Here is a 288358-nt window from a genome sequence, read left to right as displayed (position 1 = left end):
TAACTGGGGTGAGATGAAATCTTAGTGTAGTTTTGATTTGCATTTCTTTTATGGCCAAGGAAGTTGAACACTTTTTCATGAATTTATTGACCAACTGTACCTCTTCCTTTGAAAATTTCCTCTTCTATTCATCTGCCCATTTCATCATTGGGATGCTAACTCTTTGGGGATTGAGTTTTTTGAACTCCCTGTAGATTCTGAATGTTAGTCTCTTATCAGATGAATAGCTGGCAAAGATTTTCTCCCATTTTGTGGGCAGTCTCTTAAATCTAGTGATTGTTTCTTTTGTTGTGCAGAAGCCTTTTAGTTTGCTGCACTCCCATTTCTGATGGGATCTTGCAACCTTTCTTGCCCATGCTGGCCTGGAACCATGATCCTCCTAATCTCAGCCTTGCATGTAGCTGGGAAGACAGGTGCATGCTACTGTTCAGCTATCATGTTGCAAATTTTGGTAGGTTACATTTCACCATCATTTTGTTGAAAATATTTTTTAACCTTGTGATTTCTCCTTTGACTTATGAATTATTTAGAAGTGTGTTGCTTAATTTACAAATATTTTGGATTTTTCTAGATAATTATATTATTGTGATTTCCTTTAAACTCTAATGTTGGCAAAAAACACTTTTCAAATTATGATCTTTGAAAATCAGTCTGAGAATTATGCTATTTATCAGGAGTGACTTAAGCTGGTGAATGTTCCATGACCCCTTGAAAAGGAGAATTAATTCTTTAGTTGTTTGCTAAAATGTTCTATCATTGTCAATTTGATTCAGGTCATGTTCTGTTTCTTTACAGATTTTATATAGTCATCTTATGAAATACTTTGAGAAAATTGCTCAAATCTCCAATTTTAATTGTGCATTTAGATATTTCTCCATTTATTTCTGTGAATTTTTGCTTCATTTACTTTGAAACTTTGCTATATAATTGTAATACCTAAATGATATATTGACATTCATGAAATGTCTCCCTTGTGTCTACTAACACTTGTCTTGAAGTCTAGAAGTAGCAAACTCATGGATTGACACAGTATAGCTTGCCTTTCAAAGATAGATTTCCTTCATTTCTGCCTGACTTCACCAAGACCCCACTAGCCATTCCCATACATGAACAATTACAAGTTTCTCAATTCTGGGATTTCTCTTCTAAAGTTCTAGCTCTGTCCTATCTCAGTTAGGTGTTAGGATATGACCTAAAATGTCATAATTAAGATTTTGAATGTTGTTCTAAATGTGATGGAATGCACTGGAGATTTTGAAAAGGGGATATAATTTGATGTGCATTTTATTACAATATGATTACCTGTAACACTCTAGGGAGAACATGTAAAGAAGCATGAAAGTTGGGAGATAGATAAGGATGTTTATAGTGACCTTGACATGTCCTCTAGGCCTCATCATTTACAGACTATCTGAAGAAATTTGGGGAAACTGAACATACCATTTTTCATAAGGAATCAAGCTTTATAAATGTTTGCATTTCCAGGTATGTCAGGTTTTATATGTTCATTTATGAATAGAAAGTGATAGTCCCTTTCATGTATAAACAACTAACATTATCATATTTCATTTAATAAATACTCATTTCACTTAACAAATATTCATCAAATACTGCCAAGTAATGGATAGGTTCTGATGTAAGGTTGGGGATAAGCAGACAAAGCCTGACTTTAGAGAAGTTATAAAGTGGGAAATTACAATAATGAAATTTGCTGGAAGGAAATAGTTTTGGTAAGAAGTGATAATAATAACTATGCTGAAAAAACATGGGAGATTAGAGTAACTGATGGCTTTCTCTGAATTATTCAAGTAAGTCCACCACAGGAAGGTCATATTTGAGCAACCATTTGAAGGAAGGGAGAGAAGAAGCCATGTACTTATTCAGCAATAGAGTTTGGGATGGAGAGTTCTTTAGTGTTTAAGAAATACAAGAAGGGGGCTGGTGGAGTGGCTTAAGTGGTAGAACATCATTCTGAGTGAGGTTAGCCTGGCCCAAAAGACCAAAAATCGTATGTTCTCTCTCATATGTGGACATTAGATCAAGGGCAAACACAACAATGGGATTGGACTTTGAGCACATGATAAAAGCGAGAGCACACAAGGGAGGGGTGAGGATAGGTAAGACACCTAAAAAACTAGCTAGCATTTGTTGCCCTTAATGCAGAGAAACTAAAGCAGATACCTTAAAGCAACTGAGGCCAATAGGAAAAGGGGACAAGGAACTAGAGAAAAGGTTAGATCAAAAAGAATTAACCTAGAAGGCAACACCCACGCACAGGAAATCACTGTGAGTCAATGCCCTGTATAGCTATCCTTATCTCAACCAGCAAAAACCCTTGTTCCTTCCTATTATTGCTTATACTCTCTCTACAACAAAATTAGAGATAAGGACAAAATAGTTTCTGCTGGGTATTGAGGGGGGGAGCGGGAGGGGGTGGAGTGGGTGGTAAGGGAGGGGGTGGGGGCAGGGGGGAGAAATGAACCAAGCCTTGTATGCACATATGAATAATAAAAGAAAAATGAAAAAAAAAAAAGAAAGCCTTCCTAACAAGTGTGAGACCCTGAGTTCAAACCCCAGTACCACCAAAAAAAAGGAAGAACTACAAGGAGGTTGGTGCACTGAAATTTATTTATTTTTAGTGGGACTGGGGTTTGAACTCAGGGCTCTGTGCTTGCAAAGTAAGTGCTCAACTGCTTGAGCCATACTTCCAATTCTGTGTGCTGGAATTTAGAAATACGATGTTTGAAAGATTTCCAGGACCAGGGAATGTCAGTCATCAGGGGCTGTAGAAAAGAGTTTAGATTTTACTAAGTATGGTAGATAGTTGCTGAAGCAAGGAAGTGAATTATATACATTCATAAAGCTGGCTTTCTGGTACAGGGAAGATGAAGGTTTCTCACACCAACTGACAAGAATTGAGAGAAGTCCAAGTGAATCAGTAGGGATCCTCTTGAGCAGTTGTATGAACAATTTGGCAATAAATTATGTCCTCTTCATTGATTGTTAATGAGGAAGAATTAGGAAGGAGGCTGTGGGTTGAATACAAGAAAGTAGATTTAAAGACAACACACAAATGGTGCCCTTGTCATTAATTCTTGTTGGTAGGGAATGGTAGGGAAGGCAAGATTTTCTAATCAAGCTCATAGGCATGTTTGTCCTCTTTGAAAAACCAGTACTAAAATTAATCTGTAATGACAGTGACAAAGATTTGTATTTATGCTAGTATGAAAGGAGAAAAATTTGCAAATCTTAGATTTCGGCTGTTTCAAATAGGGGATGAGGGAGACAGAATGTAACACTCAGGGAAGAAGGAATAATCTATCATGCCAACCTTGTATCCTTTCAGAAAGGACAATAAAAGTCTAGAGTCCTTTGTTTTTGGTTTCTACAGTAAGTCCAAACTGCTGTAAGGGAACTTTAATCCCCTGGGAAAGACTTTCTGGAGACAGCCAAATTTTAGTGAGAATCCACAGGTGAGGCATTAACTAACATTTAGGGTCACCATGGCTATAAATTTGTTTCAGTAAAGTATCCATAGATCATCTGTTGAATTATAATTTACAGAAAACACTTCAAATTAAAGTCTTTAGGAACTATACCACTAAATAACAGAATGAATCAATCTCTAAGTAGCAGATTCCTGCTCAATAGTCCAGTAGACCATCATCCCTTATTCCAAAGTCATGTCTCTGTTATCTCAACTGCACTGCCCAAAGCATCAAGACCGTGTGCTAAATATTTCTTGGAGATGCTAGTAATAGGCCAATGTTATAATTTGGACTTTAAATATCTGGGGATAGCTCAGTCCCCAGCTTGGCATTATTGGAAGGTGGTGGAACCTTTAGAGAGAGGGCCAGTGGGAGGTCTTTACATCATTTAGGATACACCCTTAAGCTTTCTTTCTTTCACTGTGATGTGTTGCTTTACCACAGACCCTAAAGCAATGGGACCAAAGAACCATGAACTGGAGCCTCCAAAACTGTAAGCCAAAATAAACCCTTTTTCTTTGTAAGTTGATTATCTCAGGTAGCTCATACAGCAACAGAAAGATGATTAATACAACCAGTTAAATGTTAGGGGAAAAATTATTACTTTAGTTCTAAAAGAATTCAGAGATTTTCTTTCACAAAGAAATCTGTTAGCAGGGCCAATTATCTTTTGAGACTTGTCTTAGCATAACATAATACAAATATCATCATGGTATATATATATATACATATATATATATAATTATGAGTAAGATGGAGCTGGAGGAAGGAAGAATTTATATACTGTGTGCTCTTGAGTTCTCCTCTTAATCTTCCCCTTAGGTAACATGATGTTTCTATTTTTCTAATGGTTACTGTGATGGATAAAATTATATTTAATGCTGGAAACTATAGGTTTGGGTTTCTGTGATGTGGAACAAGTAAGTATTTCAAATTCACACACTGCACACAACAGTTTGAAGTGCGGTCCATATGAGATAGTGGTTTGTCTCTTTAGCAAAGCCTGAGGTGAAGAAAACTAACCCAGTGGATTCCTGAGGAGTTACAGCAGTTTGATCACATTGTCACAAATATTATTTCTGGTATCTTGCTCACTTGTACCAAAGGGAGAAACTTTCTCATATTTCTGATGCTGGGTACTTCTAAATAACCTTTCTCCATTAAACTGAACTTTTGTCCTCTAATAAACAGGAAGAAGATAATCACTCTGTAAGACTAAAATTTCCAGAGAATTGCCACATCCCATTGGCTTCCTATGTACTGCCCTCCTGTTAGGGACAGATTTGAAACTGATATCCCTTCACCTGCTCATTCTCACTCATTGGCTTCCCTCCAAAGACAAATGGATTCAAAGGAAATAAGTAATTGTGAAAGGGTACATGTTTTCTATCCCATGTGGAAGGTAGGCTTGAAAGATAAATATACACATAAATGCATACATGGTCATACATACATATATAGAAAGAGAAAGGGAGAGAACATGTTTGTAATAGTGAGACTGTCTGAGAGGACTAGGGGAAAGTGGGAGAGGAAAAGAGAATAGTAGAGAGTGAATAATATCTAGACAAGTGCTCTACTGCTTAAGCCACTCCTCCTGCCCTACAAGTGAATAATGTCTAAACACATTGCAGCCTGTGGCATAGTGAAACACACTGAAAGTTGTGGAAAAATAAACGGGAGGGGGAAAAGGGAAAGAGAGATTAATAGAGGTAGTTAATCCATTAAACTAAAAAATATATTCATGTGTGAAAAATATAATAGAACCCCTTTGAACAATGCATATACACTAAAAATAAAAGTGAAGGACAAGAATGTAAAACAGGTCTTGTTTGGGGATGGGTATTAGTGGAAGGGGAACAGAGACAAAGAGGATGATGAATGTGGTTAATGTACTTAATATACTTGTATGAAAATAGAGCAATGGAACCTGTTGAAATCATTCTAAGAATGGGAAGGAGGATTAGGGAGAATGATGGATAGGTAAATCTAACTGAGGTACATTGTAGGCATAGATGGAAATGTCACAATGAAACTACCCTGTACAACTAATATATGCCACTAAAAATGCTTTAAGAAACGTAGCTGTGAGGTTCCTCATAGGCCACGTGTAGCAATGATAATCAGAAAATGAAAATTAATAAACATTCAAGACTGATCATAATTTTAAAAATGTAGATAAAATTGAAAAAATTAGAACAGGTCTCATAGAGAGGGACTTATTATGGCAGAAATAGAATTAAAAATAATTAAATGAAATCCGAGGGGAAAATCTTACAAAGAGGAATACAGACCTAATACACATGCAACAATATTATGAAACACTGGTCACACTAAGGAGAGGTCACATATGGGAGGGGGAGGGTAAAAGAAGGAAACTAAGAAAATGAATATGGTTGATATACTGTCTATACAGGAATGAAGATAGAATTCTGAGACCAGATGAAACCACCATAAGAAAGGGACTAAGGTAGATGAGGAACAATAGAGGAGATGAAATCAATTGGGGTTATAATACATACATACATGGAAATATCACAAGGAAACTCTCTGTATAGCTCCTTTATCTCAAATAAGAAAAAATGCCATTTTTTTCTTTTTTCTCTTTTCCTCTACAAAATCAGAGAAAAGGAGGGTGGGGAAGCTCCTGGGGGGGGGTTCAGGGGGAGAGGAAAGTGGCAAGGAAAGGAGATAGGAGGGTGAATAAGGTGCAAATACTGTGTACACATGTATGTAAATGCAAAAATGATAACTATTAAAACTATTCTAGGAACAGGGGGAGGGGGAGATAAAGGAGAGTGATGGAGGAGGTGAATCCAAGTATGATACATTTGATACATTGTAAGAACTTTTGCAAATGCCACAATGTACCCCTACCCGGCAAAACAATAAAGAAGAATGAAAGGGAAAAAAAAGGAATTTTCCCACAAAATGATGATGTGTTTAATTTTAAAAATTCAAAAGAGGCAGTGAAAAACAGAGTGGATACAATGAAAACTTCGTAATGATGTGGAAAAGGAATTGGAAATAATCTTAAAATCAAGAGTAAAAAGAGTGATGAGGGAAAAAAGCATAATCGAAGAAAAATTCAGATCAAACATTCTTATAATAAGAATTCCAGAAACAGGTAAAGAAACAAATAGAAAAAGGTAAATAATCAAAGAAGTAATAGAATCATTCACTGAGCTGAGTTTTCAGGTCAAAGTCTTTTGATTATCAAGCCATATTAACACCAACAAAGAAATATTATAATGGCCAGGAAAAATTCCTGAACTCCAAGGGGAGAAAAAAGCAAATCTTACCATTTGTAAATAGGAAGGAGCGCTCACCAATCACAAGTCAAAACAGGGAGATATTTTCCTCAGCAATTTAGGAACCTGGGACAGAATTAGAACATTTATACTTTTCTAAGGAAGTAAGATTAGAATCCAAGGATCCCACAAACAGCCTGAGGGATGAGGGAGAGAATTTAAAAATTACCTCACAGAAATAGACTAATTTGGTAGAAAAAAAATTGAACATATAAAAAATGTAAGTGGATGTATGAACTATGTACTAAGTAAAAACTGAAAACAGTCATGTTTTCTGATGCTCACAGAATATTTTTTAAAACTGGAATGTCCTTGTTCAAAGAGAAAACTCTTCTGAGCTTCCAACAATGCCTATTTCATATCCAGACCTTTATATTAAAAATAAAACTGAAAATTAAAATTTCTAAATTATTTAAAGATTGATAAAAATAAGAATATTCTCAATCAAAACCTCATATGCTTCTCTCATCTTCCAAATCAAAGCCATTTCTGCTTGTCCAAGATTGTTCCTAGTAAACAGTTTTAACTAACCTTTTAGAATCTGAAGAAAATACTTTTTAAGGTTTATGAACCATTAAAACACACACACACACACACACACACACACACATCTTAAAACAAAACCTATAGGTTATAGTTAAGGGAAAATTCACAATTAAATAAGAAAAATATAAAGTGAATGGAATAGGCATTCAATTTAAGAAATAGGAGAAATGCAGGAGCTGGGAATTAATAAAGATAAAAGCAGAGATTACTGATGGAAGAAAGAGTAATAGTTAACATTTATAGAGCATTTACCATATACCAATTACTGAGTAAGTGCTTTGCAAACATTGTCTCATTTAATCTTCATAATAGCTCTCTGAGATAGTATTCATTATGAAAAATAACAGTTATGGGCCTTTATGAGCCAAGTAACTACATCAGATTCTATGAAAAAAAAATAGAATTGAAGTAGTTGTAGATGACTCTTAAAGAATTCTTTCAGCCTTCAATGCATTTATAAAATAATAGCAACACTCACTCTAAAATTCAAAGAAATAAAAATAAAGTTAGGAGAATTTATGTAATAAGACATCTCATACTAAGATGGAATACTCTCAGCACTAATAAGTATAGTTCATTTATTAAACTCTATTTATCTTAATGAAAATTAACCTCAGTGAAAATTCAATCAAAGAAATAGAATTTTGTGCAGGTGACAGTCTTTGTCTAGGATTTAATTAATACATCAAGATATTAATAAGTATTTTGAAATATAAAAATCTTGGAATTTAAAATACAATCTTACATAAAACAATATACTAGTAGGGATTTTGCTTATCAAAATTTATGGGATGAGGTCAAGAAGGAAGGAATGGAAATAAATGAACTAATTATTCAATTTGAGAATTTCTGATACATAAAAACTAGTGGAAACGTGCAAGGAAAAGCTTACAAAAATGAAAGCATAGCTTAATTAAAGTAAATAAAAGAATCGCTAAGCTTTTTGCATTTACTTTTTATTCTTTTTCTTATTCTAATGCACTCCAAGTTAAGTATTATCACTATTTCTTTTCTCAGCAATGATTTTGTTCTGAACTGTTCCTAAATTTGATTTGGATGATGGAATTTCTTTAATGCTCTTTTCTGATCTCACTCAGCCATGCACGCATGTATGCCTGCCTTCCATTTCAGATCATTTCTTAGGACACTGTGCAGTGGGCCTGTCACTCTTTCTTATGAACTTCCTAGTCCTTGAAGTGACTACATAGGGGCTGGTTAGTTTATGCCAGCTTGCAGGTGAGAGCTAGAAAGGGACAGAGAAAATGAAACCTGTAAACTGTAGCACCTATGTTCTGGTAGCCTTTTCAAAGCCATGTGGACTTGTGCAAAGAGCATGCAGACTCAAGCAGATGCACAAACAGGGCAGATGTGTGGGCAGGGAGAGCCTCCACTGTGCTCAGTTGGGTCACACTGGTATCTCAGTTACATCCAGACGTGTACCACGGGCTATCTCAGAATCCTCCAAATCTATCAACGCTACTTAGAACCAAAGAAGTCCTACCTCAACACACTGTTTTCTCTCAATTTCAGTTTCCTATGTAATTATTTTTCACTGTCAGTTGAGAATACAAAGCTGATTCTTTAAATATTTAGTTCTGCTTCCTTTAGTCAGTCTTTTCTGCAAGCGCTATTTCTCCATGCCTCCAGGAGCATATTCTCCATCTTTCTATTACGGAATTATTTATTAATCTCCATGGAATTCTGGGTGTATAGCTCAGTGGCAGAGTGCTTGCCTCGTTTACAGGAGGGCCTGGGTTCACTTCCCAATACTGCAAAATAAATAAGTAAATAATAATCCTCATGGGAATATTTTTTTGCCTTTTACTGTGACTCATTCCTGAAGAACAAATCCATCCAGTTATGGTGGATTCGCTTTAATCTTTTTTACTTCAGTGCTGTTTGATATCTGTGTCTCTCAATCTCCTATCTGAAGGAAGGTTTACACCCTTCTTCCATGTGACTGCTGCCCTGGTAGGAAGCTCTTGGTCTTACTGTGGGGGGTAGAGTTCATTTCTGGTTATTCTGAAGCAGCCTCATATCTTCTCTTGCCAAAACCAGCACATCAGAAAAACCATAATCCCTACATGAGCACTCTCTGCTCTCTCAGGCTCAGCTGTTCCCTCAACTGATTTCATATCTTGGAATGTCAAGTGCCACCCCCATCCACTCTGCTTTCTGCTTCAATGCATTGCTGGTGTTTGTAGTCCTGGAAGATAAAGGTTCATTTCAGGGTGTGTTTGTTTATAACACATTGATACAGCTTGGGAAAACCACTGGTTCCTTGTGTCCGAGACATTAAAGCAGACATAAAAACAAGCAGTTACAAAGATTGGATGGTATAGGAAATACTCAGCATTAGAAAGTATAGAACTTGCATAAAGAAAATAAGTTGCCTTGTGAAGCATTGACTTATGGGTCCCTGAGTATCCTGAATTTGTTGTTGTTTCTTAGAAAAATGAAGTTTAAAGTGGCTAGAGATTGATCCAGGAACCTGGATAGGAAGTTATAGGAAAAACTATAGAACATCCTGTTTATGGTGTGAGCTCTCTCTATGACTGATATCCTCTGTGACCCTACTTTTTTCCAGGTCATTATGAAATCCAAATGTAATGAAACTCCCTGTATCGCTATCTTAAACAACAAAAATGCCTTTTTATAAAAATGGAGAACAGAAGGCAAAACAGGTCCTTCCTGGGGGGTTGGTATCAATAGGAGAGAAAGGATATAAGAAAAGGGTATAGGAGGGTGAATGTGGTAGAATATTATGTACTCATGTATGAAAATGAAAAACTAAGACATGTTGAAACTATTCCAGGATTAGAGGGAGGGAGGATAAAGGAGAATGATGGAGGGGATGAATTCAACTATAATATATTGTAAGAACTTTTGTAAATATTACAATGTACCCCCAATATAACAATAATATGATCTAATATGATCGTTAAAAAATAAAAAACACGATATTAGAGTAGGAAAAATTAAAATTGCTAATGGACAGTTCATTAAAATATAATAAATTAAGGCAAAATTTCAAGATTTAATGTTTAAAAGAGTAAACATTAGAAATAAAAGAACTGAACTACAAAGCAAAAAATAAAAAACTTCAAACGTTTAAAAAATGATGAATAGGTCCAAAGTTGTCTCCATCACTGTCGCAACATGAAGTAGATGACATTGTCAAAGAATGTAACCCTTTCAAAAAGGGTTCATTTACAGAGGAGTAGGTGGTGTTTAGAGAACAAAAATGGTTGGGTGAAAAGTAGGAAACCATGATCACTTACAGACTTAAACTGGGAAGGGTGTCATTAAAACTGTGCTGCCAGAATCAGTAAGTGCCACAGTCATGGAAGATGGAGTGGGCCAAGAGGAGCTTCCACCCAAGGTAAGGAGCAACATAGTCAGGCAAAGGAAGCCTCTTTCCCTGACCTCTCTCCACCTCCTCCATTTACCACCCCCCACCCTGCTCCGCCCATTAACATTCTCCCAGGGCCTGTCAGGGCACAAAACAGGGCAGGAAAGAGCAGAGAATGAATAGAGAGAGAAACAGGAAAAAGCCAATGCAAAGAAAAGGGAATCTAAGATTAGAAAATGAAAACAAAAACAAAAACACGAAGATGATGGTGGGAGAGAGTATTGATAAGTTTGAAACATTAACTAAATACCAAAATACTAATAGGAATAGAGGATTAAGAACAAGAATTGGGGACTAAAATTCTGAGTAAATACTAATCAAGTAAGATACAGAACAAAACTTATTTAAGAAAATGAAAACATGGAAGTAAGTCCAAATTTTAGAAAGAGATGCTAAAATTAGGATTTAGCAATAAAAATAAAAACAGAATGGGGCAAGGTAGTAATATGCACTAAAAAGTAAACTGTGAATACTAGTGGAAGTACTTTCATTATTTTTATGCTTATTTATATCCAGATTTTAAAATTCAGTATGTCTTATTTTTATAATCCAATGGGAAACAAGTTTTAAAAATAAGAAACACACATAAACACAGCCCAGTAAGCCAACTGATATTCAGCTATACATCAATTAAAATATTTTGTCATTCTCTCACCAAGATTTTTTAGGCTTTCTTTCCATAAGTTGTCATGTTATTAAAAAACAAGATATTCGCTTTAATTTCAGCTCCTTGCTAGGTTATTTTTTAAGATACTTTTATGAAGATAATTTTTACAAGTCTGGAAAAGCTGCTGTTTTCAATACTACCTATAATTATTGTGTTTTTTTTTTTTTTGATGGCTATTCTAACAGGGGTGAGGTGGAATCTTAGCGTGGTTTTAATTTGCATTTCCTTTATTGCTAGAGATGGTGAGCATTTTTTCTTTTTTTTTTTTTTTCATTTTTCTTTTATTATTCATATGTGCATACAAGGCTTGGTTTATTTCTCCCCCCTGCCCCCACCCCCTCCCTTACCACCCACTCCACCCCCTCCCGCTCCCCCCCTCAATACCCAGCAGAAACTATTTTGCCCTTATCTCTAATTTTGTTGTAGAGAGAGTATAAGCAATAATAGGAAGGAACAAGGGGTTTTGCTGGTTAAGATAAGGATAGTTATACAGGGCATTGACTCACATTGATTTCCTGTGCGTGGGTGTTACCTTCTAGGTTAATTCTTTTTAATCTAACCTTTTCTCTAGTTCCTGGTCCCCTTTTCCTTTTTTTTAAAAAGACCTATACAATAAATTTCTCTTAACATTTTGTACTAATTAAAAGTAAGGATTTTTAATCATCTGACATACTTCCTATGATTAGAAAATAAAAATGAGGTAACTTACCCTGTTCTCATTGTTCGCCTTGATTCCAAAGAAATAAGATTTAATAAAAATAATATATAATCTTAAAAATATATATATAAGATCTATCTACCTATCATCTATATATCTAATTTTATTTGTATTGATAAGAATTCTGAAAAATAGTTCTTATTTTCTCCACATTACAGATGAAGAAATATATTCATAGTAATTGAATAATGTGTCTAAAACCATATCGATAGTTAGTGGAAAATTTTTTTCTGCCCTGTCCTCTTTCTTAGCTACATGTTCCTCTTTCTCAAGCTCTCTGTCTTGATTTTGTTCTGTTTTCTCTCCTCCCACCTAGAAAAGAGTCAGATAGCCTTTTATTTCTTGTTATCTTGTATCTTATATCATTTTAAATAACTTGGAAAAGGAGCCACAGTAATTTGGTACCTAAACCTTTACACGGGTACTCCAACTTTCAGAAAGTTGTTAAAGGATTACCATTGTATTAGTTCCCCAATACAACCAATTGCGTGTCAGAGGCATAAAAGAGAAGGGGAGGGGGCAGCATGGTGATGTACGCCTGCAATCCTAGCACTTGGGTGGCAGAGGCAGGAGGATCAACATGCCAACCTGGGCTACATAGACAGACACTGTTTAAAAAAAAAGGTAGTTGAGGGGATATAAAGAAATCATAACCATACTTGCTTCACCACCAGCAAGAGAACTCAAGAGGCAGTAGGCAGTATTCATGACTGTTTCCCTGCCTCACAGGTGCCCCACCACCCACTGTCCAGGGAGTCTTCTGTTTCTCCTTACCCCTACTTCTGTACCCCATCAGGAGAGACACATCTTTGTTGAGCTTTACTATAGTTTTTGTATTTCCAACATGACTGCTTTTCAGATTTTATTTTCTATAGTTTATAATATGAAAACAGTTTTTCTCTAACTTCTAATATAATACATATTAATTCAATAGTTTTAGATGTTCCAAAGGTATGAAAAGTTCTCTTAGATGTTTGTATCCTCTTGTCATAGCTCTTCTGTGGAACACCACAGCCACCACTACCAAGCTGAGAATGATGGTCTTAGAAAATAGCAAAAAGACTTTGTACAGACTTCAAAGTGGTCTGTCCCTTTTAAGAAGAGAAAAAAGGAGCCCAGGTATGGTGGTTCATGACTGCAATCCAAGCACTCAAAAGGCTGAGGCAGGAAGATTGAGAATTCAAGGCTAGCTTGGGTTACATAGCAAGACCCTATCAATCAATCAATCAATCAATCCCCCTCTTAAAATGACTTTAACAGGTTTCAATGTTCCATATTAGTACATGTATAGAAAGTACATCAACCATATTCACCCTTCTTTGCCCCCCACATTCTGTTATTACCCTTCCCTTAACATGACCTGTTATACATTTCTGTCCTTCATTGTTTTAATATCTGTTCATTGTTCAAGGATTTTTTGCCTTGGTATTATACCCTTTTTTCCCTACCTTGTGTTGTTCAACCCTGTATTGTGTTTCTTTGTGTCTTGTTCTTACTCAGATGTGATGTATTTCAATATTATTCACTCTATAGTTGTTCTTTTCTTCCTTTACTCCTGCCTTAGTCTTCTCTAACAGTCCCACTTTTGGAAGCATGTTCTGCATAGATCCAACATGTGAGAGAAAACATATGACTTTGTCTTTCTGAACCTGGCTTACTTCACTTAACATGATGTTCACCAGTCCATCCATTTACCTACAAATGACAAAATTTCATTCTTCTTTATGGGTGAAAAACATTCCATCATATGTATGTGTCACATTTTCTTAATCCATTCATCCACTGTACTATAGCTTGTCTATTGTGAATAAGGCTGTAATAAACATGGATGTACAGGTGCCTTTATTGTATTCTGACTTGCATTTCTTCAGATATATGCCTAGGAGTTTTATTTCTGGATCATCTGGCAGCTCCATTTTTAGTTTTTGGAGGAGCCTCCATATTGTTTACCAAAGTGGTTTTACTAGCTTCTCACCAGCAGTGTATGAGGGTTCTTTTTTCCCCACATCCTCACTAACATTTGTTGTTGTTTATGTTCTTGATAGTAGCCATTCTAACAGGAGTGAGGTGGAATCTTAACATGGTTTTGATTTTTATTTCCTATATAATCAAGGATGTCGAACATTTCTTCATGCGTTTTTTTAACCATTTGTATTTCTTTCTTTAAAAATTTCTGTTTTGTTCATTTGCCCATTGGGTCAATGACCATTGGGTCATTGATTCTTTGGGAGTTTTTTTTTTTTTTTTTAGCTCCCTGAAGATTCTGGTTATTAATCCCTTATTAGATGCATATCTGGCAAAGGTAAAAAGTGCTTCTTGACTTTTACATTTTCTCTTTTGTTGAATAAGGTAATGATGTCTTCAAAGGTGTTTTTGTTACATGTTATGGGTGTTTAATTATTGAATTACCAAGTGGAAACTCTTGGCCTGGTCTTCATATCTTTGGTTAGGTTTGTCCATATTTGTGAAGATGGTTAAGGTGTACCATGCAAGGAGAAAAGAAAAGCAGTGCCTGCACTGACTTCCCTGTCTGTCATCTCCATCAAAGTGCCAGGAGAAGCCAAAGTTGGTAACTTCTGTGTATGGAGGCAAAGGCTATTTCCAGTGTCCTGTACTTCTGCTCATAACATTTTACATTAAGAGAAAGTCCAGACATCAAACAGAAATACAAGGGGGAGCTGGAAACTGACTATGGATAAATAAAGTAAGCCCTGAATAATGGGAGCTGCTGATGGTATTATAATCGGTCCTTGCAACTTTATAGAACAGATGGGATTCCTAAAAGATCTTAAGAAAAGATAACTGGAGGGTGTCATATATTATATTAACTGTCATATTCTGATCTGAAGGAAAGTTCTGGAAAAATAACTAAATTAGGAGCATGTAAAACAAATGTGTTTATTGTTATCTATTATTTATGGCCCTCTGGATAGCTAGTAGTTCATTTGACTATACTTCTGCCTAAACCAACTTAAATTAATTTACTAGCAAATTGAATAATGCTGTATCAACTACTTTGTTGCAATCAAGATATATTGCACATACTCAACTCTCTTAATCTACTAACCATATTTTCCAATGTTGATGGATAATTACCTTTAAGTGCATCTTTGCTCTCTCTGCTTTTAGGTATGGTTAGATAGGACCATTACTGGAAGTGGTATGTTCCCAGAACCATTCTGAGAATGCAATTTGGCTTAACTCTTCCATCAGTAGTATCAGTACAATCTGAGGACTGTGGAGGCTATTAGCTTTCTCTAATGGTCTTTACTTCCCTTAAATAATATCCAAAAAGGGGCTCATCAGACAGGGGGAAAACAAACTTCAACTCCAACTCCTTCGTATTTCTCCACATCTGTGTGATCACTCATTAAAGTTCATTATGCATACAGTCCTGAAGGAAAAGAATACCTCTATAAAGATTCATGTGCTAGATCAATGAATGCAGAGTGCTGTGCAATCGGAACTAAAATTCCCCAAATAAATGTTCAACTGGAATGAATGTGTCAGTTTCCATTAGACTTTCTCCAGATATTTGTACTAAAGCATATCGGGAAGCTATAAGGAAACATTAGTAAAAGTCTTGCTTTGTAGACCTATATTAACAGCAAAGATAAAAATTGTTTAATTAATGTTTGAAATTCCAGGTCTCCTTCACCACTGTGATACTCAGAATTATAAACTGTTTGTACTTCCTGTTTCTTTTAAAAGAGTTTACTATGTATTGTGAGAAGGTTTAAAATTTTAGTTTGTATGTGCCTCTATTTGAGATAGGATATTTAATACTAAAGGCAAAAACCTTTAGTATTCAATGTTGGAGTTCTGTCACTGATTTCTTAGGCCTTTAATGTTTGATGGTAGGGCATGAATGTTTGAAATCACAATGTAATTGAATGAACTTTGTTTTGGCATCTTTTTCATGTTTTAAGTTTGGTTTCTGAAAACTCACCCTGTAGTGATTACTGACAACTGTTGTGGGAGATTTGAAGATGGTCCTGTCTCCCAGACATGCATGGCAGGTTTCCTGGGTGGGATTATGGACAACAGAGGATTCGGCATTGTTCCCTTTTCCCATGGTGATCAGTAGACTCAAGTGTTGTTGAGCATTTAGGTCCAGGCATTCTAGATAAGAGAGAGAGGACTGCTTGTTTTAGATCATAGAGAAAAGCACATATTTCTAAAATTTGTAGTTCTTTTTAGCTGAAAAAAAAATGAAATCCAAAAACTTCAAGGGTTCATTAAACATTATGGTGGTACACTCTAAATGATGATACCTCAAACCTCTGATGCCATGGGGAAAAAACAAAACAAGTAAACAAGTAAAAACATTATGCTCCTGTTTATTATCTTATCACATGAGACCGTTGACATTTGAGTATATTCTGTTTTATCTTGAGTTGCCTGCATGCATCTAGTACATACATATAATAGAAAGATATTTCTATGTATCTGGACCAAAATCAAAGGAGATCTTACATGGGAAATACTTCATGCTTTATAGTACATATAAATTGGAAGATTTATTAAGTATAGATTTAGGCAGGCCTAAGAAACAAGATGGCTCTTCGGTACTATCACACTGAATTATTCAATTGGAAGTATGTTATCTTACTCTCTGCCTTTTCAGTGACATTTTGAAATAATCATTTAGTCATCATATAGTTTCCTAACCCAAATCATTCCATAAATGGAAGACTATAAATAATAAAATATTTACCAGAGGAACCAAAAATGACTGTCTCAAATCTTCCCTGGTTTTCAGATACATGTGTTAGGCACTATTTCAAAAGGCATAAATATGTACAACTGTCCCATGAAAGTCTATGCGAGTTATTCTCATAGGCAAATTTCTCTACATGCAGACAGACAGACATACATATGTATATATAAACATACATGAGTATTTAAAAAATAAAATTAGGTCCAGGCTTTGTATAAATGGCCAAAAAGTTTTTATATATCTTACCAAAAATGTTATTTTAAGAAACAAAGATGTTTTGCACTACCTTCTCCAAAAAAGTATTTTGACTCACATTCCATACTATCAAAAACATATAAAATACATGTACTCCTTGAGGGGAGAGATTTGCCTTTTGTTCCTTGTATTCTTTTACCACAGATTTTAGAACATTGCTAACTCCAAAGTAGATACTTAATAAAAATAAATGTTGCATTCAGTGGTTGGCTGTAAAGTGTTTCAAATGCATTCCAAAATAAAATTCATTGCTTGACTTGCCAAGTGCTCAGTTACCAGTAATGATAATGAGGAATATATATTTATAGCATAAAGAGCTAAATAAAAAGGTATGAAACTATAACTATCTAACTATCCATAGCCTGAACAAATTGGAACAATAGACAATAATTACCTTCTCTTTTCCCAAGATTGACAGGTGATAAAGTGGAACCTGTTCATACAGGTCATCTTTGTTTTATTTCAAACACAGTGTGCAGGGTCACTAACTCTTCTCCACAATTGCCAGACTGTTAACAATGATGATGACAACTGAGTTACAGCAAGGGCTGATATAACAAGACAATTTTGTCAAGTAGTTGTTGTGCATTTAGAATAAATGTTATTAATCTAGCACATACTCCAGTTAGACTCAAGACAGCAGATTTTTATGAAGTGACTCTCATGTACTTAGAATTTTGATAAGGACTCCTGAGAAGTTTCTTTCCCTGGGGATTTTCTCTTGTTGAGGAGGGCAGATTTATATATTTTATAAACAAACCTAGAGAACAAAATTATTGTACGACCCCATAATAAAATCTAGGTGTTTGAGGAATAGGAAAATACTAGAGTGCACACGATGTATCAGTACTGTGTAGTATTAAGAATAAGGATTTTAGGGTCAGATTTCCTGAGTTCAAAGCTTACCTCTATGACACATAAATTGACTTTATCTCAACTTCTCATCTATAAAATGAGAAAAGTAATAGAACCTATTACTGTAGTGAAGTCTCAACAAATTAACATATGTCAAGCATAAATACTAATATGTATATACATATATATAAAGTATTTATAACTGTGTCCAGGACAAGTAAGTGCTTCATAAGTACTTAATTATTAATGGGAAAGGTATTTAGAGGGTCATTACAGAGAGGGGAACTGATGGGAGTAGAAGGCCAATCAGCTTCTTATATTCCATCTTTGCACATTAAATAAATGACAAACTCTGTATAGAACACAGGGTCTCTGCTTCCCTAGTCAATATCCTTTCTATTATATCATATTATTTTTCCTATGTTTCTAGTTTTCTCATTTTAAAATGGGCATAATATAAATTTCATAGGATTTTTGTCAGGATTAAATGAGTTAACTTGATATAATTGCTTATACCAGTTTCTGGCATATTGTAAACACACAGTAAATATTAAGAAAACAAGTGTCAAAATATTAATAACTTATAGTAGTTGTATTGGATAGCATTTGCTGCATAAAAAGCCATCCCTTACATATGATTCTACAAATTCACAGTATGGGCTGGGTTCAATCTGGCAGCTCCTGATGGATCTACAATCAAGTGGTGAGTTGGGGGACTTAGAGGCTCATTCTTTATGAATGGTCTCCACTAAGGACAGCTGCAATGGCTGGAATCTTTCTCCATTAGAAGTGCCCTCCAGCAGCTGATTAATTCAGACATGCTCATAATGTAACATGCAAGTAATTCACAATTTCTCTTTGCCTCTCCTTTGCAAGTGCTACACTGGTCAAACAAGTTGCCTATATGACTACACCCAGAATCAGTGTGAGAATGAACCTTCCAATGTCATGAATACATGAAGAAGGGAACAAATTTGGGGTCCTTACCACTCTACAATTATATACAGCAGTATACAAAATTCAAGAAATAAGCCTTCAAGTAGAAGAAGGTGATTTAATTAAGAGTGTGTATCTCCCTGTGAAACCTCATTAAAATTATAACTAAAATCAAGTAAACTTTAATTAAAATCAATTTAAAAAGAAATAAGCCTACAAGGACAAAAAGATAAGAAAGCGAAAAATATCTGAGGAAAGATTTCAACAATGTTTTTGTTAACTGAGTCAGCCAAACAGAGGAAGCTACACACCAAAGTACCTGTCAATGAGAACTAACACAATTAACCACTCAAAACCCCTGAGAAGCTCCAGACTTGGAAATTTCAAGGACTGAGAAAAAAAAGGGAAGGTGTGAAATCTTGGAGGTTGTTTGACATGCATGTAGAAAGAGGAATCAGACCTCTGCTGATGTCTTCCATCCCATGCAAACAGGAATTATCTGCACCCAGGCAGAAACAGCAGATCTTTTGACTACAGAAAGTAAGTGGGAGATGTTTAGGATTTGGAAACAAATAGGATAGGGTGAAGAGAAATGCTGGGATTAAGTGAAAGTCTGCTTACTGGAAAGTTGCATTCCCTAATTCCATTTCCCTGCTTTATTTCTAGAATAGAAACATTCATCACATAGGAAGAAGATAGGCAGGCTCTAGAGACAAGAAAGACAGATAGACAATTAAAGGGACAGGAGTCTCAATTATTCTTCAGCCAAGCACACAGTATTTCCATCTGTTCTTCACTGAAGAATGTTAGCACTTACAGCTGTGCTGAGACATAGTAGGCACTCAATATTTACAAGGTATTGAATAAATGAGTTTCAAGTATTTCAGGTTTAGACTTAGGCAGCTAAAGATTGCCAGCTATTTAAAGAAAGACTCCAACATGAAGGAAAAAGACCTAAAGAAATAAACATCAAACAGATGAAGGAAACCCAGAGGGAACAGAGCTCTAAGGGAGTGAAGAGAAGAAAGAATTATAAAAAAAAAAAAGTACACCTAATTAAAATGTTCACAGAAGTAAGAAAATATCCAGAGCCCATATGGTTAAATTCAGCTCCTACTTAGAGAGAGAGAGAGAGAGAGAGAGAGAGAGAGAGAGAGAGAGAGAGAGAGAGAGAGAGAGAATGAAAACTAAATTTGGGGGCATTAAAAACAAAACTTGAAATAAAAAATTCAATGAAAGTTTGAAAACTAGTAAAGAAAATCTCCTCAAAAATTAGAACAAAAGACAAAGAGAGAAATGTAGAAGATAAAAGATGAAAGATTTAGGTCAAACTGGAGGATTTGTCATACAGGAGTTCCGGAAAGAGAAAAATGGAGAATCAATGACAATTACAAGAATATTTTCCCAAACTAAAGGAAACCAGTCTCCATGATGAAAGACATCACCTGGGATTTTGTACAATGAAAAAGTAAAAACTCAGACAAGGACACATCATTATGCAATTTAATAATATCAAAGCAAAGAGAGGAAAACCGCCTTGGGGGCCTGTGTTGGGTTCCAAAATAAAGGACAACATTACCTAATTTGTTCAGTAGTACTTGAGTGCCTGCCATGTGCCAGGCTGTAAGGATACAGTGGTGACTAGGACAGTTATGGTACCATACTCATTAAATGACAAAGCAACCTGGCAAGCCATGATACAGATTTTAGATTTTAACTAAAGTGTGAGAAGAATTGATTGGAGGATTTTAAGTATGCTTCATGTAAAGAAGTCTTGCAAGGATTACAAGAGAAATATGCAAAAAGTTTAGTATAGAACCTGCCTTTTTATCACTCACTTGGTGTGACTTATCTTATAAGGAATAGAGTTAAGCCCAGTTTTGTAGACACAAATCAGTTCTTAAAATTTCCATTTAATGTTTGTTTAATGAGGAAGTAAAGAAATTACTTTACAATCCAAAGAGAAAGAAAGAATCATACTATAGTGTGATGGCTGTAAACTCCGAAAATGTACATCTTTGTTTCAACATCCTTCTTCACTTTTCAAAGTAAAAGAATAAATTGTAAAAACTTATAAGAATATGACAAAGTAGCTTCAAAGATACATTAAAATTGCTGCATAGAATGAATATGTCTCCCCTTACTTATACTGATAAAGAGAACAGTCGACATAAATATGCATGATGAATAAGTTTCTATCCAAACAGAGAAATGAATATGAGGTCAAATCCTTCAAGTGAAGAGGCATGATTGTAAGCTTCTGAATAATCCAGGAGGGGAGAAAGAACAGTGCATCTTATAGTGTTACACAGCCTGTTATTCATAGAATGGAAAGATAAATCAGTCAGCTCTTCAGTGATATGCCATTTAGAGAACATTAAGTCAACCTGAAAGAACATAACATAACCATAAAATTAAAAGCATGGTACCAATAAAACTTTAAAACTTTTTAATACATCTATTAAAACAAAATTAAGTTTAATAAGTTTAATAGAATTAACAAAAACTAGCACAAAGGTAGTTCAGTGTTAAGAGCACAGAATGATAAACCACTTCTCCCTTTTATTCTCACCTCAAATCCAAAATCAACCACATTAATTTTAAGGAGACATTAGTTCCATATAATTTTATTATAATTATATAGACTATTAGATAAAATATTTCTTATATTTCCTCCAACATACTAGGAAAACATGGTGTTGCATGGCAGATGATTTGTCCTTGGTTATACATATTCTTATTTAGAGATTTTTCCTTTATTTTTTGATAAATGTGTTGGATTTTTGTATGTGAAGTTTCAGTAGAAAGCATTTATCTTACACCATTCTTAGTTTATATATCTTTGGGAAAGCCAGTCAAAAAAAAGACATGTGGGCTATTTTTAGGAGCTTTTCCTACATTTTTTATTGCCTTTTAATGAAAGAGATCTTTGGGGTTTTTTAAGGAGGAGATGATAAATAGTAGGGAGTGTGAAGTTTAAAAGAACATATATCTTAGCTATAAATTCCATAATAGGACACAATCCCTTTTGTTTAGACCTCTTAATTTTTTCCCAGCAATGTATAGTCCATTTGGGAATCATTCACAAATTTAAGCTACATTTACATATCAGAATCAGGTTTTGGTTAAATAAGTCATAAAGATTTGGGAGTCTTCCAGTATTGAAGAGAAAAATCAAATAATAAGGAGCTAAAAAAAGCCATCCCAATGTTAGAAAATACTTTCATATTCAGATTGAGAGAGCACTCAAAGTGCTAAGCACAATCATCTTCATGAATTTTATATTTTAAAAGAATAAGGAGAAAAAACTGTACCAGTCTCCAGAAAGAGAATGGGAGGGAGAGGAAGGTGGAAAAAGAGAGAGAGAGAGAGAGAGAGAGAGAGAGAGAGAGAGAGAGAGAGAGAGAGAGAGAGAGAGAAGCAAGAATCAGGAATCAAACTGTATTGGATTTTTGTCAGCCATATGCTAAAAGAAAATTGATCAGTTTAGTTTATTCACATAATTTATTCAGAGTTCCAGGAAAGCCCTTTGAATCTAGAATTTAAAAATTACATAACACATGCATATGCGTATAACTTAATTTTTTCAACAGTTTTTGGCAGTACTGGAGTTTGAACTCAGGGCCTCATTCTTGCTAGACAAGCACTCCTACCACATGAGCCAGTCCATCAGTCCTTTATTGTGTTGGGTATTTTGAGATAGGGCCTCACAAACTATTTGCCTGGGTTGGTTTCAAACCTTAATCCTCCTGTTCTCTGCCACTAGAGGAAATAGAATTACAGACATGAGCCACAAGCGCCTGGCAATTTTTGAAGAGGTAAAATCAAATGATTCAAAACTCAAAATAATATAAACATATGCAGACAGGAGTTTCCTACCTCTGTGTCTATCCCTCCTTTATAGATAGGCAGTTTTGTTAGTTTTTGCATATATCTTTTTGATACTTATTTATAAATATATGAGCCAAAATGAATATATATTTTCTCTTTCCTCTTTCTTTCACTAAAGGTAGATTATAATTAATATTGTAATACTACTTTTTTTTCAATTAACAAAAATGTTGAAAGACTCACCTATTCAATACCAAAAGATTTTTGTCATTCCTTTGTACAACTTACAGGGATGGTGTATTGTGGATATACCAGAATTCTTGTGACCAGTTGCATATGGTTGGATACTTGAGCAGTTTCCAGTCTTGTACCATTATAATTCTTTGATTAATAATATTGTATGTATGTTATTTCTTGACTGTTCATATACCCCTGCAGGATTACTTTCTAGTGTGAGATTGGCAAAAAAGGCTAAATGCGTTTAGGTAAAAACATCAAATTACCTTCCTTCAGAGGTGTTCCATTTTGGAATCCCACAAACAATGGATGAAAAATATTGGTTTCCCTAGTTTTACTAGAAGAATTGTATCAATCTTTGGATTTTCACCAATAAAATATGTAAAAAGTGGAATCCTGGTTTAGATTAAATTTGCAAGTCTCACATTACTGTGAAAGTGTTGCTTCTTTTGCTATGTTGTAGATCCTTTGTGTACTTATTTGTAGATCACCTTAAATGTGTTTTGGGGTTGTTGGTTGGTTGGTTGGTTTTAATCTTAACTTCTAAAGCAATTTGTATGTTAGGCAATTAGCCTTTGCTTATAACCTGAGTTATAATACACCCTGTCCACCACCTCCATTAATTTTTCATTTATCTTTTAAGTTTCCTTATGGTATATTTTTCCAAACAGAAGTGTTTGATTTTGTCAAAATTGTTATCCTTATCTTTAATGGTGTCTAAATCTTTGTATTGTATTAAAAAAGTCATCTTCATTCTAAAGTTACAAAATAACTCAATGCTGTTTTCTTATAGCCATTTTATGGTCTCATTAAAAAATTAAAATTTTTGATGCATTTAGAATTTGTCCTGGTGTAAAGCATGGAATATTAACTTATTCCAGACGACTAGCTAATTGCTCTAACACCAGGAACTGGGAATAATTTGAATGAACAGGATAGTTAGAAATCCTGGCTAGTCTTTCTTATAACTGCAGATTGTGGAAAGATTTTCCAACTATAATTGAAAATCCAGTAGCCTTGAAAAGCTTAAACTGATAATTTAGACCTCATAAAAATTTTAAAAATCATTTTTTCTTACTGACTTTGATTACACCTTTATTATATACTACATTCCTGTATATATTCTTATTTGTTTATAGGCTTTCTATTATAATCTTATATTTTCATGCATGAGTATAACATAGTTTTACCTTTTGAGATTTATGAATAATGGGCATATTCCTATTACTAACAGCTTGTTTGCCTATGCCTATGTCAGTGCTCCTGATATTCTCTGTTTATTTTTGAAGGACTATCCTATACAATCTCATGTGTTGTGCTCACAGGTACATCTGAGTTACTGACCCCAGATGCTGAAGTTTTGACTCATTTGAGGGTTCTGAGTATAATTCTGTTGCCCCAATAAGACAGAAAGTAGCACAGACTTTGGAAAAGGTCTCTGTTTGGGACTGGGGTTTGAACTCAGGACCTCATGCTTGCTAGGCAGACACTACCATTTGAGCCACTCTACCAACTGGAAAAGGTCTCTTTTGACTCATACCTAGAACCTTCAGCCCTTAGCGCAACCTGGCTGATCTATAGAGAGAATCATCTGCAAAAAGAATCACTTCCCTTTCTTGCATAAATAAAGCCTTGTCTTTGCCTTTGTCTAGGAGTCCTGAAGCCAGATCACACATACTCAGTGTCACACCATTTGCCAATAGACTATTCATAGGATTGGCATTGACCACAAATTTCCTTGCATTTATCCTTGAAAGTCAGCTGCACAGGTTATGACTGTTTAGTAAGCAGGGTATTAGATGGGGCCCATTAAGTTTTGGTTTGGGTTGAAACCCAAGATCTGACAATGACGAGCCAAGTACCTCTTCATTCTAATGCAAAGTGCTAGGCTACACATGTTACATTTGCAATATAGATAGTTCTACCCTAAGTCTTCCAGCTTTTGTCATTATTCAACTTCAGAGTATAAAATTTCAGGGTTGAAAATTTTGAGAGTGTAAAGTATGTTGCAGAAGGGAGGTCAATATTCTAAGCTTCCCAGGATGGAAGTCAAGTGAGAGAGGGGGCTTTAAGACGATCACTGGTATTGACAGTGCAGGATTCTCACCAAAAGAAATGGAAATGTGAGAGCCTGGCTGAAGTTAGCAGTACCAGAGAAGGGTTGCACTGGGAAGTAACTGCTTTCAGAGTCCAGTGTAACAAAGATATTTATGGACCAGGTATGGCTCTTGTAGCAATAAACCAGCCTGAGAATGCATTAACTGTTACTACCCCTACAAGACCAATATGATCTCATAAATGGAAAGCCAAAAGGTAGAATAGGTACTCTTAAAAACCTATCCAGAGAAGAGACAATAGGTACAAGGAAAGCCACAATAAGACATTACTAATGGGGATAAATTCATACAATTAGTCCTAGGTAGTCCCTACCAGCAGGGGGCATCCATTCCTGATCACATCTGTACAAACAGATGTTGTAGATAAGAAAGAGAAGAAATTAGCCATGTCTTCCTTCTTCACTTCACTCTTCCCAGCTTGAGTCAGACCTAACTTCTAGAAAGGAAAAATTTAATTTGAGCAAGAGTTTGGAATTTTGGTATTGCCTTGGATTGGACCAGTCTTTTATTTACACAGACTCTCCAGAAATTATGAGATCAAGCCTGATAATCATACCAGGTGTGGGGAAAAAATAAATAAAATTGGTTGCTGGATCCCTCCCAGATCAATGTGGTCAATAGTTCAATAACAAGTATACACCCCTTCTTTCATACCTTTCACATATCTGCATCCCAGAAAACTGGAACAAGTTTCCTCAGAATTTAATGAAGACCCTACTGGCATTTTCTTCAGAATAAATCATCATTTTTATGGCTGACCCACAAATTGTAGAAGTTTTAGCATCCTACACTCCTGTTAATCAAACTCCCCAGTTTGGTTTTGTTTTTTTCAGTACCAAGGATTGAACCCAGGTCTCTACACTTGCACTGTATCACTTGAGCCATGCCCTCTGCCTTTTGGTTGTGTTTTGTTTTGGAGATAGGGTCTCACTAGCTAACTGTGCTGGGGCTGACCTCAAACTGGCAATCCTCCTGCTTCTGCCTCTGGGATATATCTGGGATTGCGATTGTGTACCACCATGTCTAGCCTCCCCAGTATTTTTGATGAGTGCTTTCTAATGGTATATCTCACAAATTGAGAAACATACAGTCAGAGTAAATGAGTCAATGCTGACAATCTGGCTATCTTCAAATCACATAGTAGAAGGTGCCTCTGCAGTCAAATGCTCTACTACTGAGCTATACTCCCAAAAGGTGAATCTAGAGTGGAAAACTCTATATTTTTTCCAATTAAGATATTTTACATTTAATGACTTGAGAACAACAGCTAGTAATAACTTATCAGAGATTATATTTTGCTAAAAATATATTTTTAAAAATCCACAAACAGGATATTGTGTCTAAAATATAGCTGTATATGACATGTATATAGATTTATTTATTATTTATTTAGGTTTATTCCTGAGATAGAATCTTGCTATGTCCAGGCTGGCTTTGAACTCTCAATTTTCCTGCCTCAGCCTCCTGAGTGCTGGGATTATAGATATGAGTCCCCATGCCCAACTGACATTAAGAATCTTTGACAAAACTTCTTACAAGTGTGCTCTGAAAAAATATGGCTAAAAAGCCAGGGAAAAATATAAGAATTAAGTAAGAAAATGAAAACAAAACACCCTGATTTCTGTTTAAACAAAACAAAAACAAGACAGAACTACTGAAGAAAAAAGAGGTAGAGGAGGAAGAAGAGATGGCAGAAAAGGAAGAGGAAGAGAAGAAGGATGGGAGAGAGGAGATAATTAAACGAGAGAGGGAGAAGAGGCAGTCAGGTAATTACCTATCAAAGAATTACTTATGATTTGCACAGAGACTTGAGAGAATACCTGCCACTAGTTATCAAGGAATAAGAATCTGTAAATACAGGGATAAAATCCACACTGGTTATACTAAAAATAAAATGGACACAGCCTGAAAGGAGTAAACCCAGCAGTGATAATATCTTATAGAACAGTTTGTACCAAATAGTTCAAAAGTAAATAGACATTAAAGGAAGGCATTGCAAAGTACAAATTAGCTTCCAATATTCCACCAAAATGCCAGTATATGACAGTCACCCAATGAATAAATGGATACAATGGACATTGTAAAATAAGTGGCCCAAGGGGAAGACTTCTGTAAATTTGGGTTTTCTCTATAAAAAAATACTCTCTGTTTGAGATATAGAGACTCATTTTACAGAGTAGAGAGATGAACTAATTATACTGAATGCAATATTTAAACTACTACTACCCCAATAATATAGAAATAAGAAAATTTAAGTAAAAGATGCTTAGAAGTTTCCATAGCTTATTACTTGGTAGAACAAACGGAAATAGTCATCACTATACTTACCTTACTCTAATATTTTTATTAAAAAAAAACCCTGGAAAAATTACCACAAAAGCACTATTTTAAACTAAAATTTTAAATTATAAAATGAGACTTTATTTTCCTTCCAACTTGAGGGCATAAGAGTGAGCAGACCAGTGGAATCAAACATGAGGAAGGAGTATAAATATTGGCCACTAGTTAATACATTTTCTTATTTCCCAGTCACTTGTTATACTTAGATTCTTTTCATTTGACCTGTGAGGATTTTTACAACATGCTGACCTAGCTATCACTGAGTAGGCTAATCACTTTGCAGAATTATTAACACTAATTAAGCATTTAAGAAACACTCAGTAGACTTCTAAGCATCTTACATGTATAAAGTCATTTACATCTCATAACAATCACATGAGATTAGTACTATTTTCAGCCATATTTGACAAAGGAAAATGAGAAAATGGAGCTACACATAGATTAAATAACTTGTTCAGATATATGTAGCTAGAAGAAGGCAAGCCAACTTTTAAAACCATCATGCTGGACTTTGGGATGTAGCTCAATGGTAGAATGCTTGCTTAGCATATGCCAGCCCTTAGTTTGATCACAATAAAAATTTAAAAAATAATTTTAAAATTCCATAATACCTCTCTACTCCAAAGTTAAGTAATTGAGGATGCACATACATAACTAAAAAGATGAGACAACCATTTTTTTAAAAATAAAAAAAACCGCTGAGTTTAAATGCTTGTTTGGGAAGATTAGGGAAGGAAGACAGAGGGTCAATAGGCTTATGTAGACAAGAAATGCAATTTATTGAGTAAGTGGAAGCTCCTACTTGTGAGGAAGGGCACTGTAACCAGTTGTGTAAGTTTCAACATTTCTGGCTTCTGGACAGGTAGGTAACAGAGGGAGAAGTAGTATTGAAAATGGAAAACACCAGCAAAACCCCTTGTTCCTTCCTATTATTGCTTATACTCTCTCTACAACAAAATTAGAGATAAGGGCAAAATAGTTTCTGCTGGGTATTGAGGGGGGGAGCGGGAGGGGGTGGAGTGGGTGGTAAGGGAGGGGGCGGGGGCAGGGGGGAGAAATGAACCAAGCCTTGTATGCACATATGAATAATAAAAGAAAAATGAAAAAAAAAAAAAAGAAAAAGTTCTGGAAACTAGCTGTACAACAATATGAACATAAAAAAAAAGAAAATGGAAAACAATTTGGGGCAGATAGATGATCATTTGGAGGTCACAATATTTACAGATTAAGATAAATTTGGTACAGCTGGAAATATAACTGTTCAAAAAGTCTAACATTTCTTATTAGAAAGAAAATTCTGGACAAAAGAAGCCCATCCTAAAACAAACCTCCGACACTGAACCCCTGTGCAATAGTAGTGCACCCCCCATTCTCTTGATTTCTCCAAATGCTTTATTTCTAATGACTTTGATAATGACTGAAGTGTGTAGTAACCATTTCCTTCTCATTTTACAAATTTGTAAATCGTTTCCTAGCTTATTGCTATGGTCTGAGTGTTTGTGCCGAGCCTGCCCGTTCATGTGGTAAAATCTTAACCTCCCCAAGACGATGACATCAGGAAGTGGGTCCTTTTGGGTGCTGATTAGGTAATGAGAGAAGAGTACTCATGGAATGGGGTTAATGTCTTTATAAAAAGGACCTACAAGGATCCCTCACTCTGCCTACCAAGAGTGGATGCAGATAGATGGCACTGTCTATGAGCCAGACACTGAACCCTCACCAGGCTTTGAATCTGCTGGTGTTTTGATTTGGACTTCCTGGAATCCAAAACTAATATAAATCTTTTTATTTATTTATTTTATTATTCATATGTGCATACAAGGCTTGGGTCATTTCTCCCCCCTGCCCCCATCCCCTCCCTTACCACCCACTCCTATATATGTATATGTATATATGTATACTATATACTATATACTATATATGTATATATGATACTACCTATGCAATTTATTAAAAACTGTAATAAACATAATAATCAAACTAGTGCTCCAAACTTGTTGTTCATGTGGAAGACACAAGACACAGGAGAGACTGCCTTGCAATAACAAGTACAAATTCCTTCTATAGAGATGGAGAAATAAAAGGACAAATCTACTTGTCTAAAAGACAATTCACTGTACACATTTTATTTACAGTTTTGTACACTGTCTTAATATGAATGGGACCGCTTTTCTACTTGAACCATTTTTAACCAAAGCAAAATAACCTAAGTAATACAAAGTGTTAAAATACAGCATAAAGATACAAAAACAGACATACTAATTCTAGTTAGGAATGTAATTATGATGTTACATTTTTTTAATAATCCACAATTATGTTTAGGAAATCACACAAACATAGATCACTGATTTGAATGAAATGCATAAATTTGTAGCAAAGCTTTGTAGTTACAAAAAACAAAAAAATTACCAAAGAATGCACAAAATTAATGTTTATTCCACCTTTGTGTCATATTCCTGGATCCTTCACCAATGTTACATAAGGAAAAAACAAAAGCAAACAAATGAAAAACTGAAATCAGAATCACTAATGTTATCAAGTCGGGAAACAAATAAATTAAAATCTAGCAGCCATCAGCAAGAGTACAGCAAAGATAATGCTGTATAAAGAAACAAAGAAAATTGCTAGAAAACTGTATGCATCATACTTTTTCAAACCAGCAAAATATGCTCCTGCATAAAATGAAACATAAACAGAATTTTTTCCTATTAAGGTATAGAAATGCAAGTTCTTTTTTGAATATTGTGGATGGGTAAAATGTGTTTGTAATGGCAATTCTACTAGGCTGTTACAGAGTGGGCCAGGAACACATTTATGGATTCTGGGGATGATGTGCACTGTCATTCTTTGATTGGGATAGTGGACACTCTAGCAAAAATTTAAAAAATGAACACAGAAGTACAAGACAAAGGCGAATGAGACTTCTCTTATATCTTAGCAACATTTAGATGGAATCAAATTTAAATGCAATTCACTCTGCTTTGATGAGGCTTTGGTTCAGCTGCCAAATCTCGATTGCTTGACGCAGTCTCCTATGAGACTGGTTGAGATAAGGATAGCTATACAGGGCATTGACTCACATTGATTTCCTGTGTGTGTGTGTTACCTTCTAGGTTAATTCTTTTTGATTGAACCTTTTCTCTAGTTCCTGGTACCCTTTTCCTATTGGCCTCAGTTGCTTTTAGGCTATCTGCTTTAGTTTCTCTGCATTAAGGGCAACAAATGCTAGCTAGTTTTTTAGGTGTCTTACCTATCCTCACCCCTCCCTTGTGTGCTCTCGCTTTTATCATGTGCTCAAAGTCCCATCCCCTTGTTGTGTTTGCCCTTGATCTAATGTCATATGAGGGAGAACATACTATTTTTGGTCTTTTGGGCCAGGCTAACCTCACTCAAAATGATGTTAAATCTATTTTTATTTTTTTGTTGTTTTATAAGTCTCTTAGTTTATAGCATTTTGTTATAGAAGCCCAAACAGACTAAGATTCTTAACTTACAATATTGTAGTGATTACAAAAACAATAATGCCATGTGAAAGTTCATTAAACCAAAATCTTTGAGTTCTCTTCCTACTGGCTTGTCAATTTTCAAATTTTCTAAGTGAAGCATAAATATATATATGTATATGTATACATGTTTGCCTCATATTATTTTAAATATATAAAAAGAGTCCATAAGACCCGAAGTTTTTCACAGAAAAAATAAAGAAATAAAATGCTAGGATGATCAACCAATATGTTGTTGACCATTTATTATTTGTTAAATGGAACATTTTTATAAATACTATTGAATTTCTTTATATGCTAGATATAGAATGGAGTGCAAGCTCATAGAAAGCATGGTGCCTTATGCTCTTCAGGAAATATTTATAATAAGCACAGTCTTCCTGGGAAGGAATATGCAGTGAATGTCTCAGGAATGTCATATAGCAGGTCAGAGGAAGCCCTTCATGCTGGTGGTCAAAAATAAGTAAAGGCAGTTTGGGGCAAAGGAAATAGAACTAAGGAATGGAAAGGAAAGAATAAGTTCTCTAGATTTGTTGAACTATAAGATTATTATTTGGAGAAAATGGAAGTAAAAAGGAAAACAAGCTGTATTGAGCAATGGAAGACCTTGAAGGTCAGTCTGGAGCTATTTGTTATTACACAGATAAAACATCTGGATGACTAATTTGTCATCCAAATATTTGGCATTTTCCCAGCATTTCACTTGAAATTTTAAGATGAAAACATAATTCTTGGGCAAAGGTCAAGGAATAACTGAACTGAATTTGGGGATTTCTTTTCCAATGAGAGCAGTCTCATTACTATCCCTTAAGACTTAAGACAAAAAGAGATCAAGGTTAAGAAAGTAAATTCAAACAAAAATGTCAAAAAAAATCAGACGGCTTTAATGTATGTGTTTACTCTTGCTCTAATTTGTATAATGTTATCAACATTAACATTTTAAATGTTCTCTAAAATGGTATAGTAGCCCTCAACAAACACACACATACACACACTGCCAAGACACCAGGTCATTGCATTGGCCATTCCTAGATCAGTATTTTAAATGGTAATGGCACATTGATGTTCACTGAACTTTTCTTTATTTATTATTGCATGCACTTAAATCTGTAGGCTGGAAAGTCGTGAGTTCAATCATAAATTTGGGAGTCATGAATTTGTAGACAGTCTAGAGTTCAATCATAAATTTTGGAGTCATGAATTTGGCATTGGTTTCAGTCTTACCAAAATGTATCTTCCTAACTTTAATCCAGTGACATCACTACAGTCTTCAGACTTTAATCCCCAAGCCGGCGCAACTCCAACTATAAACACAGAGAGTTTTACGTTTAAACTATCAACCCCTTATAGCCAAGAGTTTAGTTGTGACTTTAAAATTTATATAAAACTCAGATCTTAATCCCTATAAGCATAATATTAAAATAAAAATTCTTCAAGCACATGCATTGGAAGGGAAAAAAAAAAAGCGCTTCTCTCTTTCTTGAGTGGGCCATGAGTTAAGGACAGTCTGTCACCATAACTTTGAACTATTTGATCTTGGTATGCTTTCCTGGTCTAGTTTTAATGTCTCTTAAACCCAATTTCTCTTGTCTTCTTTAAAATGGACTAATCTCCAATCATCATGGAAATAAGTCAAGTAAATGAAAAATCATAAATTACATGGGGACTCACTAATTCAGTCAGTTTGTTTAGAAACAAATGTCTAGGGCTTCAAAGAGAAGCAACTGCCTTCACTCCGATTCATTGTATGCATTGGCCAATTTAACTTGCCAGGAAAATGATAGATGATTTGACAAAGTGAGTGGGCAATGTGACTTTCTGCTTCATCCACAGAAGTGTTAGGGGTGGAAGCAAGGTAGAGGTTGGGGGAGGACAGAAAGGTCTGGAACATTAATTCTAAACTGTGTTTTTTATGAAACACTCATGTTAGTTGCATTCCCCTCCCCTACAAGAAAGTATCATAAAGCATCCTCAACATTTTCGAAGTTAAATGCCTTTAATTCAATTCTCTTTTAATTATACGTACTACAAAGCACTTTTAAGAAGTTACAAATCTCAAGAGGCTATGAAATACAAAATTAGATATGTCCCAATCAGAAAAGAACTGAAGCTCCTTCCCCACAGTTAAGGTTACATTACTGGAAACAAGCAAACAAAACATAGGACATCAAGAACAATAAAAAAATTGACTCAAAGTTTAAGTGACCTTTATCTTATAGCTGTATTGTGATTTCCAGTTATAAATTACTTTCATTAAGTCTATGTTATGATGTTATGATGTGATCATGGGAGGTATTGAATGGTAGGTACTGTTGTCATCAAAAAAGAAAACTGAAGAATAGAAACAGTAAGTGATATAGTCAAGGCCACACAGATGATAAATAACAGTGACAGAAGAGAACAGATATTCAAAATCATTCCAATTTTCCACTATAATTCACTAATTATTAAAATGAAGATGAGAAAAAAAGAGGCATAAAAGAGCATACTTCTTTTTTAGTACTGGAGTTTGAACTCAGGGCTTCATGCTTGCTACACAAGTGTTCTACCACTGGAGCCACTCTGCCAGCCAAATAAGAGGTACAGATGACAAGAATTTTGAAGAACATGAGGTAATAGTCATTAATTCATTTAAAAATGATTCCTGTATTTATCTCTTACACACTGTATTGTGAACTAGTGAGTAGTAGAAGATGAAAGTAGGATACACAGTGTTTAAAAAAACAACTAAGTAGTCCATTATAGAATTTTTACAGTGGCAACTAATTAGCTGAAATTATTTTCTCATAATTTTTTCCTATATTTGTTCTCACTTATGAACTTAGTGAATTCTTCCTTGTTTTTCCTTTTCTAAAATTTTCTGAAAGTATTTGAAATGAGAACTGCAAAGCAGAATTGTATCTTGAATGTCAATCTTTTCTTATAAAGGAATTTTCTATAAATTCTTATCTTAAAATCAAGTGGTTTATTTGAAATATAATATTGCATTATTGAGCCAGGGTCTTTTTTTAAATTAACAACTGCATTATGATTACTTGATCATCTTTACTATTGAATTAGGCAGCGTTTTATCTCTCTCTTTTAACTGTCCCAATTTTGGGTAGATATAATATAGATTGGTAAGTATGGACCTAACCTAAGGGATAATTTGGGAAAAGATTCCTGCATTCTTGTATTGATGTACAGGAAGTAGAAAGCAAATGTCAAGTATAAATGTAAAACAGGACAGAGTAAACCATTACAGCAGACCACGCAAGTGGCTCAGTTCAAACAGGCTTGTCTGGGAATTTTGTGCTATCCAGATGGGTCAATTTGATACATGCACTTATATACATCCTATGAGAGTCAACTAAAGTCTCTTATAACTGGAATATATCACAAGCTGACAGCTTATGAAATACCAAAGTATTGAAACACAAGCACAGTGTGATGAAAATTAGAATAACATACAAAAATCAGCTTTAATTACTTGTGCATTAATTGGATCCAAATTAGTTTTATACTCATAAGTAGAAGTATTTGGATGGATGATATGAATATCTGCTAGATGTGGAGCCAAAGGAAAGAAGATAATTTTATTTTTGCCTGCTTAGGAAGGAAACAAAGAAAACACAGCCAATATGACAGGCTAATTAAATTAATTATATATTTTCAATTACTGCACAGGGAATTATGTTAATCAAAGAATTACCATATTAACTTGGCCAAAGTCTTTGAAAACAAAACAGAGGGGAAAAACTGAAATAAAAATAATCATGAAGAAAATACATTTTCTGAGTATATATATATATATATATGTACTCATATATATATATATATATGTATTCTGAGTATATATATATATATATGAGAGCCTTGGGAATGAAGTTTAAAAAACTAAAATGAAATAAAGATAAAATAATGAAGGATTAAGAGCTATAAAATTTTATGTTTAAACAAGTTGGGTAAAACCTTATTTGCTGGTAGCAGTAGTCATGTTCACATAAAACTAGAAAGATTGCTAAGAGGGATGGTCGCTCTTAGCTAAATTGTAAACAAGTAGGTCAATTAGCAGGAAAACTTGCTGCTTCTCTGTCTTCTTGCTCCCTTCCTTCCTACCATCTTCAACAAATACACAGAACTATACTCGCATATGCAATAGATTTTTGTTCTATTGATATTACTTTTGTGTTTTATTTCTGGTCATTGTACATTGAATTTGTACCTGGACTTACAGAGCTGGACAAAATCCATTTTGTTAAGTCCCTTCATGTTTAGGGATCCTAAATAAACTACCTTCAACAGACTATTCCTGTGCCTGTGTTCAGATTTAAAGCCATCTAACACCTGGACTTTGTGAGCTTAACCTGCTGTGACAAATAAAAATAAATAAGAAAGTTTCCCGTAGTTGACAACCCAGGTGGAAGTTTTACTACAATTTCCATCAGTCATGGGGGCAGGCTTCAAGTGAAATAAACTGTGTTTGCACATAAGTTTGCTCAGAAGGTGGCTGTATTACTTTATACACCCTCTGAAACTTGCAAAGAGATCTATAGCTATAAATAAACTGAAAATAAACTCCCTTGTCCACTTAGAATTTTTAAATGTCTGTTTATATGCATCTTTTCTGTATCTAGAAACTCAGACCAAGTGAATTTTGTTCTAATTCAATAGGGAAAGAATGGGCTGAATGCATAAATGCTATGGGGGAGGGAGGAGCAAACTATTACCCATACTTCCCAGGTCTGTATTTCACATTGATTCTTAATTAATGTACTTTTTATTCTGATTTACTGAACTGATGGGTTGGAGATGAAAGTGTGTCAATAAGATTTTAGAAAATAGTGTAAAAAGGCAAAAACACTTAAAAACCTTTAAAATTTAACCTTTTCTCAGTTGAAGATAGAATTAAGATTAAGAAGCCAAAAGTGTAGGATTAAATAGCTAAAGTGTATGGTATGAAAGTTCAAGACAAGTTAAAAAATTGTGGGAGAAGAATTTCAATATAATATGATTATATGTCAGAAAGGTACCATAGTTAACAATGTGTGGTGTTACAAAACCAAACCAAAGTCCCAGATAGGAATATTGTATATAATCAGGATGATACTTAAAAGCAAGGAAAGAATAACTTAGTCATTAAACAATATCTTTAATTTGCAGGGGGAAATGAGTTTATACTCCTACTTCTACCATGCAATAGTGTGGTTTAAACATGTAAATCACTTAGATGGTTTAGCAATATTAATATTTAAAGATAGTTCAAATAAATCATTACATGCCAAGAAGAAAATAGAGATGGGTAGTTATCTGATCTCAAAGTGTAGAGGAATTTGGACACAAGGAGCAAAGACCATAAAGGCAAAAGCAGAATGTTTTAACAACATAAAAAGTAGAACATGTGAATCAGAAAAGAAAACAAAAAAAAAACCCATTAAAGCTACAAATTAGAAAGACGTTACAACACATGACAGGTTAGTGAACAAAATTCTAACTAACAAAAAGGAACTCCAACAAATGAATAAAAAGACAGACATACTACTGAGATTATATTAAAAAAAGGTAGGAAAAGATCAACTGTAAAAAGTAAAAATGGTCATTTAGTATATCAAATAAGGTTCAATTTCATTTCTAATCTAAGAAATATAAACTAAAATGGAATATCATTTGCCACTTTCCTTTTAGAAAAATCTAAAAAGTAAATGATTCAGGAATATAAATTAGAGCATCTTGTAAAGATGAGTTGCCAATATGAATCAAGACCCTTAAAAATGTCCATGCATAATGGTCCAGAAATCCTATGCCTGGGGATTAATCATATGGAATTAATTTAGAGATATGCAGTAAGATTTATGTATAAGACTGGTCATCACAGCTTTATTTATAATAGAAAAAATAGGAAAAATAACTTAAAACTCAATAATAAAAGATGAGCTGAATAAATTATAATACATACATATATGCAATATTCTGAAACTATTATAAATCATATCTTCAAAGAATATTTAGTGACTTACAAAATATTCATAAGAAAATCAGAGTATAAAATGTACATTCTAATTCAAGTTTTGTGAGTATACACAGACACACTCAAACACAAACAGAAAAATACTACACTGAACTTTACCAAAATGTTAACATGGGTTTAGTATCAATCTTGGATTTTAGTTTATTTAAATTTTCTTTTTTACATGTTTCTACAAAATTTCTACCATGAGGGTGCATTGTTTTTATAATTTAAAGTCAATAATTTTTATAAAATCCAATGTTTGAGTTTAATTTTACCAGCAAAGTGAACACAGCTATGTCACATTACTTCCTTTTCAGGTCTTCATTTACAGCTATATTGGGTATGTAAGTAGACATGTAGCATTTTTAACAATTGTGAAAAACAAAAAGTTTAGTCATATTTAAGGTTGTTTTTAACTGTCTCATAAAAATAATAAAGAATTTATTGTTGTCCAATGCCTTCCTAAAAAAATTAGGAGCAAAATTTCAAAAATGGTTTAGACAGGATTTTTGTGGAAGGTATATTTAGTTGCATTTACACAGTGTGGTTGCTGAGAGCAAAATGTTCATGTCTACCATCAATTAATGAACTAAAACCAAGCAGAAAGAAAATTAGGGTGTCAGCATGAAAGTAAAGAAATCTGTGTAATTTTCTTGACATCTTTTATTGAATATGAAATATGAGTATTCTAATAAAGGCAAATTCCAAATAGAGTTCTACCCATTGCTCATGATGATACATTATTTCTGAAACATTGGGTCATGATTGATTCTGTTTCTCAGTTGCGAGTGAGAATATACTTTTGTCTACCAAAGGTGGTTGCAATAGGTTGTGATATTTAATGGCTGGTTCCTCATTGTTATTTGCCAATATCTAGTCAACGTGAAGGTTAAAGTTATTATGCTGGTGTAAAAATGGGCAACATAGAGAACTAGTTGTATTGTATAAATATGATCTAGGGAAACAGAAAGAACAAGATGGGATGACTGTGCTTGAGAAAACCATAGCTTCACTAACCGGAAGCAACACACTACTGAATTTCATTCACCTTTGCAACAAGGAGTCATATACTGAAAATCACAAAATACATCCCTGTTTATATGGTCCAATGTGACTGTTTATATTTATTGAAAATATTAATATCAGTAGTGGTATTTTTAATGTGCCAAGAATACTCTTACATTTGAAGTCAGAGGTTCTACTATTGGGTAGAAAACAAAACAAAAAAAAAGTCACAGAAATTTGTGATAGTTTCACTTTTAGGTATGGAATTATGGAAACTAAATTTCTGAGGTTTTGAAGATTCACCAGACCTGGATCTCATAAGACCTAGGAATGCTTAAAAGCTCCAAACAAACCCTACCTCTATATTGAATTTCTAATCATATTATATCTACAGTAAAAAAAAATGTGTTTTTTTTCTTGTTTGAGAAAATAAGCCCTTTTAACTTTGCCACCCATTCTGATGGTCTGTTATTCAGCCAGAAGCTTACAACAGCAGTAATTTCTAATGGCAGTAACTTTTAGTGGTAGTTACAACCTTAATTCCACATTGGTGCTCTGGTACAAGTTGGTCATCTTTGTTTTTAGAAATCTTAAGCAAGGCATGCTTTATTATTATAACATTAACCTCAAAGTATATTTCTTTGATGAAGAAATTTGAAGGAACAGGAATAAATCTCATGTTCTATGGTTCTATATAGTAAATGTTGTCCACCTTTAAATTACTTTATTTCTTCATTTTTTTTCTTCAGTAAGCTGAGAAGAAAGCTATGCCAGGGAGTGGCCAAAGGGATCAGACAACCAACACATTTTCAACAAAAGCAACAGAAACTTTCATTAACTCCTCCAATTCCAAAGGTCCTCTCTCAACTGCCTTTCCCCACAATTATAGGAAATGACAACAAATTCGCTTCCCAGAGTTTGTTAATGTGCTGCTTTTCTCGTCCATAGTTTGGAGACTTAAGTTCCACACAGTTATTTGCACTTCCCGTACATATGAAGGTGGTTGAGACCTGTAAGTGTGTCCATCATTCAGATTTGGACATATCTGAAGAGACTTGGTATTCAATAGTGGCAAGTTCAGAGTTATCTGTCTGCAAAGCACTGAATCAGCACATTCAATGATAATGAAAAGACTTTTAAAATCATGTATAATTAAGAGTTTGCTGAGAGGTAGTGCTGTTAGAAATAGCATAGACCCTGGATCAAATATCGCCTTAATTAAACTCAGCTCTTATTCACAGGCTCTGGGATCAGATAAGTGTTACTTGCTCACTCTGATCCTTAGTATCATCATTAATAAATACTTTTTGGAAACCAAGAGCAAGGATTAAACGTGACAAAGAATGATTAAGTGTTCAGTAAGTGGGAATGGGTTTTTAGATACTTGATTAAAATGAGATAGAATTTATTTGAGGCTGTATTTCTTGAACATTTAAATTTTTCCTGTCAAGAACATTCAGACATGAGATAATTTTTGTTTGTTTGAGACAGAGTCTCACTACGTAGCCCAGGCTAACCTTGAACTCTGGACCCTCCTGCCTTAGGAGGATCAGTGTCATCTGAATGCTGGGATTACAGATATGCACCACCACACCTGGCTTGATTTTTGATAAAAGTTGTTTGCGCATTCAAGATGGTAATAACAATATAACTTGTAACTGGTACTTCTTTTCCTTATTTTTCTCACTTGTAGGCTTGAATTCAACTATTGACTTTTTACATCTTTAACATTTTCTTTGCCTCTAGACTGGAAGCTTCCTGAGGTTAGGTAGAGTTCTGGTCTTTTTTGTTCTTTATTGCTTTCCAGTGCCTAACAAACAATAGGCATTCAACAAATACTTGTTGATTAAATGAATGAAAACTAATGAACTTCCTTTAAGGGAAACTCAGTGATGAATGGGATGAACTTACTGCCAAACCCACCACCCTCCCCCACCCCCACTTCACTAACAGCTCAGGGAAGGAAATGAGTGTGACAGGTAGCATCCAGTCCTCACTTTCTCTGCTACAAATAATGTCTTAATTTCATTTTACATTGCTAAATGTCATTGTCCCAGAGTTGAGAAAGGACTAAGGAAATGTTCTTGTCTATAAAAGAACTCATGCCGGTATCTACCCTGATGCTGTTTAGCTCCACTTGAGATGCTGTAGAACCCCCTGAAAGTACCCGTGGTACCCTGTGAAAGAACAGGTCGGCTCTCTCCCTCTACCAAAATGTTAGGCAGGCCAGTGAGTGGGAAGCCTGAGGAAGGTGTAGTTTGGCTTTACATTTTACTATCTGCCACTTCTTTTGAACAGCATGGGTGGCGCTTAGGGCCTCTGGCACTGTTCCCAGAAGCACTGCCCCTGCCAAGCTGAATTTGCACCTTCACAACTGCTGATTGACTGTGAGAGAAAGATCCAGTCCCCCATGGAAGCAGCTTTCTGGGAAAGATGTTCCATCTCCAGCCTGGTTATAGGGAAGACCCAAGAAAAGAGAATTATATCTATTACTAGCAGGTAACTGATAACTTGGCTCCTTTCTCATTATATCTGTTCAATCTACCATTATTTTGAATACAGCATCCTTACACATAGATCACAGAAAAATAATAAAATAGGAAAGCCATAAACTTTTTCTTCTTCTTTCTCTCTCTCTCTCTTTTTTAAACACAGTATTATAAAAAGTTTGTTTTCCCAGCTAACAGCAACCAGTGTACAACGCTTTCTTCGTTAAGGTTTGCTATTTAAACCATCAGCTCATTCTGAGAGAACATCAAACATATGTCTACCAGATGCTGGTGAGCAGGGCGATACTAAGGACCTGACTCAAGTGAACAATAATCTGTGGACAGCGGGTGTGAACCTGAGCTGGGCCAACACCTCATCAGACCGAATGGCTAATTGATTTCAAAATTAGACTTGGTATTTCTGAACAATAATCTTAAAAGGCAGCAATAAAATACATCAGGATCCTTTGAGCTGGCCAAGCTTTCATCCAAATGGCTTATTACAAAGAGCTGGCACACCTGAACTTTGGCACAGTCAAATAAATCCAAAACCAGCAAATGGAAACCACATTTGGCACTGGAGGTTTGTCAGAAGTTTGTATTCTTGAGGAAACATGATTTTTTTTTTATTTTGAAAATAATCTTTGTGTTAGTGGTAGGAAGTAATTCATTGAATGTGCTTTACTCTGACACCTGTGATTTATGCAATAAAATACACACAATAGGTATTTAAGGTTTTTGAGTATCACATAATTTTTGCAACACCAGGAGCAGGCAGGGCACAGCAAGGGTCATAGTAGTTCTATTAGTGATAATTTAATCACATGCCTAGGCCTACCCCTTTGAACTTTGGATAGCTATGCTGTGGCATCAGGTCCATAAGGGTTTAAATCTGACTGCACTGCAATGACAATAAATTATACCAACTATTTTAGAAATGCATGGAATCTTATCTTGCCTTCAGAGTGAGCAACTAAGATTACAGTTCCTGGTTAAAAAGATGACATACATTCTGAGGGGGAAAAAAAACCCTAAGCTTTACACAAAGGTAATGCTGTATTTCAATATTTTCTCTTGCTGTATTTATTCATGCTCTACACATACATATTGAAAGGCACTGTTAAAAGAGAAGACAAGAAAGACAAACAGTAGAGTATGTCTGAGTGGATAAAATGAATTAGAGAATTGACAGATTGCCTATATAATTCATGTGAAAAGAAGCCTTCTTGTTTTAATTTTCTGACTTTTTTTTTAGGAAAAAATCTGGCATTTTCTTTACACTTCTGATCCAAATAATAGACTCACTTTTTGAGGCTAATTTTTTGATAAAGACATTCTGCTTAGCTAGCTGGATGTTTTCGTTAGGCCTCTTTGCTGCTTTGCTAGCTTCTGTCTGAACATAACAAAACATTTCACAGAGGAAAGAAGAAATGACATCAAGAAAAGGAGATGGAATCATTAGCATTGGTCTAACTCAGAACTCATACAGTGAAGAATTATTGTGGGAACAAAGATGGAAAGGAGTGACCCTTAAGAATTTATTTCCCTCTTCGTCGTACTCTCCCTTTATTAAAATCTCTCTCCAATTATTAAAAAAAAAAGAGCTGACAACTTAAGAGCAACTGTGATTATGACTTTTAACTAAGAAGCTGAGTTCCAGCCCACAGCAGGAGCTGAGCCTGTGAGGAGGAATTGCCACGTGGGAATTAGTGGTTAGAGATCAGAAGATAGAAAATCAGATGGGAGTTCCAGCCCCACTCTTCCATTAGTTTACTGGATGATCTTGGAACATCTTCCTTTCTGGACTTCAATTTCGTCATTTTTAAATGATGAGGATCGGACTAGAGGATCTGTAGGAACTCTCAGTTCTGAAACATTACAAAGCTGTAAAATAGTTCTTCATGGGAGATAAAAACTCTTGCTGCATGCATTGCTTAACAAGAAAACAGAAAAAGAAATATTTAGGGTGTGATAGTTAATGAACTGAATTAGAATGCATGCAATGTTGGCTTGAAACCACACTTTTTTCAGCATAAGGACATAGAAAATGAACTGACAAAACTTTAACAATGAAATACTATTTGAATTGGATGTATTTTTTCACTAGAGGTAAATACATGAAAAATAAATCTCTTGTTTACTGTCTTCATACAGGGTAATAGCACATTTTTCCAAAATAAATTATTTTCTTGAAGAACACTCCTGAAATCCTGTTCTCCATTTATCTAGTGAGTCAGCAAATTCAGAGTGCTCTTTTTATGAAGACAAATGAATACTGAAGCTATCCAAATTCTCCAGGGAATTGCTAATGTAGAACGTTGGATTCTGTTGAGTTTTAGAACTTACCATGATTAACTATTTGGTGTTCTGTTTATGTATTGTGTCAGGACAAAATAAAAGTTTAAAGTATACATTTAGTTTCAAAATTTTATTGACTTACAAAAACTGGAATCTGAAATAATGCTAAAATCACTAAAATGCTCACATCTGTAATTCAGATACTGACGTCTTAGGGTTTCCCATTTCAGTATAGATTCAGAAATTTAAATTACTATTAATGATAACTGTGTTATCTCTATCTGGAAACAAGTTTATCTGAAATCTTGGATAATGCATTTTAGAGGATACTGCTTTTATGAAGATGACTTCTGCCATTTTTGCAAAAAGTCCATAATAATGACTTTTTATTTAAAAATATTTACAAAGTGGATTTTAGCCTGCCAAGTGTCTTAAATGCAGTAACTTACTGAAATTTCAAAAGAAACCTGCAAAATCTGTATTACTAATGAAGAAAACAAAGAGTTTTAGCTACTTGCATAGTTTACACATAGCTTTTAATTGACCTTCATTTACCACTTTCTAATTTTTACAATAGATACCATTATTACTACATTAAGTATAATCAATTCATTTACTCATTCACTCAACAAATATTCATTGGTTATTTGCCAACCACTATCTGACTTAGAGGTTTGCCATGAACTTACATTGTTGGATGGAGGATAAGAAAATAAATAAGTAAATATGTAAATTAATAAGATTATTTCAGCTAGAAGATAAGCACTATGAAGGCTACCATGTCAGGCCATGCATATTGTGACTGAATATTGCTAAGAAAACACAGCAGAAGGACCTCATGGGGAGTGATTTTAGATTAATAGGAAAAGTTTATATAAGGAAGTAGCATTTGAGCTGATATTTAAGTGATACAAAGTATCCAGTTATAGGAAGATCTTGGACAGGGGCACCAGGCCAAGCAAACAACTAGTATTAAAAACTCTGAGACAAGCATGAGTTCTCTGAGCATAAAGAAGTTAGAGAAGGCAAGTGTTGTAGGAGCCGTGGGTGGTCCGGGGAGATGAGGGTGGGAAGGAGGGGGTGTGGCCTTAGTCTTGGTAAAGGCCATGAAATATGTTCCTAAAATACTAATGCAAACCTACCTTTCAGACTATTGTCATTAATATCTATTTTAGTGATCTAAAGCAGAGGTGAACTTTATTGATTTTCAGGATGCTTGAAGATTTGGAAGAAAAAGAATGAACTGTCTTCCTTGGAAAAACACACATATACAGAGAAATGTATACAGTATTTCAGGCATTAATTGATTTCATGCTCTCGCCATAGCCTATCCATGGGCCCATGGAATTCATAATTTTTTTAAAAAATTACAAAAACTATTTTACAATGAGTCAAATGAGTTGTGGTCACTAAATCATAGTTATAATCCCCATCTAAATAGACAGATTTTCCCCTTAAAATTAAATAGTGCAAACCATGAGGCACTCTTCCCTATAAAAGGTTAATTTTCTAGTTTCAACTTCTGACTTATGGTTCTTCTTGCTTGCTTATTCTTATTTTGGTTTTCATCAGGTCTACAATCTCCTTCCTGTCATTTTGATATGCAACAGCCAAATGGTTAAAAGGGACTAGAAAAAATGTTTTAGTAATTTATTTACCAGAAAAATTTGACCTAAACTAACACAAAATAGCTATATGTGCCACTTGTGTTTTGTAGATCATCATGGGTTAGATTGTTTGGTGATAACTCAATACTAACTTTGATACTACATATTATGTAGTGCATGGATATATATTTTCATCTACAGAATATACATATGCGTCTTATGTCTAAAAAAACCCATAAACTTTGAAACCTTGCGATTTTGGGGTAAAGAACTATAGACATGTGTAACTTTCTTCCTGAAAGTTTCTTTGAGTAAGATGAGTTTTCTCTGTGTATTTGAGATACCAAAAATAAGTCAGCATACAGGCTCCAGCTATTTCCATCCAGCTAGTGTTTCCTTGGTACAGACCACCTTAGGAGTAGGAAGGCTACAGGGACACAGTGAATGTTCTCCCTCAGCATATAACAGAAACACCTGTAGCACATTAATTTGTGCTTATCCAGTGAGAAGTTCATAGGGTCCCTTAGCCTCTCTTACCTCAGAAGGGTGGTCTATTGACTTAGCTGCTGTGCAAAACAAGCCCCTGTAGGAAGTCCTGCCCTTTCAGGGGACTTTTTTACATATTATTCTTAACATATTCCCAAGCTTGTTTCTTTCTTTGTTTTCTGCATTTTAACTTAGCCTTAATTTTTATAGTCTAGCTTTGTATTTTCAAGACATTTTACCATTGTGAAATTGCTAATACTTAACACATTGTCCTAAAGTAGACATTATTCTCTTTGTGCTGTGTGGAGACCAGGATGAGTTAAGTAATTTGTTCAAGGAATCAGAATGTGGGTGATTGTGTTTCAATCAGAACTTCACGTACAGTTTCTTTTCTCAGGTCTCTGGAGTATAATGCTATTACCTGGGAACTGTTCCCAAAGACCAAACTAATTATTTCTAGCAATGGTGCTTCTCTTAACATACAAAACATATCCCTTGCAATGGTATTTCTTCTTAACATGCAAACACTTCTGAGAGCAGAGGATGGAAGAAGAAACTATAAATTACCTTCCTAATTTCCCTAATGTATCAAATATAATGAATGTGTTAAAGTCTTATTCACTCCTTGTAAAATTATTTTCACATTATTTCAAAACATTCTAACACAACTTTAAAGCCTAACATAATTATACTTTAAGAAATAAAATATTAGATTAAAGTTACTGGAATTGAACTTCTGTTGAGGTGCTTCATGTATTGTCACTGAGATATCTACTACTTGATTAGAAAGTTAAGATTCTTTTTTTTTTAGGCAGGGAAAAAAAGGTACATTTTATAAAGCTTCAGTAGGAATTTGCTGAAATTAAGGTATTTATTTTAATGCGATGAAAGAATAATAAAAAGTATTTTATTAGTAAAATAAAATAAAATTATCATTAAATAAAATTATTAAAAATTTTAAAAATTAACCAAATTTGGCATGTGACTTAACAAGGAAAAGTGAGATTCAGAGGAATTACTCTTTTTAAGCTTTCTCTCACCTATAGTGACTTATATGTAAATAGTAGTACCAAATACTTCTTTCTCTGCTCCCCCTGGATGGCTGTAGATGAATATTTTCCATTTACATGTAGGTTGCATCCTGGACTTTTTCAACCTATACCTCAGACACTTAGGTTGGTGCAGAATGTGCTATTGTGCATATAAAATTTTCATTATCTATTGTATGACTCCAGACATCTAATTTGACAATTCAATTCTGTATTTCACTTTACATTGCCTTATCTCCATCACTGCCAGTGATAACATTCTCTGGGTCTTTAGATTACCTCTTTCATTTTTATATATTGGTTTATGTAGAAAAGCAACTGATTTCTAATCATACAATGTTACTTTGTGCATATTTCCCACTCCTTTATAAGCCCATTAAATAACTCTTTCTCAGTGGGATCCCACTGTGCTACCAAAGTAATGACCCAGTGTTCATCATTGCAGACTACATCATCTCCATTCTGAAAAGCATTTCAGCAGCTCTCATGATTAGTGCTCTCAAAAATGGGCTATATAAACCACTCCATTCATTCCATAAACATCACATTTATGTTTTCCCTGAAATAATTTAGGGTGTGCCATTTACTCCAATCATGGCCCAATTTGTTGGTCTCTAATGGCTTGGCAGAATTCCTTCTGAACATTCTCCAGATTTTCACATACATTCTTCCACTCCATTCTACATATTGTAATTTTCTCCCTTTAATCTTGAACTCCATCCATCAATAAATCATTCCTTATGAGCATTGCATGTTCCAACTCTTTCCATTTGCATTGCTTATTTTTACTGCTGTTTTCATACTTTAGCTTTTTGAATTCACATTTGGCAAATTCTTTTTGCTATTCTCACATCTTTCTTACCTTTGTCTCGTGGGACTCAGTCTATATAGATTTGGTGCCTATTCAATCTTAAATATACAATGACAATTTTACACTATGCCTTTGTGTATTTCAAAAATTTTGGCTGACATCATATATGTTAAAAACTAATGTTTCTTTTCCTCTAAGCAAAGGCTTAACTTTCAGTAGTGAAATTCAGTATTTCAAAAGGTGGTATCTAAGCCCGACTGTCTTGAACTGTATTCCAGTCCAATCTTAAGTTTAGTTTTGTGCACTCAAGCAAGTTATGTTCTCTGTGCTTCAGTACCTTCATCAGTTGCACAGGAAAAATCATATAATTCCTACTGTTACAGTGGAAGCATTGTTCAAGCACCTGAGTCCAAACTCCAGTACTGTAAGAAAAAAAGCAAAAGAAAGAATAGAAAGAAAAGAAGTTTATGAAGCTTAGTACCATAGCAATTGTAGTAAAATACAACTAATACTAACTTATTTAAAATAGATTTCATTTATCATGTGAATTTTAATATGCTGACCATCAGAAGAGAGAGTGGAGTAGAAAAGAATATACTACCTGCTTCAAAATAATTTATATATAAAATATTCAATGTAGGTTCATATCAAAGTTCTAACTTATTTACAGTGTATCCTACTGAGAAATTTCATACTTTCAACCATTCAGGTATGCGATGGTATAGAGAAAAATTAGGCTCATAGATATAGGACTTCCTTGTGTGTCCTCATCATTGAGTAAAATGAATGTTTTTACCTCATCTGCTCTCTTTACCAATCCAAATAGAAAGTCCTATAATATAATGTTGTCATCCTATTGGACCCTTATCCTTAAGAACTGATTTAGAGAGGTTTCTTTCTCCCTGCAGCCATATTCATATCTAAAATTTCCCCAAATCTGTATTCAGTGGAGTAATATAATTCCCCTATACAATACTTGCATGTAGCAAATCATCAAGTAATATTCAGGGAATTTAATGTAATAATGTTTTGTTTATAAGTATAAAATGAAAACCAACACAATCTGGATCCAATTTATGGAAACAGTATTTATGCAACCACTATTCATACATTTACATGAGCAAGTAAAATAAGCTTTGCAAACATCTAGTAAATTTAAAAGTAAATTTACCAGCTTTCAAGCTGAAAGTCAAATATAAGCCTTTGGTTAATAAGAAGGTCAAGAAAGGCTATCAGTCAAGGTTGCATGGCTAGTTCACATTCTTCAGCATCTACTGCTTACTGGACACATAGCAACAATAGACAATATAGAAATAAAGATAATCATGATGATAGCAGGACATGAACGTATATAGGGACTGTCTGGGGGCTATCAACGGGAGAGAGGAGAGGGAAATGAAAAGATACTGAAGGGTGAAGACAATCAAACTATCATATACATATATGAAATGCACCAAAATGGGGGAGTGGGAGGATGGAAAATGGGAATATAGTGGAGAAGGTGAACTTGTTCAAAGTATACTGTATGCACGTGTGGAATTATCACAATGAAATTTCCTCCCCTTATTAGTGTATGCTAAAATTTTAAAAGAAAATGTAGAAATCAATATTTAGAAGGTTAAAGAAGGAATCAAAAGCAAGACAATCATCTGTAATTATTTTAGTTCATTCAGGCTATGGGAAATAATACTGAAGACTGGGTAATTTATAAATAGCAAACACTTTTTGCTCAAAGTCTGCAGGCTGAGAAGTCCAAGACCAAGGTGCCAACAGATTCAGTATCTGGGGAGCACCCTTTCCTCATAGATGTGTCCTCACGCACTATAAAGCATAGACAATTTTCCTTCAGGTTTCATTTCAGGCACTAATTCTGTTCTTGAAGGTGAAGCCTCCTGACTTGATTGCTTCCTCCAAAAGCACCACCTCTTTATACTATCCTATAGGATATTAGGGTCCAGCATGTAATTTTAGGGGAACACCAGCATCCAGATCATAATAATAAAGCCAAAACACAAAGCTATGAGTCACGCTGGGCTGGAAGGGGAAAGGTCTAAACGTGTTTGAAAATGGGTTTTGGTGCAGCTTCCCCATCCTTGAATGGAGGCTCCAATAAGCTACTTGAGGGCCAAAAAAGATGGAAAGATTTGGGGTTAAGAGGGGCTTGAGCAGATGCTGCTGGTGAGTAGGACAGGAACCAACACCGCCCATCCTCCATATAGGTGATGTGATCTATTGTATCCTTGATATCACTATGGTCAGAGATATAAAACTAATGTCAGAAGGCAACCACATAACCATAGAAAGGGAATAAAGAATGGGGAGAGAAAGAGAAAGTACAGTAGACATGCCCCTCAAATTCCAAAACACAAGAAAAAATCCTTTGATCGGAAGGATATTTGGCTAACAGTGTGAATTCACTTCAGTGAAATTAATATAATATAATATAATGTAAAACATCTTTTAAACTATATATATAGTTTTAAGCTATATATATACATATATACAAATATATATGAAAGGGAAAATACAAATTTGTGAAAGGAAAATAGAAAGAGGAGAAAAATTAAGGGAAAAGAGTAATGAAAAGATCAAATAGATATAAAATTCAAATCATAGAAAGGAAAATTTACTATTGAAATGACTCAATAGAATAAGTAGATATATGCTAGACTAGCAACAGTAAAATAATTAGATGCTATCTTGGAATTCTCAGAGAATTCAGTATAGAGACATAGAAAATGTAAAAATACAAATACACACATTGAACAGAAATGTTAGATGATCTAGAGAGCAAATCAAGAGCTGCAAATGCGTTCCTATTAGAAGATACAAAGAATAGAATGGAGCAAATGGCAGAAAGGTAACCCTTTATAGTGTCTGGAAATGCTCCAACTTAAAGAAATAAGTGATACAATTAATTATCTGATGACAAATATTTGGACTATGAGCATGATAGATAAAAATAATAACTAAATTAAAATATATTATAGAGGAAATATAGCACCACTTTTTTTCAATCCTGGAAAGTCATCATAGACAGACAAAGAGATATCTTATCACCTGACCCTACTGCTGGCAGCAGCAGAAGCCACTGCATCTCTGTATCTCCAAGCCACAACAGCCTCTTCTCTTCACTCAGCAGTGTGGGTCCAGAAAACTCATGAAGACTGGGACATAACTTGTAGACAAGTCTGTGTGGTGGAAAGTGTGATTTTCATTACAGAGAAAAACCAAAGTCATTTTTATTTTATAGCTGAAGTTTAACATCCAAGAGAGGAGCTGTGTGTGAGGTTCCTTAAGAAACTAAAAATACAACTTCCACATGATTCAACTATATCACTTCTGGGGTATATGCCCCCCAAAATCAAAGACATCTTAGTATAAAGATACTGGCAAACCATATTTACTGCTGCACTATTCATAATTACTGTTTTGGAATCAGCCTAGATGCCATCAACAAAGAAGAGATAAAGAAAATGTGGTATTTATCTATGCAATGGAATATTAACCAGCCATAAAAAGAATGAAATTTTGTCATTTGCAGGAAAATGGAGGGAACTGGAGACCGTTATGTTAAGTGAAATAAGCCAGTCTCACAAAAGCATCTTTTCTCTCATATGTGGAATTAGGGTTAAAAAAAAATTAAAAACCTACATGAAAGTAACAAGGGAACTTTTAGTGATATAGAAAGGGAAAGGGGGAAGAAGAGATAAAAAAGTATAATAGAAAAGGTGAATATGACCAAACTATATTATATGCATGCATGAAAATGTCATAATGAGACACTTTAATTTGTATAAATAAAAAAATTAATATAAAAAACACTGCTGGACATAAAGGGACAGATAGGTCCAGATATAACAATAGTAGGTGACTTTGATACTCCATTCTCATCTTTAGATAGATCATCTAAACATAGAATCAACAAAGAAAGTTCAGTGTTAAAATGAACCAACCATAGATTAAATGGATTTAGCAGACATTTATAGAATATTCCACCCAATGTGACAGGGTACACCTTCTTCCCAGCAGCTCAAGGAATTTTCTCCAAAATAAATCACATTTTACCCTATAAAGAAAGTCTTAACAAATACAAAAAAAATGAAATATTTCTTTTATCTGATCAAAATAGAAAAAAAGTAGAAATCCACAGCAAAAGAAACTTTATAAAATATAAAAATATATGGATGTTGAACAATAATCTTTCAAATGATCAGTGGATTACTAAAGAATTGCACGGATGGGGGCAGAATTGAAAAACTCCTAAAATCAAATGAAAATGAAAACACAGCTTACTAGAATCTGTGGGATACAGTGAAGATAGTATTAAGAGGGAAGTTTATAGTTATGAGTACCTACATTGAATTATTATAAGATCTCAAATAAATAATCTGATGGTATACTTCAAGGTTTTAGAAAAATAAGAAAAGCCAAACTCAAATTTAGTTGAAAGAAAGAAAGAATAAAAATCAGGGCAGAAATGTACAAATGGAGACTAAAAGAGCAATTCAAAGGGTCAATACAAAAAACAGTTGGTTCTTTGAAATGATAAGATTGAGATGTGACAGGTATGGTTTGGTAATGGTGCAATCCAGGCATGTGGGAGGCTGAGGAAGGAGGATCATGACTTTGAGGCCAGCCTGAGCTACCTATTATTGAGACTTTGTCTCAAAGCAAAACAAAAACAAAAAACAACAAAAAATGAAATTGGAAAACGCTTAGCAAAACTAGCCAAAAAAAGCCCCAAATCAAAACTGAAATTCATAAAGTTACAGCTGAAAAAGAGAGACATTCCACAGATAGCACTAAATTCCAGAGGAACATTAGGAAACATCTTGAAAATTTTATGTTCCAGTGTAAAAATGTAAAAAAAAGAATAGAACTACTAATATTGAGCCAGAAAGACAAATTTTGTTCTCTTTTATGTAGAATCTCATGAAAAGTAGAAGGGGGACTATGAGGAATGAGGATAGGGACTAAGGGGAAGAGTAGTATAAGGCAGGGTAATAAGGTTGGATAGGATCAAAGTACATTATAGACATGTATGAAAATGTCACAATGAAATCTATTGTATGCCCAATTAATATACACTAATTTGAAAATATTGTGATATAAAACACCAAAATTTCAAAAGATAGATAAATCTCACCTCATAAAATCTGTTTTCAGTAAAAGAGGAAAAATATAAAGAAAGCTACCCCATCTTTTTATAAACTAATACAACATCAACCCCCACCCACAACCATTAATGATGTTTTTATGTTCCAAGCCAAATCTGCAGGAGCAATTTCCTGACCTAACATACTCACTCTAAAACTGAAAAGAATTTATGACCAAAATGATGTTGTGATTAATTCACATGGTTGAAAGCAAAAAGTTAAAGTCTAGAATTTTGTCTTAGGGTAGATAACAAGTGAGGAAACAGCTGTTTAAGAAAATCATCTATTAAAATTTGTTATGATCAGTAAGAATCTGTAACATTTGACCATGACTGAGTCACAACTTCCTCCAGCTCAGTGTGTTGGAAGATCGACTTTGAACATGTGCAGTTCAGAAGGCAGGGCTCCCTCTCCACCTACTTCTCATCTGGGTATATAGCTTCCACATGGGAGGAGTAGGCCACCGGCACTTGTCTCCCCTACCCCATTCCATATTGCAGAGGTGCTATTCCAGGCTCAGAGAACCAGTCTCCTTTCCTTACTCAACTCCCACTCCTACTCCAGGGGCAGTAAGCTGAGAGCTGGACCTTAGATGCTTTCACCGAGCTTACTTACAAGATGGAGATTCCACTCTGTAAGAGTAAAATGAGGAGAACAGAGTCTACTGTCCTCCCAAGGTTCTGTTCATCCACCAGAAGTCTCACTCTGGGAGAAGTGGGTCAGTGTCTTCTTTAGTTTTCCAACACGGTGGCTCAGAGTTGGTGCCTATGAAGAAAGACGGATTACATGAACAAGGAGGACCACAACTCCCACCTAGAGACACTGACAAGAAAAGATGGATGTATCTTTGTTGAAAGTTAAAACTCTCTTTAGCAAAAGACACTATAAATAAAATGACAAGCAACAATACAACGCATATGCATAACAATGTATAACAAGACATGACTAGCATCTCATGGATTTAGAACTCTAAATCCTTAGAGATCCCAGTGGAAAAATATGGAAATGCTATGAACAAACAATAGAAGTATAAACACTAGTGGATAATATTAACACATGTTAAACTTTTATAGTAATGAGGGAAATATAAATAATCACAATGACATAATATTTCACATTCCATTTGATGTGTAAAGCCTTGAAAAGTCTAACCAAAATAGTTATTTGTAAGAATGTAGAGAATAATTTTATTTGGAGATGTATTTAGCAATATCTAGCAGAGATGAAGATGATATATATTCTATGATATATATATATATATAGATAGATAGATGTAGATATAGATGTGTGATGCACATGTATCACAAAGAAACCTATCTATGTATGTACAATGGCACATATTAAGGTGTTTACCATACAAACATTTATGACTGCAGCTTCTAGAATCTTCTTAAATACTCATCTGTAAAAGCAGATGGGTGTTTATCTTGGTACATTTACATAAGGAAAAGTCATACAGTAGATATAACTAAAGCTTTGTATATCAAAATGTCTAAATCTCAAAAATGTAATGTTGAGGGACAACTGATCAACTTAGTATAACATTTATAAAAATATATAAAATTCTGTATGAAGTCATGTTTAACTATGTGCACAAATATTATAAGATATAGCATGGACTATCAACTATCAACTCAAGGTTTCATTTACTGTTGGGTGGTGAGAGTGGACGAGAGAAAGGCAAAGGACTCTTCCTGCAGAAGTTCGGGGAAGGTTTTTAGTAGACTTATTATGCTGTATTTTCTTGAAACACTTTTGAAACAAATTTGAAAATGTTTGACATATTTTTAAAGCTGGAGAGTAAACTCCTGGTATAAGTTATAGAATCACTTATAATTTTCTTTAATTTTTAGATCTTTCATCATAAAGTTGATTAAAATAAAGTTCATTTAAGAAGAACAGTAACGTTGATGTGTAGTATTACACAGTGGAAAGGCAATGTCTTTGGGATCTGACACGCTAATTGTGTATCCTTAAGAATTTTTTTTAACATCTCTGAACATCAGATCCCTGTTTTTATTATAAATTTTTATTAGGATATAATCGTTATGCAGGGGGGATTCGTAATGACAATTCCAATTAGACTTATATTGTACATTATTTACCTTGCTCCCATCCTCTCTTCCCCTCAGCTCCCTCTCCACTCCACTTGAAGCAATTACAAGAGGATTTTGGTTCTGTTTCATATATGAAGTCCATCAACCATATACCATTACCTTAACAGATTCCTGCTTTTTTTAGATAACAGATAACAATATTTGCTATCTATGAAGATTAAATGAGTTGGCATAAAAACAAGTGTTTGATATCTAATAAATGTGCAATAAATACTAATTATCTTATACCAGGAACAGATATATTTCTTCAATTTGCAAAAAGCAAATGTGCAATTGCTTTTTGTTGTGTCCAATAAAATTACCAAAAGATTCACTTCTGAGACCTTATCAGTCTAGAATAGGTTTGGCTGCACAGAAAATGGTGTGTTGATTCTATAACGCCTTCAGGGGCCCGGACCTTGCCTGTGTCCAGCCTCCTGTAGCATGTGGTTTTGTTTCTCATACTTCTCCAGCTACGAGATGACAACTCTGTCATGACCATCTTTAGTCCTAGTATGAAATAGGGAAAAAGCCAAGTCAGGGGTCCTTTTTAAAATAATTTCCCAAGAAGCCCTACTAGGGGTGTTGTATTTATTTCTCATTAACTAGAATTCTGTCACATGACATCTGTCATATCAAGGGAAGCCCAGGAAGGTGACCTTGCAGTGGAGATGGCCTCTGGAACAAAAGCTGAGGTCTGTGTGTGAGGAAGGTGGCAATAATGAATAGTATTGAGTTGAGAAGCAGCCAGGACAGCCATTTATGCTGTTTATGCTGTTGCGCAAGAAACTATTTTGAGTGCAAATTTGCTGTCTGGTGTGTGATGGTCCAGAATCCCTACCTAGAAATGATTTGAGAAGAATGAGCTGAATTTAGGTGATATTATTGAAGCCTGTGTGCATGCTTTCCCATTAACAGCACGTATGTAAGAGATGCTGCAGTTGTTATTGTCAATGGGTGAAGAGTTCTGAACTCCCCTAGCATCCTCATTTGAACCACAGCTTGTAATAATTATGCATTTTACATCTCCAGGCACAAACATTGAAAAGCAAGTTTTCTTTTTTTTTTTGTAGTAAATCAGTAAAGTACGAATATCACAACTATTGTTCATACTGTTGTTTCATGACAAGAATTAACTGGCTTTAGACAGAATTGTGGTTTTCTTCTTTTAGTATCATTCCACATGATCTTATAGAAAGAAACTATTAGAACTAATATTTTTTAAAGCAAAAATGATACTTCTCCCAAGAGGAATCTTGCCTGAAGCCACCTCTTTTATATGGTTCTTCCTAAGACAGCCTTTTACAGACACCATGCTACACAGGTGTGTGAGAGCTGCATTAATGAGCAGGATATGCTTTTTTGATGACACCATCAATGAGATATAAGGTCCAGGAAAGAAAGACTATTGCATGTTTAAGTAAAAAAAAAATTTGGAAAGAAACTGGGCTCCTTTAAAATGAAGTATTCTGGAAATTAGTATTAAAATAAAACCTTCTTAGAGCTATTACAGTGCACCCCATTTATAGGAAATCATTCACCAGTTAAAAATACATGGAAAATAATATTTTTAATTTATAGGAAAGGGTGGGAGTTTCTATAATATTTATGTAGTCTGGGGCAACCTTAACCAAACTTGATCTACATCCAAAGATTTATCCAATGCAGTGATCATTAAACAAGTTGTAACACTGGCTTTCAATAGCATTTAAACAAGGTCAAAAATAAAACCAGATTAATGACTTTTTCCAAGTTTGAGCTTCAATAGATACTGACAGCCTCGAGCCTCGGGCTCCTTAAAACTCTAACCAACTCATTTCTTTTTTTGGGGGAGAGGTTTGGCCTCACGCATGCTAGGCAAGTGCTGTACCACCGAGCTACATCCCAGCCCTAATCAACTCATTTCTTAAAATTCAACCTCAAACTGTACCTTACTTTCATTTGGAAGGATCATTCCTATTACAACCCAAAGTGGTTATGAATGTCTTTCAATCAGTATGTGGGCTACTCTGAACCATCTTGGATAAGGACATGCTTAAATTCCTTATTGAAATCACACAGAATAATGAAGATACACAATTCACAATCATGGTATTTTCTCCCACACAGAAGTCTAAAATCACCATAGGTCCTAATAATGTGCAAAAAGTACAGATGTGCTTTCACTTTGGTTTTTAACTCCAAGGCATTTGGCAGTGAGTCAAAGATACTAAAAGCATAGTAATAGGAAAAAAGTGTCAGTTTGTAGTGTCTCATGTTTTATAGTGTTTTGCAAGAGAAGTGGGAGAAAAATGGAAGAGTATAATACATTATTCTTGGCTGTTTACTCCCTTCCAATGGAGACTAATACAGAAATTGCAAAGCAAATCACTATTGAGTGGGGAGAAGTCAGCACTGGACCCCAAAGCTCAGTATTTTGAACAAAAACAGAATAGGAAATAAGCCAATTATACAGTAGGCAACAGGCAGAAGATGGCAAACCCAAGCAAGGCAGGTGCAAGAACCAGGGTTCCAGAGCACATTTAAGATTAGACATGAGTCTGAATGATGAAGAAAGGAAACCAAGAAGCCCTCCTCCATTAGGAAGGACAGCATTCCTTTTTGTGGGCGCTTCTTCTGAATGTGTGTGATTTTCCCCCACATCCCAAACATCATGCTGCCTCTAGTATTCAAAGTGTAGTGTTTGGTAATATTCTGTCACCTGTCATCTTCCCTGCCACCTTTTTGAAGCATTTCATGCAGTTGCCATTCCCACTGTCCTCAGATAAGTTCATGTACTTCAAACTATAGGGCATCTGGAAGATTTCTAGTAGCTAAAACCAGAAGGAACTCTGTCATTTCTCCTTCTCTCTGGAGATTGACATCCTTTCATCTTCCCATCTCAGCACTTTTTCTTCCAAGATTTCTATTCCTGTTCAAACCAAGATGCGTAATTCTTTCAAGTACCAAATCTGTCATTGTTTGATTCAAACCTCCCCTTTTATCTTCTCTGTGGAATCTCATCAAATCTTCCAGTCTCTGCTTTGCTTTCCTTTTCTTTTTCACTATTACACTCAAGTCCAGACCCCGATCACATCAAATCTGGAATAGTTGAATAAGTTCCTTATTTGATGTACTAGCTCCAGTCTTTTTTCTCCCTAATCTATCTTCCACACATGAGTTCCTAGCACAGGAATCCCTAAGAGGGTGCATTGCCTATAACACTGTGTCAAACTCCCTCCTGCAGCTCTTACTTTCTGGCTCACCCCTATCTCCTTCTCCTCCTCTTCCTTCTTTTTCCTCCTCCACCTCTTCCTCCTCTTTCTTGGTGGTACTGGAGTTTGAGCTTAAAGCCTGGCACTTACTAGGCAGGTGCTCTACCACTTGAGCTATGCCCCCAGTCCTTTTTTGTTTTAGTTATTTTGCAGAGAGATTCTCACATTTTTGTCTGGGCCATCCTCACACCCACAATCCTTCTACCTCCATCCAATACCTGGGATTCTATGTGTGAGCCACTGCTCCCAGTTCCTGCCTTTTCTTAATGCTTAGCTCCTTACCTCCAATTTTGCCACTTTCTCTTGATTCTAATAATCAATTGCCTTTACTTAAAATGTTTCCACCTTCCTATCCAGTTATCCAAACACTAGTTATCCTTCTAAGTTCATGTCTTCATGTCAAGTTCTTTCATTAAGTCTTCTCTTAAAAAGTCAGTCCTAGCCAGGTGCTGGTGGCAAACTCTTGTAATCCTAGCTACTTGGGAGGCTGAGACTGAGATAGTTTGAGGCCACCCCAGACAAAAAGTTTTCCAGACTCCATCTCCAAATATAACCAGACCAAAATATACTAAAGGTTTAGCTAAAGAGGTAGAGTGCCCATACAAGAGGGGGAGGGTAAAAGAGGAAAGTTAAGAAAGTGAGTATGGTTGATGTGCTCTCCATACTAAAATGAATATAGAATTTTTAAACCTGTTGAGGTCACCATAAGAAGGGGACTAAGGTAGAAAGGAAAAAAACAGAGTTGATGAACCAATTCAGATTACAATACATATATACATGGAAGTAGCACAAGGCAACTCTCTGTGTAGCTATCTAAAACAAACAAAAAATGTCATTTTTTTCATTCACAAAATCAGAGAACAGGAGGGTGGAACAGGTTCCGCCTGGAAGGTTGGTAACAGTGGGGGAGGGATGAGGTGGGGAAAGGGCATGGGAGAGTGAATATAGTGCAAAACACATATGTGTAAATGAAAAAATGATACCTGTTGAAACTGTTCCAGGAATGGGGGGAGGGGAAGATGAAGAAGAATGATGGAGGGGGTGAATTCAAGTATGATATATTTGATACATTGTAAGAACTTCTGTAAATGCCACAATGTACTCCCAACCAGCACAATTATAAAAATAAATAAATAAGTAAAATAACCCCCTCCAAAAAGTAGAGTGCCTGCTTTGCAAGTATGAAGGCCTGAGTTCAAGCTCCAGTACCACTAAAAAAAAAAAAGAAAAAGAAAAATTTTGGTTCCTTTAAATTTCATGCCAATTTCACACATTTCAGAATCTAGAAAATTATGTTCTGCCTTGTGTTATGAAATAGTTACTTTATGGATCTAAGCTTCTTCCTTCACTTTTGAGAACATGTCTTAGTGATACATTTCTCCTCTATCAAGCTTTTTCCCTTTTGGATGATAGGGGATAGGTATACTTAGGATGCATATGTACAATGCATGCTTAATATTTCTCCACAAAATTTGTCTGAAAACATGGATAAAAGAAAAAATAGATTAAGAGGGACTCTTGGAAAGTCAGGTTGGGATTTGGAGAAGTTTAAACACTTTATACACAGGAGTAAGTTTAAAAACACAGAAATGAAATATTCTGCTCCCTCTGACCTGTGGACTAGCAGCAATTCTGGCAATGTCCTGTTCGTTATGCTTTGGCCCTTCTACCATGGTCTTCTGGGCTGCTTAATTGGCCTGCATTCCAACTTCATCAGTGGAATGTAAGGCCTCACCTACACATTTAAATAAATACTTAAATCTTACCACTTGCTTTACCAGTGCAACAGTGGTCTCCAAAAATGGGACTCTACAGCTCTGCCTTGTGACTTGAAAAAGTTCTGTTGTAATCTCCTCATAGCTTCGTAAGGAATTCACTTTTGTGTTTCCTGAAAATGACACTAAAAGAAGGAGGTGGTAAAGAACTTGCATAGATGTTACCATCAGTTAAACAGACTAATAGGATTTTTATTAAACACCAAATAAATAGCTAGTTTGTAGCTAGGTCTTAATCTGCTCAGTCAATGGATGTTCTAATTATGAAACCATACAACATAGTTAGAAAACCACCCAGAATATAAGACAATTTATTAAATGACATGAGAGTGAATATTCTCAACTATACCAACCATATTACATCTTCAGGAGTCACAGTAAAAATTTTAAGACCCAGAAATCATGTATATTACATAAAATACTAAAAGAAAGTTGATTTTAGGCCATGTAAACAATGTCATGACTTGAATCACAGAAAACTGAATTGACATGTATTTACTACACACAGAATTAGAACCTGGGAGTAATTAAGCAATTAATTTTGAATAAGAACATCCCATTCTTATCATTTTTTTCTTAATACACATGGTTTAGAATTTCAGTAATCAACCCATAATGGGCTTAAAATACCAAGTTAGTTCACCAAATCTGTGTAGACAAGATTAGGACTCAATAATGTGCTGACTAATCTCACTCACTCTAAACATATTATTTTCAGATTTGACTTAAATAGCTAAGTTGCTACTTTATCTCTTTTTTTTTTTTTGTTCAAGCCAATGTCTTCCCTCCCTTCCTTGTATAGTACCATCTCTTCTTGCTCAATATTATCCAACCAAAGCCACAAATCTAATTACACTGTCTTGATGCCAAAAATCTCTGCTCCTGGAGAAATGCATCATGCAGCACGTCTAGGTAAGTGAATTAAAAAAGCATCCAGGCAGGTATCTGGTGAATGTCTCAGTTCATCCTTGCATAATAAACTATCTTCTCCTGCTCATTCATTTGTCAGTCACAGTAACTAAGGATTATTATTTGCTGAATGTACGTGACACCAGCAATTTGCAAAGTCTGTTGGCAAGAAAATCAGGTTAGAATGACAGAGTGAGAAATTAAGCAGAAGCCTGATGTAATTAGCTACAACAATCAGTGCTCTAATTTCTGATTTATTGTTTCCTGTTTTCCTGCTGCACTCCACTCTGTGTATACTGTATGTACTTCATATAGGTCAAACAATTGACTTATCAGTCCTGGCAAAGCGAGAGGTCAGAGTTAACAATATTTATTTAAACATGCAGGATGCTTCCCGCTGCAATTAGGAAATAACTATTACTAATAGGTTCTTGGCACTACTTCCTCATTTATACAATTTTGGGGGGAAAAAGAAACAGAAACAAGAAAGAATTGGGATTCATTTCTTACATAGACACAGAAGTTGATTTAGTTTTCCCTCTAGGAGAATTTTTGTTACTCTCAAAAGAGCTATGATTCTAAAATGAGACAAACGAATCATTATTGTTACAGCCAAATATTCAGAAAAATATGGAAAAATATCCTACTGGGATTTTATTTTCAAAACTCTGTTGTAAGAAGTTATTGTAGACTTTCCGCCTTGAAACTCTAGTCCATGGAGAATTTCTTTTCTTTCCTTCATTCAACCACAAACAAAAAGTGGGTTTAGTTGTTCTTTTCACATTTTAAGAAAGTATTCTTTAAAATCACATGTAGGATCTATTTTGAGCAAGAAAAGTGTGAACTTTCTTAAATTCAAGGTCAAATTTTTTAAGCCCTAAAATAAAACCACAGACTTCTACAAGATAAAAATACCACTGAATTTCACTCTCATGATGCTAATATTTTTGAAAAAGTTGAATATAATTCAGTTCAGAGTGAATTCAAATAAAACTTGCATCCCTGACATGAAAAGGACTATTTTATAGGTCCCTTTGAAAGCAGAGGAGTTAGATATTTAAATTATAATTTATTCCTGGTTTTATTCTTTAAAATTTGGATACAACAAACGCTCTCAGAGCTTTATATAACTACAAAAAGATAAAACAAAAGATACTTCCAAGACCCCCAGGAAATCCTCAGACATTGATTAGTGGCCTTGGACAAGTCACTTGATCTCTTGGAGCCTCATTTTCTTTGTAGATAAGTTAGGAAGTTTGAACTTGATTTTTAAATCCATTTTTACAATATAAATTATATATCAAGTGCTTTTGCTCTGTGTCAGCAGATGCTCTGTGCATTTTAATTCTGCTAACAGTCCTATGAAACAAAAACTCTTGTTATTTTTACTTTATGGATGAGGAAAATAAGGCTTTGAAATTTAGTAATTTGCTTAAGTCGATCAGCTAGAATGAGACAAAACAATCATTCCAAACTAGTAAATTTGTACCCACAATACTAGTGTTTACACCTTTTGTTCTATAGACTTACATCTTATGCTGTATGAGTCAAGCATACAGGCAAGTAGGTGCATGAGTACAGATGTACAACTGAAACAAGGGTCTTATTGAAATAAGATGTGATACCTTAATATGTGATCATCCAATTGTATTACATCTAATAACAGTTTCATGAAAATTTTAATAAACAATCTTAAAATCATTACAGAATCAATTGTTAAGCAGTTACTGACTACCTACTATTTTCTCAATTCTGGACTCTATTCTGTGGAAGAGCACAGACGTTTAAAATATGCCCTCTTCTCCAAAGAAGTTCCTAATACAGTTGGATGGAATACATACTGGACATTTGTGCATGAGAAAATTTGAGGTATTATATTCAAAATGCTAAAGGAGTTCATTTGAAGAATTTCAAACTCAAAGCAGTGAGAAAACATATCCTGAGTGAGATAAACAAGTGTAATGTGAATTGGTGGAAGAGGAGAAGACCTTTACCAGCAAAGGAAATGGCAGGAAAGTGTTGATCAAGGAATGACAGAGTTAACAGTGTTTTTAAAAGTCTAGAGCAATCATATTCAGTATAGAAGCAAAAGAGAAATGTGTGTGTGTGTGTGTGTGTGTGTGTGTGTGTGTGTTTATAAGGGAAAAGAAAAACAGAGAAGGGACCCCTTATTCAAAGAAATGTTTTAGGCATTGTTACAGTTTTTCCCTTTGTAATGATGGAAACCTGAAATGACAAATGCCAGTGGAAAAGAGAGGAAGGTGAGACAGGAGAGGAAGAATTTTCAAAGTAAATTTTAAAAGATTTTCATTTATCATTCACTCAACAGTTTATTCATTTGATTAATCTTGATTGTAGACTTACTATCTTAGCCTGCAGAAACTGCTATAAGAAACTACCATAGACTGGATGGTTTATAAACAACAGGTATTTATTTCTCATAGCTCTGGATACTGATAAATACAAGATCAAGGCTTGATCAGATTCAGTGTTTGGTGAAGGCAATCTTCCTGGTCCATAAATAACCATCTTCTCCCTTTAACCTCACGTGACAGAAGAGGCAAGGGAAATTTTTGGAGCCTCTTTTATGAGGGTACAAATCCCATTCACAAGAGTTCCACACCTGTGTTGTAATCAATTCACAAAGGCCCACCTCCAAGTACCATTGAATTGGTGATTAGGTTGGAAAATATGGATTTTGAGGGGGCACAGTTAGTAGCACTTATTTTATTCAAGAACTATGTTGCTACTAAGGAAAGATGATTAAAGAGAAAAACACCCTACTCTCATAAATCTTATAGCTACTAAGCACAGTAGAGAGATAGATGCATAAAAAGCCAACTACAATAGAATGTGTTGTGGGTAGGGCCTAAGTAGAGAGAGTCCAAGGGCCTTAGGGGTGCATCTGAGAGCATCTCCTCACCAAGACTGAGTTTCAAGGAGGGTGCCTCATAAAGGATACCCGAGTCAAATCTTGAGAGATGTATGATATTTTAATGAAGAGCCAAAGTAAGGTCACTCTAAGCCTAAGCCAGACATGCTCAAAGGTAAGGTGCCCTGTGGCATCCTTGGGGCTCCATATTTGCAACAGCTGAAATACCAGAAGCTTACAGTGCGGAGTGGGAAAGACAAGATTAAAGAGGAATGCTGACATAAAGGTTTAAAGCGTTTTAAAGACTATGATGTGTTTTCATCTGCAGATAATAGGAAGTCATGAATGGAATTGCATGACTGAGTCTGAACCTTAGAAAAAATAAGTGGCTACTCAAGAGAGAATGTATTGCAGGAGAACTAAAATAGGAGACAAGGAGACTATTTTAAATGCCTCTGCTTGGAATTCAGGGGGAAAATAGTGATGATGAAGAGATTATCAACAAAGGATTGAGGTAAATTCAAAGAATTTAGTGACCAAGTGGTTATTATGTAAAATAAAAAAAGTCAAGGAGTGAAGGGAAATTCCTGGATTTTTATGTGGGTAATTAGGTGAATATTGGTGTCATTTATAAAAACAACATTTATTTTTAGTGAAGTCCTGTTTAATCTTACATAAGAATTGCTGTGACATAAACCTGTAAGTGGTCCACACCAGGCTGTACTATGAAAGGCAAGTATCCATGAATTCTTTCATTTATTCCACAAACTTATGAGTATCAAATAGGCACCATTCTAGGTTTTGAGAAAAGAGTGGTGGATGAGTAAGACAGACATTATTTTCATGAAGACTACATACAAAGATTAGTAAGACAGAAAAGGAGGTAGTTTTCAGAACTCATAATGATCATGCATCATGAAGTCAATAATAAGAATAAATATCTTTACTACATGCTGACATGTCAAACTGAAAGAGAGAGGAGAGGAATGAGAAAATTAGCAGACAAATGATCAAAATAGATTGAAAAGAAAAAAGTAAAGGAAGCAGCAGTAATGGAGAATCTCAGGAGGAAGACAACTTGCAATGAGGAGTCATGGAAGAATTCTCCAAGAAGCCAATATCTGAGTTGAGACCCCAATGAAAAAAAGAGTCAATTCATCAATGATCTGAGAGTTAATAATTGGAACTGGAGATCATCATCCTGAGTGAGGTCAGCCAGGCTCAGAAGACCAAAAATCGTATGTTCTCCCTCGTATGCGGACTTTAGATCTAGGGCAAATGCAGCAGTGTGGTTGGACTTGGATCACACAACAAGGGGAGAGCACACATGGGAGATATAGGAATAGGTAGAAAACCCAAAACATGAAAGAGATTGATGTTCCCACTCCAGAGGAACTAATACTGAAACCTTAAAATGACAGAGGTTTTCATGAGCAGAGGATCAGGAACCAATGTAAAGATCACTGAGTTAGAGTTGAATCAACATGGGTCGTAACACATGGGTACATGAAAGCAATAGTAGGAATCTCTCTTTATAGCTATCCTTAACTCAACTAGCAAAAACACTTTGTCTTCCTTATTATGCTTATGACATTTCTTCAACAAAATTAGTGATAAGGACAGAACAGGACTTGCCTGGAACTGAAGGTGGGGGGAAGAGTGGGGGAAGGGGGCAGGGTGGAGAAATACTCAATGTATGCACATGTGAATAAAAGAATAAAAAGTCACAATGTACCCCCAGTACAACAATAAAATGATAATAAAAAAATAATAATTGCAAGGAGAGAAACAAGAAACAAAAGAGACCCTAAGGTGAGATTTAGTGTGGTGTGACTAAACAATAGAAAGGAATCCAAATAGCAACTGCAGAAATTAGCCAATGATGAGGTAGAGAGATTTTGAAATGAAGTGAGAGAAAGAGTAAGGAATATTACTGTATTTTAAAAAGCACTGGCAATTTGAATTTTATTCTAGGTAGGATGGGAAGTAATTGAAGGAAATCAGGGTTCTAATGAAATCTCATTTGATATAAAAATTAATTGACATATAAATTCGAGGAGAAAGAATGGCATTTGAGAGGATTGTTTGGGAGTATTTGTCAGTAATCATGCTTTGATGACTGTGGGAACAGCAGGGATGGAGAGACTAACATAAAATATACTTGGAGACAGATGACAGAATGTGCTCTGATATTGGACATGCTAAATTAGAGGAAGAAAATCAAAATGTTTTCTAGTCTCTATTGAGACGGGAATATATTGGAAGGAGGCAGACAATTAAAAATTTTATATCAGCCATGTTACGTTTGATGTCCATTACCATGTTCAAGCAGACAAATCAAATAAGTAGTTGGAAATTCAAGTCTGACTAGAGAGAGCTGGACCACAGTCATTGACATAGAGGTGGCATTTAAAGCCATAGAAGAATTAGATAATAATTCTTAGAATTCATAGAAGAATTAGATAATAATTAGATAATCTCTTTCATCCAGAAAGAGATTGTAGACACAGATGCAGAAATGTCCTAAAACTAAAAGTTAAAGCAATTTAGCATTTAGTGGTTCTGGAGAGAAAGAGGAATCAGCAAAAGAGACTAAGAGGAGGAAACCCAACTCAATTAGTATTACAGAACTCAAGATAAGAAAGATTTTCAAGAAGAAAGGAGTGACCAGTTTTGCTAAATACTTCAAACTGGGAGAGAAAGGTGATGTGGAATGGGAAACAATAATATAAGGGAAAGACCGTGCCATGACTCAATAAACAGTCTTTCCTTCTATCCCTCTTTTCCTAAGAAATTTCAACTTAACCAGTTCTGTTAAAGCCAAGTAAGGTCCATGCACCAAAATTTGTAAAATTGATGGTAGAATTCTTGAAGCTACTTTTCCACTTACCATGTTATTTAAGGCAGTGATGTTCAAACTTTTTAATGGGAATAGTAATAAATTCCCAGAGTCACAGTATAGCTAATAATTCTAATGATGCTCTAAATCTCTATCACAAAGGAAACAACTGAAACATAACTGCTCACATTTAAAACTGAAATGTATTATGAATAAAAGCACAATAAAAGAAGAGGTCATCACAATGGGAGCATTAATACAGTTAAATCATATTAAATTCAATAATATTAATGCCCCAGTAGGAATGGATATATGATTTTTAGACTGAGAGAGTAATTTCATGTGAATCCCTGATAGAAGAAATGCCCTCCTTGCCATGGAATCTGTCATTTTGCAATCAATTAAATATTTTGTGTGGGTTAAGGCTCAATTACTTCCCAAATTCTTAAAGCAGCATGATTTTTCTACAAAGATATTGAAATAGGGAAAACATTTTGTCACTTGGGCATTTCTGCAGTTCTCTCTTAATTATGTCTTTAGTGAGTTCTAATTTTGATATAGTCTGATTTGTCAATCTTCTCCTAAATGGTTAATGCAGTTTAGTGTTTCTTTGGGATTCATTCTTTTAAAATTTCTCAAGATAGATACTTAAGATAATTATCAATCTTTTTTTCCTAATATAAAACTGAAAGCTATGTTTCTCATTTTTTCTATGAGATGCTTATGTACCATATCTTCATTACTATCCAGTTCTACATATTTTCTAATTTCCATTAGGTGTTCTTTGATCCATGTATTTTTCAGGGGGAATTATGTTGAGGATTATATTGGACATGTCCTAATTAGTCTCTTACAATTTGTTTTTGGTTAATTTTACCACATATTTAAAGTCTACTTGGAAAAATAAGTAGTCTAAAGTTATTGTGTACAATGTTGAATATTGATTCATTATATCAAGTAAGTGAATTGTGTTTATGTTCTATCAGTTACTATGTGTTGAAATTTCCAAATATATTGTGTGTATTCTGTTGGTTCTTTAAGTCAGTTTTTGCTTTATATATTTTAAGCTATGTGTTAAGTGCATGAATATGAAGAGTTCTTATACAATCCTACTGATGGAATATTTTATCATTCCAAAATATCCTTCCTTATCTCTAGTCATGTTCTTGCCTAAAATCAACTTAGTTTACATATACGTTAGGTTAGTTTGCATTGTGTGTGACATTTTCATCTTTTAATTTTTAACATGTTTTATCTTTTTATTTATGGTATATGTCTTATAAGTATATAGTCAATACTTGAGTATTTTAAGAAATCTGACAATTGATATATTTTAATTAGAGCCCTTACTATATTGATATTTACTATGACTCCTTATGTATTGAGGTTTAAATCAACTGTTTAACTTTTTCTCACCTAACCTGTCTTACATTCAATTTTCCTCTTAGTTTCTATATGTTTAAATACTTTATATTATTTTTTAATTCTGTTTCTTCTCAGAAGTGCATTATAATTTTAGTGATTAGTCTAAAGACTATAGCATACATCTTTGACTTTTTGAAATGTCATAGAAATTAGTGCCTTCATCACTTTTCAATACTATAAGGAGGGAAATATAACTCCAATCATTCATCTTTATTGTGTAGTTGTCATTATATATATAGCTTACATATGTATATATTTAAAATCTATAAAACAATTTCTACAATTAATTTTGTTTTGGTAAAATCAAATATTGATTTTATTTTGCCTTCCCCCACCCTTAACACATCTACATCTTCTATCTGCATCATTTCACTTCTGTCTGAAGAAATCCTCCCAAATTTTTGCTGCTGTGGTAGCTAGCCAACAGCTTCATACTACTATTTTTTAAATTCCCCCAGATTTTCTAGCTAGCCTTGGTTGGACTTTGGTCTGAAATAAGCTAGTCTGCCATTGCTAGAAGTGAAAGTCTCACTGAATATCTCAACCTCAGACCTTCTTCCCAAATTTTATTCAAATACCTACTTGATACCTAATGGCCCAAACAATGTTGAAATATTAAGAATTGCTATCCATTGCCCTCTCCCGCAATAAGACATCACTCTATCCACAACATTCCCACTTTACCTGGTGAAAATGTTTATCTTTTAGTTGTTTAACTCCAAATTTTTGGAGTTATCATTCATCCTTTTTCCCTTAATGCCTCACAGTCAATCTGCCAGAAATTCTGTGGGCTGTATCTTTAAGATTCCTCTGGAACTGAATCTTTTCCCTCCATCTGCACCATTACAACTCTGTTCTGAACCACTGTTATAAGTTGCCTGGATTATTGTAATGCAATAAATCCCTCACAGGTCTCTCTGAGTCTATTCCTAACCCCTAAAATCTATCCTTAACAGGGCTGCTAAAATGATAGTTTTACTAGCTAATCATAACATGACACTTTTCAGTTCAGACCATCCCAACTTGACTATTTGAGCATTCAAAGAGTTTACTGTATCTTGCAAGATCCTAGTTGATCTTCTGCTACTGGCTTCTCTCACCTCATCTTCTACCATTTCACTGTGCCCCATCACATTTTCCCCTTTTCTGTCTTCACAACAAACAAACAAACCTACAGAATGGGAGGAAATGTTCACAAACTATGCACCTGACAAGTGGTTAGTATCCAGAATATATAAGGAACTCAAATAACTCAATATTCAAAAAACAAATAATCTAAGTTAAAAATGGGTGAAAGATGGGCTAGGTGGTACATGCTTAGTCCCAATTTCTCAGGAAGCTGAAGCAGGAGTATTGCTTGAACCCAGGAGTTTGAGACCAGCCTGGGGAACATAGTAAGACCCTGTCTCAAAAAATGCCTAAAAATAAAAATGGACAAGAGATTGAATAGGCATTTCTCATAAAAAGACACACAAATGGTCAATAGGTACATGAAAAAATGCTCATTGTCACTTACCAGCAAAGAAATGCAAATTAAAATTACAATGAGTTATTACCCCACTGCAGTTGGAATGCTATAATTAAAAAGGCAAAAAGAAATGTGAGCAAAAATGTAGAGGAGAACCTTTATACACTATCAGTGGAAATGTACTCAATATAGCCATTGAATAAAAGAGTATGAGGGTTCTTTAAAAAAAATTAAAAGTAGGCCTGAAGTCATGGCTCAAGGGGTAGAGCACTTGCCTAACAAGCATGAGGCCTAGAGTTTAACCTACAACAAATAAATAAATATACAATAGAACCACCATATTTTCCAGTAATTCCACTACTGAGTAATATCCAAAACAAATGAAATAAGTATGTTGAGGAGATAGCTGTATAACACTGTTTATTGCAATACAATGTGGAATGAACCTAAATGTCCACCTACTGGTGAATAGATTTTAAAAATGTGATATATGAACACAGAGGAATACTATACAGCCATAAAAAGAATGAAATCCTGTCATTTTCAGACATAGATGAACTTGAAGAGCACTATGTTAAGTGAAATAAGAAGGAGTAAAAAGACAAATACCACACAATCCTACTTACATGTGGAATATAAAAAGTTTATGTTATAGAAGTTGAGACTAGAAAAATGGTTACCAAACACTGTGGAAAGTAGAAGGGACAGAATGAAAAGAGTTTGGTTAATGGATACAAAGTTATAATTAGGTAGGAGATATAAATTCTGGTGTTGCATTGCACAGGAGTGTGCTTGTAAAGTTAACAATAATGTATTGTTTATTTCAAAACAGCTATTCGAGAGAATTTCTTAATGTTCTTCCCACAAAGACATGATAACTGTTTGAGGAGCTCAATATGGTGATTACTTTAATATGATTATTACACAATGTATACATGTATCAAAACATCATATTGTATACTCTAAATACCTGTCACTTAAAACAAAATATAACTGAAAGACAACATTTAGGACATCCTTATACCTGGAAGTCCTTGCTTTAGCCATTTCTTTTTCATAAAGTCTCTTCATTCCCCAGTGAAATGGTAATTGTCAAGAAAACAAGCACAGCAGATGCTGATGAGGATATGGGGAGAATGAGCCCTTTCTCACCGCAGGTGAGAATGTAAACTAGGGCAACCACTCTGGAAACCAGCATGGACTCATCAAAAAATTTAAAATAGACCTAGGTTATGACCCTGCTATATACCACTGTTGGGGCTATATCTAAAGGATTGCAAATTAATATTCAGGAGAGATACCTACACACCCATGTTTATTGCAGCACTGTTCACAATATCTAAACTGTGTAATCAGCCTAGGTGCCCAACAGCCAATGAATAAATAAAGAAAACAGGGCATATGTACACTATGGAGTATTATTCATCCATAAAGACTGAAATTATGTCATTTGCAGGAAAATGTATGGAACTGGAGATCATTATGCTAAGCGAGATGAGCCAAGCTCAAAAAGCCAAGTATCACATACTTTCCTTCAGATATGGAATCTAGAACTAAAAAGATGATGATGACAATGATTGGACATGAGTGTATAAAAGGAACTATCTAAGGGGATCGGCAGGAGCAGGAAGGGAGAAAGGAGAGGAAACTGGGAAGTGAAGAGGATTGAAATACATTACATATGTTTAGTTGTGTGTGTGTGTGTGCTATTTTCACATGACCAAACTCACCACACTGATTAAAGAGGGGGGAGGAGAGCAGGGGTTAAGAGGGGCTAAGGGAATATAATACAGGGTGTGAATTTGTTCAAAGAACACTTTATCCACACAGTGACACCTCTTGTACTATTAATGTGTGCTTGATTTCAAAAAGTGCATATGTAATTGCCACATAATGTGAATAAATCTCTGACCAAAGAGAGATAGCTAATTTTAAAAAAAAGAAAAAGGCTTTTGGGTTGGGGTTGTAACTCAAGGGTAAAGCATTTGCATAGCATGTGAAAAACCCTGGGTTCAATCCCATGCACAGCAAAAAAACCTTCTCAAATCATTGTTCAAATCTCACCTTCTCAGTGAGACCAGCATTCACCTATCATAAAATGTGTTTATTTTGTAGCTCATTTTTACCTCCTAGAATATATGTTCCAAGGAGAAAAGGCCTCTATGTTTTTCATTAATGTATTCCAAACAGCTTGAACAATGTCTGACATATTACAGATTTACCATACATATTTGTTGAATGACTAAATGAATGAATGAATACATGCTTTCCTCTTTCTACACTGTCCTGTTCACAAGATACATGAGATGTTTGGTTATTGTGAATCATGAGATCACATACCATTTCCTACTGCATTAGTGCTTTAAATATTGCCAAAAAATTGGTGACTTAAAATAATAATTTATTTCCTCACCGTTCTGATGACAAGAAGTCCAAAATCAGTATCACTGGGCCAAAATCAAGGTGTCCAGAGCCACACTCCTTCCAGAGTCTCTAAGGAGGAACCATTCCTTGAAACCAGTAATTAACAACTATATCAGAACTTAGACTGGAACTGCTATATTTCAAAAATTCAAATACAAATGTCAGCAAAGATATCGAGAAAGAGAAATCATAACTGTGACCACATCATTCTAATCTTCAAGGCTAGCATTTTCAAATCTTTCTCTCTCTCTCTCTCTCTCTCCCTTTCCCTCACTCTCACCAAACTCATAAAGACAGGCATTCAAGGCCCACTTGAATAACCCAACGCCATCTCCCTATCTCAAGACCTTTAATTAAGATTTTCTGAAATAAGTAGCATTTACATATTCTGGGTATTAGGATCTAATATCTTTTGGAACCACTGTTAGCCTTCTACATCTAGGAATGATGTTAATATTTTTAACTGAACTAATATTTATCTAAGATGAACCTACACAGACCAACCCTACTGTTGTCTCTCTTTGGGTAACAGTGACTATTTCATATTGATCAGAAACTGTTATAAAATGGAAAAAAAAGTTGTAACTATAAAATGAAGTTTGGTAGACTTTGTCAAAAACTTAAAGTTCCCAGAAAAAACATAAAACTTATTATAAAGAAATCTCATTACGGAACTGTTTAAAACCACGAAAGCACATTTCATGACTGAATACTTGTCCTCTTCACCAGCCACATTTTCTCACAAAGCCTAGTAAGGAGCTGAATTGCACAATCTAGACTGAGTCACAAAGCCATAAATGTAGCCATGAAAACATGTTCTAAACAACCACCATATTTGGTAAGTGTAAATGGATGGCAACTGAAAAGTCTAGCTTTTTAAATAGAAAACTGCCTCTTTAACCTAATTGTAAAAGCTAATATTTATTTTGACATGTATGTCAAACAATAAATTAACAAAAGTTGTGGAATTCCAATTTTGCAAAAATAATCCCCAACAAAGCTTTTGCAGATATTTTAGAGGGAAAGGTATTATTAGGGATTATAAATTTCAAAAGTTTTAGGAGATTAGGTCCATGAAAGAGTTTGGCAAGCTGTGGAATTCTAAGAGACATCTGTGTTTGGTCACTGCCCTTTCATGCCCTATTATTGAGTAACTGTTGGGTAAAATATTGTGAGCCAAAATAAGTTTTATTATCTGGCAGTATCATGTTATAATTATCAGCTACCTTTGGGTTTCAAATGCTCAAATGATCACGTAGAGACTATACAATAGAGTGGTTATTTTATATATAAAGCAGTATTGTTAATCGTGGATATATTTAAGATTTTCCACTCGATAAAAATTTCAGGTTTTCATTTAATCTTGTACACTGTTTTCAGACTGTAAAATTAAGCCTTGAGAGTTACCTTGACTGACTCATATCCACCACTTCCATTTTAATTCAATTTCGCATTGTCCTCATAGTTAAGATCCTCACCACTTCCTTCCTAAACTTGGGTGCTTAAATACTAGGGGAAGCCTCTTCTTCCCTGTACCAGTGATTTTTAAATCAGCACAGAGCAATCCAACACTCCTTAACTAGCATCCCACAATGAACCACTTAAACAATCATGGTGAAGTGATTGATTCTTCAAGTTCACAGGGAAAAAAGTCATTTGGAAAATGACTACTTGATTTCTCCCAAATACAACCTAACATGATCCTTTTAAAATATCCTTGTGATCTGACTACGCTCTTCTTATACACCTTCAATGATACATTGCTCTCATAGAATAAACTGCAAGCTTCACAGAATTTCACCTTACCTGACACATCTACCTGTATCTTTTGCAAATTTCAGGGTAGTCTACTTTCTGGCGCCACCTTGACAATAAACTTCTTGGACAGTAAAAACCCATATCTTCAAATTATTTTTCTTCCTTTGGGTGCTTAACACAGTGTTACAATATTTAGTCAACAAATTAGATTTTTAAAAAAGCTTGCTCAATTGATTCAATAAGCATTTCATTCAGATGCCAAGGGTAAGGAGGCTAAACAAGATATCCTATTAAGTTTCTTATTCTGGATTTCTATCCTCACTCACATTTGGGCCTAAAGATAGGATTGTAGTTCACAGTTACTCATTTGTATGCAAATGAATTTAACTACATTAAAAAATCTCTATGAGGCCAACTGAGAACATTGCATGACTCGTTTTTGGATAAGTTTAATTTTCATATTTACATAATTTCCCTGATAAATCCATAAAGTTATTTTTATTTATTTTATAAATAAATGAACAAAGCTAATGTTTGTTAGATGAGTCAACTGTTCATGGTGGTACAGAGCCTCTGAGATTGTAAAGAGTACGTGAGAAACAATTTCTAAATGACATGGTCATTGCTTATTTCCCTTGAAACATCAGATGTGACCATTGTTAGAAAGGCATAAAAAAATTTGGAAAGCTAAGATCCAATTCAAATTAGCAAGCACTCTGAATTTTTGAAAAGTTTCTTATAATAATGCTTATACTATAAAAATAAAGATCATTTAAAAAGTTTTGCTTAAGATGTTAGTAATTCAAGTGTATGTCTGAATTTATCTATCTATCCATCCATCTAATTCTCTCTCCACCCCACACCGCTCTCCCTACAGGGAAATAGAAAAATAGAATACTCTTAACCTGCAAAGCAAAATTAAGCATAAACATACTTTAATATTTATCATCTAAACATGATCAGTTAATACCAGGAGGCTTTGATTTTCTTAAACCTTTTTAAAAGCTATATCCTATTCATAACCACATTTATGGAGAGAAATCAAAGTGAAAGACACCATTTTGCTCTTTTCTGTGTTCCAAGATCCACACATATTGCTGCCAAAATAGACATGTGCTAGTTTTTCTGGGTGGTTGCCTAGGAGCATGGAGTTGCTGCACGATAGTGTCACTAATTTGTTGCCAGTGAATGTATGGTACAAACCAGAATTTCAGTTTGACCCTTGGTTTTATAATTTAATACCAATATTACATACATTATTAGTTTTACTGGTAAATCAGGAGCAAGTTGTTAGAGTCCAGCTGTGACCCCAGGGCAAGAACTTTTTGCCTGCTGTCACCTTCTGACAGTTTAGGCTGTTAATTACCTCCATCAACTAGAACACAAGCACCTCTCTGTCTGCCAGCTGGCAGACTCAGCTTCAAACACTGGCAGCTTGGGAAGATTTAAAACCTGTAAAAAGGGCTGCTATGTAAACAGTTTATTGTACAATATTTGACGACCACAGTAGACCTGCATCAGTAATCAAAGGTAAGCTCTACTACCTTTGCTTGCCCTGAGAGGTTAGCAAAGAAAAACAAAAAATAACTTAGGTTTATATATTCTTTCTTTAGGAGAATAAAACTAGGGGTTTTGGGCTCTAAAAGCATTATGTTGGTGTCTTGAAGGGATGTTGATCATTCAGATCTGCTGAAATAAACTTGGACTCACTCAAAAGACAGAGAGGTCAATAAGTTGTGTTCACCTTGAAGAAATCACAAAATAGGAGGAAAAGCTTGAAGCTCACTGCTGGTTAAGGACAATGTCTGAATATTCACTATAAAATGGACCCATAGCCATAGACATGTGAGTAAATTATATATGTACTGTATGTTACACCTGATCATGCTTGCATCTTTATTCTGACCAAAGCAACTTTCCTTACATTCCAATTATATTTAAAATACATTTTTCAAAACTATCTCATAATCTCCTTTCCTAACCTCAGGAAATTTTAAATGTTAATTTTATTAGACTATCAAATAAACCAAAATTCTAAGAGAAAAACTGACTTGATCCTTAATTTTATAGATTCTACTTGAACATTAAAATTCAGTCATCTGGACTGTGTTGCTTTAATGGCTAGCTTCAAAAGTCAAGCTACTTAAGTTTAAATCATAGCCTAAATCTAAATTATTTGTTTTATAGGAATAACACAAAAGCACACTGCTCTGGGATAAATAATACTAAGTAATTTTCAGAAAAGAAATGAAGTTAGCATTCATTGCCTTTGAGTTACTTCTTCAAGGTATTTCTTCAATAAAGTTTTCCAGAGGAAATACTAGTCTTCCTGACAGGTCTTTTGGGACATCTTTTTTATAAAAATTATCATATGTTTAGACACACACACACACACACACACACACCATTCAAACACTCCAAGAATGATAAAAGTGACTCTGTTACAAATAGAGTTCAAAATACTACATCTGAGTAAAAGGAGTTTCTACAGGTTTGTAATCTTGGCCTTGCCTTCTAGAAAGGATCATAGATCTATTTATCTCTCATTCTTCTCAACTGTCCTGCAGCTTCTGTTACTATTGTTAATAATAGTAAATATCATAGATTGCTTACTATTAGTTTCACAAAGTGAGATGCATCTTAAGAATGTTATTTCTTACTGACTCTTTGGAGCAGTCTTATGTGTTAGGTTAAAAAAAATTTCCTCATTCTGTAGAAAAGGTTATGTACCTTGCTCAAAGCCATGCAGCCTACAAATTTTAAAGCAATGGAAAAACTTCTTGTTTCTTGGGTACACTCTACAAAGCCACCTCCCAGTCAACAGCACTGTCTTGAGACTTTTTTGAGAGACAATCACATTTCTGTGCTTTCCTGGCTCTTCTTTCTGCTTCCAGAACTTTACCAGTTTTGTATTTTGTTCTCTAAATACATGAAAGATTTTCCCCATTTCCTGTGATTCTTCCTAATCATTGTTCTGTGACTATGCCTTTCCTCTCTTGCAAACCTGCCCTTCCACTTATAATTGCGGTTAGTTACTGGCATTACCATCCACCCAAACCTCAGGATTATCATTCATTTCTTCAGTCACAACACATTCAGTCGAAAAATCTTTTTTTTTTTTTTTTTTTCGGTGCTGGGGACCGAACTCAGGGCCTTACACTTGCCAGGCAAGCGCTCTTCCACTGAGCTAAATCCCCAACCCCTTGAAAAATCTTATGAATCCTACTTTGAAAATATCCTTTCCTCATCTACTTATTGCATGGCCATGTTGAATTCCCTCTTCTTACTCACTAGAGAATTGCAGCAGCTGCTATTGCTATCATTGCCTCTTGTTTCTGTCCTCTCGAATCAGTTCCACATTGTGTCACCACGCAGTTCTTAGAACTTCCCTCCTCAAAAACTTCAATGGTTTCCAAATATAAACACACCAATATCCAATACCAGTAAATCCCTTGACTTAATTCTGGTTTATCTTGGCTTGGTTTAACTTCTACTTCAATACCCAAGAAGCACACTCTGCCATTCCTAAATCAGGCTCTTCCCTTGATTTATGTATCCTTTCTTTGTAGAGTTACCATTCTTCTCTCATCTTAATCCTTTTTAATCCACCTCTGGTTTTCTCTTATGAAACTACTCATGTTCCTATTAAAAATTCATCCTCCCCTTCATTTATTTAACAAGTTATTATTGAATTCTTGCCATGTATTTGATACTATTCTAAGTTTGAGAGTATTAAAAATAATGGACATGCAACTTTCTCTCAAGGAGTCTATAATAGTGCAATGGGGAAAACAAATAAGTAAATAAGCAATACAAATTACAATGTGGTCTTCATCAAAGATACAAACTACTAAAACTCACTCAAGAAAAAGTGACTTTAATAGTACTATAACTATTTAGGGAGGAAAAAAGAAAAAAAAGTTGTTTCATTAACACTTAAGAAAGAAATGACATCAGTTATACACAAACTCTTCCAGAAAACTGGTGTTAAAACCAAGCTAAGACCTTACAGAAAAAAGAAAGGAAGGAAGGAAGGAAGGAATGAAGGAAGGAAGGAAGGAAGGAAGGAAGGAAGGAAGGAAGGAAGGAAGGAAGGAAGGAGGAAAAAGAAAAACTTCTATTTCATTGGTGTTGATGCACAATTCTGTGTAATATTTTAGGAGATCAATTCAAGCAATATATAACAAAAGATAGTGAATCATAACAAAGTAGAATTCATTCCAGAAATGTGCAGTTTGTTTTAACATTTAAAAATTAATATATGGCAGAATACCAGTGGCTCATGCCTCTAATCCTTCCTACTTGGAAGTTAAGATCAGGAGGATCTTAATTCCAGACCAGTGAAACCTTGTCTCAAAGGAATAAAGCTGGCCATGATGGCTTATGCCTGTCCTCCTAGGCATGCCTGGAAATACAAAATAGAAGTTTCATAGTCCAGGCCAACCTGAGCAAAACATGAGACCCTGTCTCAAAAATAACCATGGCAAAAAGGGCTGGAGGTATGGCTCAAGTGATAGAGCACCTGCATAGTAAGCAGGACTCCTTGGATTCAAACCTTGGTATCTCTAAAATAAATAAAAATAAAAATAAATAAATACAAATAATGTATGCAACGTTATCAATAGACTACAGAAGAATAACATAATCATCCAATATTTGACCAAAATCAGTTACCAGCACGTGATAAAAAAAAATTTCCCGGGAAAATATAAATGAAAGGGAACTTTCTCAGCTTGATAAAGAGCATCTACAAAAACCCTTCAGCTAAAATCCTTAAGGCACTAATGATATAAGAGTGAATACTATTCCTTGGATACTAGGATCAAGGCAAGGTTGTTTGTACTCAGCTTTTTTTTTTTTTTAAGTATTGTACTGGAAATGTTGGCCAGTGTAGGAGAAAGAAATAAGACATGAAAATTAGAAAGGAAGAAATAAAATAATTCCTACTTGTAGAAGACATGATTATATGATTAGAGAACACTAATGAATCTACAAAAACATGACCAGAACAACATAAAAATTAATTGTATTTCTAAATGCTGGCATATAAAAATTGGAAATTTTTGTTTAAAATTTTTAGAGCATCAAAAAATATTTAGGAAAAAAATTAACAAATTAAGTTAAAAGTCTTCCCATTGGCAATTTCAAAGCATTACTGAAAAAAATTAAAGAACTAATGTGTAGAGAAAAATACTATTTTCATTATTCAAAATATTCAACACGGTGAATAAATCAATTCTCCACAATTAATCTATAGATTCAGTATAATTTCAACCAAAATTCCAACAAACCACTGTGTAGATATTAAAAAGTGACTCAAAAATATATGGACATGCAAAATAAACAAAACAGACAAAATACAGCAGTGTTACAAAGCTTTCAATATTGACTTCAAGAATTACCATAAAAGTTTGGACTTAACAAAGGACAGAAGTGTACTAAACTAAGATAATTCAATAGAAAATGGATAGTCTTTTCAACAAATGGTGTTGGACTGGAGAATACTCAAATAAAAAGAAATTTTATACAATACATAAAAATTAGCTTAAAATGGGTCCCTGACCTAAATGTAAAAGATAAATCTATGAGCCTTCCAAAAGGAAACACAGCAAAAAAATGTTTATTACCTTAGATTAGGTGAAAATTTCTTAGAGAGGTTACAAAATGCATAAAAAAATGAAAGAATAAGTTGATTAACTGGACATGATCAAAATAGAAAACATCATAAGGAAATGAAATGACAAGCCAGAGCTTAGGAGAAAATACTTGCACAACACATGTAATAAAGAACCCGCATCTGGAATATGTGAAGAACTCTTAACAATAAAACAGTAAAAAAGATGAGAATTGAATTGACACTTCATCGCAGATGATCCATGAACAACTAATAAGCACACAAAATGATGTCCAGCACCACCATTAATCAAGAAAATGATAACTCTCACATTGAGATACTGCTGAAAATCCACTAGAGTGGCTAAAAATCAAAAATGCTAATGATAACACATGCTGGCAAGAACATGGAGCAGCTGAATTCTGATGTTTGTGGTATAAATGCAAATGGCACAATCACTTTACAACATTGATATTGTTTGTCTCCTAGGTGATCTCCATTCTCCTCCCATTACACACATGCATATCACCTTCATACAAGTTTAATCAAGTAAATTTTTTTCTTTTTTTTTTTATCAGTTTTACCCTTACTTACACGTGGATACACTGTTGTCCACCCCCACACACAACCCCACCCCACTCCTCCCCACTTTCTGGCAGAACCTGTTCCTCCCTCTTCTCTGATTTTGTTGAAGAGAAAGCATAGGAGATAATAAGAAAGACATATCTTTTTTGCTAGTTTGAGATAAAGATATCTATACAGAGAGATTCCTAGCATTGCTTCCATGCACATGTGTAGTACAACCCATGCTGGTTCATCTCTGCCAGATCTCTTCACTACTTCCTGGTCCCTTTCCATAGTGGGCTCTGCCATATATTTGCTTGTATACAATGAGCACATCAACCATATTGAAGTTTTAGGCTTCCTTCCCTTCCCCTATTTCTTCCATGACGTTCTCCCCTTAGTGTGTGACCCATGTCATAGTAATATTACTGCATTTGTTTTAGGTCTATAATCTGCATATGAGGGAGAACATACAATTTTTGGCCTTCTGAGCCTGGCTAACTTTGCTTAAGATGATGTTCTCTAGTTCCATCCATTTACTTGCGAATGACAAAATTTCATTCTTCTTCATGGCTGAGTAAAATTCCATTGTGTATAAATACCACATTTTCTTGATCCATTCGTTGGTAGTGGGGCATCTTGGCTGTTTCCATAACTTGGCTATTTATTGTAAATAGTGTTGCAATAAACATGGGTGTGCAGGTGCTTTCAGGTATATATCCCTAAGAGCGGTATTGCTGGATCATATGGCAGATCTATGTTTAGTTTTTTAAGGAGCCTCCACATTGTTTTCCAAAGTGGTCCAAGTACAGAATTTTTCCTGAGGATTGTTTCAGGTTAAAGCAATTATTTCTTAATCCAAAAGCTTCCAAAGCAAATAATACCTCTGTAGTTTAAGTAAAAACTACCAAACCAATATCTCAACAAAATAGATGTTTGTTCTTACTGCATATATTTGCGGTTTGAGGGGTGTCTAGGGGTGATTATTCCCCATGCTCAGCCCATCTCCTGGATCCCTGTGGTTTTACTACTTACATGTGCCTGTGCTGGATATAGCTAAAAGATAAACAGAGATAGAGAGTGTGGGGATCCCAAGATTGTTTAGGGGTACTAGGTGTGAAGGTGATTTACATCAAAAACAAATGATTTTCATCTAAAGGGAATACTGGGACACACAGTTAAGCTGTATGCCTGATCAAGAAGAAAAGAAGACAAATGAGTATGTACAATTGTCTCTATCACAATGACCACAAAGAAAACGCCCTAACTATTTTTTCTTGAGTGCCACATACATTTGAATTGCCTCCAATTTTGTGGTGCAAGGTGAGGAATAAGTTAATTTATTCCACACTTTTTCTTGTCATTAAATCATAACCAATGTCTATACTGAAAACTTTCCATAGTATGTATAGTATTTAAAATCAAGGAGCTCATAAAACTATTGCTATGATTATGAAAAAATGCTACAGAAATGACATCTAATAAAATTCAAACCTTTCCATATTTTGCATATAACTTCAAACAGTAATGTCTTCCGTGCATAATATAATTCAATATTTGTTTTCTCTACTGTGACTTCTTATCTAGAACCAAGGAAGTATATATTTAAAACAAAGAAAGTACATAATTATTAGCTCATTATATAATACTGTGGTAGAAAGAGAGGTGGATTATGAAGTAGTCAGGATATGACACTGGCCACCATAATTTGTAGCTTTGGTAAGGCAATTCATTTATCTGCACTTTATCAGTTTATGGAAAGCTGTAGACCAGATGATCTCCAAGGTACTATCCATTTCTAATATTCTGAGAGTCTTTATGAGACTATCAACTACTCTTGGGTCAAAGGCACTTATCATTTAAGAATTGAATATTTTAGTGACAAAGCCTCAATTGAAATTAAAAAAAGAAAGAGTGGGAGGGACAAGAAGAAATAGAAAGTAGCTAAAATGAATCAACATATCTCTAAAACTTATGAATTTGTAAGGAACAATAAGTTCTTCCCAAGGAAAATTAGTTATTTTTATTTTTCCATAGAGGTTATTTTGGGAACAAAAACTCAATAAACATTGCCAGAGTGTATTTAGCCTGTGGTATCCATGGTGCATTGGTTCTAGAACCCCCACATATGTTAAAATCTGTAGAGGTTTAATATAAAATGGTATAGTATTTGTATAAAGCCTAAACACATCCATACTTTAAATTATCTCTAGATTACTAATAATTACTAATGTAATGTAAACACCATGTAAATAGTTGTTGTACTATATTGTTTAGGGAATGATGATAAGGAAAAGTCTATACATGTACAGTACAGAAGCAATGTTCTCTAAACATCGGGTGACTCCATGGATGCAGAACCCATGGAGGGCACACTGAATGACATGATCCACCCTGCACCTGTTGATTGTGGGGAAAGTTTTAGCAATCTGGTGGCTAAAAAAATCAAATCAATATTTAAAATGTTGAAACTTCCTAATTTATCTCTAATTTATAAGGACCCAAAAATGAGGTGACTTAGGCCTTAGAAAAGGCTATGTAGAACAGGAAAAATAAAGTACAGAAACAGAAGCTTGAAAAACAATATTCTGTTCTCTGCTCTGCACTGCCTCGAAATGTTTGTAGGATGTTAGCATTCTACAAAGACCTCTTAAGGTCTTTAGACCCCAGTTCCTTTACTGAAGAATAAAGTATTTAGGTTTGTTGGTATTTAAAATGTTTTATGACTATGTAATTTCTTGAATCTATGAAAAATAAGATCCAAATTGAGAACTATAGGTAACCTCTTAATAATGAAAGTCTGTCCCAACTAGATCCAGTAGGAAAGGTCATAAGCTAATATTCCCCTAGAACTGGTGCATTGGCTTATCTCTGATCTACCACTATTGTTATAAGAGAATGAAAAAATAATAAAAAACCCACCTTTCACATTCTGTTTAGAAGATTAAAAGTTAAATCAAGTTTGTATGTCACAAAGCAAGTAAAGCTTAAAGGTAGAATAATTGAAAAATAAGCAAGTATGTAGCTTAGATTAATATAAAATAAATTTGCTTTATTTTTCTTATCATTAGATCAATGAAACTGGAAATGCAAATGCCTCTTGGAGAAATTAATCTCAATTTTAATCATCAACTTAAAACTTTGTTAAAATTCACATAATAGTTTTATTTCAAAGAAAATAGGAAGAGAATATACATTGAATAATGATTCAAAATAAAATAAAATGTATTTTCTAGTAAAGATTAATATTGCTTTTAGAACTTAAGGTATAAGAACAGTTTTTAAATTTCATATTCAGGAATATTTTCACAGCAGGAATTTTTTCTAGACCCACATTAGAATTTTTCCTGAAAATTAGAATACTAATTCTGGGTAGAGAGTAAGTTAATTTTCACTTAAATTTATTTTGCTGTTAAACCTCACACATCAAACATCTTACTAGTCCAGGTGGTTTAATTGTATAATTACAGTATTTTTCATTCTCTTGATTATCATTTTAGATTATGTCTTTAGATCTGTCAGATAATTCTATCCTTGACAGAACAATTCTGTTGTTAGAAAAAACTGCTGTTAGAAAACTGTTGCTTGACTGCTCAGGTCTCAGGACAATCGTAAGTATTTAGATTCATAAATCCAAATAAACAAAAGTATGTTTTGCCTTGCTGACCACATGATGAACGCCAATCTTCTTTTGCTCTAAACAAATATGGACTGTCATTTTAAATTTCCTTCCATAGCATGATGTAACAAATATTTCACAAATAGCCAGAAAGAAAATCAGGCTCTTGTAAGGATTCTTAAGATATTTATTGTGAGTGCTTGTGCGCACACACACACACACACACACACACACAGAGCCAAGGGAAATGCCTTACAATTCTATAGAAAATGCTTCATTAGCTCTTTGACAAGTAATCATAAGAAATGAGAGATGAATTCTTAAACAAGATGAGTCTTTCTCAACAATCATCAGTTATGTTAGAAATGACTCTTACCTATAGTGTTTAAAGTAATAGTGATTCTGACCACAGAAACAAGTTAGAAAGATTTCAAAGATAATAACTCAGATGTCATTTTATGATTCTCCATCACAAGAATATCTAAAGCAATGATTTTTAAAATTATACTTTACTTTTTAGTTGATTTTCTTGTATCTCTGAATCATCCGTACCACTGTTTTCAACTAAGTTATCTAATGAATGAAAATTTAAGTACAAGAGAAATAGATATGTTGCAAGAAAAGAGAGAAGAAATAAGAAGATATATTGGTCAGGCTTTTTATTACTATAAAGAAAAACTGGAGGCAAGTACTTATGAAGAAAAGAGTTTTATTTAGCTCACAGTTTGGGAGGCTGTCCAGAAAGGAAAGATATAAATTATATAAATATACACATATATATGTATACATATGTATACACATATGTATATACATATATGTGTATATTTATATTCATAGTATGTATTTTAGAGTCATAAAATATGATGTGTGGTACATAAATTATAAGTAATTCTCAAATACCTAAAATTATTTCAATGTCAAACAGCCTATTTATTTTTTTGAAGGCTTCTTTTTTGAATTTTTCCAAATTCTTAAGTCTACAGTTTCTGTTTGCAATTGATGAATAGATGTAGTTTCAACACGAATGTTGGTTCATATTTTTATTTACCTAAACAAGCAAGATGACAGTAAATACCTCAGAGAAGTAAGTTGGAACTTGACTCACTCATTGATGATGTGAGCATCTCCATTGCTAAGCTGGTAACAGTGTGTAAATTCTAGAAGGATATGTCATCCTAGTTTGCACTCCCTGCAAGAGAGCAGCCACAGATACAACAAGCTTTCAAGTTGGAGTCCCATTATTAACATTACCCTTGTTTTTTTAAGTCTAGGAGATCAAAAAAATCCAACCCAAACAAAACAATAAATCAAGTCATGATTTTTAGCATTTGCAGATTTCTGTTGTTTATGTACTCCCACTATGACAGAATTCAAGCTACCAACATCTCTGAACACAGTTTGGAAGAGATACTCAATAGCTCAGTATTATAAAGCATTTCTACTACACAGATACAAGAAATACAGATACTCTCTAAAGCGTAAAGTTTAATGTAGTAAGTGTAGTAAGAAGTAATGGATTTTGAGTATTACCTTCTCTTTTTATACATGTATTTAAATGTAAATGTATATAGCCCTGTTTGTAATGATGGATGCCTTTAACAACAGTCACAAAATTCCTGAATTTTTAACAGTCTGCTTTTGTAAACCAGTGTGAACTGCCTCTGGCACACCACTGCCTCCTGAGCAAACTTCACTTGAGCCTTCAGTACTTAGCATTTTGTTACAACTTAATGAGTTTAAATTCCTGCCCAGGTAAAGATCACTGGAAATACAAACAGAAACTTTGTTTAAGTTCATCTAAGACTATAATAATTAGAAATCAGTCCTAAATCTGGTAAATGCTTTTGAAACGAAATTTTGGAACATATTCCACTAATGTGTATTTGTACACGATAGATCGTTTACAGAGGTTTAGATACTCTATAGGCTTATAGGATCTCTCTTTCTTCATTTCCATAATAATGACAGCGATCAGATAGAAGTCTGCTTATTCTCACTGAAACCATTCAGAAAAAATTTTATTAACTGTATAAAACACCAGTTCCTAAAAAATTTACCAAAGCCCCACCCTTATGAATTTGAGCAAAGCTGCTCTCTCTTGGGAGGCTAAAGCAGGAGAATTACAAATTCCAGGCCAGCTTGGGGTACATTTCAAGATCCTGTTTCAAACAACAACAGAAACAACAGCAACAACAAAAAAGTGAACAACAGATATTTGGATTTGCTGATTAGAGTTAGGCCAAAATCCCACTAAGTGAACTTGCACTAAATCAGAATGCTTAAGCTAAAAGATATTAAGAATAAGTCATATGTTTAATTGTAAATCAAAATGTGTACTAGAAAAATGAAGAGACAGTGACATGAAACTGTCAGGAGTGAGACGAGACAGGCAAATGATAGAAGTCAACAGCATCTGAGACAAAATTCCATTCAACTCCCCGTGTAATTTTGGGAAATTATTTAGCCAGTCTAATCCTCAGTTTCCTCAAAGGTAAACTGGAGAACGCAATGCTTAGTTCACAGTGCTATTAGGATGACACTTGAGGATATGTGAACATTGTCTAGTACATAGTAGCAGATAGGTAAATTATAGAATTATAAAAACAAATTCCCTTTGGCCTAACCAGACTAATGAAACTAGAGAGGAAACTCATAGAGAATAAGTATTTGCTTATGAACTCAAGACTTTGTCTGAGCAGACTTTGTTTTTATTTTTTTTATCTTTTATTTTATCGTTTTTACATTTACTCACATGTGATACATTGTGCCACCATGCCCCTCCCCCATCCTGGCAGAACATGTTCTGCCCTCTTCTTCTCTGATTTTGTTAAAGAGAAAACATAAGAGATAGTAAAAAAGACATATCATTTTTGCCAGTTTGGAATAAAGATAGCTATATAGAGAAATTCCTAGCATTGCTTCCATGCACTTGTGTATTGCAACCTGCATTGGTTCATCTCTACCAAACCTCTTCTCTACTTTCTGGTCTCCTTCCCATAGTGGCCTCTGCCAATTTTTGATTACTTTATTTGCTCCTCAACAGGGAGCACATCAACCACATTCAAGTTTTAAGTTTGCTTTCCTTTCCCTATTCCTCCCATACATCTTCTCCCCTTAATGTGTGACCCATGTCCAATAATGTTACTGCATTTGTTTTGGATCTATAATCTGCGTATGAGGGAGAACATGCAATTTTTGGCCTTCTGAGCCTGACTAACTTTGCTTAAGATGATGTTCTCTAGTTCCATCCATTTACTTGCAAATGACAAAATTTCATTCTTCTTTGTGGCTGAGTAAAATTCCATTGTGTATGAATACCACATTTTCTTGATCCATTCATTGATTGTGGGGCATCTTGGCTATTTCCATAGCTTGGCTATTGTGAATAGTGCTGCCATAAACATGGGTGTGCTGGTGCTTTTGTAATAACTTGAGTCACATTCTTTCAGGTATATCCCTAGGAGTGGTATTGCTGGATCATATGGCAGATCTATGCTTAGTTTTTTAAGCATAGATTAAAAAACATTGTTTTCCAAAGTGGTTGTACTAGCTTACATTCCCATCATCAGTGTACGAGGGTTCCTTTTATCCCCACATCCTCACCAACATTTGTTGGTGGTGGTGTTCTTGATGATAGCCTTTCTAATAGGGGTGAGGTAGAATCTTAGTGTGGTTTTGACTTGCATTTCCTTTATGGCCAGGGATGGTGAGCATTTTTCCAATGGCTTTTTGGCCATTTGGACTTAGTCCTTAGAAAAAGTTCTGTTTAGTTCAGTTGCTCATTTCTTTATTGGTTCATTGATTTTTGGAAAGTTTAGTTTTTTGAGCTCTCTGTATATTCTGGTTATCAGTCTTTTGTCTGATGTATAGCTAGAAAATACTTTCTTCCACTCTGTTGGTGGTCTGTTCAATTTAGACACCATTTCTTTTGTTGTGCAGAAGCTTCTTAATTTCATTTAGTCCTATTTGTCCATCCTTTCTCTTAGTTGCTGGGCTGATGGAGTTCTACCGAGGAAGTCCTTGCCTATAACTAATGTTTCCAGGGTATTCCCTCTGAGCAGACTTTATTGAAAGGAAAAGGAAGCAAAGATTTGCATCAGTTCCAGAGGCTATAACAATCTCTAAATATATAAAAGCAAACAATTCTGCATCCCCCAAAAATATAAAAACTAGAATTTCTTATTTGGGTTGCGGCAGTGCACATTAAATGTTGGTCACCATCAAGTTCACGACCACTGGAAGAACTGCTGACCCTTACAGTCTGTTATAACACAATATTTACAGTAACCAAAGCTGCTGAACACCTAGTATTTGCTACTGAGAGTTATATTCCATTCAGAAGACATAATTAAGGCACAGTGATGTTAGAAAATTCTAGTTCAAATGTATGTTTTGTCTAAAATTGGTTTCTTTTGCCTTCAGTACCCACCGATTTATTAGAATGCATTAGTTTTTCATTTAGTCTTTCTGAGAGCAGAGGAGGCAGAGAACAGGTAACTTATTTAGGTAGGGTAGAAGCTACTACTTCCTGCAGTTATCACATAGAAAAGCAGTCACAGCACCTACAGGCAATGCTGGGCTTGGGCAAACCTCAAATAGCACATGTCAGTGTGGCAAAAGAAAAAAGGGAACTTTGGAAAACAAAATTATTTCATCTTACAGCTTTGTGTGAAAGAAATTGTGGCCACAGTCATAAAATCACCTCTTTTTTTGAGGTACGAACCATATTTTCTTGTGTATTCTCATGAGTGTAGAAGTATTAATAGTTTGATAATTTTTAGTACTTTTGTTCTTCTTTAACATAAGAAATTCTTTTTCTAAAGGCATGCTTCAACTGAGTATCCCTTTGTGCTTAAGTGACTCTAGAAAAAAATGTATGAACTAGTCCCTGAAATAGCAGCTAAAGGAAACAGCAGCCAGGTGGGAAATTAAAATCCAAAAGCAATAGCAGGGCAGCTCCAGATGTCTACAAAGAAGAAGTTCGGGGCAGCATTGGTTGGCAAGGAAACGAGAGGATTTTCATGGATACTGCACTTACCTTACAAGCATACATAGAGAATATATTTATTTAGAGCACTTTGGCACCAGAAGTTGGAAAGATACACAAAAGCAATGATCAGGAAACTAAAGTCCCTATAAGAAAAAAAAATGTATATATACATACATACATATATATGCCATCCCTAAAATGATTAAGAAATTAAAGACAGAAAACTATATGCTTAGTTGAAAACTCTCTCCAATATTTTTTATTACAAGAAGATAATTTTAATCAGTAATGAATATGTATTGATTGCTATACTATGTGGGATACTGAACTTGGTACTGGGTTGGAACAGGATACATTCTCTGCCCTATTGCTGCTGAATAAAAGTCAAGAGGGAAGTTGGATATTGGAGCAGAAACTGATGTCTTGCTTTTGGGAGACAGATGAGTGGGAATTCTCTTGGTAGAGATGGTCACAGAAGACTCCCTGAGAAAGTGACATTTCAGCAGGAGTCACTGCACTGAGGTACTGAGAGGTGAGGAGTCAAGGGAAATGTTGGGAGAATAGGGACAGGAAAAATTCCTAGTAGAAAGAACTCAGTGTGGGCAAGTCAGGAAGTAAGACCATCATAGACTGAAGAACTTATGGAAGTCAGTCTATCTGGAGTAGAGAGGGTGTATCAGTCAGGGTCCTTAAAGAACCTGGTTATTCTAACAAGGAAAATTGAGAATTTCTTTGCAAGCATTAGGGAACAAGAGAGCAACCTCAGGAAACAGGAACCTCTCAGCCTGGCAAAAACAAAGAGAAGAAAGAGTCATAGATCCTATAAGCTTAAAGAGGCAGAACTGGATTGCTGATTGCTGAGGAAGGGGAAGGGTCTCTGGACAAAACATTCCGCTTATATCTGAGAGGGGATACAATGAGGATGAATGGAACCCACTGCTATTACAATTTTCCTGCACAATCAGCAAAAACACTAAAAGTTACCCTGACCTGCAATCACTCCCCCCTGACCCCTGGGGGGAGAGGTTCCCAGGAAAGTCTCATCCATATGTGGCTGTGATAAGACTAGGAGGCTGCTACCCTAGCCTATGTGAGAAAGGATAGTGATTTGGACTAGGGTTATATATAACAGTTATTTAGGAAATAAAACTCACAAAGAATTAGTGACAGATTAGATTGGAAGCAGAAAGTAAGGGGACGATACGAAGAACAAGTCACAGATTTCCTTTAAGCAAGTAGGTAGATGGTGATGCCAGTAACCAATTCAAGTGGAATAGAGTGTTTGAAGATGATGAGTTGTGACACATTTAGCATGAAGGACCTGAAGAATATTCAACCAGGAAGAAGGGTTAACTCTTGGAAAGTGCATGTGACCTAGAAACATAGTTTCAGAAATCATAGGACAGATAGCAGCTGAAGTCATGAAAATGAGTAGTATAACCTAGGGAAGTGTACAAGTATCCAAGTCACAGAGAGGGCATGATGCAAAATGCTGGGGCAGACATAAAGGATGCTGTCTAATACATGGACCTGAGTTTCTCCTCCACCTCCTTTATTTTTACTTTTTTTTTCTTTCTTTTCTTCTTTTTCTTTTTTCTTTTTTTTTGAAGATAGGGTCTTGCTGCATAGCCCAGGGTGACCTGGAGCTGGCAATGCAACTCTATTCCTATAAACTCATAAATTTGGGATCTTCCAGCCTCTGCCTTCTGAGTGCTGTGACTATAGGTATGTGCTGCCCTGTCTGGCTTCAGTTTCTTAATTGATTCCAGCTTAAGTGCTTCTCCTTGATCATCCACATATTCAGAGCCATATGCTGAATTATCATTGGAAAATTAAAAATAGCAACATAGCAATAGGAACCTATCTGTCCAAATTATTCTCATTTTTTAAAAAAACTAATCCATTTAAACATATTAGAAGTGTGAAGGTTAATGCCATATAAAATTACCAATTTTACCTTTTTGATCAGTCACTATGCTCTACCACTGGAAGAAAACAAATTTTCTGACATTTCTCTAAGAAAGTCTCCATGTGAGTATCCTGCCACATTGTGATAGGGCATTCTGTCCTTCTTTTTTATATTAATACTTGATATGCATCCATATTTTCATAATAAAAATGATTTCAATAAAATATTATCAAATGATTCTATTTTCCATTAATTTATCTTTCATTTATTCCCTTCATCCCATCCTGAATTAGAGATATTTTGCTTCGACCACAGACTTTTGTGAATGCGTGCCACTTGCCAAGGGTGCTCTACATTAGCCAAGTGGTGAAAAGGCTTTCCCTCCTCACACCGCTCTAGAGAGGAGAGTACAGCCTGTTTCAAGGAAAGCAAAGAAAGAAAAAAATGAAGCTGAGTGTTTTATTCTTCTTTTGTTTTGAAATCTGGACACCAAGAAGACCTTCAATTTCTGCCTTTGATCTTGAAAGTAACTTATGTGGAGAGAGTAAATAAAGAGGTGGGATTTGACTTTTTCTTTTCAATCTAGATTAACTAACATTTCTAACTGTTCCTAAAGGAAGATGAAAAGGTTAGATCTCTGCAATAACTATCTATGGGATACAAAGTTTATTAACCATTTTTAGCTAGTCTTTAAACTACATGAGAATGAAATTGCAAACTTCAGGTAGTTTACAAGAAGTTTTGCTTGACCTTTGTATTTTTATTCTCCCCAAATCATCTTACAAGTGTCGCTAAGTAGTGACAACCTCCAGAACGTCTCATTTTACTCGTCTTGGGCTCCTAAGTCTTTCATAGATACACAGTAATGGCTGGAAAAGGAGCGGGGGAGGAGGAAGGCAGGAGAAAAAAAAGCAAGGCTTGCTCCATCATTTTAAAACATTAGAACTAAAATATATTATGTACATAAATACAAACTCAGAGTTTCCAAAGTGGATATGATTTGCACCGCTCAATGTTTGATATCTAGATATATTTGTAACATCTCAAAGCTCTCTGTGCTGATTTTTTTAGACAGATTTTACAGAACCCAGCTTAAGTTAACAGAAGTTGTAAATTATGTCTAAGTGGAATTTATAAACAAAAGTTAAAGTTGAGCATGCAAGAGAATATTGAAAAGTTTGCATAATGCTGTCAACATCTACAGTGGCAATGTTCATCCTTTCTTTTATTATTAGCTGAACTTTTTTCTATATACATGGATCTATGTCTAAGTAAAGTATGTGTGTACAGATTTATGTTGTCAAATGAAACAAAGCTGTGCAGTTATTATTGCAAGAGTCGACTGGTCTTTTAGAGCACGTGCTTCCTCTAGCCTATTAAAGTACAGTACCGACATTTCCCTCTTGTAGCTTTGTGATCCGACCTGAGCTTGTGTTTCTGGGAAAGCGCCTGGAGAATACCAATTTAATTTAGAAACTGCTCAGCTTAAGTGTTGGGTAGGGCTTGACAGCATTGCATCAGGTGATCAGATACGTTCTCAGATACTGCAAAGGAAAGTTGGAAATGTGGCCAAAGAGTTTACGTTAAATGTATTCCTACAAAGAAATTGATTTTAAACATCACTTAAATTTAGAACACGTGTCAGATTTCAGTGTTTTGTTACATTACAGAATGTAGATGTTAACTCCCTGCTTTCAAACTATTCTAATACCTCTTATGGGGTTTTCCTTGAATTGCAACCCTTGCTATTCAGTTGCACACTATTAAGCTAATGGCCCAACTGGAAATTCTTATGTCATGAGATGAACAACTGTTTCTCTGCTAGTTGAAATACTGTAATGCTGTTAAAAAATATTTTTGGCTGCGTTCATTCTCTTAGATAGGCTGTTTCATTCCTATAACAAAAGTCAGATCTTAAAAATATGTTTGCACATAGACCCACAATTTGGTGGTTGATTAGTCCTATAGTGTCTTCATATGCATACAAAAAATCATGATCTAATTTATTCATCTCCACTCCCACTCCTATCTGTAAAGCAATCACTCAGCTAAAATTTTATTGAATATATACTATATCTATATCTATTTCTACATATAGAATAAGATATAGATATAGATAGATACTTTTTTTTTTGCAGTGTTGGAGATCAAACCCAGGGCATTGTACATACTAGGCAAGCACACTACCACTGAGCTACATCCCCAGTCATAATATATCTTAAATAACATTATATATTGTACTGAAATTAATAGGGAAAAAAAAGCATTTTGGTCTAGATAAAAATTTGTATTCATCTGTAACCGATATAATGTTATTTCCAAGGATAATCAACTTTTTTCCCCTTTTGATGATACTCTGTGAAGAGAAAATGTCATTTAATTCAAAAATTGGATTGTTTCTTCTAAAACGACCATCAGCGTGCTTCTCTGCCTGCCTTTTTATTGAATCCATACTTTGCATTTTAGTAGTCCGTTAAATTCTTCCTGCTTTTTAGTGTTTCTTTGAAAATATTTTGTGAATTCTGAAGGAGAAAAATAGCACTAAGGGTCTTGCAAATCTCCCATATTTTCTAAATAAGGACAGAAATATCTTTGGGTTTTGTTTTGTTTACTTTGTTTTGTTTTGTTTTTAAAGGAAGGATAGAACATTAACACATGACAGCAGTGAGATTACGCAGATAAATTTTTTAGTTCTTTTATCTAGTAAACAGTCTAATGATCTACTTCAAAGGCAGGCTGGGAAGAAGCCTCCTTGTCCTGCTGCCAGAATGAGAGGCGAAGCTCTTTACCGCTCATATGGGAGATATGAGGAGTCTTTGAATGGATCATTGCTTTTTATGAGTAGTAATGAGGTGAGAAGTATTCTAGTGTGTGGCACAGGCCTTCATTAAAAAGCGTGAAGCAGAATGGCTTACGGTTAAAAGGGGTAATTTGTTCTAACATACTTGCTAAATTGTGCTGTAACCATGCCAGTTAACAGCACTATATTTTCCATAGGATTCCTGAATGCATTTGTGTGCAATTATTCTCTCCCTACAAAGTTCAGGGATTTTTCCGATAGCTTGTGTTAACTAGTTGACAATGCCCACTCCCTCTGTGGAAAGTACACTGAGCCCCACAGTTAAAGAAGGGTGAAAGAATCCAGAGATGTTCTCATTCTCCTTCTAAAGCCAATGGGTTCTTGTAAAATCACAAATTCACAGAACCCAAATTTAAATGAATACCATTTGCCCAAAAGGTAATATCAGAAGTAATCACCAGTTTAATAACTTACAATGCTTATAGTTTTCGAACATGTCATATAATTAATAGGATCCACAAGAAAAAAATCAGATTTGATCATTTCAAGTCCTCCATTTATAAAAGTAAGAAAAGCTGGAAAGTTTGAGCAATAATTTTGCTAAATTTGTGAGGAAATTCTGCCCATAAGAGAACTTGAAGTTCTACAACATACCAAGCAGATTACTTATTCAGGCTCTTACTGGGAATGTTGGACTGAAACTTTATTCATGGAAAAATCATCCTACTTAGAGAAACATAGCATAAAAACAAAACATGATTTTTCCACATGACCAGCTATCAAATGGGAAAATTTTGTAAGATAGAAACTTTAACTTTTGGACAGAATTTAGGTATATCATATGGGAAAACTATTTTATAAGTGAAGAAGTTTAAGGACAGGTTTATCATTGCACTGAAAAAAATGCCATAAAATTTTAAGGGGAAAAACTCATGAATTTTCTTGAAAAATAATCATATAAATATGAGTTTTTCATAAAATGTGCCTAAAGTTCATAACTGATGGCACAATTTCATCAGAACACTAGCACATTAATTAAATGCAATTGATATGTTATCATGGACAAAAAATAGAGGGTTAAACTTAAGCCCCAAAATACTTCACCGTAAGACAGGAAATATTAATATCTGTCTACCCAGAGGAATTTCTGAGACTAAGCAACTGGGGAGAAAAAAATTCAACTTAATTTCTTTTTATCCATTTTATTATTATTTCATTTATGCATATTGGTTATTTTGGAAAATATATTTACAACTGTAGTTTAGTAGCTTCAAAAATAAATACTGTCAAAGTTAATAGAAACCAGGCTATGAGCCTATAATAAGTGTAATAGGCTCAGTCTCTCCTTTCTATTTCTTTTTATTGGGTTTTCAGGAAAGTCTATGAAAGAAATTCTAATTGCAATCATTCCTAACAAATGCTCAGTTTCTTTTAGCCTTGGAGAGGGAAATGGTAGCCCTGGGCTATGTGGTGAACTCAATGATTTAGTGTTCATATTTTTAAAGCTACATTAAGTATGTAAGCACAGTGACTAACAAAAATCGTATTTTAAAAATGCCTACTTGTCATTGCAACACAAGAAGTCAACTCAGATATGGCTGTTATGCAAATACAAAATAACATCTTATTCTGTGTTAAATTCAACACTGCCCAGAAAAAATGAGTTGTTTTGTCCATGTCTGAATAGATATGCTCAAGGATTAGAACTTCAGCTTTCCTCAATCTAACACAAATGTGGAGACTGAGTTAACAGGTGACAAGTAGGGTAGAAAACCTGGACACTCACTTTGAAAAATATGCATTAAAGAGAAGTGGCCATTTTTAAACTTCCTTTCACATTGTGTCTCATTTCTATCTGGCTAGAGAAATTAAGGAATTTGAGTCTAATGGAAAAGAAGCTATACAAGGGTCAGGTGAACACTGAAATGAAAGCATTTCATTGATGGTGTTCTGAGCTAAGAGTGTCTAATTCTTTTATGATATCATTATGGCTTCCCATGCCTAGAAATTCTTATGGCTTCATGATGTCAAATATGTTGGCATCTACTATCCAGATTTCACTGAAATTAATTTTTTAAAAAATAAAATAAGCATAAAAAACCAAAGAGATAATGCATATTGGACAAAAATTCTATCTGGATATGTTAAAACTAAGTGCTATATAATGACAGATGAGTCTGAACAGAAAAAAACAGCTAAAATATTCCAAAATATATACTTACATTTGAGAAGAATTTTATTGGGAAACTACTAGTGGTTGCATTTTTATAAGGCAGTTTTGAAGTCATTTAACAAAACTGCTCTATGCTCCAAATGTCTGTCAGGTGTAATGACAATGAGAACTAGCTGGGCAATTAAAAAGATGTGATTTCCTCTGCTTGTGGGCATCCCTACTTAAGTATGATTAAAGAAGTAGAAAGTACAGGAATATCTAGAAAAGCATCTCATTTTATTCTGTCTCACCAAAGTATCTGAAAATTAGAGAGTAGAAAGGAAGACAAACAAATACACTTAAAGCAATAGTGTAAGCCAAAATTTTAAAGCAATCAATGTTGATCTTTTGATTCTCTTCCCTTGGTTAGGTCCACATGTCTTTCCAAATCCTCCTTATGTGGGTCATTGATGGATGTTAAATAAACTTAGGAATTCCTTTTAGAACTTGGTGTACTGAAGATAGTACTTTGGTATATTAGCTTTCTGTCACTGTGGCAAAATATCTAAGAAAAATCAGCTTAAAGAAGGAAACATTTATTTTGGCTCATGGTTTTAAATTTTCAGTTAGTGGTCAACTGTCTACTTGCTTATGGTAAGGTACAACATCATAGCAAGGAGTGTGTGGTGGAACAAAGCTGCTTATTTCATGACAATCTGGAAGGAGGGGGGAAGAAAAGAGAGGAGGGAAAAGAGGGAAGGGGGAACAACAGAGAGAGATTGAGAGTGGAAGAAGCCAGGGAAAAGATACAGCCTTCAAAGGTACAACCCCAGCGACCTACCTCCTCTAATTAAGCTTCATCTTCTACACTTTCTACCTCCTCCCAATAGTCCAGTCAGCTATAAATCCACCAATGGATTAACCCATTGTTATGGTTAAAGCCCTCATGATCCAATAATTACTCAAAAGTTCCACCTCTGAACACTGCTGTACTAGTGATCTAACCTTTAACATAAGAGTCTTTGCAGAACATTTGAGATCCAACCACAACACCCAGTCTTTCCTAAGTTTATTTCTGTTATATTAGTGATTACTGTACTTGGAATTTGCCTCTATTATAGCTATTCAATGGAACCTACTCTTCCTTTGTACAATAATCCAAAGCCTAATTCAAGTAAGGTCCACAAGTAAACTGAACTCCAAAATTCCAACACCTAAAAGACTCCTTGTCCTGGCCACTTAGGACATATTTGAAGTGATTATATTTCATCTCTAGTTTGTTATCAGCTTTCTTTAATAGTTCATAGAGTATTTCAGATATATTCAATTGTTTCATGATTAAACTCTTTCAGGGCAAATAAAGTGTATTTACTTTTTTTTTTGTTTTACCAAGAGCAACATACAAATAAAAAAATATAAAACTAGAAAGATTGAAGATACCGACCTCAATACCATGTCTCTCTTTGTGTATATTTATACCTTTTGAGGTAATTCTCTTTTATGCCTAATTTCTAATGAATCTGAGGGTGGGAATTATCGTCTAAATAAGAAGAAAAGAAATCAAACTGGCAAACAGAAGAGAAGTCTTTAGATAAGTGTTACTTGCTGGTACTTCCTGAAATTTCTCCTTCTATTATCCAGGCTTCTAAGATTGATTATCTAGTAAAAGAGAGAGAAATACAATCAAAGTAAAATCAGTTCAGAAATTTCAGATATTTGGAAAAGAATGGGAGATTAGTTTGCAGGAATATTAGAGAACAAAGACATTCTTGTATGGAAAAGTCATTTTCCATAATTTCTTCAAGTGATGAGTATGCCAATTTTAGCACACTGGAGCAGTGATTTAGTCTATCCCATTTGTGATTTCTGCAATATAAAGAAATCATGACTATAGTGAATGCCTACAAATAGCATCATACAACCAACCATATTTCTTATTTATTGAAAAACACTAAGGTAGCTTAGTATGTGATATCCTATCCCTGATATTGAAAGAATTTTCTTTACTATCTCACCAAACAGAAAGCCTTTTAATCAGAAAAGCACCTTTCCAAAATTACAAGTTAGAAAACCATCTCTTGTAGTAGCATACATGGGAACAGAAAGCATTTAGAATTTTGATCTCTATAGTAAGACTTAATCCATTAAATTTCTTGTTTATGTTATAAGTGAAGGAATTTAAAGAAACTACTAAGTGTTGCCACATTAATTTTCTCTTTGCTCAATTTCTATGTAGGAAGGATTAAGGTTTCATAACTACAACCATAGGAATAGCTGGCTGGCTGCCAAAAATTAAGAAATGAGATAGAAAGAATTTTTCATATCCAAATTAATGAAATGAGAAAATTGAAATATATGTTCCTTATGGTGTCAAGAAATCCCAGTCATCCTTAGTCTAACTCAAATCACTCTAGCTTTCAAGTTAATATCTCTGTTTAAACTAGATTACTGTGAAATGGCTTAAAATTTTTGTTGAAATGTTTTCTGGCAGTAGACAGAGCGACATGCAAAAGTGTTACTTTCCCATAGCCTAGAATTGGAGTGAATGTGTTAATTTCCCTTACAGTTTTTCTTTCTCAATTACAGAGTGTGAAAACCCAAGCATTTCTCATTATATTGTTACAATTTTTAAAAATTGCTGGCATATTCAATACTGATCTGAAAAAATCTCTAATTAGTGTCTTTGCAAAATTGGACACAGGCAGATTTTAATCCTTCATTTATTGATTTTATTTTAATGCTATTACTCAGCATATGTTGGCTACATTAAACCATTACAGTAAAAATTAAAATGAAAGTCATATGATTTATCCCCCCTTAAAAGTGCTCAATTGGTCTAATAAAATTCAAGTGCCAAATACCAGATGTCTGATTTAAAAGAAATTCTGAACACAAAGAAAAAAGCCTTCTCATTATTTTCTTTCGATATTTAGCTGAGATTAATACCATCCATTTCATATAAATACAACTATATTAAGAAGATGTACATAGGGAATGGAAATAAAAACATACTATGTTAGTCTTGATTGTTTTAACCCCCACCCCCATTTGGTAAGTAACTTTGTACTACATAATCATCAAGCCAACTTGGCAATTTACAAAGAAAACGGGAGTGGTTGTTTCTACTTAGAATTCAGAAGGTCACAATAAGAACCTAAGATATAATCGAGATACATACTTAAAATTGAGTTTTGCTGATTGCTTATCCTCTAAACTTTAGTTCTTCATCAATATGTATTTATTTATAAATACATAAATTCTAATCAAAATCCATTGTCTGGGGAAATAAACTGATGTTCTCAGGTTACTAGAATGGTAACTTTTCAAAAGAAAGACCCAAATAAAGGCACTACCTTTTCCCCAGTTTTATTACACTTTTAACTCAACAACTCCACAGCCACTACTCCTAAAACACAGCTATTCCTCAACTCCAGATTTTTGCCCACATTACATTTTTCTTTCAAGAATTGCTGTTCTCTTTCCAACAGTTAAGATCTGTGCTGATGATCTCACATAGTGTTCCTGCCATAAATTTTTTTCTCATTATTCTCCCCTCCCACTGATATCACTACAATTCTGCTGTGGTAGTCACTGGCTAACAGTTCTCAAATGTTTTCCCTTTTCTTCCTAGACACAGCAAGATTACATTTCCCAGCTTCCATTGCAGCAAGGTACTGCCATGTGATGGTAGACTGACCAGTGAGCTGCCAGCAGGACAGCTGTCCCTTTCTGCAGGCTCAGTTTGATTTGCAGTATGAGTATGGCTGGATCCACGTGCTAGAGGTGGCAGGTTGGAGCTCCTGAAGATTGTAGTAGAGCCTGCTCCCTACTCACTACTCTTCTCCTATCCCATGCCCTGCTACCAATGGAACTTTATGCAGCAAGAATATTCTATTATGCTTATCATATACTAAGATCTCTGAATTTCTCAGCAGCTACCATTGCTGTAACAAACAACCAAAATTATCAATTGACTGATTATCCATAATACTTTTGTGTTTTTCTTATCACAGTTTGTATTTTCCTTCTATGTTAAAGATGATTCTTTTATCTTTCTCCTTATGATCAGGAACTCCTTTCTTTTCAGCTTTTATTCCCTATGATACTCAGTCTCTGATATAAAATACATGCTTAATAAGTTTCTCTATGCCTATCAATCTGTATTCAGACTACACCAAACTAATAGAGCCTCTTGGTTCATGTGTTTATTCTTTCATTCACTTATTTATTAAAAACTATCACATTTCAGTGCATTAGGCACCTTGGGAGTATCTTCCCAGCTCACATTGACTCTTCGTTTTTGAGGAGACCCTATAAGGGGTGAAACTCCAACAGTCATAGTCCCAATACATCAGCTTGTGGCTGACTTGACCAGAGTTGATTCTCTCATTCAAGCTGGGCCAATTAGATTCTGTACCTAAGAAGGTACAGAAACCAGGTAATCTTAGATTATGGCTGGAATTATACATATATACTTGGAAGCAGCTGGCAGCTATTTAAGGCCACATGGACAGAACAAGTTCACAAAGCTGTGGAGCAAACAAGAAAAGTAAAATAAGTACACAGAGAAAAGCATAAAACCCTGAAGACTCTCCATGGACTGTTTGCAATTCTTTTCTAAGATCAGGCTGAATTCTACCACCATGCTCTGTAGTATTACATCAACTGCTTTGTGTAAACTAAGGTAGGATGGTTCCTGATACTTTCAAGTAATATAGCTTTAATTAGTACAAGACATCTTGCTCCCTAACCCATACAATGATGAACAAGAGATGCACAGTTCTTGCCCTTATAAAAAGACCAGTAAATGGTAACAGTAATTATGCAAGGGGAAAACAGAGGTTTATTTTTGCAATGCTTTCAAATGCTGTTTTCCTTCTTCTTGAAGAATAAGATTTAGAGGTGATTTTCTTTCTTTTTTTTTAATTATTGTTATACTTGGGAGTACATTGTGACACTTACCAAAGTTCTTACAGTATATCATAGTTGAAACCTGCCTGTTAACTAGAGGTGATTTTCTTTTATGTTGCACATTTAATAAGAGTTTTCACTACTCATTAGACTTGCTCTCTCCTACCCCAATATTTCTTTTATTATTTTTAATATTCAAGAGTACTTCAAATATCTTAAAATTCAAATATCAAAAAATTAATCTTTTAAATACATGAATGTTCGAAAGAGAAAATGAAGGAAAGGTGTGGATTGGGATTATTGCATTGATGATGAGAAAAAACAGAGATATAAGACATTAGGGAGATGGAAGATGCAGAACTTAGGGACTAATTACATGTAAATGTAAGGTCAAGGGCAGTTGCATTTTGAGCGTGAGTCACTAGGAAATGGTGCAACATCAGATTGCTGGTTTAAAGAAAAAATATGTGGCATATTGCTGTATTTCAGAGAGTCCCCACTCTCAGCGTGCATCATGACATACTGGAGAGCTTTTAAAAGATAATATGCTGTCCTTCAGCCCCAGAGACTGTGATTTCATTGGTCAGCAGCAGATTCTGTGAATTAGTGATTTGCTTTGTTTGTTTAAAAAACGGAAGTTAAGAACAAACTTCATTTGAAGTATCTGGGCATCCCAAGAAACTGCTCATTTGTTTACTTTCTAAAATGTTCTGCTATTTAAAGTAGTAAAACATTCTACCAAAAGATTGAAAAGTATGATACTAAATAATATGAAGTTGAAAATGAAGCCAGAGGATAAGTGATGAGGAAAAATGGAAAAGAGGCAAAATATTTACTAAGGAATACTCAGAGTTGATATTCCGTTAGCCCTACTCCTCCAGTTCACTTTTTGTACTTCAGACACTGAAGCTTCTGGTGATTCAGAAAATCCAGAAGACAGCAAGACTGTGAAGTAACTGAAGGTTGACTTTGTATCCCCTGGATTCTCAATCAATGCCTCTCAGACCATGTCTGATGACTTCCTATTCCCTCCACTTACACAGCTAGCAGCTTCTGAGAACTCTGACCTCAGCTTTTCTCTTCATTGTTCTCTGAGATGGAAAAAAAAGTGATATCATGATCTAGGTAATTAGCCAAGGCATCATTAATGATCACCTATTAAACAATTAGCTCTTATGGATACCAAATGAATGAGTAAGTGACTACTTTTAAGAATGAACAGGAATCTTGTCCTTTTGCTTTTCTTCAAAGGACAAAAAGAGAAGAGATTTTGTCCACCATTTATTAAGCTGAACACAAAGAGCAACTGAAACCTGTTTCTCCTCCCATACAGAATGACAAAACAGATATGTTACCAAAGCAGAAACCACACAATGGAAAAGTGGAAGTAATGGATTGATTTCACTGGTGTCTTGCAAACAGATACAAGAAGTCAAATTTCAAAGCAATAAAAATAACAAGTCCACAAAGAACGGATGGAAAGTGTGTCTGTGTGTGTGTGTGTGTGTGAGACAGAGAGAGAGAGAGAGAGAGAGAGAGAGAGAGAGAGAGAGAGAGAGAGAGAGAGAGAATCCTCTTGAAGGTTCAGTGTCTGGGGAAAAACAACATATGCCACCTAGTGGCTGAAAATAAGCTGAGTCTATTTAATAGAACAAACCAGCTTTGCCTTTCATTAGAAAATCAGATGAATTCATTAGCATAGTCGAAGTCTTAATTTGGCCAATTACAAAGTAGTTTTTAAAAGTTAAATGCCATAGTGATGTTTTAACTTTTTACTCATCAATGGCATTAAGAAATACAGTGAAATTTAAAGGACCATGGAGGCAGAGTTGGGGTGACTCCCACTTCTCTTTCTACCAGATCACTTAAACACTCTGGAGTTCAGTTTCCTCTGGAAGCGGGTAGGATACATGAACTCTTAGCTGCTGACACGCTCTCAAATTCCATGTTTCAAAGTACATAGTCCCCACTATATTACTGGTTTCCAAACTGTTTCGTACAAATAGAAAACATAAAGATAACAAAATATTACCCCCATAATAATGGAACTTTTGACTGTAGCAGTCCTTTGTCACAAAGTCAAGCCACCAGGCTACTGACCACAGGACTGATATGTAGCATACTGTCTTCACCCTGCATCTCTTTCAGTTGCACATTACAGAGTCCAGTCTCCCATTGCAAGGCTCTCTTTAGCACTACTTTGCATATTGGATACTGATTGCTTATCACCCTGAGATTAATTTTTAAATTCTGTGAACCTTACTGGTGCATATTTGCAAGTACATTTTTCTAATTTCCAAATAGTCTCCTTTTATCTTTGAAATTGAGTTAATCCTCAAAGAGCAAAAGAAATAGAATGGGGATTATATAACAATATTTCTTAGACATCATGAACTATAATTTCTTTTCTTCCACTGTCAAATAATATTTGCTCAAGGGTAGCTGTACTAATCAGATCTAGAAAAGATGTTAAAAACCAGCAATTAGGAGGGTGGCTCAAGCCTGTAACTGCTTAGGAGGCTGAAACTCAGAGGATGATGGCTCAAGGCCAGCCCCAGTCAAAAGTTCATAAGAACCTAATCTCAGCCTATGGCTGGGAGTGGTGGTGCTTGCCTGTCATCCCAGCTGTACAGGGAACCACAAATAGGAGGATTGCAGTTCAGGCCATCCTGGACGTAAAAAGCAAGACCTCATCTCAAAAATACCCAATGCAAAAAGGTTGGGCTCAAGTGGTAGAGCACCAGCCTAGCAAACATTAGGCCCTGAGTCCAACCCTTAGCACCACCAAAAAACTCAAAAACAAACAAGCAAACAAAAGCCAGCAGTTATCCAGAGCTGTTCAGCATATTTAATCTCCACATAAGTAGTCTATCCTTGTAACCAAGAAATAATACTCTTAAGATTTAATTCCAAAGGAAAGAAAAATCTTAAAAATTTAACATTTTCATTGTTCCAAATATGATAGGAAAACCAGCAATACTTCCATAAAGGAATTGTTTAAAGTGTCAGAGTCATCTACACAAAGTCTTTTCAGTGAGATATCTGACTTTTTCTACACTTACAGCTTTGCCCTTCACACGTGCTCCCAACCAATTGAAGAAATAGTAATTAGCTTTCTAAAGGGTCTAAGCATTAATGCAAGAACATGTTTACATGCTCTGAGAAGCCAGCCTTGAGTTTAACCTTATTGTGTCTTCACTCTTGACCATACAGTGTATCACAGATGAAATTATGCACAGAATATCAGTGGACCTTCTTCTAAACCAAAAGAGTTGAAAATAAATGGGACAAGCCTAGCAACGGACAGATGTGCATTAGTACTCTATAATCAAGCAAAGTAACTGGCAGTTAGATTCATGGGAGTATTGGTGACAGTCCTCTGATGCAAACTCTTGAATATAAGATAGAGAAGTTTCTAGAACATACCTATCACCGTGTTCCTTTCTTCCGTTCTTCCTTTCTTCCTGCCTTCCTTCCTTCCTTCCTGTCTCTTTCTGTCCTTCTTTTCTTTCTACCTCTCTCTCTCTCCCTCTCTCCTTTCTTCTTCAGCTCCCTTATCTTCCCCAGACATCCTGGGGAATAATATATATAAATATACCCAAGGACTTCATTTTTTCCCTAATACCTTGTACCTTTATGCAAGCATTCAGCCCCTTATATATTTATTTGTCTTCCCATCTTGTTGCAATGTTAATTATACCAAGCCTTTATGGAACTGAATAGACTGTTAATTTAAACAGAAAATGTTATTAATACTAGGACCAGATGATTCTCTCACTCTGGCTTTTCATTGCTAAGGGTATGGGGTTGCTCAATAACAAGAGTTTTGTAAATGCAGTTGTCTGTACTCCATTTGGAACTAGGAGAAAACACGGTTTTCTTCAGAGTATCAACATCCAAGTTCTCTGCTGAGGCTACTGAACATGTCTAGTAGCTGAGAAGTGACTATAAAATTTCATTCCATGAGATCCAAGGCAAGACTCAGACTCAGAAGAAGTTCTTCCTTTCATTTCCAGTATATTATGTGTGTGGCAGGATAAAAATTTAAGTTTCCTTCAAATACTTCATTCCTTTCTATCCTCACCCGTAGTAATGAGATCTTTTAGCATAATAGCACACTGGGTCTCAACAATTGGACATGTAGAATTTAGGCTGAGAAAGATGCTGTTTTATTGCTGTTGATGTTCTTACTTAGCAAGTGGTTCACTCAGGAAAAAAACTCAAAAAACAATCTAAGCTTGCTCTTAGAAAATATTTATCTATTATAAATTGAGCCAGGAATGACTTTTACATAACTTTGAACAGAAGCCAGGATTACAGAACAATGGATTAGATGGGTAGGAAAAACAGGAAGGATGACCACTATAGTTCTATGTGAAGCTAAGTCAATCTGAACCGTGGTGGGGAAATACTTGGCACATCCTGCAGATTTCATGTACCTTTATAGTAGATTACTTCCTAGGAAAATAATCTTTCTGGTAATGGTCCATACCCACATACTCTTCCAGACACTGAAGGAAATAATAGAATGACTACAGCAGCGATGTTCATGATTTTCTAGACACGAATAAAGAAACAGCAGTGGAGGATGCTTATTAAGGTAGAGACAAGTTTCATATCAAAAGGGGTAGGGGGAGTTGTGTCACTTATCTCTGATATTTGATTTTTTTCATGGGTGCATTGATTTATGAAATACTAGTTGTCTGATACTAAAATCACTTACCAACTCCTCACTGGATTGTTCACAGCATGAAGATCAAGGTACTATTTGCTGTTTCTTCCTGCCCCTCCCTGATTTTAACTTCCCCACTGTCATCAACAAATGGTATTTCTCCAGAAAACAAAATCTATGTCTTGAACTTCCTGCACATGGCATGGTACTAATACTAAAAGGAATTTAAAGAGTCAATCTAGGTGTGAGGAAATATAGCTGTCCTGCAAATGTGTGCAGGCAATTAACTTATGTGTGAAGAATTAAATTTTTGTGCCTGATGATCATAAATAATAGTAGTCTGAGCTTTGACAAAGAGCAAATTATAATATTAGATTATTGCCATGTATAATCTAATTTCATTCTCACACACACTCTACAATATTGAATATTAGTAACCAAATTCTTCAGGTAAAGAAAATTTAAGATTGGAGACATTGACTTGCCCAAGGTCACGGTGCAAGTAAGCAGTCAAGCCAGATCTGTCAGATGGCAAGTCTCTGAGTTTAGCTCATACATCAGAAAACTTCCTTTGCATCACTGGCAGTGTATTCTGCTCATCTGTTTATTTAGATGTGTATTTATGTGAGAGGGAGTGTAGTTTTACTTAAGATAATTAAAGAAATGCACAAGTACTGTTGCAGTATTCTAGGTAACATAAAAGTGTTATAGTAAGGTCCCAACAAAATTAAATCAAGGATATAGTTTGCCATACTTTTCACTTGTGGACCAAGATTCCAAATATGCAATGGCTTACTATATAGCTTCATTTTTATGTTTCAAAACTTTAAGTTTAATTGGTTCCCAAAATAGCACCAATTTTCTCCATCCCTTATTTTTCACTGTAGTTGAAGGAAGCTTGAGAGTCATTTAAACTCCTCCTGATTTCTGTGGACCCACCACAAAGTTGTTTCTTTCTATTTCTTTGGTCCCTCTTTCTGCGCTCCATTCAAGATTTCTTCTTCTGTACCCATTCCTTCCTTGTTAGTGCACCTCAGATCTGTTCTCTTCTTTTCTTCCTATTACTCTTATGCAATTCCACTAATGTTTAATGCCTCAAATACCATCTTAAAATGCTACTAAATATTAAATGTGTGTCCCCATTCTAAAATTCATTCTTTCTCTTCTCTCCTTATTAACTTTTATTATCTTCTCCTCAAGAATCTACCTTCCTCCATTCAGAAAGGTGATCAAGCCAAAAATATGATTTCATTTTAAACTCTTCTCTTCACCCCTCCATTCCCACCAGAACATCAAACCATTCACAATCCCTCTTTGCCCATCTCCAAAACACTTAAATCTTTCCACGGATCACCATCCCTTCTGCCACTTCCCTAGTTCACACCCCTCACCACCAGTTTCTTTCACACGTTACTTACTTCCCAGCATTTTAGATGGTCTTCTTGTACTCAGACTTACACCCTTTCTATTTATTCTCCATGTTGCCCCCCAAGTGGCTTTCTGAAATAAAACCTGATCTTTACTTACTCTACTTTAAATATTTCCATGTTTTGCCTTTGTTCTCAGAAAAAAAGACTAAACTCTATGCAATGGACTGAAATATCAACGATTCTCAAAATTCATATAGTAAAATCCTAAACTCCTTTGTGATAGTATTAGGAGGTGGGGCTTTGAGTCTTCATAAACAGAATTAATGCCCCATAGAACTCTCTCATTCTCTTGCAGGCACATAAGAATATAATGAACAGGAGGCAGTGTGGAGCTCAGAAGAGGCCCTCACCAGAGACCAATGATACAAGCTCCCAGCCTCCAGAACTATGAAAGTAGATTTCTATTGTTTATAAGGTGTCCAGTCTATGGCAGTTTATTATAACAACCTAAACCAAGACACTCTGTATTGTAGCTCTAAGATACTTTGTCATCTTGCTTTTATTGTCTTTCCAGTGTCCTTAATGGAGAGGAAGATTATTCATGAGCTAAGGCAGGGAAAAGGTAGGGAATTCCGGGAATGGGTTGGCATTTTCCCAGGATAGGGTTCATTCTCCTTTTTTGTTCTCACGTGGGGTTTTTGGATATGTTATAGAATCAGATGCATGATAGGAGCAGACAATTTTGTGAGTCTAATGATATGGAAGTGGCATTATAATGAAGCAGTGGACAGTTAGCAGTCATCTTGGCTGGCCATGTTAATCCCAGAGACTTTTGAGTGGCCTTGGTTTTTACTGTTAGAGCAGTCACATGGTGTCTTGCTACAATACAGCTCCACAGTTGTATCAGCTTCTAACTACCATGAAGTTTGCCTTTTTATTCCCTCTACTTATTAACTTACCTCATTTCCTCCTTCAGACTGTTCCATACCTTCATCATCAAAGCTTTGGGGAGGCCAAAGGTCCAGTTTCTAAAACTTCTTCCTGTCAATTTAGGGTAGCTAACCCTGCTCACCTTGGGAGTAGGAATCTCTGGCTCTCTGATCTAGGGGAGTCAGGGTCACTATTTGTGTCTCTGAAATTGGAATGGGTTGGAAAAATTGTACGACTATCATTTTTCGATGTAATTGTTGATGTCTGGAAAATACAAATTTGACAAGATTAAAAATAAAAGGACTAAATACAAGGAGAATAATGGTTACCAGGGGACCCAAGAATGGGTGGAACCAGGATAGATTAGGTAAGACAGCTTTTATTACTGTCCGTATGGTGTTTGGATCAGGGCAATATGGATTTAAAACAAACCTAGATATTTACACCTAGACTAAGAAGAATCACTATAAATCTTAGTACAGTGAGTAGAAAGAAATCCATCTTAAGACAAAACTACATGAAGATATTTATGCTATTGTGTGACCATTGGGCCACTCAGCAGCATAGGTGCCTTAATACAACCTCTGTATGAGCCCCAGTCAATATACTCTATCTTACAGTTAGGAGGGATGTTAAGCATCATTTAAGTCAACTATTGAACTTTAGGTTATGAAACCATAGCCTAGATGTGATGTGTATCACATCTGCTTTCTAAGTCAGTACCATTCCTTTACAATATGTAATCTTTGATTTTATCAATTTTCACCTGATCCAATCAAAACAATCATGCCCTTTTCCGGCCTAATATAGAAATAAATTTATCAGAAGTATTTTGAAAGTGAATGAATTGAATGAAAACGAGAGGGCATCGGCCCCTCTGGCAGTGGGTCTCTAGGTACTTTTCCCACACAGTAATTTCTGAAGCCTGCAGGTGGTTGATTGCACTTAGATGATCTTCACATTTTTGCCTTGTTTATTATACTGCCCAAGATGTTAGTCATTAGCCACATATGACTGTATGAATTTAAACTAATTATATTAAGTTGAAAATTCGTTTCCTCATTCACACAAGTCATACTTCAAATGCTCAGTAACCTTATGTACATTGTGGCTATTGTGCTGAATAATGCAAATGAAGAATACTTCCATCACAGCAAAAGCTCTGTTGGGCAGCACACATCTAGTGTTTTATTGAGCTGCCCATGAATGGTTTGCATGAATTTAGAAAGAAACAGAGTCTTGAATGAGGTGTTTAGGAGAAGAAATTGGAAAATTTCTTTATATACATTAGCTATAATAATAGTCCTTTTAAGAAATTCTCGTACTCATTACAACATAAGAAACTGCACAATGAGACAAAGCGAAAACAACTATGACAAATTTCATTGACAGAAAAATCAGTATTCCAAACATGCAGAAAACGTGTTCAAAACTTCTGATCTAATAAATTCAACATCCGTATATGGGTTGAGCAATATATGAAATTGTCAAAGTTCAGCTACTTTTCCCTTACAAAGGTAGCAATCAATGTAGGAGAAATGCTGTATTTTATCTTTGAATAAAAGTACGGTGTGTGTGTGTGTGTGTGTGTGTGTGTGTGTGTTGGATTTGGAGAATAAACATCACTTTGCTACAATGTTTTGAATGGAAAAGAACCTTGAAAGTTTCTCTTCTAACCTTTAGACTTTATGATTATCTAAAATGATATTAAAGAACATTATAAGAACAATAATATCTAATAATAATATGCTGTTGTTTTTTAAATTTCAATTAGTCAAGTAAAATGTATTTATCATGGCTGCAATATGTTACCTTTGAAGCTGAGATTTCATGTGTTTTGCTTGTAATCAGAAACTAGACTTAAGTATGAACAAGATACTTTATATTTGTCAACTTAAAATAGTTTTTCTCAACTAGGCATGGTAATTCATACCTGTGATCCCAGCATTTAGATGGTAAAAGCAGGAGGATCAAGAGTTCAAGGTCAGTCTGGACTACATATCAAGACACTGTAAAAAAAAAGATCAAAAATAACTTTTAAAAATGAAGCAAAATAAAATAAGTATTCTCCAGTTTTACATAGATCGTCATGGCAGGAAGGGATGCTGTTTTCAAGTTTGTGGGTGATGATCTATGGATTCACAGCATACTTGAGGCAGTTTGTGACCCCGAATGTGATTGTGAATTTAAAACAACCACCAGCCTGAGCTGGATGGGGATGGAAGGAGGGCAGGATGGGGAGGGAGGGCAAGAGAGGGCAATGAGGGTTACGAATATGACCAAAGTGTATTATATACATGTATGAAAATGATGTAATGATACACATTATTTTGTACAATTAATATATGCTAATAAAAATAAATAATGTAAGACCAGATGAAGCAGTCACACCTATAATCCTAGTTTAGGAGGTAGAGATTTGGAGGATAGCAATTTGAGGTCAGCCCAGGTGGAAATTTGACAAAGACCTATATATCAATCAATAAGTTGGATGAGGTGGTTGCTACTATAATCCTAGCTGTGCGGGAAGCACAAATAGGAGGATTGCAGGCCAGGCCAGCCTGGGCAAAGATGCAACACCCTATTCAAAAAATGACTAAAGCATAAAAGGGTTGGAGGCATGACTCAAGTAGTAGACAGCTTGTCTAGCAAGTGGTAAGGCCCTGAGTATAAACCCGAGTACTGCCAAACTGAATGAATGAACGAATAAATAAATGAAGTGTTAAAAATGTGTTTACCCAACATCTGAACTTGCTACTAAGGAAATAACTTCATTGGAAGAAGCACAGGAAATAAGACCTTTCTGCTTCGACTGAGAGCGGGCAGATGAGAGAACCAGCGCCACCAACTCTCCAAACCCAGACCCAGAAAGAGTGGCCCTGCTGGCATCACTCTTCTCTTCTTCCTGCTTCCTGCAGCTCTCATCTGCACCTGGAGAGATTCAGCTTCCTGTGACCTCTGAGGACTCCTGAGTCCCCCACCCTGGACATCTGAACTGGAGACATATTCCAAAATGTAGGCATTTCAATACTCAAGGGCCACTGGTCTGCCCCATCAAAATCTCTACCCAGGTGCTGAGAGAGAACTGAAAAAGCTTGACATGGAAGGGGCCTAGCTGGACCACCTGGAGCCCCTCATGGTACATGATGTTAAGAAATGAGCATCTCACCTCCTGAAGATTAAGTTCTGCAGGAAGCAACAGTGTGGTGAACGTGGAGCCACATCTAGGATTCATTGCCATCAGTATCATCTCAGGTAAGACAGAACCCAAAAGGTACCTAAGCAGTTTAGGAATCTGGGATGGAATTTGGCTGGATATCCAGCTTCCTATCACTTATGTTACTGGAACTATTTCACATATTTGCATTATAAGGCTGGACTGGAGTAAGCAAATTAATGTCTCTAGAGAGAGATGTACATGCACAGCCTTAGTTAAAAAGGCATTTTTGCTGGGCCAGGCATGCTGGCTTACACCTGTAATCCCAGATACTTCAGAGGTGTAGATAGGAAGATTGTGTTATTTCTAAGTCATGGTAGGACATGCTTGTATTCCCTGACACATGGGAGGAAGAGGAAGAAGAATCATAGTCCAAGGCCAGTCTAGGGCAAAAAACATGAGACCTTATATGAAAAATGGCTAAAATCAAAATGCATAGCATTACATATTAGCAAAATTTACACTAAAGAAAAATTATTGCATGACAGCAATGAATTAAGAAATATTGTTTCTGCCTAGTACCAGCAACTCACATCTGTAAATCCTAGCTATTTGGGAGGCTGAGATTGAAAGGATTGAGGATCAAGGCCAGTACAGGCAAACAGTTCAAGAGACCCCATCTCCAAAATAACCAGAGAAAAATGGACTGGAGACGTGGCTCAAGAAATAGAGTGCCTGCTTTACAAGCATGAATCCCTGAGCTCAAATCTCACCTAAAACGAAAAGAAAACAAATCGTTTCTATTGGCCAAAATTGGGACAATTTGACCATAAAATGAAATTAACAACATCGAATATATAAAAGTTGTGTTGCAATGCCATAAATATCTGTGGAAGTAACTAAGAAGCAACTCTTCACTATTAGCAGTGTAAAAGTTGAGTATTCCATCTGACTTAAAAGGATGAATTTTGTTTCCATAGTTCTTGTATGAAGTACATTTCCAGCCATTTTCAGACAAATTTAATTATTGATTGCATATTAGATGATATAGTTGCTGTTGTTAATTTTATTAGTTTTGATTGTATTTATGCTCATAAGTTTTAGTATATGGAGGTAAAATGATACAATTCTTGAGATTAAAAAGAAAAACTTTAGCTAAAAAATAGATAAACAACCAGGGATGGTGGGCTCACAGACGTAAACCTAGCTACTTAGGAGACAGAGATCGGGAAGAACACGGTTCAAGGTGAGACTGGACAAAAAAGTTAATGAATGAGACCTTGACTCTACCAATGAATGCTGGATATGGTGGTATGAGTATGTCATCCCAGATATTTAGGAAGCTAAATAGGAGGACCACAGTCCAGGCTGGCCTTGGGTATAGATGGGAGACCCTATCTCAAAAATACCCAAAGCAAAAAAAAGGGCTGGGGTCGTAGCTCAACTGTGGAACTCCTGCCTGTTAAGAGTGAGCCCTAAGTTCAAACCCCAATACTGTCTATAGATATATAGATAGAGAGAGAGAGAGAGAGTGACAGATATAGATATATATGTATATAATATCAAAATAAATATAGCAAAATCTTTATAATTATTCATTGTGGCAAATGTATTATTGTGATTCATGATACTATATTCTCTCTTCTTTTTCTTTCATTTGAAAATATTTCAAAGTAAAAATTTTACAAAAGAAATATTGGCTTTTTCAAGTATTAGTTAATAAAATGTACCATGTAACATAAAATCACTTCCTAAATACTCTCAAATCTGTCCTCTTCTCACCATTTTCACTAATGTTCATGAACTTTCATCATCTCTTGCCTCATTCCCTGGCCTAAATTCCCTCCCTAAACTCAAAGCCCATGTGGCATGGGCTCCAGCCAGGTACCAACTAAAGTTACTGAAACAGGAAGCATTTATATAAAACACACAATTAAGCTACATAATATAAGCTACACAATTAAGAGACTGAAGGCCCTCCATACTGGTGAAAATAAAGTGATGATGGGAGAACACTGAGTTGTTAGTGTAAAAGCTGGGAATCCTTTTTGCCTCATATTAGAATATTGCCTTTTGTTGATACAGTACAAAAATCAGAGAAATGATGCAAAAAATATTTTAAAATACTTCCAAGAATAGACCTAATGTGGAGTTCATTGGGTCCACTAGATGACAAATCCAGGTGAGTATGGGACATCCCAGCTACCATGACCTCTTTTCTGGCACATACTACTCCTATGGATCAAATTCTAGGTGTTCATAGGAGTCTACTCATGACATGTCTTGAGAGATTTTCATTGTATGCTCAGCTTTTAGAAATGGAAGGGAGACTCTGTCATTGGATGGGAAACTGAGCCGTCCCATGATAGGTAGTAGTAGCTCGATCAGCTCCTCAAATGGCCATTTCAATGAAGAGGACCTGCTTACATATGAGTCTCAGTCTACGGATATTTTCTCAACAAAAAGTTTAATTTTCTCAATTTTTCAAATAAGACATGTCTTCACAAAGAATGTGAATTTGAAGTGATTCTGGATGGAGTGAGTAAGATGGTTAGAAGTTAAGGTAGCAGGAGAAGGTGCTTTCTTCCAGGAAGGGGGATAAAATGCATCAAGGTGATAGAGAATGGGATTTCCAGAGAACTGCATAGCGTTCTGTGGGTCTGTCATGTATGTTATGTAATTTATTGTGAGCCTTATGAACATTAAGCTTATTTCAGGGAGTCTCAAGATGACCCAATTAACTCATTCACAATAAATGACAAAGATATACACAGAATATGCACTATGCTCCAGACATTTCACCAGAGGATAAACAAGGCATGGTCCTTTCCTTCTTACTTACTTGGGAAACTCAGATGCATTGTTCATTACTGGGGTGGTTCAGCCTAGTCATATGTCCTCAAATCAGTGTTGACAAGGTGCCTACTGTTGTTGCATCTCCTGCCATATCTTCTTCAGTGCCTAGAAAATTGAATATAAGAGGCAATCCAAAAATAATTGTTGAATTAAAAAACTTAAAAAGTATGTGTTTAATGGAAGAGTGTATTTTAATACATGTTAACTTTGTATGAGAGGTAACTGATATTAGAAAATGAGGGATTATGGTAGCCAGAAAAGGTTGCCTGAAATTAAAGCATACACTTGTAAATTTAAGTCATTTCTATCATTTAAGGTTGCATTTTGAAACCAGAATGTGTGATCCTTCATTGTAGAATTCTTCTACTTTATCTGAACCCAAATCTTGCTTAGAGTGTATTTGCAAGCAACAGCATGGTAATTAGGATTTCTCTTTAATACGTGGTGACCCCTGTCATGTAGCTGTCTTTGCTGATTAAGGGTTTGATTGTGTGCAGCTGAAACAATGTTACTCTTTACTTTCTTGCCTTTTCTTCTCCTGTGGTTTGGTACTGCCTGCTTTTTCCTGGTTTTGTTTGCTTTCATTATCTGTGTGCATGATTCTTAAATCACAGTTAAAGGCAGCTGCTTCAGGAAATGGATGGATTGAAGGAGTATTTTACTGATCGTGAACAATGGCTATTAAGTCTGCATAGAGAAAGGGGTTGAAGAGTATTAAAATAAATAATTACAAGTTGGAGCCAAAAAGTAAAAATTTACGTGAACCTGCTGCATCTTAATGTGCCTAAACTTGTGTTTCCTTTAAATGAATACAGGGTACTAATCTCATTTAAATCACAAAGGAGACAGTTTTAAATCAGTTATTGGTAAATGTATGTTACTATAGTGAAACTCCCAATAAATGATGTGTGGAAATGAGTTGCTAGTGTAAAAGCTGGGAATCCTTTTTGTCTCAGATGATGGAATGTTACCTTTGGTTGAGATAGTACAAAGACTGGAGAAATGATGCAAAAACACTTAAAAAAACTCCAAGAATAGACAGAATGTGTGGGCTGTACTTATGACTTAAAGACTTTTACATTGAAAAGTTTTTAAATGCAATCTGTTGGGAATCTTGTTTTCTAAAAGTAATAATCTTTAGTGGAAATTAAGTGAACAAATGGGTGCAAATTTCTAATATTTGTTCTATATTCATTAACACTTGTATTGTTCAAGGATAGAGATACCCTACTTCTTACAATTGTGATTGCTTCAAATAACTATTTTTAAAATAAAATAGTCCAGTTATTTATTTATTAAACTAAGAAGGACATTAATGCAAGCCCTACAATTACATGACTCAGTATTGCTGAAATATCTCCATTTTTAAAATTGAGAATTAGAATCTTAAATTTATTTAGTAAATACTGTGAAAAAAAAACTATTTGAAATCTATTCTATAAACATCTTACCACTATTACCTTAAGGGAAAACTACTTACAAATAACTGATCAATTCATTTTTAAAAAGCCAATACACTTGAAGAAGCTAATCCAAATAATTTGTTTTACAGTGGGAAAACTTGTTGATTAATCTTTCTCCTTAGACATTGACACAACTCCATTTCAACAGCAGAAAAAGCTTAACCATAATACAAGAATGATATGTAATTTGTGCCAATTTGTTATTTTCCTATTTTGAATAAAATTCCACATGACTCTGTATCATTCAATTTATTTACTTACAGAATTTCACTACCAGTAGGTAAACTAACAAAAAACATGCAATAATTAAGGATCTTTGAGAAAGTTAATTTCAGGATAATAAATAATAAAAGTAATCAAAAAAGATCAAGATTATTTCAGTTATTGGGGCAACATAACAAAATTATATTTGGTTAAATAATATACATTATGGTACGGCAAGAGAAGTAACCCATTTCAATTTAAGAATCAATACTATAGAGGCACTCTTTTGTGAATCTACTAATGACCACTTAAAAGGAAAGAATAATTTAATTCACTTGGATTTTTGTGGATCTTTAATGTTTGATAGTTGAGCATCTCTGTTACTTCAACTCATAACTCTCAAGATTACAGATGACCCAAGTAACTATTTTTAAAACATTTTTTCAAAAAGATTTTCACCAAATGTTTCAACCGTCACAAATTAAAATATGTGTCTAACAAAAGGGGAGCTTTATGTAAATAATAAAGATGAACACATTCTACATTAGTATTTATTTAAAATCAAATGTTACTAAACAAAATATTGACAATGTATTTATTTACAAATCCTGTTTGTTTAGTTTTTAACATTTAAAGATCTCACTATAACTTGCATTCTAGAATTATATTTTTGGATTTTTTTTGCCATTTATTTTAAGAAACAGCTCGTATCTTTAAGGCTCTGGAATGGTGTAAATCATTACAGTGGTTTCACATTTTCATGGGATCAAGGAAACAACAGTAAGCTCATAAAACAGATACCACTAATTATGCAGAGGAGAAGTCATAAAGTCACTGGAAGAAGCATGTTTTATATTCATGAACACATCATTAAAAGTTTAAGACATGCTATCAAATTCTACATTTTAATACTATACCCAACAGCACTAAACTCTCCCAACAAGAAAATCAGATTGTTTAATGATCCTCTCTTGTCACACTGGTTTTATATGTCTGCAGTCGAAGCACATGTGGAATTTGTATTGCTGAACATTTTCTAAAATCACTGGACAATTAAAAAATCATTTGCTCTTTATATCTAGTTTTTTTTTAAGGGTCTGAATCATCTTCCAGCATGCATCTCTTACATAAAGTTTGTTTTTTGAAGTAGCATGCCTTGATTCTATATTACTTGTGTGGGTTTTTTAAATAATGGTTTGCATTTTCTTTAGAACAGATGAAAACATAAGGGGGCATAATAATGATAAAGTGGTATCCATTTTAATTTCTCACATGAAAAATTAAAGCTCAGAAATAAGGTGAGCTCAAATATAAAGGGCACAGAAATTCAGGAGTCATAGAAGATGTTGATGTAAAAGATGTTTATATCACAAATATTTACCAACATGGGAACAAATATTTAAATTGTGCCCTTTCTTTATTTGCCTACAAAAGGACTGTGGATGACCTGATAAATCTGATAAATTAATTTGTGTACAATCCCTAAATTTTCCTGTTTGTACATAATAAATACTTTGCATTCCACAATTTAAGCACATTGTGTAGACAGCTCTAGAATGCACACTACTTGGGTATTTTAACGGGAATCTTACATGTTAAGTTTCAGGCTTAATCTCAAAGTGAAAGTAAAAAATATAAACATGGCAAATTCAGAGAGGAGTCCAAAAATGCTATAGATGGGAGAAAAATAAAGCAGAGTAGGTAATTTTATAGGTAAGAAATAACTATAAGAAAATAAAGTTATTGAAAATACTTTAAGTCTATCAGAGAGATTTATGCACCAGACCAAGCCTGAACTAAAGGAACCAATCACTTCAAGAAATTTAGTGAAGGTTTATCTTTGGAGAATGGTGAAAATGACTGTGACGATGAATGTCCATGGAAAAGCACAGACAGCCTGGGGTTGCTCGCCTGTTGTCTGGTTTACAGTTTTATTTTGCTATAATTTCATTTTTATTTTCTCTTGCACTGTGAACTTCATATGATAAGAATGTTGGGTAAAATTGCTGAAAAATATGTCAAGGTTTGTTTTTCAAAATATCAACTCAAGACAGACACTATTTTATAGCTTGAAATCTACTATGCATACTATCAAAAATATCCACACTGGTAGTTGGATAAAGACAAATTATAAACATTGTGAAGTAGGATGTGAATAACATTTCCTCAAAAGTATAATTTTGATGAACTGAAATATGGAGGAAAAGGTAGGTAGACGAATAGGTAGATTAGAAAGAGAGAGAGAGAGAGAGAGAGAGAGGGAGAAATAAACACAGAGATTAATATTAGTGGCAGTTTACCTTTTGATAAATCTGTATTTATTTATACATGAAAATACATGAACAAACACAACAGCAATTACTGTGTCAGGCATTATTCTAATCATTTAACATACATTAATTTATTTAATCTTTTTAGCAACTTAAGAGGAATATACTATTATTGTTCCCACTTTACAATGAGGAGACTGAGGTAAGATACCCAAGGCCCCAGAGTTTATAAATGGAAGAACTGACATTAAAAACTAAGCAGCTATGAAAAGTTCTCAGAGGACTGGTAATGTAGTTCAGTGGTAGAATTCTTATTTAGCATGCTTAAGGCCCTGAATTTGATTCCCACTCCAGCCAAATAAAGAACAAAGAAAAAAAAGTTATCAAAATTTGATGTAATATTGGTCATTTACAAATGAACTTTTATATATACATAAATCATATCAGCTTTAAATTTTCTACAGATAGTCTTACAATACATGCATTAATTTTATTAACATCTAAAAGGCTGTATGTTTTATACTCTCGGAATTGCAACTTATGAGCAAACCTTCAGTGTGAAACATCCAAAGACACAAAGACTTTGGCACTAAATCCATTTAAACTTTAAACATGAAGAAATGCAGATTTGGTCCTTTGAGGTTAACTGATACGTAAATATTTTCAGTGAAACTACTGCTATATAGACAAGCATAGAACTTCTCTAAGCTTCAGGAATCTACTTTTACCATTTCTGAGCTGGTTTTAATTTAAGCATTTCAAGTGAAATACAACAACTTGGAAGAAAATATGGTTACTCATTTGCATCTCCAATTTAATAATGCCTATAATTGCTCAGTTACCAAAGTTAGATCCAAATCCTTTTTCTTTGCCAAATGCAGCTGCTCGACAAAATGAACACTGATTTGATTTTTCTGCAGGGTACGTGTTCACTCGTTGTTCTCATGATGAATAAATAATGCCATGATGCCGAGGAGTTGTGGATCTTGCCCTTCTGTGAAAAGGGCTACATCTGCTTATTCTCAGACATTCACGATCCTAAAGGAATAAGACACCAGAGGCCTGTGAATGAGAAGGCCTTTTCAGACTTACAAAGCCCTCGCTCCTGAATCCACCTTAACCAGTTTGGGAAAAAGAGCTTTTGGCACCAAGTCATCCTTCAGGGAAAGACTGATAATGATCACTAAAGACATCCTAGGGGCTGCTGCCTCACTCACTTCAAAGGCTTTCTCTCTTAATCAACATTAAATCATCATTTTGCCTGGGATATAGGGACAGCTGTACACAATCTATTTATTTGAAAGCAGATTACTGCTAGTTCCCTCTGCCAAAGCATAAACTTCTTAATGGCTCATGTGCTTTAATATTTTTTAACTTGGAACTTACATTTCTAATGAAGTTATTACATTTTGTTATTATCATCTCACCTTATGAACATCATCTTTCCATAAAAGTTCACAACTTTAGCAATTATCCAGATAAATTATGCAACAAAATGAAATAGGCAAAAAATGAAACTTTTTAAACATAAGTCATTCAAGTAATTCAGCTTAAAAAATGTGAAGTCTCAGAGACTCACTACATTTTGGGTGTGGTCTTACATGGTGCAAAACACTTAATATTTGGTCCTGCCTCCTCTGTTTTCCTCTTTGAGCTGTAGATCCATGAGCCCATACCATTTACCTTGGTTTTTGATTCCACGACATTGGAAAGCCTCATCCTACTTATCTGCTGGTGGTCTTGATGAGTCCAGGAAAATTACAAACATATTCTATGAACCAAATAAACAAAAATTCCTTTTTTGAGAAAGATAAATAATAGTTCAGGGCTCTAAATTTCATCCCCAGTCCTTCAGTTTAACAACAAAGAATATTAAGCTATAACATCTAAGATTAATTAATGATTATCATTTCAAAATTATATATATGAAATAGGTACAATTAAGTAGCTACAATGTACATTAGATATACAAAGTTCTTGTTTAATTAGATTTGGTTCAAAATGATATCATTAATAATATAAATGAGAATATGATTACAGGATATTTATATCATGCAATATTTATATTAATCTTGAGTTCTTTATGTTTATTGAAAGTTTATTATAAATTACTATCTACTTTCTGTTAATTACTGAATGGACCAGCACACAATAATTTTATTAAAGAACTTTAATAGATGAAACCCAATGAAGATTTCTTTTGGTCCTATAATTCTACTATGTCTTGCTATTAGCATTTTATAAAACTTTTTTCTCTTTGTTAGAAAAGTAGAAAGGAAAAAATATGGACCAGAATTTTTGTTTTTAAAACATGTACCAGAAGATGTCATTTTGTGAATACAGAAACTTAGTTTCAAAATCTAAGTAGTAGATTAGATTTTTTCCTTTAGTCAGAATTTATATCATGTAGGTACTAGTGAAAGTTTTGAGCGTTTATTGGAGCGATCCATTTAATTTCTATTGTTTTCCATCATCCAAAAGAATTTTGTAAATTGAAAGGAAAAGATGAAGAAAGTAAGACTCTCAGTAGAAGAAACTAAAGAAGACAGACAGTCCCTTTTTTGTTTACTTTAAAGAGTGCTAATCGCCAGTGGGGGTGGGGAGGATGCTTCCAAGCCTCCTCTCAAGAGTAAACGGAGTTTAGATCCCAAATTCCCATCCAGCTACATACCCTAAGCACAGAGAGATCCAGAAATGGAAATTACAAATCATAGTTCTGCCACCTTCATACTTTCCAAAGCAAAAGGAAAAACTTCTGCCTCTGTCCATATTTAGAGTGCTGACACATTTCATGAGTGCTTAAGGAAAGTCCAAGACCTCCCTAGTGCATGCAGCTCAGCAGTAGATGAACAGAAGTTCAGGGGGGTCTGGAAACTTCTCATTTTCTCTTTTGTGTTCTCTTCCTTACTTTTTTCCCATGCCTTCAGCCTTCCTTTATCATTTGATTCTTGGGTCCTCAAACAGCTGTAAATAGTACAATTGAGGTATAAGCCAGTGACCAAAAGTGTAGGTACTAGACTCACACACTCTGCCTGAGTTTCAGTCCTGGACTTCCACTGTCTAACAGTATACCATTGAGGTGTTTCTTAAGTTCCCTGATATAAATACCTATAGGATTTTTGTGTACTGAAAATGCAATAAGGAAGCTTTATAAAGTACTTAACATACTCCTAGGTATAGAGTAAATGTTCAATAAATACTGTTTAGATCTGAGGTCACAGCATAAAACTCCAAAACAGATACTATCATTATTATTTGTAGGGTGATGTTATTAACCCAGCTTTACTAGTTGGCATACACCATAAAAGGAGACTTCTTGCATCCCTGAACAAAAATGCATATGACTCCAAAATAACTGATAACCATTTTCAGCCGTAATTGGGAAAGAGGAGGAATTTACTTTCTAGGTTGATTTATATGAAGAGACACCCAACTCCCAAGTGAAGCAGTAGAAATTCTTTGATTGCTGCATTCCACAAGCCACCATCAAAGCATTTATTTGGTCTAAAGGCCTCACTGATTCGTCCTTTCCAGTGGTTTTATAGCTAATAGTTTATCCTTAAGTTCAAGAATTCATATCACCATTGGAATTTTTCCCATCAGAGTGAGGTATCTGGGTTTCAACAGTGAGGAAATACAAGCATTTCATGACTGGACCTCTCTACACTGAAATGAGAATTCTGCTTTAGATGGTATGTGTACAATTATTCTTTATCTTTTCTTCAGATCATTATGCAAAACATTTCTCTTAGCTCTTTGTCCTTACAATAATCTTTTATTACCATCTCATACTTGTCATTTTTTTGGAAATCGAGTTCTATCATTTTGTGTATTTTCATAACCAAAGTCACACAAAGTTGAAAGGAGTGTTCTGAAATATCAAAATGTTGGATCCCTGAAAATGGAATGAGGGAAATTATGTACAACCGAAATATTAACAAAACATTATTTAGAACTTCTGAAACTCAAAATCTTCACATATATTAAGGCAAGAAGCTAACTGACAAAAGATTTATTTAGAAGAAACCTAAGAAAACAATCAGAATAGGAAAAACTCCCCCTAAAATAAGAGCATGTTAGAGCTAATTTGAAGAAATTAAACATAAAGTGAATTACATTTCATGTCCTTGTAAGAGGAATATGATCAAAGTTTATGTAACATCTAAAAATTATTCAGGTGATATAATCAATGTACATATTATAAAACATATAAACATATAAAAGACACATGGGGACATTTTCATTAGGATAACCTTAGTTTAGATGGCTGAACTTCTTAAAGTAAGGCTGTATTTCCATTTTCTTGAGGCAGAGCAAGCTAAGAAGTTGGATCTGTTACCACTCCCTGGAATCCTTTCTCTATTTTGTCATGATTTCCCTGGTGTGTGGTGCCCTCATATTGTTCCTTCCCATTTGCAGGACAGTACCCTTCTTTGCTCCAAACCTTCCTTCCCAAGGCAGTGCTCCCTCCATCAAAGTCCATCTCCTCTGGATCTTTCTGCTGTGAGCCGCTCACAACTGCCAGGCAAAGTATCTGATAGGTCTCAATCACTACTAGTAGTGTTAGCTGAAGATATGGCTAAAATAAAATCTACTTTAAATATTTATGAGTGTGTATTTTCAAAGTGTTTCCAAGAATTAAAGTGTGATTTCTGAACAACTAATAATTCTAAATTAAAAATAAGTGCTGACATTTCCTGCTGATGAGAGCTTTCTGAAGCTTCAAACAAGAAATCACCAACTTCATCTTTGTATATTCTTATGTAATTGATCATCTAAGACACCATATTTGCTATAATATACCATTTTATTTACAGCGTATAGATCATTGCTTAGAATATTCTTACTCTATGTAAAAGAAGCTACATGAAATCATTCTACCTAAAAGAAAGAAAGTTAAGATAAATTACCTTCTCCAACATTTACATGATATTTAAAGAAGGAATATATTTAACTAAAAATGGCTTATTACTTGAGATTTTCTAAGACTTTTATACATTATATTTTAGTTCATATATGAGAAAATGTAATTAAAACTGTGTTAAATAATTTCATCAGAAACAAAAGTTATTTCCATACAAGTGAAGAACTAAAGTAATTATTAAATGTTCTCTCCAAATGTTCAGTTTCTTGAAATATCTATGTAATTATGACAAAATGACATTCTAGCTTCAACTATGTGGATAATTGGCTCAGTTTTCCAATTTATTTCACAAATATAGTCTCCATCAGAATGATAAAATTATATCTATTTTACAGATACCTCAAAGGCATCCGGGTCAGAAAATTGAAAACAAAGCCAAATGTTTACTCAAAATCAAACCCAGAACTTCTTTTGAAATTCCCTGAAAGAGCAATCATTTCCAGTGTCTTTTTACCCTCTGGAATGAGATGGAAGTCAAACTGGAAATACTGAAACACTTTAAGAAAGGCAGTAAAACAAAAACAAGCCTTCTTATAATACTTCCAGATGAAAGAGTTTTGAATAAGCATTTAATCATGTGGATCCTGGTGGAAGCCAAGCTGAGCCTCAAAGGTTTACCTGGGCTCATTATTGAGAACTCACAACGAAATGAAAATGCAGTGCACCGACTGGGAGCATTGAGGATGAAATGATTTTTGTAGGGAAACTGCATTAAGCCCATAGTTGTGGTCCATCTGGCAACAGAGAAAAACAGAATGCTGCACTTCTGCCAGGCTGTTTGGAGGTAGTTTTGTTTTTAACTTCAATGCCCCCCAAATCTGAGTCTTTTTATCCTTCCACAGGATTTGGAAACCCAAATTAATGTGAAAACTAATTACCCTACCAGGTTTTAAATTTCTGTAAATTTGTGAAATGGAAGGGTGTGTTGTTAAAAAAATGTTTTTGGAGAGGTAGTTACTTAGAATTTGAGAAGGAATATCAATAAAATTAATATTATTTGTTAAAATTGCTCATAAGCATAAATCTGATAAATTAAAATTTAAATTTAATTACTGCAGTGAGTACATTAAGAATATCAATCTCCAAAGAAGTTTTTGAATTCGGTATAGTATAGAATTGATTATATGTTTGATTGGCTACCAGACTGGCAAATTGACCTTGTAAAACCCATAGTTTCTGTTGTGTCATAAACACAAAGAGGGAGAAAAAATCAGGATTTTTCTTTAAGTAGATTTATTGTTCAGAACACCAGAGTCAACTTTCCTGACATCGTAAGAATCACTGGAGATTGGCACTACCATAAGGAGACCTCCAACAAAATGTGGCATAATTCCAGAGCTGATTTTAGTTCTTCTTTTTTGCAAGGTGACAGAGGCTCTTCCACAAGACAGGATATCCAAGTACACTGTATACATGCTCTGAAAAGTCATGCTTACAACTGTCACATGAAAGAATTTACAAAGTTACATTTCCACACTGTTTTGGCTTCCTCCATATCCTGACAATAACCAGACTATATGTTTCACTTGTTCTGAAGCCATATATAAATAACAGAATGATATAAAGAATAAAACAAACTGCTTTCCAAAATCAGGGACTATAAATCACACAGTGTAGCAGGTTTTGCTTCCAAACATCTGAACTCTTCCTGGGTGCCAATAATATCTACCACAGAAGAGTCACTGTGTTACCTTTGATAAGGACTGATAAATCTTACAGAAGTTAGAGGCTTGGGGTGTAGCACAATGATGGAGCATGTAACTCTACCTTGGGTTGAATCCAGACCACCAAAAAAAAAATTCTTACAAAAGGATAATTACACAAAGAAGAAAAAAAAATAAAGGTCCTGGGAATATTATCTCAAGGAGTTTATAATAGATGTACTGATATAACCCTGCAAAACAGGATTTTTTGGAAGTACTGGGAGTTGAACTCAGGGCTTCACACTTGCTAAGCAGGAGCTCTACTACTTGAGCCACTCCACCAACCCTTTTTGTGTTGGTTATTTTTGTTTTTTTTTTTTTTCATTTTTCTTTTATTATTCATATGTGCATACAAGGCTTGGTTTATTTCTCCCCCCTGCCCCCACCCCCTCCCTTACCACCCACTCCACCCCCTCCCGCTCCCCCCCTCAATACCCAGCAGAAACTATTTTGCCCTTATCTCTAATTTTGTTGTAGAGAGAGTATAAGCAATAATAGGAAGCAACAAGGGTTTTTGCTGGTTGAGATAAGGATAGCTATACAGGGCATTGACTCACATTGATTTCCTGTGCATGGGTGTTACCTTCTAGGTTAATTCTTTTTGATCTAACCTTTTCTCTAGTTCCTGGTCCCCTTTTCCTATTGGCCTCAGTTGCTTTAAGGTATAAGACTGTTACTCCAGAGGCACCTGCACAACCATGTTTATTGCGGCACTATTCACAATAGCCAAGTTATGGAAACAGCCAAGATGCCCCAGCACTGACGAATGGATTAAGAAAATGTGGTATCTATACACAATGGAATTTTATGCAGCCATGAAGAAGAACGAAATGTTATCATTCGCTGGTAAATGGATGGAATTGGAGAACATCATTCTGAGTGAGGTTAGTCTGGCTCAAAAGACCAAAAATCGTATGTTCTCCCTCATATGTGGACATTAGATCAAGGGCAAACACAACAAGGGGATTGGACTATGAGCACATGATAAAAGCGAGAGCACACAAGGGAGGGGTGAGGATAGGTAAGACACCTAAAAAACTAGCTAGCATTTATTTTTGGAATAGGGCCTCACCTCATGTCCAGGCTGGCCTGGACGTAATCATCCTCTCTATGTTTCCTCTGTAGCTGGAATGTCAGGTATGCACCACCACACCCAACCATTGGTGAAGACCGGTATGGCTTGGAACTTCTCCCAAGCTCCACCTCTCAAGTAGCTAAGATTATAGACTTGAGCCACCATACCCAGCTTGGGTCTTTTTCTTTTCCTTTTCCTTTTTCTTTTTAACAAGCCATAGAAAAAGTTCTATCTTACTAAGAACCTAAAGAATAAAAGAAGTGGAGTCAATATTAATATTCTGTTGGCCACTGGTGCATTAAGTCATCAGTGTGCCTGGGAGAAATTGAAGATTACTAGCATGGTTTAGGTTATTGCTATTTGTTTGCTTGGTTTCTTTTTTTTAAATTTCTGGGCACTATGTAGCCCAGACTGGCCTTGAACTCTCACACCTCCTGCCTCAATCACCCAAGTACTGGGATTATAGTCATGTGCTACCATGTCTGGCTTGTGTTGTTTAATGTAAACTGTTCTATGGAAGTATAACATACATATACAAAATATGTACACCATAAGCATGCAGCTTGATGAATTTTTACAGTATAAATGCAAACTTACCAAATTCAGATCAATAAATATACCTGTATCTTAAAATGACCCCTTCATGTCACTATCCCATCCTCATCTCACAAGACAATAATTTAACTTCAAAGACTATATATTGCCTATTTGGGAAGCTTTTACAAATGGAGTCATACAGCATACACTTTTATGTTTCTCTTCTTTTGTTCAACATTACATTTGTAAGGTATATCTGGGTTGCTGGGAGTTAAAATTCATCATTGTTAAGCAGGCACCAGTGGCTCACACCTGTAATCTTAGCTACTTAGGAGGCTGAAATAAGGATTGTGGTTTGAGGCCAACCTCAGCAAAAAGTTCACGAAATCCTATCCCAACTAATAGCTGAGTATTGTGGTACTTCCTTGTCATCCCAGCTACATAAGAAGCTTAAATCAAGAGGATTGTGGTTCCAGACCAGCCATGGATAAAAAGATTGCAAGACTACTTCTCAACAGAAAAAAATTGGTAGAGATGGTGCATACACCTGTCATCCCAGCTGTGGTGGGAAGCATAAAATAGAAGGATCCCGGGCTAGGCCAGTCTGGAAAAAAAGCAAGACTCTATTGCAAAAATAACTGAAGAGAAAAGGGATAGAGACATACCTAGCAAACACAAAGCCCTGAGCTCAAACTCCAGTACCACCAAAAGAAATCATTGCTTTTCATTGTTATATGATACTTATTTGTGTGAGTGTACCAGAGCCCACACCTTCCTCTGCTGATAGACAGATGGATGATTTCTAGTTTTATGCTGTTATGAATAATATTGTCATAAGTGTAATTGTGCTTATCTTTTAGTGCACATTTTAATAGAAGTAGAATTTCTAGGTTGTAAGGGATATACATCTTCAAGTTTAATAGATAATGCTGAACAGCTTTTAAAATAATCACAACAAACGACATTTCCACCAGCAATTTATGAGCATTCCTGCTGTTCTATATCTTAACTGATACTTGAAATTGTCTTTTTCATTTTAGCAATTCTAGTGGTTAGATACTGGTATACCACTGTGGCTTTTCTGATAATGAGCTTGGCTATATAGTTTTTCATAGGCATATTATCCATTTGAAGATGATTCTTCATGACATTTGTTTAAACCATTGCATGGTTTAGTTTTAATTATTTTCCTTTTCTCTCCATAAGGTAGAATTCTATATTTGTTGAAGACAAAGTCAAAAGAGTTCTGTGCCAAGTCACTCTTTGCTTACTCAGTTCTCACAGCTCCACCAAGAAGGTGTAGCTTAACCTTCCTTTTCTAATCACTGAGAATACTGAATCTTTGAGAAGGTAAGTGAGCCAAGATAACACAGCTCAAATTACCCAAGCTAGGACTGAAACCCAGGTTTTTCTTTAAGTTGACAATCCTTCTACTTAGAATGTAGAATGTAGGCAAAGTCATTAGAAGCAAAGGAATAATTACAAATGAATACTGAAAAATATTTAAAGGAAAGATGTGAAGAGTATATTTGCATTTATTTTTACATATCCTTAGAACATTTAATATACTATGAAGGACAGAAGAGAGATTATAATGATTCTGAAGTTCCAGACAAGTAATGCTTACAAGATCACAGAATAGAATTACAAACCATCAGAAACAAGAGATCCTCAGCCATGGATATTTTCACTGTTACTCATTCTTCCTAAGGAAACTTAAGTGAGAAATTGCTGCATTTGACATCTTTACAAGTCACTAAGTTAGGAACTCAAAGTTTTGCGTTCACATTGTACCAGTTCACATTTTACCAGTTCTCCTGGTGAAAACACGTTTTCCCAAAGTATTCAATTGAATAGACTTAGCTTGTACCTAAGCTCTTGGGCCTTTTAGTAAATTTCAAACACAGAACACATTCTTTCAACGTAGATGATGTTTAAATTGACAAAGAGAAAAGGCAGAAGGGAAATCTGTCATGCTGTATGAGTGGAAACAGTTGACAGGCCAAACATACGATGGTCTGTCAAGAGATTACCTAGTTATAGAAGTTTTATTATGCACATTATTGTAATTATCATGCTATCTGTCTACTTTGAACATGGTTCAAACTGGTCTCACAGCTTACTGTCAAGACAGATCAAAACAGTTCCATTTGTTGAGCACTCTGAATTCTGCAAGATGCAGAGACATGGTTTGTACTCAAGAGACTAATTATAAAAATTGGAGGCCAGAATTTTAAGTTACTTAATGTCTTTTCTGGCTTTAAAAAATATGGCTTTTACAAACTCATCTAGTAAACATCCTATGATGTTTATACTATGTAATTGGAACATTTTACTAGGTATTTTAATATAAATTAATCCAAAGCACACAGCAATGCGGAACTAATTGCTCTGAACCTGGAAAGAAGAAATGACTTCTAGGCCTTGTGAGATTTTACTTCTCTTGTTTCTTTGTCCTTACCCATAAATGAGGAGGATAGACCTTGCATGTTGAAAGTCCCCTCCAATGGAAAACCCACAATTCAAGAGTCCTATTGCTTCCAATGTTGGGGAGCATGTGAGGGTGAACACCTGGGGTACTGTGGGGGCCCCTAAAGGTGAAAGAGTAAGGTAATGGAAGATGGTGGTTTGGTTGATCTTTTTAACTATTATATATCTGGGTAAACAGTCCTGGCTCTGCCTCCTTCCAGCTTGGTCATTATGAACAATTTATTCTACTAGTAAAGGATCTGAGTCAATAGAAGAATGATCTTTGGGGAGGAGGAGGAGGAAGTTCTGGGAAGAGAAATAAAAAAGATACACATGGAAGGGCAAAAAAGAAAGCCTCCTCATTGACAAATCTCTTCAAATTTTCTCTAGTAGGACACAAGCATAATGAAATAATATTGAATAGTGCGTACGAAGTACTTACCATGGGCTGAGCACTTCATGAAATGAAGGATTTCACACACACACACAAATATGTGGCATGACCTGGTCTCCTAATTTCCTCCTCTCTATAGACATATTTAAAGTCCAAGGTCTTTATAATTTGGTATTCAAATTAAAATTATAATCAACACATGTGAGGCACCACACACTACAATGAGTCTACAATAATAATTTTCTCTTGTGATATCTCCTATGTGGTTTCAAGTAAATGTTACCGATCAGTTTCTTCCTCTATAAAATGGGAGTGATAATTGTAATTTCTTCACAGGGTTTTTCAGAAGTTAAATGAACTATTTTTTCTAAAGTACTTAGATAAAAAGAACATTGTAAATATCTCTTAAACAAAATAAATCTCTTTAATTTGGCTTTTCATATTTTAATTTCTCATCATGTTGACATAGGGGAAAATATCATGCTGTAGATATTTGTTTCTCTACAAGAAAGCAAAACAGCAGGACAGAAGGAAGAAAAGAAATAAAATGATCTTTTATTGAATAGTTCCTGTGAGCTAAGCCCTGGACTAGATGTTTTCCAAAATAAAATTTCCCATTCAATCTCCCAAAGAACTACATAAAGTGAGTATGACTTTTTCCAGGGTATTATTTCTCATTTAAAAATGAGAAAACAGGATCAAAGATGATAAATTTCTTGTCACCCAGGCATGGTAGTGGGTCAAAAACTAAGCTTAAAAGACTTTGCTTTTCACATGCTTTTACTCATTACTGAATCTGGCTTTTAGGAGTTTCTAAGGCCAAAATATGCTGAAAGTAGGTGACCCATCAATTTAAGGCATGGCATCCATATGTACATCTTCAAATTGATCTCTCCACCTACCCACCTCTTCACTTTCCCATAATCATTATGCTTAGTGTAGACCTACCAGCACTGATTAAACATAAGGATCTAGGAGGGTATTTCTGAAACTGTGTATCACCAAGATAATGATAGATGTCCTCTGAAAATCAATTCTGATATCAAAAATGTTTGCAAATTGTTGGATTAGATTATGTTAAGTCACTTGCTTTGCTGTGTAACTTCTCAGAACTTTGAATATCCCAATGTTGCCAGGCATCTCCTGGGAAGTATAGGGTATGTTATACTGCCAAATGTATTTTACTATAGGATATTTTAGCCCACTAAAATCTTCCAAGCTACTAGTGTTCAACAGACTATGGTATAGGTATATATACATATCAGAAGTTTCATATATATATATAAATGGGAAAGCATATAAAAGTTGAGAACAAGTTAACTCAAGTATCAGACTATCAATAGGAATCTAGAAACCTAAGACAACATTTTTATAGAGACACTTAAAATGAGTGTGGTGATTCACTCCTGTAACACCAGCTATGTGGAAGGTGTAAGTAAGAGGATCATGGTCCAATGCCAGACTAGGTCAAAAAGCTCAAGACCATATCTGAAAAATAACTGAAAGCAAAAAGGGCTAGGATATGGCCCAAGTGGTAGAGCACTTGCTCAGCAGGCACAAGGCCCTTAGTTCAAACCCCAGTATTGCCAAGAAAAAAGGAGAGAATGAAAAAAAAGAAAAGAAAATGCATTAGTATATTTTTCTTATTCTAATTAAAATTACAGAAAGGAAAGGAGAAGTGATGGAATACTAAACTTCTATTAAAATTAAGTTACCTTTGCAAAAAATCGTTTTAGACTGGGGATGAGACTGAGAGATAGAATGCTTGCCTATCATGGGTGAGGCCCTCAATTCTATCCCTGGTATCACAAAAAATGAAAAGTTTAAAATTTTTCTGACCATTTATTTAATAAGCATTTGATGAAAGAGTAAATAAAATGTGTGGTTAAGAGACACTGGTTCAGAGCCAAGGAGCAGGTCTTGAGAATAAAGAAAACACATGCATATGTACACAGACACACACACACAAACCACTCTCTCTCACACACACCCCACTCACACATACACACACCACTTACACACATACACACTGCTCAAACTCAGACATCCTTTAGGAAATTTTCCTTCTTCTACCAAGACTAACATTTGAGTATTTTCACCATCCAGCTCCATGAAAGAGAAATGGTTAAAGGCAAGAAACCATATTTCATGTATGAACTTTTCATGTTTTTGCATTATCTAACCACAAATATGGCAAATTTAGAAGAGAAATGGAATGGAAAAAAACAATTGATCATTTGTCATATGGTTTTTTTCCTAATACATCTTTTTTCATTCCTCCACAAACCTTTCACTTTCTGATTCCTACTGTGTTTTTCTCCATGGCCTATTCTGGTTATTTTTTAACTTGGCCTTTCTTTTCTTACTAAGATTCTCTTAAATGTGGTGGCTAGTAGAGAGAGAAAGAGAGAGAGAGAGAGAGAGAGAGAGAGAGAGAGAGAGAGAGAGAGAGAGAGAGAAAAGAAGGAGGAGAAGGAGGAGGAGGAAAGAAGAAGAAGAGAGGAGAGAAGGAGAGAGGAAGTGCGGAAAGGAGAGAGAGTAGGGAAAAGGGGGAAAGAAGGAAGATCAAGAGATCTGGAAATCAGAAAATGGATCAAATATATTTCTGGTGAGATTTTCACATGAACATTGGAAGTAAGCAAACTGTATTAGCATAAACCTTTAGCAATATTCTTAAGCCGTGAAACTTTTTCAATTATCAGCTATAAATTCTGTCTTCTTCCTAATTTCATAGGCCCATATATCTGCATGTAACCCAGAATACTTTATCAATTTAAACCGATTCATTTGTACATATGCCTCTTTTCCTCCTTTACAGCAAGGGCCAACACTGTAGTTATGGAACCACAACTTCTTGCTTTTTTTCAAGCCGGGAGCTGGCACTGGTTACAACCATTGTGGGGAGAAAAGAGGTTAAGAGGGAGCAAGAATGTGAGATTGAATGCAAGGGCAAAATATAAAAGAATTTCAAAACTGCCTTGAGTCACTCCATATGTTCCTGTTGTTTAGTGGCAGCCCTCAAAAGGAGGGTTGTAACTTTTAGTCCCTTGTATAAATTTTCTCGGTAAATTAAAATGTTGGCTTGTGTTCCACTGGTGTTTAAGAAGGTGAATGATGACCTTTTGGGAGTGTGTTTGTGTAGAAATGTGTCATAAAAGATGATGTCTTGGCCCAAGAAACACCGAGTCCATGTTTAGTCATTTGTCAAAAAAAAAAAAAAATGCCAGAGTTAAACATAACTAACACATCATGAGAGTAGTAAGGATCTCACCAAATGTAGCTTTCTTTTGAATTTGAAATGTCACCTTTTACTCTGTTTTAAAGGAATATTTTTAGAATTTTCCTTTAAGGAGCTTTCCTGCTGTCATTTTTTAAAGTTATAGACAAAGCAATAAATAGTGGATTTTTTGCTGGCTAAAATAGTATCAATTGATTATTCCTCATACACATTTATTGGATAATTATGGGTTCAGTTCAATGTGGGATTTATTAGCTATGGAAAGGATTCATGAATCCATTTATATTCTCATTTTGAGAGTTGAACACTAAATATTGGTAATAGATTTGAGTGAGGAATTTTTTTTAATCATCTCCTATCATCTGTATTACTGGTTTTCATTTTGCGTGTTAAGCAAAATAACTGAATTTATGCCACCTATCCTCAGAGATATTTGGGAAATCACATTTTAGGGAGAGCCCCAGAGACCAAAATCAAAAATAGATTGGCTTCACCCAAATACATTGCTCCTCAGAAATTATTTCCTATAATGTTCTGATATGTGCATACTAGTTAATCTTTTTTTAAGGTAGACATAAAATCTGTAGGTCAAGTTGGCAAATATTGCTATTTAGGGTGATTAACATATGTTAGGGGATCATATAGCCTGATAATAAGCTATTTCAGAAGCAGTCGTATTACAGAAGTATGCTATTGGTGCAGGCTTTATAAACCTAAAAGAAAAAATACCCATAGTGGTTAGGAAAATGACTGAAAGTGTGTGTACCTTTGACACAGGCCTTCCAAACATTCATTGTGGGTCTTATCAATGGTTTTATATCTCTAGGGAATTTTTAGATTGACCCAATCAGTCTGTGTTTGTAAAGACTGTAAAATTCTTCACGATTTGAGCTCTGCATGTTAGCATTGTAACTTTGTACGTCATCTTAGTCTATTGGAAAATGAACAGTAATTCAAAATTCAAGCAAGAAGTATGTTCTGCTCAGATGAAAATTCATAGCTCATATACTCAAAATGATATTTGAAAATTTCATTGCTCAAAATTCAACAAAGTTTTTTGCAACTTCAGTGACATTGTCTTTCTTTTTGAGTCATTTTTTATTTAGTATATTTTGGGGATCATTTTCTATTAATATTAAAATAATATTTTTGACTTATTTTGCAGATTGTTTCTGTGAATACACAGAGGCACTTTCTGTCTTATTTGATTATAAATGCAGCTGTACTCTATAGCCGGGAAGACAAAGTCATATTATGAATTACATACCAGGTCTTCTTGGCACAAAAATTCCCTTTAAATTTTATAGTGGATCTACACCAAAATAAATCCAAGTCATCATTTCTGTTGAGACTCTTCTTTGGACAGTCATCTCATTTCTTTCTCCCTCTCCCTCTCTCTCTTTCCATGTAAACCTTTTTGTACTTTTCTAGAATTTACTTGTTTTTAAACTCTCTTGGTACTTTATCAAATGGTCAAGTTTAAGATCAGAAGTGAAAAGGATCACAAGAGAAGGTGCACACTCCCCAAGAAATGGGGCATGCCAAGTTGCAAGTGAGGCAAATCTCTCTATGCCCAAAAGAGAATAGTTGGACACTTAGTGCATTTGTTTTTCACAGGCTTCTCTCTAGCTCCACAGTATACAAAAGAGCTCCATCCCATGAGCCTGTGCTGCTTACTCAAGATGGTTGAGATACCACAGTTACTGCTGCAGTCTCTGGACCCAAAATACATGCAATGTTCTCGATTACAGTGAAGGAAATTCTCTTAGAAGGATAGAAAGACACATAGAACAACTAATTTTCTTTACCATGAAGATTAACAAACTGGAGTTCTGTTAATACTATGTATTTTATTTTTTCCTGCCTCTCTCAAATTACAAAACTAAATTTTAAAGCCTATGAAATTCATTCTTATATGAACTGATTTTAATTGAATATTATCAGTTTGTGAGAATATAAACTAGAAGGATGGGCTTAAATGACAATCTTCCCCCAAATCAAAAAACACTGTAAAAAAGATGGAGTGAAACAAAAAAATGATAGGATGAAAAATAAATCTGTGTTTAGTCAAGATACACATTAAATTCCACCCTTTTATTTTAATCCCATTTTCACCTAAAATTGGATGCTGGATTTTTAAAATATGTTTCCAATGTGAAGCCTCAGTAGGTTCCTAGTAAAATAAAATACAGCAAAATTATGAGGGATACTTTTCTGTCACTTTCAGATACTGGTATAATGACAATAAGGTAAAGTGAAGTAAAGCATAAGAAAAGACATAAAAGTTGAAATATTTTGTTTTCTTGCCCATTTCCTTTCTCACCCTGCAGCCTCCAACTATCCTGTTTTTATTGTCTTTTAATTAAAGTAAAGCTAATTTTTAAACCTTCTTTAATCCTTTTTGATCAAGGCTCATTACACTAGCAACAGCCTAGCTATTGCTTTCAAAGAACTTCTGCACATAGGTGCTGTGGAGTCTTTACATTTTGTTTGAAGCCTAAACAGGTCCTTCCGTGTGCTCGATACTTCCCTAAGCAAAGATGAAACAGTCAGGTTTTTAATTCGGTTTTGCTAAAACATTCCTTTTCATCCTCCAAAAAGATAAAAACAGACATTGACTATGAGATAGAAGAAGAGGAACGTAATGTCAGATAATTAGGTAATTGAATGTTATACACTGACATGTTTTTAGCCGAGCTAGCTTGTGATAACTGGTAATACCTGAGGAAGTGCATGGGTTACTGTGATGAACTGGGAAAAAGCACACTTGTACAAAAAGAAATACAAAATAAACACGGGGCAAACTAGAGTGTGGAATCAAAGGTAATTTAAGAGTTGATAAAAGAATAAAAATCCAAATGTATGTGAGACCATTGTTATTTATTTTATTTCATTTTTTTACGTTTTAAAAATGTTATTTTCCATTTCTTTCCTATGAGATGTCAGACTTGTGAATAAAACTTACAATAAAAAGAATTTGAAGTGATAAAGAAGATAATACAAAACATGATAAGGAAATAAATTACTGATTTCTCCCACTGGGGGAAAAAACCTTAAAATAATTAATCCAAATAAAACCACAAATCTAGCTGAGGTTATACTCAGATCCTTTTTACCTCCAATATCAGCCAGGTGAGTAATTCTTGAGTGGAAATCACTGCCTGACATGGGTGACCTACTGATCAGATAACTGTTATCTTTTTCTATCACCAGGGAAAGACATAGTGTCTGTGGATAATGCTTTTCAATTATAAATTTTACTCACATCAACTTTTCTTATACTTGTGGAATATGGTATATAACTGTCTGCTATAAATTGCTACCAACAGATAAAGTAAATTATTAACACAAAGTATTAACTTATTATTATTTTAAAATTTGGGGACTGGGCACAGTGGTTCATTTCTGTAATCTCAGTTACTCACTCAGCAGATGAAGAACAGGAGGATTGTGTTTTCAGGTCAGCGAGGGTAAAATGTTAGTAAGACCCTATCTCAACAAACAATCCAGGTATGGTATCACATGACTGCAATTCCAAATTGAGGTCGTAGGTAGATCCAGACAAACTTGAGACCCTATCTGAAAAATAACTAAAAGCAAAAAGAGATAGGGACATGGCTGAAGTGGTAGAGCATCTGCCTAACAAATGAAAACCCCTGAGTTCAAACCCCATAACTGCCAAAAAAAAAAAAAAAAAAAGAAAGAAAACAAACAAGAGTATTTGTCTCCATTGACTCTAAGTTCAAGGATATAACTATATACTTCATACACAATCAGATTTCTACTAGGAAAAAATTACCCTGCTTTATATGATGCAATACATTCTGGTGTCCCGTAAAGAGCAGCAAGATTTTTAAGGCAGTTTTTCACCTTAATGAGTTGAAGAAGCAAAGACATGAGGATTCATTTAATTATTCTTATTAATTTAAAGATACATTTCTGGAGGTATGACTCAAGTAGTGGAGCACCTGCCTAGCAAGCTTGAGACCCTGAGTTTAAACTACAGTACCACAAAAATAAATAGACAAATAAATAATAAATAAGGTAAAGACGTGTTATTAAAAAAATAAAATCTTACCCATATCCAGTAGATAATAAAGATAAAAGAGGATAGTATAACCAAAGAGCAATTAGGTATATGGAATGAAGACTCAATGATTTTGCACTTTGTACTTCCTGGTCAAAATCAACAGGTGCAATAGGTCCTAACAGAAAGTTTTCTGTGAGTATTCCAATGGAAAAGGCTAAAAATAGTCATCACTTTTGCAATGATGATGCTCTATCATTTAGCTCCTTCCTTTGGTTTGAAGTATGATGGTCTAAAAACCAAAATCAACATATTTATCAAAATATTTTTGTTCTTTGGGGAAAAGTCCGTGGTAGGCATTTGATATGAAAAACAACTTTGGTAATACAGAGGATTAAGGAAAAGTCAGACAAATGGCTGCTATACAAAGCATACGCCAGGAAATTCACATAAATGTTCACATAGTAACTGCACAGTAAATGGTGATGGGAAGAAGGGCCAAACCTAGAAACGAAGCAAGTGCGGAAATGAGAAAATGAAATACTCAAAAGGGCATAGCCAACCCTAAACCACACTTCTCAAAACCATACCTCAAGCTACAATTTCCCTTTCCTGTTCTCTTATCTATAATCACTATCTTTCATCTTGATGAGCAATTCAAAATGGACAGTTTGCAAAGAGTACAGACTTCAAATAAGCAAGTCAAACTCTCTTTTCAAAGTCTTCCTGTTTCTATTTTTACTCTGGGTATAGGAAACTTTGCTTCTGCTCTGTAAGTAGGAAAAATGAAGCATGCAGGAAGGGACAGGGTGGCCTGTGTGATCACTAGACCAAAGCTACACGGAGAAAAACTGAAATGACTTTTATCAGAATTCAGCATTTGCATGCATGATTCCAAGCAATCTACTGAGCTGGAACTCTGAAGTTCTGAAACAAACTTTGCTATCAAAACAGAGGTCAGAACTAAGACCATTCTCCTGAGTCTCCCAAAGGGATCATGTTCTGCACAAAACCCCTCAGAATGAAGTGGCCCAAGAGGACACCAATGCTGCTGCCCGCTTCCCATGGGCCACAGGTAAGGAGCAACCCTTGTCCTCCCTCTTAGTTTTGCAGCCTGGTTAGACAGGAAGCAGCAATCCTACCACGGGAATGATGGGGTAGAGGGGGTGTCCGGCCCTTTTGACCACTGAAGACAGAACACAGGCAGCTTAAAATCGGAGAGATAAACAAAAAATAAAAACAAAAGCAGAAACCCACTCTACTTCCTTTAACACATAGTTTCAAGATCTAGAATAATCAAAAATTAAGCTTCTTTCCCTTGGAATTTTAGGTTTGTGTTTTCATTGGGAAGGGATAAATTACAACCTCCTCTCTTTGCTTAACAAACAAACTATAAAGCAGAGATTTTTTTTTCCCTCCTCAGAGGCAATGTAACACCGCTCTGTAATATTGCCACCTGTGCTTACTTATCGAGGACTTGCCCTAAAGAATAAGCGTTATGATGTGAGATCTACATTGTAGTTTGGAAAATAGAGAAGTTTTTTCAGTCGGTTACTTTTATGTCAGCATTTAAATATGATTAAGAGCATGTCCTTAAAAATTATTTAAAAGTTGTACTGAAGGTTTTGCTCTTCTTTAAACTTATCACTAGTGTCCTATATGACATGGTAATCTGCATATCTGATATGTAATATAGATATGTTTATCTCTTAAAAATGTTTTTCTCAGGCTGATCAATCCACGACTAAGTAAACACACCCTGTCCCCATGCAGAAAGTGACTTACAGCCACATGAAGCCCAATCACGTGGCAGAACTTTGAAACATGGGGCTAAGCTTCAATTTTTATTAAACCTATTACAAATAAAATAAAGTTATTTAAAAATACAAAAGCAAAACTTGATAATAGCAGCTCAGTAAGTTCCCTGGGAGGCTTGGTTTTTATCTAAAATAAAGTCTCATATTCTTTAAATGGCTCTAAATGTAGTGTCTTGATATAAAAATTACTAACCTTGTAAGATAAGCAAGTGAGTAATGAAAATAAAATATGCTAATTATTTTTAAGCATATACTTCAAACTCTATCATTTCAACAAAGAAGAGTTAAATTTTATGTCTTATTTCTATGATTCCATGTACAGAACATATGCTAGATACTGAAACTGAATTTCTATCCATTTGTTAAAAGGCTGACAGATGAATTTTTATCATTTTCATGTTCCAGCACTGTGCTAATATAACAAATGATCTCCGTTTTCGAGCCATTCATATCTTAAATATTCTCTTTGTGTTTGCCATGAATCCTTTTTCGAGTAAGTCGAATTCTAATATACAATATTTAGTGGCCATTTTGCTGCATAAAAATTTTTGCAGCTTGCTTTATTTACATTGTCTCCCAGAAGCCGGTTTGATATTTCAATATCAAGAGCAAAACATGTTCACCAATACTCCATATGCCTGATTTCCAAACTCATTTTGTTTTAAATAATTTATTAGCATTTACAGTGTTCTAAGCATACATTCTATGAGGAAAATTTTAGAAACGATAATGCAATAATAACTACATCACGTAGGACTCTGAAGCTCTGTTTTGGATTAGAAAATTCCTTTTTAGAACCACAGTTTCGATTTGCAGCAGGGATGGCTCGGCTTCTGATGGCGATTGTATGTCAAGTACCTAGTGATTCAGCCCAGAACTGTTGGGACTACAATAGAAGGGAGAGACCTTCTTATTAAAATATTGGGGTTTTCCCCTGTTCTTTACTGCAATCTATTTACAAAGCAAATATCATCCCTAACCATGAGACAAAAGTTCTTGTCAGTCACAAGAATCCAAGTAAGTTTTAACCTTAGAATGCCTGGATTATAGTTCATCTAGAGAAAATGGTAAACTCATTGTAGGCAAGTAGAAAAAAAGGTAATATTACTTATTTTCTATGGTTTATTTTCAGAGATGAAGTGATTTTTTCTTTCCCAGATTTTTATTTTGAAAAACACCAAACCTACAAAGTATATTCAAAGAATAATACAATGAATACCAACATACCTTAAGAGTCACCCTTTTTAAATATTTTACTTCATTTGCTTTTTCTTTCTTCCTCCTTCTCTAGCCATTTTTTTACACTGATCCATTAGAAAGTTAGTTGCAATCAATATAACACTTTAACCCTGAACACTTGAGCACACATGAACTAAGAACTAGAACATTCTTCTATAAAACCATAATATAACATACTCAACAAATTCCTTCCCTAATGCTTTGTGTGTTTTTTGTTCATTATATTTACATAATTACTTTAATCTATAATGAGCTTTTAGTTTGATAAAACGAGAATGCATATTTTAAAATTAGTTTCTAAGCCATCATCAATTAGTAATCACAGAAAATAATTATGAAATAACCTTTTAAAACCTGGTCTTGTACCTAACCAAAAAAAAAAAAAAATCTATAATCACTTCACTAGAAGCATTCCTTCCAAATTTAACTCCCTCAACTGCTGTGAGGAAAAAGTAAGAGAAGCAAATTTGAAAGTAACCAGAGACTTAAATCATACAGACTCCATACATCAAATTCAGCACTTTGAACTGATCCAAAAAATGAATTGAGGGTCAGTCTAGTTTGTGCAGCACAAGGCTAATATGTTAGTGATACCACAGAGCTTACCCCAAAATAAGTATTATTTTGATTGGTATTTCTCTACTCAATCACTCTTTCTCCCTGAAATCTTCAGTATCATTTTATATAAGAATGTGAACAGATTCCAACAGCGAGTTTATAAACATTACTAATGATGCTATTAGATTAAATTTATATACGTCTCAGAATATTTTTCTCTTCCTCTTAGATGCCATATTTTTAGACAAGCACATCTCAATGCCCGCTCTTTCCTTTGGGAGAAAATCTTCACTTTATTAGAAATATTGTGCTGGAACATACACAAATCATTAATATTATTATATTTTATAAGTTGAATTGTATGTTTCATACACAGATGCATGTGTTAAAGCATACATCTTAATTTGTATGATAAAATGTTAACACATTTATCAGTGCTTATGAACAAATGTGTCAATAATTTTATAATTATACATGCACCAAATAATAAATGTAATGAATGCACTAAGGTTATTTTCTAAATCCTATGTCACACACACATCAATGGGAGGGAGGAGTAATAAAAATGTTACTGGTTTTCTGTTTCTAATTTTTTCTGTAAAACTCAAAAGTCAATGAGAGGTAAAGTGAATTTCAAATTTAAGACTAATGGACAAAGGCCATCAATGTCTCCAGTTTGGGGGATTTCTATTGCCATCTAGTGTCTAACTTTATGATGGACCTATTTTTGAATATTGTGACAGCAGTCCTACAATTAGGAACCGATTCTTTGAGAGAGAAAAGATAATTGCAAGACTTTCAATCAAATAATTTCCTAGGTTTTTAAATGTTAAAACACTATCACTGCATAAACTTGTCTACATATGAAATGACTAAAAAAAATCACAAAATAAAGAGTAAAATTTATAAAGATATGAAGAATTTGTGTCTATATAATGACATGCATTTGCACTCAAAATTAATTTACTTTATTACTTTGGATCAGTATATATATTCAGAAGATTTAATCCCTGATGAGACAAGAAATTTAATATCTATCAATCTTACACCATAATTAAAGTATTATTGTTGACTTTTCATTTCTAAATTTACTTCATATAAAGCAATCTTATTTAGTTTGGATAATACTTTTATGTGATAAAGGGTTTTTCTACTTGACAATTAGAGTTCTAATTTTAGAAACTGAATAGTTTATTGTATCATTGTGTGAACAACCTCTGTTTCCACACACCAGTTTGAATGTCCAGCAGTTCACTGAAACAAGAAACCAATGGAGCAGATTTAACTAGCTTCAGCAGTACAACAAAAGCACTCCAGGGAAAAGTTGCTGGCAACACACCTCCACATTACTGTACACTAATGATCCAATGCAACACATATTTAAGTACACACTTATTTTTCATCCTTTTCATGTCACAGACATAATTCAGTAATGTGGATTACAGGACTCAAGAGTGGTTTACATTGGTGTTTTATGGTCTACAATATGATTGTCAAAGACAACTTCTTTTATGAATAAACAGCTGCAGCTGGCATAGAGATGCTATACCATAGTGACTTGATAAAGATCAAGTTTTAGGGTTTAAAGTTTTGTTTTAGAGTCAGGTTGAAATTTTTAGCCATTAATTTTATCTAGTGTGAGGCAAACTGGAGTGATGTGTGCAAGTGATAACCACTCCTTCTTTGAAAATAAACTGCACGAATTTAACTTTGGCAGAGTTTCAGTGGTAGAAGACTTATGTGCTTATAAAGTTCTCTCTCCCATACCGTTCATGGTTACTTTATTTAGTTTTTACTTTTCTTATTGTAAAAAAGCTCTGTGTAGTGGAAAGAAATAGCAAGTGAAGAGTTTTGGATAATATATTTTATAACTATGAATAATATTAACCAAAAATGAGGGCATTCTGTCTTTTGACTTTTCTCTGTAACTTACATCACAAAATCATCACCTACATCTGAAAATATAAAATATGCTATTTATTTTCTTGAGAATAACTTATAATTATATAAACCATAGATTTTTGTAATTTGATATTTTTACATAGAGTGCATAGTTCCAGAGGTTATGATCTTCTTAAATTATCGTTTATTGGCCAAATCAAGTCTGAGTCATTGCTGTGACTTCTTTTTAACAAAGTTTAATTCAATATCACACATCGTTATTTGTGAAATACACTCAAAGACAACACCCAGAAGGCTTTTATATAGAATAGCTCTAATACTTTTTCAAATTCCAAGGAGTCAAAAATAGAAGAACACTGTTCAGTGGATAAGATGGAAAATGTAGGGAAAGGATTAAGGTGGTACCCATCTACTGTAGTAATGTGTGTACAGACCCTTTTTAATTCCATCAACCTGGGCATCTAGATACTTCCTATGCATGTATGTTGTGACTGACTTTTAATCAGTCATGTAACCACTGATTAAAATACAATGATGGATTGTATGATTTTTTTATAATGTGAAAATGATAGCAGAAAAATAAAGTGTTACTGAAGGATAAAAGTGGAAGAAAATTTGACCAGTACTAATTCTTCATGCAAAAAGGGGAAGGAAAATGCAAATAAGATATTAAAGTCAGGATTTGGGAAATAATTGTTAAACTTCACAATTATTCCTAAAAATTTTGTTTTTTCAGTAGGTAATAAAACAGCTCTTTTTTAAGTTTTCTTAAACTTTTTCCAGCCACCACAAACACACACAGACCCCTACAATTACTGACTTTAAAATGCCATTTTATGTCCCCAGTCTCCCAAACCATATAGAGAAGAACTTTCATCATTTCTCTCAAAGTCAGTATTTTTAAACTTGAAAATCTATAAAAAAGACAAGTTCCGCCTTAGTCAGTTTTGGGTACTAATATAAAGTACCATAGACTGGGAACTTAAACAGTTACAGTTCTAGAGACTGGAAGTCCAAGATTAGGATGCCATTATGGCCAGGTTCTGGTGAAGCCCCTCTTCTGAGTTACAGATGGCTGTTTTCTTGTTGATTTCACAGGGTAGAGAGGGAGAGATCTCTCTGAGGTCCCTTCTATAAGTTACTAATTCCACTAATGAGGGACCCACCCTCATTATCTAATTACTTTCCAAAGCCCCCCTTCTTAATACCATCAAATGGGGGGTTAGAGTTTCAACACATTAATTTGAGGGGGAGAACAAACATTCAGTCCATTATAAGCTCGTAGAAGGAGATTTTTCAGACCCATCATATCACAAGTAGGGATAAAAGTGACCATGGAAGGTTTCATGCTCTTTTTACCTTTGGTTATCCTATTCATAGAAGTAGAGGTGCAAAGGGGACTTGGAGCCTTGTGGAAAGGGTTATTCCCACAATGTATGCTGTCTAACTACATGTCATGTGATGATAGCAGTAAAATTCTCCACATTTCTATGAGAAAATGAATCAGTCTCTTTCTACACTTCTAGGAGATTGCAATGGGCTATTACTATGGAAAAGCACCATGAATGGAGTTCTGGTGGTGGCAATTCATGTTTATCTCTCATTAGGCAGTGCCTTTACATACCAGTGCACCATAATATAACTGAACCTACATGTAGAGGTTCAATAAATGCTGAAGAGGTGGATGGAATTAAAAATGCTTTATGTACACAGAGAAACCAAGCAGCTTGGTTAGCCAATTGCCTCAGAATAACAATCTGTGAATTCATAGTTTCAAAAGCACTGCTAAAATACCTGAAATTAACTAATGCCATATGTGAAAATGCACCAAAAATTACCAGAAGCATAAGGAAGGGCTCATGCCTTTAGTTGGAGAGTGAGCAAATGAAAATTTCATAAGAGAAATACAGGGTTAAACACCATTTCACTGAAATAGACCATGTATGCTTGCAGAGTTCAGAGGAAGGGCAAATGGTGGTCATAATAGTCATATATGGATGAAAAGAAGTTAGGATTGAAGACGATCTTGAGAAGATATTAAGACAGTGGAAGTAGGGAAGTCAGGGAAGGCAGTAGGAGAAGTTAGTATAGAAGATGAATTCCAGAAATTGACCAGTTAAACCCACTGACTCCAAAGAATTAACATACTGACTTACTTCTGTCTGAGAGACACTATAGATTGATGTACGAGGAAAGAAAGTGTTTGAGAATTCCTGTTTACAAACTGTCTTCAAAGCACCAGGTCTTATGCTAATCATTTTACCCTTGAATTCATACTCTGAGGTAGAAGTACAAAACACAGTACCAGGTAAAATATAAGAGTTGTTATGTGGGAGATACAATGTTCAAAAAGTCCCAAGCATAAAGACACTTGTCCAGTAAAGGAAATTGAGAAACACTCTCTGGAGGAGAAGGCATGATTGTCAGGTCTTAAAGCCTGTGTAAGATTGGAGATAGAAAAAGAGTGATGTTCCAACATACGAAGATAGCTAGAGCCAGGCTCTGTGGGTATCACATATAACATCATATAAATTGAGCTCTTCAGATAGTGAGGGGTACAAGAGATTTAATGCAGTGGAGGAGAGATATAAAAGTCAAGTTTTTAGGATGCTAATTTGGTTCTGAGGTATAAAATACATTTTTGTGAGAGTCTTCATTCAGACAAACCAGGGGAGAAATCTACTGGAATGAGAGAAAAGATCTGAGACTGAAAAAGGACCAAGGAAAGACTTTCTGCAATGTGAAGTCAAAAGAGCAGAGTTCTGGCTCAATTTCCGCCTAAGTGTCACTAACCTAGATTGCAAATTTGAGCAAATCTTTTGTCCTCCTTGACATTTAATTTTTCATTTGTAAAGAGAGAAAATTTAATGGAATTATTATTTTTTTGTGTGTGTCAGTACTGGGGATTGAACTGAAGGCCTCTGGCTTGCTAGGCAGACATTCTACCTCTTGAGTCACTCCCTCAAGTCCTTTTCGCTTTAGTTATTTTTGAGGTAGGGATCTCGGTTAATGTTTGTGGTGGTCTGTACTGTGACCCTCTTATTTACACTTCCCTTATAATTGAAATGCCAGACCTGTGTGAGCTCGCCCAACTTGTATTGGTTGAGATGGGGTCTCATACACTTTTTGCCCAGCCTGTACTTGAACAGCAGTCCTCTCCATTTCTGCCCCTGGGGCAATTAGAATTATAGGTGGTGAACCACTATGCTTGGCAAACTGATTTTTAAATTTATCATTTTTATCTATTTATAATTCTATTTAAAGATGACTAGATTGTGTTTCTGTTGATATTTCTGGCCAAACAATTAAAGCTTAGTACTGCAATATTCCTTTAGTAAGTGGGATGGATTCCTAAGTGATCCTTTTATTAAATGATGAACTCCCAAGTGGCGATTTCTCTGGGAAAAATGATAACATTGCACCTGAGCAACCTCTTTACCTTTTGTCTGTAGAGCTTTTGATATTGTAAGGTCCACTAATAGAGACAATTATTTTTCTAGTTAGGTTGAGAAAAAAGTATGTGTACAGATATGATCTACTAATCAATCTTCAAAATTTTCAACTTTATTAATAGTTTGATAATCTGAATGGATCTATCATAAAATATTTTTCAGTTAAAATAAATTCTTTAATTTGCTTATAACAGTATATGGGGGAAGATACATTATGACATTTATATATGTACTTACAGTATATAGTTATTAGATTCACCAAAACTTAAAGCTCAAAAGACCTGAAGGATCATCTAGTTCAACTCTAATTATAGATTCAGAAATTAAAACACTCACAGGCTTGTTTATTTGTTAGTCTCATAAGTACAAACAGTAAGGGGGCCAGGTATGGTGGCTCATACCTATTATCCCAGATACTCAGGAAACAGAGATCTGGGAGGGTACAGCTCAAGGTCAGCTCTGGCAAAAAGTCATTGAGTTCCTCATCTCAATCAATTAACATTAGCCCAGTATGGTGGAGTGTGCCTGTGGTCCTGTCTATGTGGGAGACTATAGCTAGAAGGACCATGCTCTGAGACTGGCCCAGCAGTGAGAGGGAAATGTAAGACAAAAAAAAGAAAAAGAAAGAAAGAAAGAAAAGAAAAGAAAGACACTACCTAAAAATCAAGGGCTGGTGGATGGCTCAAGTGACAAAGCACCTACCTAGAAAGCATGAGGCCCCAAATTCAAACTCTGGTACAGGCAAAAAAAGTAAACAAAAAAAAAAAAGTTACAAAATACAACTCAACTGAAGGTCTTTGGACTGGTAGGCAAGCTGATTCAGCTGTTGGTAAAGCTGTCTCCTTAGTATCCATAATATTTTAAAATAAATTGGTACACTGCATAAAACCAAAGAGTTTTGATTTGGCTCTATCATTTGAATAAACTTAAACTTACGTTATGTTGCGGAAACAGCAGAGTATCCTGGATTTGGAAATGCAAATGGGTGAATAATGTCCTGGCCCTGCTTCATACAACCACAAGCAAGTTACTTAAATGCATGAAACTCATCTTACTTGCAGATCAATGGTGAAAAAAATGTTGCCCTCCCAAAAACATTGCAAATCAAAAAAGAAAATGTATGTAAGTACATAGTGCAGTCTGATATGCTGGAAGTGTTCATTCTTTCTGTCTTATTTCCTTTATTTCTATCTCATTTCCTAAAGGAAGGCTGGTATTCATTTAGTTCTCTTTCAAAGTTGTGGTACCCTAAATTTTCTGACAAAGTATAAGGCATATAGTAAATGCCTAATATTGAACAAATAACTTTTCGTGAACATGTTATGCTCTACTGCAGTGTTTTTCATAGTGCTTGTTTTTCATTTAAAGTGCAGAACAAATGAATGAATAAAACAAGTACATGACTAAAGCTTAGCTCAAGATTGAAATTTCTTAAAATTGTGAAGTTCTCAGATATGTTCTCCAAAATATGGAGGTTAGCCCTAGATGGCCTCATATCCCATCAAAACCAATGGACACCTTGGAGAACTCTATAAAAAATCTACATGGGGTCCCAAAATGCTAAGCAAATATTTGCAATGGAGATGTGTACATTGGACATTTCAAAGATAAGTGATTTGTAGCTTTCATTAGATACTCAAAATTTCTGTGATCACCAAAATCTTAAGAGCCATTTCCATAATCCTGACCCAAGTTTCCTAATCGTGGCCATCCCAACAAACAGCTCCATAGCCTTACTCTTCAATGTATGCCATGTTTTATTTACTGATACCATCTATAATCATTCATTGTCTGGGAAAATAGCACTCAGATCAGGATCTTTTTGGGAAATGACATTTTTGTGTTTTTTAAAAGCTGTAGTTAAAAACCAAACATACATAATGCAAGAAGTGCTCTCAGGGAGAGAAGTGAGAACAACTGTAAATAAAATTCAAGGCATATATTGAAGTTCAATGTGAGTAAGCAGATGAAACTCAAATAAGATATATGTCTTATTGGAAGGCAAGCTAAATGATGACTTTAATTTATACATACATGATAAACATATTATAAATTGATGAAGTAATGGCACTTGGGAAATATCAGTAATAAGAAGAGTCAAGTAAAACTTACTAAGTTTCTACTGAGATCAACCTTTTGTATAAAAGTTGTATGTATTTTATAAGTTTTCTGACTCCACATATTAAAGCATATTTTACATTATATAAGAAAGTATGTTTTTATATTTTATTTCCATTTTAGCAATAGGATTCATTTCCATCTATTCAAAGTTGCATCTTTTCAAATAAATGTGAATTCAGTTCTCATTTGCTTCACTGCCAATTCTGAATATGCAAATTTTTTATGTGTTTATGCAGTTGCTGGACAGTAATTTTTCACTTGGAAATTTTTTCATTATTGACAACTTTTGCATACATTAATTATCATTAAAGTGGCAAGTGGGTTATACAGCACCATATTGCTTTACAGAATAAGAAAGACTTTCTTTATTAGCTCCTCTAGAGTGGGGACTTCAGACACTTTCATGTTTTGGGTTTTCTATATATTTCTATATCACCAGTATGTGCTCTCTCCTTGTCATGTGATCCCATTCCAACCACATTGCTGCATTAAGCGACAGAAGTTATCATGAGAAGGGGATCAGTAACCAGTGTAAAGATCAGTTAGAGATGGATCAACATGGGTCATAACACATGTACATGAAAGCAATGCTAGAAATATTTCTGGATAGCTATCCTTAACCCAACTAGCAAAAACACTTTGTCTTCCTTATTATGCTTATGTCTTTTCTTCAACAAAATTAGTAATAAAGGCAGAACAGGAACTGCCTGGAACTGAGTGGGGAAGGGGGGAGAGAGTGGGGGAGAGAGGCAGAGGGGAGAAATGACCCAAACAATGTATGCACATGTGAATAATAATAAAAAAGAAAGACTTTCTTAAACCATGGAGGTGTGTTGCTGTTGAAGGACACCATTGTTGATGCTGAGGATCCTGTATGAAATGGTGAGCTCCTTGGAGGAGCACCCATTTCTCCATTTTCAGTAAGAGTATCTCAATTTTCCTTGGGAAATCATTGTTTTTCTAATCTCATTCTAAGAAATCTAATAACATTGCTTCTATCACCTACTCCAAAAGTGAGTATTTGTCCTTATGAGTCACAGCATCACAAAGCCCTTATATGTTAGGTTTCTGTCATTTGTAACCAATCTGATCCCCTCATCTAAGCTCGTTTCTCTTCTGGAACCATTTTGCCTCCTCCATTCTAAAATTACCATTATCAGTCCCCCTGTTACCTACATTAGTGTCATGGGTCATCACCTGCACTTTGAGATGGGCTATTAGAATTATCCTTGGGTAAAAACCATACATTCTTTTTTACTATTATCATATTTACATAGCATTTTATGATTTACAAAACACTTTCACATTGGGAACCCCTGTTTTGTAGTTTTTTGGCTCTTCTACATGACAGATTTTTCTTATAACAGGCTAACAATTATTGAAAACAGTTTAAGAGGCCATGTATATTAGAGGGATGTGGTTGTAATGGATTAAAAACAGAGAAGTAGTCATTACATTTAATATTTACTGAGTATTTCCTAACCACCAAATTCTTGAGAATTACTATTCTCATTCACCCTTCAAACATTTGCACAAAGGTCTTGTCTGTGGGTTGATTCCAGTGTGTGAGGGAAGATATAAAAAAAAAGGTGTAAGAGGGTGAATATTACAGAAAAATTATGTACTCATGTATGAAAATGGAAAAATGTGACATGTTGAAACTATTCCAGGAGTGGGGAGAGGGGAGGACGAAAAAGAAGAATAATGAAGGAGTGAATTCAACTATGATATATTATAAGAACTTTTGCAAATGTCACAATATATCCCCAGTATAACAATGATATGATAAAACAATAAATAGATTGACCTACCTCCCCCTCAAAAAAGTCACCACCATTAATCCCAATCTACAGTAATGGTATAGAAACGCTAAGTAACTCAACCAAGATCACAAGATTACTCAGTAACTCAACTAAGATTGTTGAATGGTAAAGTTGTGGTAAAAACCCAGTTCTGCCTGAGCCCTGAACCAAATTGTTTAATTAATATGTTAAATATCTGCCCCAGTCACAAAAGGAAACACCTCATGCTTATGGAGCTTCTGAAAGAGTCAACAAGGGCAGTAATTTCCATATTGGGTGAATGTATGTGTTACCATAGCACAAAGGTTTAATTAATATTGACTTTATTCCCTTCAGTTTCTGTTCCAACAACCAGGATTTTGGACACTAGGATGTGAAAATAAGAAAGCATTGCTCCATGACCTCAATCTTAAAAAAAAAAATCAGCTGTGGAAAATGTACACTTTGAGAAACATAATCTCTGATCAAATGGATAAAGTCATTAGAGTGAAAAAGGAATGTTGAACTGAAGTGATGGGAAATGAAAAGGGTCAGAGACAGATGGAAATGGAAATGAACTAGCTCTCTCTGTGAGGCTGCTATGTTGCTCACTGGAGGCTGCTGGTGCAGATTTTGAAGTCAAAGGTGAATCATGAATTCTGTACAGACTGCTCAGTCTCACATGTGGATAAAAATTTCCAAGAAAGAGGACACAAAAAATTGCTTTGATAGATTTGCAAAGATATTAGCCAGTCACCCTGACTACAGAGGAAAAAAGACTTTAGGAATTGCATATCTGGTACACTCTGCAGAATCCTTTCTGGAGATCAGCAGGTCACTCTGGTAAGAGGAAGACCACCAGAAAAGCATCATCTTTCCAGGAAGACCTTGCCACTGTTGCTGTAAACAGTTTATTTCTTGACCTACAAAAGGCCACATTTATTCTTAATTCTTAAAACACAAACTCTGAATTAAAAGAAAAGAAAGCTGGTTGAAAATATCCTAATTTGAATGTTACAAAGAGTTCCATCATAATTGCTCACAGGAAAGAATGTTCATCAATTCACTCTCTCTTGAGGAGATAGTCACTGTCTGATCCATTAAGTTATCATCCTGAAGCAGGAAATTTATCATAATTTATTCTAGGATATTCTAAATTTACTCTCTTGATTACCACTGTGTAAACAATGTCTGCTGTAAGCTAGGGTTGGATGATTGAATGTTGGAATTGGCGCTGATTTGGAGTTGCCATTTGCTGAAGAGCTTCATGGTTGTTATATCAGTACAAACTCCAGGGATGTCTAACAAGGCATTCAGTAGTTATGGGAAAGAAAATGAAGCTCTTCCTCTATGTGATGTTAACGGGCCACTTACTGAAATCTTTCTCTACAGAGAGGCAACGTTAATAGTATAACATTGAAGAACATTAGAAAGTGGTTTGTGTATGTCCAACAACATGGCTTTTTCTCATTTAAAAAAAAACCCTGCACCTAAAACATTTGTTGAAATAAATCATTTTGTGACAATACACAAAATTAAGCAATGGTAAGTTTTCTTATTACTATAGTAGAAGCTGTTCAAATAGTAATAAATGGCTTATTTTTAATTTCCTATATTCCTACTGACAAAAAAATAGGAATTTATTTGACAAAAGCCGAAGACACTGAGTATTAATTAAAATTAATGACATCTGCCCATCCCTTCCTTCAGTCATTGTTCATAACTCTTCTTTTCTTTTGCTCCCTGATCTTTTTCTTGCTTCATTTCCAATCATATATTTGTGATAGTTACTCTAGTTGTTCTTAACCTTTCAGCTTTTGGCCTTAATAAGGACTTGATCCTCTCTATTCAGTTTTACACTGAAGTTTGTCCTTTCCTATGTTCCAGGGTTGATAATATTTTTGTCTCTGCTGAAAATATTTCTTGGTTTTCTTCTCTCCCTGTTTTTCTCTTAAGAAAATATCTTTTTTTTTCTAAACAGATCTCTGTGTCTGATTGTTTTTCGATGACAGCAATAGAAGCTGTAAGGAAATATCACAAAACAAAAGAAGTTTACATAGTATTTTCTTTTTTTTTTTTGTGGTACTGGAGCTTGAACTCAGTCTTAACCTTTAGCCACTCTGCCAGCCCTTTTTTTTTTTTTTTTTTTTGAGATAAGGTCTCATGAACTACTTGCCAGGGCTGGCTTCAAACTGCCATCCTCCTGATCTCTGCCTCCTGAGTAGCTAGGATTACAGGTGTGAGCTACCACCTCCCAGTCATGATATTTTCTTGAGCACAACTTTCTCCTTTCTCTTTGGCTTAGTTGAAATCAAGTTCAGGCTTCATTCTGATGTTTTTTCCAATGCTAATTTCACTTCTTTCTTTCCATAATTCAGTTGCTTCATTGAACATGTTTAAATTAAATTAATAGTCAGGAACTCTGCGTTATACTACTATAACTGTTCTGAGTAATTCATGAAATTCTAAGTGTCACAGTCTTATTCTTTGGTTAATGGTCACATAAAGGTATGATTCCTTATACTATATTAACTGTTGCCAGTTTAATCTGAGAAAGGACTGGCTGATGCAAAATATAACACTGAAGTAGCTGGATATAAGAAACTCCACTTGCTTTGTCCACAGACATATTCATTAGATGCTCTGTGCAATTTGAGTGACTTTCTTTTTTTTTTTTTTTGGCATTACTGGGGTTTGAAGTTAGGGCCTTGATTTTGTTAAGCAGGTGCTCTACTACTTGAACCACACCTCCAGCCCCACTCTGCCCAATTTGATAGGACAAGCTAACACAATCTCATCTTTTCATGGTTACTAGTTATTCCTTTTCTTCAGATGTCACACATAATTTTAATAGCCTTTTCTCCTCATTTTCTTTTGCTACATCCTCTACCATATTTTCATGGTAACCTAATTATTTTCAATCTTTCAAGCTTTGGAATTGTTGAGGACTTAATTTTCACCACCCAATTTGACCTTTAAATTTGTTATTTTCTATTAAACTTTCTTCTCCATCCTTGCTCTTCCAGAGTGAGGAAATAGGGCAGGTGCATGGCTCAAGTGGTAGCATATCTGCCTAGACATTGTGAGGTCCTGAGTTCAATTCCCAGTACCACCAAAGGAAATAAAACAAACCAACCAAAATGAAGAAATAAAATGTAAAATCTTTTTTGAAGTTTGTTGTCTCTGCTATACAAGTTGCTTGTTTTTCACTGTTCTCTGTTCTTCCCCTTAGATGACATGAGGGAATGAAAATGTAAGGTTTATATAGAGGAACCTAAAAGGACAAGATTTCTACTGTCAGGAAAATGCAATGATTAAGTGATGCTATTGAAGGCTTAATTAAGATTATTCTAATTTTCCACAAGGTCTAGTATCTAGACTTACCCTACAGCTTCTGAGAGGTTCCCTACTCCCCATGATCCTCATGTCTCTTTGCCAAAAATCATGTTTCTTTAGAATTCTAAAGAATTTCACAACCTCCCTTCATCTCAAAGAAAGATTTGTTTTTAATTTTACCTTCCCTCCCTTCTGACTTCAAACCACCTTTGCCCCATTACTGGAAGATATGTGAGTTCTCTTTCAGCGATAGTAGAAATTCATCTGGCCTAAAGTTGACTCCAGGAAAGAGCCTCATACCCACACTTTATAATTCAGCAAGCATGATCTTGTTGCTTCAGGTATAAAATACTCAGTATGAGTCCATACTCATATGAATTTATTGCCTTAACAGTATGTAACAATAATTCCTTGCTGAATACTTTATAGAAATTAATCCAATATTATTTTCTAGGATTATTTTATTTGATTTATTAAATGAGCTGGAGTTGGGAAGGAGCAAGCAGAAGACCACTTTATTCCTTCTCCAAACTGCCCCTTACCATCCCACCCTACACTTTTAGGTAAAATTTCAATCATTAAAAAAGTCAAAGCCTCCTATAAGATAATTGTTCTTTTCAAAAAGTCAATATCCTTTATTAATGTAAATAATGTATTTAGTAGAGAAAATATGATTAAGGTGATACTGAATTTCTAATGCTTATTTAAAATGTTAAAATGTACATATAATATTCATAAATTTTGTCATTAAATATCCATCATGAGTATATAAGAAGATGATATGCAAATATTTCAAATCCTAATATTTTTAACAAAATGAGGAACTGTAATATTAACAACACTAATTTCTTCCTTTTTTAACCACCAATTATATGACAACTCTGGTATTGCTAAGTTATTTGCATATTAAATCATTTAACTCTCATATCGACCCTGCACAGTGACTATTGTAGAGAAAAGGAATCTGATATCTATAGAAGGTAAGTAACTATTCCCCAAAACACAATGTATTTAATTGCCTCAAGGTCTTGCATGGTTTAGCAAATAGACCAAAACTAGCCAAATAATTTATTAATTTCTGTTATTTTTGTATATATGATGACATATAAATGTAGATACTGGCAAACATAATCAGAAAATGGGCTGATTCTCAAGGGTTTTGTTTGGTTTTGTTTGGGGCTTGTAGATAGGATAGTTTTGTTTTAATGAGAGTGTATTTGTTTTCAATGGTATAAATGAAATGTTCAATTTGCTGTGATATCTTTAAATGAGAGATGTAGTCTTAAATTTAAACTTTCAAGGTGAAAATATAGTAAATTCATTTAGAACTCCACAGAGGGGGACACCCTATATTTAAAACGACAAAGACATACAATGTATAATCAATGTAAAAGTCTAAATAGCGATATAAGACATTCAAGGAACAAGGAAATCTAAATATATGCTTGGTAAAGAAGATGCCGAGAGTATTTGTAATTGAGGTGCAGAGTTTAGACAGCAGCATGCTGGAGACTGTCTTTCCAGAACCAAAGTTCCTTGCAGAGCCTCTGTGGGTTAATGTCACGCTCAAAAGAGATGTCTTTACCAGGTGTGGTGGTGCATGCATGTAATCCCAGCACTCCGAGAGGCTGAAGCAAGAGGATCACGAGTTGGAGGCCAGCCTGTTAGAGAGCAAGACCCTGTCTCAAAATCCAAACCAAACCACAACAAAACAAAGTGCATCTTTTCTTAAGAGGACTGTGGGCAACAAATCAGCACCCTGCCAGCTTCACCAGAACAGCCGGTGAACACAATGCCCAAGAATCTATGCATGACTTTTACCCTTAGAGAACTCTGAAAACGACCATCACCCAGATCACATCACTAGTAAGTGGTAGCTCTGAAATGGTTGTCTATGTATATAAATAACTACATGCAGAGATAAGAAATAGAACCTCATATGCATGAGGCATTGCTTATGATATACATCTTAGCAATACAGCCCGTTATAGCAATGGTGCTGTTGAGACAATTTTCTCTACAACTGATAAAATAAACTAAAACTATCTCATAGCATGCACAAAAATAAATTCTAGATTTTGACAATATAAGTGTGAAAAGGCAAAGATCAAGATTTTATAAGATATCATAAGAGAATGTCTTTCCAACACATCTGCATAGGCACAAAAAAGAGGAAGATTGATAGATATTTTTAAATTTCTGTGTTCAAAAGCCTTGAAATCCATTGCTTTCAGAAAATCTGCCCATGCTTAAATTTTTTTCATTTTCCAGACACATTACCAAAAATATAAATGTGATCCCAAGATAATTTCTATTGAAAGTACAATGCTCTACTTTCTGATAAAGTTCAGCGGTTCATTGCGATCAAATACCAACATAGTGAACACGCCATGATGATTTTTCATAGAGCATACATTTACTATAAAATATCAATGACCAAAACAGGGGGGCAAGGAGGGAAGAAGATTTGAATAAAAACATCAATTACTGTTTTTGTCTCCTTTTTTTTTCCCATGTCTGCTTTGTCTTCTGGAGAATTCCAGGATGAGATCCCACTTTACGTACATTCCTACTTACTGGTTGGCCTTGGGTGGGTTTATCTGTTTCCAAGTAATTAGCTGGACTTAATATTGAGGAATGTCAGATGTCAGTAGCCATGTGAGAGATCTTAAAAGGGCTGCTAAAATCCAGGGATGCTTTTTTTTTCTTTTTATAAGAAAGGATTTTTGATCCTCATTAAAAATCAGTCAAACTGTATAGTCTGACCTTATGATTTCTCTGGAACTGTAGTACAGCAAAAGAGAGGGACATTGCTGTCCCTTCATTTCCTAAAACATACTTATTCTTATCACCTTTATAAATTCTTCTACAAAGAAATAAAAATCTATATAAAATAAACTGAACTTTGGGAAAGAAGCAGAGTATGAATGAGAAATCATACTATGCAAGCACTCAAGTATCTGAATATAATTACATAATAGTTTTAAAGAGCAAATTAATGTTGACAATTTCATGAACAATTTTGTCAAGATAAGTTGTAAAAATTGTTCATATAAATAATATTCATGTCATTATTCTACAATTAGGATATTTAATGCATTATCAAAGCCTGACATGTTACCTTCTCATATTTTTGTAACTGTGCTGATGTTAATAGGAAATTAGTTTTCAATGGATGCTCTTATAGTTGCAAATAAATCTGTCCATTAAAATATGCCAAACATTATCAAAGAATATTAATGTCTATTGAAGTAAAAAGAAATCCCAATGTGAAAATCCCCTTCCCACTATGGCCTTTGCCAGTTTAAGCTTACTTTATTTGCTCCTCTACAGTGAGCACATCAACCACATTCAAGTTTTAGGTTTCTTTCCCTTTCCCTATTCCTCCCATGGATGTTCTCCCTTTAGTGTGTGACCCATGTCCAATAATATTACTGCATTTGTTTTGGGCCTATATTCTGCATATGAAGGAGAACATGTGATTTTTGACCTTCTGAGCCTGGATAACTTAGCTTAAGATGATGTTCTCTAGTTCCATCCACTTACTTGCAAATGACAAAATTTCATTCTTCTTTGTGGCTGAGTAAAATTCCATTGTGTATAAATACCACATTTTCTTAATCCATTCATTGGTAGTGGGGGTATCTTGGCTGTTTCCATAGCTTGACTATTATGAATAGTGCTGCAATAAACATGGGTGTACAGGTGCCTTTGTAATAACTTGAGTTGCATTCCTTCAGGTATATCCCTAAGAGTGGAATTGCTGGATTATATGGCAGTTCTATGTTTAGTTTTTAAGAAGCCTCTCTATTGTTTTCCAAAGTGATTGTACTAGCTTACATTGCCACCAGCAGTGTATGAAGGTTCCTTCTTCCCCATGTCCTCACCAGAATTTGTTGGTTGTCATGTTCTTGATGATAGCCATTCTAACAGGTAGGATCTTAGAGTGCTTTTGGTTTGCATTTCCTTTATGGCCAGGGATGATGAGCATTTTTTCTTGTGTGTTTTGGTCATTTGGACTTCTTCCTTTGAAAAATTTCCATTTACTTACCCAATAAAGAAGTTGACCACTTCGTTATTGGTTCATTAATTTTGGGGGAGTTTAGTTTTTTGAGCTTCTTATATATTCTGGTTATTAGTCCTTTGTCTGATGTATACCTAGTAAATATTTTCTCCCACTCTGTGGGAGGTCTCTTCAATTTAGAGACTATTTCTCTAAAATTCTTCTCATTTGTTGTGCAGAAGCTCTTTAATTTCATGTAGTCCCATTTATCCATCCTTTCTTTTAGTTGCTGGGCTGATGGAGTTCTACTGAGGAAGTCCTTGCCTATACCTACTGTTTCCAGAGTATTGCCTACTTTTCGTTTACTAACTGCAAGGTGTTGTGTCCCATATTAAGGTCATTAATCCACTTTGAGTTGACACTAGTACAGGGTGACAGGCATGGATTTAGTTTCAATTTTCTGCAGGTAGATAATCACTTTTCCCAGCAACATTTGTTGAAGAGGCCGTCCTTTCTCCATCGTATGTTTTTGACACCTTTTTCAAAAATAAGGTGGGCATAGCTGTGTGGATTCATATCCAGGTCTTCTATTCTGTTCCACTGGTGTTCATATCTGTTTTTGTGCTAGTACCATGCTGTTTTAATTGCTATGTCTTTGTAGTATAGTTTGAAGTTGGGTATTGTGATACCTCCAGCATTGCTCTTTTTGCTCAGTGTTGCCTTGGCTATTTGTGGGCTTTTGTGTTTCCAAATGAGCTTTAGGTAGATTTTTTTCAATCTCTGTGATGAATGTCATTGGAATTTTGATGGGAATTGCATTAAACATGTAGATTGCTTTTGGTAGTATAGCCATTTTCACTATGTTGATTCTGCCAATCCATGAGCATGGGAAATCTTTTCATATTCTGTAGTCTTCCTCGATCTCTTTCTTCAGAGATTTTTAGTTCTCCTTGTAGAGGTCATTCACATCCTTTGTTAAATTTATTCCTAGGTATTTGATTTTTTGGGGGGTACTGTAAATGGAATTGATTTCCTATACTCTTTTCCAATTTGTTCATTGTTGATGTACAAAAAAGCTACTGATTTTTGTAAGTTGATTTTGTATCCTGGTACATTGCTGAAGCTGTTTATGGTGTCTAAGAGTTTTTTGGGTCTTTGAGGTATAGGATCATGTAATCTGCAAATAGAAATATTTTGACTATTTTTTTTACCTATTTGTATTCCTTTTATTTCTTCTTCTTGCTTTGTTGCTCTGGCTAGAAATTCCAGTACTATGTTGAACAGGAGTGGGGAGAGTCAGCATCCTTGTTTCGTTCCTGAATTTAGGGGAAATGGTTTCAGCTTCTCCCCATTAAGTATGATGCTGGCTACAGGTTTGTCATATAAAACCTTTATAATGTTGAGGTACATTCTGAGTTTACTTAGCACTTTTATCATGAAGTGGTATTGAATCTAATTGCAGGCTTTTTTTGCATCTATTGAGATGATCAAGTGGTTTTTGTCTTTGCTTCTATTGATGTGCTGTATTACATTTATAGGTTTGCGTATGTTGAACCACCCCTGCATTACTGGGATTAGGCTGACTTGGTTGTGGTGAATGATCCTTCTGATATGTTGTTGGATTCAGTTTGCCATTATTTTTCTGAGGATTTTTGCATCGATGTTCATTAAGGAGACTGGCCTGTAGTTCTTCTTTTTGGGTGTGTTCTTGTGTGGTTTTGGGATAAGTGTAATGCTGGTTTCATAGAATGAGTTAGGCAGTGTTCCTTCCCTTTCTATTTTGTGAAAAAGTTTAAGGAGGGTTGGTATCAGTTCTTCTTTGAAGGTCGGTAGAATTCAGCTGAGAATCCATCAGGTCCTGGACTTTTCTTTTTTGGGAAACTCTATTGCTGCTTCAATTTCTTTATGTGATATAGATCTGCTTAGGTGGGTAATATCCTCTTGTTCAATTTTGGAGGGTCATAAGTGTCAAGAAATTTGTCCATTTCTTCAAGATTTTCCAATTTATTGGAATATAGATTCTCAAAGTAGTCTCTGGTGATTCTCTGGATTTCCTTAGCATTTGTTGCAATCTCTCCTTTTTCTTTTCTCAGTTTACTAATTTGGATCTTTTCCCTCTTCATTTTAGTCAGATTTGCCAGGGGTTTGTCAATCTTATTTATTTTTTCAAAGAAACAGCTCTTTGTTTTGTTGATTCTTTGTATGGTTTTTTTTTTTTTTTTTTTGGTCTCTATTTCATTAATTTTGGCACTTATTTTTATTATTTCTCCACTTCTACCTGTTTTGGGTTTTGCTTATTCTTGTTTGTCTAGAAGTTTGAGATGCAGCATTAGATTGTTTATTTGAGATCTTTCTGTCCTTTTAATGTATGCACTCACAGCTATAAACTTTCCTCTTAGGACTGCCTTTACTGTGTCTCTTAAGCTCTGGTAGGTTATGTTTCATTTTCATTCACAAGTTCAATGCCAGACCATTTGTTTATATATTATATAGAAAACCTCTTGATGATAATATCTATAAACAGTGGGAGTTGGGGTGGGTGATGGTTATTAGGTTAGTTATACATTTTGGGGAATTGGTAAAGATGGTACAAAAAAAGTGGAGTAGGAAAAGAGGTGGGTGGGTGGGGGAAGAGGTAGGAGGACTACTGGTTTTTGTGGCCCTTGTGTGTGTTTGGGTGTATTTCTGTTGTAGTGGATGGTGCTTATGTCAGGGATTGCAGGGCACTGGAGTTGTGTACAGTTGGTATAGTAGGCTAATCAGCAGGTGTTGAGTGTGAAGGAAGGAGGGACAGTATGGTGACAGGTTGGGGGAAGACAGGAAGGGGAGGTGAAGATAGGGGAAAGAGTGGATGAGAAGGGGCAGAAAGTATTTGGGAGAGAGAACAATGGATTGTAGCACAGGAGAAGGAGGGAAAGTGAAGAGAGTAAGAATAGAGATAAGAGAATAGTGATGGTGAAGTTAATAATACAGTAATAATAAAAATAAAAATAAAGAAACGCAATAAAAATCACCAAATTCAGGAACTACAAAAAATTAGGTCATTTGGTAAAAGTTATGGAGTTATTCCTTGGATGTCTAATCCTGGTATTGGCATACAAGTGAACGCTCTGATGTGGACTCACCAGGTGACTGGCTTGTGAGTAGTATTTGGTTCCCTCTAGACTGCCAGCTCGTGCAGGGTAGTCAGAGCTGTTGTTTCACTGGGCAGAGGCTGTGCTGCCCTTCAGCTGTAGTTCTGTTTGGTCAGCTCCTCCCCCAGCAAGTTGGGTCAACTCAGTTTTGAATGCTGCCCTCTGTCCCAGAGATCAGCTCTGGGATCCACCACCTGCCCTGCTTTGGGAGGTTGGCTTGTCACCCCATTCCTGCTCTCAGTCTTTATGCCTCTCCCAATCTCTGCTGGATGCCAGTGGCTCCTCTTGGAGGTTAGCTTGTCACCCTGCTCCCTCTCTCAGCCTCTACTGCTTTACTTCACTGAGAGTTCAACGCTGAGAGTTTGGCTCCTTGCCCCACCCCTGTTTTGGGGGCAGGTTCACAGTTCCATCCCCACCTCCACTGTCAGCATCAGATTACAGTTACTCTTTAGGTTTTTCAGTTATGTTGGGTTGGGATTCAGTCTGCCCAGGGACTGCACTGGATTATTTTCCCAGGGGGTGTGTAGGAGAGTCTGTGTGGTGCATGATGATCACCTGTTCTGCTATTTCATGCAAGCAACATTGGAGCTGGCTTGTGGAAAAAAATGGTCTATTTCTTCAGTGCAGTGTGGTGTAGGGAGGTTTTTCACAGCCTAGGTGTCCAAGATGTCTCAGAATTTGATTCTGATTGATGCTCTGTATTCTGCTTGTTGGGAGAAGGAAAAAAAAATGAGAAAGAAATGTCTGGGAGGCTTTTTTCCCAGGGCTGGAGGCCAGACACGCCTTGCTGGCTGTGCTGTGTGGGATTTTCATGGCTGTTAGGTGCAATTAAAGGCTACTTTAAGGATCAGTCTTTGAATTTTATCTGCACCTAATCTGATAGCACTTATTATTATAGTTAGAAGCAATCAGAATTACCCAAGTGTAGCTCCAACGTCTCAAGGAGTTTTCTGAGGTCATGAAGCTTAGGATTTCTGATTCCCTACCTTGGCTGCCATCTTGGATCTCCTGTTTGTTTTGGTTTTTGAAACAGGTTCTCACTAGGTAGCACAGGCTGTCCTTGAACTCTCTATGCAGCTTGAGGCTGGCCTCAAACTCTCCATCCTCCTACATTGGCCTCCTAAGCACTGGAATTGCAGACAAGAATCACCACATCTGCTGTGTTCACTTTAAAACACAACCTACACATAACTATTTAAAAACACTAAAGTTTGTATTAGTCATATTAACATAATAAAATGTTTTTGGTGAGTATCTAAATATGAATAAGTAAATTAGTCATTGATTTCCAAACAATGGTCTTGATATTTTGACTTCTGTTCAATTTTTTGACCAACAATCTTCAAGATAAGAAAAGATCAGGCACAAGATTTAGGAGAAAATATTCTCAGTGAATATAGGTGCAATCAATATAAAAATTACACAGTCACATAGTAATTCAATTCCGTCAAAGGCCCCAGTGGAAACCTCTTTAAATACTTACATAAATCTAGAGTTTAGGTGACTTCTTTCAGGTTTGGGAGAGGGTCAAAGCAGGGTAACAAAAGTAATATTCAAATCTTTAATTTACATTTGGTGGCAAAATAATTGGTACATTAATAAAAATTTTAAAAGAAAGCAATAGTTTGAACTCAAAGCATTCTTTTCCTCCTTAAATTGTTTTCACTTAATGTTAAGATTTTCCTCTTCTAAGAAGTCAAATGAGGAGCGAATACAGCTGTGTTTTCTTTGAACATGGGAACAGCTTTTACAGTAGTTAAAAGTTTGATTATATCCAGAAACAGACTCTCCCAAGGGAAGATTTATCAACCAAGTCAGCATGGAGTCCAAGTATTCACAAACAGTTGTTGAGACAGTTGTTTATCAATAACATCGAGTGACATCTGCTCTGTCTCTTTCAATAAGAGGAGGGAGGGCAGAAGATGTTAAGGTTCATTCCTTTCCCTAGGTACTTTGCATATTGGGCTCCTGGACTTATTTATTATGCTAACAAAGAGAGAACTAAGGAAGAGATAGCATACTGATGACATTCGAAATGGTGACTACAGGAAGAAAGTAGTCAACAGGGTTAGAAAGGGAGGTAAGAATAAAGAAAAAAACCACTATTAGCATATCTATGATTACATTATAGTTATATTATTATATTACAGTATTATAATATATGCAATTATAATATATGATATTAGTATATTACAGTAAAAGTACTGGTTATGTTGGTTGGGGGTTGGAGGGTTTGGAGGAGAGAATGTGAAGAGAAGCTACATTCCATGCAAGAGGTTGGGAAGTAGGAAAGAAGAGCTTGAAATATGTTTTGCATATATAACTCACTTTGGCAATTTCTTGATAGGCTTAGCTTTTTACTTATTTTGCCTGCTGGAGTTTCATTTTCCTGGCTGAGACAACCTACAGAAACTATGCTCAGGTTTAGTTTGTTTGACCAGTCTTTTACTAGAGGCTTTTGCCTCTTTCAAAATGGCAGTGAGTTCTCTCCCCTACTCTGTTTTATTCCCCAAGTGTGGGCTGAATTTCATCCCTCCAAAATTCATATATTGAAATACTAACCTCTACTGTCTCATAATATGATTGTATTTAGAGATGGAATCTTTAAAGTGTTAATTAAATTAAATGAAGTGAGCCCGAATCCATATGACTGATATCCTCTTAAGAGATTAGGACATAGACACTCAGAAGAAACACCATGTGAAAACATCAGAAAAAGATGACCATCTACAATTCCACAAGAGAGGCCCCAAAAGAAACCAACCTGCCAACACATTGAACTTGAACCTACAGCCTCCAAAACTGTGAGATAGTAAATTTTTGTTGTTTAAGCAAGCTGGCCCATGATAATTTGTTATTGCAACCCTCTGAAGTTAGCCCACATCCCTTAATGTCTACAGGTTCATCCTCTCTTAACTGCACAAAATAGCCAAGGGTTTTTGATATCAATGTTTCTCACAGTAGATTCCTAGACTTCCCAGATATCTGAATTCAAATGAGGGCCAGGTATCAAGATAAGGCAGAAAGTGGTCTAGGACTGAAGTTGTCAAGCAAGGGACAGTCTGCTGAAAGAATAAGAGTAAAGGACTAGAAAGAAGATTTCATCTTAGAAAATCATCCCTGGGCCAGAGAGAGGAATGGGATAAATGGTGCCTGAGAGATGAAAAGGTGTTTCAGCTTCAGAATGAGAAAAAGAGAAAGAAAAGGTATCACTAGTTGACCAATTCCTTTGTGGCAAACACTGTACTAAATTGAATGCTCTCTGTTGTTAATGGCATTTAATCACCTTAATTGACCCTAGGTCATTACTGTTATCCCAATTTACTGATGAGGAACTAAGGTTCAGAAAGTTTAGGTAACTTGCTCAAGGTCTGACAGAAAATGAATTGTTAAATCATACATCATCCCTAATATACCTACCTCCAGATTCTGGGCCCATTATTATTATACTCTATTTCAAGTTTCTAAGACAGATCAATCAAGAAAGTAAAATTCTTGATTGATCATATTGGAAACCACAACCCTATGACTCTCCAGGTCTGAGTGTTTGAGCCCTAAGTATTCAATAACTGCTTTTGCTCTACTCTGTCTTACAAACCAATGTTGATTAAATACATTTCATGCATATGGGAATAGTATTTTATAAGATGTTTACAAATTCAAAGACTTTACTGAGGACTAAAAGTCCCTTACTCAGTCAACCCTATGCTAGTATGGCTACCTATTCAAGATAGAGAATAGAGAGAGGAGCAGAATGTGTAAGGAAAAAAAAGAGGCACAAATAAATGACTCTGAAGACCAAACTGACTATCTTAGAAATTGGTCAAGCTAGCTTCCACCTAACTATCCTAGTTCATACTGTTCTCTTGTTCTCTAACCCAACAGAAGATGTAGGTCAGATTATACACACATAGGAACATCCTTCCTTATTCTCAGTCATTAAATAATTTCATTACTTATAATCCTGGTTGTGACATGCTTACTCATCTTTGTATTTAACAAATTTTCGGAACATTCCCACTAAGCAGTCATCACTCAATCACATAAGCACACTCATCCATAGACTAATACTCAACTTCCACAAATATGGGTGTTCATAGACACATGCTGACATCCAGACTGTCTTGGGCATCTGATGCCCAGGACACTTTTCACCAGACCAAAAAAAAAAAAATGCCTTCAGAAAACACAAGCATAGTGAGTTTATCTCTGGAATTTGCTGTAGAGTCATTAGAATCATAGGATCTCACTTCCAAAGAAATTCTTTTGCAAACTTAAATATTTGTCTTTTTGACTAAAATAAGCAAATTCAAACAAAAAAAGTTCTAATAAGAAAACACGAACAGTAAACCAAACCCTCACAATATTTTCCAGTTCTGAGTATTTGAGCCCTAACTTTTCACTTACCTCTTTTGCTCTGCTTTGGGTCCTACAAGCCAATGTTGATTGAATACATTTTCTGTGTATGGGAATAGGATTTTTGCAAGATGTTTATGAATTCAAAGACTTTATTGGGAACTTAAAGTTCCTGCTCCATACACTCCACTTATAGGGCTCATAAATCAAATGGCTGAAACTCTCTGACATTTTCCAGATGCAGCAAGATATTTTCAGTTGGCACAATAGCAAAAATGATGAAGGAATGTTCAGATACTCACATTCAGGTTTTAAATGCATCACTGAAGATATTGAGCACGTGAGTTTGTAGCACTTTTAAAAACTAGAACTTTAGCCAGGCATGATGGTGCATACCTGTAATGTGTGCACACTGGGCTGCATAGTGGTACTTTGTCTCAAAACACAGAAAAAAGCTACAGCTGTAATATTTCCTATTCTCATTTCCTCCTGATGTGTGCAGTTTGAAACCATAATGGTCATAAGATAAAAAGTTAAGAACAAAGTAGCTGCATTACAAATCTTCTGCACATTTTAGGATTAAAGTAAGAATTACATTTTTCATCATCATTTTCTAAATCTGTTATTCTTTACCTGTATTGCTGAGATGTCACACAAATGATTTTTCAATCACCTCACACCATTGCTTGTTTTAACTTCTCAAAAGAATATCATTTGGATACTTATTAGCAAGGCTTTTAGTGTATGATTCTCTATAAAATACCACTGAAATTATGTTTTCCTACTCTGATTATTAAAATTTGGTGCCTTAAAGAAATCCATACTGGTCATATTGGTTAGAGTTGTCAATGAATTTCATAACACTGACATCCTTAACGTTTTTGACTAATTCCTATGCACTAAGTGACCACCATGGAAATTATCAAAGTAATACGACTCCTTTAGTTCTTGAATAACTCAGTTCTGTTTTTGTCATTCTTAGTAATACATTTCAAATCAGGTTTGATATGCAAATGGTTTTTCTGCTTTGATAATATTGTATCCTTTCATTGATCAATATAACTATAAAAATTCATAAATTAATCATAGCAATTAGAAATTTGTATCTTCATGGAGAAAAGCAAACACACCTAATGTTATCACAAGTTTGTATTCCTGATATTACCCTTTTAAAACATCTTCCACAGTATCATTTCATTACATCTACTAGAACAAGGATCATCTTGTCTTTATTCTATAGGAAACTGTTCAAATTGTTGGGAGGAATTTCCAATCTGATGATAAAGAAATTCAAAGAAGGAAGAATATTTCTGTCCTAAGAATTTTCACAGGCTGAAAATGGTTTGGTACCTCAAGCTGAAGTGAAATATGTCAAGGAAAGTTTATTTTGATCAATTGATATACCCATAAACATGTTTTCTCATCTTTGAAAGAAGGTTCCAGAAGCATGTATTCTACGTGGTTTACAACCCACTAGCTAAAGAAGCAAGATATGAGAGTTCTTTATATTAAAACACAAAAAGATTTGCCAAATGTAATGTTTCTTTATAGCATGCATCAAATGTCTCAGTATTAAGAAAAATTCTAGAGGAGATATGATTTTTTAGCCCAATAAAGAAACTTTCATTAAAAGTCTTATTTAATTCTCATTAAATAAGACTATTAAAATAATTAAACTATTAAAAAATAATAGATAAAAGTTGACTCTACAATTCAATATTTCCCAAACTGCTTTTAGATCTCCAAAATAATAGTATTGTTTTTGTTATGGGTTATTAATCCTTTTACAACTTTTGACAATAATAGCAAAGATGATGTTTATCTTTCTATAACTTATCAACAATTATCCCTCTACCTTCTCCATACAACAAATATGTGTTAATCACTTACTTACATGACAATAAAATATGAGTGATTATTATAAGAAAGAGATCAAATAAATTTGTCATATAAAGTCAAAGTTTTACATGAGCTCAAAAACAGGATACATGGTTTTTGCCTAAAGGGAATTAATATGATTCCCTGTACTGAGGGTTGAACTCAGGGCCTTACACTTGCCAAACAAGCACTCTACTACTTGAGCTAGCTGGCCTTGAACTGTGATCCTCCCAATCTCTGCCTGCTGAGTAACTGAATTACAGATGTTTGCCAGTGCTCCTGGCTTTTCTTTTGCTTTTAGTTTGTTTTTCAAATAGGTTCTCATGTTAACTTTGTCCAGGATGGCCTCAAACCATGCTCCTCCTACCTCTACCTCCTGGGTGGCTGGGATTACAGACAAGAATCACCAGGTCTGGCTGAGGTTTATTTTCTAAATGCAAGTGCCAGATCAATAAGGCTTCTAGTACAATCAGTGTGTGACCAAATGGTCACAAATTTTAAATGAGGAAGAACAAATATGAAATTATTTAGTTAGAAAACACAAAATGCAGGAGGGGGGATATGACAGAGTAATAATGGAGGCGCATATGATGAAAATACAACATATGGTCATATAGAAATGTCATGATGAAACCCCTTACTATGTACAATTTAATATATACCAATTTTTAAAAAGAAAAAAAGCATAGTGCCCTAAATAACAAAATCTTCAACTGTTGACAAATCTTCAAAAATTGAGGTAAGGGAGATTCTGTTTATAATGCAAACTAAATATGTGAGCACCCAATATCAGTCATTTAAAAAGACAAGCCAATATACCACAAACTTTTCTAAGTGTCTGCATTACCTACCAAGCATGAGAAGTAATTAGTATTTATTTTAGCGTAAGCACTATAAATTAGACTAAGGTGAGTGGACCAACTCTAATATGAATCCTGTTGTCATCCATTTGTTCAGTGACTCAGGAACAATATTTGACTCTGAGTCTCATATCAAGAATGGAGGTGAAAAATCTATTCCATCATTTTCCTTAAGTTTTCAGGAACAATTAAAGAAAAGAGAATTCAAAAAGAATAACACTTTCAAAAAGTATTACATGGTAGCAAAGTTACATATGAATATATATTATCTATGTATTATTTCAAAAGTAATGCTTACAATAGATGTCATTTTTCACACATACACACTCACACCACATCTGCTTCTTCTTTTCTTTTCTCTTTCTTCTCCTCCTCCTCCTTCCTCCTCCTCCTCCTCCTCTTTCTTCTTCTTCCTCCTCCTTCCTCCTCTTCCTCCTCTTTCTTCCTCCTCGTCCTCTTCTTCTTCTTTTCTCTCTCTCTCTCTAAACTCTCTTTCTTCTTTTAGAAAACAGAAGTCATGTGTCTAGCCATGTTGAAGGAACTGTCCTCCTCATGACTATAGGAAACCTCCTAAACTACTACAACTAATCTTTCACTAAAAATGGAGCTTTCTTGCCCATCCAACATCTGAAGGCCCACTGTGAATATCTCCCGGGGTTCTGAATTGTCTATTTTAGACAAAGTTTTTATGCCCTTCAAAAGTGCCACCAAATTCCCAGGTCACACAATAGGACCTCTTTCCCCAATATCAAGAACTTCGCTTAAGTCACATGTGGTGGTTCATAACTGTCATCTCAACTACCCAGGAAAGAAAGAAGAAAGGAAGGATGGAAGGAAGCAAGGAAGGGGAAGGAAGGAAGGAAGGAAGAAAGGAAGGAAGGAAGGAAGGAAGGAAGGAAGGAAGGAAGGAAGGAAGGAAGGAAGGAAGGAAGAAAGGAAGGAAGGAAGGAAAGAAGGAAGGAAGGAAGAAAGAGGAAGGAAGGAAGGAAAGAAGGAAGGAGGAAAGAAAGAGGAAGGAAGGAAGGAAAGAAGGAAGGAAGAAAGAGGAAAGAATAAAAGAAACGTGTGTTTTCTACTCCTTTGCATCCTTGAAAAAGTAAAAGGTTTCATTTCACACATAACTCAGTGAATTATCAATCAGAATGGGCTATGAGACATGAGAGGTACAGACAAAACTGCCCCTCACTGTGCATCACATTAAAAACATTTTAAAAATATTTTTAAATAGTGATGTATCTTAGTGGTAGAGTACTTCCTTACCATGCACAAGGCACTGGGTTCAAGTTCCAGTACTCCAAAAAAAGAAAGAAAACTCATCTTGTAATACAGCTGGCATGAAATTACTTAAACCAAATACTACCTAGATGTGTACTACCCAAACTAATAGGATTCTTTAAGGAATAAAAAATCCTTCTTGAAATAATAAAAGCATGTAGAAATGTTACATTATAAGCCATAATGGCACATGTCTATAATCTCAGAACTCAGAAGGCTGAGGCAGGCGGTCCTCAAGTTCAAGGCCAGTGTGGGCTACACAGTGAGACCTTATCTCAAAGGGAAAAAAAAGAAAAAATAAATGCTATCTCAGGCTTAAGTTAAAAAAAAAATAGACTGGTGAAGTGGCTCAAGTGATAGAGTACCTGCCTAACAAGCATGAGACTCTGAGTTCAAACTCCAATATTGCCAAAAAATAAAATAAAATCTGATAGCAAGAACTAAATGCACACAATATCATTACATATTACTCTCCTTTAAGTTTTAATGGCACAAAATGTTTCTTATTATATAATTACTTTCTATATGATTAAGGGTATTAACAAAGAGAAATTCTTAAATAGTCTCCATCTATTTTCGACTTTGCCTATGTCAAGCTTGTATCAATTGAACTCATTTTTTAAAAAGTAGATTCATATCATTGGATCCTTGCATCCTGGGTCTGTGTATCTCTCACAGGTAGATCATGTAATAGCAGGGATCTAATCTTCTTTCTCCAACACCATCTCCTAGCATCTCTAAGTGACACCATCCTAAGCAAGCTCTTCATCAGCTGCACAGCTATGATGTGAGATGGTCTGCAGCATAATATGTTCTGCCACATCTGCTTGGTCTCTCACATATTTAACTAAGCTTTCATCTCTGAAGTACAAAGATAATTATTTCCAGAAGTCACTGGAAGGAGCTACACCATTGGAGGATATGGAGTGTTAGAGATTTGTTTGACTTTCAGACAGTGAGAAAAAGTGAAAATCTCCAAAAAGAAGGATTTGTGAGGTTCAACAGGAAATATGTGTTTTAGGGTTTAATTTTTGTCTTAGAGAATGAGAAATCTATTACATGTCAGAAAATTCAACATGGGCAAGAGAAAGCATACTGCTCAGCATTAATGCCAGTGATCTAGAGAGTTCCATGAATGTACAAATAGGGAAGGAGAAACCTGTTCCAAATACTGAAATGTGCCTGGCAGTGACTTAGTTCTAGCTGTGACAGAGAGATACATACAAGCCTTGTAGGAACTTAGAGAAAAGGTGGATTATAAAAAATGAGCACTAATTTAAATATTTCTGCCAGCAATGTTAAGATTTCATTGCCATTGTACTAAATAAGCTACATCATGTTATTTTTCAGTTTATTTTTATTATTTCAGCAAATAAAAATAATTTTATTTGCTAAAAAATTTTATTTGCTAAAAAATTTGCAGGTGCTTTTAATTTTGATACTATTGTGTCATAACAGTCAGGAATTGCTTAGTTTTTTCTTTCTTTTCACTTGTTCTACATAGTTTGTCTATGTTAATATGAAAAAAATAATTTTAAAACCTTTTTTTATTATTCATTTATTCACGTGTGCATACATTATTTGGGTCATTTCTCCCCCTGCCCCCCTCTCCCACCCTTTGCCCCCTTCCCCCATCAGTTTGTTTGTGATAGATAATGGAAGAATTATTTCCCATTTAATGAAAACAGAAAAACAATTGATAAACAGTAGGGTGCTGTTAAAAACATGAAAAAAAACAGTGTTATCATGTTAAAAACATGAAAGTCAGAGCCGTTCATTTTAAAAGTGACATAGTCACATCAATATTTAAGTCACCATTCCCACGATGTTAACCATTACTTTGTAAAGATTATGCTTATAATAATTAATTTATCGAACATATACTAGGTGGTCAACACCATGCCAAGACCTTTGCTTGCATTATCTTTTTAAAATTTTTGTTATGGAAATTTAAAAATTTTGTAAAGGCATGTTGAAATTAAACAGTATAATGAACTCCCATATACTTTACCACCTATTCTCTTTGATTACAAGTTCACAGCCAACCTAGTTATTTTTATACCCTCATTTATTTCTTCTCATCTATATTATTTGAAACAAATCCTAACCTTCATGTGATTTCATTCATACATATTTCAGTATATAAGGTCTGGAAGATAGAGATTCTTTCTTAAAAACAACACAATTTTCTACAATATTATAATAAAATATAAAAATGTGAAGTTGATACTATAAATACTCCCATTTCCTATATGAAAAAACTAAAACTTAGATGAATGAAATATCTTATTCAAAGAACCCAGATAATGCATAATCTACTAGGGATTCAAGCATTGCTATATCTAAATATAAGGTGGAACTTCCTAAACAACACATTCAGTCTCTAATCTACAATAGTGTCAGTCTCTAGAAATTTTTATGATTTTTAGTACCTCAAAACTGACTGGTTCTATGTAACAACATAGAAACCAATATTTATCTCAACACCATTGAGATAAACATATTCTGAACTACTTCAAGAGTAGCAAATTTACCCTTGGGTACTAGGTGACATGAATTTCTAAAGCCCAGAGCAGTCAGATAAATCATTATATAACTCTTTCCTTGCTATTTTAAGTTAACCAAAACTTATCCCTTCGAAATACAGATTCCTGAGATTCTGGCTCTAAAGTAAGAAAGTCTTTTGCTCATTGGTACTCTGAAGTACAGCCAGCCCTAACATATAGTCAGGTGGAAGGCTGGTCAAGATATGGGTACATCTCAGGAATTAATACTCCTTCACAACTTTAGCCTTCTCCACCAAATTGTGCACTTCTTGGCAAGGTGGAGTTAACATACTGGTGATACTTGTTGGTGGATGTATCATTTGTTATTTTTTTAATGCCACCATTCTACCTAGATCCATGTTCAAATAATATATATCTTTTAAAATAATCACTCATGCCTAAGTAATTTTTTTCTGTGATGGGTCACTCTGTCAACACACTACTTGTAAAGCAGGCATGGAATTACTTCTGTGTTCAACTAATACGAACAATGACAACTATTACATGGCATGGGATTTCTCAGTTGAGACAGAGCTATACAATCAGTCATTCCATGCAAATTATCCCAGACATCATCCTGACCTGGTAATTTTAGACCTTGTTGTCACAGAGGCTGGACCTTGGAACAGTCAGGAATTCAGTAGAAAGAATGATTTCTTTGGGTATATGATGATGGAATGTCTAAGGATGCTGGACTGAAACAAGGGAAAACTGCAAGATCTTTGCTTAGGATTCCTAACATTAATATTTGTCTACATCAAGTAAGATTACTTTTTTCCAAAGTATTTGGATCTTTGATTTGTTTATGCAAGCAAGTCAAACTATATGGCAGTTTTTCATTTTCAATTTGGTTGATTAGCGTACTTTTTTAAGGCAAGGTGCCACTATGTAGCCCAAACTGGACTTGAACTTACAATAACCCAGTTTCAGCCGCCCAAATGTTGAGATTACAGGTATATATCACCACAACTGGCTTAACCAATGTCTTTATAGGAATCAATTACATAAATACACTTATATTTATTAAGTAAGTATATAGTTATAGAGTGAATAAAAATATAAGTAAGTTACCTACTTTCCCTTACAATTTGGTAGCAAGATATGTGTACACATGACTATAATACATTGTCGTATAAGATGTCTCCCGTATGAGATTAAACAAAATATAAATAAGGTGCTATTGGTTTGGCAATGAGGATAGAAGGAAAGACTGATTTATCCAACTGACATGCAATTTAAAAATCATGCCATTTGAGACAGGCCTTCAGGATATCACTTATTTGCTTGTATTATTCTTACTATTGCTAAGTTTAAATGAAGTGTCACCTTGTCCAGGAATATTTCAGTGACTCCCTCCCAAGACTGAGTTCTGTTGGCATTCTTTTTATTCCCTTATAACTGTCAGTGCCCTTCCTGGGGTTACTGAAGTGAGCTGCTAAGTCACATTATGTCCAACTACATAAGTTCATTGAATTCCTGAGCTTTATCTCTGCATTGCCTTTACAATTCTGGCACAGTCAGTGATCAACACTTTCCCAAATCAACAAATAGTACTAAAATTTAAACAAGACTGAATCTAGGAGGACATGTAGTGTTTGGAAATCACCAACTTATAGGCATTGATTGCAGAGTTTACAGTGGATGAGTTTCTCAAGGGATATGGCACAATGGCACAGAAGAAAACAAATGAACCCTTGGTGAACTATTTTCCCAATCAGGACTCCCAATTAGGACTACTCTTAGGAATACTACCTGCTGCTTGCTTCCAACTGTTTTTTCACCCCACCCTCACTTACAATGCCCCTCATCCTGCCTGAATTTTCTTTTTTATGGATTTTTAGCATACTATATAATTTTTTTACTCATTTATTATACTTACTTTTGTTCAGCACTCTTGGTCAGAATGTAAATTCATGGAGATTAGAATCTTTGAATATTCTGTTCACAAATGTAACCAAAGAATTTAGAACACAGTAAGTACTTAATAAATATTTGTTTAATTAATGAATAGCTATCAATATTTAGGGTGCTGAATAAGAGAAGAAATACTGATCCAGTAGTTATAAGACAGGAAGACAGACACACGATTGTCCTTTATTGCAGTGACAAAGGGAGAAAATAATTTCAGTAAGTACTGTGTAGGTAAGAATTGAGATAGCTATGAACAATTTTAGGAGGAAGGAATCTAAGGGAAAACTTCTAGATTTAGTAAATAAAGGATCATTGAAAATGAAGAATTTCTATGATAATGAGCAAGGAAGTCAGATGCCAAGTGACTGACAGAGAAGTCAATATTGAGAAAGGGATAGAATCTAGTGTAGATCTCTCATTATAGAAATTTAGAAGAAAATAACGTTCACTGTGAAAATGAAGCTTGAGGCAGTAACAGGAATGAGAAAAATTGCAGATGCCTTTAAAACAAGAGGAAAATGGCCATTTGGCAGGATGCATAAAAAATACTAGAACATATTTGACAAGAGACATAAAATAAAATTGGGACAAAACCTAAAGGGAACAGGCAGTAATGATAACAAGAGCACAGGAAGTTTAGCTTTTTCAAGTAATCAGCAAATTCCTTCCTCCAAAACAGTGATAAAAGAAGACAAGTGTTGCACAGAGAAGAATAAAAGAGCCCATGTTGCATGGTGCCCTCTTTTGTGCATAAGTAAAGCTGTATCTGTTCATGTCCATCTATACCATGCTGTCCACACATTAATATTATCAACTTTTGTCTTGAGACTGGACCAGAATCCATTTGACTGCTTTCCACCTTGCTTAATGCTAAAGATCCATGGTAGCAAATTAATTTTCAAAAATGTTTGTGAGTTGTCTACTCACAAACTACTCCATCACTACTCTAGGCACTGGAGCAATAGCAGTGAGCAAAGCAGACAGAAACCTCTGCTATAAAAGAAAAACAGTAAGGAGAATAAGTAAATCAAACATATGACATGTTAGAGGCTGATGTATGCTACAGAAAAAAATAAAACAGGAAAGATGGTAGGGAGAGCAGTTCAAGAGTTCTGAAGAATTCACTCTATTGGCAAGCTGATAAAATAACCAGGAATAGTTTCATAGATACAAACAAAGACACAACATGCCTGAGTCAAAGTCAAAAGAACTTTTGTTACTCACAGCAAGCAGCAGCCAAAGTATCAGATTGCACTGTTTCCTCATGGCTGAATTCCCACAGGGTGATGAGAAGAAGGCCATGTGATACCCAGTGTGTGACATCTGAACTCAGGGAGCCCAAATTCTTTATAGTAGGCAGTGGACCTGACATTTCCACCAGAGGGAGACATTATCTTCTCTGTACAGGAAGAAATCAAGCTTTCCCCCTTGCTCTGCAGGGCAATACTACTTCTGCCTTCCAAGGATGTTGTTAGCTATACAGACATCCTCTAAAAAATAGTGGAGAAAATATAACTATCGGTGTTTTATTCACAAGGTATACAGACACATGAGAGATACATGGAGAATTGTCTCTCAAGAACATTTACCCTGTCTCAAAGAGGAGGGATCTGTCTTGGCTTGAATTTTCTCATGCCCATGACATTATATACACACGCTGACTAATCTGAGAGACAGAGCCTAAGACTAAGTGTGTCCAACTTATTTCATATAGCCATTAATTAGCAATATGCTCTCTCAGTAATTAATCCAATCCTGTCAGAGTGAGAAGTCACTACTGCAAGAATTAAATCAGTATCAGGCATGGGTGGCTGCAATACTAGCTACATGGGAAGCTGAGATCAGGGTTGGTGTTCAAATACAGCCCAGGTAAATAACTCAGAAGAGTTCATCCCCAAAATAACCAGAGCAAAAGGGTCTGGAGGTATGTCTTCAGGGGTAGAGCCCCTGCTTTGCAAGTGTGAACCCCTGAGTTGAAACCTCTTAGTGACATAAGCATCTTTTAAAGGATCCACTTCTCAAAGACAGCATATAGAAAATTTTAAAATGGATATTAGAGGAGATAAACCATATTCCAATCAGAACAATATTTGTCTCAATCTGAAAGTATATTGTATGTTTATTTCCCTCAGTAGAATATAGTTGAATTTTTCGCAGTTTTTGTTTATTTGAAAATATTTTTGAAGGTATTTTTTTTGGTCATTTTTGTTTAGTTGACCCTTAAGTTTTTGGCTGTCCTGGGGGTAAATTTAAGGCCTTGTGGTTGCGAGGCAGACACCCCTGCTACTTGAGCCACTCGACCAGCCTGTGTCTGAAAATAACTTCATCTTCATTTTTGGAAGATTTTTTTGTAATGCACACAATTCTCAATATCATTATTTTATTTAAACATTTTAAATATAGCTTTCTGGCTTTTGGGGGTTTTTTTGTTGTTTCTGCTATTGCTCATTGTTTGTGTTTTTTGTTTTGGCTTTTTTATCTTTTTTTTTTCTGATGAAGAGTCAGCTGTCAGCCTAATTGTTGCTCTTTTCAAAGTAATTTATTGTTTCTTCATTTGATTGCATTTAATATTTTCTCTTTGGATTGCTTTTCAGTATGGTTTTAAAAATCTATTTCACTATGGTGTGAGTAGGTATTGATTTCTCTTCAGTTTTTCTGTTTGTGCAGAATGGCTTTTAAATTTGTAGCTCTTCCTTCACCTTGAAATGAGTGTTTAGAGATTTCATCAATGTGCACTGGAGAGATCTTGTGAAAATGAGTTATCAGCTCATCATGAAATTCTATCCTTCTGAAAAATGTACTTTCTGTATTTGATCTCATTCTCCTTTTCCCTCATGCCTGCATTTCTGGATCATACTCCCCTAGGAAATGTTACTCATCAGCTTTTGCCTCAAGCTGTTTCTAGGGAACTTGGCTAACATAGACTATATCAGCAACATAAAAAGTATTTTTGACAGTGATATTGCTGACTTTTTAGGCCTTTGGTAAACACATGTGCAATATTGATTGGAGACTTATGTTTGCCAGAAGACATTTTGATAAAGACAATTAGCTCATTAGAGTTCAAAATGGTAATAATAACAAAGAGTTAGTGAGAATTTACTGTCTGCCAGATGCTGTGATAAATTCTTTGCAAGGTTTATCTTTTCTAGTCTTCTCAGTAGTCCAATTGGTACTACTGTCACCCCAGTTTTTATACATGGGGAAACTGAATCTGCAAGTGGCTAAATCTCACCTAGGGAAATAATTTAGTGTTCTGGAATTCCAGAACTTATGTCATTGACCACAAACAATATGAGTTGTCCAAAGTCTTTCATTTTTGTTCTTATAATTCTATTTTATTTAGTTTATTGGTCATGCTATTAGTTCCTACTACTTAAATGAGGTCTAAATCAGTATCTAGGGAAGACAGGTACTTTCCAGTATCTTCTATCTACTATTTTCTCTAACAAAACTTCTTTTTAAGACACTTCTAAATACAACCCACAAAGCTAAGCAAGTCTTAAAAGTTATCTGGAGGGTGTAAGTGTTGTTTTCAAACCAAAGAGCTCTAATTTTGATTGCACAATAAAATGACTGATAAGCCAATATATAAATTTCATTTTTAAAGTATTGTTATTAGAACTAATAAGTAAGACATCTCTAAATTCAATTAAATTAACTTTAATTTTCAAAATCAATCAACTGATGTTTTCCTTTAGGAAGAACACTGTGAATATAAGTAGATAGTTGAAAGCAATTCCTTGTTCAATATCTTTTTAATCATCTCAAGAAATACAGTATTTTATTACTTTACCTAGGATATTCACTTTGTCTTTCTACTTTAAGTCATCTTAGTGACAGAAATCTTTTAAAGAATTACCAAATTTAAAAATTAATTTGTTTGTCTGAAGCAATGAAAGCATTCAGGCATACTGGCTTTAATTTGTTTTACTTAGCAACATTATATAAATTGATAGTATATTAATAAATATATCTCTAAAATCAGGAATTAACAATATTTAAAATCACAAGAAGGAAATGTTCTTGGAAACTAAGTATGTAGTTGTCCATTTCAGTAGGAAATCCAAAAGTTGGGAGTACTTGTAATTAAGCCATGTCGTCCAATAGTATCTATCTCATGCTATCAGCTAGGCACTCTTTTAGGAGCTAGGAATCTGAAAGTAAAAGACGCAAAATCCCTGCCCTGTGGAGCCTACAAATATTCAAAATATTTTGTAAGTTATAAATTTATCCCTGAGGGAAACTCAGAGATTCAGGAAGAAATAAGGAGCATGAAACTTGACTAAAAATCTAAATGAGCTGGATATGTTGGTACCTGCCTGCAATCCCAGCATTTGGGAGTCTAAAGTAGGAGGATTGTGAATCCAAGGCCAGGCTAGGCTAACTAGTGAGACCATGTCTCAAGCAACAACAACAACTCTAAATGAATTTGTATATCTGATAAATAGACTTCTGTCATAAATACCTTCGTGATGTTGCTATTCAAGGATTTAAATTAAGAAATACATGTCAATTCTCTTCCTAATTATATTAATTGGGAAATAATCATGAGTTCAGTTGCTCTCCCTATAGAGTTCTGTTGTTCAATATGGTAGCCACCAGCCCTGTGTGGCTAGTGGGCTTTAAAATATAGGTAGTGTAAATTGAGATATGCTATACAGCTGGATTTAGGGAAATTAATATTCAAAGTAATATAAATATGTTAATTTTTCATTAACTATGGAAATAATATTAACATATTGGATTAAACGAAACATTACTAAAATTGGTATCTAATTTCATCTGTTTCTTTTACTTGTTTTCTAGTAGCTATGAAACCACTATGAATCTTGAAGTTGCATAGCTGGCTTTCACTGTTATTATTGAACAGTAATGCCTTTCAGGATGGATTGATTACCTCAAAATAAAAGTTCCATACTTGATGTCAATACTCAGGAATCACTGTATAGCTTATTAATGGCAGAAATTACAATAATTCACAAGCACTACGTCTTCTTCTATTGCAGGCAAAACAGTTTCTTAAATGCATCACTGTGTTATCTTGATCCTTCAACAAGTTTCCTTTTCTAACTAGATCACTTGTAATGATATAGTTAAACACAAAAATGGAGATTTACCACTACAGAAGCAGCCCCAGAACCTTCATTCTTTCTATGGAGTCACTTGTCTTTTACACATATTAACAACAGTGGAAATGCAAGTAACCTTTGAAATTATAAAAAAAAAATTCAATCACTTTAGAAAAGGAAAGCAATTGTATCTTAGAGATGGGCTGTTTGTGTTCTTTATCACAGTGTCTTGGTAAATAATTGAAGGTTTTTGAACAACAGTGGTACTAGGAAATGAAATGAGACATGAAGATCAGCCCAAAACTCCTTTTATGAATGGCCACAGGCAAGATGACACAGTACAGGGAGAAAATATATGTATATGTACATACATATATATACATAATTTTCCCCTCAAGCTCAAAGGACTTTTGCTGTGCCTCTCCTCATCAGTGTTCAGTAACCAACTATCTGGAAAATAAAATTTGTTCTGTTACGTCACCTTTTAATCTTCATTCTAGGGTCCTGTTCCCTGGTGGGTCAGTGTGCACTGGAGGTAAATAAGCACTGCCATATGAATTTCACCAACTGTTTGTAAGAACAAAGCATTCTATACTTTTTATGTATTTCTATAGACATGAAGGAAATATGGTCCAGTGGGCATTTTGCCATCTAAACCTGACAGAAGATGAAGTTGAGGGAGCTAAATGGAGAAAACATTTTTATATGTCCACAAATTAACCCTTGAAGTATTTCCATGTCATTTATTTAAATAAACAGGCTATCTATGCTTCTGTTTTGCATATTAAGGTGATTTGCAACCTGATCCTTGCCAGCATGGCAACCTCATTCCATAGTCCTCAAACAATGAGCTCTTTCCACTCCAGAATGACCAATCTTCTTAAACTTTCCTCAGTGTGCCATTTTCTTTCACACTTACACTTCTTCCCACATGCTATTCTGTCTGTCTGGAGTGTTCTTCCTCATTTCTGCTGGTGACTTCAATCTATTTACTCTTGTAACTAAGTTCAAATTTCACATACTCAGTGAACCTTCACCTCATAAAAAATGATTTCCAAAAAAAATTTTAAGACACTTTTAGACAAGTCTGTGGAAAATAAGGCAAAATAATGTAATTCAGTCTAGAATAATTTCAAAGATCTTCTTACCAGTTATTCAAATGTAATAAGTTCCCGTAAAAGCCTTCATCACACATGCACGCACACACACACACACATATGTGTGCATATATGCTTTCTTAATTACTGTTCAAAAGTGGTACGAGAAATACTATATATACACACATTAATATATGCACAGACAGTATATTTGTGTTGGCTGAAAAGATAATGTTTCAGTCACTATATTTGTTAATACTTCAGATACAAATAGTGACTGGAGATCTATTTATCATTACTTTGTTCTTAGACTATTTCCTCACTAAAATGACTTAAATTGTTAAATTGTGATGTAAAAACAAACTATACAATATGTAAGGGACACCAATTTAAATTTTCAACTTCAGTCATGACAACAAAAACATGTTTCTCTTCAAATTTAATTTCCATGAGAAACTATTCTAAATTAAAACCTTCCAGTGCAGTGTCCTTCCATTTTTTGCATTTTTACTACCTAGAGATCAAACAGTTTGACACAGCAAAAATTCTGGTGAGTTAGGAAGAAATGCTGATTGGTTTGTTGGCTGGTGGCCGGGAGAATGTTATGACCGAGTAATTATGTGTTCTGGACAGATGCATTAACCAGGCTTGGGGCTGGAGCCACTGGATATTATTTTAGTCATAGGCTAAAGGAACTGAATCATTTTCAAAGCATTGGCTGGCTGACATTACCTTACTGATGCCTGTTCCAATGACTCCTTGGCAGTAACTTCCAACGCTGCACTTATGACATGGTAAACAAAAACTACATTAAAGGTTTGCTTTTTAATCAGGAAGGAGTTCAACATTTCCACTAAGCTCTCTTGCTATTCATCAAGTCACATTGAAAGCTATAGCAGATTTTCACAGTCCTGTCTTCTGATGGAAGAATTGTAGCAATGTAGCAGGCAGAAAGACTTAGTACTTGTAGTGACAAAAAACAAACAAACAAACAAAAAAAACCACATGGTCAGAATTCAAAATGATAATACACTTTTTTCAATTTCCCTCACTATTTATAGACTAAAGGCTGAAAATGTCTTGTGCCTCAATTCATAAAATACCATCCTTTGTGAGCAACTAATAATTAGAAAACCGTACATAGTAAAAAAAACATAACACAGTTAACATGATGACTTTTGGCTTATAGAAGAAGAAAATAAGTCCTATAATAATTAATTTTCTGGTTAGTTTCAGGTAACTTTTCCTTTTGTATTATTGAACTAAAACTTTTGTTTTGACACCAGGTGCTCATTAAAAATTTCATAATTTAGACCACACTTGGTTATTGCAAATATTTTATACTGGTTATTAAAATGTTTAAATAATATGATGTAATATGATATTTCTCTTAAATGCAGCACTACTAAAGTCAAATTAAAATACTAAAATCATCTTTTCAGGATATTTGGAAGTCTTGAATAATCTTTGCATATTAGCAAGTGATTGATTTGAATAAATGGTATGGTAGTGATGGATGGATACACATAGATAAAAGATAGATTTAAGTTGATAAAGATGGGAGTGTTTCTTTGCTTTTTACTTATTTTAAAAATATAGTGACTTCAGGCTTTAAAACTATTAAACATAAATATTGAGGATATTCCTCAGTATCAGGTATGTTTAAAAATAGTCTTTGAAGATTCATCATTTTGGTCCAGTTTCACAAAAACATGAAGTTACTCAAAAAGAATCCATCAGGGTAAACTCAGGTATCACTTTTGCTCATGGAATTTTTAAATTTTAACTAGCTCCCAGAAATAAGTTTATCAGTACATATATTTTAACTAAGGACCACATCTCTTAAATTGCTGCAACTGAAATTTTAAAAGAAGGTTATAAATTAGTAATGAATTATAATAATGTGATCATTAAAATCATCATAACTACCTTACTACCACAATTTACTATTTAAAACAAAGTGTTAATACCTTATAATAAAGTGTTATCAAAAGTCTGAAGGGCTTAGTTAACTGAAAGGTACTTAATGAGCTTATCAGGAAAAACTTAGCCAAATTCCTCCCTAAACCATAAAGCAGCTCCCCAAAAAGAATAGGAACTAATGCATTATGAAGAACTAAGGAAATGTTAAAAATATTTGTGAGGTAAAAGTATACAAATGAAACCACATTTAATACAAATGAAAAATTTTCCTTTCCCAGAAAATGAAGAGTGAATAGATAGAAAGTAGAAAATGGGGATAATGAAAGAGGCAAAGCAAAATTAAATTGTCTTGGGTCAAAATTGTCTCAAGTCATACAACCACGTTAACAAGTGGTTATTTACAATATCAAAACGTAAAATTTTACTATGCTAAGAATAGGTAATGTAATTATATTAAAATATGAAGCACATAATGTAATATTATGATACAATATTATAATTTATTCCATAATTAAATATTAAAGTCCACATTAGAACTTAACATGCAACCAGCATAATTAGCAGGAAGGCTTATAGAAAAGAATATGTGCTGTATCTCAACATTGAAAACACAGTGTAGATTTCTCAGTTTTTGTGTCTACTCTTTTCTTTGCACTGGGGACTCAATCATTTTAACAATCTGAGTTTTCTTGGAATTATTTTAACCATTTTAACAAACTCATTTTGCTTTGAGTTGCTACTAATTCCACTAACAGTGTTAATCAGTGAAACTAATAATTGCTCTTTTAATTCAATCATTGGATAAATGAAAAGAGCATGAAATAGAGCAACTTTAGCAAGTTTTTTTTCTGAAAACAGGAAATCAAAATAGTTGGTAGTATTTTTTACATTTGGAAACTGAAATATTTAATGCAACATCTAACCCATAGGAGGTATTTAGGAAATATGAATAAATATACACAATAGATTTTTTGCTTACAGTCTAGTGCTCAGCATTTGTTTTAGCACTTTATCTTCAAGCATTATTTTCTTTCACTATATGCAAGATACATCAACTATAATTCTCTTTAGATATAAAAACTTCTGGGATGCATTTTTTTCAAAAATTTTCATAAGATGTTTTTAGTTTTTAAAACCTCTATTCAATAAGATGTTCACCTTGCTGAAGTACTAAAAGGTGAGAGACGAAAAAAAGTCTTTGAAATTGCAAAGTATAAGATATGGTAAAAATGTTTAAAGGAATTTTATTACCATAAGCTGCACTAAATATGACTTTGGTATGGAGAGCCCTAAATTAAATACAGAAACTTGCATAATATTTTCTCTGATGGACCTAATGCAAATACAGTATTTAAGCAAGACTTTAAAAAATACAAAAGAAAGAATGTTTGTTAATGGGAAATGATCCTTCATTAATGATTTCTTCTTTTAAAAAAGTTAAACTTTCAATAAGGCCTAACTAAACAAGGCAGAAAAGACACACAGACACACATCTGTCATATGTTTGCTGCTTTATAGTTACTGCTTTAAGGAAGGATGTGAGTTATGAAGTGAGTCCTTTTGTAAACATTCTAATAAAGTCTGGGTAAAATACACAAAACATCAGACTGCTTCAAGCTGCTGTTCTTTAAATAATACCAAGAATTATATGAATCTCCAAGTTTCTTGTATAAATTGTTACACCAACTCAATAAGCAATAAAGCTTACTAAATTATTTAGGAAAATCCATGTTGTTCTTCCACTTTACAGAAAGATGAGAGCACAGCAGTGGAGAATTTATATTTTATAAGATGTCCATGCTTTCTGGAGAGAAGGATCAAGGCACTTAATTTATGATTCCTAATTTTTCCCCTCCCAAAACCTCAGATCATTATCTGTATTGAGGATTCCAAAAATGACACGAGCACAGACACATCTGAGACTTTTAACTCTTAAGAATGAGGTTGTTAAGGGGACACAGAAAATCTAATTAGCTCTGATTTCTTTAACTGTATCCTTTAAAACCTAGAATAAAGAGATTTAATACAATTAGTAGAATAGCTCTTCTCAGTCTCACCTGTCTTTTCTACTGAATATCCTTAATTTAAATGATTTTAACCCCTAGGGATTAATTTTCAGGCTAAGGAACTTAAATTCCTTCCTGTGTTCAGACTGTAGTATTGCTAGTTTAATCCTATTCCTAATGATTCTAATGACTTTTTAACAGCTTGTTTTTATAATTTGATTCTAATGTTAAATCAACTCCTGAAAAAGGAAATGTCAAAAATTATAAAAATATTCCAATAATTTTGAATCTAATTTTAATCTGCTGCTGTACTAAAAACACTTAATGGGAAAGCAATGGTAATGCCGTGAGATAAACCAAAGCAGCAGTAAGAAAATAGACCTAACTCAAATAAATTATCAAAATATAACAAGCTTAATCAAAGTATAATTAATAAAATTTAATTATCTCATGATTATCTATAGTGCTACCTGAAAGCAACAAAGAAATATAAAGACAGAAAAACTAAAAAAAAAACCCAAAAAGCAGTGTAGATAAATATATTGGCTTATATAAGATATGGAATTATCATTAGCTTCCTAAAACATTCTAATTTGTGCTTCCTAATATCTCATAAAGATTTATGTTCCGTAAGTTTATGGCTAAACTTAGTCTGCAAATCAAACATCATGACTTTATTGCTTTTCCTAGGATGAACATTAGCCATTGAAAAGAATTGCTAATGCAAAAATTAGATGTTAGAAAAAAGAAAACTATAACAGAGTTTGAGATTACAGAATTCTTACTTTTCTATTAACAACACCCAGCAATTCTGGGACCTTTACCCCTTTGACTGATACTAAATAATATTTATGCATGCATGACAACAAAATATGTTTCAAAAAATATATTTGAACTAACAAAGCAAAATTGCTTTAAGCTTTTGATCTGTCTGCTAGATCACATCGCTCAAAGTCTTTTCCTTTCAACAGTTACATTCAAAAAGTCAAAGATATACAGCTGATGATTCAAGCTGAATGACACCACGATAAACTACAGTTTCTCCTGCAGATAAAATGCATCATAAATCGGTGCAACACTTACCTCATTTTAAATATTACTGTCTCCTTTTATCAGGTAACACTATATGACCCCCTCACCTCCTTTCTTCCCATATTTTACATGGGAGTTTAATTCTATTCAATGATCACAACCAGAATTTTTTTAATTAAAATAGGATATATGGCTTTAAAGGCTTAGGTTATCCGATAGACAGATTTAATTTAAAAAATAATAATAATGACAGACTGACTTCTGATGTCCTATAAAATGTAGCAATAACAGAATTATATCTATTTTTAACTTGTAATAACTATACTTAACTGCAATTTATCAGATTATATAAAATGGGAGACAATGTTGTTTAATAAAATGGAAATGTGTCCACAATGAAATAACAAAGAGATGTTTCTACAGGGAGTGCATAGCAACACAATGTGTAGTTTTTTCTCATTAAAATTTCCATCCATGAATTACAATGGTCCTATCAACACTGTTCCCGGTGAGCTGCTTGGTTTATATCACCACATCTCTAGCCAGAAGTTGTCCTTTCTGTGGACACTCAAATTTGGATTACACTTTCAAAACTATTAAATGCATTAAATGTACTAGTATAAATCTTGATTATCATCTACACATCTTTGAATTTGTATACTTCACCACCCTCCTTCCCAAGCCTGTTGAGAGGTAGACTTTCAGATTTGGCAGAAGAGGAGGGCTCTCAGCGTCAGGAGAGGGTGGCTGTGTGAATGAGGTAGCTGGGTCATCACACATCTGGGTAGCAGGACCACTTTCCTGCCCTTTTGCTTTCATGGTTGCCCCAAGGCAGACATTAGTGCTGACCTTCAGGTATATTAGTCTTGTCTATCATGGGAGAAGATCAGTCACAAAGACTTTCCTTTATTTTCATTTCTTTTAATTTGAAACTGGTTTGTGGGAATAGAACCTGTGAACTTAATCTGGCGTCAGGCTCCCAATTTAATTCCTCTTCTGAGTTCTTGTCTTTCTAGCAGACCTGGGACAGAAGCCTGGGATGAACTTCTGTGGGATTCTCTTCTTTATCATGTCCTTTCATCAGATCTGTAGCCACCAAAATCTGATGAAAATCTCTTTTTTACCTCAATCAATCCCTTGCAAAATTATTGGGGTGTTTTTTTTTTTAGCACAGATGAATTGTTTACTATGTGAGAGCTTTATCTATCTATCTACCTTTATAATATCTATATCTATATCTATATATATGTAGTATACCCTATTTTCACATAATATGAAACAGAAATAAAATGCCTTTTACATAACCTTACTGACTTTAAAGGTTACTTACCATTTAGGTCATGTTTTGTGAGAATTATCGAATTAGCAGTGATGGGTTTTTGTTGATATATAGCAAACTATTCCAGTAGACCAGACTCTATGAAAGCATACCAAGCATTTGCCACACCACTGGCCTTGAGGTGACATGGAGTTAAGAGTGCAGTTTGTAGCCTTGAAACAGAATGAAGACAATTAATTCCAACATCCTCCCCCCATGGGATATTCCAAATACATGGTGTTTAAACTTCAACATTACACAGGTTGGAGGGCTCAGATGCAAATATCTTCTGTTTTCCTTTTCCCAGTCTCTAAACAGCATTACCTCTACACTATAGTTTTGTTTTCTTCCTGCCTGCCTCAAAAACTCAGTAACCTTTTTTTCTGCTACTAAGTTGCTTCACCTGTTTTAATTTCATCTTCTCTGGCTTCCCTGAGGACCATGCATCATTACCTGCTCTTGTCTTTGCCAGAGATTCCTTCCAATGTGCCTTCAAAGACACATGATCTTAGTTGGAAAAAAATAATAATTTCATGTGTCCCTACCAGATTGCTCCACTTTTTTCCCCCCACTTCTACCCTTTTTACTGCTTTAAATTTCCCAAGCTCCCATTCTTCTCTTTCTAATAAACATAATCAGTTCATTATTAATTAGTTATTTAATGTCTATCATCACAAGAAATCAACTCAATAAAAGGAGGGATTAAATCTCTCTTGTTCAGGCCATGTTCCTAGTGCCTAACACAGGCTCTAGCACATATTAAGCATTCATAAATATTTATATAATGGATTAATTAATTTTAATAGTTCTTTTTCCTACCACTTCCACTGCAATTTCTGAAACTCTGGTTACCACCCCTTCTACTCTCATGAAATGTACACTCACAAAATATATATGGTATATATTTTATCAAGAATTATTTACAAGTTGACAAATGAAATTACATTTTCTCAGGCCTCACTCTTTTTTGACATTTAAGAAACCAGTAATAGTTGGCCACGGTGGCACACACCTGTAATCCCAGATACTCAGGTAGGAGGATGGAGGTCCTAGGCTAGCTCAAGTGAAAGGGAAACCCTATCTGAAAGCAAACAAACAAACAAACAAAAAAAACAATGACCAAATAAATAAATAATAAAAACACCTAAAGCAAAAAAAGACTGGGGAATATAGTTCCAGTATTAGAGCACCTGCTTAGCAAGAAAGAGACCCTATATTCCATCTCCAGTAACACCAAAAAAAAGAAAACAAAAAAACCAAAAAACTCCAGTGCTAATGACAAACCCTTTCTTTGGGGATCCTCCAGCATACTGGTTGTCTTCACCTTTCAATCACTTTGCCTCCATAGCGTTCCTCCAGCCTTTTTAAGCTAACTCACCACCTCTACCACAGCCCCCTTGCCTGGGATATTGTGTTAGACTCCAATCATTTTCCATCCCAATGCCCACTGAGTATTAATACGAGACTAAGTTCCCCTATTCAGAAATCTTAAGGGCTTCTCACTACTTGTATTGATTAAAGTCTAAACTCCTTATCTTTGCATTCAAGGCCCTCCATAATCTGTGCCCTATTATTTCTAGCCATACCTCCCAAATAGCATGCAGCCACACTTCTACTTACTAAGGCCACAGAAGTCTCACATTTTCCTTCCTCAGACTTTTGCATAATGCCAAATGCCTTGTCCAGAATCTCCCTTCTATTTTCATTCTATCCAAATATTACACATCTTTTAACATTCAACTTGGATTCCCACTTCTTCATTAAGGCCTATTCGAACCATTATTTTGAAAACTGACCATATTCTTTCTTACTTATCTTATTTTGTTTGGTTAGTTTTACAAGAATTTTATAAAATATTCTCATGTTCAAAATCCAAGGACTACAAAAGTTTATGAAAAAAAAATTGTCTCTTTTCCAGCCCTGTCCTGCAACTACCTGGAAGCAACCAGTGTTATCAGCTCCTTGTGTATCTTTCCAGACATACACAAATAAGCAAATAAAAGTTACTGCCTTTTAATACACTTTTGTATCAAACAAAAATGTATCCACTTATGTCCTTTATAAATATTTGACATTTTAGGTAATTACATATTATTTTCCCATTTATGGAGACTGTATGCCTTGTCTTCTTTATAGAATGTCTGCTATGCAATTATTCATTGATAAACTCTACAATTCTTTCAAGTTTAGGATAGACAATTCAATGTTAAGATTGAATCTTCACTATCTACCTTCTCAACTAAGAGGGATAGAAAAATAAGCAGTAGGTTTTCTTAAAACTTCCTCCCCATCCACAGCCATTAAAGGGAAAGTAAGGCATTACTAATCACATATGCAGATGTGCATTGTTCTGCTGCCATAGTTAATATGTTCCAGATACAAGCACACATTACGATATTTCCTTTGGTTTTGATACATATGCTGATACAAAGATTAGCAAAATCATTTGTAATGGACGATTCTGTTTCATTTTAGAAATCACCCATGCCTTCAGAATTCCAAGTTCACTGAGAGAATGTTTGCACTGAACTTTTTTCATAATTGCGTCCATCTCCATTTCACTTTCGACATATTAGAAATGACACGACAGCCCACCCACCTTGTTACTATTTCCTAAATGCTCTATAGTTTCCTATAATTATTTTAAACCATATATCAAACTTTGAAAATGATAAAGCCCCAAGTTAATTTTTTGTATACAAATAATATTTAAAAGTCAAACCTTGAGAGAAGTTTCATTCATTGTTAAACATTAGAAATTCTAATTTAATGCATTATACCAGTATTATACCAATGCATGATAATGTAGATGTTTGGGATCAAATGGTTTATTTGGCTAATGAAGGAGCAAATAAGCCAGGCAAGTTAAAGTTCCTCAAAAACTAGGCTGCTTTCAATGGATCACACAAACTGGATAGATACCACGTATTCCTTTTACTTCACATTATATAAAATGGAAACTTAATTTGTCCTACACACATGACCCTTGAATTAGGACTCTTTTTCTGACTAATCTTTTATTTGTATCAATGTCCAAAGTTTAAATATTAATTACAAAGCCTCAATTTTTCTTAGGATGAGAAATTTTCCTAGAAAACTCTAATTTTAAAACATTGTTTTAGATTACTTTTATGAACACTTAACCCTTTAAAAACTTGAAAATATTTTTGCTTAGAATTCTATGAAAAATACTAGTACTTTAGGCATGAACTTTAGTAGCTCTTTAAATCACTAGAATTGTAGCATAGTTCCGGTTTATGTTATTTTTCTTAATTTTCCTTCCCACACATGAAAATTCATAACATAACTTGGGTCTCTTACTCAGGAAGTCTCATAAACATAAAATTCATCATCATAAAATTTTTATATATAAGTGAGATTAAGTACAAATTTATTTTAATTTTCAATTTTCATAAACGTTGTTTAGGATTTTACTTTAGACCTTGGGTATAAATTATCAAAAATGGTTTGAGTATTTGCTAGTAAAACATTAAGTAACATTTAACAGTTAAACATATTGTTCAAGTGAAAAGTCAAGATGCAATTGAGGTAGGTTAGAAGCACTTAGCAAAAGATTGTCATGATGTATATCTGGGGAAGAGAGTATCTCGAAATAATTACAACTTCTTTGAAAGACAGGCTTATTTATATGCAGAATAGCCAATGAGACTGAGGTAGTAGTTGTGGAATTTACAGGAAGTGATTCTCTTCTTTTATGATTGTTTCTGGATTACATAGAGAATATGAAAAGAGGCAAGTAAAATGACAGAGAAACTTAAACAACACATCAAATTTTCAACTAAGAAAATTATTTTTCTCTGTACATAAACTTCTAATTTAACAAACCCTTATTGTTTCTTAGCTTCTACTCTATTGATTGCAAGTTTGAAAAACAAAAACCTGGCTTCTACAATTTAACAAAAGTACACAGATGTTTATTCTCCAATGAATTATTTCTTCTTTTACCAGCACTTGGTAATCCTCTCCATCCTCAATTCCTTTGGTTAGTTGCCATCTGGAATGTTGCCTTTGATTTTATGAATAAAGTTCCCCAATTGTTTCTGCAGCTGTTATCAGTGCAGCCTGACCTATTGCAAATAGGGATAACAGTAGAAAATAACTCCACAACTTTCACGCCATTTTACTACTGAGGTTTTCCTACCAGATCTCTTATTATGATTTTCCTAGTATATATTTCTTTGCACAGACAGTAACATTGCTAGATCTTGGTTTAAGGAAGATGTAAATGTGAACGTTTTCAGAAATTATTGTCTATAAATATGTTTACAAATATATGAATATTAAATATATTAATTCTATACATTTTACATACATTTTCATGGTCACTGATAATGATTGAATTATACAATTTCTCTCTACTTTCAACTAGCTGTTTCTGATGTCTACAATGACGTTGGTATTTTCCAATACTGACCTAATGCAAAATAGTAATCTTCAAACTGTAATCCTAGGATCTCATGGGGGAAAAGTGAAAGAGATGAGGGTAATGGACAGCTACTGTCCTCATGGTCAAAGCCATAGTTCCACCTCCCTCCTTTCAACTATGGCAGTTTTTTTTCAATAGTTTCATGTATTGGGCTTCCAAATAAAAGTTCCATTTATATTTTCTTTTGAGGTGGGAGTCTCACTATGTTGCTCAGGCTATTCTTGAAACCTGGGACTCAAGTGATTCTCCTCCCTTAGCCTCCCAAGTAGCTGGGACTGCAGGTCCCATTAAATTTCCATTAAAATTCCATTTAAAGAAGAGGTTTTTTCTAGGCATGGAGAGACTGAGGCAGGAGGACTGTAAGTTTGAGGCCAGCCTGGGCTACATTGAAGACCTTGTCAAAAAAATATATAAAGGGAGAGAGGGAGAGGATTTCACTACATATTGGGAGAATAACTGAATTCACTCTCTGATGGAAGTGGCCTCAGGTCAGGTTAGTCCATTGATAGACAAGTTGTTATTATACCTTTATAAGCAACCCCCCTCCCAATGTCTCTCCTTGTAGTAATGCTGCCTAAAACTTCCACTTCTAGTCCCACCTTTTGAAAATGCATTGAAAACATCAGTTTTAGAGCAATTATATTAGGTCAGAGAAGAGAACACATTAAGCTATCCATGAGCACCTGTATAAGAATAACTATATCTGTTAACTCTTGGAACCAAGTGGGGTCAGGAGAAAATCTAGTAAGTTTTGATGGGGGAGGGGATAGAGAAACGTTTCCTAGGACATCCCTTCAGGGAGCTGTAAGATACTCTGCAGCAGAGGGGTGACATGAAGGGGTGGTTATAGAAGAGAAAGATTTTATCCCTGTACAGTGGAAGGCAGTGATAGGAAATCTAGGCTCTTGTAATTGAGGCTTGTGGACCAAGAAAGTGGAAGGCAGATGCCTAATAAAGGGAGTGGGGAGGAACAGGGGAATTGGGAGGTGGTGGGAGGAGGATTCTATTCACCCTTCACCTTGGTCAGTAGAGCTCCTACTTCCAAACAAACACACATCTTTCTTTTCTCAGAGGAACACTTTATTCTTGTGATCTTGTCAATTATAATTTTTTTTTATTTTTAATACATTCTAATAAATTTATTTTTAAAAAATATATAAGTTTCATCAGTGAAAATACAAATAGATCTGTGTTCACTTAATTTTTTTTTATTTTTATGCTGGGTAGGGGTACAAAGATTCTTACGTTATGTCAAATATATCATACTTGAATTCGGCCCCTCCACCTTTCTCTTTTATCCTTCCCTCCCCCCATTCCTGGCATAGTTGTCTCTTTCATAAAACATCTCCATTATCCCCCAGATTCAGAAAGGAAGATCTCCAAATTTCTGCATGAAATTTGACTTATAATTTGACTTTGATTGTCTCTAGTTTTGCATAGGGTGTTCAAGTAAAATGTAATGACATATTTCCATAATTATATTCTCCTTACAGCAAGATATGAGCAGAGTATTTATTTAACTTCTAAATGAAGGAAAAGAGTCTACTGGGGCTAGTTTTTGCAAATAAGTGAGAAAAGATTGAGCTATCTATGAGTCACCAAGTTCAAATTATTTCACATCCTCAGGCAGGCCTGCCTTGGAGGAAGCCGCCTTTAAGCATAAGTGCACACACAGTCATTTTGTGCTTCTGAATTGACAGTGATCCCTGGTTAATTCTACAGCCAAGTTTGCAAGCAGCTTAACTTTCACAAAGGAAAAAAAGAGACCAGCAAGACTGTATTTTATAAGTAGAGTTTCAGCGAATGCCAACTTCAGATGAGAACAGACGCTAAAGAGGTGAGAAAGACCCTTCCTGAAAGGAAGCCAGAATTCTATGTAGTATTTTCTTGGCAACTGTCCTTGCACTGATATATATGACATTTTCAGCTGTGCATAGTAATATTGCCATCTAATCCTTTACAACTGGCAAAGTGCTTTGACGTCCATCTTCCCTTTTCTGCAGGCTGTGAGTGCTGAACACTATCAGACCAGGATGAGGGACTTTCGGGATGCCACCGAGGGATGAACAAAACCTCTCCACTCTGGGTCCTTAACTTCAGCAAGCACCAACTCTTTAGGAGACGACCCCGCGACGCACCCACAGCTCTGAGAGGCCCAGGACCTTGCGCACGTTGGCCCTTACAGTGTCTACTGAATGCGTCACCGTCAAGACGCAGGGAACAGCTGTACCTTCTTGCAGGTAAGAGGCTCTCTTCTGTCCATCACGTCCAGAACAAGTCACTCTGAAGTGCAAACACTTTCCAAACTTCTCTGTTCTTTTAATAGTCCAGTAAAATTGGTCCTAGCTCCGCGCTGGTTGACATGCTGTTCGGTCCAATTGCTCCAATCTCTGAGTAGACCCGCGGGGTCCGGGATGGATGACTCACACACTTGGGCTTCCCAGTTCCCGGGTCTGCGAAGGCACTCAGGGTCCAGGCAGCCTTCTGTGCGTTCTGCGTTCATTTTCCTAAGGCTCTATTTATACGAATTACGTTTTTCTTCCATTGATTAAGCAACTAGGATTTATTTTCTTTTCTTTCTGTATCAACCGTGCACACATGCTGTGCAGAAAAACCCGTCAACGTTTTGTGCCCATATTTATTTTTATTTCTGATGAGGCAGGTTCAAATCAAACTAGCAAAGTCAGAGAAAATAATCAAAACGGCTTGCGGTGGGCTTTTTTGCCTTTATTTTTATTAGGGTTTTCCTTTGTGGATCATTTTTAATTCTCTTCTTCATCAAGGGGTAATTAAATCAATAGGTATCTTTGTGCCCACAGTGAGAGAAAGTGGCAAGAAAGAGATCAAAATAAAACCATTCGAGCCATGCTTATTTTACCCCTGAGGAAGAGACTTCCAGCTGAGAAGGAGAAAGAAAGTAGAAAAACCTCTCAGCAAAATCAGTCATAGTCAGAGAACCCCAGACAGTGTTGGTTATCATTCCGGACCTGCTAATTCTTCCCCAGGTGACTCCTACTTTCCCAGATCACAGGGGGAGGGGAGACCCCAGGCAGGTACAGGATGGAAACAGTGTGAAAGGCAGAGCCTGCTTTTTGTCTTGAAGTTCATTTGGGGTGAAGGTGCTTGGGGTAAGACTCCTTAGAGTACACTAAAAATACTGACTCTGTGGGTCGGATACTGACCATCACTAATTGAGATGGTAGATGGTAGGGAGTAAGTTACCCTTCTCCATACTCCCAACTCCACCAATTAAAATCTGCAGAGACTCCCAAGGAAGAAAGAATGGAAGATGCTGTTTTTTGCTATTAAGAACCTCAGTTACACTGTGGAAAGACTAGAGAGTGGAAGTCGGTGTGACTCAAACTACACAAAATAAAGAAAGCTTTCAGGTGATGAGAAGAGGGAGGTTTCAGCCAGGTGGCTACAATTGTGTCTTATGCTTCTATTAAAAATCACATCCTCTCAGTGTCAGCCCCTAAATGAGTCCTAATGTAAACCTGGCCCTGTAGAAGCTCTAGAAGGGGTGTGTGTGTGTGTGTGTGTGTGTGTGTGTGTGTGTGTGTGTGTGTGTTGCAACTGTTGTATCCCTTATGCCCCAACAGTAGGCATAATTATTTATGAATGGAATAATAAACCATTAAAAGATTTCCTCCTCCCCCACTCCATGAAAAATTGAATTTACCAACCAAGACTAGTGAACGATGGAAGGGACCAGATTTAAAGTGCTCTTTACCTGCAGTTTTGGGAAGAATTGGCCACCTAGGAAAATAAATACTGACACAACAAAATTATCACTTACTCTTTATGATAAAGAGAAGCAAAATCACGAGTAGATTGGGAAGGGAATGGGGGGCAGAGAGGGTGTATTCTTCCTTCAGCTCTTGGAAAGAAGACATGCTGGAACAGTTAGCTCAGTAGGAAGGTGGCATAACAGTTTTCTAAAATTAAATTTATAAGTGAAAACTACAGAACATTCAAATCACTGTCTATGAGACCTTTAAGTTTCCAGTCTGATTCGACTTCCCACCTTTGGGTGCTTAAGAAAAGGGAACACCCATTGGTAAACACCAACCTTCTTTCTCTGTGTCGCTCACTGACTAGACAGTGGACTCCTGCAGCGCAACACCATAGGGGAGTCTGGTTTTGGGTTCCCCTGGCCCTTTCCGGGCCCCCAGTCACCGTCGTCACACCCCTTGGCCCCAGCTACTGACGGAGGCCATGTGCAGCTGCCATAATGTGTATAAAAGAATCTCTCCAAAGCGTTGGCTTCTTCTGTTCTTGGAATGCTTTTGGCAGATCCTCTACGTTTACCGGGCCTCTTGGGAGTTTGAACATACGTTTTTCTCTATTTCAGACAGGATTCTGAAGTGTTAACTAGATGGTTGCAGTTCCCATTCCCTATCCTGCTTCCCAAGAAAAGCTCTTCCTTTGCAGTCATGGGCAGTGGAGTGCGCGCCTGGGCAAAAGTCAGAAAGAAGCTGTTTCCTGGCACGGAGGATTCCAGTCACCCTGGGTGTGCGAGTGCGGAAGCCTCAGGAGGCTGCGTAGACCAAACGCCTAGCCACCAGCTTTGGCCTGTCACCTAGAGGGCCCGGTCTTCGCAAGCGTGCAAATCTCCCAGGGCAGCGGATGCAAGCTCAAGGATCTCCCGTTTATGTTGTCAGACGCCAAGAACAGCACTTTTGGAATCCATCCCTTGAACCAGGGGAGAGAGGAACCGTTGGGACAGAGCCCAAGCTGAGAATGGGGGGGTCGTGGGGAGACGCACTGGAAAATGGGAAATGCGTGTCGGCTGACTTTGGGTTCCTCGGCTTTGATTTTAAGCGCAGGGATGCTGGGTGGTTTCGCACCCCCACCCCTTTTCACCTCCCCCCCCCCCCGTCGCCGGCTCAGATGGATCCTGGAGCTAGTTATGGGTGTTAAACTGGCACGCGGGTGGGGCAATTCATTAGTCAAGAAACGGATTAGTTGTTTATTATCTATAAACATTCCAACCACAGCAACCTCCCATAAAACCGCGGAAGGGCCTATAAAGTAAAAAGCAGCAGTGAAGCCACGGTGCGCAGTGAGGACTCAGCAAATGTTCTGGGTGATAAGGTGTTGACTAGAGAAGCAGAGAGAGAGGGGGAGAAAGCAATCTTAAAGCGATCCGCCAAGAAATAATTCCCTAGATTAGGAACCAGTATTTCTCTAAGATGGAAGGAGCAGGAAAGATGTTGGGGTGGGTTGGAAGAGGGTGTGAGGGAAAAGACAAAATAAGGATTGGAGGGCCTACAGCGAGGTCATCAGTGAAGTTAATGCCAGCAATAAAAGCTGTTGATTAAATAAGGAGAGCAATTTAGCCTTTGGTTTCTCGGTGGAAAGCTAACTATGAAAGCAATCTAATAATACTTTATGGAGGAAAAAAAGGTTTAAAGCTGGCGTCTTTCTCGTAGCAGAAATTCACTTTTGAGTGTGCCTTTTAAACTTTTTTTCGATTGGAATAAAACGTTCTCTAAAAGGAGTTAGTCTTAAACAATATATATGTATTTAACTGTAAAGTTTTTTTAAAATCAATTGCTATTTTGTTTCTTTGGGTATTTTTTAAAACAAGATTTAAACTCTCTTTGTATATTGGACATTTTACAATAGCAGAAACAGTGATGCAATATTTATTCTGGTTTTCAAATAACTAATTTAAGTAATTTTTTTCAGTTTGATTCAGTGTCCGTTACTCAGAAATCATGTTAGTGGTAAATTTTGTAGTACAATTGAATAAACATCGTGGCTTAAAATGTATTAGGAATAACAGTTTTTAGAAGATAGTGATAGATATCAGAAGGTTTTTTATTCCTCAGATATAAAAAACTGTTAATTTAAATAGAACAGTCCAAAAAAGGCATAATCCATAAATTAAAAGCCTGATAAATTATAAAGTATACTTCTCATGTAACTACCTAGAGCAAGGGCAAGCCTTTGTCCTGCAGTAGATGTTGAAGAAAATCCATTTGTTAGATTCTTGTTTTGGAAGCTGTTGATATTTAAATAATTGTTCCAGTGCCTGGATTTCTTTTCAGAAACAGTATTGTGGATTTAATCCCCTGGGGATTATTGCCTTGAAAACAAAAATAAAAAGCTTTGAGCAATATGAACAGGGAACAAAAATCAACCTCTCCACATCCATAACCCCTTCCCCCTGCTTTCCTTATTCCATACTGAGAGACATAACAAACAAACGATTACATGTTGGAAAACACATCTGAAAACAGAAAGGTCACGTTACTACCGAGTCCTGGCGAACATTAATCTGGTGTTTGGAAAATAGTTGACAGTTGAAGGTTGGGGTTTCTCTCTTTTCTACTTCAAGAGGGGAAAGAGAAAGGAAAGGGGGAGGGGAGAGAGAGGGAGAGATATCATTTAGAAGAGATAGCTGACAACTTTTGGCCTTTTCTCTTCAAAAATAGTTTAAGGTCTACCAACTTTCTATCCTAGGTTTACTCACACACACACACACACACACACACACACACAGAGGAAACTACAAGGACTAATAGAATCTGAAATGGCTGAGTTTGCATGAGTGTGTATGTGTGTTGTCCTAAAATATTCAATGTGCATACTGAGAATAATCACAGTAACACCAATCTCTGACCGCCTGAGGGAAGAGTTTAATGGACAGAAACCAATCCATTTTCTAATCACTCCTTTGAAGGTGCAAGTTGATTTCTTTAAACCTACTCCTACATTCCCTACCAATCCTCCAGCTCAGCACAGAGTACCTTTCCCAGACTCCATTAGGTTCAGGTAACGCATCACCCATGTATCTGGCTGCCTCTGCCTGAGATTACTCTTATCTGAATTTGTGAGCTAGAATGAGAAAGGAGATCTGAAGTACATTACTGGGCCCGGGGCTGGAAATGATCATATTGAAATTATACTGATAAATTGCACTGGCAGCAATTAGTGAATCATTCTTTATGGGCATGCTCAGGTTTCGATGTCTTGAAAACAGAATGGATTTTCGAGGCGGTACGATGAAAGGGGACAAGCAGTGAGAGAAGGAATCAAGAAATTTGGGAATCAGACAGCTCTGCAACCTTAAGCATGTCACTTTAACCTTGAGGATCTCGGGTTTCCCCTCCAAACAAAATGAGATCGGATGGTGAGCTCTTGCAGTCTTTCACTGTAGGACAATAATTAAGATAATGCGAGCAGCCGCAATAGGCTGCTAGAGCCTTTCTGCTACATTGCCCTTTTTCTGTCTGTATTGCATAGAGATCTGTCTAAGACACTCACAGGGAAAGATTCAGTGCAGATATTCCGGACTGGGAAATTTCAGGCCGAGTTTCCTTCAGTTAACTTGCCTCTGGGAGCGTGGCTAGGACGGGCCAGAGAACTTTCCTGTGCTGCTGGGTGGCTAGGCGTTGCGAGCAGCGCCAGAGGACCCCATTCTGCCCATCCAGTACTCTACAGCTCCAGGGCTCTGGGATTTCAGGTCTTCCTGCTTCACTGGATTCAATTTCGAACCCCTTGATAACTGACAGCATGTCCACTTTCATCCTGCCCGCAGGCCCCTAGGGGCGTTTGCTTGAGTTCAGTTCGGGTCCTGGAGCCGCGCGCAGCGGAGCTCCGGGTTCTGGCAGCCACCAAGTCACCGCTACCCAGTCCGCCTGACCAGCCAGTGGGAACGATCGCCCGCCCGAGGACTGAACACGAATTTCCTTGATAGTGGGGAAGAGACGGGCCGCTTGTCTCAGGGAAGAATCATCCCTGATATTTATTTTAACATGTGAACTCCTCCAGAGCACTGCAGCCGCTGTGCCATAGCCCTCCTCCAGGCTAGCGGACAAAACTGCTCCTTGTACACAGAAACCAGACTGGTTCCATACGGTTACAGACCACTTTACTTCATTGCTGTTCTTTAAGAATCAGATCCCAAAGCGCTTTCCTTGACACCCGAAATTCTCAGAGATTGCTTTCCCAAACTTCCCGTTGCTGCGCGCATTCTGCAAAGCAAACGCTTCCGCTCAGCAAACCGCTGACGGGGTCTACCTTAGCCAGGTAGATTTCTAGCCAGACCGCTAATGTAGAGGGGGTGCAGGGAAGTTGATTGAGTCTTCCAGGTTCCTTCCGGTCATTTTCACAATCTAGAGGTTCAAAAACGAATTTTATAATTATCTCCACACAAACAAAACGTCTAAGAAAGATTGCAAACATTTAACTAAGCAGGCACTGATGTTTTGGAAAGGTTTTCCCCGGAGACTGCTGGAGGGTGCCAAATCCTCTACAATTTACTTTTCCAACTTTGCAATCGAGTGTCCGAATTCCTGACCCACTTCATTCTAAGAGCGATGCGCACATGCCCTTGGAACACGATGGGACAGAACATGGTGTTCAGTTCCTCTGCCTGCAATATTTTGTCTCTAAATCCCAGGTCATTGAAATAGAGATGCAGGAAAAGCCACCAGACTCTGGGTGCCAAGCAGCGCACTGGGAAGAGTGTGAGATAAGGGATACCACAGTAAGGCCTTCAGAGCTTCTTGGAGGAAAGGTCTTGGAATCTTGGGGTAATCTAGCCTGACTTCCTACTTCAGCAAGTGCCTGCAGCCCACACTCTCCTGGAGGGAGAGGAAGTGTATCCCAGAGGTAGCTGGAGAACACACGTCATCCCCACCTCCCTACCCAAGGCCACACCATTTAGTTCTAGTGAAAGTCACATTTGTTGATGAGAAAATACATCAACAGTCAGGCGCAACAAAGCCGGGAAAGGGACAATCCTCCCTTATTCATAAATAATACTCCAAATGTGTTAAATACTAAGTGATTTTTATTGTTTGGCAGCTCTGACGCTGTACTTTAGTTACTGACATCAGGTAGGATTTATGCTAGTCACGTGTCAGAACACAGTTAATGTTGAAAGGAAAGAGAAAAGAACAGATTCTAGAACATACCATTTAAGAGGAGCATATCCCAAAGGCTGGCAGAATGTTCATTAATGTAGTTATAATCAAGAAATTACATTTCCAATTTAATAAAATTTAGTTTTGTTTTTCAGTTTTTCTAAAGTAGTGACGTTGGGTTATAAAATTTTACTCTGCAAAAAAATATATTTCTCCCTCACCAAATTATAACATCATAGAAGCAGATAGTATGGCTTTTAAGCACGGTATTTTGAAACAAAATATTTTCAACTACCTGGCAGCATACACAAAACAAAAAAATAAGGTTATATTTTAGAAATTATTATAATTCATTCTTCTCTATAAAAATTCACCCCAATTAAAAACAAAGAAAGAATAGTTAATTCTGGATAAAGCAACTTTTTTGTAATTCCCAGGCATGGACTGAAATTTAGTAAATACATATTTGCAAGACATCACTAAACATCACAACTAAGAATGCTGGTCAAACATGACTTTCATACATTTCACATCTTACCATATGAAACTGCCCTATATAAATATTGTTCTTTTATAAAATACGATATTTCTATTTTGTACCAAAATGGGAAAAGGTGATATCATTTATCTAGATTTATTTTTTTTAAAAGCTCCCCCCAAATAAGAGACTTTTTTGTTTAAACAACAAATGTGTAAAATCTGAAGGAATGAACTATGAAAGTCTTTCTGAAAATTTAGAAACTGTATCTGTTGGGTTGTCATTTTCTTATTTCTATATTTTACATGTGTGAATATTTGTGTGACTCTCACCATTTTCCCCTTATGTAAGACAAATTAATTTTGAAAATCCTATTTAAAGTGACATGTTGTCACAGTGAGGTAAGATAAATGGTTTTCTAGTCACAATGATGGAAATATTAGTCCTACTATGTGGCTGATGTCCAGAGGTAAGACCTCTGAGCCTGTGAGAATCACCAACTACTTTTTCTTGGTTAAAAAATTAGGTTTTGAACACTTTAGTCAAGTTATCTATATAATGTGTGTTTTCAATAGTTTTTATAGTAAATATTAATATTGGGATTGTAGTATTAGCTTGATTTCAATTAAAGAAAGCTTCTGAATAACACTTAATAAAGAGAATAAAGACACCTACCCCACACATTCACACCCCAAACTTCCTATTCCCAGTACAGCAAGCATAATCCTCTTATTTCATTTAAATTGTCACTAACCTTATAAGAAGAGAGGAATGTTTTAACTCCTTACCTGAATACATCTTGTCACAGGAACTGAAATTGTGAGTGTTCTGTGTTGTCTGTTACAGTACAGGGTTCTGTACTGTATTGCCTTTGTGAAGGCTAAAGTAACAATGTATGACTATTGCCTCCTGGGATCCTTATGAAAATGAGATATGTAGCTGGTTCAAATAAATGCTATAGACCTTGACCTGGGAATCCAGTTGAGAAAAAACAAGTTATTTCACATATGCTAAGACATAATTAAAATGTTATTCTAAACTTGGTTTTTTGTGTGTATGTTATTTTGTATATGTGCTTATTAATTGTTATATTCCATTACAAAGATATGTAAGAAATTATAATACTTATAAAAAAGTTATTTGAACCTCTTTATTCATAGGAACAAAAAAATTACCTCGAAAAGAAATTGCACAAGGAACTTCCATTTTCAAAACCTTTAAGACTGAGTATTTTAATTAATAATATTAGGTGGGCATGGTTGTACACACCCGTAACACTAGCACTCAGGTGACTGAGCAGAAAGATTGCAAGTTCAAGGCCAGTCTTGGCTACACATTAAAACTCTGTCTCAGATCTCTCTCTCTCTCTCTCTCTCTCTCTCTCTCTCTCTCTCTCTCTGTCTCTCTCCTCTCCTCTCCTCTCTCAACAATATATTATTAAAATGTATTTGAACATTGTCAGTTTGAAATCAGCTTGATCTGAAAACAAGAAAAGTTCTTTCAATGGCCTATTGACATACTGCTATATGTCATATGTATGCATTTTAATTTATTTTTGGAATGGAAAATAATCCTGAAAAAGAAATTTAAGGTGAATTACCTAGTAAACTTTTTCCAGTCTAAATTATAAGGTGCTAAAGCATAATCATATGTTTTGCTTGTTTTTGTTTTTGTTTTTGTTTTGAGACAGGATCTCCCTATGCAGCCCAGGCTGGCCTCAAACTCAAGATCTTCCTGATTCATTCCTCCCCACCCCCCCACACCCCAGTGCTGGGATGACAAGCATATGCCACCGTGCCTAACTATGTTTGGATTTTTAAAAGAAAGTCTCAAAAAATATTAGATAAATACTATAGAACTATTATGATCATTTTACTTTTCTGTCTCTAAATTGTATACCAAGAGAAATATTTTTAAGAGTCATTCATACCTTTTTTTTTTAAAGTAGAAGCACAAAATGTTATTTTGCAAAGGGAAAAAAGGAAATACATAATTATACATAAACACATGTGTTCATTTTATAAGAGGGTTAAAAATCAGGCAAGGATCTCTAGCCTGGGCTTCATAGAAAGATCTTGTCTCAAAAAAAGAAGGGGGATGGTCATGGTGGTGAAAAGGGCTTTATAATTTTGGGCAGCAGAAAAAGGGACTAGCAAACATCACAGTTCAAGACAGGGATCAAGCTAGTAATTTATTTTCAAATGAGAAAGCACATTTTCCAGGATAGATTTAGCTTTATTTGGGGCAGTTAGGATAAAGGAAAAGTAGACTTTCACTTTCTAAGTTAAAAAGTTAAACTATATGAATTATTGGTCTGACATGAAGCAATAGTGACATTTTCTCTTCTTAATGAGCTAGATGTTACAATTCAACATGAGAGTATAGATACCACCATTTATTTTTTAAATAATTGCAAACTTTCCTCTCAGGAAAGATATTTTGCCAACATCATTTTGAGACTTTTCAATCACAATCTCCATACAATAGTCTTTAAAAGTAGTATACCTCCAGTGAGCGCTCATCATTTGTATAACAAAGATTTGTTGACTGCCCACTCTCTTCCAGGAACTATTCTAGGAGCATCAACGAGCAAAGCAAACAAACACCTGCCCTAAGTGGAGTAAGGTAACTTTTTTCTGGAGAGTGTGGAAATTAATCACTCTAGGGAGAAAATTCTGTAGTTTTCAGGTCATCCACTAGGTGGCAAAGTGTGCAAAACTGACAGCATATTGTGGAGCAAAATTAGGTGCATTTAGTCTTTTTGTGAAAACTTCCACTATATTTTGTTACAGATGTCTCTTTTTGAGTGCTGCAGTTATTAGTTAATGGTCAGAATCCATCTTGCATTCAATTTTTCAAAGCATTCTTTGCTAGGGACTCATTTCTTCTAGAAAGGAAGAAAGCTGTGTTCCTCAGAGGCCTATCTACAAGATCCCTAAGGCTACATAAAGAAAATTTTCTTTTTTCCTCACTGTAGTTTTTGTGCCCCCAGATGTATAGATTATAGAATTCTGCCAATGAGTCTGAACATCTGGATTTTCTCAGGGCCCACAAAGTCTTGGGTCATCTTTATTCAAATTTACCTAGCTATTAGTTATCACACCTTGGATAGTTGGGGGGGTGGTTAGTGCCCAAAACAACAACATATTAGAATAACGTCTATGCAGATAAATAGTCAAACACATACTAATAAATACCTACACACAAGCATGCATATATTTTGTTTTTGGAGACTTCATCCTTACACTGAAGAACTAAAGTTATTTCACTTAATCAGACCTCTTCTTTGGAACAGATCTGAGATACTTTCCCCAAAAGAAATTGATCCTTTATTCATGTTTAGATATCTCAAAGATTTTTTTTTAAATTCCCATTTTTGATAAGTAGTATACAGGATGTAGAAATACTTGCAGTTATTTAAATGTAAAGCTTGAGATTTTCCTGTGCTTACTTGCCATATGAAGTCAGGATCTTTTGTTTTTAAATGTGTGTTCTTTAAATCTAAAAATGAGAAGTTAGAGATAAATATTGTTCTGTATTGAGATGTTATCTAAATCAGTGTGTTCATTTTGAAAAGATACTGATAGTACTATTTTTTCAGTGCTGGGAGTCAAATCTTGGGCTTTGCACATGCTAGGCGAGACAACAATCTTTTTGAGTAAGAATTTCAATTTTTTTTGCATAATAGCCCCAAATCAGGTAGCAAAATATTGCAACATAAGAAAACACAGTGTCAATGTGTTACAGTGTAGAACAGAATATATAAGGAACAATCAACAGTAACCATGTGAGGGCTCAGTGGTAGAGCCCTTGCCTAGCATGAGTGAAGCTTGAATAATATATACATATATAGTCATAAAAATGTGTTATGTAGCTGAAATATATTCACTTAAATAGCTTTGTGACCAAGAATATTAATACTATATTATATGCCATTTTAACATAAAATCTCCTAAATTTTTGTGCTTAAATATTTTTTTCTGTTGAAAAATTTCTTATTCCCAATATTACCACTGTAACTGATATTACAAGAGATCCTAATTTTCATGGACACATCACTGGGAGGACATACATCTATGAGGAAATAATAGATTTATCTTGAGAGAAGGAATTTCAGTTAATTCCATGTCTTTCACAGAAATAAATAAAGTCTATTAATTTGCTCAGAATATACTTGTGAAGGCTAAATGAGTTAAAGAATAAAAGCCCTTAGCAAAGCAAGGATAATAAAAGAGTAAGATACATGCTATCTACAACTTTGATTTCATTACCATTATTGTCAATTATATTTTTCTACAATTTTTACAGAGACTTCTGAGACTCAGTTCCTTATAATGTGAACCAAATTGCAAAATGAGCTCCCCTACAGAAAAACTGAGTTACAAAATATATTTCCAAGATGCTAAAAGGGTATTTCCTCCCAAAGTCAGGGCTCAGCATCATGATACAAACATTCCCAGCTTAACAAGATGTTTTTATCATGGATGCCAACTGGAAAACAATTTAGAGATGTTTTTAATTGGAAACAAATTTTGACCCCTTACTGCATTACATTGGAGATGTCTCCACTACAAGGTGTTTAAATTTTTATTATTGCATTTATCACATTGTATTATAGTCATGAGTACAGTGACCATACATCCTTCCTTTATGCCTGTTGTCCTGAAGTACCATCTGGTTTAGCATTTTAATGCTTTCAAAAGTGTCCTGGTTTAGACATAAACTCCATAGTGCCCCATTTATGAGGCAGGTGCCTGGCTGAAGAGTTGAGGAACACTGGGGTGGTCCCAGGCTGAGTGTGGGTCTGTTTGACAAATTGGTGATGTCAGTGACCCAGAGATATCTGGCTGATTTGTGTGCAAAGAAAGGATTTGAACAGAAACTCTTACAGCACTGAGGGTCAAAGGCAGAAAGAATCAGTGAGTGCCTCAAACACTGTGACTCAGCCCTGTAAGGAGAACATACTTTCTTCATAGTAGTAAGAAAGTGAGGACTATAGAGAACAGCATCATTTAGTTTCTATTGGGTTGTGGTTGTAAATGTTTTAGGAGACAGGAGGCTTTGTAATAAATCAAGGACGATGAAACACACCCCAGAAGATGATGCACAACTCCAAACCTCAGTGAGATGTAAAAACAGCTAGCATAGAATTTCTACAATCTCTGAGAACTATTTAGGGATGGAAGCTAAGGAAGGAGTAGATGTTGGATTTGTATGCATCTTAATCAGTGCCAGATTCAATTTGGTTTACGATAATTGCAGTTTGAGTACTCCAACTACATGACCAGTTACAGTACAGTAACTAAAAGGAATAGTTTTTGCCTATATGTTAAATTAAATTTTACTTACTTTGGTGCTGGGATTAAACCTGGAGCCTCACACATACTAATGACATGTTCTATCACTGATAGAATAACCCTAGCCTTATTTTTTAAGGGATACATAAAAACATAAAAATGTTACATATTAGCCAGACACGATGGCACATGCCTGCAATTTGAGCACTTGGGAGGCTGAGCACTTGGGAGGCTGAGGCAGGAGGATCACAAGCTCAAGGCCAGCCTGGGCTACATAGAACTTGTCTCAAAAAACAAGGGCTGTAACTCAGTGGGAAAGCACTTGCCTAGCATGTACCAGTTGCTGATTTTGATTCTCAGTACAGACAAAAATATTGTACATTTTAATTGGATACTATATGTTGTTTTGATACATGGTATACTTTGTGTTCTGGTGAAGTCAGAGTGAACATATCTGTCTCTTCAGTTATTTTTTATGATGAAAACATTCAAAATCCTCTCTTCTAGCTTTTTGAAATATACAGTACATTACTATTATTATCAGTAATCATCCTTCTATAAAATAGTAAAACATAACTATTTTGTAAGTAGGACACCTCAGGCACTGGTTGGGACCCAGACTGGCAAGAGCAAGCTCTCCTGAACAGAACAACATGGTTAGTCAGTTTTTAAATTTTATTGATTTTATTGTGAAAGACTCTCTAAATTGAGATAGGATGGTATTTCTTTTTTATATCTAAAGCATGTTACTCAAGTACTTTGATATTTTGGAATGTTTTGTTTGAGAACACTTGTTAAAAAATTAATCTGTTCCTTCAACATAAACTGTAGACTCTATTTGCCATATATTATGCTAAGTGTTCATGACTACTTCAATATATGCATCCATTCCTATAGTTTCTTCTACCATTTGCATGTTGAGGACGCTCTCAAAATGTCCTTTTAGCTTTTAGTTTCCATGTGAATATTATATTACATTTGTAAATTAACTGCTGAACACTGTTGAATAACTAATTGGCTGGCTGTACTTTAAATTTCAGTGACTCAAAGTGAACTCCTTTTGGACTGCTCATATCTATGGTATCACCACTGCCTTCCTCTCAACCCAAACAAACTTGACCTTCACTATGTTTCCTCTATGTTGGCAACTCCTTCAGATCATTTGGAGTAAGTAGTTACATTTTCAACTTTGTTTCCAACAGCCAGTAGCACACCAGGATGGTTTACTTCAAAAGAGACTTTTTAAAAAGTTTTTGTTATTTTTACGTTTACTTACATGTATATCACTTGCACACCCATGTTTATTGCAGTACTATTCACAAAATCCATGCTATGGAAACAGCAAGTATGCCCCACTACTGATAAATGGATTAAGAAAATGTGGTATTTATACACAATGGAATTTTATTCAGCCACAAAGAAGGGCGAAATTCTGTCATTTGCAAGTAATGGATGGTACTGGAGAACATCATCTTAAGTGAAGTTAGGCTCAGAAGACCAAAAATCACATGTTCTTCCTCATATGCAGATTATAGATCTAAAATAAATGCAGTAATATTATTGGATATGGGTCACACACTGAGGAGAGACCTCACACTGGAGGGATAGGGAAAAAGAAGGAAACCAAAAACTTGAATGTGGTTGATGTACTCACTGTGTAGGAACAAATATAGTAATCTTAAACTGGCATAGGCCACTATGGGAAGGGCACTAGGAGGTAGAGAGAAGGTCTGGTAGAGAGGAACTAATTTGGGTCGTAATACACATATGCATGGAAACACTGGGAATTTCTCTGTATAGCTATCTTTATCTCAAACTAGCAAAAACGCTATGCTTTTCTTATTATCTTTTATGTTTTTTCTCCAATAAAACTACAGAACAAGAGGGCAGAACAGGTGCAAAAGTGTCTTTCAGGGAAGTGGTACAGTGCCTGCCTAGCAAGCATGATGCCCTGAATTCAAACCTAGTACTACCAAAAGAACAAAAAAAGGAAAAGTATCTTTCAAATCTTTCCTCTATCATGCCTACTCCATGGACACTGATAAAATACAGGTTTCCATTATTTTTCACTTGCACAGATACAAGTACCTAAATCTTCTTTGACTTCCTTAGTGTACATTCCATTACATTTCTGCTTTACATTTCGCATTGGCATTAGAAAAATTTTCTTAAAATATATCAGAAATGACATGTTTCTTCGTGAAAGCCTTCAATTGTCTACAAAATTTTATTTCAGCTTACTCACTTCAATCTGTACTTTCTAGTCTTTTCTTTCCCTAAGTTTTTACTTGCACCTTATACTCCAACAGATTGCTCAGTGTTCCATGACTTCTGTACATTTCTGTTTCCATGCTATTGATCTATTCTCTTAGCCAGTTAATATAAGTATGGTGACAACACATTTTCTTCTGCTGTTCCTTAGGGTAGCAACATAAACAAAGTACTTGGGAATCAGGTCTTCATAAATGGTCTTGTGAGCTGGGTGAGGCTCATGCCTGTAATCCTAGCTACTCTGGAGGCAGAAATCGGAGTAATGCGTTTGGAAACCAGCCCAGGCAAAAAATTAACTAGACCCCCATCTCAACCAATAAAAGCTGGGAATCTCAACTACGTGGGAAGCATAAATGGGAGATTGTGCAGTACAGGTTTGACTCGGCATAAATGTGAGAACCTATTCAAAAGATTCCTAAGGCAAAAAGGGCTGGAAACATTGTTCAAGTAGTAGAGTGCCTGACTGCCTGGCAAGCACAAGGCCTAGAGTTCAAACTCCAGGAACACCCACACCCACCCACGCCCCCCTCCACACACACACACACACACACAGAATCATTTGATCCTTCAAAAGTCACATAGCTTCTACAGACCTCTGCAAAATTATGCTGACCTATGTGAAGTATTATAGAACCAAATACAATTATGGTTGCCTCCCTGTCACTAATGCCCTTGATCATAGGGGAAGTTTGCTTCTCTTTTTTTCTTTTTCATTGCACCTAGTAAATTCTTCCTAGAATAAAATGAAACATCTTTAAATACTTATTTGAGTATTTAAATTAAAACTTTACTCTAATGTAAAATAATACCCTAAATGTATTGCCATGTTGTAGGTACTTGGGAAGCTATAGTGATATGTGTAGTAGAATTTAAATATGTAAGGCATGAGATTTTTCTTAAATTGTGAGAAAAGCACAAGATGAATTAGAATGCTTTAGACCTTGCATATAATGTGAGTGACTATGTTAAGGCTGAACCAGGGCTGGATGAATGACTTAAGTGGTAGAGTGCCTGCCTAGCAAGCAAGAAGACTTGAGTTCAAACCTAAGTACTACCAAAAAGAAAAAAAAAAAAAGGGCTGAAGTAAATTGGGATAGTAGGGGAAATTATTACAGACATTTTGAGAACAAAGAAAAGGGAAACTGGTTGGGGGAACAGACAAAACATTTCCACTTAGCAATATAAATTAAAAAGAAATACAGAAGCAAATGTTGACAGAACCTAGGACAAAGTGATTTTAGCTATCAAATCTTAAATAGGCAAAATCATTGCTCTTGATAAATACATTTGGCTATTGTATCTGACACAAAATCTAAACCATTTGGTTTAGGTGGTTGTCCTTGCTCTGATTCCATGATTGCCAATCAATTGGCTATGGGTAGGCTAGTAAAGAGAGAAAAGGCACTGATCAGTAGGTAATCACTGTAACATTTCCTTTTGTTCTGGATTTAAAATCACTGTCATGAAAAATACATTTGTTTAAGATGTGTTGACAAAACCAGATTTCTGAGGCCGAGAACCAGACCCAGAATCAACACAAATCCATCATGGTAACAAATGCCCCCATGGGACAGCTGTTGTAAGGCATTGGATTTTACCTACTCCAGTGTGAGCTAGGATTTTCCTGTTCCAAGATCAACTAAAGGAAACAGTGAAATACATACTACTTCAATTTCTGCAGTAACAACAAAAATCTCCAAAGGGAAATAAAATGAGTAACTGTGAATCCCTGTATAAGCACTATTGCCTGCATAAGATTTTGCAGTCCGGGTTTAGGAATATAAATATGTAATTCAAAAACTAAATTGCAATAGAACTGAAAGTCACACACATTGAAATTAGAGCATATGATTTTTGAGAATTTTAGAAATATAATAAACTACTGATGGCCTTAGGATTGAAAATGACATTTACTTTGGAAGAAACTCACCGTAGGGCAATGTGACAGGTGACAGATGTAATGCTAGCACACACACACACACACACACACACACACACACACACACACACACACACAACTACTTTATTTTGTTCCCTTTATTGTCCTCTCAATAAGCCCAGCAACTTTGATAAACTTCTCTGGGCCACACTGGATATTCATTAGAAGTCTGTCTCTGACAGAAAGTCTCTCTCCTCCAGGATCACATATTCACACAACTTGGAAGAGATAACTATTCTGAAATTGTTCAACATGAAGACACTATTTGTTCATTTTTGTTTTGATTAAAAAATGGCAAATGCACAGTAAGTTAAGACTCTATAAAACTATTCCTTGAATGACTATCACATCCTCGAGACCTTTTCTATGATGCTTTTGTTGGAAGAAATCCTTTTTGCTTTGAACTCTTTGGGACAGATTTTTTAAAAAGATGATAAACATTGACATTGTATTGGTATTGTTATAAAAATTTGCATGTTATTGCAATTTAGTATTTTTATTGTATTTGGTATTAGTAATTGGTTTTCAGTGTTAATTGGTATTGATACATTTTTAACTCTTACTAAATACAAATATGGCATTAATTTTACAATACAAATTTTATAATACCAATACCAGAGGAAAGCTTTATATTGTATTTATTACCTAATGTACTAGCCACATGCAGCAATTTGGTTTTAGCTAATCAGGCCATTTTAAAGCATGAATACATGAGTAAGAAAAAAGATTTATTAAGTCACATTGGAATTGTATGACTTAATTTAAAAACTTGACTACAAAATTAGGCCATGTTTAAAAAAAGTTATTTCCAAAAGTGAAAAATGATTTTACTTTTCAAGTGCTTCAATTTTTTAGGTTAAAAAAAAAAGAAAACAAAAAGTAATCTGAGATCCTAAAATTCCTTGTCTATTTTAATTTTTAAAACAAATTAGGGAGGAATATGGGGATGCTTAGTAAAGATTTTGTCTTTTAAATAGTTTTCTTTAGAAAATGTCAACAACTTAAGTATTTAAGAAGTGATTAATTACTTGCAAAGAGACTGAAAACAATATTTAAGGTATGTGTCCCCAAACATACATATTTCTGATTTAAACTTTTAAGCTGTCAATACCAGAGAGACAATGCCATTGATGTGTACCTGGCACTAGGCGCTCCAGTTAATTTCTTCCCTGGAGAGGGGTTTGGGCGACAGAATGGCGTCCAGGCTTCCCAGGTTGTTGCAATGACAAACTGCAGTGGTGGTCAAGTCAAGGAGTCTGACAAAATCTCATTAATCATTTTAAATTAAATCCAACCTTCCGGTCCAGCCATGCCAAGAAGAAAGCATTTTCCTTTTTTAACCAATGGAAATTTCCTCAGTAAAGATTTGGTATCTTTCTCTTGCTGGTCTTTAATTCAATTAGACAAAAATAAAATAAAACAATCCACTTTTCTAAGCTTGAAAACAAAACATTTGTCCAGATATGATTTAACAGATCAGCCAAGTGTCTTGAAAATAAATTTTAAGTAAAAATACATGGCAACATTCTGAGGGGAAAGTGCACCAGCTGATTTAGAAATATCATTTATTTTTAGTTTCTTGTTTCAATGAATTTATTTTGTTGTATCTAGAATATATTACTCTTAAAAAGATTTTGAAGAGGAAATAAGAAAAAAATGCTTTACAATATTTTGGTATATTTTATTCCAGTCTCTTCTTTCCAGTCAAAGGTTTTTGCTATGTTTTATATGGTAATTGTAATGTGTGTATATTCACATATATGGATAATGTCCTATCTTTTAATATTTAAAATAAGTGTTTTCCCACTTTATAAACATCATGAGAATGTATTTTGGTCTACCTGACTAGTGTCTGGAGTAGCAGCTTGTGTATAGTAATATGCAAGTATTTGTTGGTTGTGACAACTGCCCCAAGTTTGGGGCATTCCAGGGCCATCTATTTTTTTTTATTTTCTTTAAAAACACTCAAGGTGTGCATTCTCCCTGTTCCCCATTTTGAATTAATAGCCTTTGGATGGCTTCCTAGAAGAGGATAAATTTATTTATGAATTCTTGAAAAGAAACTTCATTGGTCACTGATATTCACAATATTGCCAAAAATTTAAGAGATTAAGAGAAGTAACATGTAATATGATCAATGATCTAAATTCTTGTAGCTGAAAAAATATGCAGACAATCTTAAAGGAACAGCAATTAATCCAGATATTAAAAATTAGACGCCCTGGAGAGATTCATCTATAACCAGAATAGTACATAGGTAGAACATGTCTTAATGTCTTAAAAAAGTTAATATATTTTGATTTGTAAATTGTGACACCTAACCTATCTGGAGGTGTTTTGTAAAAAATGGAAAAAGTAAGGCCATTTTTTTATATGCTTATGTAGAAAATGAACTAGAGGTAAAATAATTCAGCTGAATTTAGCAGGAAACTGCTCTGGGGCAATGTTTATTTTGGGTACTGAGAAAGACATGAAAAATTAAACTTCTATCTCTATGAATAGAGAAAACTGTCCCAAAGTAAAAAGAACCTGAGGACAATGAAGGATGAGTAACATTTCAACAGGTAAATATGGGAGAGAAATTAATAGCTTTGCAGAAAAGAAAACAGAATGAAAGGATGAAACACAGGGTTCAATAAGATCAGAGTGTTAGTTTTAACAATGCATGTAGGAAAAATCCTGTTGATGACAAATTTGGAAGAGGTTCTAAAAGTGTTTAAGCACTTTTCTCTTCCCTCCCCTTCCCTCTCCTATCCTTTCCCTTTACACTCTTTTCCTTTCCTTCCTCCTTCCTTCCTTATTCTTTTTGTGTCCTACTTCTCATTCTTTTCTTCCCTTTTCCCATCCTTCCTTCTTTTCCCTTCCTCCCTCCCTTCATTTCTTTTTCCTTTCTCTATTTCAAAATATGAACCATATCTTAGAAAACATGAGTGGTGATTGTGTATAGGAAAATTTTTACTAGAAGCCCCCAGTTAGTGTGGCACATTCTGGTCTTGAAACAACCCAGCCCTTACTGGGGAAGAAAGTTGTAGACAGGCCTATGCACTCTTGTGGGTTTCAGCAGAGCTCAGATTACACACTGGGTAAGGAATATTTGTATAGGGACAATATAAAAGCCATTAGTATTCTGACTTTCTAGCCTCAGCTCCAGGTGGAAAGGTAGACTCAAGAGATGGGAAAACAGATCTGGAGATATGGATCAAGCAGTACAGTGCCTGCTTTGCAAGCCTGAAGCCCTGAGTTCCAACTCAAATCTCATAAAAAAATTAAAAAAGAGATGGGAAAACAAAACCTACTTGGACTTCAGTAAATGTATAAAGCTCAGCACATTTCTTTATTTTTATTTTTTGGGGGGACTGGGGATGAAACCCAGGGCCTCATGCATGTTGGAAAGTTCTCTACCAATAAGCTATATCCCCAGCCTTCAGCATCCTTCTTGATACTTTCCTTCCTTAGTTCTTGGGATAGAAGATTTCTCTAGTTTTTCTAAAGTTTGATTAACCCTCTTTTTTGACTTACTTTTCTCTACAAAAACCTAAAATGCTGTGTCTCCCAATTATTTCTCTTTACTCTAATACTCCCTAGAGAAGTTCTTTTTCTATGCATCACTTAAGCATATTTTAAATACTAGTATGATACCAACTTACATACCCAGCTCCCATTTACTTTTCAACTATAGATCTATTCTTCAGCTGAAGTCAATGAATGCTCTACTAATATTTTCAGGTTCAAAATTTGTGATCTTTCCTATTTCACTCCACCAGTTAGCTTTCCTAGTAGCTACCTTTGATAATTGGACAGAACACTTATATTAGAAAACTTCTCACCAAATCACCAAATCCTATCAGTTTCCTTCCAGGATTTAAAAAACCCTCATTACTCCTTACACTCTCTGCCATTTTCTTAGTTTAAGCTTAAAATACAACTTGTCAGGCTGGGACCAGAACAGCTTCAATAAGATTACATTTGAAGAAAAAGCTGGAAAAGTTATTATGAGAGGTATGTACAAAGTACTATAATTTATAGAGAAAGAAACAATTAACATTAGTGTTATGTATGTTAGAGCTTTCATAGAGAATTTATATTTGAGTTCCCCTACTACAAAAATAAATTTATATTTGAATAGGGGAAATTTAAATACAGAAGGGAGAAAAGGATATCAGAGAAAAAGAATTTTTATAAACAGCAAAGAAAGACCAGACCATGGTTGAACAATGTTGTTGGAGATGAAGCTTTAAAGATAAGTTGGGTTGGGTCCACATTGTGAAATGTGTTATGTGCTAGGCTAAGGAGGTTACATTGAATTTTGTAGGGCAAAAGGAGGGTGTGATGGTTAATCTTGTTTGTCAACTTAATTGTGTGGGGTAAGAGGTGCTTAGGAGATCAGTAAAGCACACTTCTGGGTGTGTCTGTGACAGTATTTCTAGAGATGATTGGTATGTAAGACAACCCTAAATGTGATTGGTATATTTCAATGGATGGGGGCCAGATGGAACAAAAGGATAAGGAGAAAGCCCACTAGCATGGGCTCATATACTGCTCTCTGTCTCTCTTCCTCCCTCTCTCCCTCTCTCTCTCCCCCTCCCTCTCTCCCTCCCTCTCTCCCTCTCTCTCTCTCTCCCTCCCTCTCTCTCTCTCTCCTTCCCTCTCTCTCTCTCTCTCTCCCTCCCTCTCTGCTTTCTGGCTGTCATCAGAAACATGGAGTCAAGAATTTGGCTCAGAAACATGGAGCCAACTGACCATGAACTGAAATCTCTGAAACCAGGAGCCAAAATAAATCCCTCCACAATAATAGTGGAGCACTCCAATACTCCACTTTTACCAATAAATAAGTCATTGAGACAAAAAAAAATTAAAAACTTCAGAATTAAATGATACTATAGACAAAATGAACTTAAAGACTTCTACAGAATATTAAATCCAGTAGCTGCACAATATACATTCTTCTCAGGAGGCCACAGAATCGTCTCCAAAATAGATATTTTAGGACATAAAGCAAGAAAACTGAAACAAGCTCCTGTATTCTATTAAGACTACAATGGAATAAAACTAGAAATCAACTGCAAAAGAAACCACAGAAAATATTCAAACACATGGAGACAGAACAATACATTATAGTAGGTCATTGAAAAAATAAGGGGAGAATCAAAAAATTCCTAGAATCTAATAAAAATGAAAATAAAACTTACCAGGTCATCTGCAAAGGTTGTGGTAAGGAGGAAAGTTTATAGCTATGAATGCCTACATCAAAACAAAACAGAGAGATCTCAAATAAATAACCTAATTATGCACCTCAAGATCCTAGAAAATTAAGAACAAGCCAACCCCAAATTTAATAGGTAGAAATAATAAAGGTCAAGGCAGAATTTAATAAAATGGAGACTAAAAAATACAAAAAAAATCAATGAAACAGAAAGCTGGTTATTTTATAAGATAAGTAAGATTGATAAACCTTTAGCCAAACTAACCAAAAAAAGGGATAAAACCAAAACTAATAAAATTAGCAATGAAAAAAGGGATATCATAACAAATACCAATGAAATCCAGAGGAATATTGGGAAATACTTTGAAAACTTATATTCTAATAAAATGGAAAACCCAGAAGAAATGGGTAAATTTCTAGCGCGTATGACCTACCAAAATCAAATCAAGATGATATAAACCACTCAAACAGATGTATAAAGCAGTAAGATTGAAACAATGAAAGAATGTCCTAACAAAGAAGAGCCCAGGACCAGATGGATTCACAGCCGAAGTCTACCAAACCTTTAAAGAACTAACACCAATTCTCCTTAAATTATTCCATAAAATCAAAAGGGAATACTACAAAACTCATTCTATAAGCCAGCATTACCCTCAATACATGCAAAAATTCTCAATAAAATATTTAAAAGCTGAATTCAACAACACATTACCATTCCTGGGCATGCAGAAGGAAATCCTGGCAAAGAAAGGACCAACAGGGAAAGAGCTTCAAATCCTCAATTTTGTACCAGTTCTGGCTGGTCTCTAAAGCATTCACGCACAGAACAGACTTCAAGCATAGCAGCCTGGTTAAGGAAATGAACTAAATTTGAGCTACCACCAACTATAGGGAAGCCAGAGCTTGTCATTCAAATTTAATAACTTGGGAGTTATAGACAAGTTAACTGGTTGCTTAAAAATGTGTCCAGAGAAACATATCAGAATCTAGGCTTTCTGCAATATTTTATTCACAATGTGCAGAACACAATCTAAATTATTCAGTATATGAAGAGACTAAAATGCAACCCATTCTCAAAAGAAAATAAAAGAAAACCAAAGAAGACTGACACAGAGATGATACAGAATATTGGAATGAGCAGACAAGTATTTTAAGGCAGCTATTGTAAGGATGCTCAAGAATGTAAGGGAAAATGTGCTTATAATGAATAAAAAGATAGGAAATCTTGGAAAGGAAACAAATTACATAAACTAAAGGGAATTTCTAGAACTAAAATAAACAGTAATAAGAGGTCATTGTAGGGTTTAAATGAATGATCACAGAAGAGCTAGTGAGCTGAAATACGTATCAAGAGAAAAAACCCAATTAAAGAAAAAAAATTTTAAAAATCAACGAAGCCTTAAAAATATATGAGACAATGTTGGAATGTTTAAAATATGTATAAATGGAGTTCCAAAAGGAGAGGAATGAAGAAAAATGAGGGTGAAAAAATGTTTGACGAAATAAAGCACTCTGAGGAAAATGACATTACACATGGGGAAAACTATTGTTTTCTCATCAGCAACAAGAGGACAGGAAATAGTGGAACGATATCTTTAAAGTACCCAATGGGGAGGAGATGTCAACCCAGAATTATATACTCAGCAAAAAATTCAAGAAGGAAAAAAATATATTTTCAGATAAAACTATGATAATTTCAAGAAGTCCTGGACTGTAACAGATGTTACGTTTTCATTTTGAAAATAATTATACTGTAATACAACTTGGGTCTTCACAAAATAAGATTATAAGAAATTATGATCTGGCTAAAAATGATTTTTTTGGAATTCATTTAAAGTGTAGATGCTGTGCTCGCTTTGGCATCCCATACACTAAAATTGGATACAGAGATTAGTACGGATGATATGCAAATTCGTGAAGAGTTCCATATTTTTAGGAAGTTAAGGTGAATATGGTTGATGTACCTCCTATACAAGAATGAATACAAAATTTTTAAACCTGTTGAAACCACCCTAAGAGTCTGAAGTAGAAAGGAGAAAAATAGAGGGATGAATCAATTCAGGTTATAATATATATATATGGTAAATAAAAATACAAATAAAAAAATATATATGGTAAATAAAAATGTTTTGTTTCAAAACAGAGAACAGGAAGACAAAACAGTCCTGTCTGGGTGAGGGGTACCAGTGGGAAGCGGGGAGGATATAAGAAAAGGGTGCAGAAAGGCAAATATGGTGGAAAAATTATGTATTCATGTAGGTAAATGGAAAAATGAGACCTGTTAAAATTATTCCAGGAATGGGGCGAGGAGAAATAAGGAAGGGGCTAATTCAACTATGACATATTATAAGAAATTTTGCAAATGTCACAATGTACCACCAGCACAATAAAAATAAATGACAAAACAAAAAACAACAAAAAAGTAGATGCTATTCAAAGCAAATTATTACATTACCTTGTGAAGTTTATAATACACACTATATTAACACATATGGGTGGGAAGACAGCATAAACAGGTCTATATGGTTGTATGGTTTCTATATTTTATGCAAAGTGGTACAATATTAATAGGCTATGTACATTTTTATATCCTGGTTGGGGTATGGTTTGCACAGATGTATGTATTTGTAAACATTCATTGGTTTTTGTGTTTCCTTGAAACTTTACTTCAAAAAAACTTTTAAAAATTGACCTCTAATTAATAATATGCAAGTCTAAGTGTTTAGGAAGTGTACTGATGTTTGAAACTTATTTTGACATATAACAACTATTAAGATGGGTTGAATGACAGAGGAATGGATAAATATGTGGTAAAGTAAAATTTTAATTGTGGAATCTAGGGGTGGCTTTCTCTGCAAAATATTTCTGTCCTTCTATATGTTTGAAAGTTTCCATGAGAAAATATTGGAAAACGGATACTATCAATCCACATTTAAATGTGGTAAAGTGGAAAAAATGAAGAACAAAAAAGGAAAAGAGATTGGGAAAAGAGAAAGAACCGGATGTTAATGACAGATAAAGAAATAAACCCAAATAAGTAAAGATAGAAGGGCAGACAGAGGGAGAGGTCGATGTACCATTCACTGGAAAACAGGAATAAAGAATAATTATTTTCATGGAACTCAAAATTATGCATGTGTAAAATTACTTAAGATACTTGCCTCTGAATCCAGAAATTATTTCCTACTAGTTTAAAAGTCCCTCTGACATTAACAAATTATTTGATCAGCTTATCAAATAAATTTTTTGTCCTTGAAAAATGTGGAACACACCATTACTATTATAATATTAGCAACTTCTATTGATTTAGGGTTACATCTGGAAGTAAGCCAGGATTCTACACCTCTACTAAGAAGTTTCTGCCCCAAATCCCTTTGCCTATGCTAGCACCTATATTCACTACATACTGTATCATTTCAGATCTTTTGCTTTTTACTTAGAAGTAATTTTGACTTGCCATATAACAACATTGTTCTTAATCAGTTTAATGCTGTTCACTTTCATTATTAAATAAGTGTTATTAAGATATACTTAATACATTTGCTCTCTAGTAAGTAGTATTTTTCCTCTCACTACCTAGTCATGTAACATCTGTGAATGTGGAACTCATGCCCAGGCATAAGTTCTAGTACTTAGCAGAGTGTACACATGGAATACCCTGAATAAATATTTCTTGATTGAATGAATAAAGACTATATACTATCATTTACAGTAGGCTTTTCTCAAAGGATTCTGAACAGATATCATCAAGATTAAGTTAAGTTTGACAAATTCAAATCAAGCAAAGATTACCAGACTTCTAATAATATTTTATTCTGTTTATAGGTATAACTCTTAATTTGGGCACATTTTAAAATTCTAAATATTTAAAAGAATTATTGAAAATTGACTCAGAAGTTTTCAAAATGAAAAATCAAATGATAAATTTATATTATACAAATAAGTGGCAGTTTTGCATAGTCATATAGTAACAAATCAACACTTCAAAGTTCAAAGAAAGGGAAAGTGGTATTGGCTTCTGTCAGAAGTCAGATCCAACTTTACAAAGACAACAATATTCTAAGATCAGAAACAAATAAATTTCAGAACTCAGTTTGAGAGAAAAGGAAAAACTTTAGTTAAAATCTTTACAATAAAATAATTATGATTATAAATTTCTTTAGTTAAATATGTATACATTACACATGTATTTTAAAAAGAATGGAAATGGTTAAAGATTTTCAGGCAAATCTAATGCACAAATACACCATCTTATAGAATACAATGTGTGTCAGTTTAACATTCTTTAACAGCTGTGTTAAATAATGGCTCTGCTTTGTGCAAAACATGATAAAGCAAAATTAAGAAAAATTCTGCAAAATTATTAAGTTCCTAAAGGAAATTATTTTAAAAAGGAAACAGGGAAATAAAAAGAGGCTGTATACTCAAGCTTGATTGTATACAGAGGCTAGAATGACCAGCACTGATGTAACTCCCAGATCTGCTTAACAAGTCTGTGGGCAGCTTCAGTCGGATGTAAAAAGTTGAAGTCCTAGGAATTGTGCTTTTATGCAGCCACATGGCCAATAAGGTAGATGTTGTCATATAGGTGCCCTACAAAATCTTCACTAATGTTTTGAGCAGCACGACGGGTATTTCGAATAAATTCTCTTTTTGACATTTTATTCTTCACATGAGGGCTAGTGAGGTCAATGGAAAGTAGAATCAAAGAGTAGCACAGTACATAGACAGCATCTGGAAGGCAAAAGAAATACTTTGAATTATTAGCTGGTTAAAACAGTATTATACAAAGCAAACTGTTAATTTCAAGAGATGAAGATTAGCTCATAACTAAACATAGGGTGACCAACCAAATCCAGTTTGCCTACTCTTTTTCTAGTTTAGCACTGAAAGTTCTGTGTCCTGGAAAAGTCCTCAGTACTGGGCAAATGAGACAGTTATATACAGTCTGAATGCCAATTCAGTCTGCACTTTGTTCGATTTTCTTCATGTAAGTTCAGGGCTATACTTGATCTTAATATAATAAAATTAACAAATATCATGATTCCTGCTACTATTATCATGTTTGTATTTCAGAATCCTGCAGTCTTTTCTTTTTGGGATTTTTAAAAATAAATTTATTTTGGAATAGTTTAGGTTTACAGAAAGAATATGAAAATAGTACAGAAAATTCCACGCCTGGGTTCCCCTGCGATTAACATCTTACCTTAGAATGGCACATTTGTCAAAATTAGCCATTACTGATACATTATTATTTATTCACATTTCTTTAGTGCTTAACTAATGGCCTTATTTTGTTCTAGGATCCCATCCAGGACATACATTACATTTAGACATTATGTCCCCTTAGGCTCCTCTTGGCTCTGATGAGAATCCTGCAGTCTTAAGGAGGCTAAGGTAAGCATAATGTTTTGTAAAACATGTTTAGAAAATTTAATGATAGGTAAATGTTTTCTAATCTCTGCTTAATAACACAAGCACAATAAATTTTTTGACATGAAGAGATAGGTAAAGCTGTATCAGATGAAAAAATGTATTAGACTCAAGGCTGTATCATATATATATTCAGTATACACATACACAACAAAAACTAGTTGCATTAATAACAAATTTTAGTGGAAAAATGTTTATGAAATGTGTGAATTATTAAAAGCTTTAAAAGCAATTTCTCAAGTTTTCAATTAAGCTAGTAAAAGTATCCAATACTCAAAGAATAATTTTAAAGAATTTATGTAATTAACTTTCTTGTTAGAACAGCATATTTAGTATACATAAACAATAGCCGCTGGGCACTGGTGGTTTAGGCTTGTAATCCTAGCTACTCAGGAGGCAGAGATTAGGAGGATTATGGTTTTAAGCTAGTCTGGGCAAATAGTTCAGGAGCCTCTATCTTGAAAACACCCATCACAAAAAAAGGCTGGTGGAGTGGCTGAAAGTGTAGGCCCTGAGTTCAAACCCCAGTACCACAAGCAAACAAACAAACAAAAACAAAAGCTATGACAAACTAAAGATCCTTTTCAGTTCACATGAATGATATATTCCATATATATAGTCACTGCTATAACAGCGAAACAAATATTTGTAATTTGTGGAAGCATTTTTCCTCACAGTGAGAAAAATCTCATGTAAGATTGTTTTTACCTGGAGGTATTAGGGGAGTGGAAAGTAAGTAACATACTATATATTCTTACCAGGACTAAGGCCAAGTTCTCTCATTAAATCAGGATTACAGGCACAGAACCTATGTGAGAACTTTGTTATAAGAGTTTCAAGATACTCCCCACGCTCTTCAGGGGCATGGATATGACGAAAAAACTCTCTCAGTGCATTTGGCAAGAATTGATTTCTAAAATTATGCAGTGTTACAAGGTCATCCAAGACATCCCTCCTATAAAAAGAGAAAAAGGTACAACTTTAGTTAACTTTTCCCTATTAAAAAATAAGAAAAAATAATAATTTGTAACTTTGGGGGAATAAAAATACTTGATTATTGATAATTAGATTAGTAACTGGATCAGGGTCCAAGGCCAGCCTGGATAAAGTGAACAGGAGACTGTCTGAAAAAAAAAGTTAAAAAAAAATGCAAAAGGAATTGAGTGTTGGCTCAAGTACCCAAGGCCCTGAGTTGCATAGTTTTACAAGGTTGGGTGAAAAATAGGACATTTCCATAGATGTACATCTGGAAGTAAGTGTATTAATTTCTTTGACACAGATGAATTAGTACTTGCCACAATGTTTCTGAAGTTTTATTCAGTGTATGTGAAAAATCAAATAATAATTAAGGCAAATATATCTATGCTTTAAAAATATTTTTTAAAATTACATGACACAATTTTGAAAGATTTTATGAATAGGTTACAATAAAACAAAGTACAATGAAGAATTGTACTTATAAAATAAAGAAAATTTTGCCATATTAAGGGCTACTTAACCGGGCATGGAGGCTCACACTGTAATCCCAGCCTTCAGGAGGCTGATCTGGAGTTCCAGGCCAGCTGGGGCTACATAGTGAGCACTGTTGGAAGAGAAGTGAAAGGAAGGGAAGGAAAGGAATAAAATGAAGAAACAGCACTAGAATACTTAATTATGTAAGTAATGAAAATCTTCACCTACTATATCAAGTCACATCTCCAGAGGCAAGATTTATGTTGACTGCTAAAAATGCCTATATACAGTGTATTTTTTCAGGATTTGCTTTTCCTTTTTTCACAAAGTGTACTGTGAAGTTTTATCTTTACAAATAGATATGCTTCATTCTCTTTAATGGTTTCACAATATCCCATCTTATAGATGCAATAATTCTATTGATATATTTAGTTTATTTACAAGTAGACAAATATTTGTATATGTATGTTATACATAAATTTAATCAATAACATTCTAATATAGTCACACCTATTGAATTCAAATATGATTATAATCTTTAATCTTTACCAATTGTAGTTTGCAGAGATAGGCAAACTACAGCTAATGGGCAAAATCTGGCCTGCTGACTGCATTTATAAATAGTTGTATTGGAACACATCCACACTAATTTGTTTACAGATTGTATATGTCTGTTTTCAAAACAGAATGGCAGAGAATGCCAGCTGCAACAGAGATCATAGTATCAGCAAAGCCTAAATATTTACAGAAAGTTCTAGTTCTCTATAGAAAAATTGCCAATGTCTAGGTACCTAGCATTTAAAGACAAACAGAGCTAATGACATATCTTTACAAAAAAGACTTCTTTCAAAGACCAGTATGCTGAAGTGTAAAATAGTCAAAAACCCCTCCTATCTAGATAAGCTTCTGGATATCATTAATGTTTTCAGATCATGTTGAAAAATCCAGAAAAATAAATATTGAGAATTAAAATGAAAGGCATGCATTTTGAACTATATATTAGTATTAGATCTATGATTTTAAAGATAGCAGTTTAGGCGTGCCACATCAAAATGTACCAATAAGTTTATGTCTGTTAATAACTAGAAAAAAGGAGCTACAATCAAATCACAACAGCATACTAGCCATTATTTTTGTAAAACACACTATTGAATGTCACATTTTTCATAATTTTCAAACATGGGCATGATACTTCTCAATAGTAGCACTATAGAAAAATACATATACCTTTATATTCTTATACTTTCAGAATATTTATAATAGATCTTTATATGGACAATTGTAGAATTTAGAATTTTTAGTTATTCAAACACTTAGATTATGGGTTAATTATTAAGAAAAAGTTAGGGCTGCAGTTCCCAAGCAAAAATATCACATATGTTGGGCTACCATTTTGTGTGCACATGGGCTTTCTTTTTCCTTCTTTCTTTCTTTTTTTTTTTTTTGAGACATGGTTTCCCTAAGAGCTCAGGCAGACCTCCAACTAAAGATCTCCCTGCCTCAACCTCCCAAATGCTGGGATTACAGGGTAAACCATAACGCCAGACCTACTTTAGTTTCTTTTACTTTCATGATGACAACTTCTTCATCAGCAAGTTAAGGCTCACAAAAAATTATATCATACAGTAACAGCTTTCCTATCTTTACTCAATTTTGCAACCAGATGATTGCTAGACAGTATAATTTCAAAAACATTACTTAACTCATTTTTGATGAAAACAAACTTTTTTTTTTTACCTTTCATCAAGATAGATTCTCAGTTTTTTCCAATTTAGTGTTCTTGTGCAGAAGATAAACTTTGCTATTTCCTTTGGCGAATCATCTAGGATACCCTTGGACATAAAGTAGTTCACTCCCTAAGGCAGAAAGACAAGTCTACATAAATAATTAGTCTTTATTTATAAATCTGAACAATTAGGTAATAGCAGAACCATAGCTATAAATTCTTTCCAGCATTACTAGACTTTTAATTATAGCTTTATCATGCAAAATACAAGCTAGAACTTGAACTGAAACTATTATTTGTGGTTGATGGTTTACATGCAACGAAAAGTAGGAAATTCAAAGTTAATATTCCTAAATAAATCTTAATTTTCTGGCTCATGTCAGGTACACTGGCTATATAAAACTATGGTCTAATTTGGGAGAGGATGTGGAAGAAATCACATATACACTATAAAATAAGCCCTGTAACCAACACTTGCCCTGCTTACTAGAAAACATGACTTCTTTGAGCTCAGATACACATTGTAGTATACTTTTTTGAGGAAGCAACTTAAGAAAAAATAATATTCTTCAAATGAAAGACTAACAACTTTATTCTGGAAAGAAAAATAAATTATTTAACTTAAAGTAAAGGAGGATATGTTCGAGGCTGGTTCACGGATTTTACTACTTTGGCTTTACATATCACTACATCTCACAAGAATCTAGTTAAAGTACTCACTAAAACAAAGCATGATTAACACAAAAAATCCTCAGTGTTTTTCATAGGTTTTATCTTTGAATTTCCTTTTCTCTGCATGCAAAGTTTTCCAGAGAAGCATTACCCTTAAGTTTATATCTGCTTTAGATTTAAGTCAACAACAACAAAACATCAACAACAAAAAAATTAAATGCTGAAACCAGTACTTTCTCACATATATGGAGGTCACATTCAAACAAATGCCATAGGCAGATTTGAATGTGCAGTTATTGAAATAAAAGGCAGATGTGTTTATTTCAACTTGTAGTAATCCAGAAACATGCATTTCCATGAATGCTTATGTCTGGGCACTAGCACCACATGTGTAGTTGATTGGTAGAGAAAATGATGTAGTATATACATGCAACAAACTGCATTTACACATAAATTCCTTTAGCATTTCTTCACTTTACAAACACATAGTACTCAGAAAATGATGTAGGATATACATGCAACATATTGCATTTGCACATAAATTCCTTTAGCATTTCTTCACTTTACAAACACATAGTACTCAAAAATATTACACACATTACAATTTTAAAAGTTGGAAGAATTTCTATGTAAGACTCCTAAAGATAAAAACTTTCTCATAAAACTTTTACATTAAAAACTTAAAAAGCAACTTGGTACCGTGAGGTAATGCTTTTAAAAAGTTATAATTATCTGTAAGCTGTAATTCAAGGATAAGGCTTTTTATATGAAACTAATTTTATTAGTCATCAGAATAATATCTTAATAGCAATGTTAACAACTTTTCATATGAATTTTAATAGTACAAAGGCAATGCTAAGGCACTGACTTAAAAATATACATAAAGAAGAACAGAGTGTGATAACATGAAACCTTTCTGTCAACTCAATTGTATGCCATATTTCACTGAATCCTGGAAACAGGGCTAGAAATGTAATATGATCAAGACTGAAAGCCAAAAAAGTTGTTTAGAATGAGGCTTTCAGCAATCATCTGACAGGGCAGGCACTAGAGAAATTTTAATGCTTGTTTCATCCTTTCCTCCCTTGAATAATTGAGAGTTGACTGTATGTTTAATTGACCTGTTTAGCAAAAGTTGAGTCAAGTTTAGTTGTTTCCAAAATTCCACAGTGTAAAAGAATAGCAATATTGTGGAATTATCACCAGCATTTAATTTCAAATGAAGTGATATAAAGACAAAAGAATGCCATTAAGTATTATTAAATAAATTCTTTATTCATATTAAAATCACTACTTAATATATGTAAAATTAATTCTAATATACTTTTAAAATTAAGTAAAACAAACCCATTAATAAGATCTATTAAGTGGGATATAATTCTGTAATTATATGATATATACCTTTTTAATATTACTTGTTGCTACTTAGTTATGAAGTAACCTTGGTATTTGCCTCATTAAGAATCATAAAAATATGCTTCATAAAAATATATTGTTGAATGTGTCCTTTTTTTTAATGGAATATGTTTTGAGATTTAGGATTAAAAGGCTAAAACCCAATCTTGACAACTGGGACAACAGCCTGACATAAGCCAACTTTGTTGGTTTTATAAGGAAAGAAGGCATCAGCTTCAAGCCTGAGATTTCTCCAAGGAGAAAGATTACTTTAGAAGGGCCATGAAAGATCATAATTATCTCTAATAAGCAAGCTGGCAATCACTATATAACAATAAAATACAAAAATATACAATAACAGTAGGTTTGTTGAAGGCTGTACTTTTGTTCAATAAATGGCTCAAATATTTCTAGTTTGTAATAGAAGAGTGGCAGACATCTCTAGGAAGCTGCTCTACCACTTGAGCCACACATCCAGCTAGAGAGACCTCAGACCACATAGCACACTAGTGATTAGTAAGGACTAAACTTAAAGCAGTGTGTGCACGCAAGTGCACACATATGTGCATGCATACATTGTATATGTTCTCTTACAAGAAAAGGAAATCATGAGCATTGGTAAGTCTATATCAATATACAGTTTCCAGTAAAAGGAAGGTTGCAGTTCAGCATACTACATGTGATTAAACTATTCACTATAAAATCGTACAATATGGTTTTTTTGCAGGCCCATTAGTTTATTAATAAAAACTATTACTGATCCCTTGCTGAAATAATATGTCATTTCACCTCACCAACCACAGAAGGTGTCTCTTCTATTTGGTAGACCAAAATTATTATCAAAATCTAGATTACCAAGTCAAATTAGTTTTGCTTTCTGGTTCTTAGGGCCATGTTATGGTCTTTTCTGCTTACTGAGACATTTTTATCTTTACTGCCAAAGCATGAGCCCTCCCACAAAGGAGAGAGGTGCTGGCAGCAAGGAGAAGGCCTAAAGGCTGCAGATCAGGGAGTTGGCCAAGGGCCAATTAGTGCACAATGCACTTGCTCTTAAAGAAAAGACTACCATCAATCCTAGCTACATATGAGGCAGACATCAGGAGGATCGTGATTCCTTCCAATCCAGTCCAGACAAATAGTTCAAGATCTGATCTCAAAAATACCCAGTACTGCACCCTCACCCCCAAAATTAAAAACTTTGCCATACTGGGGCTTGAACTTGGTGCTTCATGCTAGGCAGGCATTCTAACACTTGAATCTCAACTCCAGCCACAATTTGAAAGTCATATTTTGTGACTTTGCATATTGACAAACTGGAACTTATCTGAATACAGGAAATTAGGACCTAGAGAGATTGTTGAAGGGTGTAAGATTCATGTTATATAATGAAAAGTTGTGGGATATGAGTATTAAACCGAAGAAGAAAATATTTAGAAGAGAAGACTGATTGGAAGGCATTTGAAAGGCTGTGCAGGGAAGATAAAGTAGACATTGTGTAGCTTTAGAAAAGATCCTAAGTTCTTTGCTTGCTCATGTACCTTCTGAGGATGATGAGAGCTCTGTGGAACTTGTTTCCAAAATAATTTATGCATACGGCATTTCAGTTCTTAGTTTTTGTATACATTTTTAAAAGAGAATTAAATTCCTAAGACCTGCAGGTTAGGAGTCCATATTCCAAATGAGTATAGGACAACAGTCATTGTCTATTACAAGTGGAAGGTGAGAGTCATGAAAGAAAGGACATGATTGTAACGGTAGCCGAGATGTTCAAAGGCCAATAGTTCTCATTTACTTGATTCTTCTTTTTTTCATATTCAAAATGAACTTAGGCGGCAAACTTAAATAGCGTTTGACTGTTTATATAAATTTTAATTCCTTTATGCAAATTGCATTCTGCTCCAACTTTTATTTAAGTGACTGCAGTCAGAATGTAGCTCTTTTTTTTTCATTTGGGGAGAAGTCAAAGACATTTTCATAAGAAAACTATGTGATGAATCATGATGGTTTCCATCATTTAGTGGGCTGGCTCCAAAACAAAGATAAGCTCTCATCATCTGAGAGAAAACTATTGGCCAACACAGATGACACTGAAAAATACTTCTAAAGGAATGTTTGAATATTTATCACTGATTGAAACAGTGTGAAATGATTGCTTTCAAGTGTTTTTCTTTTTTTTTCATTTTTTAATAATTTTGGTCTTAGAAATGCTGAAACTGAGATTATGATAGAACTAGAGAGGCACAGTAGGCAGCTGGCAACCAAAAGGACACGGAGAAAGAAGTGAGATTTGGGTCTTGATGTGAACACAAACAAATTTACTCAACTTTTCTGATCAATAAAATCTTAGCCAGACCTATTGTGGAGGTATTAAAGTGTCTAGTAAAAGAAACATGCTATTTTTTTCATTTAGATAGTTCAAGGAGACTAAAATTAGAAAAGAGGGCATTGGATGTAGTGACTGGGAGAAAAGAAATCTTCTCACAGATTGGAGGCGCAAATCCAAGTAGAACATTAAGGGATAAGCCCCAAGGTAAGCAAACTGAGTATGCAGACCACTCACTTGAAAAACTATTAGTACCACAAGGGGAAGATAGATGGTAAAATTAATGGGGAAAAAGAGAAAATGAATGCTTTTCAGGATACTTTTGACCCATGCATGTCAGAGGATGAAAGAAAATAAGTCAGAAGAGAAAGGAAAAGACTGATGAGCAGGAAAAAGATTTTGTTCCAGAAGCATGAAAGAAGATGAAAGGGAGCAGGGGAAAGTGAAAATATAGTTGGAGTTCTTAAGGACTTCCAAGCCTGGTGGATAGGCTAATAGCACTGGTCAGGAATAAGTATATTAAGAATATGAAAAGCAGAAAACAAAGCCTATGATGGTTTCCTTTTTAGGGAGGACATCTTAGGAAAACTGGAAAAGAGGGGTTGATTTGGAGTTTTGGGCAAAGCTAATGAAGATTCTTATTAGCAATGGCACGGAGTTTAACTGGGAACCCACTAAGAATAAAGTAAAGGAGTGTCAAGCAGCTATAAGAACCGAGGTGAAATCAAAGTGAATTAATCACATCTCATGTCAAGATTCAGCAAAATTTACCATGTATAAGTTCATAGCCAGTAAATACATATTTGGAAACACTGAATTCTAGAAAACTAGGCATATAAAGACAAATGAAAAAGTACCGACTATGTTACTGAATGTACTACTTGTTAGTAAAGACACCTGATAGGAATACTGTGTAAAACCTAGTACAATAAAAGAAATCATAAATATAACAAAATTGCCATATACTAGGGAATATCCCTATGTTGTTTACCTAAAGAACAGTTTAGTAAAGAAGTTTAGAAAACACATTGATTTATCTAGATTTATTCAAAGTTGTCTTTTCTACCCTGATAACAAACCTGGTTTTAGAACACTATATAATAGAAAACTGGACACTGCATTTGATTCTATTTTTAAAAGATCATCTTGAAGACTTTAAAAATAATCTCTCAAATTTTTCAATATATATTTATAGAACACAATAGCTTAGTCTAGATTTCTAACTTTTCTTTCAATATGAGAACTGACATATTAGTTTGCATGTATATATTTTAAACAGTGTTTTAACTGAAATGATAACATTTTCACAGAAAAGTAATATAAAAATTAAGAGATAAAGTGTGGTAAAAATTTTTACTTTCTGGATAGTAACAACTGATTAGCACATCAGAAGACAGCCCTATGCAGATCAGATGAGAATATTTCCATTGTCCTGTTTAAAAACAAGTAGCAACAGTTAAGGTGACTGCTTAAATACTATTTCCTCTTTTCTACATGATTATACAATGGCTAAGATAAATGTAAAATCTATTAACTTTACTGAGTCTAGTAGTTTTCACTTTCCCTATTTAGTCAGAGAACATGTGCTCTGCAGTTTAAGAAAATTTAAAAACCCACACAGGGCTTGGGATGTAGCTCGGTAGTAAGCCCTTGGCATGCACGAGGCCCTGGGTTCAATGCCATGCACAGCAAAAATCAAAAGCAAAACCTCACAGAAATTGAATAGTTGAGAATAACTTATCTGAGGATATTTACTTGCAAATTCAAAAATCAGCACCTTGCTTTTGTAACTTCAGTGAAATAACTGCAGATTTATTAATGAGAGAATTTAATTTTTTTTTGGTGGCAAAGGGTTTGAACTCAGGGCCTAATGCTTTGGTAGGCAGACACTCTACCACTTGAACCACACTATGTTTTTATCTTGTCATTTAGTGACCTTTACCAATCAGAAATGTCACACATTGTTTTTAAAAGGAATTTGAATAGACCACTTAAAAATATAGCTCTTCAGAATATTTCCAGATGGCTCTTCAGAGGAGCTTCAGGCATAAAAATGGTTCTGAACAGTTGTCCTTTCCTAAAAAGAAATTTATAGCTGTCTGTATTAGTAAACAGTGGATGCAGGCAGAGGCTTTTCTATCTGATATCCTCCATCTGCCAAGGAAAAATCTTGTCCCAGTTACAAAAGATTGGGGGGCTGAAATCTGGCCCAGACAGAGCTTACCACAGTAGTCTTCTGAAGACTGCTACCTGGGAGACTACAGCTGATAACAGGAGAACCTTTGTTAGGTGCATTTTCCTTCCTCACCCTTCCATAATGAGTGTCACCATCTCCCTAACTCCAAGGGCCGATTTCCTTCTGTAGCTCAAAATGATGTTTAAGCTTCAACCATTTGGCACTCCAGTCTCATAATTGGTATATGGCTCACATTTTTTTGCACACTATAAATTTGTATGCTTTTTGACCCTGTTAATCTACTGCCAGTTTATTTTAGAGCCTAAAATTATCAAACTGTTAGTGGGAAAAGAGAAAATTTAAACTTTTGTATGCTTTTATTAATGATAATTTAAGCTGCCCATACATGTTATGATTATTATTCCTAATCTAGTTGCTTGATTCAAAGGCTAAAACATATTCCCACATTTAAAAAAATTCTCCTACATAGGAAGATTATTTTATGAGTAATATGTTTCCTTCTTAATGTTGTAGCCATAACTTAACTATCCACTTTGAAGGCTCTGTGATGTACAGAACTAAGAGAAGGGGGGTAGGGGAATAAAAACTGCAGAAAAATATGAAACAATAATTTTGATGTAAATTTGAAATCTGAACTACTGTCTACACTTGAATGGGAGGAATGGATGTTGTGGAAGAGTATCAATATCCTATAATCAACTCTCTTGATACAGTTACTAAAATGAGTCCAGCATCACAATTCATCTGGAGGGTAATGAAGAATCCAGTTTTTCAGAGTTGAATGTGGAATATAGAAATAAAGCAATTTAAATTGGTAAGGATTTTAGCTTCCCAGTACATTAAAGTGCAGGATGCTGAGAAATTACTAAGTAAAATCACATATATACTTGAAATTACTTTTAACTAGAAGATGCCAAAAGGAAATCTCACATAAAAGAGGGTTAATTAAAGGAAAATTTAAATATAAACTGAAAGGCTCTCCAACGGAGTCTAGGGAAAATGTAGAGGAGGTATAGAACAGATTTTTTCTGGGTTCTCTTTTTTCTTTTTTTAAGAGAAAGAAAGCACTGACATCAGCCAAATAATATGAACCTCATCATCTAAAATTTTAAACAAATAATTAAAAGCCCCTATTAATTAGTTCTAATAGCCTTAAACTGAAAATGAGCTAACTACTAGTCACCCCTAAAAACCCATTCTTGTGACTGGAGTGTATCAGTATGATAATAGATGGGAAATTTCAAATCATAAATGACTACTAAATTAAATATAGCAATCATTATTTTAATTATTACTGAAAAGATTGCTTTTAGCTGAGAAAAGATTCTTAGAAAAGCCTCCTTCTATCTCTAACCTGTGTCTACTGTGGAAAAATTAAGCATTCTAGCCAAAGTATGGAGATCAAACTCTATTAGGTTATGATTAATAACAATTCAAGCTAATGAGGAAGTGACATTTAAACACAGATGTTAGTTAACTTAGAATACCTGTTTCACAAAAATCATACAACTATAACATTTACAATGTGCATATATATATAAGTAGCAGATAAATGAAATTCTAATTTCATCTTATTACCTAGATTCTAATAAATACATTTATAAATATATTTTGACAACTCTGAAATAATTTTGAAATGCACAACTTTTTAAAAAAGCCTCAATAGTAGACAAGTAGAGAAGCAAGTTTGGATTTAAATATAGTTTCACTGTCCAAAAATGTGTAATGAAAGTATTTGTTCATACTATCATCATTTGAGTCAACATATCTTCTAATTTGAACTTAATTTTGGACCCCTAATCATAGGTCCTCAAAAAGATTAAATGAGGCAGTATTGAAACAAAATGTTACTATATGTGCAAAAGATTATTCATCACATTAGGAAATACAATTAAAAGCGAAGAGTATCATCAAAGTTTAGAGTTGGTGTTACCTATACATACTTCACAAAGGACCATTACTTAGGTTGCAAATGTTATCTATTAGAATCTAAGAGTTGCATAAAATCTCCAAGGCCTAGAGCAGCATCTGACCCCTCAAATTATAAGTTATTGTAGTTATATCTCCAGTATAAATATCTAGAGACATTTTGGTGCGCAGTTAGTAGCACTAAGCATTTAACACGCTTTATTTCATTTAATTGTCACGCAACTACCATGTTATAGGTACGGTTTATTGTCCCCACTTTACAGAAGAGGAAACCAAAGCACAGAGAGATTAAATAACTTGCCCCAAATAAAAATCACAGAACTAGTAAAAAGTAGAGATACTTAATATTTATTGAAGGAATGTTTGAACATATGTGTACAAATATTCCAGCTAACCTTTAAGAGAAGCTATAAACTTTTAAGGATTATATAATTCAACTAAGGGAAAATAACGTCCCCTTAAGTCTATGACCAAATATAAAGGACAGATAAAACCTTCAGGATACCTTGAAATGCCTCAAATTACAAATTCTTAAAGGTTGGAATCACTGGCCAAAATAATCAAAAGCAGCACATGCTCTGAAGACACATTTAACTGTAAGTGGCCAAAAGTGATTCAGAATCTTAAGATAGATCAGACAGAGGGCATCTCCAAAATTTTTATATGAAAGAAGCATTATATAATCTTATGGATAAATGTACACTGCAGTAAGTTAAAAATGCACTTAATGTAGTGTTGTCTTCATTCTCCCAAAATTCAAAGGCTGCAATCAACTTGATAGGTGCCTTATAATTGATTACATTGAAGAATTGAGGAAATATTATCTTTTAGATTTCTGATACCATATTCATATTTTGGAGTGAACCTATTGTGACATTGGGAGCAGCAACTGCAAAATTAAAAAAAGACATGTAGGAGAAACAGCTACCTTACACATTAAATATAGAAAGTGATATTAAGTTTCAAAGGTATCAAAGTGGTCAGATAGGGTATGATAAGGAAATAAAAGGAAAACAGACTTCTCGAAGTATATTTAAAATACCTAAATTAATATTACAAAATCTGAGTTTATTTATTGAAATTGGTAACAAAAGTCTAGTTCAAATGAAAAAATCTTGCTCATTGTAAGAGTAAATACATTGTCTAGTAAGACTTATAGAATTCATAAATTAGGCTGGCAGAGTGGCTCAAGCAGTAAGAGCATCTGCTTAGTAAGCGTGAGGCCCTGAGTTCAAACCTCAGTGCTAACAATAAATAAATAAATAAGTCAATATCTCTCATAGTATATTGAGGAGAATGGTTTGCTGGATTAATAAATTATGGAAAATTGTTTCTCTTGAAGTTTCTAAAAGTTTTACTTTGAATCCATAAACCTCCCTCCAACTCTCACATTGTAATGACTTTTGTAGACAAGGGAGGGGAGGGAAGCCAGACCACAGCATAGTTAGGGCCGGTGTAAACAGTAAAGTTGATCTAGTAGAAAGATCATGTTGATTTTTTAATCATAAAATCATCTCATGGATCAGATTATAAAGAGATACATACACATCTACACTTAAACCACATGACCTTCAAAAAAGTGAATGGCCTCCAGATTAGTATGCCTTGACTAGGTGTAACTAGTTTACTGAAAGTATTAATTTGTCTAGATAGAGCACAGCATTTTAAGTTTAGTGCTTGAGAAGCATAATTTTGTACTTTAACTTTAATGCTGATGAAAGGGCCAAGGCTTTGCCAATGAACATGAACTTTTTTTAGTTCTTTTGGCTAAAAACCTGTTACAGAGAGAGAAGTTAGTTAAGCTTCATTTGGTGAGGGTCTCCTCTCATTGTCAACTAGCTCCTTTTGCTCTGATTAAATTCTCATCAGCATATCTGGGGACAAATTCATTCACAAATTAGCAATGTTTAAAACATAATCTGTATTCAGGATTACATATCAACCTCAGTATTAATGACAATAATTACATCAGGATGGTTTAGGTATCCACTAACAGGAACCTTAATTTAAAATCAAGTAAAGGGGTAAATTTACCTTAAAATTAAACTATATAACAAGAAGTTCAAAACTATTAATGGATCCTGGGTTGTAAGGGCTCATGGATGGCATCTCAGACCCAATGTTTTCTTTCTAATCTGCTGTTGCCAGTATTGCTAATGCCTCTGGCTGCAGGTAGTCCTGTCAGTGTGTGATCATATCCCAATTCCCAGAGTTACTCATGGCACCTGGGCCTGTGCATGAGTCACAAATGGATTACAGGGATGCCATAGACAGCAAGGGGAATGGAATTAACATGATTAGCTTGGAATAATCTACATTCAATTCTTGAGGCTAAGAAAAAAGTCTTATTTCTAGACCTATAAAATTAAAATCTCAAAAGACAGCATTTCCTTAAATAAAAAGCATCTTAGTGGCCTGTTGGCCTTCACTAGAAAACAGAAGATACTAAGATTTAATAGAGTTAGTGTACAGAATGAGATAGCAAAGATTTAATGATGAATGGTCTATTAGTACCAAATTACTTGACATGGACATTTATATCACAGTATACAGGCTATTGCTTAAATTCAATATTGCCTCATGTTTATTTTCTAAATCAACAATTACCTTACAAATTAGACAACAATCAAGATACAGAATATAAAAAATATTTCAGTCTGTCAACACTCAACTCAACTCTCAGATTTTTTGATAATAAGTACTATCAGACTATAGAACAGAAACAAATAATTATAGACCCACACACTTCCATAATAGAGAAGATTATACATACAATTAAAAGACAAGCAATCATAGCTCATGACTGCCATAAGAGATTACATCAGATAGTTATAAATGGACCATAGGCTATTTCAATCATTTTAACATATTTATTTGTACAGAGTAACACTATGGAAAACCTATACTATTCAAAGTGTGTGTGTTCCCTGGAATGTTCCTTTACCAAAAAATGATATTACTATATCAAATAAACTTGGATAATGTTACATATTACATATCTCTATTAAATATTCACAATGTGCACCAATGTATTAAAACTTTTGAAAAGTTATGTTGCAGACAAGCCAACTAATCATAAACCTATCAGATTAAAATTTATTAGAATTGTAAATTTCTTTCTTACAATGTATTCCCAAAGAATACATTTGTGAAATACATCTCTATATATTCTGATACCAGTCAGGGTTTTCTAGGTTATTTTTAGTTACTGCTACTGTGCTATGAAGTAATGGTAATAATCACTTTGGAGGGAAAAGTCAGTAAGAGTCAATATAGTATTAATTCTATATAAACTCCTAAGGTCCTTTCTATAATCATATTAGTCAACTACCATAAGCTTCCTTTTTGTATTTTAGCTAGTTCAACAACAAAACAAATATGATACCTTAAACTAAATTATATATTGATTTCCATCTAAAGTGTATATATATGTCAGAATTAAAACATTTTTCATGATACATTCTATCCAGTACCAATTGTATGCATGTGGGTATTTCTGTATAAATATAAGAAAAATGTGCTTTCATGGTTAAAAAAAGACTTTTTACTGACCCCAATGAAGATATTAAAAAGAAAACATGTTTACAGAAATGAAAATAAGCCTAGACTACATTAAAGTTTAACCCTGTTAACTACCAGATTTTCAAATATTAACTTTAAAAATAACTGTCAAGAAATATCTTAATACAATACATAATGGAACACAAGAAATATAACTTACTGGTTGGTAAGTAAAATTACTGCATTATAACACTGCTAGCATAACAAAATTGACACACACAACTAGTTCATGCAGGGAAAATACAAGCTAATGTAAACAGATGGGTAACAGCACATTCCTTTACTAGAATTTGGTCCTTTGCCACAGAGTACACAGCTCATGCACAAGGTCAAGACACTGCATACAGCTGAGAGCACAATGTCATGCATAGAACAACAGCGTGCTAAATAACCGTACCACAAACTGTGCGGATGTTCTCCCCCACCCCATGAGCCACTGCCAGCAGTTGCTGTGGAGTTTGGTTACCCATATCGGTGACATGAACGGTGTCCTTTGGAGAATCTTGTTCCCTGTGGCTGTAAGTATTCTTATTTTTATAATATTTTAATGATGCTTGCTATGAAAATGTTAAGTACAAAACTAGAAATCATGGAAAAGTAAACTTTTTATAATACTGAACAATTATATACATTTATTTTAGCACCTGCAATAAACACCACTTACATTTGAACAAATCTTCAAAAAGTAATTTATGAATCCAGTTAAATGAACCCAAAATAACATGTCTGATGACAGTGCTCTAGTGAGTGGGGGGAAAACTCAATCTCTTTGATGTCTAGCACTCAAAAACCTTGGCAATAGTCATTCTAATGACCTGCCAAACATCTGACTCATATAGGTAAGTTCCATTATAAGAGCATCTTTTTTGGATAACTCTTTCATTTACATAATTTATTTTTGAAGACTTGACTTGGAAACAATTAGTCAAATTGACATTAATTATTTACTTTAGTAATAAAAGTATAGAATATAGCCATTAAAATGCTTCCCCTCATTTCCTTGGATATATTATGTATTTTGATGTGGGGTTTTTTTTTGTGCCTATTTATATTCTAACTGCTTTGTGGTAAAAATAGAATTTTATTTGCTGTAAGACAACATCTGCTAAATTACTGATATTCATAAATGCACGGAATGAGAATTCTGGAACCACAAGACACTTTGAGTGGTTCAGCTGTATATCTCTTAGCAGTACTATTTGGCCCTCTCAGAAAGGTGAATTCAATGCTTCAAGAGTATTCCAGGATATTTTAAAATTAGGCCAGGCAGTGAAGAAAAAGAAGCTATAGCCAACTCTCAATAACAATGGAAGGAAGGATGGATAATTAAAATCTGATGATCTAAAATATCAATTAATAATTTCAATTTCCTCTCTTAGCAAACATGTGAATTAAAAAATTTTAAAGTCCTGTCAGATTAAAAAAGGACTAGAATTTTGCCTCTGTTCTTTGTCTCCCTCCAAATGTTCTAAAAGGGTACTAACAAGAACTCCATAATCTGATATATATACCTGCAAAAATGAAAGTTATTTTTACATCTAGCTTTTCCAATTTAGGTATTTTTAAACTATCCTATAATCTAGCATATGGAAGCCTACATATTTTTTCACCTTTGCATAAAAAGGATGGCTTTATTATTTTTTTTAAAAATTGTTATTATTTTAGCAAGGTATGACTACTTACCATAATCAATATCAGCGATTACATTCACTTTTCTGACTTTGTAAATCTATGACTTAGTACTTACCAAGTTACATTTGTCTTTCAGTGAAACATTTGCAAGTCATATGAGTTAAAGATGATAGTTAGTATGACTTGATAAGTGGGGCACAGTAAGACTGGGGCATATAACAGCTGCCTCTCCTGATTGTTCCATATTCTAGAAAGCATTTCACTATTTTGTCTCAGTTTTCTACAGTAGTCACCATTCAACTGTCACAATAGACTGATGTAAAACATCTATCTGTTTGTAAAGCTCATCATATGAATTCTTTAATTAGCAATAAGTAGCATCTAATTCTAACAAAAAGAATTAAAAACAACAAAGTTTCTGAAACCATGCCATTCTCTGAATATGTAATTATAGGACAATCTCAGCAGTAATTGCAGCACATTTGCCACAGTGCAAGATAAAAAGTAACATGCTTATGTTGTGATTTGAGTACAAGAAAGATAACTGGGATTTGACCAAAATTGGAGTAAAAACAAGTGCACTTCATAAGAAAATCTATCAGAAAAAATTCAACGAAGGGATAGGTAAATAATACTAATATAATCATAAGTAACTGATCATACTTAGTAATAATAAGTAACCTAATTTTATAATAGATAAGTTAGTCACTTTTGCCTTTTTAAGGAATGATCACTGGGGTCTAAAAAGTGCTATTATATTATATTAATTTCGAATGCATAATTTGAACTTTAAGTTTTAGTAAATCATTTACTTTCATAAAGAGTATCAGTTATCTACTCATTTCTTTAAACAGCAGTGAGAGGAAAGATAACAAATATCTAAATTTCAGTATTATATCAGGCCTTAAAATATATACTTTGGGAACAGGAGAGTTGCTCCAGGATACAGCACTTGCCTAGCAAGTGCAAAGGCTCTTAGTTCAAACCCCAGTACCAAAAAAACAAAAAAAAAGAAAGGCAAAATATATATACTTTGTTATATTTGTAAGGATTAAGACTCAAATGGTAACATATATGTATAAAAGTAAAACTTTACAAGGGCATTTCAGTTGACTTTTTATATATGCACAAGAAAAATTTAACAAAGAAACCACATGTATTAAAATGAAAAACTATTTAAAATTTTGTTGTCACTGGTATTATTATGCACATTTATAAAATCAGCATTTCTATTCAAGATTTACATTGGAGAAACATTTCCCTAATTAGCCAAAAGTTAAGATAATTTTACACAATATTAGGCTGAATGATTTAAATAATCCCTGATACTTTTTGTAAGATGAAAAACTTGGTTTTTAAAATTTAAATAAATTTAAATAATTCTGCAAGTTAAATTTTTACACAGAAAATAATGTACCCAGAAATAATACTTCTGAGTGTCATAAAATTTCCACTTTGGCTTCAGGAGTAAGTCTACAAGTCATTTAAACATTTCTGAAGTTCTGAACATTTCCAGGATACTTAAAATGGCAATAGGAAAATATCAAAAGATCATATTTTGGTTATTCTCACATAGTAAGTGTTTTTATGCCAACACAGAATTATATTCTTACAGGCATCATTTAACAATTAAATGTTGGAAATTAGAATGGTGTTCTCTGTGATTACCTCTTTAAAATTACATCAGTATTAAACAGAAACAATAAACAAAAAGAAAATGCTGCTGAAAAAATTTGATGAACAAAATTTGTTCTCCACTAATGTATTCCTTAGTCAGACCAGTAGAGGACTTCTATCTAAAGTGAGCAGATAGATAGGTAAGAATGTGACATGAAAAGAAAAAGAAAAATGACTATGTCATAGAAAAATAACTTAAAATACTGGGTTCTCAATGACTGAAAAGGTGTGTTCAATGACTTGTTATTTTATAGGCAAATTTATTAAATTAGAATACTGCAGCAAAATAGCAATAAAGTTCAACTTATATAAATATTCACATTCTTTACCTACCTCATCTGGGTTGGCATTAAAGGTGAGGCTGCCTTCATCCAGCTGCATATACAATTTTCTAAAAGAAAATCCTAGAGGTGGGTTCCTATTGTATATGGAACAGTGACCCCAAGTGGATTTGCATAAACTGTAAAAATAAGAGAAAATGAGACAAAAAGTTACTGTATTTAACTTAAGCTAAGCATGCATATACATGATAGAACAGTAACATTAAATGACATAAAATTATGTTTTACAGATGTACATTTTGCTTACTAGACTATGACAGATACCTCAACTTTAGCAATTTTGATAGCACCTAAAAGTCTGAGTTATAAAGATTAATAATGCTCATGAATGCTAACTAAAATTAAACATAAGCTATCAATAATAATAGAAATATAAGCTGACAGTTACTAAGTGATTACTAGATGTCAGGCACTATAGTAAGATTTTATTTTTTGGCAGTACTGGGGTTTGAACTCAGGGCCTCACTGCTTGCTAGGCAGTCACTCTGCCACTTGAGCCACTCTACCAGCCCATTTTTTGTGTTGGCAATTTTCAATATAGAGTTTTGCAAACTATTTTCCTGGGCTGACCTCAAACTGTATTCCTACTGATCTGTGCCTTCCACTATAGGCATGAGCCACCAGTGCCCAGCCTATTTTAAATATTTTAATTTTATCAACTTGCTCAATCCTCAACAATCTTCTGATATTGATGCAACATATAAGAAGAAACACAGAGACAAAAAGTTGCCAAAGTCACACAACTTTGAATTTGAATCCAATGAATCTTACTCTAGAGTTTGCAGTCTTAATCAAGAAGCTAAATGAGGAAAAAAAAAAAGAAGAACCTAAATGGGGGCTAGTGGAGTATCTCAAGTATACAGTGTCTGTGTAGTAAGCGTGAGGCCCTGAGTTCAAAACCCAGCACTGCCCAAGCCCCCAAAAGAAGATAAATGGGATCTATTAAATAACCTATGCTCTATTCTATTATTGAGGAATAAAACTAAATGGAGGAGCAAGATTGTTGGCAGGAGTACTATCTCTTGCTTTTTAAAATGGTACATATATTAACAACAAATTAAAAAGAGAAAGCGTGCCTCAACTTCATTACATACATCAAAAGCTGTGATGTTAAGCATGTTTAAGATTCTGCTTCAAATCTTGGGCTGGAGATATAGCTCAGTGGTAGAATGCTTGCTTGGCAAGCACAAAGCCCTGGGTTCCGTCCCCAGTATTGCAAAACAAACAAGCAAAAACTCACCAAGAACCAACCAATCAAAACAAATGACTGGCTCTTCTTTTTTTTTTTTTCTTGTTTTGCGGTGCTGGGGAATAGAACCCAGGGCCTTACATGCTAGGCAAGTGCTTTTCCACTGAGCTACCTCCCAGCCTGTGACTGGTTCTTTACTATCACAATCATTCAAGATTGTTTAAAAATTTCATAAAATCTGAAATATTAACTATTCATATCTCCAAGTACACTATTTCCTTTAGGATAGGATAGTGGTTTCACAGAGGTAACAGTTACTGGTTATTATTTGAAAGCTAAAGTTTTATTTATTTTTTACACCTCACTTATATTTGTAATAAAATAAATTCCTGGAAGTTCTAGATAAATACCATAGAATTTTAAGCATAAGGGCATTACTCTGAAGAAACAGAAAATATTGAACCTGTATTTTTGTACACTTTTGAGTCTTAGCTTCAAAATCATGTGAACTGTGTGTTCCAAACTTTACCTGTTACTTATTGAGAAAAAATAGTCTCATCCTCTAATATTCATTATTGATTTTTGCCTCAAGTTTCCTCCTACATACACACACACACACACACACACACACACATATACACACACACACACACAGAGAAAAATCAGGTTATTGCCTCAGTCTATAGTACCAAAAATTATGAGGATAAAAAGATAAAATATCTACTTTCATATGAGACTATCCTCTTCATAGTTAATTTATACCCTTTCATTATTTTTACCAACCAAACACAATCACTGAGCCTAAAACTATAAGCATAAACTTGTTTAGAAAACTAGATTTTAGCAGTCTTTATTAACATAGCCTGAGAGTTTTATTACTCTGTTTTATTATGCGAAAGCAACATAATCTCCCAACATTTTAAGTATTCAACACATTCAAAGTTAAAATACAAACTCAGCCAGCCTTTAGTTCCAAACAGACACAATTTATCATTAAAGAAAAAGAAATCCAGGCTAGGCAGACTGAGGCAGAAGGATTGAGAGTGTGAGGCAACCTTGAAAATAAACAAAAAGAAAACCCAAGCATCATAAATACAGGAATGATAGCAAACAATAAAGGAAGCATTTCTTATACATCTCTGCAAATGCTGCTACTTATATTTTTGAGACAGGGTCTTAAGTCGGCCTTGAATTCACTATATTCTTGCCTCAGTGTGTGTATCACCACTCCTGGCAAAAGAAAGCATTTCTTTCAGTGATAAACAATCTAGATTTAAAGCCTAAATAAAAAATACATTCTGATTGAGCTCATATAAGGTTAAAAATGAATTTTTAAAATTTCAATATAGGAACACAAGTTAAGTTTGTGAAGAATACTAAAATGTAGAAAAAATGTAAATAAGCCAGTTTCAAAGTATTCAATTTCCTCAAACTCATATAATGATTAAAAATTAGTAATATTTAAACACAAGCAATAGAATTTCCTCTTACACAGTACCTTCACTCTGACAGGGCAGTGAAAGAATAATAAGATGATGCTAATGATTTTATTTTTAAAATAATAAAATATTTAAAAAAGTAATAATATTATTGAGAAATATGTAATTTTTATATTATAATTCTGAGACATTAGGAAGCCTAAGGTAGAAATGTAACTACTGGAAATACGTTTTTTTTATTAAAGCCTAGCAATTTAGATTAACTTATTAATTCTGTGTTGGATTTCCATCTAGAAATTATTTAAAGTCTTATAAAAAGACTTGTTTCTAGATTATTCTTTATCATTATGAAGTTACATTTTTAAGTAATGAGACTTAAATAATCTTTGATAAAGAATATTAGAAAATCCAGAATTTAATGATTCTTCTGTTTGGTAACATTTTCAGGACTCAAAAGAAGAAAACGAAAACATGCACGTATGATTGTTTATAAGTATATAATGCTATTTAAAGAGTAACTAAGGTTCAATAAGACAGGTTCTATCCCACAAAACGTTCTTAGATTTGTAAGCTGAATGTAAACTGGTATAAGAGCTGCTACAATTTCTATCCTCTCTTTCAGTTCAGCAAGTAGACTGTTTTATCACCTTGCCTATTAATATTGCCTACTTCATTGGTGAAATGGTTGTTAGTGAAAACAAAAAGTAAATGAAATTTTTACCAGCTAGCAAGCATAAATTTTGATAAATAAAAATATGTACACAAAAACACATCTATATACTCTCTTTGAAAACAGTAACATTTGAGAATTATTTAATTTTTTTAGGTATGTCTTTTCTACTTATGGGAAGCACAAATTAACCAGAGATGTGACAACTCCAAGTTTTAGAATATAAATTCTCACTTCAGAACTTTGTTTAATTTTTACAATGATCTGGCAATTTTTGACTCAGAATAAACTGATACGTCTCAACTGATCACTATAAAGTGACCTTTTTGCTATAAAGTCAATTCCTATTTTCTTTTCTACTTTTTCTAATATTAAAATTGACTTATGATAACTGTACCTTTATTTTTTCTAGAATTTAATAAACAGCAACTCAAAATCCAAGTCAAATTTACAAGAAATTATTTCATAATATATACATGTTAGGGAGAATGATGATGAGGATGAACCTAAGCAAGGTACATTGTAAGTACATATGGAAATGTCACAGTGAAACTCCCTGACATACACCAACAACTAACATAGCCTTATAAATTTTTTTAAATGAGAAGATTAGGCACAACTGTGTTTAGAGAGATCTGAGTCACAATCGATGGGCTTAACTTACCCTTGCCAGAGAAGCTCATCATTAGCAAGGTCCCGCCAAACACACGAAGCCAAGCAGAGGTCAGTTGCATTCAGGTAGGACAAGATGGTAAAGCTTAGCTCAGGAGGCAGCATTTCCAGATTAATGAATCCTTCCTGTTCTTTACATTTCCTTGCTTTCAAAAGATGATAAATGTCAATGCCTCCTTGGACTTGTTTACGGTGATTGGTATTAGAAATGCTGCCTGCAGCCATTCTCCTGCTCTGCTCTCTGGGTAGGTAGCCTTGCTCACTATAGCCTTCCTGTTGTAGCTGCTGGTTTCTGGCCACTCTCCACAGCCCTTGACCCATCTGCAAGCCTGGGAGAAAGCCAGAATGTAATAAAGGTGACATTAAAAATGTAAACCATTTTTCCCTCTGGTATAACAAATCTGACATGAAGCATTCATCTATCAGAATTAAAATTCCACATGAAAGCCTCGTAAAACCAGTAGTATATTATCAAGAATAGTTGGAACATCTTAAGTGCAAAACTTGGAATAGAGAAAGTTTAAGAAATATTTGTTTTATCATCACCTTTATCCTAGCTTGCTAAATACTTTTAAAGTCTACAGGTGATATAATCATTTTTCATGTGGTAAGATTTAAAAGTTACTGATATCCTAAAGACTCTTACAAATTATAATTATGTGGACTTATGGGCCAGTATTAAATACAGCTCTGATCAGAGCACAGGACTTTAGTTAAAAAGTCTCCAGACACTGCTTTTTATCACAATTTAGGCTAAGCTAAGCTAGCTCCTTTTAACCAAACTCCCAGATGCATAACAGCTGTGAAACAGGCTTTTAGTTTAATTCCTGCCAGTCTACACTTATGTTGTAGACTGTAATAAAATGTAACATAGGCCCTGAAGTCTAATTCAAAAACCTTATAAATTAGACACCTAGAACTCCAGAATAAATAGCTCAGTAATAACTATCTGGGTTTTTTTGGTTACTTTAAATTAAAAATCATAATTTGGATTACTTTTCAAATTTTTTTCCATATAATCCTGTATGGATTCCTCTGAGGTACTGGGGAAAGGCACAAGAAGGTCTGTTCTAGTTGCCTCCACCTCCATGTGCTCCACTTTCCATCTAGTACATGTATTAGACCTCCCTGTATACAAATATTTATAAATGACTAGCTTACACTTCTTTCTTGGTATTGCCTTTAAAATAAGTAGTTTTTCCCCAGTGAATAAATTCATTGAGGAAAACTAAATCAGGAAGAATTTTTAACTAATACAAATAATTACTTTCATGATCTCTTTTTCAAATAAAATATTATTGTTTGAATTAACTCAAGTTAATTACTAATTAGTTTGTGTTTCAAAAAACCTTGGAAAAAACACTGATTTTCACATAAAAATCACGAAAAAAGCCAAATTGAATAGTATGACCTAGACTTAAATGAGTGGTTTTGTTTAAGCAAAACAAAGCAAAAAAGAGAAAAAAGGAAAATAAAAGAAAAAAACCCAGAAAGACTTCCCCCAAAAGACCCCAAACTGGTGACCAGAAACTTTGAAAATTCCTAGGAATAACTTGAACATTGAATACAACTTCAAAGGATGCCAAAGACATTATTTTTTCTATATTAAAAAAAGAAATAATCCACATGTATAATTACTAAATTTTGGCTACTGTCAGGAGAATGACTACTATATTAGGTCACTTATTGATAAAAAAGAAACGGAACGATGCAGGGTAATTTTTTAACTCACCACTCTTATCACCTTAAGCTCTCAAAGGTGGCATGTGTTGTGAGTGTTGTGAGTGTGTTGTGAGTGTGTTGTGAGTGTTGTGAGTGTGTTGTGAGTGTTGTGAGTGTGTTGTGTGTTGATTAGCAACCTAGAGACCCAGTATAAGTATTGCCATATTTCACACTCTCACAGAGAGTGTGTTGTGTGTTGTGAGTGTTGTGAGTGTTACAAGTGTGTTGTGAGTGTTGTGAGTGTGTTGTGAGTGTTGTGTGTTGTGAGTGTTGAGTGTGTTGAGTGTGTTGTGAGTGCTGTGTGTTGTGAGTGTGTTGAGTGTTGTGAGTGTGTTATGAGTGCTGTGAGTGTATTGTGAGTGTGTTGAGTGTTGTGAGTGTGTTATGAGTGCTGTGAGTGTATTGTGAGTGTGTTGTGTGTTGTGAGTGTGTTGAGTGTGTTGTGAGTGTTGTGTGTTGTGTGTTGTGAGTGTGTTGTGAGTGTGTTGTGTGTGTGAGTGAGTGTGTTGTGAGTGTGTTGTGAGTGTTGTGAGTGTGTTGTGTGTTGTGTGTGTGAGTGTGTTGTGAGTGTTGTGTGTTGTGAGTGTGTTGTGAGTGTTGTGTGTTGTGAGTGTGTTGTGAGTGTTGTGAGTGTGTTGAGTGTTGTGAGTGTGTTGTGTGTGTGAGTGTGTTGTGAGTGTGTTGTGAGTGTTGTGAGTGTGTTGTGAGGGTTGTGTGAGTGAGTGTGTTGTGAGTGTGTTGTGAGTGAGTGTTGGTGGTGAAGGTTACAGAGAGAAAGAACACATTAATGATTTTAAAAAGAAAGCTTTTGTACAAAAGAAAACCTTTCCCTCCCTACCACACACACCACAATAATGGTATCAGTTTATAAACAAGTAGTTAAGCTAGAAAAATTAAATCTTAAAAATTATAGAATATTAAGAAAATGAAAAGGCAAACCACAAACCGGGAAAAAATATTTGCAAAACAAATACACAATAAAGGACTGGTATCCAAACATTTTTATACAGAGAACTCTTGAACTCAACAATAAGAAAATGAACAACCCACTTAAAAATGACATCTCAGTAGGGAGTCTAATATCCCCATACCTTAGGCATTTGGCAAATTCTGTTTATCCTTTTCCCTATTTAGAGGAAAAAAGATCTCAATAGACACCTCACTAAAGATATACACATGGCAAATAAGCATATAAAAAGATAATCAACATAGGTCACCAGGAAATTGCAAAATAATACAATGGGATATTACTATAAACCTATTAGATAGTACTACAGAATGACTATACCAAATCCTGGTGACGACATATGAATGCAAAATGACATATCCTTTAGGAAGGTGGTTTGGCTGTTTTTTACAAAATTAAAACATACTTTTACAATATGATTCAGTCTTCTCAATTCTTGGTTTTTAATTTAAGAAAAAAATTGGAAACTTATAGTCACATAAAAACACGCACATTAACGTTTACAGCAGCTTTATTCATAATTTCCAAAGTTTATAAGCAACTATGATGTGCTTCAAAGGATATCCATACAATGGAATATTACTTAGCACTAAATAATGAGTTATTGAGTCACAGAAGTCATGGAGGAAACTTAAATATATATTACTAACTGAAAGAAGACAATCTGAAAATATGATTCCAAGTATATACTATTCCACTTATATACTATTCTAGAAAAGGCAATACTATGGAGAGAGTAAAAATTATTAACAGAAAAAAAACACAGAATGTCAAAAATTTGTAAGGAGTTTTACATTTAGTTAATGTTTAAAAATGCAGTATCACATAAAAAATAAGTATACTTATTTTTTGATGCAAGTGCAACATTTTATTGTTGCAAGAAAATGTCTACAAATCACATTAGTTGCTAACCTCAACATGCTAGTATCTGTTATCCTTTTAAATAAATTTATTCCTCTGTTTGGCTTTTGCATCACTAAGTAATCAAACATGGTAACTACCTTGTCTGAAGTCTTAAGATTTAAGGCATTTAATAACAATTTCTGTGTACTTCCCTTACAGCATCTTTCTAGTGGCATATGGTTAAACAGATGTTGTTACTCTTAGAGCTGTTGCTAGGGAACAAAAATCAGGGTGATTTCCCTAGGCTCTGGACTTTAATGAGGATTGCTTAAATTGAGCACTGGATTCAGGAAAGCATCTAGCAGGTAGAAAGAGACAAAGCCAGCAGCTGTTCTTAAAAAAAAATTATGTGGAGGGTGGACGGTTGAGGCTCACATATACATGGTTCAGACAAATAAAACGCCAAAATTATTCCTTGTTTTCTACTATTCACTGCTCAACAATACTAAAAATTGAGTCTTTGGGACATCTTTTTCCCTTTAAGTAGTTCTTTTTTTTTTTTTTTTTTTGATACTGGGTGAACACAGTATGATAAATCCACTTCAAAAAAGATTAATAAGTTTAGCATATTTATAGTGTTCCATCCCCACTCCCAGTCCTTCTCAGGGTAATAGGGACATAGAATAAGGTAACTCAGAAAAGTGAAAAAAATTTTGAAAAAGACACAACATCTACTGTATAAGTTGTGAAGCAACTCATGGATGAAGCATAGTGTATGGACTTTGAAATCAGACTGATGTTAGTTTGAATACTGAATCCATTTAGTCATTACTTACAGACCTTGGGAAAGATACTTGGTTATTTACTCTAAGCTTTAGTTTTTTCATATGTAAGGTGAAAAAATAATAATGACCAAAATAACACTTCAATAATATAGCTAAAAAGTTGCTATATTAAATGAGATAATACATATAAAGTTCATTGCATGATAATCATTTCATGTAGATACTGCTTTGTTGTAACAAAATCATTATCATGAGGTGAGAATGATGAACACTTTCATTACTCAGTGAAATACATGGACTTCCTGATGTTCCGCTTCATGAATAAATTAATTTGCTCATGTTGATACTTGTATAGCTTTGTAGGACTTGTACACATAATTCTTCATCTCCTATGTTACCTCATATTTTGGCTAATTTTTTTCTTTTTGTAAATACAATTCCTTGATAAAAATGATCAATGTCCCCTAAAACCCACTCATCTTCCACAAAAAAAAAAATTAAAACTGAAAATAATGCCAATAGTAGTGTCACAAAACAGGTATTTGCGTTACCTGTCAACATCCGGCTCTAAAAGAGATTTAAAATATAATAGTTACATGCTGGGCTCTTGTATGATTTCAAATTGTTGAAAACCCGATTTCAAGGTATTAGACTTTTAGATTTGACTTAAAATCTGAATAACATCTGGTATAAAGACTTTTTAACATTGAAAAATAGTATTATAAATGATATAGTATTCACTTGTGGTAACTACTTGATCAAAATGTGAGCTGCATATTGAAATCACTGAAATATGCCAAAGATTTCACATTGAAAAGTAAAATTTTTGTATTTTCAGCTACTACTTTTGGTATATATATGGATTTTTGTGATGAAATCACTACTGGTAATTTATTTGTTCACTCAAAATAGGTTATGGAAAATGGATAATTAATCTACTTCATGTACAAATTAAAGAAACAGAATTACTTTTTATTATATCCATGGTGGTTATATTGCTGCAAAATCTGAATTAATGAATGCTGAGGCATTGCTCCCTCAAAAAATTTATGGGGTTAGATTCTTGCAGTGGTCAAACAGGGAAATGAAATCCATGAGAGCAAGGATTTCTACTTTCCTAGAATTATACAAACATGGCTGCCAATTAATCCTGATAATTACAGTAGTCAAGTAAAATAGTCTGTGGGTCTCAAGGCCATTATATACTATTTTGGTTTTAAGGCAAAAATATTATGCCCAATTCTTCACTGACCACAAATGCACTTGTGCAGCACGTAGTGAACAGGGGTTTCTGAAGCCTTATACTAATGGCTGTTGAGTGGGAATTGGTAACCAAATTGAGTGACCTTGAAGTTAATATCTATCAAACAACAGATATTATCTTCTGCATAGGAATTTCATATTTTGCCTTATTTATTGTTGTATCTTACCTTTCAAACTTAACTTTCAAACTTTCCTGTCCCTAAAGTCCTATGCTGCTGAGGCATAGTACTTGGGATGACATAAATGGAAAGTTACAAGATTCCTGAATTATTAAAAAACAAAAAAAGCCTTGGAAAAATCTATAAAACTACATAAAGTTTAAATAGCTAAAGCTTCCTTTATAGAATAAAGGGCAACTACCACATATGAAAAGGATTTCAATGTACTTTTTTAATATAGAAAGACAGTCTAGAAACATGCAGAAAGGAAAACAGTTTATATATCTTGTAGAATCCTAAGAGATTTGGGACTCCAAAACACAAGATAAGGAAGGAAAAATTCAGAGTGAAATGAGTAGTAAAATCAGAGGTTTATCACCTCTGGGTCATTGTTTCCTTACTTACACAATAATAATATTTATCCCCCTTTCTATTCGGGAAGAGGCAACCAACAGCAGGAAGTAAGGGAGGACAAAAGAGGGTAACGGAGGAATATCATCAAAATACATTATATACATGAATGAAAATGTCATGATGAAACTCATTATTTTGTACAATAAAAAGTGAAAAATCTACCTTTTATGATGTCTGTTGAAAATTAAATGAAATAACAGGTGTATATGGAAAAATAGACCACAATCTGTCTTCCCAACACATTATATCACATGTAAATTGATTAGGCATTCACTGCAACCCTCTCTCTTACCTGGACAAAATGAAATATCTTCTCTAAAGAAACTAAATGGCCCTAGAAAGAAGACTCCCTTCCATGACCCTCCTAACATCAGTAAGAAGCGTAGCATAATGGCTGTCAAACCAATCACCCTGAAGCAAGGGTGATGAGCTTATGAAGGTTATACATCTATAAGTCAACTCTTTAGTGCCTCAAAGACCCAATGTTAATAATTAAAATATGGCTGAAATGTGCAAAACAATTACTTGGTTAATTTTTCCCCCTGATTTTATACAGTGACTTTTCAGTAAAAGTTAACAATTTTACCAGACATATTTACAAAATCTTATACTCCTAACATATTACATATTTTGAGGGGTTGCCTGCAGTAGATATTCACTAAATCTGCCCTAAGGGAATAAGGCAAAAAGGTGCATTTTTCTCCCAACTGTCACCTTTCAGTTCACTTGGAAGCCCCTCAATGGCTAGCAAATATACTCCTAAGGCAATCTTTCTTAAATGTGGACTATCAATATCTAGTAAGCTCAAGGCAAATCAAAATAAAACAAAAGCAATGAAATAAAGTCAAAAGAGACATTTGCAGTGAATCTAATGAAGTTCCTATTGATCTAACTTGGGACAATTTGGGCATCAAAATGAAAATGGGAATAATAGACTGTAATCCATACCATAAAAAAAGAATCACCAACTCTACACAGATGATCAATGAATACATAATTAAAGGAGAAAGGACAGTTCTTTCTCAATAGTACAATGTTAATAAAGAGAGAAAAAATAATGGAGTTAGAAAAATCACCATTTTACAACCGTCAAAGGAAAAAAAAAGCAAGAATTATCATTGGATACAGAACAGAATTTGATAAAGAATAGAACATCTGTCCTGCCTGGAGCAGCGGGAGGAGGGAAGAGGTGGAGAAAGGGCGTGGAAGGGTGAATATAGTGCAAATACTGTGTACACATATATGTAAAGGGAAAAATGATAGCTGTTGAAACTATTCTAGGAATGGGGGAAGAGGAGATAATGGGTGGAGGGGTGAATTCAAGTATGATATATTAAGAACTTTTAAAAATGCAATAATGTACCCTTACCCAGCACAACAATAATAAATAAATATATAAAAGAATAAGGTAATTCTATGAGTGTTTTCATGACAAAAAATTTAACAATTTAGATAATCTGGAAATGTCTTGAAAAATCAAAGTTATTAAAAATGACAGATGAGTAAGACAAAAACCAAAAATAAATGGATAAAAGAATCGAATATTTACGTAATCTGAAAGTTTCTCCCCACATACTACTCATTAATTGCAAAATAAAGTTAAGAAATCAGATACCACATCCAAATGATAAAAGATAGCATCTATTTTATCAGAAAAGGCAGATAGACATTATGTGCCTCTGGATGTGATACCCCAAGATGGACATATCATTAATTATATTGTATTCTAGCTAAAATCCATAACATGACTCTAATCATAAGAAATGTCAGAGAAACTCAAATCAAATCTACAAAAGAGTAAAATGTTCTTTTTCAAAAATGCTAAGGCCATGAAAGTCAAGAAAGCATAAGCAAATATTTACAGAGTAAGGGAGACTAAAACTGTGACATCTAAATGCATAAGCAGGAAGGATCCTGTACTAGAAAATAATTGCTATAGAGGACATTGGGATAATTGAGAAACTAGACATTTGGGGTGAAAACTAGATAAAAAATATTGTATCAATGTTAAGCTTCCTGCATTTGATAACTATACAATGGATATATGAGAGTATATTCTTGTTCCAGCATTAAGATGATATATACAACCTTTCTATAATGACACAGAAAATGACACCTATGTTCTGTGTAGAGAAAATAATAAAGCAAAGTGGCAAAATGTTAAAAATTGGTGAATATGTGTAAAGAGTATACAAAAGTTATTTTTATTAACATATAACCTTCCCCTGTAACCAGAAATCTAGTGGTTGTGGAATCCAAGCATGCAATTTGAAAAAAAAAACTGGTGTTTCAGTTTGTGTACTCAGTTCAAGAATTATGGTCCTAGAGCTCACTGTAATACAAACTGAAAGCCATTACTAAGGAAATAGCCATTATAGTATGAAAGTAGTAGAGGACCCTCTAAGGGAAAATATCAAAACATTAAATAAGAATTATTTTTGCTAAAAATTTTTAAAGGGCAGTTAAATTCTTTTCAACAAAATAGAAAAATACCTCTTGAACTCTTTTTTTGATGTGGACATTTAGTTCTTAGAATTTCTGTGTTCCCTCTTTTTGTGCATAACACTGAAGCACATGGCAGGAGCTGTTAGAGCCACAAGATGGCAAAGGCATTCTACCATCTGGTTCTTCACCACTGGGTCTCTTCTGTTTTTCCTCTGTCATTGCTTATTACCTCTCCTTTGCTCCCAGCTGCAGCTGCTATTTCAGGGTACTGTTCATGTGGAAAGCATGCGGACTTTCATGTGAGAAAGTATCAGTATTGAACTTCAATACACAATTTGATTAGCCTATAATCTCTGGTCCTCAGTTTTCTCATTAGTAAAATAATGGATAATAATTCTTATTCCATGGGACTTAGAAGGGTAATATTCAGAGAATCTAACCCATAGTAAGACCTTTAGGATAAAAGTTGGATTTGTATTCATTCCTTCTATCACCTCTAAATGATAACTTTTATTTTTGGTTTTCCATTCCAGATTATCTGATTATTTTGGATTTAATGACATAAGCAGTCATAACCTGATCCTAACATTAATTTAGTTATCCATGAAATCTGGAGAAACAGAGTTTTGCTAGGACAAAAAGAACAGGAAATATATAAATTAAATTGAAGTTAGCTTTGCTTAGTACTACATATAAAAAGTTTGATAAATAAGGTCAATTATTTAGTTGACAGTAGGTGACAATAGAGACATCTTTTCAGCAGTTAAGAACTATCATCATCTGTAATCACTATTGGCATGATCTAGAAAGAACTGCAAGAGCTCATGGGAAGACAAACAAGTCAAAGGTCCTTTTGGAAATACCACAAAATATACCTGTCAATTAATAAGAAATTTCTACTGTAGATTTTAATAACACCCTCACATTCCCAGAAAACTGAATTATAAAGAGTTTTGTGGATAGCATATTAATTTAGACCTTTCAAATCAATGTATCAATTGTATTTTTAGGCTTATTAATTAATTTTTTTATTGTTTTTGGTGCTGAGAACCAAACCCAAGGCCCTGCCCATGCCAGGCAAGTGCTCTAGTACTGATCTACACCCCCAGCCCCTGGTTTTTTTTTTTTTTTTAGCTATTTTAGATGTGTAACCCAGGCTAGCCTAAGTTCATGATCTTCCTGCCTCAGCATTCTGAGTGCTGGAATTACAGATGTGTACCACCACACTTAGCCTACATTTCTTGATTATAATATCAACTCAAGGATAAATCCATTCAGATAATCTTGATAATTTATTTTGGAATTCACCTATCATGTTATGATTTTATTCAATGTATCAGAACATTTATTTATTACAATAAATACAGTTAAATGTTAGGCAAAATATGTAAACATAAAACATAAAATACATACATGTATGAGTGTATATATATTTTTTGCCTGTACAGTTACATGGTAATTACTCATTAATAATTACCATGGGACTGCACAAAGCAAGGTCACAGTTCCAACATACATTAGTTTCAGTTAATATGATACCATGCTGACATTCATCATTCAGAAATGATAATGAATGACCAATATCATTCATAGATGAGAAGAGGTAATCATGTATTTTTGAAAGATTTCTATGAAGAATTATTTTGGGGGGACTGTATAATATCCAAAAGCAGCTGTGGCTTTAGAGGAAAAATAGGAGTAAAGTTGAAAGGACTTGCCCATTGTGCAATGGATTAAAAATTTATTACTATATGCAAAGCAGAGAGAAAAAAATCAACCTTTTTTCACAAGTTAAGTTACCCGAATTTCCACAACTCCCGTTATACATAAATTATCTCACTGTTTCATAAGTAGTTCTACTTAAATGTATATTGTTTTGTTTATCTTTTAAAGGTTCAGAGAAACTGGTTAGCATTATTCTTGGAATAATCCTTCAGGCAATTAAAAGTAAATTATCAAATCAAAAGAAAACATGACACAATGCAAAATAGTACTTAGTACTTCTAAGCACTAAGATAAGGAGTTGTTTCCACATAATAGGCTACATAGATAAATCCAGAATCAAACACAGTGCCTTGAACCTATACTCATTAAATATCTGTTGAATGATTGAATTAAATAAAGCTTGACCAAAACTCACACTTTTACAAAAATTAACTCAAATCATAGAGATATATGCAAAAAGAAAACTATGTAACTTTTGGAGGGTGGGTGTGGTAGCAGATATCTGTAATCCCAGCACTCAGGATGTTGAGACAGGAGGACTGAGAGTTCAAGGTTATCCTGTGCTGCATAGTGAGTTTGAGACTAGACTAGGCTATATAGTGAGACCCTATCTCAAAAGAGGAAAAATAAACCACCACCAACAAAAAAACTTCTGTAAAACAGGTAGAAGGAAATCTTCAGGACCTAAGGCTAAGAATTCTTTACTTCTTAGACCTGCATCAAAAGCTTGATCTATAGGAGTAAACATTAAGAAAATGGACCTTACTGAAATTAAAAATCTTTGCTCTTTGAAATCTCATATTTTGAAGGTAAAAGTATAACATACAGATTGAGAAAATATCTGCAAACCACTTATTTGACAAAAACCCAGTATCTGGAATATATAAATGATCCTCAAAACTCAATAGTCAAACAATGAACAAAGCCATTAAAATAGGCAAAAGACATGGACTGCCATTTAACCAAAGAGGATATGCAATGGCAGACAGGCACTTAAGAAGCTGTTGAGCATGATTAGCAAGAGGGAGACAGGTATAGGCACAAAGCAAAGTGTGAGGAATTCCTGTGGGGTCACAACGGCTCAGCATCTCAACTGTGGAGCTAGGTATATGAACCTATACATAACATCTACACATGTACACTTTTTGAATAAAAATAGGATAGGACATTGATAGGATTTTATCAATGTCAATATCCTGGTTGTTAAAGTACATTATAATTCTCAAGGTGCTAACAGGGAAGCTAGATAAAGTGTACAGAGAATCTCTCTGTATTTCTTACTCCATACATACCTACAGTTGTCTCTACAAAAACAGAAGAGAGAACTGTACATTTAAATAAGTAAATTTATGGTACATAAATGATAAACTAAACAAAATGTTTTCACTCATCATCATTACTGCTGCTGCTGCTGTATGTGCAGTGCTGGGAACTGAACCCAGGCCTTGCACTTCCAGGGAAGCACTCAGCCACTGAGCTACACCCCAGGCCCAAATACATAACAGAAGAGCCAATTTAAAAAATCTAAATGTAGGTATTTAAGTATTTTTGACTTTCTTTCAATTAATTTCTAGTTTTATTATATTGAAATTAGAAAATGTAGTCTATATAATGTCTGCTTTACAGAAATGTATAGTGAATTTCTTAGAGGGTGAGTATAAAGTTTCGATTATTCTATAATTTGGTGTGTGGTCTTATGTATTTCAAACAAGATTCTGAGATTCTATTTGCTATAAAATGGGGGAAATCACTCCTTTATATTTTACAGGGTTGCTATGAGCCTAAACTAAAACAGCATCTTTTAATTGGAAAAGCAGTATGTAGTCTCTGGCTTAGCTTTTAAGAATTTAATGCAAAAATCTAAGAAGCAGTTAGACTGATAAGACATGATTTTTAGACATAGTTTTCTCAATTAAAAAAATAGAAGTATAGTTTTAGTCTAAAAAGCTGCTGTAACAACATACAGCAATTCCTAATTAGAAAACACTACCAACAAAAGATTAAAAACAAACTACATCAGTTATATCAACACTGAAAAGAAATAAAATAGTTTTCCATACTATTTACTTCCAGTAGATGGTTACATTTATAAAGAGATGGTACTTTTGACTATAATACTTGCTCTCTTTTCAAAAGAATATTTCTATAAAAGAGTAAGAATAGAAATTATTTTATTAATAGGTCTTACATCTAATATACAACTTACCTATAAAATATTAAGAAGATTTAATCAAAACATCCCTATGTAACAAATTAAACAACAAATAAAGTCTTATTAATATAGTAAAAGGGTAACTGAACTAATACTTTTAGTAGTTTCATTTTCCTGAGAATTCAAATGCCACATGCCATGGAGATAACCATATGCAATGAAGAATGGTTTATATACCGCTCTGCTATTTAAAATCTACACAGTGAAAGATGGAAATAGAAGACTCTGGAGGTGTGAAGCAAATATTCTGATTAAATGCTTTTGTTTGAGGCAAAGCAGTCCCAAAAAGCTCTTTCTGAGGAAACAGTGCTAAGTCATTGGAATGTGATAACTGACTACCCTCATCTAAATACTCATTATAAATGGTTACTTTTCCTTAATATTTATTAGGCATTTAAATATTGAAATCTATAAATAAATATCCTACCTCAGACAAAATATGTACAAAAGAGTTATCTCTAAAATATAAATTCTATTGACTTTTAAAAAAGAGAAGGAAATTCACGTTTTAGAAATTTTCAGTGTTTATGAAGTAAAAACTAACAACTTGATGTTTTCTTGTTTTAGGCTTTAAAAATCTTTATGTAGCATAAAGTGATATTATTCAATGACATAAGAATGTGGGAGAGTCTATGAGAAAATATTTTTTGTGAGACATTTAGAATCAGATTGGCAGCCTGGTATTTATTTCTTTACATCCAAAAGAATAGACCACCAAAGTAGTTTAGAATACACTGGGTAGAGAAAGTTTTAAAGAAAAAAGTTAAGAAAAAAAAAAAACCCTGATAACCAACTACACTCCTCAATTTTAAAGGCAACAATTGCAGAGAAATGAAAGAAGTGTAAGTCCACAAGGAGGTCTTTCTAAGGAGAAAAGGGAAATAGCTAAGTACTAAGAGGTCACAAGGAACATTAAACACATAAAAAAGCCCCCACTCATTAAATTTAAAGATCTGGTCCTGCAACAGCAGTTTGTTCTTACTAAAAGGCATACCATTTGTAGGGATTTTTTTTTCATTCAAAAAGATTAACAATATTACTTTGCTTTCTGAATGTTTTTGTCACTGTTCTTTATTTTCATTCTATAATGAGTGCTACCAAAAATGGCATCTAAATATAAAAATGAAGATTTGTTATTTATTCATTGTCAAAAATCTGAGAATATTAAGTTTAATTTCTTTAGTTTGTTTTGAAAGAAATGTTTCATTGTCTGTTTTAACTTGTAAATAAAATAAATATCATACTTCTCACCACTGGTTCTTAAATGCACTACTATTTCCCAGCACAACTATATCAGCAGCAGCCATGACAACAATCCCAGTCCACTTCCTCAAGTGTGTACTGCACTCTCATGCTCAATAACCACAACTGCCTTTCCTATGAGCAATGTGGAATTAAAAAACAAAATGAAATCATAGTTCTCACTGAATTACTTCTATACTAAATATTAGATACTGAAATAAAATATTGAGGGGTAGCCTGAATTAGGAGCAAAGTAAAAAATGAGATGAGAAAATATTTAATAGTAAAAACAGACTAACAGAAAACATGATTGATTTGATTCAGATTATTTTTTTAGGGAGTTGTGAGAATTGAGCAAGTCACTTAAATTGTAGTTTCACTTTTCTCACCTGTAAAACAAGGATTTTGAGCTTGATGATCTCCAAAGTATCTTTTAGCTATAAATTTCTATAATTCCAAAAACACTTGTAATTTAGTTAAGAAAAAATATCTAAGGCATCCAAACTGGAAAGAGGTAAGTAAAATTATCTCTGTTTGCAGGTGATATGAATTTATAGGTACAAAACCCTAAGGATTTGCAAAAAGAAAACAAAGGCAAAAATCCTTTAGAATTGATAAATTAATTTGGCAAAGTAGCAGGATAATAATTCAACATGCAAAAATGAGTTCTATTTAAACATACTAACAATGGACAATCTGAAAAGGAAGTTAAGGAAAAACAATTCTATTTACAATAAAAGGAAAAGAATAAATTTTTTTTAGAAATTAACCAAGCAGGTGAAAGACTTCTTCAATGAAAAATACATTGCTGAAAGAAATGAAATACATTAATAAATGGAAACACATGCACATTCATGGATTGTAAAACTTATTGTTATAATGTATGCTCCCACTTATATAAAGAACTTGGACAGTTAAAATCACTGACAGAAAGTAGAATGGCGATTGCCAGGGACTGGGAAAAGGGGTGGGGATATAGTGTTCAATGAGTATGAATTTTTAAAAGAATTATAAAGATGAAGATGAGATGAATGGTAGTGATAGTGGCAATATCATGAATATATTTAATACCACTGAATTATACCTTTAAAATGGTTAAGATGGTAAATTTGTTATGTATATTTTTTACCATAGTTGAAAAGCTAAAATGAACAATTCCATGATTCTATGAAAATAAAGCAAGAAGGAAAAACACCTAAAAAAACATAAAATGAAGAGGTGATGGAGTTGTATGGATGTGCATATGTGTTTAATATCAATTTTTCACACCTCTTTTTTGCCCACCTCCACAATTTGTACAAAAAACTAGACAGTATGAACAGGTAGGGCCTCTTCAGCCTTGGTTTACTTGCTAAAATCTGGTTCTTTCATTCAAACAGTTTATGAAATCCTATGCACTCTATTCCTGAAGAATATAAAAATGACTAATTACAGAATTAAACTCCCTAAATCTGCTGTCTAAACTCGAAAGCACATGTTCTTGTTTTACCTCTATATCACTAAAGTACTTTCCCCTGCATATGATATAGATTATTCAAGTCAGTCAAAGATGTTTTACTTTATTTTAGAATCCATGCCAAGAAATTTCTTACAAAAACAATGAGGGAAAAGGAAAACAGGAAACATGAATTGCCAGGAATAGGTATCTTTCATTAATACTGCTTTAAAATATTACTTAAGTAAAATAATTCAATAAAAGAACAACACGAGTTTCATGCATGTTAGTGTTTTATATATAGATACACACACACACACACACACACACACACAGATATGTTTAGTATTAATAGCTTTGATCCATTATCGTGAGCCAGTGAGTAGAGTAGCCTGCTTCCAAATCTGCATTAAGATGTAGGAAAAAATTGGATAGATGTATATTACCAATTGGTTAAGTAATGAGCTATAAAGTCATAAATTTGAATAACTAATTTCAGTACACTGTGATCAAAGAAAAGAACAATCTCTTAGTAATTCAATTTTTTATATTGTGAAATGAGGGAAATATTTGTTAATCTAGCAAAAGCATAGTAAACACACAAAATATTCTCCTCTAGACTGATCATATATAATAAATTTTGAAGAGCATTTTGGGTTATCTAGAAGTTATTAGCATAAAACAGTTTGTGGATGGAAGATTTACAGCTGTGTTGTTTTCTTAAGCATTAGTTAAAATTTTTTTCAGGCATCTAAAGGGCCCAAAATTATAGTAGTTAAATTGGCTGAAACCTATTATAAATGAAGTACATTAACCTGATCGGGAGCTACCAACTTAAAAGCCAAATTTATAATTTGAGATCTGCCCTAGTCAGCTTGGTGGCTATCAAGAGATAAACCCGAAGAATTATTTTACTAACAGAAAAGGATTTACAATGTCCTTCAAACCTGGAAGCGGCACAGGTAGTTTTAGTGTGGGTCATAATCAAAACAGTATCGAACAAACTCTGCGTACTGTGCCTTTTATTTCTAATAAGGTTATATGGCTGAGCTGGTGACATGTAGCCAGGTCATATAGAAAGAAGGTATCTGCCACTTAATGATGATTAAATGAAACAACCAAAATATATTTCTGAGATATATCTCTCCCATCTCAATTTGATCACACCAACACAAAGGCGCCCAATGACCTGCATTTTATCTGTACTTATCCCTACACTTTTCCAAAAGTCTTTCCTCCTTAAAAGCTATCTTCTCTCATGTTTATTTTGAACCAGTTTTTCTTATCTTTCTTTTATTCTGAGTCAGGGTCTCACTATACAGCCCAGGCTGGCCTTGAACATGTAATTCTCTTGCCTCAGCATTCAGAGAACTGGGATTACAGGTTTGAGCCACCATCCCTGGCTTGATTCAATTTCAACTATGTAAAAGGGCAGTGGAAAAGAAACACACAATCTGGAGTTGTAATATCTTCTGCTCATGTAGCCCTTAAAAAACACAAATATTCATCTCACACAAAATATCTCAAGAAAAATGTGAAACAAGCTTCTTTAGATAATTCGTAGGAAAAAAGACAAAAATAAAAGAACTCTTTCCAGAAAAGTTAATAAATAAGCTTATTTATTTCTTTACAATCTGACATTTTCCTTGGCTGAATGGATTTCCCTTACACATTTTTTGCTCAGTTATTCTTATCAATTAATACTAAAAGTTATAACCCAGGGTATTTGGATTAGGGGGCTCTAAAATGGCCTCCAGTACTCCCTGCCTCCTGGGATTCATGCCTTGTGTAATCCCATCCCTCTCCATTTTGGGTTGGGCCAAATGACTCATCCTAACAAATACAATATGACAGTATCATGGGATATCACATCTAAGATTAGGTTAGAAAAGACCATAGCTTCCATGTTGAATGCTCTCTCTTGGACTGCTCACTCAAGAGGAGGCCAGCTGCCATATTGTAAGTGGGGAACCCTCACCCATCAACAACCACATGAGTTCACTTGGAAGTAGATCCTACTCCATCTCAGGGGAGCCTTCAGCTTGATTTCAACCTTGTAAAAAACCTGAGCCTTTCTGTTAAACTGTACCCCAGTACTTGACCCACAAAAACTGAGGCAGATGATTGTTGTTGTAAGAGGGGTTAAATTCGGGGATAGTTTGTTAACCAGAATAGATAACTAATGAAGTATCTAAGACAAGTAGTCAGGTTAAGTGGTAAAAATGAAAGTTTCTGAATCGACCTGAAAAGTATGATTTAATCCTCATTCTGAGACCTGGTCTATTTTCCCAACCATTTTCATGAGTGGGAGAGGGCTTCTATATTAGGAATACAGTTACCAAACTCCAGATAATAAAAGAAGGGAAAGAGTGCTAGCCATGGTGATGCATATCTGTAATCTCAACACTCTGGATGCTGCAGGGGGAAAATGAAGAGTTTGAGACCAACCTGGGCTACATAGTGAGTTCCAGGTCAGCCTGGGCTATATAGCAAGACCCTATCTCAAATAAAACAAAACAAAAACCAATAAATAAATAAAAATTTAAACAGGGTAAGGGGAGTTGAAATGGAAAACAAATTTGTTTCATTTACAGTAATAAAGGTCATGACATATTGATTTGGGAGAAACAGGATTCTTAAAAATAAAAAAACATTATTTGTAAGACAAACAGACACAATTATTAAATTAGAAAATATATATAAAACCTAAAAATAAAGCTTAAAATGTATCAATAAACAAGAACTGAGATTTATGCAGTCTTGTCACAATGGTAGTCTGATCTTCCATGTGAGAAATTACAGCCAAATCACAGAGAAACAAGAGAAGACAAAGAATTTAAAATTTTATAACCAACGTTTGGCTGCTTAACAATTAACAATCACTCATGAATCTAACTTTATGTGTTTGCATTCATATTACTTAAAAATAGTAAAGGATCAAAAACTCTGATCAGGAACTCAATTAACACTCTACCTACCTGAAAAAGCAACACGTGGACCCAGAGAAAGTGACCTTTGGTATTTCTCCGTTTCATTTCAGAATGAAGCCGGGTCACTACCTAGAGTCCCCAAGCCGACCTATAACCCAATGGCCTAGAAACTAAAGGGCACTCCCATTCCCGCCTCAGGATACGGAATGTTCATTTTAATAAGCCATTCCCGCTGTCACTCAAGGTGCTTTCCACTGTCATTGGTCCTAAACTCTTGCTGGTCGGCCAGTTTCTGCCGAGTGGCAAGCTCCCGCTGTCCTTACTTCAGGGAGAAAAGTGAGGGTGTACAGGCAAAAGAGGTAACTGATAAGTGACGCTTGTACCTGAGCCACCTGCGATCTCCACCGCCGCCGCGACGAATCGGTCTCTGGGCGGGGACTTTTAGCCAAAAAGAAAATGATTCAGCCGGGAACTGGTGCCTGGGCCATGGAGAAACCTTTCCAACCTTTACTTGTGCACGTCAGTGAAGATAACGGCGGTAAGAGTACCAAAAAACAAAAACAAAAACAAAAACACCAACCCCCTGCAAACTCAGAGCACCTCGGGCTGCTGGAGCCAGAGCTGCGGACGCTCGGAGTTTTGACGTTTCCTATTGTTGCCGGAAGTGACGTTCGGGAGCTGCTACTCAAAGAGAAGCATTTTAGTGTTCGTGACTTAATATTCACTATAGATTCTTTGTTTCTCACGTTGCAGTGAGAGCCACTCTGACCATTAAAATTATAGTGACTTAAAATATGAGTTTAATATATGACTGACTATTGAAGAGACTCTAAGAATAATCAAATCTCCCAAACCGTCTGGACGAAAGCTGTGTGGAATCTGCAGCGATAAACACCAGAGCACTGAGCGGCAGCTCAGTGTTGCCGCGGTGAGTGCCGGGATTGCGCCCACCGTTCCAGATACAAACGGTCGGCGCGAGAAGCGCGCTGGGTGCAGACGCCAGGCCTCAGCGACCAGGCAGATGCTGGAAGCTGGGCCCCAGTGACACTCCCTTCCCATCTCTTCTCCTGGCGGTGCTGGGCCGGAGTCTTTGGGAACGCGCTTCTTTGCTGGGCGGCTGTTGGGTGAGCCGGACGGAGCAGGCCAGGCTGTGCCCTCGATTGGACTGCGGTCACCTCTCCCGCCGTCCTGACCGAGGCCCCGGGAGGGGGCGAAGAACCAGGTCTGCCTTTTCATCCTTTTAAATTAACTAGCGGGATGTGCCTTGTATATGCTTTTTAGAAAAAGTTTTTATTAGCATATATTGGTTGTTCAAGGAGGATTCATTGTGTCAGACATTTCCATAGATGCTTTCAGTGTATCTAAGTTCACTCCACCGTCGTTCTGCCTCATCCCCGTCCCTCTACTTAAAATGATTTTGACAGGTTTCAGTGTTCTGTTTTTCATACAAAGAATATAAAGTACATCGACTATGTTCACTCTTCTTTAACCCCTCAATTCTTCCTGCCCTCCCACCAGTTCCCTCCCCCTAACTGAACCTTCCGGTTCTTCGTTTTTTTAAGTCTGTATTAATTGTTCAGTTTTTTGTTTTTTTTTTTAATAATTTTTTTTAATAATAACGGGAATAGGAAGAATCATGGCAGCTCCTCCTCCCAGGATTGGTTTGTGATTTGGGGCTGGGAAATTATGTACTGAAAGATTCCTCCTGTGTCCTCTTCGCGAGGATCTGTGGCTTGTCTAAAATACTAACCAGAAGAGAGAGGTTCAAGTAGTTCGTGTTTTCCGTGCTTGTATTTTCTGGTGTTTCAAACATCTCTTCATCTTCCTTGAAGACTACATATTTTTCCCTCGCTATAAAAATGTTAAAACTTCAATTCTTTTTTATTCTAAAATTATGGATATAATTCTTTTTTCAATTCTTTTTTATTCTAAAATTATATGGATATATAATTTCCAGAATTATTTACAAGCCTTTTAACTGTTTTATATGTGAATGCGGGAATGCCACTCAGCTCTGATGCTCCTTTTCCCCTACTTAATGTTTTCCCTTCCTCCTGCAGAAAGTTTCGTAAATTTATTTTTGATTCATCTTTATTTCTCAATTTTGGGCGCACAGTTTTTAGATAATATCAAGCGTTAGGAGCTATACCACAAACCCTTAGCCATCCACCTATTATTAGACCACCTATTATTCAGAGTCTAATAATAACCAATTGAGTGACATCATTTTAATGACTTTTAACAGCAATGAGATTGATCTGGGTTAAAAATCTTGAACTGCTATAGTATACCGTTTTCATGGCCTCTCATAAATTCACTTGAACAGATTTGACTTGCTGACAGAATTCAGGAGCTAAGCAGCATTATTGAATCTTAATGATCAAATATGAGCTACAAGCTGAGCAGTAGCTCCTTTTAATTTCCTTTGATAAGGGTTGGTTATAAAGTGAAAATGTTAATCACGTGTTTTAAAGTAACAACTTGTTTTCCATCTCTGAAAGTACTGTATCAAAATATGCATTAAGTAGTAGGTTGGTTTCTTTTAATGAATATATTTTAATGTTTTCAAAATTTAAACAGATTTTTAGTAAAGCTTTTCTTGGGAATGTACAGCAGAAACTGTAATTTTTCTTTAATACTCAAACTTTCCTATTCCTTTTTTTATATCCTATTTTATCACTTATCTTCTTCACCTACAGATCCAAGCTATACTTGTATCTTCTTCAAAATACTCATTCTGCTGGTACTGAAGAGGATGTGTTATAAGGCTATACTATGTTGTCAGAAATTCCATTACTAGAAGTAGAAATAATGTAAGAGACATTGAAATGTGTTCCAGGACAATAGAAAAGGGAAAGATGGAAAGATACCATAGTGTTAGATAAAATAAAATTGTATGTCCTGGGAAGATGAAATATATCTAAAGGACTAAAGGAAGTCCATGGGAAGAGATCCACTTTACATTAACTTTATAGAATCTCCCATGGCACTTGAGAATTGTGTTAAGTTATGTAGGTCTGGAATCTAAAAGAAACTGAGACCTACAATATTAACAAAACCCAAGAATGTTTTTATTGTTGTTTTTAGGTTATTAGTATGACTGTTATTGTTATTTTTAATATTTTTGTTTTGCAATTATAGCCAGATTAGTTCCCACTTGCATCTTTCCCAGGAAAGTAAAGGCTTATTTTGGAAAATCTTACTGCTTTCATATGTCCAGCTATCCCTAGGCATCCTAAAAGATGTTAAATATAAGGCTTACCTTCTTAGCCAGTATTTTGGATAATTTGATTTCAGGATTACAATATGTTTTATGGCCCTTTATTTGGTCTTTGGTGGTGAATGTTGCAGGTGAGCTTGAGTAGTCTAGACTCCAATAATATCTAGTTGATAGCTTTGCAGGTCTTTACTTATTCTCATTTTCTGCCTGCTGGGTCTGGCCATTTCTTATAGAGGAGTGTTGACGTCTCAACCTAAAGTGGTGGATTTGTCTGTTTCTTCTTGCAGTCTGATAGTTTTTGGCTCATGTATTTTGATTCTCTGTTGTTAGGTGTATATGATCTAAGGATTATTATGTTTTCCTGGAGAATTAACTGCTTTATCAATATGTAAGATCCCTCTTTATCCCTATAACTTTTCTTATTGTAAAGACTGCTCTGTCTGAAATTAATTATTCCCACCTTTTTTTATTACTGTTTGCATGATGTATTTTTTCTAGCCGTTTACTTTTAACCTATACATGTCTTTACATTAAAAGTAAACTTCTTACAGAAAACATAGTTGGATCTTGTTTTTTGATTCACTCCCATAGTCACTTATGCTCATTTTAAATTCTCACATGCTTCATTTTCCTCCCCCTTTCTTTTCTTTTCTTTTTCTTTAGCTCTTGGTCTTGTTTTGGGTTTTAATATTTTTTCTAATCTCATTGAAAATACAGATGGTTCCACCTACAGTTTTTCCACATTGCAGTGGGTTTTTTTCAATTTACAATCAGTTTATTAGAATGTAACCCAACAACATAAGTTAAGGAGCATCTGTACTGTACTTTCCATTTAACATTTTTCTTTTGTTTCCCTCAACTGTACATTCACCAAAGTGAATTAATATAAAATTATTTTATATTATTCTCTACCTTACATTATGAAGACTTTCCTCTAATAGTTGTTGACCTTTGACTATATATTCAGTTTTAAGTGTGGGTCTATAAAAAGAAGCAGATGGCTATACCTTGTGAATGGAGGAAGCTTTGCTGCAGGCTTATTGAACACAACCCTGGCCTTTTCAATGGAGGTCTCCAACTCTCAGCCCATTTCTGCTGTCATGGAAGATATGTCTGGCTGACAGATTTCTTAAAGCTGAGGTATAGGAAGAAACTATACTATTTGATTTTTTATTTATTATTTTTTTACCTTCTAGCACATGTTCCACTCCTTGCCTTCCTTGATGTTTCCAAATTTGGTACCTCTTTTGGTTCTTTTCATGCTGTAGAATTATTTTCTCTTTCTAGGTAAAGTAGAGAGATAGATGCCTATTGAGCAGGATGCTAGTAAATCCAATTTTTTTAGCTGTCTATTTTTATTTTTTGAAGAAAGGCATCCAATTGACTACTATTTGAGGTCAGAGCCTTATTTCCAAGGCTAAATTTGTGCTAACTCTCTTTGTCTACATTTTTCACTGAATGTATAAAACAACTTCTATATGTATTCCAAATAGTATGGAGGTTATTCCAATTTGATGTGTCTTTCCAAATTGTAAGAATGTGAACATAAGCAAACATTATTTTTTTGGTACTGGGGTTTGACCTCTGGGCTTCACACTTGCTAGGCAGGTGCTGTACCACGTGAGCCACTCCACTAGCCCTTTTTTTGTGTTGGGTATTTTCAAGATAGGGTTTGTGAATTGTTTGCCTGGGTTGGCTTCAAACTGTAATCCTCCTGATCTCTGCCTCCTGAGTAGCTAGTATTACAGGTGTGAGCCACAGATGACCCCCTAGCAAACCTTTTTATCGTGAGGAAAAAATATTGTGGTGTAGGGTAGAAAGTCACCTTTTATATTCAGGAATTTGTGGTAAATACAAGGCCGTAAGTAACTGACCAGAGTAAAAGATAAGTTCAGAGAAGTAGAGCTCTAGCATAAGGTAAGTATGGTAAGTTCCCATAGGAAACATATACAAAATAGAATGGAGAAACTTCAAAATGTGCACAGACTTAACCAGTGTTTCATGGATTTTTATTTTTAGATGACAGGTTAGATAATTTCAAGAGTTGGAACTGAAACTAATGTTAAATAATGGCAACAGGTGACTTAAAAAGAAGTTTACGGAACCTAGAACAAGTGCTTCGCTCACTAAATTATCCTAAAGAGGTGGATTATGTAGGGTAAGCTGTAATATTAAATTTATTTGTGTTCATTTTGCTAATAATTTGAGATAATATATGACATGACAGGAGTATTTAGGACAAAAAATAAAGATTTTGTCTGGGTCATATTTAAATTTATTTTGAATATTTAAAATATTTGGGAAAGCAAGGAATTATAGGGGTTTGTTTATAAACATGAATTAATTAAAAATCCCAACTTTAGAGACTTAAAACATTGTTTATTAGCACAGTATATATCAATATAAGGTATTGTCTCTATCATTTTAAGTCCTCAGAAGTATAATGGATTTTATTGTATAATCTACCACCCTCCTATTTAGTTGGATGAAGCTGTTATTTTTTAATATATCCAAATGAGCAGAGATGGTTGCCATTTTTTACCAATTTCTTTGTTTATTCATTTTATGGAGGGTAGATTTTATACATTTAAAACCATGTACTTTTTTTTTTTAATAGTGAAGATTCTGGTTAGTAAGAGGTTTTTTTGTTGTTAGGGTTTTTTGTGGTACAGGGGTTTGAACTTTGCCTTGCACTTGCTAGGTGGGTACTGTACCACTTGAACCACATACCTCAGTGCCCTCCTCTGTTTTTTGCTTAAGTTATTTTTCAGGTAGGGCCCATTTTTGCCCTGTGTTGGCCACATGCCCATACCAAAATCCTCTTAGCTGGGATTACAAGGTGTCTACCGCCTTGCCAAGCTTGTTTGTTAAGATGTTATATAACTAATTTTTTCCTGGGCTAGACTTGAACTGTGATCCTCCTGATCTCCAGCTCCCACATAGCTGGTATTACAGGCATGTGCCACCACACCTGACTTGTTAGTAACATTTCTTACGGCAACCTGTACCATGCTTGAAGATTCTTATTAAGATAATAGGCTATTTAACAGACCCTTCCTTGAACCTTTTGCTTTAGCTTCAATGTCCCAAGTATTATTTGCTCACTTTTCTAAAATATAGCAAAATGCATTTTTCCTATATTCATGCTAATCTAATGTGATATTCTGTTATTTCTTTGTATTTTAATTCTTCTGTTTGTTCACAGCTTGTATTCTTATTGTTATGTCTGATTGATTAAATACTTTCCACCACTAGAATGTAAACTGAATTCTGGGACTCTGTTTTGTTTGTTGCAATTTCTTCACATCTAGAATTGTGCCTGGCACATACTAGGAGTTGATTAGATGCTTATTGAATGAAAGAGTATCAAGGGACAGCTCCAGATTGTCATATATTCAAGTAGTAGAGTGAAACTCCATTAAACCAGCTACTCTGTAGGTATAAGAATGGATGTTCTAATTGTACAGTAGGGAGAGCTCACCCCAAGAGAAGGCTACAAATAAAAGAATAATAGGGCATAAGTAGAAAGTTTAACTCTAGTTACTGTTACTACAGGGCGAATATATGAGAAGTACTTGGTATGAAACAAATGTAATCCAACAAATGTACCAATCATCTTGGTTCCCCCCCCCCCAAAAAAAAAAAAGAAAGAAAGAAAGAACCAGGAAATTCTTGACTATCCAGAACTTGCAGGGACTTTACCAGTTTCAGTAGACTTTTTTTTTTTTTTTTTATTCAGGGCTTCACACATGCAAAGTAGGTGCTCTACCACTTGAGCCGTCTACCTACAGCTTTCCTTACCACTTGTAAACATCAGCATTTTAAAAGACATTTTGCACAGGAATAATTCTAAAATATGTCAGTAAGTCCTGTTTTCTGCATGCAGTATTTAAGCATTTAATTTTCTTATTAACTCAAGAGCACAACATTAAGAACATTGTACTTTAGATTATTCCATAACATAGTAATATTTGCAGGGTCTATTGAGATAGGTAATGATACTTCTTCCACAGAGACTCATATTGCTACCTTCTTCTCTCCACACATAAATATACAACACTACTGTACCTGTTTTGATTCTTTCTTTTTCAGATTAAATTTTTTTTCTTACCATTAGCTATTGTGTGTGAGTGTGTGTGTTGGTATTCCAGTTTGTATTATTCTACTGTTTCTAATCTGCTAAATCCTCAGAAGCTGGGTAACAAAGCTTTTGAGATTTATATAAGATGTATTAAATGTAGTCCTGGATGTCATTTATTCATGGAAGTGAATAAAATGGACAGATTTTGCTATTCAAAGGTACTTTTTCTCCATTTTCTGTTTTTTGACTGTATTCAAGATAGACATGTTTGCCAGAGTATTTTTCTCCTTGGGTACAACATTATTTTATCTACAAAGAAACATAGAGGTATTTGTCTTGAAAAAAATGCAAGGTTATTATATATTTGTTCTCTGCCTTATTCAAAATTGGGTTGGAAATGGAGTGACCTATACAAATGCTAGTAAGTTTCTGAGCACATGAACAAATGAGCAATAGCATTTCATAGTAGTCTGGCTAGAGCAGCTAAGAATGGAAGGTAGAATATGGGCTTGTGTCCTGCATTGCCTAAGTATTTTGGCTATTGTGTTGTTTAAATTATTGACAACATTTCTGATACTTCCTTAATTATCCATTTTTTGGAATTATGCTGATTAAATTTTTCCCTAACAGTTTGATAAAGGGAGACCCAGCAGCATCTTTGCCCATTATCAGCTATTCTCTTACTTCATACTCACCTTACGTAACCGAACTCCTGATGGAATCCAATGAAGAACTCATAGCAAAGAATGATGTGCGCTTTACAGATACTGTCTATAAGGTATCTTAAGTTTATGAAAACATAATTATTTTAGAAGTTGTTGAATGATCTTTAAAAATTAAAATTGTAGTAATAACTCCTTAAGTACTGTGACATGTCGCTTAACAATCAAGGTGCAGCCTGAGAAATGTATTGCTAGGTGATTTCGTCACTGTGCAAACATCACAGACAGTGCTTTCACAAACCTTGTAGGTTATAACCTATTTCATAGCCTAGGCTATATGTGTAGCTTATTGCTCATAGGCTACAAACCTATACAACATGTTATATAGTACTGAATACTGTAGGCAATTCTAACACAACATATGTATTTGTGTGTCTGCACATAGAAAAAAGGTATAGTAAAAGTACTAAGTCATAGTCTTCTGGGATCAGTTTTGTATGGGTAGTCTGTCATTCACTAAAAATGTTCACCAAACCCGTTGGCCATGACTGTGTGTGTAAGATGTGTATTTAAAAGAATATTTTCATGTGCCTTTTTCTCATTAAAATATCGGCCCTGTTAAAGTTAAGATGCAGTTCAAATTTCAGTATTTCCTACCCTAATAATTATGGAAACTGGTAAACATTTGTCATTGGCTATTATTTACCCACTTTATCAAATTTTAGTAAAATTTGATATGTTGGCAAAAGTTAGAAATTTAATTACATTTATTAAAGGTCATAGTTCATAGAAGTGTGCATTAATTTGTTTCTAAGAAGGAACTGAAACTTGAAGATGCTTTGTTCTTTGAGTTTTGAAACAAGGTTTTATATCTACCTATACTAATATCTGTAGAAACTAGTATCTATCTATACATATGTGTGTGTGTGTGTGTGTATACACATATGTAGTTTAATCTTGTATTTGATCTTTAAAAAAAGACCTACATTTACTATTGGTTTTCTTAAACTTTGTTATGGTAAAACTGTTTATCACATCTAATCTTTAACAAAAAGTGGAGTAGTATTTGATGAAATGGTAGTATTTTTATATGTGGTCTATTTAATCTTGCTGTTCTTTGCCTATAATCCCAGAAAGCTTCCATCAAAGCCTAAGTAGCACTTCTAAGAAGTTCTAGGGCTTCACAAGCTACTGGTTTAGTCTATTTACAAATGAGAAATTGAGATCAAAAGGCCTACTGACTTGTCTAAAAGTCACATAATGGTAGAATCATAAACAAATAGAATTATAGTTTTCTGGCATCTAGTATGGTAATCCAGTGAGCTAATGAGTTTTTCTAGTACTTCTGAGGCTATTTGAACTTTTTGATGATTGACTATGTTTTTCCATTTCTCCAGACAGCTGTCTCTGGCATATCTCTTGCTACCTGGTTTCTACCTGACTCACACCAGCTCTATAAATCTCTTTAGTACTTTTAGTCAATAGCTTCCTTGTCCTCTTAAAGTAGTTATTATTCTTCTGACCATGTGGTCATTTATCATTTTGGATTAAAGTAATTGCTCCTAATTATTACATTGATCTTTTTCCTTTTTGCAGCTTCTTCGTGATCAGTTTGATTATAAACCAATATTGACGAAAAAGCAATTTATACAATGTGGATTTGCAGAATGGAAAATCCAAATTATTTGTGATATTTTGAATTGTGTGATGAAAAAGCACAAGGAATTGACAGGTCTTGACAAGGTGACTTTATGAATCAATTTTAGTGCTAACTTGTACTAAGTGGCTCAGTATTTCAGTATATAAAATCAACACCCTAGATAGTAAATTGTTACATAGTAAAATTATTTCTTTGTTCACAGATTTTGGTAACGTTATATAACCTCATGTTTGCTTTAATAAAAACAAGCCAATGACTTGTTTTTACATATCTGTGACTTCGAATTTCTAGTCCTAAACAGTGCAAAGATACTGCATTTTCATCACTTCTTAGGATTTTGTTTTGTTTTGTGTTACTCTGTTTTTTTGAGACAGAGTCTTACTGTATAGCTCAGACTGGCCTCAAACTCATGATTCTCCTCCCTCTACCTCCCAAGTGCTGAGGTTACAGGTGTGGGCTACGACACCAGTAACTTCTTTGGTTTTAAAAGACATTTAGTTTCATTATAGGCTCATTATTTGTTGGTTCTATTTTAGAAATGGATACTTAAAATGATAGTGGAATTTAAATCTATATTATGCTTTCACACAAAATTTATTATGTCTAATTCTTCTTCTTTTTTATAGACTGCATCATACCAGAGAAAGAAAAGCATTTGTGATAAGTCAGAACCTTGTTGCAGCAGTGAGAAAATGCCTACAGAAACTGTTGATATCACTGGCAGGTTTATGACTTCAGGAAAGGTATGAAAAGAAAGGAAACGTGGAAACATGTCACATGTAGTTTAAGAGTTATCTTTCTAATGAATCCAATATACAAGATGCACTTCTGGCATATGGTAAGGTATTCTAGTCAAATACTGCAGTATGTTGTTTTTTTTTTTCTAATGGTACTGGGGTCTTTGAACTTAGGGCTTGCGGTTGCTAGGCAGGCGCTCTGCTGCTTAAGCCTCAACCCCAGCCCTTTTTTGCTTTGGTTAATTTGGTTATAGAGTCTTACTTTTTGCCCAGGCCAGCCTGGACCCCAATCCTCCTATTTTACACTTTCTACCCTGGCTAGGACAACAGGCATGCATCACCACACCCAGCTTTTTTCTTTTGAAATAGGGTCTTGCAAACCTTTTGCCCTAGCTAGCCCAGAACGGCAGTCCTTCTGCTCTTAGCCTCCCTAGTAGTTTGGGATGACAGATGTGAACCACCCTACCGAGCTGTTGGTTGAGATGGTGTGTCATGAATTTTTTTTTTTTGCATGGGCTGGCCTCAACTCACTATCCTCCGGATCTTAGCCTCCCAAGTAGCTACCAGTGAGCAACCAGTACCTGGCCAGTATTGGGATTTTTAATAGGACATAAATATTTGAGTAATGTTCCTAAAGTTATAAGAAGAACATAGAAATGTAAAATTAAATGGACTTTTTATTTCTAATTTCAAATTCTTCCTTATTTTCTGGATAAAACGATGATTTAGGAATGTTATATAGTAATCTACATTTATTCATTATATATCTAATCTTCCTAAAATGCGGGAACATATGAAGAGATGGTTATGGTGATTCATTTATATACATTGATAATTCTATAACTAGAAGTATGAATTATCTAATGATTGATATCCCCAAACCCAGGACTCACTTTGGGTCATTGTTTTGATTATTTTCCCCTTATTGATAGGTATCATTTCTGCCTTTGTCTACTTTGAGCACCTGTGGCTAAAATGAATCCAGTATATTTAGAGACGTAAGTTTTTGCATCTCCAAGGAAGATTTAAGCCAAAATATTATTTTGTAATGATAAATGTACTTTCAGCTGTCTTCTAGCTGGGGAAAACTTTCTGAGTACAATTAATGTTTTATTTGATAGAATATATAAATAGTTTCTGGATAAAGTAAAATATGGAGAATTATTTCTGCCCTAATCCAAAATAAATGAGTATCAGTTCTTTAAATGACCAGAAATTTGAATAAATTTCTTAGGTTTAAAGTCCTTAGGTTTATAAAAACTAAGAGTCCATAAGTACATTTCTTTGTTTATAGATAAAAGTTAAGTTGATACTAAAGCAAGTTGTCTCCTCTGTGCTATTTATGATTTCTTTATCATATGACTTAAGTTTTTGTATTGTATATGCAGACCATGAAAAAGAAGCAGGCTGAAAGGCCCTGTGTAAATGCATAGTTTGACCTACTTACTCCTTTTTTGTCAGGACTTTGTCTTTGTCATTATTAAGTTTGAATTATTTGCTGAAGGTACAATATATTGTATTTTGTTTAATAGAAAAAAAGTTGTAATGAGTCTTACTCCTATAGCTAGTTCTTGGTTATTTGTTTTAAATTTTGTGGCAGAATTAATTACTTTACTTACTTATTTAGAGATAAGGTCTCACTAGTTAGCCCAGGTTAGCTTGAGTTTGTAGATCTTCCTGCCTCACCCTTCCTGGTGCTAGAATTATAATTGTGCCCCACCAGGCCTGGCAACCCTGTTTATTGTTTTTTTGTCTTTGTTTGTTGTAATAGAACATTTGAAACATTTACAAAAGTACCCACCATCTAGTTTCAACAATTAATCAATTCTTTGGTAATAATTGTCTGTTATATTTTGATACATTATATATGGTAACTTGAACTTTAAAAATCTTTAATGAAAAATTGGGTGTTCTTTTTGCAGAATTACTGTGTGTATGTTTAAAATAATTGTGGCAATAAAACCATCAAAGCATTTCTTCCATATTTGTCTCTATGCAGAAGAAAGCTCTGGTGATCCGTCACCTGTATAATGAAGATAATATTGACATTCCTGATGATACAGTAAGTTCAGTAACAGATGCTAGTGGAGAATTTGATGAGTCGGATGATGCAAAGACTACTGAAATAATGATTCCCGAAGTAAAGATCTGTGAAGTCAAGACTGAGCAAGAAGTAAGAATTAAGAACTTCTTTAACAGATTCTACTATTTCTTTCTTTGATATACATGATTATTTCAGCATCTAGACTTTGGAATATGTCTGGTCTACATTACCCGCATTGCCATTACCTAAGAATAAGAATTAGTGAATATAATTCAGCAGATGTTACTTGATACTGCTGTTTAGGATTTGGGACATGTATTGTGAATAATGTGAAAAATAAAGAGATGGCACTTGGTTTCAAGGAGCTTACCACCTAGTGAAACAGAGATAGACCACATTGTATAGTGGTTTTCTACCACTCATTCTGTATTAGTGAATGGAAAAACTTGACACTCTATTGCCTTCTCATTTTCCTTTCTTGGTCCTTGCTATTCTTTTCTCTCTTAAAATACCACTCTGTTACTCTTACTGTCACAAACCCTATTATGTGTGTAATCTCTTCTCTACTGTTTCTGCTAAAACATTATCTAAACTGAATTCTAAGCATCTCAGAATGCAATTAGCATTTATAAGAACTACCAAATGTCCATTGTGCTTGTTTCTTATTGTACAGGGCACTGAAAAATCTCAGTGGAGTAAGTGTCGTTTTGTCATTTTTGGTCCTTTCCTCATAGCTTTGTGCTAGGTGTTGTTTTAGGAAGCAAGCTAGTGACAGTTTTATTGTACTTAGCTTACAAAAATCAAACCATGTAAGTACCATTGGTATTTCTGTAATTTTTTAGAGGGGGAAATGGAAACATCAAGTCCCTTTTCTGACAGAATAGTTCAAGTGTCCACATGATCTGCCCCAGTCTTACCTGTCATGCTGTACTACTCTCCTGTTATTGAAGTAACACAGTGGAGGTGGGGGTACATTTATTTTAAAGGAATTTCAGCTCATGCTATGGTCTTTACTCTTGTTAATTTTTTTAGGATGTAAAAGTTAATCCTGAGATTATTGCACTTCAGACGATGCTTGCTGAGTGCCAAGAAAAGCTTAAGCAGTTGACTAGTATGGAACAAAGGCTATGCTGTGTGGAAGAAGCAATGAAAGGGAAAGTTATGGTAGATGAAAAGACCTGGACTAATCTTCTGAGTCGTGTCACTCTTCTTGAGACAGAAATGCTTTTGTCAAAAAAGGTATATTTCCTTAGCATGTACAGAATATCTTGGGTATAATGCAATATTTCTTTCTTATTATATGTGTATTCTTATGGAAATGTTAAATCTAAAACTATTTAGGTAATAAGAAAATGTTTAGTTAGAATAAAGTCTTGTTTAAATATAGCCTTCATCATCAAATCTGATAATCTGAAAAACTTGTAACTTGAGCTTTTAGTTTTAATAGTACTTGAAATACTTAAAATGAGGTGAGAATATATTTATTCTTTTATGTCTATTATTTTATGTCTTTTAACAGCACAAATGTCCTTTTCAATTTATAAGAAATGTTACAGAAAATGAAAATGGATTTTTTGGTGGTGTTGAGGTTTGAATTTAGAGCATTACAGTTGCTAGGCAGGTGCTCTACAACTTGAGCTGTGCCCTTAGGCCTTTTTACTTTAGTTTTTTTTCATAAGATGGGGTGTCTCACTTTTGATAGGGCCAGTCACAGATTATGTTCCTCCTCCTGCCTCTTGAGTAGCCTGGATTGCTGATGTGTGATGTGAGCCACCATGCCCAGTTTGTTGGTTGAGATGGGGTCTCACTAACTTTTTGCCCATACTGGCCTCAGACCCCTATTCTCCTGATCTCTGCCTCCTGAATAGCTTGGATTACAGGCTTGTGATATCACTCCTAACCTAGTCTCTTTTTTTTTTTTTTTTGGCAGTACTGGGATTTGGACTCAGGGCTTGGTGCTTACCTCTTGAACCAGGCTTTGACCCTAATTTTTTTTTTTATAGGTAGTGAATTTGGCTGATTCAAGAAGCTTACTATCTGCTTTCATGTTTCAAAAATTATTTCTTATATATTGGAATACTTACTGATTTTTAAATAAAATAATTAAAGCATTTAAACATTTCTTGTGCTACCTTTATATTCTGTGCTTGGCAGTATAAAATGAAACACTTTTCATTTTAGTCTAAATCTTTAACTGTGCTTTACAGAATGACTGTGTCACATTTAATGCAGCAAGTGAAGACTGCTCTTCTACTAGTGATGTGGATCTTCTGCCCTTTGGTAAGTTCCTCAGTGGTATCAGTCTTGGTGTTAGGATAAGGGATTTTCAGAAAAATAATTTTTATGCGTATTGGGTACTTTTAGTATTCTCGAGTCTTAGTTGTTGTTTTTTTTTTTTTAAGAAATTGCAAAGCTCCTAGAACAGAGAAAAAAATGAATTTACAGACTGTTAAAGCCAAGGACTGCATAAGGAGCCAGCTTATTATGTTACACAGCATAGTGGTTGGCTACATTCCAGAGCACAGAGTTGCAAACTTAGAGACATTTTTTTTTCTTTTAAATCCCAAATAATAAAATGCTCTAGAGTAACATAAGTAGGCCTCTAGACTTTCCAATTCTTAAAATTAAGTAACCTTCTTGTATGCAAATTATATATGTGAGAGAAGTGAATACAGTTGTCAGCATCCTGTGGAGGATTGCAGAAGTCTTGCGTTTGAACAGTTCACAGATACGACAAGGAAGATGTAGACCTAGTACAAGTCTTCCTGTTCAGCATGACTAAGCAGCAAGAATCTCTTCTGTTTTTCAGCAACAGCTTTTTTATTTTTAATTTTTTTTTATTTTTATACTTTTTAAAAGGCAAAGGTCTAAATTTGACTTTATGTCTTATGATTCAGTAATATTCAGAGAAAAGATGGTTTGTACAATTGAATTCATCATGAAGTTAAATTTTAATAAATATGGGTATTTAACACCAGTAAATCTTTTAGCTATTACATATTATAATAATAATAACAAAAATAATGCATTATAGTTCTGTGTGCCCACATTGTTGTAACTACTATGTTAACTGATTTAGTTCTCAAATCAACCATGCAAGGTAAATAAGTACTCTTACTATCCATATTTTACAGATGAGGAAACTAAGGTACAGTGAGATTCTCTGCCTATGTCAGTTAGTAACACAGTTATTGAATGCTGGACAGATTTGAATCCAGGCAACTGGCTCTGAAGTTTTTATTAACCACTATATATTCAGTGTATATGAGACAAAATAGCCATAAATCATTTGAATAGACACATTGGTCTTTGATTTGGAAGTACTGGCTTGCAAATTGTTAAAGACTAAAGGACCCAACTGGTTCTCTTACTGGTAAAAGGCGATAATCCCCCAAAGTTGGCAGTGAAAGACTAATGGTTACATGAGGAAGCTGGCTAGATGATCTAGTGTCCCTTACCTTAGGAGATTTCCTTTCTTCACAGGATCTCTCAGCAGTCACCACTGAAGCTCCAGCTTCAAACTTCAGGCCTGCTGGTGTGGGTCCCTGCACTCCTTCTTCATTTCCAACTTGAACTTGGTTACCAGTTCTTTCCTCAATCCACTATAGCATGGCTAAGAAATGTTATGTTTAAAGAAGTCAGCCTTTATTAAAGACTCAGGAAAGCAATAAAACACTGAAAGTAACATGCAGTTAACTGATATGGCTGGTGTTCTGTATATGTTCTACTTTAAAACTTCTAGAATCCCCTATGGGGATATCTCTCTGAGTAGCCTCCCAGCCTGCCAAATACCAGCTTTCTTCTACCATGAAGCACAACCTTGAGTAAGGCTAGATACCTCACAATCTGAGTTCCAAAACACAGGGCCAAGAGACCCATTCCTTCACACCCTGTCCTATCTTCCCAGCTCTGGCTCCTCATCCCCTTCCTGTTATTGAAAATACATAAATGTCCAGTATCTTCAGAGGAGACCTGTCCTACTCACAGAAAGTAATACATGATTTAAGGCATAATAGATACATTTCCTATTACCCACAGCTCCTGCTAAAATTCTTGATCTAGCTTCTCTTCAAAGTTGTACTATGTGAACCTGACCCCCCTCCCTCCTGTCTCAGACAAGCCGATCAAGAGTAAATATCTAACCCAGCAAATACTAATTCAAAGGGTGTTGAGTCAAATTATATTCTTTCTTATAGTTTGGATTGGGAAGCAAGAGTAAGTCAGTGAGATCGTGTTGAGCCTGGATTAGTCTAGTCATTTTGAAAAAAACAGAGGGCTGAAGCAAAAGCTAAGAAAAGTAGGCAAAAGAGACTGTGGCTCCATGAGAGACAAAAGTTAAAGCTGTTTAGTACTTTGTTTCCTAATTGAAGGTGTCACTGAAGTCTTACTGTGAACCAGTTTAAGTAGATGTCTTTTTTCTTTTTGCCTTATTTTTGCAGCTAAATTTACTATGACTAAAACAGGGTATGATGTATAGGATTGATTTGATAGATATATGCCTTATCTGTGATCTTGCAAGGTTGTTTGAATTAATAGGAAAACTTTACAATTATTTTGTCAAATTAATATCAGGCTATCTGGACTGTTAAGTTTTTAAATTCCTTAGTAAAAAGACACCTGTGGATCTTGAATTTTAAACATCATTTTTTCCATATATGTCAACTCAGAATAAGATATTTCGTGTTTTTTAAAAGGTATATTTACTCAGCTTTAATAATAGTTTCCACTTGCCACAGAACAATAGTAAGAAAATTGTTAAATCCTTGGACATTCCTAGATAGAAACATCATGGCAAACCCATCACTATTTATTAATTAACAGATGCCACCATTTTCAGAAAGAAATATACATGAATTAGTAGCTTTTATTTAAAAATAAACTATTAACTTGCCTATTAAACTGGTTGCTATCACAATAAAGATAATATTGCCTGTTGAAATTTTTTTTTCTTTTGAGACAGGGTCTTGCTATGTTGATTAGGTTGGCCTCAAATTCACAGTCCTCCTGTGTCAACCTTTCTAGGCACTGGGATTACAGGTGTGTGCCACCAGTCTGACTGCATTTTGTAATTTTTGTAAGCCAATTTTTAACATCCAGATTTCCATTTGTAGTCTTTTTTTTTTTGAAAAAAGTGCAAAAACTACAGGAGTAGCCATGTTATATTAAAATGTTTATTTTCCTTCCATCTGTTAACAAAACCTTTAGATATTTGTCACTGCTAAAAAAAAAAAAAAAAAAAAGCTAACCTGAAACTTAATTTCTTCATAGATAGCAAAAGCAATGTGGAGGGGCCAACACGTATTCTTTCCTCCTCTGGTTATATTACAGTGTCATCAGATTCCACTCCTAGAGCCTCAACCATTAATTACTGTGGCTTAAAAGAGATCTCAGAGGTAAGAAAAACTGACAAGTGCTTAGGTGATTTCCTTTCTCAGGTCAACAGAAAAAATAAGCATTGGTTTTAGTTGTATATACTATTGGCAAGAAAAATAGCAAACCTGTATAACTCTTAACCTCTCAAAAATTATTTATGTCGAGTAAACAACACTTAATGCAATGTTTCAGAATGTGATTTATAAGTTCATGGTCCATCTTTGAGGTTGGTTTACTTTGAGAAATTGCCTAAATTTGTTGCTTTTTAAATTAAAGGAAACAACAATCCAGAAAATGGAAAGGATGAAAAAAATGTAAGTAACAGAAAGGGGCAACAAAAATTCATTTCTCTATAGGGAATTGTATGGATTACAGTGTACATGGAGTGTACATATGTGTTTCAAACCTTAAAGGTCTCTCAATCAGGTGTGGAATTTCCTTCAAGACTCCAGTGTATAATAAATCCACCTACAGCTATATGTTCGTGAGATGAGTCACTGTTTTGGTTTCCAAGAAGTGATGTAAAACATTGTTAATGGAATTAAATATGGATTAAAGAGTGCAAAGATATTTTTGGTTAGTAGTTAAGACAGAGTTATCTATTCTTGAAACTGACTTATCAAAATATTAAATATATGTAGATGGATAGTTGGGAAATGTTTTCCAGTATTGTTAAAGTATCAGTCTTTTCAATAAGTTATGGGCAAAGTAATACTAATAATGATTTCTTTTATTTAGTACAAATGACATTACATCTAGTTTTTAAAAGAACAGTTCAAAGGAAATATAAAACAAAATTGTGTAAGAATGTTAGGCAACCTACTACCTTAAAAACTATAATACTCTTTTGAAATTTGAAAAATACTGAAATAACTTAATGCACTAAGAATCAACATTTGTTATTTTTCCTCTCTTCTAGCCGTAGCATACTTAAATTTATTAATAGTAATGATATCTAAAAATAAGAAAAATAATTCAAATTTGCTTTAGTCTGAAAAACATAATTTTAACGACTTAAATCCTGTGCTTCATTATGAATTATTTATTTACTTAATATATCATTTGTTTATTCTGTTTCAGGTTTGAAGAAACTGCAGAGTTATTGAGATACCCAAGTCACTAATTGTAGAATTTTCTGCATGAACTTCTCTAGGATCTGGCTACTGTATATGTTGTATATTTTAAGAATTCTCTATATAATTTTAATATACTAGAATATTTTTATTCAGAATTTGGATTTGTTTTTTCATTATTAAATAAACAATATTTTGAACTATTATTATACTGGTTTGCTCTTTCCCTTTTCTTAATAAAACCATGGCTTCTAGTACCTTGCTTTTACGGAGTGAAGTCATTACAGCAAACACTGTATTTTTGTGTTGACGTTTGTTGGCAGTGTGCTAAGTAATGTGTTTTTTAAAGTACAGGCTTGAGGACCGTGGTTTACATCCTGTTGGAAACATTCCAATGAGAACTTGCATATTGTACCCTGGAGGCTCTCAATACATACAGTCATGCCATCTGTGCTGATGAATAAGTTGTAATGAAAAGTTTAAAATGCTTATTGAAAATTAAATAAAACAAAAATACAGCTATTTCATGCTTAGTCAAAAAGCAGCAGTACCGTTTCATTTAATGCTGAGAAAGTAAGAATATGGTTCTCCTTTTGTATTGAAGGTTCATTGTGAGAAATGTGCTGAATATTTTAGTGCTTTACTCTTATGACATGTTTTAAAAGCAGCAGCACAGACAGATGTCTGGCATTAGAAGGTATACACAGTGATGTTTGGAAATTGTAGATTTCTTTTTAGAAAGAAAAAGCCTTTGGTGAAATCAAGAGAAAATGAATTTTTAAAAAATTACTGTGTAACATCTTTTTCTAATGTAATAAAAACAGTAATAATCTTGGGTAGTACTCAAGAAAGTTGACTCTATTTTTGGAAAGAGAATATTTTTCTTTTTGTGTCATGTAGATCACCTGATTGAATATTTTACATATGTATAATTTGATATTTCACTGTCAAATTACAGACTTTGAGTTATAAATAGAAAGCTTTTGAGAAAACATTTTTAGTATTTCAATAAATGTTTAGTATCACACTTTAAAAATATGAACTTTTATGGTAGGATATAGGAGCATATAACCTCGAATTTAGTAAACTTTCAATAATTTATCTATAGTTAATGATATCTGTTAGCTTTGTTTTTTAATTACAAGAGCGATAACATAAAAATCAAGAGATTATAGCTTTGAACAAACAACTCCAGTGTATCAGGTAACTTCTAGAAAATCAGTACCAGCATGTAATCATAGCACCACCTTGTGGTTTATATAATATTTAAACAAGTGATTTCCCATGAAAGAGTATTTTCTGTTTTGAAAAAAACAATTCCAATTCTAAAATCAAACATTTTCAAAGTTTTCTTGTGGAAGACGTAAGAAGGTAAGTTTCTTACTCTGTCTCTTTCTACCCTCCTCTGTTTTTTCTTTATATGGTATAAATATACACAAAAGATTTGAAGCATTTCTAATCTAATTTACACAGATTGTGTGCAAAATGTAAGTATCAACTGAAAAAAATAAAGCATTTCTTATTTATGTTGTCAAGTAGAAATTTGGAATCCAAATTTTTGTTATTTTATCTAACAAAATCAACTAACAACTATAACAGTAATAACAATCTATGTCTTTTTGACAACATGATTTTGTAATAAGGAAAATTTGACTTCATTGAAATTTTTGAAAGGGTTGCCAAATTATCAGTGTAACTCTAGAAACAGTAGAAAGTATCTTCTCTATAAGATAATGTGGTAAGTGAATTGTAACAATAAACCAGTCCCTTTTGAATAACATGAAGGGCTTGAGAAAGTGCACCTATGTATCTAACTCTTAGTTAACTGGAATTTTCACTAACTCCATCCCATAAGCTGGATAAAATATGATTATGATACTAACAAAGGCATCAATAGCTTGTGCTGCCTTGTCTGCACTGTGCTTAGTAGTTCTGCACTAGATCTTAGCTCAAAGGCCAAGAATCTAGTGTAAGTCTGGATAGAGGTAAATACTACTCAGGATTGAAAGAAGTAACATCAACTACATGAAAATTTTAGGTAAAGCTGAGGACAATTGCATGTTTGTTTTACTCTGCTGTTGTAATATGTTTTAGCATGTCTCATATTCCTTACAAAATAATGACTTTGGAATTCTTATGCCGTCATTACTCACAGCTTTATATGAACAATCAGCATTTGGGGAAGCAGTAAAAAGTAAGAGGACCTTGTCAATTTTATAAGCTACAACCATTTTTTTTTTTAAAGTTCAAATAACATAGTTTTAATTTTTACATTTTAATGATCCCCAGGTTTGTCTGTCTACATTCTTTGAAGCTCAAGAATGCAGTGAGGGCAAGCTGGTGATGGTAATAATGAAATTTTAAGTCAAAGTATAAAATTAAAGCTGACAGTGGTGGCCCATGCCTGTATTTCCAGTTACGCAGGAGGTAGGGATGGGAAGATTGTGTGTTCAAGGCCAGCTGGGAAAAAGAGAGAACTTGTCTCAAAATATTTTTTAAAAAATGAAGTGGGCTGGGGGTGTAGCTGAAGTGATAGAACACTTACTTCCCTTACAAAAAGTTCTAGGTTTAATCCCTAGTACTAACACACACACACACACACACACACACACACAAAAGAAAAACCCTACAAAATTAAAACCTAATCGTGTCTCTCTTTTTTGCGGTACTGGGGTTTGAACTTGGCCTACACGTTGAGCCACTCCACCAGCCCTTTTTTGTGATGGGATTTTTTGAGGTAGTCTCACAAACTATTTGCTTGGGCTGGCTTTGAACTGCAATCCTCCTAATCTCTGCCTCCTGAGTAGCTAAGATTACAGGCATGGCCCTGTTGTGTCTCTTGAGCTTCACTCTTTCTAGTGAAAATGATGGGTTTCTTTTGTGACAGACATAATAAAACTGGAAACTGAATATAGTACTGACAGCAGTGTTGAGAACCTGATACAAATTTATTTTCATTTGGCAAGTTTTTAAAAACCTTTATAATAACTTGTATGTCTGACATGTAGGGTTGGGTACTAAGTGTATATGCCTTTTTTCCTCTGAAGTGTCCACTAAGTCAGTAAAATAAAATTTTACTTACTTATCTAAAATATTTGAAATGGAGTCTTACTATGTTGTCCAAGCTGGTCTCAAATTCATGGGCTCAAGTGATCGTCCTTCCTCAGCCTCCTGCTTTTCTGGGACTACAGGCTTGTCTGGCTCACTAATAAAAAAATTTTAATTTGATTTTATTCAATTTTTTAAAATGAAAACAATGTTTTAAAATTTAGAGAGAAGACATATGCAATAAGTGACAAGTTATTTCAATTTTAGATTATGAATGATATTAAGAAGAAATGAGTCACCTAGGAAAGTTAAGCAAGAGTGATGAGAGGCTGAATATTTCAGAATAGGTCTGTAGGTTCCATCCTTCAGCTCACTTCAGTTTATTAAATCATTAGATGTAGCCTTTCAATTAATTTAGTATGGAAATCTTGAGGGATACTTGGTGGGATGTGGGGAATGCACCAGAATTATCCTGTATGTGCTTCTTACGTCTTTTGATTGTCCCTATGAACTGGCCCACAAGCTCCTTCATCTATACGAAGTACTGTTTACTTTGGTAATTTGCCTTTGTAAAATTTACCCCTTCCTTCTGTGTGCCCAGTCAACAGCGTTTATATTTTTAATACATTGTCTGAAACTTTGTGTACTGGGTATTTAACCCAGGGCCTCACACTGGGTGTGAGTACACACTACCACTGAGCTATACTTAAGAATATACCTAGTAACATTTATGAAAAGTTTTCAGTAAGCTATGGAATATTTATTGGGAATTGTAATGATAAAATGATTGATTTGAGTCACAGTGGAGTCAGAATTGATCATTTTTAAGCCCATTTCTGGCTCAGTTTTCTATTTTTCCTGTAATATTTTGATGACAACACATTCTCTTTGTTCTAATTCAGACAGTGTGGGTCCTGTTTCAGTGTCCTTGGCTGTAGGGGAGGCAAAACTTTACTCTCCTAGGGTTTCTGGCTGAGTCTAACATAAAATAGATCAATTGGAAAAGCATACATACTTTTACAAGTACCTAGGAGCCCTGTACAAAGGTGACAACCTAAAGAAGTGGCAAAACCTAAATGCCTAAATGCACATACAGCGAACTGAACAAAGTGGGACAATTGTGGAATAATAAATGTATGGGAAGGCTAAAGGAAGCTAAGAGTTAACAAGAACTACTTTTACAAATTTTTGTTAGCTTCAACTTCTTGTCTGATAACAGGAATGTTTCTTCTTTCCTTGAACATAGAGGTCATCTTTCACATGGTAGTTTTCTGGTACACAGAGAGCAGTCTCCCTTTTGTATCTGCTGTTTTTCAAGTGCCTTTAGCTCAAAGTAATCCTTATGCCCAAAGTGCTACATTTTGTGGTGGCATAATCTGTCATATGTCACTAAAAAGAACATGACATAGTCAGGACCTGGTGGCTCAGGCCTATAATCCTAGCTACTCGGGAGGTAGATATCAGGAGGATCGCGGTTCAAAGCTAGCCCAGGCAAATAGTTTGCGAGACACTGTCTGGAAAATGCTTAACACAAAAAGGGCTGATGGAGTGGCTCAAGGTGTAGGCCTTCAGTTCAAGCCCCAGTACCACACACACACACACACAAAAAGACACATAACCAGGTGTGGTATTGTACCTAGGAGACTGAGGCAGGAGGCTAATCTGGACTACATGAAGAGACTGTTGCCAAAAAAAAGAAAACAAAACAAAAACATGACATAGAATCTCATTCACCCAAACATTTACTACTAACCTTCAATCTGAGTCCTGTTATTAATACTGCACTATCCTTGTCCTTTATTTATTTATTTATGGTTTTTACATTTACTCACATGTGTATACATTGTTTGGGCCACCCCCCCACTGTCATTCCCCCCATCCTGTATCCAATACTAATTAATTTGATTTCCTTTCCCAGTTCCATTGTATTACTTCAAGGTTTTCTTTTTCTTAGCTTAGACAATTTATTGATCTCCCTGTTTGTATCCTGCCTTCTTCAGAGTGTCCACATCATTGCCAAAATGTGCTTTTGAAATGTTTCTTTGATTATGCTGTCTTTGAGTTTCTCCTGAGAAAACCCCAAAGTTCTTAGGCTGAGTAGCAGAGACCTTTGTCTCAACTACCTTTCCAGATTGTCCACAATTCTATAGAATCTGTGTTCAGTACTCTTGAACAGTGCTTTTTTACACTATGTCTTTTGACTAGAATATATCTAACAAACCTCTGCTTATCCTCAAACATACTTCACCTTTCTTGGAAAAGCTTTTCTCAGCTCCAAAGGCAGAATTATTTCTGGCCCTGCTGCTTTAGTGTCTTGCTTATACTTTTGATTTTTACACCTAGTTCATAGCTATTATATGATACTGTGGTTCGTAGATATTGCATGATATTGCATTATGTGACTTTAATCCCCACTAGTTTTATCTTTTGGTTTTCAATCTTTCTTGCAATGTTTATTTCCCCTAGTGTCTAACATTTGTTTATTTGGTTTTTTATTCACTACAAATGAAATGATAATACTAATATTAACCACCAAATAAAGTTTATGAAGAAATGTTGTGGAAGTTTGCTAGCTGAGATATGGGACTCTTGAGGCAATTAGCAGGAAGCAACGTTTTATTGTGCCAGCACAGACTCAGCAGACTCGTGTACAAAGGCTGAGCCCCGAGAACAAAGGGGTCTCCCCGTATATACCCTTGCAAGCAGGTTACAGAAGCAAAAAGCAAGGTCAAATCCATATATGGTTATATTTAATTTTATTGGCTACATTATCCTAGTGCTATGTGACTTTCCCCTCCCTGGTTCTATGTGACCGTCCTCATGTTCAGATTTCTCAGGTTTTATCTCTCTGCTATGCTATCCCTACCTCCCTGCTACTTTCTCAGGACTCAGGCCTAGTCTGTTTTCTTCTGATCCTCCTTCCTGCTACATTATTCCCCCTTTGATGCTTGGACCCACTTAGGGTCAAAGAACATCATCTTAATTTAAGGGTTTGTATTTTCATAACATCATTACATATAAGGCCATTTGTCATCCTTTTCCCAAGGCCAATGGTCTCCCATGTTGGTCCCCCCCACAAACATAGCATGATGTGACATTTAGTGTCTGGGCTACAGACTCAGCCAGTGAGAGGAATAAGGTTTTAGCTTTAGCAGAGATAGAAAATTCATTTTTCATTTCCTTATAAAAGGAGTGAGAAACTTGGTATGAGGAACTCTCATGGGTAACGGTTTCTAACTTGAGGTGTATCAGACTCTCAGGGTCAAGACCCTTTTTATCTATTTTTATACTAATTACTTTTTCCGGTGTTTAATCAGATGGCTTGAGTACAGTGAAATTTACAGGGTTGCAGGTGCCATGGGTGTAGTTTGGGGCAGATTTTCCTTGTGAAGGAGGGCTGCATATTTTGTCCTTTGTTAAACTAGATCTATAACAATAAATAGTAATTATGCATCCTGCTCAAAAGAGATAGAAGAGAGCAAATAAAGACCTTTCACCATGATTCTAATCAGCCATAGGTTTCTGCCAAGCCTGTGGCAAAGACTAGGGTGAGAACTATAGCAAAAGATACAGACAAAGGGTGACAATGCGTTACAGTGAAATAACTGGTGTGAAAAACATAGCCCGTTTGTCCTGTTGGAGAGTTGACTCCTCAAGCTTCTGCCATGTGTAGACTAGTCAGCTTCCGGGGTGACTAGAGCAGGGCTATTGTCCCTTTATTCTTGGCCTCCTGTTGTTTCCTGGGAAGCGGAGTCCTGCTGAGGGAGGCACTCAGGTTCTGGAGGGTGATCCTGCATGGTGAAACTGGATCAAGGATGCACTCCCACTTGAGAGAAGCTGGCTTGGCTGTGGTGGATCCAAGAAGCAATCACTGCTACCTTAACTATGGTGGGAGTAGACAAGATAACAACAGAAGGGCCCCTCCAATGGGGTTTTAATGGTTGCACATTTTAGGATTTTTTTTTATCTAGACTTTTTTTTTGAGTAGCATTACCTTGGCAACAGTATACTACTAGTATATATGTCCAAGAAAACTCACTGTTTAAAAAAGTTAAAACCACCGTTTTTAAGTATTAAAAGACATGTTTAGAGCCAGGTAGAAATAGTAATTTTTTTCTCTATTTAAGTAAAAGACCCTGTCTAAAAATATGAGTTTGTGTCTAGAAGGGCTTTAATCCTCTCGGCTTTCTGGCACCAGTGACTTCATTGGAACTTTGATGGCATTCCCCCCTTTGTCTGCAAACTGCTTGTCTCTGAGCAGTCTCTTTTGAAGATCTGTCTTCCATCCAAGTACTAACCAGGCCCATTCTGCTTAACTTCTGAGATCAGATGAGATTGGGCACATTCAGGGTGATATGGCCATAGACTGAAGATCTTTCTTGATCGGACATTTTTTTTCATTGTCAGGATTTGCTCTTTCCTGGATTTTGTTTGGTTGGTTGGTTTTGGTCCCATGTCAGAGTGTGGGGGGGTAGAAATAGCAAACAGATCAGATGGGAATCAGTGCCAATTAGACCCTTTTGGCCAAATTTAAGCAACAAAGAGCTTAGAAGGAGTGGTTCTTAGGCAGTGGGCTTCTAGACAAGGATAATACTAAACAAAATCTAACAAAAGTAGATATCTAAAAAGCTAACCTGGTTGACACATAAGTAGTTATTAGAGTCATATTTTTATGGACTTGATTGTAAATATCCCAGAAGGATCAGAACTCTAATGACAAAAACTTAAGAGTCATGGTTAAAATTCTGATGGACAATTTAGCAACTAACAGAACAGTATATCAGTACCACTAACTTTTTGTTACTGTGTTTATCTAAATTTTTTATTTTAGAAGGCTTGATATACTTGAAAAACAAATATATTTAATATATTAATATTATAGGAACTAGCAACACCATCACAGCTCTATAGGGGTTATATATACATATTAGTTTAGTTGTTGCTCTTGAAGTAAAACCTTAGATTTTTTTCATCATTTGGGGGAAAGAACTGTTTTAGTAAACCCAAATAACCCAGTCATAGACACATATCAGGAACCAACTATATTAGAATCTCCCAAGACAACAGTTGTTTAACCATGAGATCATCTAGAAAGTTCTATATAAACTATTAGAAAATAAGAGGCATGGAAGAGGCAGAGAGATGGCTCAAACACCAGTACAGGGTTTATTGTTTAGGCAGGAGCCCTATGGAGGGAGACCCCAGCAAGAGAGCTAAAGCCCATTGCCATACACAGGCTTGGGCTACATGTAGGAGGCTAGTGGAAAAGTACCAGGAAGGTCACTAAGGGATATTGTTTTTGGGCAACCAAGAAAGATAAATTGTAATTAAGTCACTGTCTGCCCAACTGTCCTTGGCATCTATTCAGGGAGATAAAGGTAGGCCATCTGCAAGGGGAAGGAGGTCTAGTCCTAACATGGCTGTCCTTATTGTTAACCCTAACTCTTAAATGAACATGATTCAGTTACCTTAGTAGTTAAAACCTGGACAAAAATCACCAGAGAACACAGGTAAATATTTATGGGGACTAAGTGTGGAGTTAGGAAACACAGTGGCCAAGAATCATGGCTCAGATGTTGATAAGGGATCGCATCCCAGATTGTTGACATTAACAAATGGCTCATGACATAGAGCAGGCTCCTACTAGGGAGTCCCCCTAAAATAACAGACCCAATCTGGATATCCCAGGGTAAAAATTCCCTCCTTCCAACATGTGGAAGGAGTAGGCCTAGCACCTCCACTCTGTTGAGTCCAATAAAAACTGGAGGTCTTGACTTCCAGTGGTGTTCCTTTTTGAGTTTTTCTTTTTTTTTTTAAATTTATCCTATCTGGAGGGTGCACTTTGGCTTTACATAAGTAAATTTGTTTTAACTCTCACATTAGTGCAGCAGTATTCCCTGTGTTCAGCTGCCTCTTGTTTTTTTGTTTTAATAAACTCTTGTTGTCTTGACAAATTTATGTATTAACCTGTTGCACCAAAAATTCCTGACAGTTATCTTGATGAAACAAAAACCATTTTAAGACACTTTTTGCAAATGTTATCAAAAACAATACAATATTTTAAAGATAGTCTTGTTATGAGCTTAACGAATTAAGCTTTAAACATCAGTACATTCAATTTTTGCCTTACAAAATCTTTAATGTAACTGGATTTTAGTTAATCACTTACATAAGCATCTATAAGTTCCATCTTTTATGACAACTTACTCTGTATCTTTGACAACTTATTTGTTATCCCCTGGGGGAGCTTGGCTTTATCTTTTTTTTAAGTATTTTTTTACCTTTTATTTTTTAAAAGCTATATCCTTAATACCTTTTGTATGTTTTTGTTACTTGTTGAAAATAACCCATAAAATCTTTTAATTTAGAGGCTTACATTTGTATGAAAAAACAAGAAAGAAAGCAACCTTGAAATTATTTTTGTTTAAAAGCAATTTATAGAGAGTCCATTTGTTAATAGACCCATATATTATAAGAGAGACTTTAATTCCAGATTGTATTTAAGACAGAATGAAACATGTGAAGGTCATTTCTTTAACTACCCAAATTCCAAGATTTTTGCTGTAGGCTGTGGCCCCCCCTTTTCTTCTTCTTTTTTTCCTTCTGGTCTGAAGTGGGGTGAACTGGTCTGAACTCCTGAATGCCTGCATCTTAGTGAGACCTGATTGAAATAAGTTTGATAACCTGTTTTCTTAAAAACAGCAGTAGAACACAGGAATAATTTTTACATTGACTCTATAATAAGAATAGTTCTCAAGATGTTTACATATTTATGTGTAAAAAGCCTAAGCAGTTTGTAACAGAGATCTTTAAAATAAATACCCTGATTTTTTGTTACCTTGAGTATCATATTAACCTTATAGCAGCATTTTAAGAACCAATTTGAAGATGTTTACACACACACACACACACACACACACACACACTGTGAGCACACCATGAGATGGATGCATAATCTGACCAGCCATTAGCAAAGGAAACATAAGCTTCTCATGACTGTCTCAATATCAGACCAGGCTTACTGCACCAGCCTTTTGGAACAGTTTTTTTTTTTTTTTACCAGCAACAGGCAAAGTTGCTCATTTTACCACCCTTTTAGGTAGGTTCTCCTTGTTTATGCTCCCTAGAAGTAAAGGTTTAGTATTTCCGGCATATTTTAATAATCCTAAATTTGTTTTTATTTACTTTTAATTTTTAAGACATAAAACTCAACTGAAGGAGTGTATTAAACCTTTCATCCTTTTCTGTCTCCAAACATTTCATGACATTTTATTTTTTTATTTCTCTCTTTTCCCTTTGTTTTTCTCTCCTCTCTCACTCTCTTTCTCCCACCTCTCTTCACTTCATCTATGAAGACCTCATCCCAATTTTGTTTCCATTTCTCCATTTCCCTCTCTCTACATTCACAACCCTTCTGAAACATTCCTTTTCTTTCAAGTCTGACCAGATCTTATGTATCAGTGTAAGTTCATCCTTTATGTGTTAATTTTTGTAAGAGCTCAGTTAGTGCTGAGCCTCAGTCCTCCTTCAGGATGCCTATTTTGGGTGAAGATGTGCAAACTGGGGCACCAAACCTGCCCATCAAGACTGAAAGACTCTGGTTTCTCCTCAGTCCACCCAATAAATTGCTACCTGAACTTAAATAAACAATAAAATCTGGTTTTTGAAGACCAGTTTTAGCCTCTTAGCTTTTCCCATTCTCCTGGGTGTTAGGTTTTTTTTTTTTCTTTACAATCACTCTGTAAACTTCATGAACCACAGTTTTATCTAGTTACCCTTCTGGGGGCCATCCTACACCAAAAGCAGGCCAATCTATTTCACAAAGGACCTTTAGCTTATTAGGCGTTAACTCTGTAGTCTTCATTAAATCCATTTTTAAAGTTATTAATCATACACTCCAAGGGAGTGTTTTTTCTCTGATTTCCACATATCTCCTCCCATTATCAGACTACCAGACAGACACAGAGTGGGAGGGAACTCCTCACTTGCTTTGCAGCTGGGCTGCATCTCAGCTTGCATTTTCATATACTCTCATACAGCACTGTACTTCCATACCACTTCCTGAACCTGAGAGACATGGTTTCACCCCAAAAATAGTGGTTACTAGGATGTCCCATTGGGAGGTGATCAAGTTCCCCTTCTGCCTCCTAGGGCAGGCCTGAATTTGAACCTGGGTTCTTACCAGTCTGATGAGCGGTGCTCCCCTCCCCTTGCTGGTTCCTGTGCCTCACTGGGTTCTGTTGTGCATCCGAGGCCCTCAACCTGACTCGCCAGAAGGATGAATCTTCCTCCAGATCAAGCTGTCCATTGGCACCTGATGGGATCTCCTGGTGGTTCAGGGGATGCACTCTGATGACAAGGGAGGTGATAATTCACCATCACTGCA

At 34.8% G+C, this 288358-nt stretch overlaps 2 protein-coding genes and 1 long non-coding RNA gene across 12 annotated transcripts; 2 read left to right on the top strand and 1 right to left on the bottom strand.

Annotated features, from left to right (window-relative positions):
• Positions 1-135151: 135151 nt before the first annotated feature.
• Positions 135152-197895, top strand: LOC141416910 (uncharacterized). 2 transcript variants are annotated; one of them, XR_012441532.1, is made up of 3 exons: positions 135152-135569; positions 189562-189798; positions 191913-197895. It is a non-coding gene; the product is annotated as an uncharacterized lncRNA (long non-coding RNA). The 2 variants fall into 2 exon arrangements; XR_012441531.1 differs by lacking the exon at positions 135152-135569 and adding an exon at positions 189201-189395.
• Positions 197896-215413: 17518 nt separating this feature from the next.
• Positions 215414-258724, bottom strand: Fbxo8 (F-box protein 8). 4 transcript variants are annotated; one of them, XM_074054969.1, is made up of 6 exons: positions 258458-258724; positions 239926-240262; positions 235956-236082; positions 220248-220366; positions 217817-218013; positions 215414-216359 (listed from the first exon to the last, which is right to left on the bottom strand). In XM_074054969.1, exons 2-6 carry the CDS (start codon positions 240252-240254, stop codon positions 216172-216174), a joined length of 960 nt encoding a protein of 319 aa, XP_073911070.1. In that variant the 5' UTR covers positions 240255-240262; positions 258458-258724; the 3' UTR covers positions 215414-216171. The 4 variants fall into 4 exon arrangements, with proteins under 4 accessions (XP_073911070.1, XP_073911071.1, XP_073911072.1 ...); XM_074054970.1 differs by lacking the exon at positions 258458-258724 and adding an exon at positions 258123-258310; XM_074054971.1 differs by lacking the exon at positions 239926-240262 and having other exon boundaries at positions 258458-258722.
• Positions 258725-258743: 19 nt separating this feature from the next.
• Positions 258744-279531, top strand: Cep44 (centrosomal protein 44). Of its 6 annotated transcripts, none has more exons than XM_074054965.1 (11): positions 258744-259296; positions 263314-263452; positions 266006-266153; positions 267634-267780; positions 268324-268440; positions 270434-270607; positions 271511-271717; positions 272686-272758; positions 275807-275871; positions 276128-276165; positions 276932-279531. In XM_074054965.1, exons 2-11 carry the CDS (start codon positions 263364-263366, stop codon positions 276972-276974), a joined length of 1101 nt encoding a protein of 366 aa, XP_073911066.1. In that variant the 5' UTR covers positions 258744-259296; positions 263314-263363; the 3' UTR covers positions 276975-279531. The 6 variants fall into 6 exon arrangements, 5 of the variants coding, with proteins under 5 accessions (XP_073911066.1, XP_073911065.1, XP_073911069.1 ...); XM_074054964.1 differs by having other exon boundaries at positions 275747-275871; XR_012441530.1 differs by having other exon boundaries at positions 275747-276427.
• The last annotated feature ends 8827 nt before the right edge of the window (positions 279532-288358 follow it).

The sequence above is a fragment of the Castor canadensis genome, chromosome 14 (assembly GCF_047511655.1).
Source record: "Castor canadensis chromosome 14, mCasCan1.hap1v2, whole genome shotgun sequence".
Lineage (NCBI taxonomy): Eukaryota > Metazoa > Chordata > Mammalia > Rodentia > Castoridae > Castor > Castor canadensis.
Note: the sequence above shows the minus strand (reverse complement) of the source record. Positions and strands in the feature narration are given on the sequence as shown.

What these genes read in the sequence shown, in the direction of transcription:
- Fbxo8 (XM_074054969.1), bottom strand. Translation starts at nt 240,254, where the DNA reads ATGGGTCAAGGGCTGTGGAGAGTGGCCAGAAACCAGCAGCTACAACAG. An exon ending in TTAATGCCAACCCAGATGAG is followed by an intron (nt 220,367 to 235,955) that starts GTAGGTAAAGAA and finishes TTTCTGCCTTAG; the next exon opens with GGAGTGAACTACTTTATGTC. An exon ending in AGAATCTATCTTGATGAAAG is followed by an intron (nt 218,014 to 220,247) that starts GTAAAAAAAAAA and finishes CTCTTTTTATAG; the next exon opens with GAGGGATGTCTTGGATGACC.
- Cep44 (XM_074054964.1), top strand. Translation starts at nt 263,364, where the DNA reads ATGGCAACAGGTGACTTAAAAAGAAGTTTACGGAACCTAGAACAAGTG. An exon ending in AAAGAGGTGGATTATGTAGG is followed by an intron (nt 263,453 to 266,005) that starts GTAAGCTGTAAT and finishes TTTCCCTAACAG; the next exon opens with TTTGATAAAGGGAGACCCAG. An exon ending in TTACAGATACTGTCTATAAG is followed by an intron (nt 266,154 to 267,633) that starts GTATCTTAAGTT and finishes TCCTTTTTGCAG; the next exon opens with CTTCTTCGTGATCAGTTTGA.